General features: G+C 40.7%; 4 protein-coding genes, 3 long non-coding RNA genes, 2 other non-coding genes and 1 pseudogene across 15 annotated transcripts; 2 read left to right on the forward strand and 8 right to left on the reverse strand.

The window, feature by feature from the left end:
* Positions 1 to 62,133: 62,133 nt before the first annotated feature.
* Positions 62,134 to 69,501, reverse strand: LOC135322271 (ras and EF-hand domain-containing protein-like; annotated as a pseudogene).
* Positions 69,502 to 69,619: 118 nt separating this feature from the next.
* LOC135322272 (uncharacterized) lies at positions 69,620 to 188,922 on the reverse strand. Of its 2 annotated transcripts, XR_010382711.1 has the most exons (5): positions 188,581 to 188,810; positions 168,872 to 169,010; positions 151,178 to 151,323; positions 72,635 to 72,743; positions 69,620 to 69,851 (listed from the first exon to the last, which is right to left on the reverse strand). It is a non-coding gene; the product is annotated as an uncharacterized LOC135322272 (long non-coding RNA). The 2 variants fall into 2 exon arrangements; XR_010382712.1 differs by lacking the exon at positions 151,178 to 151,323 and having other exon boundaries at positions 188,581 to 188,922.
* LOC105086718 (protein SPATA31F1) lies at positions 101,637 to 109,045 on the reverse strand. The gene is made up of 4 exons (XM_031449942.2): positions 108,841 to 109,045; positions 108,212 to 108,257; positions 107,618 to 107,678; positions 101,637 to 106,618 (listed from the first exon to the last, which is right to left on the reverse strand). The coding sequence occupies exons 1-4, from the start codon at positions 108,982 to 108,984 to the stop codon at positions 102,886 to 102,888; spliced, it is 3,984 nt and encodes a 1,327-aa protein (XP_031305802.2). The 5' UTR covers positions 108,985 to 109,045; the 3' UTR covers positions 101,637 to 102,885.
* Positions 132,999 to 141,961, reverse strand: SPATA31F3 (SPATA31 subfamily F member 3). The gene is made up of 5 exons (XM_010995648.3): positions 141,080 to 141,961; positions 140,532 to 140,577; positions 139,938 to 139,998; positions 135,241 to 135,743; positions 132,999 to 134,509 (listed from the first exon to the last, which is right to left on the reverse strand). Exons 1-5 carry the CDS (start codon positions 141,221 to 141,223, stop codon positions 134,043 to 134,045), a joined length of 1,221 nt encoding a protein of 406 aa, XP_010993950.2. The 5' UTR covers positions 141,224 to 141,961; the 3' UTR covers positions 132,999 to 134,042.
* TRNAI-AAU (transfer RNA isoleucine (anticodon AAU)) lies at positions 183,923 to 183,995 on the reverse strand. The gene has a single exon. It is a non-coding gene; the product is annotated as a tRNA-Ile (tRNA).
* On the forward strand, positions 188,163 to 211,830 carry PHF24 (PHD finger protein 24). 3 transcript variants are annotated; one of them, XM_031449953.2, is made up of 8 exons: positions 188,163 to 188,360; positions 201,140 to 201,521; positions 202,183 to 202,368; positions 205,486 to 205,564; positions 205,861 to 206,066; positions 206,412 to 206,572; positions 206,889 to 206,984; positions 207,298 to 211,830. In XM_031449953.2, the coding sequence occupies exons 2-8, from the start codon at positions 201,144 to 201,146 to the stop codon at positions 207,392 to 207,394; spliced, it is 1,203 nt and encodes a 400-aa protein (XP_031305813.1). In that variant the 5' UTR covers positions 188,163 to 188,360; positions 201,140 to 201,143; the 3' UTR covers positions 207,395 to 211,830. The 3 variants fall into 3 exon arrangements, with proteins under 3 accessions (XP_031305813.1, XP_031305812.1, XP_031305814.1); XM_031449952.2 differs by lacking the exon at positions 188,163 to 188,360 and adding an exon at positions 188,929 to 189,025; XM_031449954.2 differs by lacking the exon at positions 188,163 to 188,360 and adding an exon at positions 188,929 to 189,025 and having other exon boundaries at positions 202,183 to 202,320.
* A 2,518-nt stretch (positions 211,831 to 214,348) lies between these two features.
* On the reverse strand, positions 214,349 to 214,455 carry LOC116152806 (U6 spliceosomal RNA). The gene has a single exon (XR_004136512.1). It is a non-coding gene; the product is annotated as a U6 spliceosomal RNA (small nuclear RNA).
* A 4,927-nt stretch (positions 214,456 to 219,382) lies between these two features.
* On the forward strand, positions 219,383 to 228,072 carry DNAJB5 (DnaJ heat shock protein family (Hsp40) member B5). Of its 3 annotated transcripts, none has more exons than XM_010995645.3 (4): positions 219,383 to 219,501; positions 222,853 to 223,097; positions 225,944 to 226,545; positions 226,663 to 228,072. In XM_010995645.3, the coding sequence occupies exons 2-4, from the start codon at positions 222,887 to 222,889 to the stop codon at positions 226,894 to 226,896; spliced, it is 1,047 nt and encodes a 348-aa protein (XP_010993947.1). In that variant the 5' UTR covers positions 219,383 to 219,501; positions 222,853 to 222,886; the 3' UTR covers positions 226,897 to 228,072. The 3 variants fall into 3 exon arrangements, with proteins under 3 accessions (XP_010993947.1, XP_010993946.1, XP_064346367.1); XM_010995644.3 differs by lacking the exon at positions 219,383 to 219,501 and adding an exon at positions 220,022 to 220,289; XM_064490297.1 differs by lacking the exon at positions 219,383 to 219,501 and adding an exon at positions 220,288 to 220,490.
* Positions 220,466 to 226,327, reverse strand: LOC135322274 (uncharacterized). The gene is made up of 3 exons (XR_010382715.1): positions 226,241 to 226,327; positions 220,867 to 220,971; positions 220,466 to 220,520 (listed from the first exon to the last, which is right to left on the reverse strand). It is a non-coding gene; the product is annotated as an uncharacterized LOC135322274 (long non-coding RNA).
* A 14-nt stretch (positions 228,073 to 228,086) lies between the features above and the next one.
* Positions 228,087 to 243,569, reverse strand: LOC135322273 (uncharacterized). 2 transcript variants are annotated; one of them, XR_010382714.1, is made up of 4 exons: positions 242,282 to 243,569; positions 239,179 to 239,328; positions 238,895 to 238,937; positions 228,087 to 228,246 (listed from the first exon to the last, which is right to left on the reverse strand). It is a non-coding gene; the product is annotated as an uncharacterized LOC135322273 (long non-coding RNA). The 2 variants fall into 2 exon arrangements; XR_010382713.1 differs by having other exon boundaries at positions 238,891 to 238,937.
* Positions 243,570 to 243,793: the final 224 nt, after the last annotated feature.

Below are 243,793 nucleotides of genomic sequence, written 5' to 3' on the forward strand. Positions count from 1 at the left end.
GAAGGAGGATCACCTGCTTATATAAAGTGCTGACCTGAAGGGCAGGCACCTAATTTAACACACACATCTAGGGGCCTGCTGGAACCCTCTCCAGGGATGGAGACTGGTGGGGCCATCTTCACAATCTCCCTTTGCTGTGCTCCAGAGCACCAGTATCTCCCAGAAAGGAGAGATGCACCTAGTGGGTATAAGAGACAGTGTGAGACTTCAGGGCTGAGCACTCCAGTGGTGTCTCGGGTTTCCACTTGCTCTCTTGTGTTCCAGCAATTTGCCTTATGAAGAGAAGACCCTGGATAGCTGCTGGCCAAGGAGGATGAGAAACTCACGGAGCAGACCCAGACCCAACCCGAACCACAGCCCATAGCCTGGAACCCAGAGTCCAGCCTCGCCTAGTCCAAGTGCACCAGGACCACAGACCTGTGAGCAAATTTGAGGGATGCTTGAAATGCAACACTGTTGCAGAAATAGCTGAGACATAAACTCCACACCCCATCCCACACCTAAGATATACAGGGTCCCTCATTCCAAGTGGCTGAATCCTTGGACTGTGATTGGAATGGATTTATGATCTACCTAAAACAGTCTGGAAGCATTTTTTAAAATTTATGCAACGGTGGGTAATGCCTGACTACTTTAATTCGACAGCACAAACTTACAGAGTGATACCGAAATTTACTGTATGATTTACTTATTTCCACTTTGTGCCAGTATATAAATTCTCTTCATCTCTCCATTGCTAGCTCATCATGAGATTACATGATCACTTAATACATCAGTTCTTCAAAGGGGGCAATTTCAATTACGCGGAAGTGTCCCAACGTTGTCATTTAAGAAAGAAACATAGGAGGTGGCAAAATCCTAGGCTAGATGTTCCTATGGAAAAACTAATGATTACCTCCAAAGTCCACGTTTCCTTAATTATAGCATCACTTTCAGTAGTTAAAGCTTTGTCAGCCATCTCTGAGCTTGGTAGATCTCTGTATTTATTGGGGGAAGGCATTTGTATCATTCAAAACTGGCATGTTGTACAAGGGAAGGTTACTATCAAAGCAGAATGACAGATTGCACTGCAGTCTTCCTTTTTAAAATAACAAATTCTCCCAAAAGAGAGAAAGTAAACAGAAGGGCAAGTCATCTCTATCGTTACATTATTTCCAAATTCTGCACTCTTGGGAGACCCAAAAAAAATCCACTCTACAGAGTGTATACTTGAAGATGAAGCAGCTTGACTGCCAGTCTTGACGATTGCATAAATTATTGACAACTCTCCACAATGAAAAGATCTAATTCCATGCTGTTTTGAAACAATGTCTTTTTTTTTTTTTTGCAGCACCCAGATAAGATGTAACAAATAATTTCAGCTAGTGCTTTTTGGGCTGGATGTGACAAGCTCTGACCTAAATGAAAGAAATACTCCTGTTTTCTGTGATTATTTCTTCTCTTAATGATAAAATAAATCTAATCTAAACCTTTTACAAGATGCGCTATTAAGCCAGACTCAATAACTATATAAACTTTAGAGGGTTGGCTCTTGGGGCTGGGAGGTGGGGAGGAGGTGGGAGTGAGTGAAAAAGAGAGACAGGAAACACGTCCTACTGAGAATGATGGGGCTGAAGAAATTATCCAGTCTTTTCTGTTAGAACCAGGTGACCCTGTCACTCAACTGATCTATATTTTCTTCCCATATTTGTGAAGGGAGTGAGAATGGAGAGAAATATTTGCCAGGGAAAGGATTCTAGCAAAAGTAATATTAGACAGTACAGTTCAACGGAAAATGGTATCAGCCTGGGGCTGAGTTTTGGTCCCAGCTTCACCACTAATTTTCCCTGTAGCTTTGGAAATGCCCCAGCCCCTCTGGCTCTCCATTTTATCACCTATAAAATGGACAATCTCTACCACCCTCCAATGAACGTACAAAACTAGCACAAAAAGACTTACAGACAGTGCTGTGCAAAGAATATTATTCTAGCTAAGTGATGCTCACCAAAAGAAAAATGTGTCTACCTCTCTACTCGCATTGATGATTCAATCTTCTATTTTTAGTAAAAAGTCCTAAGGCAATATTGGCCAAAAGGCAAATGGGTCACTCTAAATGTTTCTAGCTAACTTTTATTAGAATCAATTTTTCAAGGACAGACATCAAGCAAGTTTTATAATCTGTCTCAATTTACCTTTTCAGAGTCATTATCCCACACTGTCCACCATCCTTCTAGTTACAACAAGCCACCGTCTGCCTCAACTGGTACATTTCATGCTAGTTTCTCTGCCTAGAACCCTTCTGCATTCTAGCCCTTGACAAAATATCTGTGGAGGGGACCCCTCATCCCCCACCCCACATACTCCCAAAATGTGTTTCTTCTGTCTAAACTTTCCCCTCTCCCCAAATTCTTCCCCAGCTTCTCCTGCAGTATTCTCTTTCACCTTCTTCAAGGACACACCAAACCAGCCCTCCCTCAGGACACACCAAACTAGCCCCCTCACCACCCACCCCAGAATGAGAGAGCCCATTCTACACCCTCTGTACAGAACTGCCTTTGATGGAGGCTTCACAGATGTAGTCTGGAAGGAAGAGTATGTCCTTCTTGGGGGGAAGGGTGTGATGAACTCCACTCATCTCTCTACACCAGCATTACTGGGGTGGGGGAAGTGGTTCCTCTAACTGTAAATGCATCTGGTCTCCATCACAAGTCATCACGTTCTGAAGGCCACCTGGGCCTGTGTATCTGAAGACTGCTCTCTCTACCCACCCCAACCTAGGAAGCAACTAATAAGACTGATTTTATAAGGTCATCTCCAAGCCAATGCCCAGGTAACTTCCCCTGGTCATGTTATCCTGAAAGTGTTCTTGCTGCCTTCCTGGCTCAGTTTTCATTTGACAGAAGCCCGTATTAACTCCTGGAGACAACGAAGATGCTGACTGGAACACAGGTCATGCCATCTCTCCCATCACCAAACTTCTGCCCTTGTCATGGGGGTGGGAGCTTCAGTTCATTCCACCAATGAAGAATGTGTGTGTTTCATATGGAAGCAGATATAAAGTTACTTTGTGTATAAACAAATCCCCCCCAAAGACCTAAAACAGAGGGGGGAAAACCCCCAAAACCTGCTTGTGCATTCTCGCAAGTATATTTGATGAATTGAGAGTCCCACTGGAGCAGCAAGGGTGTGAGGGTCTCAGGAGAGTCTGGAAAATGTGACTCACCTTATTTGACTTTCTTCCCATTAAATTAATAGAGGATTAATTTAGATTTCTAAAAACATAATTGAAATGTTCTTATGCATAGAATGATCTGCTAAAAACAAATTCATTGCTACATCATGCAAGTCTGAGATAGGCAAATCTAAAACCTTTCTATAGGCCCTGTGCACACTTTTACAAAAGAACAAAGCAGATGAACAGATTGTTTTTTTTCTCATAGAAGGGAAACGGATTGTTTACACACAGGCATTTTATAAGTCCTACATTCTTCACAGACATGCAAATCTAGGCTCAATGATGAGGGGTTAATTATTTTATTTTGTTAATACCCCCATTATATATTTATTTTCCTAACTTTGTAATTTTGTTTCTTTTCTTTCGACTGTAAAAATCAAATCTTTGAAATCCCAAAATACCAGAATCTGTAAACATCCTGGATTTTCTGAACTTGTTTTTAATGCATAACAATAGAACAAATCTGAGATAAAACCCTCCCACCCAGGCTTGACTGTTAACAACTTTGCCACTGACCCAACGTGTGACTCAGGGCACATCACTTACCCTCTCGGTGCCGTGTTCCTTCATCTGGAAAATGAAGGCACTGTAATAAGGGCTCACTGCCTCCCGGGGCTGCAAGGAAGAATCATGATTAATTCATTTCCCACACTCAAAACCAGAATGGTACAGCACAGTAATAAAACAGAAGCAAGGAAGACACAGGTGTTTTTGGATTCTTAAGTTAATGAGCTAAAATATTACTTAGCTTTCAGATGCACTGGAAGACACACTGCAAATCATGGGTGTTATTTACTTTTAAACTAGAAAGAAGATTCTCATGGAGCGTTGAGTGGGTTCTCTGGGGAATCTTGGGACCGCATGTCCATGGCCATGTCATCATGCACCGACTGCCTGAGCTCCGGAAAGACACTGTCTAGCTAGTCTTTCGTTTTCCCCATCACCAAAATGATGAGTTGGGTTCACTGTCTGTAAGTTCCTGCCAAGCCAGACATTCAAGGATTTCTATCGGTGGGAGGAGTCTATTCTTTCTTTACATAAACAGCTATAGAAACTGCTTCATTTTCCCCTACAGCTCATTTTTTGGTGGTCAGATTTCCCATGGTAGACCAGAATGACTTCTATATACTAAGTTGGGAAACAAAGCAAACATTTACTTTGTTCTTCTCATTATAAAATAAACTCCACAATAAAATTATATGGAAATGCGTTTAGAAAGACAGTAACCCTTTATCTTCTCTTGTGAAAACACTTTGGTTACAGTTTCTTGCATAGTTTTCTAAGAAGACAAACATGTATTATTTTTACTATTAGTATTTTAATGAAAACAGATTTAAACTATATATCCTTATTACAAAATTGTCTTTGTGTTTAGAAATCCTTCTTGGTCAGCAAGTATAAATCTGTCTCATTCTTTCTCATCAATTGCATTAGATTCCTCTATGAGTCTGTGCCATAATATGGGCATCCTTCTGATAAATATTTTTTGTCTAATTTTCCCCAATCACAAATTTCCTGTTCAGAAAACACATGGTATCTTTGTACATGTCAATGACTCTCACAGAAAAATTAAATGAAGATAGGAGCTTGCAATCATATTTTAGGTTGTGTTTTGCTTTATTAATAAACCAACATGTCAGTATCCACCATCCAGTCAAACGGGGCACAACACACTGTCCTTGAAGGCAAATGAGGGGTGCACAGAAAGTAGGTTATTATCCATGATAAAACCTTAGTTAGCCATTTGCCTCAAAGTGATTATATCTTTTTAAATGTCTGCCTCTTTTGTTTGCTATAAATATACATTTCGATACATAAAATATACTAAGCAGCATTTTGTCTGCATCCCATCGAGCAAATTCATTGAGGCATAGGGGCTGGATAAGCAGTGGAGCAGAAGACCATGCTATTACATGGATAAATGCTCCGGAGTTACCGAAGCAAGACAAAAACAATCATGGGAACATGAATTTTGGAATATGCGGAAGCAACCATGTTTCGGGGGGACGGGAAGAGTAAGGGGATCGTTCATAAACAGGAAAAGCACAGATGCCATGACATTCCATAAAACTGAGCGTGTTTAGTCCGCTTCAGATGAATTGTTACTGTGTTGGTCTCTGCCTATCAGATATTTAAAATTCATCAGGAAGCCATGGTCAGTTAACAGACCTCCACAATGGAACAATTTATAAGATGATTTTCTTTTAATCACCCAGAGGTCTAATAGGGTGGTTGGCCTGCTTCCCTAATAAAATTTAAATAGCTTTGCCTCGGGTCAAAGTGAAGTCGGCCATCCTACAAGGAGTTCATCTGTGACATCCGTGAGAGCTGCCCAGTCTCAAGAGACTATTTGAAATGACTGCCTCTGTCGGAAAATAAATAATCACAGAGAGAGTGAGAGGCATTGCAAGCAGCAGTTTCCTAGCCAAAACAAATTTCAATCTGTAGTCTGTGTCTTTACCTTTTTAATGCCTGAGAGAGCAGCACAACCTCCTGCTGTATCCTCCTGGCCTGCCCACATCATGACGCCTCCCTCACCCACTGCAGAGGTCAGAGGTTCCCTGTGGAAGGACCACAGCCAGAGGCCAGCAGCTCAGGACCCCTCTGCAGGCCCCATTCTTACCCTTGGGCGATGGCCTTGAATCTCCAGCGGTGCTGCGGCCTCCCTCCCATCCCTACCCCTCTGCTTTGTTTGTGCCTTCATTGTACTTCCTGCTTGGCTTTTAGTGGTGTCTTCAGCCTTGAATTCTCAGGGATTAATCCCTCAGGCCCACTCCCCAAATGCTGAGCCCAGATCCCAGGGCCTAAGGCCCTCAGCTGGGAGGAGAACCTACACAGTTGATATGCTTTTAACTGGCATTCACACATGGTACACGTGCACACGGGCGCACACACGTCCACACACGTGTTCACAAATGTATCTAACCATGTATAGCTGAGCTAGCCCAGTTTTACAAGTAAAGCTCAAAAGGCTTCCCAGGGCTTGGCTTCTCTCCCCCTATATCCTAGATCCATTTTCTTGTTGTGGGTGACCTTGCCATGCACCCAGGAGTAAGGTGAGACCACCGCGGCAGCTCTAGTCATTCCAGTATGTACAGTAAAGTTGAAAAGTAATGACCCAAACTTAACTCTCAGCTTACACATACGGAACCTGGGATGAGACAGATGAAGATCTTTGCCTGAAGTCATACAACCACTACGTGAGAAATAGAATCCAGGTGCCTTGTCATTCGTGGGAGGCTTTACACCAGGCTGACACTATTTTACATGATGAACTTTTCAACCAATCATAACTATACTTTTAATTATGTGTCTGTTATTAAAACACATGCATCAGGATAGAGGCCTGGATTCAAAGCTGAACTCCAGCATTTTTTACCTTAGAAATTGGGGAAGTTATCCGACTGCTGTGAAATGCTGTTTCTCAGCTACCTACCTTATAGAATTATTACTGGAATTGAAAAAGACAGGCAGCAATGTATATTATATATGTTAAAAACTTAATCAGTATTTTGAGCACGTAGAGCTTAAAAATATTATTTTTATCATTATTTTTTACAGACTAACTTTTCCCATCCATTTATTCTTTTCATCTCTATCTTCTCAGTCATCAGCAATACAAAGATGAATAAAAATGGGTGCCTGCCACCAAGGAGACTATATTCTATCAGAGGGGATAGAGTAGCAACAAAGTGGGCTGTGACAAATGCAGAGCCATCAATATGAGCACAGTGGCACCAAAGCACAGAGAAGAAGCAATTAATTTGGCCTAGAAACAGACAACAGGCTCCTCAGGAAAAAAATCACAGAGCCTGCACCCAGAGTGGGGCCTGGGAGTTCATCAAGGTATTCAATTACAGTTAGATTTTGAGGAAGTAACATGTGCGTGGTGTTGATGGTTGAGGGCATTCAAAAGCAAGTAACATAGCGCCCCCAACAGCATCAGAGACCCATAAAGCACAAAAAAGTGATGGCTGATGGAGGCTGTGAGGCTCACCCAATATCTCCCACTGCCTTGCCATTAAGTGGGGCCCAGGAACTAGTTGTGAGCAATAAAGCAGGGATAGAAGTGATGTGTGTCCGTTCCAGAGCAGAGCGGGGAAGAGAAGGCCCAAGGACACACATTCTATTTGGTGCAGTTACCAGATGGTCGAGCTCTTGTGACCCCTCGGTGAGAGTCCCCTGCTGCCCAAGTTACTCATGCTGTGTGGCTGAGAAACACACTTTGGTCGTGGTAAATCACTCCAGCTTGGGGCTTGCTTGTCATCATAGCATAACCCAAGAACACCGGGCTCACATGGGATGGTAATGTTCATGCAGGGTGACTCCTCACTTTAAGGTGAAGGAAACCGTGGCTTCAGAAGGGGTGAAGGGGGTGGGGACTGGCTTCAGATAAAGTGAGGGGTGGGGGTTGTTACTAAACCTATCAAAATATTTTACTAAGCAGCACTTTCTAATCATATTTTCTCTGCTCACACAACAGTATTTTTCAGAATTTTATCTTGAAATCCTACTAAGGACTCACACTCCCTCGTGGCCAATGAAACCACCATACGTCACTGGGTCATAGTGCATGTGAGCGTTAGAAAAACAGGCATGAATTGCCTTAAGCAAAGCAAATGCACCTGTGTATCTTTGCATGCTGCTTCAAAGCCACTCAACCATCTAAGGTAAAACTTCTTAGGAATTAAATAGGCTGCAAGGTTGAAGCCTAGAGAGTGTCACTTTTTAACCTCTAGCAAATTTTCACAGCCCAGTGGCAAACTCCTCCCAGCCAACATTTCTAACGGGAGGCTGACAGACTTCTAACTGAAGCAGTTCCGATGTGCCACTATAATAACCTACTTCTTTTGATTGCATTTATTTTTAATGATTATTTTCCCTGCATGCCAATCCAACCTGTGCTGCTAACTCAGGAAGGGGGGAGGGGAGGAAGCCAGGACGCAGAACGTTGTCTTGGGCTGCACTGCCATCTAGAGGTACTGCTGAGGAACTGACACACGGCTCCTGAGAGAGCAGTGGCCGTAGATGAGTTAGAAGGGGACCTTTGTCTCGCTGCATGGGGCTGGCTAAAATAACTGAAATGATTCCCTCAGTTCCACTTAAACAAAATACTTCTAAAATACAGGCATAAAAGGTATAATAATTTTTCACTGAACACTCCCACGGTGGCCTTAAGGGAGATCCTTTACAGAATGGTTGAGGGGCTCTTGGAAAATGTTTTTTTCTCGGCACAGTTCTTTTTACTACAACAGTTAGATCTGACTTTCAGCTTGAACTGAACTGTGGGAAAATCATTTAGAAATGGATTGTTACAAAAGTCTGAGTAGGTCCATGTGGTTGGAACTACACTCAGATTGCAAAAACTAAATTTATTCGACAGTGATTCAGGCTCAAATCAGAAGCCTGGAAGCATTGTGGGGATGGAAAAAGGACATGGCTGCTGATGACTTGTTGAGTCCTGAAGTTCTGCAAGTGACAGAATTTGGCAGGTATATTCCGAATTGTCATTATTTTAAGGGCAAACTCATAATTCTGTTGTTGTTGACAAGGTCTTTGTCTCCTCGGACAACGTCAGCTTGTACACAAATGCAAGCCATTTCAAATAAACATGAAATTTGTATTTCATGAGGACGTTATTTCCAAATGATCAGTACAATGAACACACAAGTTCAGGGAAAAGATAATTTAGGCGGGCTTTTGGAGAGGTAATGATTTAGTCAACATTACTAATGGTACCTGAGATAAAAGAGGGGCAAAAATCTCAGACAAGTCATTCAAGAGCTTGGGGATTTTCAGCTGCAACCTCTTTATGACATTTTGAGCCAATGACGACAGGCTCCCCTTTGAATTTAAGGAGCAAATGCACATTCAGTAACAAACCCCAGACTGTGTCTACAGACTGTGGCTACCTTCGTTTGCATCATTCCTCTGAAATCAAAAAACCTAGAGTTTTGATGTTGAAAAGACAACAGAGCAAAGTCACAAAAAAGAAAAAAAAATAGATATTTTGCAGCACAAAAATCCTATTACCCCTGCAAGTACAAGATTCAAAATTAGGCAAATTAACAATTCCACTCAGTGGAAGATGGTTATTTTCGAAAGGGCAAAACTTAGCACAAGTAAAATAACTGTTTACATTTTTGAGTACTTACCATGGTTCTGGAGCTACCTTAGTGTTTTACTCAGTCCTCAAACAACCCTGTGTGGTGGATACTATCAGGTCCCCATTTTACAGATGAGGACAGTGAGGTCTAGAGACCTCACTGCCAACATAAAGGTGGAGCCTAGATCAAAACCCAGGTAGTCAGTCTGTCTCCAGAATCTGTACTTTTAAATACCATGCTGTTAAGCTGTCTCATTCAAGAACATTTTCTACAGGACAACATAAGAAATGGACTGCTTTTTCCTTTGTGGTTGTTCAAGATGGTGCCTCCACCTGATGAAGTTGCCTCCCTGGGGACTGTCGCTGCTGCCCTCTCGAGGCTTCCTGTCCTGCTCAGATGCCATTCACGTCAGACCACCTTCCTCAAAACAGAGACCATAAACCCTGTCAGTGTTCAGGACCTAGTGATTTTTTCTCCTGGATCCTTTTCCGGTTGGAGCTGAGCTGGCCCATTCCTCAGTAACCACCCCCAGGAGGAATTTTCTTTTCCCACCTAGTGTCCCAGTGTGCCTTCCCCTCCCAGGCCTTGGACGAAGGTGACTTTTCTAAAGTCAATTCGTATACCGTGTCTGAGGTAGGTGTTCAATAAATATTTGAATAGGATCAATGGAGGTATTTCCGAAGCTTAATCAAGTCAGACCCAGCAGCTCTTCTGACTCACCCAGGATCCCTTGATGGCTATAAACAGAAAGTGGTCGATACCCTACAGGCATTCACTGTTCTCCCCAAGATGCCCTCTGAAAAAATTAGAACAATGAAAAACCTCAATGATAAGGATTTTACTGGTTCCAAAAAAAATCAGCCAAGGAAAATAAGACTTATCTGCAATGTCATTAAACTAAATGCCTCCTTACTGTACCTACTTTCCAGGGAGGGGGAAGGGCGGTCATTTAACTGTAACTCCCAGAAGCTGACACTGTTTAAGCAACATGTTCAATCAGTTTAACTATTAAGTCTCGTGCTATCAGGATATGATAAAATCTAAATTATCCATGGGGTTGGGGAAAAGGAAAGTAGAGGAAAATGAAATTCCCAGGCACACCCCTAATATTCATCCCATTGGACCGTCACTTCTGTTTCTCTGGTTCAGAAGTACTGAATGAATGAATGAACGAATCAACAAATCAACCAATGAAGAAACATGTGAGTGAAGACACCAAGATCTCCTGGGCCAATCAGAGGTAAAATGTCACCACAGGCAGCCCTAGTAGTACATTCATACAACAGACGACCACATAGACAGTCCCCTCCTTGTGCCTAGGCAGGGCCTGCTTCCAGGAGATGCATGTTCCTAGTGACCTGGCTGCCTGGCCAGGAGCTGGTAGGCTCCAGCAGGTTGAGCTCTGCAGAGCCAGAAAGCATTCATGGCATCGTGCCCGAGAGAGTGCACCAGAGATGGAAGCCAGAGGAATCTGTCTGAAATGGGTTGTCAGAACAAAGTAGGCTGGTGGTGGGTTATTGGGAGTCAAGAGAGAGCCAAGGTGAGAATCCAAGAGGCCAGTGAGCCAAGGAAGACAGGCCGAGCAGATTCACGCAGATGGGCAGGAGGGCTGTTTGTGCCAGCACGGGGTCCACAAGTATTTTATTTGTTTGGCTGGGCTTTATTTTTGCTCTGTGGGTTTTTTTTAATTTTTTTTAACACCTTTATTGTGGTATGGTTCCTGTATAGTAAACTACACTATTTCAGATGTATAGTTTGGTGAATTTTGATAGATGTATACACCAATGAAACCACTACCACAATCAAGATAGCTAACATTTCCATCACTCCCCACGAGGTGCAATTTTTGAATTCCCAATTTATCCCTTCCCACCCCTTTAACCCCTGGTAACCATAAGTTTGTTCTCTGTGTCTGTGAGTCTGTTTCTGCTTTGTAGGTAAGTTCATTTGAGTCCTTTTTTAAATGGTAATACTGTACATGGAGCAAATCTCAAAAGGTTCCAAAGGGTATTCCAAATGGCAATCTCGTTCTGACCCTTCTCTCCCGGTTCCCCAGTTTTCCTCTTCTGAATTTCTTCTGGATCCTTCCCCAGGTAAGCACATATATAAGCACATATGTATCTACATTCTATATATCACAAGCCATATCATATTACACTTACCAGTCTGTATCTTTCTTTTCCATTTATCAATACTTCTTAAAAATGGTTCTGTAACAGTATATGTAGAGCCAGTTCATCTTGATGGCTGCATAATATTCCATCATGCAGACACACCACTATTTATTTGTCCTGTTTTTTTAAACGTATATTTTGTTCCTGTGCAAACTTTGCTGTAGCAGATAATGCTGCAATGATAGACATTTTGGATGTGTGTGAATAAATCTGTAAAAGTGAAACAGGGGGGTTAATAAAGAATAAGTGCATTTTAAATTAGGTATTGCCAAATTATTCTCCAAAGAGGTGATACCAATTAATATCCCAAACTATGAGTATGCCTGTTTCCCCAAGCACTTGCCAACCAATAGTAAAAGTGAGACAGTATAATTGTTTTAACCTGTATTTTTCTTATAATGAGTGATGCTGCACAAACTTCACATGATAAAAATTGAGAGTTTAGGATTTCTTGGCATCTCATGTGTTAGAGAGGATTAGACCCATTTTGCAGGCTGTGTGGTCAATGGGGCCCACACACTGGGACCCGAGAGACTTGGATCTGGAGTTTGAGATGAGGTCCTGTTGATGGAGCACCTCCTATGCACCGACATACTTGCTCCTCATGACAAGCAGAAACTTGCTCTTCCAAGTGCTATTATTGAGCTGAGAAAAGCTGGTTACATGGTTTTTCTAAAGCTACAGGGTTGATAAAGGGAAGAGCTAGCATTTCCATCCAAATCAGCTGTATCCACATCCTGCGCTCTTTCTCGGTCCTGGCCGTACTAACTGCTAACTTGGAGCAAAAAGACCAGCAGATCTGAAGTTAGGAACCCGAGGTATGTCAATCTGCTACTCACTAGCTGTGACCTTGGGTAAGTGATAAACCTCTTGGGGGGAGGAGGATGTCACCTTTCTCAAAGAATTTGTCAAAAAGCTGGAGTCGTTACCTTCAAGCCCTTTCAGGTCTTAGCCTATCGGACCTGTAACCTGGCAAAAATTCAGATGCCCCAGAGGTAAAAGAAAAGCAGAAGCCCTGGCTTATGCAACTGCATCATCCTCCTCTCCTAAAAGTTCAGAGCAGATTATCTTCAAAACCTCATTTAGAAACAAAGCACCATTCTCAACTTTATCCCAAGTGCCATCAGCACCGGTAAAGGAAACTTCTTCCCTCTTTCATTCATCTCCTTAGAAGAGTTCCTCGATCACTTTTGTCTTTTTCTCTTTTCTTCTCCCTCTACCCAGACAGGGACTCACCTTATGCTTAGAAACCACGACTGAAGACAAATTTTCTTCTAGACGATAGTTCATTTGTGCGTGGATCCTTAAAACACTTTGAAGGCTTATGACTCTTCTTTTTTGTTGTTGTTTCTTCATGTATTTCTCCCATCTGGCTTTTTGAATTCCCTGGAGAGGCTCTCACATCCTGGCTCTATCTGTCCCAAGCATCGAGCATCGGGAAGCCAGCAGCAGCCTTCAGCCCTCTTCCTGGCAGTACAAACGGGCAGGTCAGAAGAAGCAAAAGCAGAGTGTGCCCCTGGCCCCCCGCCACCCCCTGTGGATCCGGGCCACCCAGGCCCAGAAAATCCCACTAGAGAAGGTCAGCATGATTGTTATGGAAAAGTGCTTCAAGGAGGAAAACTGCAAATGAACGGCTCCCAGTTGTCTGACTCCCCGACGTCACTGCTACATACCCTGTTCATTGATGGTGTACACAGGGGACTGGACAACAGCCCAGCAAAGAGCTAGAAAGAAGGTCCACTTTGACCACAGACTAGGTGTTGAGCAACATGCAAAGCACTTAATGTTCTTTACCTTTTCATCTAAATCGCTCTTAATATAGATAAGATAGATGAGGAAAGAAAACTCAAAATAAGTTATGTAAACTACTCGAGGGCACAGCTAGGAAGAGGCAGAGGTGGAATTCAAGGCGGGTCTGTCAGATCTCTAAGGCCACGCTCTCCAGGCAATGCTGTACCCAGTGACTTCTGCCCCAGCTCCTGAGGACTCCTAGGTCCCAGTCAGTCCTCGTCTAAAGCAGGAATTCTCAACAGGGCAATACTGGCCCCAGGTGGGAGAAACTGCTTGAGGAGGAAAAGGGGATCTTACTTTTTAAATACACAAAGCATAGATATGCATACAGTCTATAAACAGATTTCTAAGGTATTGGTGGTATTAAAATTTCATGTGGGAGGCAACTAGGAAAACATGCCTAAATGACTCTTTAGTGAAATGATAATGGAAAAAAAAAGTTGAGAAACACTGATCTAGACATATCCCTGACACAGGTCTTCGGTGCCTTCGACTGTAGCATGCTGCCTCCTGTCCGGCCAATTTGGCTGTTTCCATTAGACATATAAACTTCAAAATCAAGGGCTGCTAAAATTAAATTATCCATGGGTGAGCAGCTGATCTTAAAATCGAAGCAGCCCATAGTTACCTTACAAAGTGTAGGTTGGGAAGTATTCAAGTCAGGCTCTATCAAGGTGCGAGCACCACCGGGCAGGTACAAACCATCTCCTCATCCCACTGTGACTGTTCCTTGCTGCTCCCTCCCACGCCAGACTTTCCACTGTCTCTCCTTCCATCTTCCTCTTCTCTTCATGTTCTCCAAAGTCCACACACCAAATGGTTGGAACCAGGCTTCGGAGGACAAGACCAGCCTGGGTAAGTTCACTGGCACAAAAAGCAGAGCCACTGTGGGTCCCCTCCTTTCTTGTTACCAGCTTAACTCTTTATATGAAATAAGAGCTGGGGAAATGTCACAGCTTAATTCAAGCCAAGATGGTAGGACTTTACTGTGTATGAGAGGGACAATGGAGAAACGGACCATGATGTGGGTCCTCGGGAACTAGTGATCTCTGCACCACATTTTCCCCTTTAATCTCGGCTAGAACTTATTTTCAGACAGAACTATCTTACTCTCTTCTATTTGATTTCTTCAGTCTTCTGCCTCTTGGCTAAGAACCCCAAAATAACTCAAAACAGAACCCTAAATATTATAGTTGTTCTTCAGTAATTTAGAATTCTGGCCTCAGTTCTCCAAGCCTGATCTCAGTTATTGCCTGATTCTAAAAACTTATTTTTTTTTCTGGGGGAGGAGGTAATTCGGTTTTTTTGTTTGTTTGTTTGTTTAATGAAGGTACTGGGGATAGAACCCAGGACCTTGTGCATGCTAAGCATGCACTCTACCACTGAGTTATACCCTCCTCCATCTAAAGACATTAACATTTCCTCTCCCCATGGTGTTTCCTGCTATCACGTCCTGCATTGAAAGTGTAACATATGGATGTCACCTGTCCTTGACTGCTATTCTGAGAAGTGGACCTCGCTCTGAATGGGGGGATCACCAAGGTTCCTAACGGAGCTGCTAGACTGTGAGTCAGGTAAACAATTGGTATATGCACCTATTTGGTTCTCTCTTCCACACCACGCATGCTACTCCAAGCTTCTGGCTGTAGAAGACATTCTAGAAATGCCTGGGGTCTGTATTTGTTTCCTAGGCCAACTGTAACAAATTACCACAAACTGAGTGGCTTAAAACAAGTCAAATTTATTCACTGTCAGTTTTGGAGGCCGGAAGTCCAAAAGCAAGGAGTTGGCAGGGCCAGGCTCTCTCTAAAGGCTCTGAGGGTGAACATATTCCATGCCTTCCTCTTAGTTTCTGGTGTTGCTGGGGATCCTTGGCATCCCTCGACTCTGTAGCTGCAGCACTGTAATCTCAGACTCCATCACCACATGCTATTCTCCCTTCTGCTGTCTCTCTGCCTTCTCCTCTCCTCTTCTGATAAGGACACTAGTCACACTCGATTAGGGATCACCCTAGCCAGGTATGACCTCATCTTAATTTAAATACATCCACAAAGACCCTCTTTCCAAGTAAGGCCACACTCACCAATAGTAAAGTTTAGGGTTTCAACATATCTTTGTGGGAGTTGGGGGGGGGAACAAGTCAACCCACAACAGTGATTTAATGGAAAAAATGAGTGAGTTAAGTAAAGAAAGAAAGAAAGAAAGAAAGAAAGAAAGAAAGAAAGAAAGAAAGAAAGAAAGAAAGAAAGAAAGAAAGAAAGAAAGAAAGAAAGAAAGAAAGAAAGAAAGAAAGAAAGAAAGAAAGAAAGAAAGAAAGAAAGAAAGAAAGAAAGAAAGAAAGGGGAAGGAAGGGGAAGGAAGGGGAAGGGAGGGAGAGAGAGAAGGAGAGAGAGAAAGGAAGGAAGGGAGAAAGAAAAAAGAAAGAGAGGGAGAAAGGAAAGAAAAAAGGAAAAAACTGGGTTTTTCACAAGATACATATGATACTTTTATAAGCATAATATCAGAAGGAAAAAAGCCATCTCAACTAAGTTTTCTAAATTTATGTTCTGATGAGTCATTATGTGATTTGTATTCCTTTATGTAATTGACACACATGAATAGCTCTTTGCCCCGAAGACCGGTTATTAATTTCCTAAGTCTTTTGCCTACTTGGTTGCTTATTTAAAAAAAAAAAAACTAACAGATAGTGAGTGCTTTGCATTAAATACTCCAAGTGTCTTAGGTTAAGGTCTTGTTTATTCACGTGTTTTGAGGGAACGAATTTTACTTCTTGCCTCACAAGGGAGTCACTAGTGACCAGGCCATATGCCTCTGGTTGTCTTTCTTTCCTTCTGTGCCTTGAAACAAAACCCCCTCACCCCTTGTGCCTTTACCTCTGCACTCAACAGAAATGGAAAGATGGAAGGAAGGAAAGAAGGAAGGAAGGAAGGAAGGAAGGAAGGAAGGAAGGAAGGAAGGAAGGAAGGAAGGAAGGAAGGGGATGACAGCCAGCCCCCTCTCTTGGTTCCCAGTCCTGCAAAGCAAAAGGAACTGTGTTGGCTTGAAGACAGAGACCCGGGCTCAGGGTCTAGCTCTGAAACCATGCAGACAGTCACAGGCCATCCCTGAATACCAGTTACCTCGCCAATTAAATACAAGGTGCTTAGAACAGATAATCTCTAAAATCCCCCTTGGCACAGGCATTCATTCTATCCCGGGTGTGCACTCCCTGGATTAGGTCCATGGAGAGGAGAGTGTTTCTTCTGCTTACCAGCCAGGTGGGAAATCATGAACTGGTTCTTAGGAGAACTTGAGAGCTTCCAGCACTCAAGACTTGGGGAGACAAACCCTACAGAAACCATAGTTGTTCTAAAACAAAAACTGCGAAAGACCTGGCCTGCCCCAGGGAAAAAGCCATTGAGATGACTGTCTTGAATCTGAATCAGAGCCCTGGACATATTACAATCTTAACCGTCCTTCCAAGGAGTCAAGACAATAGAAAGAAAAATGTTTCCTATAATTTTTTAAGGTACACAGAATAATCACTACGTCATGAAATATTTTATTCTCCAAAATCATTTAGACTCAGTCATTTGGGGGGCTCTTTAAGACACACATTGTCTGAGACAGGATGCGTGGAAAGTCTCAAACAGACCTAGGTTTGAATCCTACCTCTGCCATTTATAAAGGCATTCAATCAGTTTAGCTAAGTCACTCACCTTGGTTAAGCCTGTTTCCTCATCTGTTAAAGCAGGATTTATTGCAATGATACCATGAGAAAATATGTTGAATGCATGTAGGACACAGTAAACACTTAGGAAATATTAGTTTTTCTGACTAAAATAAGAAATGTATATCCTTTCTGTGTCTTGCCCGAATCTAAGCTACCCACAAGCCTGGCTGATGCTCTGTTGGTAGCCTCTGTCGCACATCCAGCACCCTTTATGGCAGAGCATCTGCCCAGGGTCAGTTGTACATGCTGTGATGCATATTTTTAGTAATTCATCTGTGTATTTGCCGGCACTGAAATTCCACTGAGTCTACAATCTCCAGAGTTATAAACTCCTCAAGGGACTATATTCATTTACAGCCATTTGAACAGCCTCTAAAATGATAAGAGGCACAGAGTACACATTAACCCAGTGGCTGGCAGGGGCACCCCCAGGAACCCACATTCTCCCAGCCACTGCACAGCTGGAATTTATCAATGGTTCCATTTTCCCCAGTTGCTGAGGACATGGCCTCTTTTGTGATCTTGTCAACTAAATGATATGTTCTTCAGGAATAAGGAGCATATCTTTTTTTGATTTTCTTTCTGCCCAGCCTTTCAGAGAGTACTTCCTCTAATCAATGCTAGACAAATGTTCAGTTTGCCCACTGTATGTCAAGTTGTGGTCATTTAGATAAACTTAATGTTTGAAATGATAAATGCTCATTTTCTAGTTTCAAAAAGCACTTCTGAATTTTTAAAAATCACCTCATATTCAAAAATAAAAAGGTCTCAAATGGCTGTGTGCTTATTTAGGTTCTCAAAATTAGAAGATTAAAAGGCAAATTATTAAAGACTAAAGCATTCTTCCTTTTTTAAATTTTGATCACCTAATAACTTAGAAATTGTGAAAAAATTTTAAAAGGTGGTTCAAAATTATTGTGACATTGCAGTAGGCAGAATAATGGCCCGTCAAAGTATTAATCTACAGAACCTCTGAATATGTTACCTTATCGGCAAAAGGATCTTGGCAGATGTGATTAATGCTCTTGAGATGGAGAGGATGTCCTGGATTATTTAGGTCATCTCAACAAAATCACAAGTGTCCTTAGAAGGGAAAGAGTGAGGGAGGAGAGTCAGAAGCACAGAAAGACGTGAAGGCAGAAAAGGAAGTTGGAATGACATCATTGCCCGAGGATATGGGGGAAGGACATCATTCCTTGAGCCAGGGGATGCAGGCAGCCTCTAAGAAGCTGGAAAAGACAAGGAACGGACTCTCCCTACAGTCTCCAGAAGAAATGCCATCCTGCCAACACCTTGATTTTAGTCCATAAGACCCATTTTGTATTTGCGGCCTCCAAAACTGTAAGATAATATGTTTATGCTGTTTTAAGTCATAGAGTTTAGGGTAATTTGTCAGATCAAGTAGAAAAAGAAGACATAATATATATAACATGCTAATTATTGGGGAGATACCAAAATTAAGAGATGTTACATGTAAACAAACTAGAAAGATGAATGGATTAATTGCATTTACATTCTTTTTTATTTTGAGTCTTAGTAGAAGATACTCTTATCGAAAGGCCTTGGGAAACACAGAATCAAGGAGAACCCAGTGCAGATTACAGATGGATAAGCAGAAACCAAGCAAAGGAAGCTAGGCCCTCGGGAGTGCAGCCAGGGCCACGCCCCGGAGGATCTGGAGTCCAACCAAGATGTAGCCACTGAGGCACCTCCTCTACCACCACTGTGGTGTGAGTGACGTAATAACTACCTTCAAGTCTGTATCACTGCTTAGAGACAGGTGCTAAGACTATGTTAGATACCTACAGCCTAGGCTTTAGGGGATGGGAGAGGAAATATTTGCTCCTTTCAGTCTCTCTCAAGATCCATGGAGTTCTGCTTCCCACCAACATTCATGGTGTGGGACTCCCCCTACAGAAGAAGGGAACTTAGATGCTGGTAGAACAGCAAGTGACAAATGTCTACGACAAGGTCTAACAACTGAATTATCCAGTATAGTATTTAATCAAGACATTTAAAATCCTGTTGTCAAGACCCCTTTGTCTGCCGTGATGAAAAACATAGCCAAGTGATTTAAAATTTTTTGAATGAAATTCAAATGTCTCAATTACAGAATGTTTGAAAACTGTATTCCATGTAACACTAATCTTCCTCCTCCCTCCCTCCCCCACCTCTCTCATTTGATAGTTCCACAGGGCCTCCCACCAAGAAGTAAAAACAGAATACTCCTACGAGGTAGAATGAACAGCTAATCCAGGCAGCAGAGCAGGAAGGAAAGGAAGCAGGAACTTCATCAGCACATGGAGGCGAGGACAAGAGAGCACAGATGAGAATCGGGTCAGGCTGCCCAGCATTCTGTCCTCAGATAAAAAGATGGTGCAGTGGCACTTTGTGATGACAGCTCTCTTAAGTCACCCTGCTCCACTCTGGACCAGTAATCTTCTGCAGCCGGCAGAGTCTCTCATCCTGGGCTCTCCCTTCACTGTCTTTCTAGGGATTGGACGTCATACCATTCCTGTGCTGAATCTCTTACTCCCTATATTCTGTGTCACTTAGTCTTCCTTTGTTGGAGCGAGTTCTCCAAGAGCTTCTTTTAAAAGTGTGTATCGTGTATGAGAGAGAAGGTTTTCTGAGACCTTGAATATCTGGAAAACATCATTATTATTGACATTTTATCAATAGTTTGGCTAGGTATAGAATTCAAATTTAGAAATAATTTTCCTTCAGAAATTAGAAGGCATGGCTTCATTGCCTTTTGCTTCTGGCGTTCTTTGGAAATGTACACAGACATTCTAATTCTTGTTTCCTAATTTTCTTTCTTCTTCTCTCTGGAAACTTGGAGAATTTTTTTCACTAGGCATAGGGCCCTAATGATGGTACACTTTATTTACATCCATTTCCTGGGTTCTAGGTCGGCCCTTTCAATCAAGCAACTCATGTCTTTCAGTTCTGGAAATTTGTCTTGAGTTATTTATTTATGACATCCTGCTTTCTCTGTTGCTGCCTTCTGGAACAGCTATTTTTGGATATTGGACTTCCTTCCTCTCTTGGTTTCTCTTTCTTTGTGCTTTTCTTTCTGGAAGACTCCTCGAATCTGTCTTCCAAACTCTATATGGTTTACTTTTTTTAACTTCTGCTGTGATGTTTTCATTTCTAAGAGCTGATATTTGCTCTCTGAATGTTCCTTGTTGATAGTATTTTGTTCTTGTTTCATGGCTGCAATAGTTTTATCTATATCTTTAAATATATCAATGATAGCATTTTTTTTCTGTTTCCTCAAGTTGATATTTTTCTATTTTGTTTGGTCTCCATTTTCCATATTAGCACCTTTCCACAAAAATCCAGTGATCTTTTTAAAACCTTGGTTGAAAGCTCTGAGTGCTAAGAGCGACTTACCAGCTTTGAACTTTACTGTGTCACCTCTTTTTTCCCAATGAAGAAGCTGGAGTATACAGGGTTATGCCCCTTGTTCACAGTTACTGACTAGTAGGTTCACAAGGCCAGGTTCAAACCAGGCAGGCTGGTTACAGAGCTCAGATCAGTGACCACTAAAATATGCTGCCTCTATTCATACTGTCCTTGACCATTGGGTATGTGTGTCTCTGTGTATGTGCACCTGCAGAAATTCTGCAAATCCTGCCTTAAACAGTTAATTCTTCAAAACACTGTGTACAGCAGAAGAACGGCAGTGGTAGACAACAGGAATATAACTCAGGGTGTAGGTCTAGGTGAACAAGTATGAGGGCAGTAAGATGCTGACCAGTTAGAAAGGGTGCAACTCCAGTAAGAGGAGGCAACCTCATCCTGGCTTGGGGTTGAGAGCGGAAACTTCCTGAAGGGAGTGATGCTTAAGCTAGAGCAGAAGGATGAGCAGGAGTTAGCTAGGCCAGGATGGTGGAGAGAGGGAGGGAGGAGGAGGGAGAGAGAAGGATGGGTGTCAGAGAAAGGGACCAACCCCTGAGGTCATGAGGATGGCCAGAGCACATCCTGAAATTTTTCTACAAAGCCTCGCTACTCCTGGCCATCACAGCCCAAGCTGGTCAACAGGCTAAGATCACACTTCTGTACCACAGCACCACCCACTTTGTGTTCCTTCTTTGCTCCCCTCAGCCAGCTGCCCAGTCCAGAAAAGACAAGGCTTTTAGAGGCACGGTTTCATGCAGGCATATCCTAGAACTAAAATTACTTCAGGGATGCCTGCAGCAAAGCTGAAGGGAACACCCAGAAGGCCAAAGCAAGCATGCTTTATTGAATTTACAATGCAGAAAATATTTGTAGTTCCTTAGACACTCGCATTACTATAAAAATGATACTTTATGGGATAATTATTAATGGTTTGAAGAGAAATAAACAGTATAAAGGAAATATAGCTGATACTATGAAAATGTAAACCATGTAAATTAAAATCATAAAACAATTATTCAATACTCAGAGGCCTACTTAATATATACCTATGAAATTTCTTACACACACATACAATAAAAGCACACAAAAACCATCACTCTGAAACCGATCACTGTACAAATAGGAAAATAAATCTTTATCTTTAACCTCGATTTTATCTTCAGCAAGAGGGTTGGGTGGTTTGGCTCATGCAAATCACATTTTGTATTAAATAGTCAAATGTCACACATGTCATATAAAGCAGCAAGTGGAAAAAATAAATTATGAAAATGCACGAGGCTAAAAGTTAACAGTGAAAAATGTCTCCATATCCAATGTTCTTTTCCATGACAAAACTAAAATATTATCTAATGTGCCAGGATACATAAAAGAGAGTGTAATATAATTGTGATTTTAAAAGCTCTCAAAGGGAAAACGGAGCCAAGATGAGTTACATGCATAGAACAATGCAAATAAATGGATCAAATGAAGTCTAAGTTAAAAACGTTAGATATTTTCGTTCTTACCAAAAATATTCTTTAAATTTGAGAACACCTTCATGAAATCAAATGTTTGTCATAATCCTGATTTCCTAGCAAGGCAACCGAAAGAGGTGTAAGTAGCTTTTCTTTAAATAAGATTGCTATCCGGAGCTTTAAGTCTCTAATTTGGATTTAGCTGCAAAAATATCCATCCAGGTTCAAATAAAAAGGACTGCTTTGTCTACCAGAGGCACTTGTGTAATCTAATCAGCTGGGGTGTACTGGCCATACAACCCCGAAGCAAAGACTCAGATGGCAGTTCTGTATCAAAGGTATACTCACATACAGATTTTAACACAAGTATAGACACTCTGGGGGAAAATAAATAAAGCCAACATGTATACTAACACAGTTTTGTGCAACTGCACCAAAAACCTAAACATGATTACCACATATCAACACATAGGTGTCAGGTCCATTCTAACCCGGGCTCTGTAGATGCCACCTAGGCAAACAGCAGTCTCACCATGGCACAAAAATAACCACCACTCCCTCCCCAGTTCAGCTGGACAATTCCCTACCAGTAACTCATTCTTTTTGGTCAAAAAATGTAACCTTTTTTTTTTTCTGGGACCAAAAACCAGGAAACAGGAATCCATGATAGAGTTGTAGAGCTACTGAGGACAGAACCAACTTTCCAATTTAAAAAAAAAAAAAAGTCCTCATCAGCAGAGAAGGCACGTTTTGAAAAGCTAAATGATGATGTGGCTACGTATAATCTGTGTGTAACATACCTGGTCAATATTCATTTAAAAAATAATAAAGAAATTTCCCACAGCTGTGTGCAAAGAGGCACAAAAGAACTTGGCCATGACTGAAGCAGAGTTTGCTAAGTCTATAGATTATTATTCATTAGGGAAGCAAGATGATAAGAGAAGCAAACAGAAAGATAGGTGAGATCGGGTAGTGAGGGACTATTAGCCATCTGCTAAGGTGCTTGGATTCCATGCTATACGTAGGACACCCATTTGGGGATGCAAATAAGAAAGCATTAACTGGATCTTTACTTATAAAGATTACCCTGAACCGATGTTGGAGAAACTCTGAGGCAGAAACTTAGGTGCCTCCTGCACTAACTGCGGTAAGAAATCCTCAGGCTTGAAGCAGAACAGAGAGAGAGGGAATATAGGCAGATTCAAGAAAGATGACAGAGAGGTCACTGAATCAATAAGGCCCCAGAATCCACTCTAGGTAGATGATGGAGAAAGAGAAGAATGAATCAAGACTGATTCTGGGTTACTATTTTTTAATTATAATGTTGGTAGTTTCCTGAGAAAGAGAATGTAGAATGAGGAACAATTTTAAAGAAAAATTAACATAGTAGGATTCGGATATGTTGGGTCAGCCATGCCTATGGAATTTCCATTTGTTGGTGGATGGGAACATGGCCATGGGATTTTTTTTTAATGGGGATTAAAAATACAGAAATTGGAAGTCACCAGGTAGACACAGTTCTAGAAACCATGGGAGTGGAAGACATTAGGCAGAGAAAGAGTTAAGAGGAAGAGAGTGCAGAGTAGAATCCTGAGATTACCAACATTCAAAAGCAAGCCAGAGATTCAGACCAGTGAAAAGTTCCAGTTTTGCCACTTAGTAACTGTGTCATCTGGAGCAAGTGAATTAAGCATTCTATTTCTCAATTTTCTTATCTGTACAATGGGTATAGTAATCACAGCATCCTCACAAGACAACTCACATCTTTCCCTTCTGGGAGCATCAACAGGCCTCTATCAGCTACATATCATATAGCTGCCTGGTCATATATTTTGCTTCCTTTTGTTTTTGCTATTGTTAAATTTTATGGCCTGATATCTCTACAAGCCTTTCACGCTGAGCACTCATAATAATGCAGACATTATTGAACCCAAAAGCAAATATTAATGGGAGAAAAATACAGTAATCAAAACAGTGTGGTATTGGCACAAAAACAGACATGGATCAATGGAACAGAATAGAGAGCCCAGAAATAAATCCACACACTTACAGTCAATTAATCTTCAACAAAGGAGGCCAGAATATACAATGGAGAAAGACAGTCTCTTCAGCAACTGGTGTTGGGAAAGCTGGACAGCCACATGTAAAATCAGCAAAATTAGAACACTCCCTCACACCATACACAAAAATAAACTCAAAATGGCTTAAAGACTTACATATAAGACAAGAAACTATAAACCTCTTAGAAGAAAACATAGGCAAAACTTTATCTGACATAAATCTTAGCAATGTTCTCTTAGGGCAGTCTACCCAGGCAACAGAAATAAAAGCAAAAATAAACAAATCGGCCTAATTAAACTTGCAAGCTTTTGCACAACAAAGGAAACCATAAGCAAAACAAAAAGACAACCTACGGAATGGGAGAAAATATTTGCAAATAATGCAACCAACAAGGGCTTAATTTCCAGAATATATAAACAGCTCATATAACTTAATAACAAAAAAACAAACAAACAACCCCATCCAAAAATGGGCAGGAGATCTATGCAAGCAATTCTTCAGTGAAGACATACAAATGGCCAATAGGCACATGAAAAAAATGCTTAACATCACTAATTATCAGAGAAATTCAAGTCAAGACTACAATAAGGTATCATCTCACACTGGTCAGAATGGCCATCATTAGAAAGTCCACAAACAATAAATGTTGGAGAGGGTGTGGAGAAAAGGGAACCTTCCTACACCACTGGTGGAAATGTAGTTTGGTGAAGCCATTATGGAAAATAGTATGGAGATTCCTCAAAAAACTAAAAATACCATATGATCCAGCAACCCCATTCCTGGGCATATATCCAGAGGGAACTCTAATTCAAAAAGATATGCACCCCAATGTTCATAGCAGCACTATTTACAATAGCCAAGACATGGAAACAACCTAAATGTCCATCAACAGATGACTGGATAAAGAAGCTGTGCTATATTTATACAATGGAATACTACTCAGCCATAAAAAAAGAATAAAATAAACACATTTACAGCAACATAGATGAATCTGGAGATTGTCATTCTAAGTGAAGTAAGCCAGAAAGAGAAAGAAAAATACCATATGATATCACTTATATATGGAATCTTAAAAAAAGAAAAGAAAAAGACACAAATGAACTTATTTACAAAATAGAAAGAGACTCACAGACTTAGAAAACCAACTCATGGTTACCAGGGGGAAAGAGAGTAGGAGGGATAAAATGCGAGTTTGAGATTTGCAGATACTAAGTACTATATATAAAATAAACAAGTTTATACTGTATAGCACAGGGAACTATATTCAATATCTTGTAGTACCCTATAATGAAAAAGAATATGAAAAGGAATATATATGTATATACATAACTGAAACATGCTGCACACCAGAAATTGACACAACATTGTAATCTGACTATACTTTAATTTTAAAAAGGAGGTACCCATTATTGGTCACCTGGTCTTCAGTTTCTTTAATCTACCAAAAATGCAAGCACATCCCCCTTTAAGGAAATCAGGAAGCTATAATTCCAAACATCTAAAACAGGTTTAAGACTGGGAAAATTAAATTACTTCACCAAAAAATACCATATGCTTAACAACTGCATTTTAAATGACTCGGTCTTACGGAGAGATTTACACCCCATGGGCTCAGTCAGCAATGGCGCTGAACTGATACATCAGCCTGAGCTTTTTGTGTTTTTCTCAAATTTCAGGCTACTGATCAACTTAATACCTGTTGAACTTGAATTTATTGCAAAATGTTTAAAGCCTGTGGCTCTAGTGATGGCAGATTTACTTACCGATAGGCAATGGTTGGGATGAGTGTCCTATCAGCCCTACAGGCTAACTGCATTTCAAGGAGAAACTTTTCTTGGGAGAGACTTTCCAAGAAAAAGTAGAGGAGTTCAGGTTGTTAACCAAACATTTGTGACCTCCCTTCAAAAATGAATTCTGTTTCAGAAAGTGCAAATCCATAAACTCTTCTAGTTCAAGTTTTATGACATGACATGGTATGAAAGGGACAATGCTGGGAATTATTTTATGAGACCCAAATCAAGAACTTAATGTTTTGCATTAACACATAACATTCTAAAGGCTGAAAAACTTTTGTTAAGTGGTCAGTTTTCCTGTGGAACCTATACCATTTTCATGTAAAACCTGGGTACTCTGACAAGCAAATCTGATGGCACAGTATAAAGCAAATTAAAGTCTTTACATGGTTGTTCGTTTTTAATTTGCATATTTAACACATTGTTAACTAACCCAGAGACTTCAAACCAGGCTATAATGCAGTAACAACTTAAAAATCCCTCCATCAGTGATTCACAAGAAGTGACCTTGCTATCAAAATGCTTCTGCAAACAGGTGTTAAGAAAGGAAACACAAGTCTGGGTGGAAGCTACACTGTAAACAGGGAGGCTGCCAGGCTAACCCAACACACCTGCAGGAGCAGACGGGGAAAAGGCATGGACAGCTGATACAATAAAGAGAATCAAATTCTACTTAATATTTCAAGAACCTGCAGACTAAATAGGTACCTGAACACATGTTTAAAATCTAATGCCAGAATGTATTTTCTTATAAAGAAAGGTTTGAAAGAGGTAGGGATGTTAGATTATGTCCACAAAAAAACTCCCTAATCATACAGAGTTGTTCCATATCTGTACCTAATTTACAAACGTGAAATTAAGTTATCCCTCAGACATCAAAGTTCACTATTTTTAATTGCATTCTTTCTGGAAATATATTAAAATAGAAATAAAAAAATAAAGAGAATCAATTCTGTACTCTGGGTGTGACCACGGCGATTTGGAGTCATATAACTGTAATATGACTCCACGGGACACTTCAGAGTTAAATAGTGATTATGTTATCCAGTGGAGTCCAGGCTGTTATACATATAATTATAGACAGTCAGGACTAGACAGGGTCATCTCCTTCAGTCCTCTCCCTCACTTTACAGGTTACAGGTGCTTGAAGAAGACAGGGACCTAGTCAAGACTCACGGCTGTTCTGGGTAGATTTCAGATTGGACTTTGAGCCTCCTGACACTATAGTCCTCCACCATGTTGAGCAGAAGCTGAGAGTCTGCCCTGTACCACCCTTTCCTGCTCAAGAAAGGACCAGGGCAGCAATTCAGCACTCCTGCCTAAGGCTAAGGTAGCACTGAGCCCCTTACTGTACTAAAGTTAAGATTCTCATAAAACTCACAAATGATCAGGAAAAGAACTACCTGCCTAAAGTTACGTGTTTGCTTTGTCAGCAATTAAAGATTGCTGGCTTAGATTTTGTTAAAGCACATTTTTATTTTTTCTCTTTCTTTTTTGGATATTTAATCCCTTTAGACCTGCCAAGAATCATCCTTTCATTTGTGGCAGAAAGCTAGGCAGAAGAAATAAATCTAACAGAAAGCATTATAATTTCCTAAGAATACTTCAAAGATTAAAATATTCACAGTTAAATCCAAGTTCCTCATTGATGCAATTTTCATTGTAATCCACATCCCAAAATGTTATTTATTATTAACACCAGTGCCTTAGCTTAATCATTACCTGGGTAATAATTTTTAAAAAGTGCTTACAACTGGCAGGATGAAGAATTTGCATTGCTGAGGTTTTTTTTTCCCCTTTACCTTGGAAAATGTCATTCATAATAGATAGTTACATTCATAATAGTCTCTTGTGGCTAAAATCTGGCTCCTGGAAGTGATTCATACACATCAACTATTAGCTTTGGGGTGACATTTTGCAGAAATGTCAACAACACCTCAGATGCACCGGCTTTGTTTGGCAATAAAGGTATGCTGCCACTGTTCATGGTGAATAAGCCGCAGTACCAGTTTTTATAAAAACTATGTTTAATTGTTTCTCCAACCACTACTGAAAGACAAGACAGTGTTTCCAATGGAGATTCATGTTATGGTCAAGAAATTTGACAACAGCTATGAGAAAATTCAGTCCTACATCCAGTTTTCCAAATATAAGGCTAAACTTCACTAAGCAAGATGGAGAACAGCTTCCACTATATTTGAACCATCTTTGGCACGTATTTCACAAAATAATGCCCCATTGGTCTGTAAAATATATACATATACCATTAAGTGAAGACTTTTAATTAGGTTTCCTGGAATGTTAGCTTTTAAAACCAATAAAATAAAACAAAAATATTCCCCTGTTGAGTAGGCTAAAACCAATAGCTAAGAAATTGGGTTCAAAGTTTCAATACTTTAAAAAAAAAAAAAAAAAGGTTTGGGCCTAGTTATTCCAGAAACAGCTCCTCATCAGAGGATTTTTATTTTGCATCAAAAAAAAAATCTCATAATACAAAATTTTGTGTTTTAAGGTTCTTATTTCCAAGAGTCACACATGATACCAAATGTTCTCTATCAAATAATTTGAGAGAGAGAGAAAAATGATAGCTTAAGGTAACTACTAAGGAATTAAATGTCCATCAAAAGCCCGTCTCCTTTTGGCCAGCAACTACTACCTCCCCCCTTTACTTTATCATCTTTTCCTATCAAGATTCAGCTGCCTCTGTGTTGCTAAAACCAGTGGACATTTTCTGGGGTCTATTATTCAGCCCCCCAAGTGGTTATACATACTGTCATCAATCATATCGCTCTCCTGCTTCAAACCCTTCAGTGCTTCCCATCCCTCTCAAGTAATGGTGAAATGCTTACCCGGCTGACAAGGCCTAGCTGGTATGTGGCCCCAGCCAACCCCCTATTCTTACCTGCCACCACTCTCCCTCACTCACAACACTCAAGTTACCCTGGCTGTCCCTCCGTTTCCCCAGTACTCCAAATTCCCTCCCACCCCAGGATCTTTGCACATACTGTTTCCACTACCTAGGTAATCCCCTGACCCCATTAGGTAATCCTCCCTTGAAGTAAAGATTAAGCGTTTCCTAACTGAAAATTTAATATTAGGTCTTCCTATCATAAAACCTCTTAATTGACTATACTTCAATAAAAAAGTAATTATTTTTTAAAAAACTCTTGGTTTATGTATTTTTCTGGCATAGCAATTGCCACAACTGTAACTGATGAAGTTATTTTTGTGTGTCCTTGTCTAACAAGCTGGAGACAATCTCCCTTAGGAAAGGAGAATTGTTGGGGGAGGGAGCTGGGTGTGGGTTATATGATCCTGTGTGGGATAAGGCGGGGGAAGGGAGGAGCAGCTCTGGAGCAGGGAAGAGGGAAGAACTAAACAAGAGGGAAATACTACTATGAAACCCTTATCTGTGAGCCCCCAAATCCATAGAAAAGCTTTTTTAAAATACCCAAAATGAATGTATTTTTGGTAGAAACGGATAGTGCTGCTGCTGCGTTTCACAACCCGGATGTTATGAGGTAAAAGCGAGACTCCTTCGAGGATGCAGAAGGATGGAGGTCATGAGATGCATAAGTCAGCAAACCCTGGGAAATCTGAGAAATCAAGAGGGATTGAACGTGGGGAGGGAATAGAACAGGCATGAAATCTCTAGGGGGACATGTAGATTACATGGGTTTAATGACTGTCTCCCGCAGACAGTAAAATTCGACAAAAACGGAGTTTGAAAGTTCCGCATTTGCTGCTATCCGGTTTATAACAAAAGCAAAACACGAAGGCCCTGAAGGTCAACATTTTTCTTGTAAGGATCTCAATGGGCAATCATTCAAAGTAGCAGATTCTCAGGATAATGCTCCCAAACCAGCACAGCGCTCGGCCACACGCCCGGCATTCACAGCGGGGCTGGCCGCAGGGTAAGACACAAGAGGTGGAGTTAAGTTTGAGACCCCGCCCCTTCCACCACCTGGCCGCTCACTGGCTGTAGGAAATCCAGGTAGGTGCTGGTCCACTTTGATCCGCGTCAAGAAATGAGCCTCAAAAACAATGAAATTGTATTCCACTTCCTTTCTCTTCAGACCATCTTCCTCTAACCGAACGCACCAGAGCGGAGTAAAAGCGAAGGGGAGAAGGACGTGAAAGGCCCTCCCCAGAACTAGACGCCCCACCCATTAACCTGTTAAGTAATTGTGTCCTGGGCAGAACGGCTCCAGATCCAAGCCGGCGTCATATGGAAGCCGTTAACCACAAATTCGCTGAAGCCAGCCAAGAATCCGAGTGTCTAAATGACTTCTCAAAGTCACACAGGTGGAAACCAGCACCTCCTTCAAGTCTTGACGCACATATCACCTTCTGGTGAGGCTAGCCCGGCCACATTACCTGCAGCCCACTGCCTCCCCGTGAGACCTTTTACCCCGCCCTCTTTTTGTTTTTATAACATTTATCACTTTCTATCACTCTATTTATTTTATTTATTTATGTTTGTCACGTGTTATGTCTCCCCTACAGGAGTACAAGCTCCAGGAGGGTGGGCTCTTTGTTTTACGAATGGATACACTGCCAGCACTAGCCCAGCACCCGCACAAAGCAGGTATGCCCGACGTATTTTTGAAATGTGTTAAAGGTCAGGAAAAGAGCTCATGTCTCAAGTGTTTCCATTCAACTTTTACCCAAATATTCAATCAATCAATTCTTCATAACAGGTAAGGAAATGGCCATAATTTTATCAAAAGATTTTGTAACTCAGTGGTTTTCAATCGACGCATATTCATTATTCATACAGCGGGTCCATTCACCATGGACATCCTATTGCTTCTCAATCTGCTGCCCTGTCCCAACCATCTCACCATTGATTTCTACTCACATTTCTAGTGGCCATATAAATCGTCCTGATACAATTTCCTCAACAAGAAAAGGTAAGCCAAGGCGAAGGTTCAGCAGAACAAATGAAAGTCAAAGCCCAAGTGGCGTCTAATTTTTCCTCCATAACAAATTCAAGAATTCGTCACCTTGAATATAGTTGTCTTCCTTTTCAGACCCTGTGAAAGGTAATACGAATAGCTAAGAAGATCACTTACCACGTGGAGGTGCTTATTTAGCAAATTATGGCACTGGGGCCCCACACAGGCCACAGCTGGTCACAAGGGGCTATTTCAACCCTACGACTGACCCTGCCTTTTGTGCCTCCTTTTTGTGAGTATAATCCAAAGTCTTAAAATGAAGACCAAGTCCAACAGTTCCAACAATAAAAGATCTTGTTACAGATCTCAAATATCTGTGGGTATGAGTTAGTTGCAATTATTCATCATTCACCGAACTCACTGGTCAAACCCAGGGAGGTCCATCTGTTCCCCAAAACAGATGCCTCTGCTCTATGCACTACCTACCCTGGAGATCCTTCCTTGACATTCAAAGATTTTATTTTTCTTAATCTGCTGCTCACTCTGGTGTCTTATCAAAGGAGCACCCAGTGTTGAATCAAGAGATCAAACTCCCCTTTCTACCCCTAATCTCTAAATAACTAAAAACCAGTGTTATACCTTTCTATGCCTCAGGTTTCTCATAGAAGGTGCGAGTAACATTACATTTCTTACTTTCTTTCTCAGGTATGTTACAGACATGAACATAACACGTAGAAAATTTTGTGAAATAAAATACTTCATAAATGTCAATACACTTTCACTGTATTTATAATAATTTTAAGTCATGCTATTTCAGTTAAACAGAATGCACATTTATTTATCATTGTCTGAGTCTTACTGCCAATTTCAATCAGTCATTTTTTACATGACTTCTTTGGTTAGAAAGAGAACATTCATTCTGGTGTTTTACAGGGTATGAAATAGGCCCAACTGAAGAATTTAGAGGCTAATGTGAGATCAGACAGCAATCAGTTCTTTGTTCAGCCACCACTGCACTTAACGCCTTTAAAAAATTATAGATAATAGACCTACTTGAAAAGTCTTATTAGCCACTAGTTTTGTTTTGTTTTTTCCAAGAAAGTATGCTGAGCCATGGCTTGAGCTGTAGTTTTATGGTGATTAATAACTGTTGGTAGCACACTAACTGTGGTCAAAGTCATTTCCTGCTGTAAGAAAGCATTTACCATGAAACCAAAGGATATGAAAGCTCTGCAGATGAAATATACCATCTTACTTGACCAAAGGAAAGCATAGATAGTTACCACATGTTTAAAATACTGACGGGGTGAGAGGTATAGCTCAGCGGTAAAGCATGTGCTTAGCATGCACAAGGTCCTGGGTTCAATCCCCAGTACCTCCATTTTAAAAAAAAAATTAAAATTAAAATACCAGTTGTTATTTCAGTGGTTCCCAGGGATATGTAAAGACCCAAATCACTACCAGAAAGAATAAAGTTGAGAAGACAGTTCGTATAGAATGTGGACATGGCACAAGCTCACACCCAGGTGATGCTTCACCTACATGTCTAGTACAGACGGAGGCCCCTGTTACACATCCAGTCACACTACACACCCAGCCCCATCACCCCCTTGTTTGTGAGAGCTGCTGCTCCTTCTTGGTTGCCTGAATTTTCACTTGCTGCCAATGGGGTTCTGATTTTATCTAAAAGGAAACCCAGGAGCTTTTTTTCCCCTAGAAGTTCACTTTAGCAGTGTCCTTGGCTCTGTGGGAACTTGCCCAGCTACTGAGGACGAGACCAATACTGCCAAGTACCATCGGGAACCCACCTCTCAATCCAGTCCTCCTGACAGCCTGGAGTGGCTTCTCCTCAAGCTCACTTTGACAGGGAAGAGAAACAGCATTTTCCGAGACAGAGCCTGTAACTCTCTCGTATACTTTTTTTGTTTCTCTGTTTTGATTTCTTACCTCAACCATATCTATCCATTCCCATACATTAAGAAAGCTTTTCTCGCAAGTGACATCGTACAACAGCAAAACACCATGTGCTCTACTGAAATAAGACTTGGTGGTACTTCTGAATCAGGAAAAGAGAAAAGTAATGGTTCTAATCAGGCAGGCAGTTCGGTACAGCCTCATTCTTTTTTTTTTTTACATTTTTTATTGATTTATAATCATTTTACAATGTTGTCAAATTCCAGTGTTCAGCACAATTTTTCAGTTATTCATGGACATATACACACTCATTGTCACATTTTTTTCTCTGTGAGTTATCATAACATTTTGTGTATATTTCCCTGTGCTATACAGTGTAGTCTATTCTACAATTTTGAAATCCCAGTCTATCCCTTCCCACCCTCCACCCCCCTGGTAACCACAAGTCTGTATTCTCTGTCTGTGAGTCTATTTCTGTCCTTTATTTACGCTTTGTTTTTGTTTGTTTGTTTCTTTTTGTTTTTGTTTTTTAGATTCCACATATGAGCGATCTCATATGGTATTTTTCTTTCTCTTTCTGGCTTACTTCACTTAGAATGACATTCTCCAGGAGCATCCATGTTGCTGCAAATGGCATTATGTTGTCGGTTTTTATGGCTGAGTACTTTTCCGTTGTATAAATATACCACCTCTTCTTTATCCAGTCACCTGTTGATGGACATTTAGGCTGTTTCCATGTTTTGGCTATTGTAAATAGTGCTGCTATGAACATTGGGGTGCAGGTGTCATCCTGAAGTAGACTTCCTTCTGGATACAAGCCCAGGAGTGGGATTCCTGGGTCATATGGTAAGTCTATTCCTAGTCTTTTGAGGAATCTCCACACTGTTTTCCATAGTGGCTGCACCAAACTGCATTCCCACCAGCAGTGTAGGAGGGTTCCCCTTTCTCCACAGCCTCTCCAGCATTTGTCATTTGTGGATTTTTGAATGACGGCCATTCTGACTGGTGTGAGGTGATACCTCATTGTAGTTTTGATTTGCATTTCTCTGATAATTAGTGATATTGAGCATTTTTTCATGTGCTTTTTGATCATTTGTATGTCTTCCTTGGAGAATTGCTTGTTTAGGTCTTCTGCCCATTTTTGGATTGGGTTGTTTATTTTTTTCTTATTGAGTCGTATGAGTTGCTTATATATTCTGGAGATCAAGCCTTTGTCGGTTTCACTTGCAAAAATTTTCTCCCATTCCGTAGGTTTTCTTCTTGTTTTATTTCTGGTTTCCTTTGCTGTGCAGAAGCTTGTAAGTTTCATTAGGTCCCATTTGTTTCTTCTTGCTTTTATTTCTTCTAGGAGAAAATTTTTGAAATGTATGTCAGATAATGTTTTGCCTATGTTTTCCTCTAGGAGGTTTATTGTATCTTGTCTTACGTTTAAGTCTTTAATCCATTTTGAGTTGATTTTTGTATATGGTGTAAGGGAGTGTTCTAGCTTCATTGTTTTACATGCTGCTGTCCAGTTTTCCCAACACCATTTGCTGAAGAGACTGTCTTTATTCCAATGTATATTCTTGCCTCCTTTGTCGAAGATGAGTTGACCAAAAGTTTGTGGGTTCATTTCTGGGCTCTCTATTCTGTTCCATTGGTCTATATGTCTGTTTTGGTACCAATACCATGCTGTCTTGATGACTGTAGCTCTGTAGTATTGTCTGAAGTCTGGGAGAGTTATTCCTCCAGCCTCTTTCTTTCTCTTCAGTAATGCTTTGGCAATTCTAGGTCTTTGATGGTTCCATATGAATTTTATTATGATTTTTTCTAGTTCTGTGAAATACGTCCTGGGTACTTGGATAGGGATTGCATTAAATCTGTAGATTGCCTTGGGCAGTGTGACCATTTTAACAATATTGATTCTTCCAATCCAAGAGCATGGAATATCTTTCCATTTTTTAAAGTCTTCTTTAATTTCCTTCATCAATGGTTTATAGTTTTCTGTGTATAATTCTTTCACCTCCTTGGTTAGATTTATTCCCAGATATTTTATTACTTTGGGTGCTATTTTAAAGGGGATTGTTTCTTTACTTTCTTCTTCTGTTGATTTATCGTTAGTGTAAAGAAATGCAACTGATTTTTGAACATTAATTTTGTAACCTGCTACCTTGCTGAATTCTTCAATCAGCTCTAGTAGCTTTTGTGTGGACCTTTTAGGGTTTTCTATATATAGTAACATGTCATCAGCATATAATGACACTTTTACCTCTTCTTTTCCAATTTGGATCCCTTTTATTTCTTTCTCTTGCCTGACTGCTGTGGCTAGGACTTCCAGGACTATGTTGAATAGGAGTGGTGATAGTGGGCATCCTTGTCTTGTCCCAGATTTTAGTGGGAAGCTTTTGAGTTTTTCACCGTTGAGTACTATGCTGGCTGTAGGTTTGTCATATATAGCTTTTATTATGTTGAGATATGTTCCCTCTATACCCACTTTGGCAAGAGTTTTTATCATAAATGGGTGTTGAATTTTATCAAATGCTTTTTCTGCATCGATTGAGATGATCATGTGGTTTTTGTCCTTTCTCTTGTTGATGTGATGTATTACACTGATTGATTTGCGTATGTTGAACCAGCCTTGTGTCCCTGGGATGAACCCCACTTGGTCATGATGTATAATCTTTTTCATGTGTTGTTGGATTCTATTTGCTAAAATTTTGGTGAGGATTTTGGCGTCTATGTTCATCAGTGATATTGGCCTATAATTCTCTTTTTTTGTAGTGTCTTTGCCTGGTTTTGGTATCAGGGTGATGGTGGCTTCATAGAATGAGTTTGGGAGTAATCCCTCCTTTTCAATCGTCTGGAAGAGTTTGAGAAGGACTGGTATGAGTTCTTCTTTGTATGTTTGGTAGAATTCCCCGGTGAAGCCGTCCGGTCCTGGACTTTTATTTGTAGGGAGGTTTTTAATTGCTATTTCTATTTCCTTTCTAGTGATCAGATTGTTCAAGTGTTCAGATTCTTCTTGATTCAGTTTTGGTGGACAGTATGTTTCCAGAAACTTGTCCATCTCCTCTAGGTTATCCAGTTTGGTTCCATATAGTTTTTCATAATATTCTCGTATGATATTCTGTATTTCTATTTTGTTTGTTGTAATTTCTCCATTTTCCTTTCTTATTTTGCTAATTTGTGCTCTCTCTTTTTTCTTCTTAGTGAGTTTGGCCAGAGGTTTGTCGATTTTATTTACTTTTTCAAAAAACCAGCTTTTGGTTTGGTTGATTTTTTCTATGGTCTTGTTAATCTCTATTGTATTTAATTCCTCTCTGATCTTTATTATTTCCTTCCTCCTGCTGCTTTTTGGGGCTTTTTGTTCTTCTTTTTCTAATTCATTCAGGTGGTGGGTTAAATTGTTTATTTGAGATTGTTCTTCTTTTTTGAGGAAGGCCTGTATCGCTATAAACTTCCCTCTTAGCACTGCCTTTGCTGTGTCCCATAGGTTTTGAGTGGTTGTGCTTTCATTATCATTTGTCTCAAGGTATTTTTTAATTTCAGCTTTGATTTCCTCATTGATCCATTGTTTTTTCAATAACATATTGTTTAATCTCCATGCTTTCCTTTTTTTCTCCTTTGTTTCTCTGTTGTTGATTTCCAGTTTCATGGCATTGTGGTCAGTAAAGATGCTTGAGATAATTTCTATCTTCTTAAAATTGTTGAGGTTTCTTTTGTGCCCAAGTACATGATCGATCCTGGAAAATGTTCCATGTGCACTTGAAAAGAATGTATATCCTATTTTTGGGGGGTGTAATGCTCTGAAAATATCCACCAAATCTAGTTTTTCTATTGTAGTATTTAATTTCTCTGTTGCCTTGTTTATTTTCTGTCTGGAAGATCTGTCTAGTGATGTTAATGCAGTGTTAAAATCTCCAACTATGATTGTATTCCCATCTGTATCCCCCTTTATCTCTGTTAGTAATTCTTGTATGTACTTAGGTGCTCCTATATTGGGTGCATATATATTAACGAGTGTAATATCCTCATCTTGTATCACTCCTTTAATCATTATAAAATGTCCTTCTTTATCTTTCTTTATGGCCTTTGTTTTAAAGTCTGTTTTGTCTGAAATCAGTACTGCAACACCTGCTTTTTTGGCTTTTCCATTTGCATGGAATATTCTTTTCCATCCTTTCACTCTCAATCTATATGTGTCCTTCTCCCTAAAGTGGGTCTCTTGTATGCAGCATATTGAAGGTTCTTGCTTTATTATCCAGTCTGCCACTCTGTGTCTTTTGACTGGAGCATTTAGTCCATTAACATTTACAGTAATTAATGACAGATGTGTGTTTATTGCCATTTTGAACTTATCTTTGCAGTTGAATTGGTATATCCTCTTTGTTCCTTTCTTCTTCCTTTTGTGGTTTGGTAATTTTCCTTTGTATTATCATGGATTTTATTTAATTTTTGTGGTACAGCCTCATTCTTTATCTCTTTCATGCTCACTTTTTTCTCATCTTCTAAAATAAGCCCCAATTGAGAAGAATCTAATGGTGACCTATTACTGTGAAGTAGCCATCCCCAAGGGCTAGAATGATCTGGAGAACGGTAACGGGATAAGAACCTAGGCTAGTGATTTAGAAGAGCCCATCATCTTCTCCACCAAACAATCCCAGGAATGTCTACAAACCCCAAAGCATGACCAGGACAAGGTTGAGAGCATAATTTTCTAAAAATTTCAGCCTCAGCAACAAGCTACCAGATCCCATGTGCGGGACACAGAGAAGGACGGAAAGAGGGGCACACCAGAGAAAAGTTACTTTGGGGGTGGTGGGGAGGGAGTACTGTGGGTGGAAGAACTAGCCACAAGGCACATACACGGGGTAAGGGGGCTCACCAGGGGAAGAGCACACCGCCACTTACACGTCCTAACTCTAAACTACGCGTAGTCCTTTACAGGATCTCAAATACGGCCATGGCAACCACACGTATTTTTAAACAGTTTGTCTGTGCAAACCTCTGCAGAACCCAAACATCATGAAAAGCACTTGCCTGTCCTGACCAGCATATCCCAGAGCTGCAGGACTGGTCACTCTCCACCTACGATGAGAGTTTTCGTTTGAAAATCAACTCCTGAAAAGGAACAGAAGAGAACATGGAGGGCACAATGTAAATAATTTCGTTGGTTTTTTTACTCTCGAGCCCTCTTTAGATGAGACAAGAGCCAATAAACCAAAGTTCAGCGAGGAAGAGAGGGATGAACCTGACCTTCAAGGAGACTGCCCTTCACACACTAATTATAAGTCAGACCACACACATGTGCGTGGATGCATGTCTGCAGGCTGGCTGACTTGGGGAAGGATTTATCCTACAGACAAAGGGAACATCTATGTTCTATTTGTCCATGTAATTAGATAGACTCAGTCATATCTGTGTGTGTGTATGCACATAAATATGCCTACGTGTATATGCAAATATGCAGGTATATACGTGTGTGTAAGTATATGTATATATGTACATGTATATGATTTGTATGTATGCCATGCTCTCTAGCAACCAAACCAAATATTGTAGTCTTATTTGGAATCAAATTGAAGTGAGCTTTCAATTCTGTTATCTTGAAGGGTATAACAGAGAACCATACATTTACAAAGACACCCACTGTGAAGAGGGCAATCAATCTGTTCTAACATTTCTAGTTATCAAAATAAGAACTCTTTAGATGAAGGAGAAAAATAAATAATAACCTGCATATCTTCAACTCCTTTTTCTAATCATTATGCAAATTTGGGAAATCAGGACAGTATTTTTTCCTTGTTCTGAGAGATACTAATCATGTGTTCCGTTGTGAAGGAGGAGAGAGGCCATACACCTGGTGATGATTTTGACCATAATGGCAAGCTGGCCACCAGTAAGATCACTTGATCAACATCAGATGACACCTGATCAGAAAGGCTTCCCCTGGCACCTGTGTAAAAGTGCACCTCTCTCCCAAACCTCATTTTTTTAATTTGCTTTTCATCCATTTCCCTTTTTTGGGATGTACGTTCTTTGTGGACTGGGGTTTAGTAGACTTTGTTTATTGTGTATCTGTAGTGCCTATGACATTATGTGACCCACAGGAGGGTTCAGGAAATGCTTGCTGCCTAAATGAATCTGTCATCTTTGGCTCTAAATTTGGCTTGGTTGATTGCACTGGGTAAGTAGATATCTAAGTCCTTTGTTAGTCTTCCTTTCCCCAATTTAGGCCTTAGGCAGAACAGAGGAGGATTATTCTATAGACAAGGACACACACACACACACACCCCTACCTATATACATATATACTATACAGAGAGAAAGTGAGAGATCCGTGTATCTGTATATAATCCCTAAGGAAAACAGAATCAAGCTAAAGAAGGTCATTTTCCCATTATCCACTGAAAAAAAGGAACCATACCCAGGGTGACACTTGAATTTCCTTAAAATTCTTTCTTGCAAAGTCTCATGAAGAAACTGGACTTCCCCACTGCAGCGTCCGGGGTAAGCACTATCTTGGAGCCGGAAGATTCATGATTATCACCCACCATGTCTGTCCAGGGGAAGAAAGCCACAGAGGATGACAAGGTAGAGCCAGTGTTCTTTCTAGTAAGTTATATGGCATGAAAATGAACAGTGTTCATGAATAAAAGTCTCTGAAACCACCTACCTACAGTGAAAATGCCGAGATGGACTTTCTTGAGTTGCTAACGACGCTGCCTTCACTAGCAGACCCCTGGGGCTTCCAGTCCAGGAAGGAAGCCATGCCTTCTGAGTCATACATCTCTTCATTCCTTATATCAGGAATCTGGTTTTTTTTTTTTAAGTCACCTGTTAAAAAACAAAATCTTTTGTTACCCATACACATTGCACAGTGAAGAGAAGAAAAATATGAACCTGAATCTACAGTCAATGCTGCTATGGAACAGAGCAGCCCCCAAAGGAAGTCTGTGCGCATTTTCCCTAACTTGGTAGAGAAAAACATTCTCCTATGTTCACAAGTATGACCTTTAAAACAATGCCCCTGGCAGATAAAACTCAAACATACACGTATTTCTACTGAAGATCAGGCCTAGGAGAGCAGTAGTTTGGGGCTTATGTCTGTGTCTGAAGCATCATTCCCAAGGCTCTCCTGAGTGCCGTGTGACCTCTGAAATCCCCACCAGAGCTTGTACTCCACCTCCCAGTCGCACTGGTTGGAATCTCTGAGGGTAGACAAGCCGCTGTCGATGCGGCTCTCGGGCAGGCTGTCAACGTCACAATTCATCCTCTGCATGGAATCACAGAGGGCCAGCAAGTCACAGTCCTCATCCATGTAGGAAGAGCGGGATGACAGGGGAGAGGACCACCGTACCTGAGGGCTGGCAATGCTCAAAAACGACACACCAATGGAATCAAGAGGACCAATATTCTCATTCTTGCCCAGAGCCACAACGAGTCCATGATTAAGCATCAGGGGAAAAAAAATGCTCAGAGCAATATCACTTCATTCTATGCAACAATCATTAAGATAAAGACATTTAAATCGAACATTTAATAAATGAAGCTATTTTTTAAAAATCACCTCCTTTATTTTTTGATACAAAAAAAATTAGAATGCCCAGGAGGTAAGTGCAATCAATCTCAAGTTGTGTTAAGAAAAATGTATAAAGGGGTGGGATCAAGATGACAGATGTGGGGCTCAACTCCTCCCACAAATACATTAAAAACACATCTACATGTGGAACAATTCTCACAGAATCCCTATGGAAGTCTGGCAGAAGCAGAGCTACAAGAAAAGCTACAATTACACAAGCAAAGCTATATGAAAAATCTCCACATAACTGAGTAAGCCAAAAAAAAAAAAAGAATTGGACAGGACCTGCGCCCCCAGAAGAGAGCTTTGAAAGAGGAAAGGTCCCCTCACCCAGGGAAGCCCCTTCACCAGTGCGGAGATCAGCTCAGACAGACAGGGAGCTTCAGAGGCTGGGAGGACAGCACAGGAGCGGCTCCGAGACAGGCAGAGCACAGAGAAGCCGGCCCAGAGGAGCCCAGCGGTCCCCAGCCTGCGGGTGCATGCAGGGCCTGGGGCCTGAGGCTCTGGTTTCAGAGAACAGACTCAGGAGAGCACTGGGGCTGGTGCATGCAGACAGCCTGAAGGGGCTGGAGTTGGGTATAGGCTGAAACTGGGAGTGTGTGCAAAGCAACCCGTGTCCTCCACAAAGCCCCCACTATTAACTCAAAAAGAAATAAAAGGGAACCAAATTGGAAGAGAAGAGATAAAATTATCACAATATGCAGATGACATGATGCCATATACAGAAAACCCTAAAGACTCCACACAAAAACTACTAGGACTGATCAACAAATTCAGTCAGGGAGCAGGACACGAGATTAACACACAGAGGTCTGTTGCAGCTCTTCACACTAACAAGGAAATGTCAGAAAAGGAAAGTAAAAAAGTAATCCCTTTTAAAGTCTCATCAAAAAATAAAATGCTTAGGAATAAACCTTATCAAGACGGTAAAAGACTTATACATGGAGAACTACAAAATATTGAGTAGGGAAATTAAAGATGATTAAAGAAATGGAAGGATATCCCGAGCTCTTGGATTAGAAGAATTAATATTGTTAAAATGGCCTTACTGCCCAAAACAATCTACAAATTTAATGCATTCCCTATCAAAGTACTCATGACAATTTTCACTAGAAAAATACAATTCTAGAAACTAGAAAAACTAGAAAAAAATAATTCTAAAATTTATATGGAATCTCAAAACACCCAGAATTGCCAAAGCAATACTGAAGCAAAAGAATGAAGTTGGAGTCATAACCCTCCCAGACTTCAGACAACACTACAGAGCTACAGTAATCTAAACAACATGATCTTGGCACAAAAACAGACATATGGGTCAACGGAACAGATCAGAGAGCCCAGAAATAAACCCATACATCTACGGTCAATTAATCTTCAACAAAAGAGGCAAGAATATACAATAGAAAAACAGTCTCTTAGGCAAGTGGTGTTGGGAAAGCTGGACAGCTGCATGTAAATCAATGAAGTTAGAACAATCCCTCACGCCATACACAAAAGTAAACTCAAAATGGCTTTAAAAACTTAAATATAAGATAGGACACCATAAAATTCCTAGAACAGAAGCCACAAGTTTCTACTGTATAGCACAGGAAACTATATTCAATAGTTAGTAATTATCTATAATGAAAAAAGAATATATATATGTGTATATATGTATGACTGAAACTAGCACAATATCATAAATCAACTATACTTCAATTAAATAATAATAATGATACATTTGTAAACTTCTGTATAGTTCTTTATAGCCTTCGACATGCTTTCACATAAATCATCTCTTGCTCTCTGCAGAGCAGCCCCATCAGGCAGACAGGAAGTCTGGTATAAGTGAGAAAGTACCGACTGCTTAAAGACAGAAAGACAGCCCATTGCTTATTAGCTGAGTGACTTTGAACAAGTAATTAAACCTGGAACTCAGTGTCCTCCTCTGTAAAAACGGGGAATTTGTACTTTCCTCAGAGAAAATTTGCAAATTTGATTTTTTTAATTATGAAAAAGAGCTAGTAAACTACAAAGTCAATAAAATATCAGTTATTATGGTTAGACAGAACAGTTTATTATTAATCCCCTTTACAGATGAGAAGCTAGTGATTAGAAAGATGAAGCCAATTGTCCCAGGTGTTCCAGGCAGAAATTGCCATGGTCTTGATAAGGACTCTGGTCTTACCACTCCTGACTCTCTGTTCAGTGCCTATTTGGTCTTCATCATATTCCATATCAGGGCAAGAAACTATGCGTCTCCTCTTGTAAAACATTCTCTTGGTCTAAAGATTTAGGATGACATGTAAATAAGTAAAGACAGTGACTAGGAGAATCTGTGGCTCTAGCATAAAGCAAAGGATTTGCCCATTCAAATTCTGTAATATAAGCATAGTACGTATGGTCTAATGACCTCTGGAAATCAGATATAAGGTTGACATTGACAATAATTTTCCAAGAAGGATACTAGGTAGAATTCTTAATAATTCCGGAGGCTTAAATTGCAATAACCCACAAAATGCAGTTAATTGTCACTTAATCTCATTCAGTATAAACACTGGAAGGAGCATTAAAGGTTAGCATAAGAACAACCAGAAAAGCAAAGTGATGTGCCCAGATTCACAACGTCACTTTCAGGGATGATTATTTTTTTAAGTACGCATTTTCATGTTAGCTAAGATATTTCCATTAGTTGTGGAGGCAATCTGCATGCAGGAAGTGAATTCAGTACGGTGCCAACGTGTACCAGCAGGCGAGAGCCTACTGACTTTAAGTATTTCTTCCCAGACTCTGCATTCAATGAGGTCAACCTGGTAGCCTGAAATCAGTAATGGTGGGAGTATTTACACCATGGAAATCGTCAAAAGCTACACATGCCTCCTCCCCTTCTCCCCTCTCCAGAGCCTGTGGTCAAGCATCCACCAGCATGCCACTGAGTGCGATGGAGCCTCCTCAGCAGAAACCAACCAGAGCATGGGCCAGAACCAGTCACCCTCTGCTTTCACCTTGGCAGGTTCTCTCCCACTTCTTGCTGACCAGGGATCCTCTAGATCTGGAACCTTCCACAGAGAATGGCAGAAGGGCACCCCAGGAGGTCAGGGGCTGAAACTCTCATGACTCCAAGTATCTTAACTGAATTTATTTCTCTTAACAAATTATGGAATTTTATAGCCTATGTTCAGTATTCAAATAAAATTTTAACTTTATAACCAGTGGAACTGAGTGAAATAAGACCTAAATAATAGAGAATATACTGAGTTTGTGGATTATTCATTATTATTAAGATGCCAGTTCTCCCCTCCAACTGATCTACAGATGCAATGAAGTTCAATCAAACCCCCAGCAGGTTTTTTGTTTGTTTTGGGCTTTGTTTTGTTTTGTTTTGTTTTGGAAATTGACAAGCTGATTCTATGGAGATTGACCTAAAACAGTCAAAACAACTTAGAGAAAGAAAATAGTTAAAGAACTAATACTTGATTTCAAGGCTTACCAATAAAGCAATAGTCATCAATACAGAATAATACTGGCATAAAGACAGACAAATCAATCAATGGAACAGAACGGAGGGCCCAGAAATAAATCCAACACAAATACAGAAAACTGATTGTGAACAAAGGCAATTCAGCAGAAAGCAGTCTTTTCAACAAATGGGCTGGAACAAATAGATATGCACGTGCAAAAAATACATAAACTTTCATCCATACCTTGCAAAATGGGTCATAAATGTGAAACCTAAAAGAATAAAACTTACAGAAGAAACATAGGAGAAAATCTTTGCAATCTTGGGTTAGACAAAGATTTCTTAAATACCAAGAGCATGATTCATGAAAGGAAAAACTGACAATTTTGACTTCATCCAAACAATTTCTACTCTTCTAAAGACACTGTTAGGACTGGGAACTATATTCAATATCTTGCAGTAACTTACAGCAAAAAAGAACATGAAAATGAACCTATGCATTTTCATATATGACTGAAGCATTATGCTGTACACCAGAAATTGACACAACATTGTAAACTGACTATACTTCAATACAAATATATATACATTTTTAAAAGACACTCTTAGGAGAATGAAAAGACAGGTCACATCCTGGAATAAAATATTTACAGATCAGAATATCTAAAGAATTCTCAAAACTCAGCATAGGAAAACAAATGACTTGATTTTAAAAATGAGCAAAAGATTTTAACAGACGCTTCCCCATAGAGGACATACAACAGTTGCCTGACAAGGAGGGTCAAAGAAGGCAGGTGCAACACAGGGGCATGAGAAACGAGGAATCCAACAGTATGTGAACTATCTTGGCTGTGGTGATGGTTTCTCAGTATATACATGTATCCAATCTTATCATATTCTACACTTAGAGTATGTACAGTTTATTGGCATTAAGCCTCAATAAAGCTAATAAAGCTGTTACAATATGTTTTTAAGAACCGCAAGTGAAACAATAGGATAAACACTACACGTGCAAGAGGAGTCAAGGTCAGGAAGAGGTGAACGGGGCTAGGGGACTAGGGGAGGGCGTTGAGGAGAGGGGAAGACTTTCTCTGAGCTTTCCAGAATTTAGGAAAGTGGAAAGGAGTTACCAAGGTAGAGAAAATGAATGGAGTGAAAGCAGAGCAATGAACCTGGCTAGAGCCATGGGGTGAGGAACTGGGTGTGGGGAGCCGAGATGAGTCACGCTTACTGGACGGATTTGCAGGAAAATCTTCACTAGGCATGGGCCTGGATGTGTTATTCAAGAGAGACTAGGAGACTGGAACGAACTGGCAACTAGGTGTCATCCCAGAGCCAGAGCTGCTCAGGTGGCAGCAGTGTGCTGGGGTTTCAGAGACCATGTCCGGGCAGGGATTCACCATCCACTTACGCTATTGCCATGGAAGAAAGATGCTGTGGATGCCATGTATTTGCCACCCCTGTACCAGAGCCAAGAAAAACAAGGAGGATGTTATAATTAACAAAGCATTAAGTTATAAGGGGCGGGGCCACGGTCGGGGTGCATGACAACCAATTTGGGAAGTGCTTAGCTGGAAGGCTCAATGAGGTTTGATGGCAGGATAACACACGTGCAGGATACGTGTTTGATGAACGAATGAGTGCACAGATGAAATGGATGGAAAGGAGAAAGGCAGAAAAAACAGGATTTTACTGTTTCTAGACTAGAAAAAGTGCTAACAAAAGAATGGGATAACCATTGAACTGAAGCTGGCCCATGGACTCTGAATCGTTCAACTGCTGGACAAAACATCCAAACAGTTGTTAAACGTGTTATTACAAGATAAGACAACAAAGAGTCATGAAGGCACACGTGTAGTAAAGCCGTTTAAGGTGAAGCATCTGAAAGAAGACACGGTACACAAAACAACGGAAAAGAGTAGAATGGCAACATCCACGGTGCCCCCACCACACCACAGGACCGCAGGCACCGCGCTGGGCACGCACACAGGTCATCAGACTTGACCCTCCTTAAAGCAGGTAGTGGCACTGTCCCACTCCACAGCTGGAACAAAGGCTCAGAGGTTAGCTTATTTTTCCAGGACCACTTAACCTAGGCAAGGGCAGGACCAGGAGGCAAAAATAAGGTCTATCCGATGCCAATAGCCAGGCCCTTCTCACTCAAATTTTCTGCCTCTCAAAGTCAACCGGGCAAATGAATAGGAAAAAAATGGGGGGGGGGGGGGTGGAATTCAACCTAATATTAGCTATTCAAAGAAATGGGTCTATTTTCTGTTTTCAGTAAACATTAATCTCTCAAATATATTTCATAAGGAAAAAAGATAATTATTTGGCCTATGGAAGTCACTGAAAGTAGCAGCCAATCAACTGTGAGAGTTCCTATACCAATGACTAAAAGTATATTCCATTATAAAACAGCAAAGTCTGCAGAGAGAATTTTAACTTTGGCCACCTGGACTTGCTGCACCCCGAGGATGCCAGGTATCCAGCCTAAGAGGATTCACCGCATGAATGTGCCCAGCCCACAAACTCCTGTCTTCCCCGTCTTGTGCTCTGCAGCCTGAATCCTCTGATGCATTTCCTCTTCCAACTCACTCCACTGCATGGCTGCCTTGTCCTGGGCTCTGCAGTTCTAAAGGAGGCACACCTTTTCATTATACTCTTGGGCTTGGAACATGAAGAGAAAACTCTGACCTCAGCTATTTCAAGCTCTCTCTATTTTACAGATGAGGAGAAACATACCATTTAAAATAATATTCCCCATTCCTGCCACATCATAAAATGAGATTGGTAATCTGACCAGTTAGGTGTAAAGAGACATTAAAACTAGATATTGAACAAATGGAATAGAGTAGATAAAATGGTATTAAACTAGATTGTTCCAAAGAACAGAGAAAGACACCAAATTGCTGAGAGGCTCTCAATAAATTCTCAAAATCTTTTTAGGTGCTATGACTGAGCTACAACCCTAGGCAAAACAAACAAACAAACAAACAAAAACAACTCCATGGCAAAGAGATGGTTAGATATAATTTTTAAATTTTATTATATGAAACACACAATGCTATATAGTTAGAAGGCAAATAAAGAAGAGATATCAAAAGTTATTTCTAATCAGTTCCCTAAAGTTCTAGAATGTAGATACAGTTACCTTTTAGAAAATTCCTGTTTCTTTTTTTTTAATTGAAGTATAGTTGGTTTACAATGTTGTGTTAATTTCTGGTGTACAGCACACTGATTCAGATATATATATATATATGTGTGTATATATATATATCTTCTATTTCTTTTATTAATATGATCGATAAATACATTTCTATGGAAGCAGAGCATACTGATTAGCCAAAATGTTGGAAATAAGTAAACTTCCTTGAGAAGAGTTCCAGATAGTTTTATGTAGCAATTGTCTCATATGGTGACATGTGTCACTTGACAATGGCTGAAGCTTCAGATTAAGCCCCCCCCAAAAATACTTTTTTTCTCTCTCAGCTCTGTGTCCAATTATCTAAATGTTCACATGCATACATCTTGCCTACTCAACTAGGTGGTAAGTAACTTGAAAGCCCCCATGAGACTCATAGAGTCTCATTTGGACCAACAACATGGTGTTAATAAAAGGAGACACAGTACCTAAATAGAAGACCTCCCATCTTCCAGTCCCATGGCTTCCACTGCACCATCCTACTTACTTTCAACTTAATTTACTTCCTCCCAGCACAATCTGAGCATGCATTAACTTAATTTCTACCTAAGGTTCCAGACAAGCACTGATGGGTGCAGAGAAGACTCCAAAGTAATGTTTTGAAGGACTTATCATTTTCTGCTCCTATTTACTTGGCCACTGTTACATCTTCTTTGGAGAAATGTCTGTTCAGGTCTTCTGCCCATTTTTCATTGGTTTTGTTTGTTTGTTTTGTTTTTTGAGCTGTATGAGCTGTTTGTATATTTTAGAAGTTAAGCCTTTGTCAGTCACATCATTTGCAAATATTTTCTCCCAGTCCATAGGTTGTCTTTTCATTTTATTTACAGTTTCCACTGCTGTGCAAAAGCTGACAAGTTTAATTAGGTCCCATTTGTTTACTTTAGCTTTTATTTCTATTGCCTCAGGAGACTAACCTAAGGAAACATTGCTATGATTTATGTCAGAAAATGTTTTGCCTATGTTTTCTTTTAGGAGATTTATGGTGTCCTGTCTTAATTTAAGTCTTTAAGCCATTTGAGTTTATTTTTGTGTATGGTGTGAGGGAGTGTTCTAACTTCATTGATTTACATGCAGCTGTCCAGGTTTCCCAACATCACTTGCCTAAGAGACTTATTCCATTGTATATTCTTGTCTCCTTTGTCGAAGATTAATTGACTGCAGATGTGTGGGTTTATTTCTGGACTTTCTGTCCTGTTCCATTGAGCTATGTGTCTGTTTTTGTGCCAGTACCATACTGTTTTGATGACTGTAGCTCTGTAGTAATAAGCATGAGATCAGGTCTCTCTATCAAGTGGACCACGAGACTGTGGGATATTTGACTCAGCCTGTCTAGCCTCCCATCCACAACACCCCATCATGCCTTAGAACTAAGCAAATTTTACCCAGAGAAAATCAGCCAAATACTTAGGCATCCTTTAGATTCTAGTCCTAATGTCACTCCACATAAAAATATTTGCTGGTTTCTCTTTCTTCCAGCAGATCTTCTATGCTTATGGCAAGCTCAACCTGTCCCCAGACCTGGTAAATGCCCCTAGGCATGCACATCTCAGCTCATCCAAAAGGTGCTCTTCAAACAACTCAACTTAAAAAATGGGCAATATTGCTAATACCAGAGACACGCAAATCAAAACTACAATGAGATATCACCTCACTCTGGTCAGAATGGCCATCATTTAAAAGTCCATAAATGATAAATGCTGGAGAGGGTGTGGAGAAAAGGGAACCCTCCTATACTGTTGGTGGGAATGTAGTTTGGCACAGCCATTATGGAAAACAGTATGGAGAGTCCTCAAAAAACTGAAAATAGACTTACCATATGATCCAGCAATCCCATTCCTGGGCATGTACCCAGAAAAACAATATAATTTGAAAAGACACACGCACCCCAGTGTTCAAAGCAGCACTATTTACAATAGCCAAGACATGGAAACAACCTAAATGTCCATCAACAGAGGACTGGATAAAGAAGCTGTAGTATATTTATACAATGGAAAATTATTCAGCCATAAAAAAGAATGAAATAATGCCATTTGCAACAACATGGATGGACCTGGAGATCGTCATTCTAAGTGAAGTAAGCCAGAAAGAGAAAGAAAAATGCCATACGATTTGCTTATATGTGGAATCTAAAAAAAAGGACACAAATGAATTTATTTACAAAACAGAAACAGACTCACAGACATAGAGAACAAACTTATGGTTACCAGGGGCTAAAGGGAGTGGGAAATGGATAATTTGGGAATTTGAAAATTGCACCGCTTGTGGAGTGATGGAAATGTTAGCTAACTTGATTGTTGTGGTTTCATGGGTGTATACAACTATCAAAATTCATCAAATTGCACATCTTAAATACGTGTAGTTTACTTTACTGTAGGAAACATACCACAATAAAATGTTAAAAATATAAAATAAAATGTAAAAAAAAATAAAAAATGAAAATATGGTTGCAGCCAAAAAAAAAATTTTTTTTAATTTGTCAACATTTATCCTCCACCACAGTGGATTAGAGTGATATCATTAATCACATGACCCAGAAGACACAAATCTCCTGAAGAAGCACCAGCATCTACATCTTTTAAATTTATATTCTGCACCAAAATAAAGTGGAATGTAAAAGGCCTACAATTCTGAAGCATCTAAGGATGGGAAAAAGTCAAGAGTCATAAATGGAGACAGTTAACTTGACATGCCTTGTCTTATAAAACCTAAGAAACTTGTCAAAGTGTCAAAGAAAGTACTTGCAAGGGAGACAAAAACAGAGGACTTGTGACAATCATGGGCTGACATATTTACAAAAGTCAATGTGTACACGTGTCAATACCAAAAAAATAGGATTGAGAAGATCCTCCATTTATTAGAATTTGCTCTAAGCTTATCACAGAATTTGTTCTTGAAGTGCTCTTCAGCCAGTGTATAGAGAAGACTTTTCTTAATTAAAAACACTATGACCTAAGGACAAGAGTCAATTGCTGATGTCAACAATTTCGAATTGAATAATCAAAAAGTGTAACTCTATAGAAGATTACAAGCAATTTTACAGAGAAAAAAAAGCATACTAAGATCACATTTAAAAAAAAGATATATTCTTCAGAAAAGTATTAGAGATAGATATGAAAAAGCAATTTATTAAAATACTTAAATATTTTCTAAAACTAACTACTCTGCCTATGTAGCTTTTAAATGTTCACATAATTGATATAAAGATTTTCTTTGTGCTAATGTACATAAATGTTTTATATATGTTAGAAATAATTGTATTTTTATTTATTTTCAACAAATTTTAAATAGAACTAGTTTATGGACCACATATATAATAAAAACAATTTGTCAGAAAATAAAAGAACATTTCAATAAAATTGGATAATTTTAAGTATATCAGTTCCTCTCATTTTAGTCACAAGAAAATTCTGGTTTGGAGAACCAATTCTACAGTTGCTCTGCTTTCCTATGTTATTTCCTTCAACTTTCTCATCTTCTAAACACTCTTAGGTATTCACTGTCCTCAAATATTTTAAACAGTGCCCAACACACAAGATACACATTTTCAACAAAGACAAATATGTTATATCTTGGTTGATTTTACATCGTCTCATCCCTTAACTAATTTTTTTTCAATTTTTGAGACTGAAAGAGTCAGGAAACAGCTTTATCCCTCCACAGTCAAAGTATATTTTAAAACTCGCCTATGATCAAAACCAAAACTTTTTGCATTTCCTCTCTGGAAATCAAACCCTGCACATCAGGCAAGCCTCTCCCAAAAAGTTGCCTCTTCCCTGAAGCCTGCCCTGACTGATCCAACCACAAGAAATCCTTCCCCTGTCACATTTTATCTGAAGCTCTGTGTACTGAGTTTTCTATGGACGTTTTATCTTCCCAGTTACCCTAGCAGTCTCCATATTCCTTGCAGCACCCAGAGATCTGACCGGCAACAGATTCCGTGTTAATGAATGAATGAGGCCAGAACCTGGGGAAAGAGGACACTGGCGGGAAGCAAAGTGGAGAAGGCAGAGCTTTGTACTGGATGTGAGGCAGGCTAAGGACACAGCCACAGGGAAGTCAAAAGAGAGAGAGGTGAGGAGGGGGCAGATGACCCTTGCCCGGCACAGGGTCAGGAACAAGACAAACTGTGGGAAATCTGATTGCCAAATTGAAAAGGGTCAATCCCCTTCTGAATACAGTGAGCAAGGAGAGCGTCTAGAGAGCACACCAGACTGCATCTAAAACCTACGGGTAAGAGCATACACTCCCCTTCAACCCGCTGGCTGCCTCCTTCTTCGTTTATTTTTCCCCTTTTTCCTCCCACAGTTTCTAACAGGGGAGGTGCCCAATATTTGCTACATAACCTACACTAAGAAAGCTGAGAAGAGTCAAAAATCATCACCTGAAGAAACTGTCTTGCGGGATTTGCAACTAATGTTTCTGATGCACAGAGGCCCCTTCGTCTTCTTCCACCTCAGATTTGTGTTTTTAATGGGATGAGATTGCTGAAATCGCAACTCCTGCTGAATGGCTAAAACAATGTTGGGAATCCTAAATATATTCCAATAATAAACTGGGATGCATTTTTAACAAAAGATTATTTATGTTTAAGTTTATAAATACTATTATACAACTGTGAGTTCCAAAAACACAAATTAAGTCACATGATTTGATGTCCATGAACACAGACATAACATATTGCATTACAAAGATAACCCACCATCAGCGCCTACAGAAGAGAAGAATTTGCTTGTCTTTCTAAAACCTCCCAGTGACTTCTTCCCCTGCCTCCATAGGTCAACTAAACATTTTATTTTTTTAACACTTTTATTGTGGTATGATTTCTGTACAGTAAACTACACGTTTCAGATGTTCAATTTGATGAGTTCCAATGAAACCACCACCACAATCAAGACAGCTAACATTTCCATCACTCCCAAGAGGTCCCAGTGACTTCTTAATGTACTACAGAACCGTGAGTATCAGTAAAGGATTCATTTTTCTCTCCCAAAATTAGCATTTTCTGGGATATAAGTGCATTCCACCTGTTCACTCAGCAGCAAACATATTTCCTGAATTCATATTTAATATATATAACATCTAATACTAACTACTGAATGACTGGCATTTAAATTATTGCTATTGTGTAAGGAGAATTGTTAGCTTGAACAGTTAAATCTTGACCTTATGCTCGAGCACATAAGGTCCTGGCACAAAATCTTTTAGAGATTGTACACAAGCTGCTCTGGCCTTCTCAAAAGTCTTTCTCAAAGATTACAAGAGTTTCCTCTGAAAAATCATGTAATTAAATGAGAATTTCATTCCTATGACATCTTTGAACTATCTGAAAACTTAGTGTCTGTTTAGTTACTATAAAAAATATATCATAAGAAGATCTTTTAATCTACTTTTAATTTTGAGTCATTGTTTTTTATCTACCTACCTTGCTACCTAATCATCAAACAAAAAGACAAACCAATAATAATGGTTTTCCAGTCTCTCCTGTTTATGCAGACAGACCAAAAAATATCCAACTAGAGCAAAATTAACTAACAAAAATATTTTCCTGAACGTATTTCCTCTTTAAAATAAAATATTTTTGACATCTTTCATTTCAACATTTCAACAGTTAAAACCCTTTGAGAGGTTCCTGGTCTCATTGAATAGTACCTGGGGTGTATTTTCCACAAGGCAGAAGTTTCCTGAGATGCACTCCACTGCTCATCAGCTTTGCACTTCATTGCTTCCCCAGCAACCTGCAGGAAAGTTTAATTACTTTTTCATTTGATTTTCTGAAGAACCAAAGGGTGATTTTCTGGAATGTGATTTTAAAAAGAAGGTAGCCAAGAATCCTATTAAAATCTGACTTTTTCACATTACATCAGGATCAGGTGCCCTGAAAACTAGTCCGCTTTTGTGCTCCCAGAGCCACAGACCACTCAGACAGCAAACCTTCAGATCTGCAAACTCTATCTCCTGAAGGAATCTGACCTCAACCCCTCAGGAGTGCAAAGAAAAGAAAAACCACTCTTCCTTAATTGAGTCATCATGTCAGCTCACTGGCTCATCAGATAAGGAAAAAGCACTTTCAGTCAGCTGTGTATTTGCATCTCTCTCCATTTACATTTTTCATCCCAAACCTTTACTCTGCTCTGGTTTCCAGTTCTGGTTCCCTGAGGTATGAGCTGTCCTCTCTCACCTGTGTGGCTAACATCCCTCCTGGGGTGTACAACTGGCCTAAAAGCTACTAAACAAAATGGAAATAAATGCTGAATGGTTTCTTTAAATGCAAGTGGTGCTAAAGAAGGAACTATAATAAAGTTATTACAATAATCTGCATGAATGGACAAGGAGAACCCACAAAGCAGTAGTGTATGTTTATTTCCATGTATAGTTTTTGTAACATTCCCCCAAAACTCAAAAAAAAAAAGCATTAAAAGTAATTTCAACAACCAACGATGGGGTGGGGGCCCAAGATCTAAGCGCAAGCCCAAATCCTGCCAGACTCCTGTGGCTTCATCGCAGCCTAAGACCATGCCCCCTTTGGCTAGATGCCTACTTCTCACATGTATTCATAATAATAAAAATCCGTATTTTGTGCTTCCCTTTCTAAATGGCATCATTTCTACAAAGATAATTTAGAACTACAGTGTCTACTTTGGGGAACTTTCAAAATGAACAAAACGGGGAAAGGACTTAAAATATACATAAAAATGAAAAAGGAATAAAATCACCAAAAAAATAATAATAATAATCTCAAAATGAAGGCAGCACTCCAGCCATCTGAAACTCACGTATCTGGCACCATGAAGAAACCAAAAAAGACTGAAAGTCAGGAAAGAATGAACAGCAGCCTGTGAGACACCCCCTCCTTGGCAAAGGAATAACCTGCATGCAAAAGGGGATTTAAAACACAATTCTAGTATATCTGATCCTTTTGTTTTCTGAATCTTCAGTAAACAAAGGTACCCAGGAAAGAAAGAAGACCTGACAGTAGTAAGTTGCAACCTGGCAGCCTGACAGCAAGAACAGACAATGCACACAGGAACTGAAAAAGGCAAGCTGAACATCCCCACAAATCCTGGGGACGTCACTATAGCCCAGGATGAAAATCAGCTTCATAATGATGACCTGTGTTGGTAAGGAAAGTGGAAGTCACTTTTCAAACAGTTATTAAAAGCAAGGCATTCAGTGAGTCCACATGCTTAACAAAAGACATGTGACACACTGCCCATCATGGCACAATATGTGATAGACACAAGGTAGAAATGACCCAAATGGCCATGAATAGAAACATGGATAAACTGTGCTATCTTGACACAATGAATCCTCTACAGCAATGGAAATGACACATCTACAGCTATAAGCCCACGAGCTTAATGTTCAGTGCAAGAAGCCAAACCCATGTAGTAAGGAAAAGAACCGGCCAGAGGTCCTGACTGGGTCAGGGAGGGGCTGCAGGGACTGCAAGGAGCAGAGGGGCTTCTGGGGACCAGGCTGTTTCTTGACATGGATGCTAAATATGCAAGCATTCCATCTGGGAAGATTCAGCAAGCTGAACACCAAGCTCTGAGCCCTTTCCTGCATGTGTGTGTGTCTCTGAAGAGTGCATTCACAAAATGTTACACAATGCACTTGGTAAAGTCTAAATTTCTTATCTTCATGGTACATTCAATCATGAACACTTCACAGTTCAGATTTCAAGTCACCAGAGGCAACCCCAGGCAAAACTGAAAGCACATGGTGATGCTTATCTTTTCCACTTCAGTTCCACATTCTCTTGCTGGGGCTTTTCCACCTTTTTAAAAGCAACTCCCAACCAAACGTGGCCAAATCCCAAACCCTCATTGCTCGTTTCCTCGGCAGAGTTTAATACACGCACAAATTTCCCGGGGATCCTCCTAAAATGCAGAGGCTTCAGTGGGTCCGCAGTCGGGCCTGGAGTCTGCAGGTCTAGAAAAGCCCCCAGGTGTTGCCCATGCTGCTGGGCTGAGGCCTCGAGCTGCAACGCCTGAGACAAGACATTCTGTAAAGTCAGAGTCAGCTGAGCTCCCGGGAGCTGAGAGATGCCTCGCCCCAGGAATATGAGCGTGGAACTCACAGCCTTCTTACGGCTGAGTTTTAGGAACCATCTCTGGTAGAACGTCCTGGGCTTCCCTCTGCCTCTCAAATTGCACCCCTGTTAGCAACCACCAACTCAGGGACAAAAACTAGTAGTTGGGGACAGTGAAGTAAGAACATGTTCCTACTCTCGGGAGTTCTGTACTCTTTCTCATTAAAACGTCAGACTTGGACTTCTGGGCAGAGTACCTTTCCCGTCCATAGCATTTGCAGCAGGGAGGGGGAGTGGGGGAGGAGGCAAGCAGAGAGCACGCAAGCAGGCAGTCGGCCTGGGAAAGTGCTGGCATGATGTGCCCCATGGCTGAGGCTGCTTAAATCCAGGATGCCTTTTCCGTGAGGGGTTCAGTGTGGGGCCACGGATATTCTGATGAAGAGTTAGGTTGTAGGGTGAGAAAGGAGGGGCAGACACCAGGGTGAATAAGCGCTCATCTCCCCAGGGGGTGCATCTCAGAGCCATGAACACAGGTAGAACAAGCCTCTTCTTGGTAGAAAGAAATATGTTAATGACTTTAAAGTCGCCCCAGAAATTGGTATGTGGTTTTGAAATGTTTAGGCATTTGGAAGGGGTACAAGAAGCATATAACATATGTGTGGGGATTTTTCCAGATTCAAATAAATATTTGAACATTTTCTGGTGCATATTTTATAAGATGGAAGCAGAAAAAAAAATCCTCTCTGATCTCTCCAAAACTGATTCCCATAACATTAGGAATCTCAAAAACAGAGTATCTGAAAAACATTTTTTTAGTAGCTGCAATGGTTAATTTTACATGTCAACTTGGCTAGGCTAAGGTGCTCAAATATCTGGTCCTACATGTCTGGACGGTGCTGCGAAGGTCCCCTGTATATGAGATGAGCATTTCAATCAGTTAGACTTTGAGTAAAGCAGATTACCCTCCACAATGTGGGCCTGCCTCATCCAATCAGTTGAAGATCTTTACATGAAGACTGACCACCCCTAAGGAAGAGGGACTTCTGCCAGCCCACCCTGCAGATTACAGACTTGCCAGCCTCCACAGTCATGTGAGCCAATTCCTTAAAATAAATCCACCCACCGACCCCACCCGTCCACCTCTATACACACACACAGTCACATCTTTTTGGTTCTGTTTCTCTGGGGAACCCTGACTAACACAACGATTTATATCATTGTACTTTCATTGCGGTTAATCACATAAACAAACGTACTGGCTCACAGTGAATACCCCCAAGCATTGCTTAAAAGACTTGAGTAAGATTATTCAATTTACTTAGTTGAATAAGTTGAATCCAATGAGAACTGAATTCTTATTCAGCTGCTGAATAAGAACTTTAATTTTAAATATCATTCTACAGAGTGGGTCGCTTTTTACGGCCCAAGTGCTCACCTCTAACAAAACATTTTAATTCTCACCAGGTTCATTAGGATTGTGACAACCTGTCTACTAGATGTGAGGACTTTCGTGGACGGATTTTTATCAGCCTGAAGACAGTTTATTCACTGTAGTCCTTGAGGAAAGAGGCCGTGCATTATCTTTTCAGACCAATATAAAACCTCTGGATCTGTACACACAGCATCAAACTAGCCCTATTTCTGGCTTGGTGTCTTGCTTTTGCCTCCCATGAATCGGTACTCAAGACTAGGGCTGCTCTGCCACACTACATGTTCCTACAGCATCAGTGAGCTTGCCCCCGAGGTCAACAGGTTTTTTGAGTTTCTGGGTTTTTTTGTTACTGTTTTTTTGAATATTCTGGTTGCAAAGCTGCATAGATATGGAGAGATCCACCCCATCCCTACTTTTGTTTTCATATGTCCTGCGTGTGTTTGCAGAATATAAGGTTTTTCCAGCATGTATGTACTAGAGCAGAAATGCATGCCCTGTAATTTATCTTTAATATCCCCAAGCTAACCACCTGTGCCAGACTGAAGTACATGCTACGCCACCAGATCCCCAAGGAGGAAAAGAAATAGTATTTGCATCACAAACACTAGTTTATAGCACGACCGTCAGAAAACATGGCATATGAACATCCTAACACATGGATTTTTCCAAGCAAATATAGGTTGACTCCTCAGAAATTCGTCCACCTCAGCCAGAGCGGACTGTAACTCTATTCTATAGAAGCAAGAATTACGGGGTGACTGGGTCACATCAGGCGGTGGAACTCTGCAGCCACCCTGCCCAAGGAGATAGGTAACAAGTCAGCACATCCTGCCCCATCTTTCCCGGACCCCTCCACCTCAGGACCAAGCAGCCCCAAGAGGGGTTCAGATTTCAGAATGAGTAACTCATTTGCTCTTTTTTGTTTCCTATTCAGACATTAAAAAAAAAAAAACACTCTAGGTCAGAGATACCATTACCCAAGGCCACTTGGGCATGCTCCGTAATTGTGTAGTTTAAATGATCACAAGGGGGTATCATGGCTGAACATTCCCCAAAATGTCCCAAAAATAAATTTTTTAAAAAATTGAAATTGAAGAGCATGGTTGCCCTCAGCATGTGTGTGGTGGGAAGGGGCTCTCAGAATGTGTCATTATCTCCAGTGTTTCTGCATTGGTCACCTAAAAACAACAGGTGTGAATACAGGTAAGGGACAGAGCCTGTATTTAGGACTGATCCAAAAAGATACAAGACACAGAGCTTTTGTGGCTATCCAAATGTCTTATCTCTGTAAAAAAAAGAATTTCCGTGTTTTCATGATGTTTGCTTTTCCTGTGGTTAAGAAACATGTAACATGAAATCTACCTTCTTCACAAACTTTTAAGTAGACGGCATTGTTGACCATGTGCACGTTATTGATCTCCGGAGCTTTTTCATGTTGAATGACTAAAACTCTAGAACCCACTGAACAGCGACTCTTCATTTTCCAATCCCCCAACCCCCAGCAACCACTGGTTAAGAGTCAGCCACTTTAGATACCTCACATAAGTGGAATGATACATTATCTCTCCTTCTGTGACTGGCTTATTTCACTTAACCCCATGTCCTCAAGGTCCATACATGTTGTCACATACTGCAGAAATTCCTTCTTTTTTTTTAAAGTCGAGTGACATTCCATTGTATGTATAAACCCCATTTTCTTTATTCATTCCTCTGTCAATGGACACTTAAGCTGTTTTCACCTCATGGCTATTGTGAATAGTCTGCAATGACCATGGAGGGGCAGACACCTCTTCAAGATCCTAATTTCAATTCTTTTGAATATAGGTGCCGAAGTGGGATTCCTGGATCATATGGTAGTTCTAGTTTTAATTTTTTTGAGGAACTTCCTTACTCTTTCCCACAGTGGCTACACCACTTTACATTCCCAACAACAATGTACAAAGGCTCCAATTTCTCCACATTTTCACTGGCACTTATTACTTTCTGTGTTTTTTTTATAACAGCCATCCTATCTTAACAGCTATGAGGTGATATCTCATTGTGGTTTTGATCTGCATTTCTCTGATGATTAGTGATGTTGAGCATCTTTTTACCCCCATAAAAATGTTTCTCCCTGAAGGACAAAATATTCTAACAATGAAAGGAAATACCACTGTGGTACCAGAAAATATGACCTCTCATCACCAAATCCCCTCACTTTTCATCAGAAATCATTCCATTCCAATCAATTTTTTTTTTACATGTCTTAAAACTGTGACAGACAAGTACATCCAGCTTCAAATGAAGAGTAAGAAAGACAGCAGGGCCCAAGGTGTTCTGGGCAGCTCAGTGCTTTCAGAGCTCAGCCCTTCTCCCCCAAGGACACACCCATCAGGGCAGCATAACCTGGAGGTAGAAAACATCTTACAGCAACAACTGCTGAGCCTGAACAAGGTAACTCTGAAAAGCACAAGAACATCCAAGAGCAAAAGAAGAATAAAGACAGACTAACTTCGAGTCAAAACACTAACCCACAGATTTGGAAGTGGAAGAAAGCAATGATTAAAGATCTAAATTAGGGAGCCATGAGACCACATGCTCACAACCACAAGGATCTTCAAAGCAAGATTACACATGACCCTTGGATTTACCAAGGCACAGGCAGGAAACAGGGGTTGCAAACTGGAAACAGTTTTTTACCCATCTCCATGCTTTGACCTTCACAGAGTATGCAAAATTGGAAATTTCTACTTAAAATCTGGATTTTTCACCATCCTTTATAAGCTGGCATCACTGGCAACTCTGGGCCTACATCCTGCACCCTAGAATCTGTCCATCCCTCCAGCAGATGAAGCAGAGGCTGGTACTGGGCCCCAACTCCACTCTACCGGGTCAGTGTTACCTGCCTGGCCCCGGAGCCTCTGAGTTTGTGAGCCTCCCCCCATGACATAAGTCACAGCCCATGGGATGGGAAAAGATGGTAATCTGGAGATAATTTGACTAAGACTCAGAATCTCTCTTGCTGGAACTGTAATACTATCACACAGAATAAATGGAAACAACTTCTCTATTGAAGAGAGGAAGAAACTCCCTGAATTTAGTTGGCCTGCTTGATTTCTGACCCCCAGTGAGAGCTGGACCCAGACCATCACCTTGTGACTCCTTCCGTTCATTACACTCCATCGCCTATGGAGAGAAAGGAACTGGCCAAGAAACTGATTTTTGACTGATACGATTTTCAAGCACCCAGTTCCCAGCGCAGTCCCAGGTACATGTGGATATCAAAAAAAAAAAGTTTTTAAATAAAGGAATGAATGAATGACATAAGAAAAGGGCAAGAAGAGTTCCCTTGTGGACAAATGACAAAGCTGATCCTTAAGACTGGAGTAATTTAAGATGAACTTCTTCCACAATATTATGCCCTCAATTTAAATGACCAACGAGATCAATATGCAATGAGAAATGGAGAAACTAATATGTTCAATCTTACATAGTTCTTGAGGCATTCAAGTCCTATTAGAACAGTATTTCTCACACTTGATTAACATGTAGACCTTCTTAAAAGAAAGTACCTCCTATAGATTCCAGAGTTGACATAAATACCGTTACTTAACTATGAACAAACATAAACCAGATATAAACTCCTTATCCTTATCACTCAAAAACATTTATGTGACCAACACACATTTGCAAAATCAGTGGAATGAGAATTAGCAACATTCATTAATTCTGACAAGGGATGCGCCTCTACAGAAACTGCATCCCCACAGCCACTGTCAGAGGTAGAGTGCGTGCTCAGCATGTATGAGGTCGTGGGTTCAATCCCCAGTACCTCCATTAAATAAAAAATAATAATCATAATAAATAAATAAATAAATAAACCCCAAAAACAAAACAAGCCCCAATATACTACAGTGTAAAATGAACAAATAAATGACTTTTTTAAGATAAAAACTCAAAATCAAATGAAGTTCCTGCTCACAGGGAGTCTGTCGGGCTATGCCCACAATACATGGCATTTCCTGCAAATAACTCTCTTGCCTTTACAAGCTCTTTGAGGAAATTTTTGAGAAATGTTTCACCCACACTTTGAATTTCTTGAGGGCATGAACCACATCTCCTCCTTCTCTTTGTCTCCAGGGACCTACGACAGTACATAAGACAGTGCCTGGAAGAAAACAGGCATTCGGTAATGTTTGCAGAATTAATTTGGCTGAAATAATGGCAATGGCATTGTCAGTAACAAAAGATTGCTATCACATTTAAATGGGAGGCAGAGAAGGGGAACAGCTGTATGAGGAGGTGGAACGGAAGCCACCCAACTTACCAAAGCAGTTCATGTTCATTCAGAACAGTTCAATCAGATGAAGCAACTCAATTTAGCCCTTTTCCACTTGAACAAGTACGGAAGGCAAATACTGTACTTGTCAATCTCACATTAGTCAGGGGTGCGGCTCAGGACACAAGTCTACCAGGTGACACCAGTGCTATTAAATTTAATAACTTCAAGAATTGGAAGGGCATCCTGGTAATAATAATGTCACCAATAATATTAAGTCCTGGTTTGTATGCTGACCCTAACTAAGAAGGTCATTTTGATCATTTAAAGGTTAAGTGTCAAATATTTGCTACCGAGATTTAACAACACTGAAAATAGTTCAGTGTGTGTGTATGTGTGCGTGTGTATGCGGGTGTGTATAAAATATGACGTGGGCTCACCTTTCCTTATTCCTAATACTGCTACCTTTTTCAACTAGCTGGACCCCAACCAAGTTACAGATAAAAGATGATTCAAAGTTCATGACTGAAGCTGTCCCATGGGGACCATCCCTCCACCCCCTCCCGCACACCCAGCAGTCTAGTGCCATGTCTCCTCCGTAGCTCTGGGATCTTAGATCTCAGCTGAACATTTGTTTTCTCCTTAGTTAAATTTCCTGGGTTTTTGTAATGATCAATGGATTTTAAAGAAAAAAATAAAAACAACACAAAAATGGGTTGGGGGTATAGGGCTTATAGCAAAGTTTAAATTTTTCTACTTCCCTCCTGGAGACACTGCATTTTCACTCATTTGAAAATAATAGAAAAGATGGTCATTACACCCACTTTCCTATACAATCCCTCTTATACTGCAATCAGTCACGTTCCATGCCCAGTATCCCCCAAACTTTCCAAACTTGGGGGAGAAACTGGGCAGAGGAGGAAGTGAGGACTCCAGCCTTACAGGTCTAAGCAGTGAAGGGGTGAGCCAGCCCACTGCTGCCTTCCAGGGCTATTTCCTTTTCTGGGTCTTTTGTCTCAGATATGTGAACTGCCAACCAAAACGATGCTTTCAGATCTTCCTAATAATGACAGCCAGAAATCCATAAAATTTCAATGAAAATCCAGAAAGCAGAAAAACATTTTATAGAATTAACATACTATAGTGCCTGAGGAAGAAGTCAAAATAGCTCAAGAAACACCATGACTCCAGGCAGAGACAGATGCAAATTAAACTCAATAAAACCTGAGTATCTTCCCCTCCATGCCGGAAACCTGCAGGCATCCCCTTTTCGCCTGAGAATTAAGATAAGTAACTCGATGTTGAAGTTATGTTATTTCTGTCAGAGCCAGAAGAGTAGAGAGTTTATCATATGGTTTTATCATTTTATTCTGTGGTACAAAAAGCGAGTTTTTCAATTCACAACGTCTTGAATCAAATGCTTCTCTTTTATTAACTGGGCAAGTCCCTTAACGTCTTTAGGTATAAATTTCTCCATTACTCAGATAAGAAAGTCTACGCCCTCAAGATTATTTTGAAAATTATACGAAAGAACTTGTGAAATATCTAGCACACAGTAGGCATCAAAGAATATTTGTGTGCAGCAATAAAATGCACAACAACGTCTTGGTTTCTACACAGTAGCAGGAAAACAATAAATACAAAAACTACTATAGAGAAAGCCAAATTGGCTAACGAACGGTCCGGGTCAAAGCTCAGGGTGGCCGCTTGGTGCAGCCTCGGGGCCTAGAGTAGGAGGTTAGATTCAATTATGCCGTGAAGGTGCGGGGAGCGCTCCTAAACCCGTGTCACGGAAGAATCTCCGCACACTGCGGATTCCACTTTGGCCAGTGTTAACTAAGTGCCCTTTGCAGGGCTCATATATGAGCAAGTAAAACTTTCTCCCCAGATTCTGACTCTGAACGCATCCCCTTGCCTTAACTCTAGGGGACCTCATCTTGAAATAATTAAAGTGAGTCGATGAATGGAGAAAAGCAACTCAGAGTGCGCAAAGTCCCGCAGTGTAAGAGGAAGACACGGCAGTGCCCCAGAGAGGACAGGAAACACATCCACTACCTCCCGCCCTCCAAACCTCACACGCACCTGGGGATGAACTTGGCCTCGAACCCAAGTCGCGCCTGGACTGGAAGTACTGTCAAGCTCAGCTGGGGCACGCCAGGTCCCAGGGGGCGGCCACAGCCGCCGCCGCCGCGTCCTGGTCGCCCTCGTCCTCCTCGCTGTCCCCGGGCGTCGGATACAGCCTGGGCCGCGGCGGACTCTGGCCCCAGAGCCGTCCCCCGCGGCGGGCCCCGCGGAAGCCGCGCGCGAACTCCGGGAAGGTGATGTGATGGCGCCTTCGTGGTCGGCGTGCAGCCGCTGGAACACGGGCTCGGCGTCCGCCCGCAGCACGCGCAGCTCTGCGCACAGCCGGCTCAACTCCTCGCGCTCCAATCGCCCCGAGCTGTTTGCGTCGCAGGCGACGAAGGCGGAGCGCAGCAGAGCCAGTTCCCTCATGTCCCCGCCCACCTCCATCCTGCCTGACGGGGATGACCGAGAGGGCTTCGGGCGCAACGGGGCGCGCAGTCCACCTCGGCTGGCCGCACCGACAGCGGGGAGTCTGAGGCCACATGCTGCCCCAAGGACCTGCGGCGAGTTCGGCCACTCTGGCTGGTTCCGCCACACACCCGAACGTCCAGGTGGTGCGGGGCGTGTGGCTGGGTCGGGACAGCACTCTGCGACGCGGCTCCTCGCGCTGATCCCGGACGGACTCTGCCAGCCCCGAAGCGGTGACAGCGCGCCCTTGGCCGCGCGCACCGCGCAGCAGCGGCCGCCTGCGATTCAGCGCCCCAAGCGGCCGCGAGCACCTTCCAGCGGGGCCCGAATCCATCCAGCCTGGGAGGAGCGCCCTGCTCGGGTTCCCACGCGTCCCAGAGCCCCGCTGTGCTTTCCGTGCAGGGCTCTGGAGCCTGGGTTTGGGGCCCTAGGAGTTGGGGAAAGGGGAAAAGGAAGGTGGGGGTAGGATTCCAAACTGTTTAGTTATGTGTATTTTATTCTTTGCTGATTCCGGAAAAGGGAAAACTTTTCTCACAGACCAAAGTACAAGATTTAGCACAATACCCCATTCTGATTTTGCTTCATGTTCGTCCAACATTAGGTCCAAATAGTTAATGCTCATTAGCAATCACACAGATCTTCCAGATCTTCAAATCCAAATAATTTTCTCAGTCCTTGTCTCCTCAACCTGAGAGAAAAATTAACCAACATCCTTGGCAGGCAGCAATTTTAAACAAGGACTGAGGTAGTTTTTTTTCTTTAAACAAATCTTATGGAAATTATACATGTGTTACCCTTTGATCTCAAACACTTATTTCAACAATGCTTTAGTACTGGCTGCATAATGGGTATATGATCTTTAAAATTCATCCATTTTAATCTTTTTTTTTAATCTTGTCTTATTTTCACGAGACCCTCACTCTGCCTTATGACTTATGTCTATGTTCCCTTTGGATCCTCATAGCCTGTGAAAATGTATATGGGTGATTTTTACTTTATTCGCATCAGTTCCCTCCACTTTTTAGGCTTTTGTATGTTTCCATTTCTATTAGTTATGACTCTCTATTCTATTTATTCTCATTCTGGATTCTCTTTATTGCTTATTACTTCGATTGTTTTTAATATAATAAAAATAGAGGATTTGACTGACATTTCCTCAAGCTGGTGTTCTTAAACAGAAAGCTAAGTGCTAAACATCTAAGAAACTGTTTCTTCTTGAATAGTACAGTAAATAAGGGCAACACTCTCAGCCCCCATCGAGCTGTAAATACCACTGATAATCGCCATCTGTAAATTTAACTGGTAAATTACGAGAGGCAGTCTATTGAGAGGCCCCGGTCTTAGCAATCTAATTGCTAAATGAATATAGTTCTATACAAGTAGATAGTTCTATACAACGAAATGAATTTTTTATTAGTGCAATATAAATTGTTATTGATCTTGGGTTTATGTGATTTCCTGTTTATTTTAAAGATTGATTTTTCCATTTAAAGTAAAAAGTGGCTAGCTTGGTAATGCCTTTAAAGCTTTACAAGTGTACTTACTAAGCTGAATCTTTGAAGTATTATTATCATTATTCTGTCAGCAATTAAGAAACAACTGTATTTTTCAAAATAGATTAGTTAATATTTTTCACTGCTTAGGCAGAAGTGCTTTCTTGAAGACTGTTCATGCAGCTTAACTCCCTCTAAACTTTGCACTCAACTCTAAATTCTTATATTCTTTGATAAGCCCCTTCATTGAAGAATCATCAGGAAACCTGGATTATTTCAAATGTCTTGTGTGTACACATCTTCTCATTTCCACTGACTTTAATTTACTCCAGACCTACTATAACCTTTCATTGCACTTACCACAATACAACATACACCTAGTGATTTATAACAGCAGCCATTTTATTTGCATAACTTCATTGCCATCAATCAGGTAGGTGGTTTTCCTGCTGGCTTGCCTGAGATCATATAGTCATGGTAGCTTTATTGTGGCTGCATGGTCTTAGAGTGCCTCACTTATGTCTGGAAGTTGGTCCTGCCTGTTAGCTGGACATGTACTGGCTTTGTCACATAGTGGCAGTGTTCCAAGAGAGTAAGTCCCTATGCACAAATGCTCTTCCAGCCTCAGCTTGTGTCATGTTTGTTGATGTTCCATTGATCAAAGCAAGTCATGTGGCCAAGCCCTAAGTCATTGGGGGAGGGGATTATACAAGGTTGGATACAGGGAGATGTACTCTATTGGAGACCCTTACTGTAACAATTGACCATACCTAGCTTCTAATACATTTGCTCAGGCTCCTGTCCTGTCAACCTCCTGAACAGCCCTTTGTAAACACCAATTATTCTCTCACTCTGGAGGTCAGTGCTTCTCAATCAGGGGTAATTTGTTCCCCAGGAGACATTTGGTAATATCTGGAGACATTTTTGGTTGTCACAATTTGAAAAGGAGTAGATGCTACTAGTATCTAGCAGGCAGAGGCCAGGGATGCTGCTAAACATCTGATGATGCACAGGCCCAGTGCCCAGAACAAAAAATTACCTGGTTGAAAATGTCAATAGCCCTGAGGTTGAGAACGCCTGCACCCTAGCCGATCAACCCCCAGAGGTGCCCCAACAAAAAGAGAACCAAGGCTAAGCTCTTCATCTGGACATCCGAAATCCTCTGAAACCTGGTCCCATCTTATATATCCAAACATTTCTCCCTTTAGCCTCCATCAGGACTCTGTCACTCAAATATGCCACATTTAATTACATGATTAACTCGATAGCTCCTTATTATCGTGACAAAATGTAAATATCAAACATTCTTTAGCTTTTTTCTCTTCTGCCTAACCAAACCATTTCCCAGCCTCAGGGGAAGAGTTGGATCCTGCTTTTCCTACCAAAGTTTCCACAATTTCATTGTGACCTGTCACTTACAAGGACAAAGCTTAACATGTATTAGGTCAGCTCAGGCCACAGGAATGCTTTTTTCTTTTCTTTTTTAGTCTTTTTCACTACTTTATTTTTCATGTTAAAACTCTGATTCATCTGGAATTTATTTTGGGTCTGGTGTGAGTTGCAGACTCAACTTTATTTTTTTCTGAATTTCTTCTTGGCTTTCTCCACACTGTTTATTCAACATCTCTTTTCCATGAACTGGACTTTCTAGTCTGTTCTATTGAGGAATCATTCACATTATGAAAGGACTCTTTAGCTTATAAAAAGATTACTAAAGGAGTCCTGTTAGGTGGCCTTGTGTGTTTTTAAGTGTTTAAAGTACCTCACAAGGTACTAAGGAATGTTTTTGAATACCCCCAGCAATATATGCAGAGGAAAGCCAAGTTATATAATCTGTCTCTAATTTTTTTAACAATTAGAGGGAAGAGAGGAGAAGAAAGAAATAGGAGGCATTTCTTTTCTATCTTAGCATCCAGAAACAGCTAGTGAGAAATTGGAGATAACAGAGCAGCCTTTGAGAGCCAGTGAATTGTTAGGTAAGGAGTGTGTACCTTTTTAGAAAAGGCATGGGGGGAGGGTATAGCTCAGTGGTAGAGCCCATGCCTAGCATGCACAAGGTCCTGGGTTCAATCCAGTACTTCCAAGGAAAAAAATAGATAACTAAATCTAATTACCACCCCCCACCCCACAAAAAAACCCCACATGTAGAAAAGGCATAACTTTAGAAAAATCAACTTGCTTTGTGGCTGCTCAAGGATTTTAAAAATCAGAGATAATCTTGTTAGAGCCTGTTTCTCAAAAGAGTGAGAAGATACTATTGTGATCAAATACATTTTTAAAACACAAATAAATTTGGAAAAGAATCCTACTGTGTCGGTTCTTGGAAGAGATTAAAAAAAAGCTGTTTATACGTGTTTAATCTAATTATTTCCTAAATGTATTTGACTATGGAAGCCTTTAGTTTTGGGTTTGGGTTTGTTTTTGTTTCCACAGAGTTAGTGCCTTTGAGAACATACTTTGGGAAATCTCATGATAGACAATGATTAGAATAATGAGTCATTATCCTTTTATAATGAGAAATTATCCTTTTCAGTACATCATAAATTGACCTAACTTTCTGTAACAAGGAATGAGCACCACCCCTTAACCTCCTCTTCACCCAGTAAATGGGAAAGGCTTTTAATGGAAGCCTATTGTAATCTACCCTATAGTAGTCCCTGCAGGTACAAAAGCCTTCCTCAGAGCCTGACTTAACACTGAAGTTATTCTGCCCCAGAAAAATCTGATAAGCTTGTTAAGATGGAACTAGATATCCAAGTAATGGCATTCCACTGAGGGACCAATTAGTAAGTTCAAGAACTTTCTCAAACACAGCCCCAAAAGATCTTGTGTCTTAGTTTTCTCATGAGTATCTACTCAGGGGTTACTATTCCTAAGGAAGTTACAGGAAATTTTTGAAAATTTTACAAAAAACAATGTGTCAGCGAATTTACATCATAGTGATGTACTTACTCTTTAAATAAATATGAAGAAAGAAAATAACGTCCATGAACCCAGAAAGTGGCCAATATGAACATGGTATCATATTTGCATCAGATCTATTTTTTTAGAAGATAGAGAATTATGGACCCAGTTGAAACTCCTCTTCAATTACATATTATTTCTGTAATCAATATATAGCATTGTTGTATGTGCATATGTGCTGGCAGTCAGACTCCGGTAAATCTTCCATTGTAAAAAAAAAAAAATTACATACCTCTATAATGCTCCAAACAGTATCAAACACCATTTCACAAACCAGAGCAGAGTCGGCGTTCAGTACTAGAACTGAATGAGAAGTGTTGAGTTTCAAACTTCTGATTACGTGATAACCAAGCTCATCTCCTTTCCCCACACTGGTGAATCATGTGTCTCATACAGCTTGCACCTCTCAGTCGAGACAAAAGTTTGCATTCCACATTATATATGCAGGAAATAGAGAAAAAGATTGAATACAGTGAAAAATATCCATCTCAGTTCAAATTCTGGATATCAAGACAAAGCCAACTGTATTAAGCAGAATTCTACAATGGTCCCCACATTCCCACTCCTTAATGTACATGCTCAGTATAATCCCCTCCTTTTCAAAGTGACCAGGCCATGTGAATAGGATGGGACAGTCACACTTGTGACTACATTATGTTATGTAAGACTCTGAGCAGCCTAGAATGAAATTCTCCTGCTGGTCTTGAAGAAATAGCTGCCACATTGTGAGAGGGCCCCATACCTAGGACTTGAGAGGTTAGATTTAACATAATTGTGTCTTTTCCAGAGTTTCATGTAAATAGAATCATACAGCATGTACTGTAATGTGCCTAGCTTCTTTTGCTCCACATAAGCATTTTCAGATTAATTCATATTGTTGTATATTTCAGGAATGCATTCCTTTCTAGTAACAAGTAGGGTTATATTATACATATATACCACAGTGTGTTTATCCATTATTTTGTTGATTGGCATTTGGGGAATTTCCAGGCTTTGGCTATTGTGAATAAAAGTCTTTGTGTGAAGGAACATATGTGTCCATTTCTCTTGGGTAAATTCCTAGTAATGAGATTGCTGGATCACATGGTAGGTAATGTTTAGCTTTAGAAGCAACTGACTAAGTGCTTTCCAAGGTGATTGGAATTACACATTCCTACCAGCAACAAAGAAAAAAAAAAATCACACAGCTAGTAGAACTAGGATTCAAACTCAGATGTCCTGGTACAAGTTAGCTGCATGTTTCCCTCCATAGCTCCATAGTGCATGTACCAAATGTCATCTTGCTCTGCCCATCCCCTCAGATCCCCAGAGCATTTCCATCCAACAATTGGCCCCTGTGTCACTTGTTGGAGAACAGCCTTTAGGCTGCTAGAGTTTGCTTTGCCTATGTGTCCAGAGAGTCATAGGTGCCTGGCAATTTGTATCTCCTCTGGAAGCAGACCTTGAACAATGGATGGTGTTCAAGCTCCCTTGCTCTCTATGTAGAACAACTCTGAGTTGACTTGCATAATTTTCAGCAGTGGGACTAAGACAGTCAGCTGCTGGGTGACATTGCTTGATGTCAGTATTACCTGTCGCTTGTCCTACTTCCCTTCCCGGTTCTACCTCCCCTATTCCCCTAACCTTCCACATCCACGGGAATTCTCATCTTAGGGTATGGGTAACCCAGCCAAAGGCAGCGCACAACTCTTTCCTTGGCATGAAATATTCTCTACAGAGACTCAAGTCTAAGGGTGTGGCATTGTCTGCAGTTTGTGAAAGGACTCCACAGAATACATGGGCTACCTAGAAGCCGCTGCAGTGCCCTGACACAAGTCCTGCAGCAATCAACACATTTGACATGGCTGTAGTACACATAAAACCGGGGTGTATACAATTAAATAACTGTGAGTTATAAGGGAGAAAATATTCCTTCCAGAGTTATCCAACTTATTCTCCTCTCATAATACATTCTTCAGTGACTAGAGAAAAGTAGATTGCCGTGTACCAATCAGTAATCTCAGGTAAAAGTTTAAATGCATTACAAATAAATAATAGAAACAAGCAAGAAAATACAAATATTTAAAATTTCATACTTTTTAAATTTATCATTATTTGGGCAGGAAGGGGTAAAGATGTTTGGCATATAAAAATGCATTATTTTTGTATGAGATGCCATAATTTCATGTGCAATTACCCCTTGATTAGCTATCTCAATCTAAATTCAAAAATAATTAATACCTTAATTTAATTGGGAAATTTTCTGTTCATATTTAACTAAGTATATTTTCAAAGTTTTTGTTGCTAGAAATTCTATTTTCCTAAAAATATTAGCAGGTACGGGCAGTCATGTCATGAAATACTCTTTTGTAAGCTGCTTTTATTTTGCACAGGTCAGAAGTAATGGTGCAGCCATGAAGACAGAGAATCTTCAACCTAAAAAAAGGAAAAGACAGGCCATAGATTATGTGGAGTGGATACAGGTGAGCCTAGATTCTAAGTGTGATAAAGGAATGAAAAGTCTTTAAAGTAACCTTGACTTGTACTTCACATTTTTCAAAGGCAAGCAACACCATCAAACTTGAGAATCATAGATACATTTTTTTAAATCTGTCACATAAGTGAAGAAATAGTGAGAATGTCTGAAGTTAAAGACTAGCTGTGTTCCAATGGTAAGGATGCTAGACCCTGCTGTGAGAGAGACTCACTGGGCACACATAAAGTTTTACTGGAACACAGTCATGCCCATTCACTTTCATGCTACAAGAGCACAACTGAGCAGCTGCAAGAGACAGGTGACCTGCAGAGCCTATTTTTTCTGACCCCTTACAGAAAAAGTCTGCTAACCCTGCTCTATATGAAGAAGTAAAAGAAGGTAATGCAATGCCAAAGAATCCCCTTATTTTCAAACCATGCTTCCACCCTGAAGGTAGCTCCAGTGCCTCTAAAACTTCTTCAAACCCAGTAAAAAACATAACAATTCAACTTACAGGGAAAGAATTAAGGTCATCACAAGGGACTGGTGATAGGATGAAGGAAGAAAGTGGAAATTCTATTAACGGTAACTTAATTAACATTTTTTAAAATAAGAAAATATCGACTCACCAGAACCTTGTGCAATATTGTCTGGTTGTTAAGTTTTTTGGCTCCTCAGTAATTTAGAAGAATCCTATGACAAATTCTGCTTAAAATGTATTAATTTTGCCTTTAATGAAGAATTGCCTAGCCTCCTTTTAGAAGGCAAAGAGGACCATGGTTTCATGGTGTTTCCCAACTAATTTCCCTGCCAGTGATTTCAACTTATGTTTAGTGTTAAACTGCGGTACTCAGTTTGACCTCAATTCCATTTCTGCTCTTTCTCAAGCTGGTTTCTGATTAAAATTTTTTTGTATCATTTTGAATTCCTCAGCTGCGTGTGTTGTGTGGTCATGAGCGTTTTTAACCATAGAAAGTCCCAAAGCCTTTTTGAAAGTAGGCAGGGTTTAATAAATTATAAATAATTACACACAACTATTAGGCAGCTATGTTCATTTTAATGTTGGTAATATTGGAATGATAATTACGTCAATATTTCCTTGTTATCTATTTACTAATTATTTTAGAGCTGCCCAGGACACACTCAACTTTTTCCCAGATATGTATTCTAACAATAGGCAGATCATATTCTAAGACCACAATGGATTTTTTCCAGGGAAGCCTATGAATTTTATTTCAAATACTCAAAAATTACTTTTAGCTCTTGGGAATGCAAATGTGTACATTGTTAGATCAGAGATACATTTATATTCATCCAAAGTAATGGAGAAATTGTACATTCTTGGGTGGCCTGAAAGTTGTTCCCAGTTCTGTAATATGAAGAGATGTTAAAATATTAATCCCTTTTTTTAGACCAAAAAAAGATTAAACCCCCTGTTCCCAGAAGTACAAAATGAGACAAACTAGATCAGTCAGAAGGAGATCTATGAAACTCTAAAGCCATTCCTATTCCTCTGGAAAGCATCATATAATTCAGAATTCAAAGGATGAGATATTCAAATAAGGCTCTTTTCACCAATACCCAAGAGTCTCAGCTTAGCAATGAACTAGGACACTCATTTTTAACTAATGTAGTAATTGGAAATACAGAATCAGGATTTCTATGTTGTTATATGTGTTCCTTACTTCACAAGTCTTTAATGTTATAGAAGATGAATGAATAAAATTAAGTTAGCGTTAAAAAAAAAAAGTAAGCAGTCACATGTGCACCATACAATGAGATAGAACTCTTGCCCACCGACACATTTGTTGAGAATGCCATACCTTTAGAGATGATTTCTTAAAACAATGTAGATTTAATTATGTCTTTTAAGCTCTCAATTCATGTCTTCCAGTAATAAATTATCAGTTAATTTTTACAAGAGATTTACAGTTGGCAAAAGGAATTTCTTCAGACTATTCCAATATTTTGTTTTGAAGCCTAAAAAGTTCCAGGGCCCCATATAGAAGTATTTGTTCCATGTATTCCCTTATTTGTTCTACAGATTCCCCCATTTCATGAAAGATTATTACAAAAATCTTAGATTTCATTCAAAGAGCTCAGGTTTCACAGAGTGGACTAGGACTAATAAAATAATTCTTGAAATATGGGACACTTAAATGGTAACTTCAACTCTGGTTACTCCTGAACTGTTTTTATTTCCTTAACGTGTATAATTCTAGTAAACGGTGTCCCGAGGACAGAGGCCAAAATAACTGAAAGGTATTTCACTTAACTTCTTCCAAATATTTTTTCTGAATTTTTTTATGAATTCCAGAGTAAAGGAAATAACATATTTTCTGCTATTTGAGAGGTCATGAAAAATTGGTTTAGCCTTTTTCTTTTTTTGTCCTTTTTTTCAAGGCTTAGGTTATTTGTTTGTTTTCAAAATCTACTTAGGCCAACCCCACCCCAGGCACTGGGCAGCCCAGGAAGATGGAGAGTAGGAGCTGGGACCAAGGGAAGGGAGGCCACAAATGGTCAGCGGCAAGTCACCTTGGTTTAGTCTTAAAGAAGATGCCAGAAGCTGTTTCCTGGGAAATATTTAATGATTGCTAGAACTCTGTTAATAAAATGGAAACAACCATGAGGATTTATAAAGAAGCACAAACCAACGCACAGCTAACATCAAGTTTCCTCTTCACTTCATGATGACATTTAAGACTGAAAAAGACACAGGTGGGCAAAATCAACATTTTCTTACCATCTACAGTTTTTACAGTTTTTTAACCACATTCCAGGTGACAAGCTTGCAGAAACTGAATTTCACACATTCCAAACTAGTATGACCATAATTAGCCAATGAACAAACCCTGGAAAGGAAAAGGGGACAAAAAGTTATTAGAATAGTTTGTGAAATGTACTTTTTATGAAGTTTACAAAAATTCAGCCCTCATATTTTCTGTGGCCCTGCCTATCCACTAACCCCACCCCATCCCTCCTCACCTACTGGTCCTGCCTTCCCAACCAAGCTGAGGCTGTAAATGAAACTTCCTGAAACACAATGAACACACCTAATAAAATTTCCAGACCCATAAAAATCGAGCAGAAAAGTAAAGTTGACAGGGGCAATAATCTAAAGGCGTCAGACTTTCATTTCCAGATTCTTAGAAAAATGGTAAAAGTAGATAAATCCAGATAATTGTTACAGTATTATCATTTGGATGTGTATTTAATAATAATGAAGTAAAAGTAATCATTATCTTAATATCTGGCACCAGAATTACTCCCAGAATGGAACCATCTTTGTTTGGAAAAACACCTTGATACACTCTTGCAGGAGAAAAGACTCTGCAGAATAACATGTGATAGTTCTGCCACTTTTCACAGACAGGATGGATATTTCTTTCTCCTGACAAGTGAATAAGGAAGACAATGGAGAGGAGAGAGAAGACAGAAAGATGGAGAGAGGCTGGAGCCAGCGAGGTACAGGCTGTCAGGGAGCCAGTGGAACGACTTGTGAAAGTGTTGTAAGCCCTTCCTAGGGTTCCTGAAACATTTTTACTGAAGTTTATTTTGCTCACAAATGAACTAGAAGAGGCTGAGTTAACACTGACCGTGTGAGAGGAAGCAGGAGCCCAAGAGGCAAGAGAAGACAGGAGGGAACATGAGCGCAAAAGTCTCACCCCAGAATTTGTCAAAATTGTGGGCATGGAATTTTGATAACCTTAAGCAAATGTTTACCTAGATCTCAGGAGTCAAAAAGCCTCTTCCAGGACAAAGGATTGCTGTATAACCTAAATCACTAGTTCTCAGAGCATCCTCCTAGACCAGCAGCATCAGCGTCACCTGGAAAGGTGTTAGAAATCTGGGGAACTTGACCCCTGACCCACTGAATCAGAAACTCCGTAGGTGGGGCTCAACAGTCTAAGTCTTCCAGGTGATCCTCATGCACATAAACTCTGAGAAACACTGACCTGGAAAAGTGGCTCCCAGCTTTGGCCACATATTAGTTTCACATGTGACATGATTGAAAAACACCAACGCCAGAAAATCACTCTCAATGATTCTACCAACATAAACCAATTATACTTCTAAGAAACAAATTCTTGAAAGTAAGTCTATAGGCAGAAACATCAAAAATCTCTACTAATTAACATTTTTAATTGGCCTTCGGGTTGGACTTCCTAAAAATAATAATTCTGACTTAACAAAATCCATGCTAAATATTTTATGGATGCCCTTCAAAAGCATTAATTCTTCTGTGCGTTGCAAACTCTTCTGTTGGGCTAGTTACTAGGTTTCAATACAAAAACTGGGGGACTTAGGAAGACAGGTGAGAGGGGAGAATAGCAGAAAGTGAAGGAAACAGGAGGAAGGAGGTTTGCAGCAAACGTGTTTCCACTTCCCCAGAACTACTGCATAGATGCACAGTCATCAATCTCAGAAGAGCATAAACGGAAACATAAGATAGCTCCACATAGATACGGCCATGCCAACATTAAAAGCAAAGTAACTTTCTAATTTAAATCCTAAGTATTATCATCTTTGCTCCCCAGATGATAGACCCAGATAGTACATGTGGCCTGTGCACACTATCAAAGATGACCCAGGTTAGAGATTTTGAACATTTCACATAGGATGCCATGGAGGGTGCTTCTAAATGTTAACGTGGGCAAGGAAAAGCTTCCACGGACTTTCCCTAAAATAACTCTCCAAGTACCCATAATGGTGAGAGCACACATATCTAGTAAGAAATCTTTGCCTTTCAATTAAAAAACATACATGCACAAAACTCTCATTTCTGTCATATTTAAAATGCACATTTTCTCTAATTTCAAATTAATAACAGAAAACTTGGAGGTACTTTAAATTTCACATTATTATCCATAAATACTGAAATTCTGATATCTCACTGGGTTCCAGTGAGTGATTAAGCTGGTGCCATTGAAGAAATGTCTTCCCTGTACTAATAATGAAAATTCAAAATTCTTCATAATGGTTTTACTCAAGCCAAGTAATACTAATAAATGTTTTCTTTTTTTAAAAAAAAAATGCTTATTAACAAAAGAAATAGACAACTTTCCTTAAATCAGTAGCATGAGCTTTTATGTACAACAAATAATACTTATTTGGAATAAAGAAAAACTTAATGCCATTATAAACAAATAATATTTCCTAATGCTTACAGAGTGCTTTCTTTGTGCCAGGGCCCTAAATTCTTTCCTATGATTCTAAGGTAGCTGCTATTATTTTCATCATCATGTTGCTGATGAGGAAACTAAAGCACAGAGAGATATAAGTGACTTACACTAAGGTCACACAGCTAATAAAATACCTGGGGTTTGGACCCAGGAATTGGGTTCCAGAGTCCACACTCTAAAATCAGTCCTGCCTCTCAGATGAGCCAAATGATTCATATTACTTGCACAAGAATGAAATGAAATGAAATATCCTAAACATTTTAGTTAGAAATCATAATGCTTCACACAGAAAAGTGATCTGCCTCTCACGCCTGATGGTTTATTAGTAAATGAATAGACATGACTCTGTTTTTGTATAATTGTTCTTATTCATTTCTGGCAGAACCTAGATGAAAATATAAAAACCTCATGCACCACAGGATGCAGACACAGGTTTCCACTGAGTGTTTTAATGAGCACAAGAATGGTGTTTCATGTTTTCTTCTAGGAAAACAAATTTGCTCATGTGAGAAATGCAATGTAAGGGCAGGTTTTATATTGCTGTAACGTGTCTCAAATTCTTCAACCACCATTGGAACTTCCCATCACTATCACTTTTAGACTAGAACATTCTGTTCTCTCATAAATGAGTAAATCCTGCTAAAATTAACCAGGCTCTGCTCAAGAGGTACCACTGCTCCAAGAGTTGTAGTAAAACAATGAGACTCCGGCAAATCCAAGTGCCTGTCATCTATTTCCCTACTTGATCACCTCTCTATAAATTAAACTACTGAAGTACTGGCTGGGGTGCGATAAACAATGCAGTGTAACTGGTTCTGGATTCGCATCTGAATCGATCGAATGTTTTCTTTAAGACATGGGAGTAAAATATAAATGGAAGATACCGAGGAAGCCTGAAGCAGATAATCCTCTAAGAGAGTGCCAGGAAAGCCCATAAAAAAATGGAGATGTTGCCATAGTTACCAGCAGCCACGCAGCCTAGAATGTCAATGTCAGAAGGAAATTGAAAATGCAGCAAAATAAGCTCTTAAGTCAAGGGGTCATTCTCTCCTCTGTGCTTAATTAGTGTCATCCTGGCCTTTGGAAACAAGCCAGAATGGGAAAAAAAAAAAGTGTCTTCAATTCTTCCTGCTGGCAACGTTCTATCCTTACGAAGCTCTCTCTCTGGAGCCTCTGTTGCATATCAGTGTAGTTAGAGATACAGCCTCCTTCTGTAATGAAGATGACCTCCTAATTAGGGAACTGACTGACCTGCCTATCACTCAGCGAAGCCCACCACCATCATTTACCCAGGAAAACTATGGTGCCAGCTGAATCACCCTTTTGTCAGTTCTCAATCACCCAAGGGAGCTACTTTTGTCCAACAGACAAAATCAGTAGTAAAATTCTAATAGTGGCTTATCATTAGCCCCAGCATACCCTATACTCACTTTTTTCTTCATTATATTTTGGTAAGACATTTATAAGTGAAATTCAAATATATATAGCAAGCTGATCAAAGGGACTATAATCACAATCTTGACAAAAGACAAAAAGAAAGGCAGGAAAAGAGAATTTCCATCTGCAACAGGGCTTAAACATAAATAACAAAGTCGCCTAAATTAAAATCAGGCTTTAAGGCTATTATGAAGTAAATTTACCATGTCTTCTGTCCTGTTTACTTTGATTGTTTGATTTTTCTCCTATAAAAGTGTGTAGGGCTCTGAGAAGTTTACTTGGTCTACCAACTGCTACATCAGTGATGGAGATCATGGATAGAAGTATGATTAGAAAGAGGGATGACATTTGTGAAGTAGCAAACAGGAGGGGAAACACGTCAATTTGTAAATCTAAAAGAAGTTCGTGAGCCCAGTGATCTGTAAGTATAGAACTGTGTATCCATAGCAAGTATCTGTGGTAAATGAGTGGAAAACACCTGAGTAGTTTTAATTTATGTCTATTCAATATGACCTGATTTTTTCCCCAATCAAATCCATTTCTAGACCCTGTATCTGATATACACACAGTTTCACAGGAAGAAGTTGAGTACAATCACTTTCTTTCTTCTAGAACACCAACAGGTCACAACCTAAATGCCACCTTAGAGCAGATGAATTCCATAAAGAGCTTAGTGTGTGACTCTCCCCAACTGATAAGTGATTATCTCATGTATTATCTTTCGTCAGAGACTTTCAAGTTTAAGAACTTCATGTGCTTATCACTGTGACACATTTTAAAGCGTGTATATTCTGTAGATACTCATATATTCTACCTTAAAATGTACTCATTATATCAAGAAAACCCAAGAGAATTAACTGAAAACCTTTTCATAAAATACTTAGACAAATTCCCATAAAATATTTTAAAGACCAAGCATTAATACCATAATATGTCTAAAGAAGATGTACAAGTCTATGAAATAAGATGTATGGTTAAATAATAAAAGGGACAAAAAATCCATACGTACCCACACACAAAATAGAAAACAAACCAAGAAATGCAAAATGCTGTTAAGAATATTTTAAAAATTTAATGTCAAGAATCATCAGCAAATATAGCACAGGGAACTATGTTCAATATCTTATAATAACCTTTAATAAAAAATATGAAAATGAATATATGTACGTATATGCGTGACATGGTGCTGTATACCAGAAACTGACACATTGTAACTCATGGTATTTCAATTAAAAAAAATTTTTTTAAAAAGAATCATTGGCCAAACAAATTAAAATAAGACACCCTCTACATAATGTTGGCTATGTATCTAAGAGAGAACCAGATTTTCCAATGATGTGCCAAAATAGGCATTTCCATACATTATTATTGGAAGAGTAAATTGTACAGCTTTTCTGGGGGCAATTTAGCAATATTCATTTGAAATCCTTAAAAATGTTTATTTTGTAACTTTTGAACTAGTAATTCTATTTCTAGGGATTTATGCCAATTAAATAATCAAAAATGTAAATATTTGTGTGCAAGGATTTTTTACTGCTATATTTCTCATGAGTGAAAGTGGAAGCAATCTATATATTCTATATGTTCAACAACAGAACAATATTTAAATAAATTGTATCAAATTTCTATAATAGAACAGCAAGCAAGCATCAAAACAATGTTTTTGAAAAATGATGGATAATGAGAACATAGTACAAGTTTAGATGGAAAGGAGACAGATACAAAACTATATTTACAGGATAATCTATATTTAAGGGTATTGTAATAAAGCCTCATCTTAATTTCATTATAATAAACTAAAAATGTTTCATTTGATTATGAAGATCCCAAGTCAGTGGTTGACAATTTTTCTTAAAGGTCAGATTGTAAATAGTTTAGGCTTTGTAGGTTTTAATTTGTATTTTAATTTGTATTTGATCACAGGCTAAGAGGTAAAATCAAAAACATAATAGAGGTTCTTATATAACCATTTAAAACATAAACATTTAAATCATTTTTAGCTTGTAGGCCATTTCAAGAAACAGGCAGCTGACTACAATTTTCCAATCTCCATCCTACATTTACAAACTTGCTAAGTTCTCAAGTCACTTTCTGGTTTAAAATGTCCTATACAGTAGGTGGGAATATTAATACCTGCCCTGTGCACCTCACAGGATTGCGACAAGAACCTGACGTATAAGGGCTTAGGCAGCAACTGTCTAGAGGTTATCAACATCTTACTCAGTAATTGGGGATAATAATACTTCTCAGTGTGTATTAGCTACCTGCTGCATGACAAATTACCCCTCAAAACTTAGCACTTTTAAACAATAACTATGTATTATCCTTGTTACTCTGGGTCAAGAATCTAGGTATGACTTAGCTGAGTGGTTCTGGCTCAAGGTGCCTCACAGGATTGCAGTCAAGCTGTTGTTGGGAGGGCTGTGGTCTCATCTAAAGGCTCAACTGTGGGGAAGCTTGCTTCCAGGCTCACTCACAGTGTTGTTAGCAGGAAGAACTCAGTTCCACAATGGCTGTTGGCCAGAGAATTTAGTTCCTCACCATGTGGACTCTATAGAGACTGCCTGAGTATTCTTATGATATGACAGCTGGTTCCCCCAGAGGAAGTGATGAGAGACAGATAGACAGACAAAGATCTGCCCTAGATGGAAGCCAGGATAGTCTTTTATCACCTAATCTCATTTGTGAGATACCATCTCTTCTGTTGTATTCTATTAGTCACACAGCCCAATGATAATGCAATTTCAGAAGGGACTATATAGGGTGTGAATACCAGGTGCTGGGGATCATTGGGAGCTATCCTGGGAGCTGGGTACCAATAAGAGTAACTGTGACAGAATATTTGGAGTCACTTAAAACAAGTACTTTGTCACATCCCTTAACTTGCTTGGGGTCCAGGAACCCAATAGGAAAGAAGTAGATAAACCTGACTATCAGGGGGTGGGTATTTCAGTAGAAGTCAGATTATAGGGAGAAAGAGCAGGAACACTGAAGACAAAAATCAAAAAGTCATTCTGCTATGGACTGAATAATGTCCCTCCAAAATACCTATGTTGAAACCCTAACTCCCAATGAGATGGTATTTGAAGGTGAGGTCTTTGGGAGGTAAATTGTATTAGATGAGATCACAAAGATGAGGCCTTCATGATAGGATTAGTGCCCCTACAAAAAAAGACACCCGAGCACTGGGGTTTCTCTCTCTCTGCCCCCACCCCCTTTCTCTCTCCCCATCATGTGAGAATACTGCACAAAGACAGCCATCTGCAACCCAAGAAGAGAGCTCTCACCAGAACAGAATGCTGTCACCCTGATCTTGAACTTCCCAGCCTCTAAAACGGTGAGAAATAAATTTCATGGCTTTGTTGTACCCAGTCTACAGTACTTTGTTATGGCAGCCCAAGCAGACTATTCACACCCTGAGTTAGAGTAGTTTAGCCTACGTGAGACTGTGCCAGGCAGCAGTTGTTCTTGGTACCCATTTCTTGGCTTTCTGGAGGTGAGATGGATTTGACATAAAACAAAAAGTGTTTCCAGAAACTCCAAAAGATGGTCAAACCGAAAGAGCTATATCATTAGGAATGCAATGAAGCCAAATGGAATGGCTTTTTAAAAACTATACCCAAGAAATGGAAGGTTTCCCCAAGCATCTAGAGAAAGAAGTAAGTGACAGAGGCCCAGAAAATGCCATCAAGGAATGGCAGGGAGAAAGCTCAGAGCGGCTGCAATCCTGAATAGTTTGGCTTCATTTTGGGTGTCCCAACAGACATGGTGGTGGCCATATCCACATGGCAAGTGGAAACAGCAGAAAAAAGGCAGAGAAACGGCATGAGCAGCCAGAGCAGAAAGACAGCAGAGACAAGGGCAGCTGCTGGGATCTGCAGAGAGGTGGACACATCACTGGGTCTTATTTTGTGAGACACAAAACGTAGAGGAGTGGGACTGCAGCCATTTGGTAGTGGGAGTTACAGATTCAGCAGACTTAGTAAGTGGGCAATCAGTTAAAGGAAATTTTCCTGGGAGACATCAGCTAGCAGAATATTGGGGACATTAAGATGTTACTTCATTATCTGGTTCCCCAGGCAATGTCCAAATAAAAGCATCAAGTTTGCAGAGGAGGCATTGCTCTGTGATTTAAAAATGACAGCTGACTGAGAAAATACAGAAGAGCCTTGAAAAAGCAAGTCTAGTTACCCTAAATGCACAGCTGTGTCATTTTATGGAGGAGCCAAGAGCCCTATTCACCTTAATATCCTGCAAAACCTCACCCAGTGGTAAGTGGCATCACAATAATGATCTTCTGACACAATTACCTTATTCTTTGTCTATAAATGTATGGGATTGTATTAAATGACTATGGAAATATTTATATAAAAGAATTCATCTCAGGAATTATTTTTATGATTTTAAAAACTGAGATATAGTTCACATCTCATAAAATACACCATTTTAAAGTATACAATAAAGTAGTTTTTAGTATATTCAAAGAGTTGTACAACCATCACCACTATTTAATTCCAGAACATTTCATCATCACAAGAAGAAACCCCATATCCAATGTTAGTCATTTTCAATTCCAAACTGTCCCCATCCCCAGGCAAAGACTAATCTACTCTCTGTCTCTGTAGCTTGACCTATTCTGGGCATTTCTTATAAATAGGATTATACAATATGTGGCCTTTTGTGACTGGCTTCTTTCACTTAGCATAATGTTTTTAAGGTCTACCCACGTTGTGGCATGTATCATTACTTCATTCTTTTTATGGCTGAATAATATTCCATTGTATGAATATATCACATTTTGTTCATCCATTCATCAACTGATGGGCATTTAGGTTATCTTGACTTTTTGGCTATTATGAATAATGCTACTACAAATATTCATGTATGAGTTTTTGTGTGAATGTATGTTTTTAATTCTAGGTGTGAAATTCCTGGATCATATGGTAACATCAAGCTTAACTTTTGAGGAATTGCAAAACTATTTTCCAAAGCAGCTGCACCATTTTCCAGCAATGTATAAGCATTAAAATTTCTCCACACCCTCATTAATGTTTGTTATTTTATTTTCCGTTTATTATTATTATTACCATCCTAGAAGATGTGAAGTGATATCTTATTGTGATTTTGAGATGCATTTCCCAAATGACTAATGACTTTGAGTATCTTCTTATGCTTATTGTCCATTTATATATCTCATTTGGAGAAAAGTCTTTCTGAATCTTTTACATTTTTAAGTTGAGTTTATCAGATTTATGATTTGTATTCTGTGGGCTGTCTTTTCACTTTCTTGATAGTGTTGTTATGGTCTGAATATTTGTTTCCACCCAAAATTCATATTTTGAAATCTTAGCCCCTAAAGGTGATGGTATTAGTACACAGGGCCTTTGGGAGGCAATTAATTAATGAGGGTGGAGTCCTCATGAGTGGGATCAGTCTTGTAAAAGGGATCCCACAGAGCTCCCTAGCTCCTTCCACTATGTGAGGATACAAGAAGTCTGTGATGGGGAAGAGAGCCCTCACCCAACCATGCTGGCAACTTGATCTCAGAACTCCAGTCTCCATAACTCCATAACAAAGCAATGATTATCTATTGTTTATAAGCTACCCAGTCTGACATTTTGTTATCACAGCTCCAATTGACTGAGACACAGTCATCCCAAAGGTTTTTAATTTTGATGAAGTTTAATTTTTTTTTGGTTGCTTGTGCTTGAGTTTTCATATCTAAGAAACCATTGCTTAGTCCAATATCATGAAGATTTACACCTTTGCTTTCTTCTAAGGGTTTATAGATTTAGGTATTACATTTTCTTCTTTCATCCATTTTGAGTTACTTTTGTATATGGTGTGAGATAGGGGTCCAAAGAAGAAATTATGGTGAAAATTAGAAAATACTGTAAGATCAATGAAAATGCAAACACAACATACCAAAACTTATGGGATGCAGTGAAAGCAGGGCTCAGAAGAAAATTTATAGCTGTATCTACATTAAAAAAGATGAACTCAGACCAATACTCTCACCTTCTACTTTAAGCAACTAGGAAAGAAGGCCAACAAGTACATGAAAAGATGTTCAGTATCACCAATCATCAGGCAAGTGCAAATCAAAATCACTAGGAGATACCACCTCACACCTGTCTGAATGGCATTGTCAAAAAGACCACAAATAACAAATGTTGATCAGGATATGGGGAAAAGGGAACCCTAGTACATGTTTGGTGGAAATGTAAACTGGTGTAGTCACTATGGAAAATAGTATGGAGGTTCCTTAAAAAACTAAAAATAGAACTACCATATGATCCAGCAATTCTACTGCTGAGTATGTATCAAAAAAATACAAAGACACTAATTTGAAAAGATACATGTATCTCAATGTTCATAGCAGCATTATTTACAATTGCCAAGATACAGAAGTAACCTAAGTGTCCGTCAACAGATGAACGGATAAAGATCTGATTTAGATAGATAGATAGAAAGATAGATACTACAGAATTTATTCAGCTATAAAAATAATGAAAATTTGCCATTTGCAACAACATAGATGAATCTGGAGGGTATTATGCTAAGTGAAATAAGTCAGACAAAGAAAGACAAATACTGCATGTTATCACTTAAATATGGAATCCAAAAAAATAAATGAGTGTATATAGCAAAACAGAAATAGGCTCACACATACAGAGAATAAACTAGTGGTTACCAGTGGGAAGAGTGATGGGGAAGAGGCAAAATAAGAGTAGGGGGTTAAGAGATACAGACTATTATGTATAAAATAAATAAGATACAGGGATATATTGTACAGCACAGGGAATGTAGCCAAAATTTTATAATAACTTTGAATAGAGTATAATCAATACTCTATTTTCAAGGTGACCACGGAGCTGGGGAAGAGGGGATGGGAACTGGATAAATTAAACACTGCAAAGTTCACTATTCCTACAGAGATTCAGCTGTTTTGTTTTGTTTTGTATAAATGTGTCTGGAGTTGCTTCAAGTCAGAGTTCTGAAAAAGTTGATTCTGACAACTGTTGCCAGTTTTTTCATTGCCTTGATGGAGGAGCACATTTTTGAAGTTCTTTAAATGGTTCAGTTATACCTGATTACACATTGCTGTCTGAACAATGGTTCTGGCTAATTAACATTACTTACAAGAATGACATACACCCTGACAATGATACTTATAATTGCTGGTTTCTTACACTGTACATTTGACTTTACTTAACACTAGTGGAGGTAACCCAGTGCCCAAGCATAAGTGAGAATCTCCCTCAGATGGGCAAATGTAGGGCCCTTTGAAATGACCAAAGTAGCCTCCATCAGAAGAGTGGACTATTAGTTCCAATATCCTGGGGAAGGGGGATTATGATTTGAGAGTTTGGAAGGAAATGCTGACTAGGGAGAAAAGAAAGATGACAGTTCAGGAATCATGATTGACAGGTGTCAGAACCAGCTGTAATCAGTCAACTAATAACCTGGGAGATAGCTGTGTAAGGGAATTGAAGGAACTAAACACCAATAGGTGCAATCTTGAGATCCCAGTCTTGGGGAACGCTGCATAGAACGGAGGAATTGAGACCATTCTCCCTCAAAGAACCCAGCTGATTTCACTGGAGATCCTGTTCCCTAAGTATCACTGCAGCAGGGGACCCTGGAATCTATTGAACCATGAAGGATGAGTCTGCAGCATCTCCCCCTTGTGGCAGCAGGAAGCAAGGGCAGTGGTGAACTCACAAGCTTCCAGTCTCCTCACTTGGGTAAAGCTGGATAGACCCTCCCTTCTCTTTTGACTGTGTAAGCCACCAGGATCCCAGTATAATTTAACAAAGAGGCAGAGGAAAGAAGAAGAAAAGAGATTTCCTATAAATGAGGCAGAAGTTGCTTAAATGAGCAATTAATTAGGAAAGTAAATAATTATTATCGTATTTTAATTCTATGTTTGTATAGTAGTTCATACCAGCCTATACATAATGTATCATTTGTATATAGCCCCCTTGGTAAACAACTTTCCCTTCAGTTGACTGAATAAATCTCCATCCATAGTTTCATTTAACATCTATAGAGATTCCTTTTGGTCTACCATATCATAATCCATATTATAGACCCACAAGTGCCCTTAAAATGATAAACTGAAAGGGATAATTAAAAGCATGATTCATTTTCTTAAAGCCACTGGATAAATAAAGGATAATCTGTAAAACTCCTACCCTCTTATGCTTGTCCCTGTGGAGTGTAGGTCCGGATACTTGAGCTGGGGGCGGCTTCTTGCCAACACATGGATTCCTGCATTGGTTACCTGTGAGCATCCACTCACTTCAAGATAGCTATAGAGTTTAATTAGAAAGGATTTAGTTGGGGCTTTTCACAAACTGTCATACTCTGTTACCCTTCTCCTAGCTAGCAGGACAAGAGTTGGTGCGCTTCTATGTGGAGAAATATTACTTTCATATTTCATTAACTAGATGAGTGGAGAGGAGAGGCCATTTCAATGTAATTTGCTGCTATAAAGAAACACATACCAATGCTCTTCAAATCACATTGTGCATTTCCCCAAGTCTCCATTTCCTAAATAGAGAAAGGGCTTTGTCTTCTATGCTCCCCACATCTACTTGGTTAAGTACTGAGCTCAAAGTATCTAAACAAGTTTAGCCTTATCTAGATTTTCATAGAATGTTCTGATCATGAAAGTTATTTTTAAAAAGGTGTCTGAGCACAGGGAACTATATTCAATATCTTGTAATAACCTCTAATGAAAAAGAGTATGAAAACAAATATATGTATTCATATGCATGGCTGGGACACTGTGCTGTATACCAGAAACTGACACATTGTAACTGACTGCACTTCGACTTAAAATTTTTAATTTAATTTAAGAAATAAAAAAGGTGTTAAAGATAATATAAACGAGATTTCCATGATCAAATTTCAAGCAAAGCTCAAGTGTTTTTGCTGCTTTCATTTAAGTATTTTTAAGTCTGAAAATCAAGAAATAAAATAAAGACTTTTCTAAATGAAAAGCTGTTTGAGAAGTCACTGTCAAATCTTTGAAAGAGCAAAAATAGCTTCAGCTTTCAGAATGGAACGAAAGATGCTCAACACCACTAATCATCAAAGAAATGCAAATCAAAACCACAATAGTATATCACCTCACACCTGTCAGAATGGCTATTATCAAAAAGACAACAAACAACCAGTGTTGGTGAGGATATGGAGAAAAGGGAACACTTACGCACTGTTAGTGAGAATATAAACTGGTATAGCCACTATGGAAAACAGTATGGAGATTCCTCAAAAAATTAAAAATAGAACTATCACATGATTCAGCAGTTCCACTCCTGAATATCTATCCAAAGACAATGAAAAAACACTAATTAGAAAATATACATGCACCTCTATGTTCACTGTAGCATTATTTACAATAGCCAAGATATGGAAACAATCTAAGTCCTATCAATAGATGAATGCATAAATAAGATATTTTATACATATATAAATATATAAATACAAATATCTTCTTATATATATATATAGTGCTAGAATCTATACACACACACACACACACACACACACACACACACACACACACAATGGAATATTACCCAGCTATAAAAAAGAATGCCATTTTGCCACTTGTGACAACATGGATGGACCTAGAAGGCATTATGCTAAGTGAAATAAGTCAGATAGAGAAAGACAAATACTGTATGATTTCACTTATATGTGGAATCTTAAAAACAAAGAAAATGAATAAATATAACAAAACAGGAATACAGTTACAGATACAGAGAACAAACAGGTGGTTGCCAGAGGGGAGTGGGTGAGAGGAGGAGAGAAATAGATGAGGGAGATTAAGAGTTACAAACTCCCAACTGCAAAATAAATGAGTCACAGTTATGAAATGTACAGTCAATAATTTTTTTAAAAACAATAAAAGTTACAGAGTAGGAAGTAGCTCTTCATTTTACAGATAATTCTAGGCAAAGTTCCTAAATATAACAAACTTTTACTATGCATTCAAAATGAGATTTGGTTCACAAAATCTCAATTGACACATAATTTACAGTGATGTAGCCTTCCTTCATAGCCTGGTCTCAGCCCAGTCATTAAGTCAACATAAATTTACAGAGCACTGATCACATGCCAGGAACTGTGCTTTGTCTCATGACCAACACCTAGAGGCCCAAAGACCTTCTGGGACTGGGCTCCAAATCTATGCTCTTGCATGTCTATTTTAGTGCTAGAATCTACAGAATCCCCATATGAATATATAAATCAGAGAGTCACGGAAGCGCTTATTCAATACTGTTTAGATTAACTAAGGAACCTGAAATACAATAGTAATACAGCATTTACTAAACCAGACTCAAATAATTTAAGCAATAGGCTCTGCCCTTGTACAGCATCCCTCATCTTATTTAGGATATCAAGTCATCTAACACGGCAAACATAATACTAATTTAGGAGCTCTTCATGGATTAGAAGTGAATGTCTAGAAATTGAATAAGATTAAGCTATTGTTGCTGTGTGAGTTTGCTGTTCTGAGTGAAAAGAGACTGAGAATGAGAATTTATTTCTTTCCAGAAATTTTGAGTTTGTGAAAGACTTCCCCAAACATATATAAATACACCATAAAGCAAGCTAAGAGCAGACTGCTGATGTTTAAGGGAGAATTCTTTTCAAGGACATGACATTTTGATTAAAAAGAAGAAGAAATAAAGTATTGTTCCCTCGTTACTTTATTCAGAGCAGTGTTCAAGGCAAGAACACTTCAGAGCCCAAGATGAATCTAGTAAAAGAGAAAACTGAGAACATAAAAATTTTAATTCAATTGCTATGTCAGAACACCCTTTCACTGGCTTCCAATCAACCAGTATCAAAAGGCATGACAACAATCTATTCTCAGCCAGAAGTACTGTCCACTCCAAATTCACAGACTTGCAATCAACATTCAGTTTGTGAAAATCAGCCTTTTCCATTGTTATATTACCTTTTGGCTAATCATATCTGAGGGAGAAGTCAGACTCCCTTCTCCTTCCACAAAGATGGAAGCCAAGTGGGATACAGTGGGGGACAACCAGCAAACTAGGGTCCAGGCTTACTAGCTTTGTGATCTGTATTATTTCTCTTTCAACTCTTAGAGCCTCAGTGACGCTATCTGTAAACTGGGGACAGTGCTACTTCTCACACAGGGAAGATGGGAAGCTGATGAAACAAGGTGTGTAACAAGTGCCTCGCACAGTTCCTGGAACATGGAAGGGGCTCAATAAATAATAACTATTATTATCATCATTATCTCTTACTTGTTCAATAGTTTTACTAAATTATTGTAAATATTCGCTCAGTTAGAAAAGTGGTAAAAAAATCCAGCTAATAGGTTGACTTTTAGATCTATTAACTATTTCATAACTAAATAGCAATGTTTCCTTGGGGAAACAGTTTCAAATATTTCTTCTTTTGAGTAGAAGAAATAATCCAATGTCCAAACCCTTTCTATGACACAGGATTCTTTCCCCCCTAAAATGCACATTTCAGAGCATTACTTCATGATGATGTGGGAAAAGACATAGACGAAAGCATTATTAGTATTATGTTCTGAAAACATAGGAACATGGAAACCAATGGAAAATCATTCTGAGTCCAAGAAATCTCACCATTTTGAGGGCAGCAATATTAAGCACAGTTACTTCTCCTAAGTTCTCCAGGCTCCTGACCAGCTGGGCTCAGAAACCCTGGGGCGCTCCCAATCAATGTTTAGGGTCCAAAGGTGTGGACATTGCAGGGCGGGGGGCCCACATGTCTTGTGATAAGAGCAAGGCAGCCAAATATTCATATTTTGTGGAGACTAAGGAAGGGGGAAAAATCAGTGAAATACCATACTGTGCTCCCTGATAGTACTGATAACATGAAATGAATTGGTAAATTTAATCAACAGATGAACAAAATTCACTAAGCATGGTGTCCTCAGCAAATCCAAGACAGCTATTTCTCCTTGTTCATAATAGTTATGTTCTATGAAACTACTGCAAACACAGATCAGCCAATACTCAATCACTGCTCCTAGGCGAAATACAAGGTTAGGTTCCAGGGTGCATCTGGTCATAACACGTTTGTCAACTGATCAATCCATAACTTTATTTTATGTGTGTTTTTATTTAAAGACACCTTATTTAATATATATTATTGATTCATCAACATTGAACTCATGGCCAACAGCACTGTAATTAATGCCTGAACAAAGCTACTTTGACACATATTTTGTCTAACAGGCACGGGGCAGCCTTCTTGCCCTCAGGAATACTACACAGCACTCCAGTACTATGTTTGGGGGCCATTTTAAACAGTAAGATCACTAATGAAGAGCACAAAAATGTGAAAAACACGACACTAATAGGCCAAGAAAAGAACGTGTCTTTGCAGTGTGAGAGCTGAAACAAGAAGGCAGAGCCACACCCTGCTGGATCTCTGCTGAGACTGAGCACGTGGGCTACTCAAATTTGTCATTGCTCTGCACGTTCCCACAAGTGGCCAGGAAAGCACCACGAGTATTGATTTTGAAGTTACAAATAAATTTCAACAAGTAGGAAAGTTTTCAAATATGGAATTCATGAATAATGAGGATCAACAGTATCAACACAGTAAAATCAGCAATAGCATATGTGGTCAAAGGCAGTTTACAGTAGAAGCAGCCTACTTTCGTTTGTGCTAGAGACACCGAAATTACAGGATAGCCATGCTCAATGGCAGTGGAGGTTTATCAAAAATTTTGCACATTTCTTACAAACTGATAATACACAAGAATATAGAACCATCCCTCACCCTCAAATTACAAGACATGTAAAACCTGACGGATTGTTTTAAAGCATTAAGGCTTGTGGGTATTAGTGTTTCTGTTCTAATGTTTCACACATACTTGTCTGACTTTAGTTACTACTTGCGTGTGTTTTTGGAGCCTGCTCCTTTCAGGTCACAATAAGGGCACAGGGACGATAGTAAGTCTGCTTGGTATAAGACTGCAAGCCCATGAGTTGTTTCTGAAGGAAACAGAAAACTCCTACCAGCCCCTCTTTTTGTATAACCTTCAGTTGAGTAATTGTCTAAGGCAATAGCTCTCCAAACGTGGCTCCTGACCAGCAGTAACTTGTTAGAAATGCAAATACCTGGGGCCCACCCCATAACCTCTGAAGGTGGGGCCCAGCGATCTGTGGATTTAACAAGCCCCCCCTCCCCCCAGGTGATTCTCATGCCTCTTTAGTTTGAGAATCACTGACCTCAGGAATCTTCCTTAACATGCCCAGGTCACTTCAGTAGTTGGCACAGGCACATGGATCCTGAAGCCATGATTACATCTTGGATAAGTGAATTCATTACTGAATAATGAAGCTTTAACCACGTATTTCCCAGAACCAGTACAAAATAATAAAATACCTCTTTAAACTGACAACATACATTTAGGACATTATGTCAAAAGCAGTTCATACTATAATGAATGAGTTATTGTGAAGTGTTTTAACACATGAATTGTTATGTATTGCCCCATCCATCTAGATAGGTTAATTTGAGTTAAGGAATTTTGCAAAGGCAATAAGAGAGTGAGTATTCAGTATTTGTATGTTGTGTGTTTATGGGTGTTTGTGACTATATTTGTGTGTATGTAGGCAAAAGTTAGGAAAACCCAGCATATTATACAGTGTAAAGATTATCATGAAATATGACATAAACCATTATAAAAACTTTTTTCATAAGGGAATAATTAATTTCCCAGTTATCAAAATAAATATTTGTTATATTGATTGTGCTACAGCCAAGTAACTTATAGTCCTCTAAAACTTGTTATTGTGAGATATGATAATAGAAGTCAGATTTTACCAAATATTATCAGCATAAGTAAAATAATGTGTACCTTACTGTCAAAAGTCCTTCACCATTTTGCAGCCTATGTTCTCAGGACAAGTCTTTTACCTCTCTGAAGCTTAGTTTCCTCATATGTAAAATGAAGGTGTTGGATTTAGAAGGGTCTGTGGTGTCTGATCTACAATTCTACCTGAGATGCAAACTGAGCTGAAAATTTAAGAGTTAGCTTGAAAACAAGAGGCTCAGAAGAGGAAACACCTGAAGTAGAGTCAGGTACTGAGAGTCTCAGATATAGCCCCTCACTGTAGACTATTGCAAGACTGGATGGGATATGCAGGACCAGCAGGAATGGGGGCCTAAGGGAAGAAACATTGGGGAGGCACCCACATCAGGGTGTGAGGGAACACTGCCTTCCTGTAGTCCTAGGTGATAGTCATACCTAAAAAAATATGTAATTGCCTGCGGCATTTAGCCCATCTTGGGAAGCCAGCAAAATAACCGAATGATTGACTATTACCATTCAATTATGATGTCTTTACATGCTGTTGACCTCATTGCCTGTCCCCTATTGCTATTCTTTTAGAGTTTGATCTCCAACCCAGTTACCTGACCCAGAACTGTCACCTGCTTCCAACTAAGCTTGTCAGATCTTCCAGCAGCAAGCCTTGGTATTAAGCCCCAGAAATTTTACTCAGCCTTTACCATCTTGTTTTAAAATGTAGGTTTTATTACTATTCAGGTATGGCCATCAGGAGATGACTGTCATTGAAAAGAGAGTTTGTTACACTCACAGTTCCCAAGACGAGGAGGCATGCCATACCACACTGGGCCACAGGGGAAGTACCAGGGTCCAGCGGCAAAATAATGAGGGGGAAATGTGGGCAAGAGCTTTTATTGTGGCTTCTATTGGAAGGAACGGGTGAGAAAAAGCAGGTTTAGGATTGGCTGCATTGAGTAATTTTGGTGGGCTCTAGGGCATAGGGGCTATCCCTAGTTGTCAGGTACCTGGCCCTGGGGTAATTAGGACTGGCAGATAGTGGTCTGGAGCGTAAGACCCAGGTAAAGGAGGTGGTTGGGGAATATGGGCATTGGATTGGTCAGTTTGCATACAAAAGGCACGCTTGCAAGTGAGTCCTTTACTATCTCTAGGAACTGGAGCTCTGGGAACAGCAGTTTCTCCAGGGTCAGCGAAACCCCAGATATCAAAACATCAGAATAAAAAGACATGTTTAATACACATCTCGAATGGCCACTTTCCTCTGGCTATGCTCACACTCTTTAGTTGGTCCACAGGTATCACAAGACCAAAAGAACGGAACCTCTGCCCAGAGCAGTTGAGGTCAAATACCCAAGGAATAGCCTTTTACTTGGTCTGGTCATTATCTGCTACAGAGTGTAAAATTGATTTAAATATTTATAAGACCCAGATTTGAAACCCACTGCCCCTGAGAGTGCATTTAACCACTCAAAACCTCTGTTTTTTTCAATCTGCTCAATACTGATATAATATCTATCATATTGTTGTGATAAACTAATGAAATAAGGCAGTCTAGAATTATAAAGCACTGTTTTAGCATGTATAGGTATTTTAACAGCATAAAAATAGATTGACAGAGGTAAATTCTAAAACGTTTATGGATAAAATAATATATGTGGGACTTGCTTTAAATTATCCCAGCAAACAAACAAAAAGGTGGAGGAGACCAAAAAAAATTGGTAATTATTGACACTGGGTGATATACATGGGAATTCATTATAGTTCTTCTGTGTATTCATGATTATTTTCATAATAAAAATTTTAAAATGTAATTTGAGAGACAGAGAAAAGAAGTATTAGCCATCATTGGAAGATTGGTATTATATTAAAACCCAAACTCAATTGTATAATATTTATTTTTGCTATCATGATTCAAAAGCCCATCCTCTTTCCACAGACTCCAGGATTGCTAAGGTTACTTGATCTTTCTTCAATGGTTCCATATATCTCCAGGTTAAAATTGACTTAGGTTAATCAAATTCTTGTTATAATCCATTTGTGTTAAGCAATGGAATTCCTAATGGTAAAACTAGAATCAACATGTTATGACTATTTTATGATGAGAGGGCCTATCCAATTAGGGAATTTCCCTAATCAAAGGCCCTTCACTCTCAAGAGAGCTTCACTGAATAGTGATGGAGGTTGCTTAATTAGTGAGGTTAAAACATCCTTCAGAAACAAGGTCAAGATGACATTTCTATCTGTGCCAAGTTGATAAAAAAAAAAAAAATCCTCCAGACACAGCACTCAGAAGTGTTGGTGTGACAATTCCTGTAACACTTATCAACAGAAAGAAAAGAAAAATATATTGATCTTAACGGTATCAATGGATTTTTCTTTAGGCACATTCTAGGTATTAGATTTACATAAGTATTTCCATAAAGTTTCCATAAAGTGACGAACTTTTTGCTAGATAAAACTTTCCCCAAATTTATTATTCTTGTTTGAAGAAATAAGAATCCTTTAAATAAAAAAAAAATTGTGAAACATCATAACTATAAAACAATCAACAGAGGAAATTTTAGAAGAAGCAACCCTCTTCTTTTCATGGTATCTGTAAAGCCTCTGAGAGATTGCAAGAAACAGTCTGTGCGATGAAAGGAGATGAACTACAGAAAAGGTCCTTTAATCAAAATGCTGTATGCAGAGCACTTGATAATCAGTGTGTCTGCTAAAGGAAAGAAGAGAGGATGCATCTACATGACTATACTTGGTGGTATCAGTCCCTTCAAACTACAAAGAAATACTTCCTTTTTCTTCCCATAAAAAGAAATCTCAATGACAAGTCCTGAAAAACTCTTAGCTTCATCTGACCAAATTCTGCATTTCCCAAATGATTAAATTCTTGATAGACTGCATCACCTGTCAAACCCCTCATTTAATTTTGTGTACTTCAATATAGTTACAATGATTAAAATGTTGTCAGCTCTCTAAAAACATTTAAGTGCCCAAACTAGTATCAGGATATTCAGAAAATGTAAAATAAAACAAGTCACATTATTTAAGACTTGCCCACTACCAAGGCTAATTTGCCTTGGACAAAAGACCTCTTTATATCCTTCCTACACTTTCAACCCTCACTTGGGTGCCAAGTGTAAACAACAGTTCGGCTAAAAGGAAGAAATGAAAGCCTCACATTTATTCAATGTCTATCTTGTTCCAGGTAAATGGGTATCATAATTTTCATTGTTAACAGGGAGGAAAATGGGGTTCAGGGGCTGTTGTGTAGTTTACTTTAGCTTGAGCATCTGTAATATGCTAAGTTGCAACATTTCATGCCCTTTCTACCTCTTTTTGCTACTTCCAAGGCCAAACTGAGCTTCACATTACCAGCTAACTGTTCAGAATATCTGCCACTTCCACCCAATCTCGAAGAGTCACAAAGCTAAATGAGAGAAATAGACTCCTGCACTGGAGAACACCATGTTAAAAGTGAAAAAACAAAGAATAGAGGGAAGCCACCATCAAGGCTAAAGAACAGCATGATCCTTCAACCTCCCCCACTCAGGGTCACTGAAACTGACAAGGGGTACACTTTGCCTCTCACTCCCCAAGCTTATTTTTCAAATTTTAACTCCTCTCAATGTGTTTTTTATTTCCACTTGATAAACCAATTAGTCTAACAGAAATTATTAACCCCCAATAAAACTCTCTTTTCTCATTCTAAATTGTGAAGAAACCATGAGAAAAACTATATTTATAAAAGTAAAATGTATGGCATTTTATGGGATCATGTGCTTGACTGACAGTATCTTGAAAATTGTTCTAAAAGCTGTAAACACTATGGAAGTGCATGACTGCATTTCTACAGATCCCAGCCAACATAGGACATGCAAGTATGATAGTAGGATATAAAATCTGAAACCAATCATAACCAGGAATCTTGGTTATAAGGTTGAAAGCCCTGTCTGCAGGGCTGCAGCACAGAAGAGCCCTCAAGGCCAAGCGATTGCAGAAATAGCAGCCCTCCAGACCAACATCTTCTAAGCAAAGTCATGTCTATACCTAGACATCTAGATGTGACTTCTCTTAGAAGTCCATTGCCCATTCCCCCCTCTTTTCAAAGAGATTAACTGAAAACTCACCTTGCATTTTCACCAGGAATACCCAAAGAATACATCTCTGGCCATCCATTCTCTCTCCTCCATCTTTATCCCTTCTGCTTGGTACTTCCAGGCCATTGGCACAGCTCACCCATGCCCTACTCCATCTAAACTCTTGAGCTGAGCTCTATGGATATACTGTTCCATACACCAAATTCTCTACGAATTTACTTGTTTCTTTGCTTAATCCCTCTACCTTGCCTTAAAGGAGACCCCACTACAAATACTTTCCCACATCCCCCACAAGTGGAGACTGTTCATTTTCTCACTGTCGTGTAGCTCAAAGTCAGGACAGGGAGTTTTTGTCCTCTGTGCTTCCCATCATCACTTGCCAACAATTACCACTTCCCTCACATCATGCATGACAGCCTCTCCCTTTCCTCCTAGCTGTCATTTACCACCCTTGCAGTTAGACATCAATTTCCCTTGTCCCTCAGTCACCACCTTTCATGAAAGACTTTAGTATACAATCACTGTCTTCCTCTTAACCCTAAGTCCTGCTAGTATCCTGGGTGACATCAGCAGCCAACTCCATGACCCACCTAACACCTTGACCTTGGGTTCTTGACCTCATAACTCATGACCTTCTCTGCATACCATCAGCCACCCACTCCATTAGTATGGCCTTGGACCTTGTCGTACCCTTAAACTACTAACTAGGGCATCCTTCATTTAGACCTAAACTTCTTTTCCTCTCAGGTTATAACTACTTTTCTACCTACTCCCACTGAGACTATCTTCCACCTCATCAGGACCTTCAAATACCTGTCTTCTTTACTTTCACTCCTACCATCCGCCTTCTAATTTCTTCATTTTATTCTCTTTTTTCCCCAAGGGCCAGATGTCCCATGTTTATTTACGTATGAAATGTGTTTAGCACAGTTATGATGGATATAGTACCTAACACCTGATAGCAGCAAGACCTTTTGGGGAATCACTGTTGACTACAGAATATCATGTAAGTATCTGTATGTACACAAAAGACTCACTTTATTCTCTCATTGCTTAAATTTCATGATCTACCATTTCACTGATAATCTAGCCAGTGTCCCAAAGTCCTGTCTCACTTGTCTGTCATATTCAGAATCCACATAAATTGCCATCCATGATCTCTGGCCTTGCACTGGAGCAAGGCACACAATATACTTAATTTTAAACAAACGATCAACAACTTGTTACATTTGTCTGGCCAACACACTACACTCTCTGAAATGGCTTTCAAACCTATGCCTCTCTTCTCTAAACATGTCCTTATAGCTTCAGCTTCCTCTTCCTCATAGCCAATGACCTTGCCTCCTACCTTATGCTCAACTCTCCACTACCATATCGTTCCACATATTTTTTCATCTTTCTCCACTCTTACATTGGTTGAGCATTTCTCTTCCTTTCAAAAGCCAATTTCTAATCTTTGGATCCCATCATCTCCAGCCTTTTCCAGAACCTTATGCTGTCATCTATACTTTTTCCATCTTATATATCCAACCATTCTGTCTCAAGTGGATTCTTCTCACCAGAATATGAATATGTTCGAGTCTCATCAATGAAAAACCAAAAAGTTCCTTTGACCTCACGTTCTTATCCAGTCATCACTTTATCTTTCTTTCCTGCCCTTCTAGACAAATTTTCTATTTTCTATCTCCATTTTATTTCCCATTCATTCATCATTTCATGCCAATGTGGTTTTACACTCTGTCACTCCCCCAAACAATTCTCATGAAGGTCACTGAGTGTTAGTAGCTAAATCCAACAAACACAGATTTTATATACTTCAGCTAGCACTGGACACTGTTAACCACTGCCTATTTCTTAAAATGTTTTATTCTTTTCATTTATTAAAAAAATAATCCGACCTTCTTCTGGTTTTCCTCATATCTCTTTCCCTCTCATTCTCTTCTGATCATTGACTATTGTAGCTCCTCAAGGCTAAAGGCAAGACCCTCTTCTCCCCTCACACTGTAATCTCTCTGGATGTCAGCCATGGCCTAGATTCTCCACCTTACATCTCCAGGCAGCTCCTGCTCTGAGCTCTAGAGTCCTATATCCTTATACCTACTCAACATCTCCATATATATATCCCAAAGCACTTCAAACTTGAATACACTCAAATTTTTCCTCCTCAAATAACATTAACTTCCAAGTTTTCATAGAAGCATTATTTGCAATAAGCCAAAATTGGAAAACGTAAATGTCCATCAACAATAGACCTGATAAATGCAAAAAATGTGGTATATCAATGCAATAAGACAGTATATATTAATTAAAATTGAATGCACCATAATCATATGCTTTAACATCAGTGCATCTCACAAACAATATTAAACAAAAGCAGCAAATCACAAAATAACATAAACAGAATGATTCCAATGATAATAATTTTTAAAGAGTCAAAATTAAGCTATTTTTAAGAATGTATATATATGTGGTAAAACTATAAATGAAAACAGAATGATGTACTGGATGACTATTTATTAAATAAATTGAATCCAATGATGATATCCTCAAAAAAAAAAAACAACAAGATGATTATTCTCACAAAGGTCAGGCCAATGATGGTCTCAATTACAGAGGCAAAGTGATGTGCAGAGAGTTTATATACAATAGATGATATGCTACTTCTTAAGATAGTTGCTAAACACATGAGTGATTTCCAATTAGTCTATACTTTACAATTATCTTTTAAATTGTATATTACAAGTATCATTCTATATGTAAGGAATTTTTCAACTATACATAATTTTTTTAACATAGAACTAAGAGACTTTGTACTGGAAATGTTATTTATGTAAATATCTAAAAACAGGGCTTTGGGACTTAATTATAAGACAAGACACAATAAATCTCCTTGAAGAAAACATAGGCAAAACATCCTCTGACATAAATCTTAGCAGTGTCCTCCTAGCGCAGTTTACCCAGGCAATAGAAATAAGAGCAAAAATAAACAAATGGGACCTAATTAAACTTATAAGCTTTTGCACGGCAAAGGAAACCATAAGCAAAACAAAACGACAACCTACAGAATGGGAGAAAATATTTGCAAATGATGCGACTGACAAAGGCTTAATCTCCAGAATAGATAAACAGCTCATACAACTTAATAACAAAAATACAAACAACCCAATCCAAAAATGGGCAGAGGACCTAAACAAGCAATGGGTGGAAGTGACAGCCATACATGCTTACTTCCGGAAAAGCCTGAAGAAACACACACAGGTGTGAAAGCACACAGCACCTCCAGGGAAAATGAGATAGCTGGTGCACAAAAGGAAACAGCACCAGAAATTAAGCATTCACCTGTTTACTGGTGAGTAATTGAGTTACACTAATCAATCATTTTCTTACCGTATTTACATGCAGGAGAAAAATCCAGCCTCAGAGTGGTGAGGATGTAAACCCTAACTTATATAAATATAACATTTATTCAATCATACACTTTAAGTTAGAATCATAAGGATAATCTGTTATTTTTAATTGTTTTCTTTTTGAGTAAATAGATTTCAATCCTAGAAATTAAGACTAGAAATGCTGATGAAAATCAAGCCCATGATATTCTGTGTAAAAATCTGTACATATCTGTGTCATAAGTATTTATAAAATTTAAGAGGATTTGGCTTATGAAAATGACAGATTATCCTTGTGATTCTCTCACATGGTACAGGAAGCAGCATCTCCATGGGGTTTATTCCTGTGCCCATCCTGTTTGCTGCCCTCCCTGCATGGGCTGCAGTGAGGAGGTACAAAAACAAAGCAGCCACACTCCCTATTCACTAGGACCTTAGTGTTTAACGGGAGAAGTGATTTTGTGGAGAAGCCATTCTTCTCCACTGCAGGTCGTCAGTTGCCTGGAATTCTTTCTATAGAATTCTGAAATGCTCTCTGCAGAGACCAAGAGGAGGGCTTACAAGGTCAAAGCCATTCACCATGAAATATGGTATCTCAGAGGGCAAAGGCGAACTCCAAAGTTCTCAAGTAAGCACTGAAATGTTCCTAGCATCTAACACCAATTCTGGAGAAGTAATTACTTGATTTTGCGCCCTGCCATGAGAGTTTTCTGATTTTATCTCTTAGGGGGGGCTGGAAGGTGGGGCTTGTGCTAGGGTTATAGGATGAGATGAGCAAGGCTTCACCCCACTACAACATCATGCATGAGTCATAGGCTCTGACCCTGCCTGCTCTCAGCTCTTGACTTTGCTGAGAACTGAGAATCCTGAAGGCCTTGGTTCCAGCTCATCTCTCTGCCTCCAGCCCTTTATCACAAAGCTTGGTCAGCACTATGAATTTATGCTTTTCTAGGGCAGGTAGCCTGTGGGGTGCCATGGGAAGGACCTGCTCCACTTAAGCCAGGATGTGCACACATTAACCTCGGCTTCCCACCTGACGCTGCTGTGACCCTTCTGAGTCAATTCCCTTCATTCTGGACCTCCTTCTCATCTTGCTCTGTGGCTTTCGGCCCAGCTCCCACCAGACAGGGAAGATGTGCCTGCTCCAAGACCTCCTATGACCTTTGGGGATGCTTTAGGAAAACACCTGGAGGGGGTGGCTCAGCACACCTAGGCCTCATGCCTCCTCGCCCTGGAGACAACAACAAGGGCTGGGCCCCCACCCCTTAGGCACAGAATCAACATTCAGAGGAGGGACACATTCATGCTTCCTCTCACCTGGGCTTCTCTGCATCCTGCTAGCAGTGGACACTTTGTGCTAAGTGCTGGTTCCTATCAGAGGAAGAGATTCCTGCCCCAACCTCCTGGTTTGATGGTAAGTGGAGTCATCCTGGGTTTCCTCAGGAAACAGGGAGGCGGGGGCATCCCACAGGCCCCCACACCACATCATGAAGAAGCCACAGCACTTCCTGCCCTTACTGCAGCTCTCAGCTCCTCTGTGGTAGGTCAGAAGGTGGGAATGCAGAAGTGCCACCTTCTGGGAGAAATGAGGTGTCCAGAACGGAGGTCCCTCCCATCCACTCAGGGCAGCCTCTGTCTTTCTGCTTCCCAGCTCTGTCCTCCCACCCCTAAAACTCCCTAGTCCCTGGCTGAACACCAGGGTGCCATACCTGCCCCTTTTCTCAGTCTTAAGCCCCATCCTCTTCATACTCCATTCATCTAGAGCTTTCTCTGCCATCCCTGCCCCCGATATTCCAAGAACACCTGCTTCACCCTTGTGATCACCAACTTCAAATATTTTTTCTGCCCACCTGGGCTCACATGCTGCTACTGACTTCTTAGGCCCTAATTAAAAAAACCTTCCCATGGTAACTTCCAGAATTCTTCCTCTCTGGCTTTGGCTCTCAGTGTCAGCCCCTCTCCCAGCCACAGTCCTTCCCTGTTATTCATTCACCCCCTTAGGTATCTGCCCTGCTCTCTTAATTGTAGGGAAACCGTTCTTCTCATGATACACACAGCCCCTCCTCATTATTGTCACCTCTCTTCTCACCACCAGTGAAGTGTCTGTGCTTTTAGCCAAGGCCAACCCCTCAACCCAGGGACTCACTCTTGTTACTTTGAACCATGGCATTGTTCTAGAGTTCTCCCTTTCTCTCCTGTAACATCAGTTTATCCCTCTTAACGGGATCTTTTCCATTGACATCCAACATGCTGTATCTACCTTTAAAAAACTCTCCTGATGCTATTTCCTCATATTCTGCATCTCTGTGGAACAAAACTTTCTAAAGCAGTTGAATATACTTGCTATCACCGATTGCTCCTCCTCTCTCTCTCTCAAACCCACTCCAGTCATACCTTTACCTCTGTCTCTCACCTGGGTCTATTCCTCTCAAGGCCATGAATGATCTTTTTGTTGTTAATCTAATTTAACTGTGAGTCCTCACCTTACTTGGCTGATCGGCAACTTTTTTGCAGTTGGTCACTTTCTCCTTGAAATACTTTTCCCTCTTGGCTTCCAGTATGCCACACTCTCCTGATTTTCCTGTCTCACTGGCTACTACTTCTCAGTCTTTGCTTCTTGGTTCCTACTTTCCCCTCCAATTTCTTAATGTTGGGATGTCCCAGAACCTGGTCATTTATAATCACTGCCTTAGTGATCTTATCCAGTCTCATGGTTTTACATTTTCTTTCTTCCCTTCTTCCTTTTTTCGTTTTCCTTCTCTTGTCTGTGTTTCTTTTTCTTTCTTCTCCTTCTTCACCATCATCTAATCTATATATCTTTCTAATTTTCTTTCTTCCTTCCTTTCTTTCTTCCTTTTTTCTTTCTATTTCTTTCTCCTCCTCCTCCTTCTTCATCACCATCATCTGATCTATATATCTTTCTGTCTAATCATCTACAGCTAGGACCTTCCCTGAGGTCCATCCAGCTTCTGCTGAGAATAGACTGTTGGAAGTAGAGTCTCAAGCAGAAGCTGGGAGATTAGTTATGATGCCACTGCAGTAATCACAGCAGCAGAGTGCTAGAGAAGTGGTCATGTTCTGAATTCATTTCAGAAGGCAGAGACAACAGGATGTATTGGATGTGGACAGTTAGGGAAAAAGTGTCAAGGATGACACCAAATTTTTTGTCCTAAACTGGAAAGATGGAGTTTCCATTAACTAATGATGTGAATAATGTGATTGGAGCAATGTTTTTAAGTGTAATTAGATGACAGTTGGGTGCAGGGAATCAGGATTTCACTGTTCTATAGTTTGAGGTGAATATTGGACATTCAAGTATATATGTTGAGTAGACCAATTTGGGCATGTGAGACTGTCCCATGAAATCATGAGCTCCATTGTACAAATCCTGTGTCTTTATTGTGTTTTCTATAGTAAGTAAGCAAATATTTTAATTAAATGTAAGGGGTTTTTTAAAGTTTCTTTTTTTCTTCTAGTTTTGAGATATAATTGACATACAGTACTGTGTAAGTTTAAAGTGTATGGCAGAATCAAAGTTATTTTCATTGTAATCTTTCTGGGGTCCTCATCAGCTGAGTGCTTCAGTAATCCCATGACAGGATTCCCTATTCCACAGCACTCATCATACTAATGTAATGATTTGTCTGCCTCCCCAGCCCAGAATTTGGATTCAGTGCTATTAAGGTATTATTATGTACCAGCCACTATGCTAAGCCCTGGAATATGAGACACTATTGTATTGTCAGGCAAAGAATGGATGAGTAACCTAACAAGCAGAGGCAGTAAACATAAAAGCGGGGGGCAAAGTTGAGATATATCAAGATTAGAACACAGTGCCTAACTTCATGTTTGGGCTGAGCAAAACCATGGATTTATAGTTATACCAATCCATGACATTAGGAAACAGTTTTGTGGGGTGGAGGGTGAGTGTTCAGGAATTTTGAATTAATTTGCATTGCCTTTGGACAAAAGGAGGCTCAAGTCACCACTCCTCATCACAGTATAGGTAACAGATTGAAACTCAGTTTATTCACCTCCACTCCCTGAAAGCACTTGGGTATTGTGCGGCTTCCTGGCTCAAGATTCTTTTGAGTACATAACAAACCAGCCTTTTCTCTTATCATGCCCTCTTCAGGGACACATCAGCTTTTATCCCTGGTACTCAGACCCCCATCTACATGCTCTCCCTCCCTGCTTCTCTCCCTGCCTACCCTTGGGTGTGGGGGACCAGCTCCTCTCCATGTCTACTGTCTACTTTGATCTTCATTCTAGGTGTCATTCACTCCATGCAGCAGCTGATGGGCAGTGGAGGTGGCATATAGGCAAAAAAGCTACAGCAGCCTCCCAGGTGAGTTGTCCAGAAAGATCTAACCAATAGCCAACAGAGAGCTGAGAGAGGAGATTCCATCATTTGCTTTGACATTTGTCATATTAGCTATATGCTGTTGATAGACACAAAGCACCTTCTCAAGGTTGGCACTCCCCTAAAAACCTCCCCTCCAAATTGTGGGCATATATAGATGTCACCAGTGAATTTTGCCTGTGGGATTCCTGGCCACTCCTTCTTGGCAGTACTATCCTCACGTCCACATTGCTCCCCTGGGCCCAAGGACATCATAACAGAATTCAAGCCTAACTTTTACCTTCAGTGCACCTTAGACAAGGGCCTTCCTTCTCTGCTCAAGTCCCTTTATTCACAGTTCAGTGAGTGAGTGAGTGAGTGAGTGAGTGAGTGTGTGTGTGTGTGCGTGTGTGTTGTGTGGAATGCTGACCCAGCTTAAGTGTGGGTTAAAGCTTCTTCCCTAGATTGGAAGGACATTTATGCCTCCCTTATGCCTTCCCTGAACACATCACAATGAAGAGAAGAAGACAGACAACTCTCTGCTGAGAGATATAGAGTGTATTTTGGGTGGCGCTCTGCCCACCTGTACAGTAATGAAAATGGCCATAGCATCCTCCACAAGGGATGCCAACATTGGGAAGACTACAAAGTCTTGATTGCACTGGGTCTTCTTGAACAGACCAGTGCTTCCCTACGAGCTGAGAGTTGAGAGTTAGGGTGGGTTCCCTGGTTGGGTGACACAAGCCACTCGAGGACAGTGTCGAGGGCAGTGGCGAGGAGTGCCCAGGACTGAGGCTGAGTGGGGCTGATGGGAATGGGAGCGGTGCCGGAGCTTACTGTCTGGGGAATGGGGAACATCCAAGAAGGCCAGGCCCACCTGCTTATCAGCAGGGGAGAATTGTGCCTTGGGGTCTCCTCTCATCTTCTCTGTCTTAGTTCGTCCCTTGGGACTTTTGCCTGGAGCCAGGCTCTTTTCTACATTTTCTTTTCTCATGTTGGCCACTTTCTCAGATGTGGAGGACATGGATTCTTTATGCCCTTTGCCTTTTGTCTTGGGGTTAAAACAGTGCAGAAAAGATTTCATCTTATTTCTCAGGCCAGATTCTGGAAGGCTGGGCCTCTTGTGAGTAGGGCCTGGCATCACCTGCCCCTGCAAAACCCAACCTTGTAAAGTTTGTCCTTGCAATGGCTTCCCTGGAGTGAGTTGGCCCAGGAAAGGCTGGCCCCGTGACCTGTGGGTCACCACGGGCTGGGCATTCTCAGGAACCCTTGCTGGCTTGCGGATGACTTTGCCCTTGGCTTGGCTGTCTTTCAGGTCATTCTTCTCAGAGTCTTTCCCCCGGGGGACTCCAGGAGATAGTTCTGGGAGTTTAGGCTGGGGGCGATGCTGGGGACTGTGTTGACAGGGAGCACCAAGGTGAAAGCGATGTCTCCGTTGCCAGGGGCTGCGGGGTGTCCTGTTCAGAAGCACCCCTTCTGGTCTCTGGGCTTCAGCAGAGCGGCTTTTTTCTCTTGTGGAGGAGAACGCAAGCCCGGCATCCCCTTCTCCATGGTCCCCGGCCGATTTGGGTTTGCTTGGCTTCTCTTTCTTTTCTGCCAGTGTGGGTACTTGGGCTGAGTCCTTGCTCTTGTCAGGGCTTTGGGGCTTGGGGCTACAGGGCTCCTCCAGGCTGGGGTTGTTCACACTGGCCTCCAGCTGAACACAAAGCACCTGGGCCTCTGTCATGTTCCCACTGGGTTGGGAGATTTTGGAGGCCCAGTGGACAGAACCATGGGGTACTGTACTGGAACCGAGTTGCTTCTGTTTCTGATGCACTGCCTTCAACTCAGTGGCCAGCTGTTCTTTGAAGCGGAGCCATTCTGGATCTGGGGCACATGGTGTATCTGGTGGGATTGGGAGTTCCTGGAGCAGTGCTTCTCCTTGGTGGTTCAGACTCCCAGGAGACTCCTGTGTGCATATGTTCTCCGGGATTGCTACCATTTGTTCCCTGGACTCCCTTGCCTTTAAGGGAATTCCCAGTTGTATCTCGAGGATCTTCTTTCTCAGATGGAAATTTAGTTTGGCCAAGACAGGTTCCCTGAATAAGTAGGTCCTCGCAGGCTCTGTCTGGCTTTCTGGTGGCACTATCTCGATTATTCCTTCCACCTGCATGTCAGCCTGGAATTCATCTGCAATGTCTGCACAAGCCTCATTGGCATCTTGAAAGCCTGGCCTAGGACTTAGACTCTGCTCTTCAGGTGAGGTCATCTCAGTTAGAGGTTCTGTTGGGAATTGGACAGGCCCAGGCACCGTCTCTGTGATCATAGCTTGGCAAGTGATTGCTGGGGCCATGGCCCTGGAGAGAGCCACATAATAAAGAGTGGGCAGCCCTGACAAGAAGGCCAGATACTTGTGCCGTAAAGTTGTCTCCAGTTTCTCAATGGCTCCCTCGGACAGCTTTCGGGGCAGCTTAGAATGTTCAATGACAACAGGTGAGGCCTGTTGCTGCTGATCAAGGGCTGCTGGCATCAAGGGCATAACTTTCTGTTGTAGGTCCGGGTCAGCGGCAGCTGGCAGTTCCAGGGGCTTGCTTTCTGGGATGCAGGTGAAGGGAGCCACTTCCAGGCCCCCAGGAATTATGCACTCCCAAGAGTTACATACATAGGCAGGGACATTGCACTGGTGAATCTGCCCACATTTGGAGTCGATGTGGCTCTGCAGTATTGCCTTGGCCTGGTCAAACATGTGTGGCCTAGGGACTGACACTGGGTCCACAGGGGGTGAGAATGGATCTTCAGCCCCAGTGGCCTCTAGAGCTGTAAGTTGGGGGATATTCACACTGTCTAGTGCTGTGCTGCTCCAGGACATAGTCTGCTGGTCAGCGGGGGACAGGAGCAACTGGATGGACTGCTGGATCTTCTGGGGCAGGCCCCAGCGATGGTGAATCAACTGCCTCTGGAGGTGGAAATCCAGCAGCCTCCTGGCATGCTGTGGGAAGAGTAGTTTCCTTGTGAAGACTGAGACGGGCTGCCCTGGCCAAGAAGTCTTCACAGTCTCAGAAGGCTGGGCATTGTCACAGGTCTTATACTGCACGGGGCTCTGGGCATGCTGATCTCTCTGGAAACCACCTGGCGAGCCCCACTGAAGCTGGAGCTGCCTCTGCAGCAGGTGCCACTCCAAGGCCTCACACTCGTCCAGAGTCAGGAACGGGACATTGATCTGAGCTTTCTGGTGGTCAGATGGAGCAATCCAATTTTGGGAAGTCAGAGTAGAGGGCGGAGCTGATTGGGGTGGATTTTTAGGCAGCAGAGGGAGGAAGGAGAGATCCTTGAAGAGAAAAGGATCATTCAAAGGGGGTTTGGACATGCTCTCATTCATGGAGAGGCCTTGAGAACCCAAGAAGGTGTTAACCAAGGACTCGCTGTGCAGTGAAGGGAGGCCACAGAATAGCTGGCTGTATTCCTGCTGCACATGGGCCACTGAATCATTAGACTGTTTCCCAGGCATTAGATAGAGGCCACTTAATTCTTTAAGGGCTGGAGAGGACAAGGCTAGAGCCATATGGTTCGGGGCTTGCTGGTAGTAGTGTCTTTGTTCTGGGTCTATAATGGACCATTCAGAAACCCAGAAGGCCTGAGTAGGTTGGCCTGCCATACATGAACCCCAGTTCTGGTATGAAATGTTTCCAAACGTCTCAACAGAGAACTGAGAAACTGGTTGATTATGTACAGGTTGGTAAGATAATGGCGGATTTGGCATAAACTGCCTCAGGGACTCTTCCACACGTCTGGGGAGCCCCCACCTCTGGAAATGCATCCATTTTTTAACATGTACCTCAAGAAGCCTCAGGACTTCAGGATTGAGGAATGGCAGGTGGGCAGCAAGGACAGTTACCATTTGCAAGGCCATAGGATGTGTCAGGGTAGTGATTTCTTGGTTCAGGGTCAGCAGAGAGACCTGAGAATTCATAGGCTGTTGGCCTTGGTTTCCACAGACAAGGCTGGGGTTGTTCTGCATCATCTCCTGCAGGTTCACGGAAACCACAGGTTCCTCAATCCTTGATGAAAACATAGTCTCTGGGCCCCTGGGTACCTCTGGCCCTTGAAAACCCTGCCTTAGCTTGAGGTGTTCAGCCGAGTAATCATGGATGCTGACCACACCAGCTGACTGGGCAGCTGACTGGGTTAAGGATTTCTGTGACACTGTGAGGGTTGCAGATGGAAGTGAAAGGCCTTCGAAGTGTGGGGAACGATGCTCCAGACTCTGCTCAAAAGACACATTAGATGTGGACAAAATCTCTAGACAAGAAGAGCCCTGCGATGGCCGGGTTGAAGTGGGAGAGACCAAGGTGTTCTCACCCACCACCAACTGCTGAATCTCCAGAGCCATGGCATTGCAGGTTTGGCAGTAGGGATCTGCACACAGGAGCTGCCGCACACTCCCCTCCTGAGGAAGCCAGCCCTGGCTGGGAAGGGAAACAGGGCAACCATTTGTTACTGATGGAGTGACATCTGCCTCTCTGCAAGTGTGTGGCCTGGAGACTGGCCCTGCCCACTTCCCCTAGTCCTGTAAGCCCTGGGGCTGCACCTCCTGGGTGTTTACTCATCACCTTTTCTTCCCTGGGAAACGCCATCAGCAAGTTATGATGCACCAGGCTGAGGGCCTGGGGCTTGCTGGGCAAGGTCTCAGACAACTAATGGGAACACAGGGCCTTGAGAGCCTGGGAGGTGAGTAAGTTCTCTGTCCTGTGCTGAGAAGCTGAACTAGGAGAAGGCAACCAGGCAGATGGAAAAGCCAATGGTTATCTGAGGGGGCAGCACCAGGAACATCACCAGGGAGAACCTGGAGTCAGTCTTGCTAGGTGCTAAGAAGGCCACAGCCTGGTATTCAGTTTTCCCAAACTGTGGAAAAGGAGATCCTTGTGGGAACTCTGTGTTCTGGGGATTACAGAGTGTGCACAGTGTCTCTTGGGAGCCCATGCCCATTCTCTAGAGATCTTAAGAAGGGGATGATATGACAAGCTCCTGCCTGAGGACTGTCCCAGGAACTGGCCTCCCTGAAGACAGAACCAGAGGAGGTAATGTCAGCAGGGTCCAGGGGTCTGCCCTTGAAAGGGTAGAGTTGTAAAGAGAATATGAAAATGATGACTTATTTATGCACTTCATTATCCATTCTTCTGACTGGATAACTTGTCTTGTGGTTGAGTGCAAACCCATGTAGTTATATCCTGCACTAGTCAAATCTTGACTTCTAGGACCACTGTGAGCCTAGCTCAGATAAGAAATGGAAGACTCCTCTCTCCTGAGCCATCTAACCCCAACTTCCCCTCTGGCCACCCTCTCAACCAGTGCTCCAGGCTCACCTCGCAGCCATTATCCTTCTCCCCAGACCTGCCCCAGGCCAAGGAGACAAATCAGCACAGGCCAGGCCCGAACATAGGAGACTGAAAAGAGCAAGAGATCACCTTCTCATGACAGAGAGCAGCTCCCACAGCTTCTCAGCTTCTTTCCAGGAAAGTCTCCTTGCTGAGAGACCAGGAGACAGTGTTACATGGAACGGGAGAGGATTCAGGCACATCCTACAGGAAGCTCAAGGCCTTTGAAGGAGAGAAGATTGCAAACCCCACCGTAGTGCTCTAAGGCACGCCTGTGTACAGCTTAGCCAGGCATGATGTGCTCTCCTGGGCCTGATCTCATTTGACCTTCACAACCACACTGCGAGTGAGGCAGGATCATCAGATGCCCATCTCATGGTAGCAAGACTGAGAGATAAAGTGACTTCAACAGGGTCAGACAACTAGTAAATGACACAGTTAAGGACTTCTCCCCTACTTCCTCATTCTTCACTCCCAGGGGTAAGGTGAAGAATTTTGGAATATTCCCAGGTTCTGATTTCCCACCCAAACACATCTTCTGGGAGAATTTGTCAACTTGGGGAATTGGAGCCTCCAGTGGTTAGAGCACCTGGCTCCTGGCACCAGGGGTCATAAAGGAACTTCAGGGTCCATGGGAACCTGGCCCACTGTGGAGGGAAGTCAGAGCACAGCCTGGGACTTTACCTTTTGATGCTGCATCTTTAGCCCTTTGTCTGACTTTCCGGTGACGCTTAAAGATAAAAGAGTTAGAATATCAAGCTGGGACAACATTTTTTTTTCATGTCCAAAATGAGACAAGGCTAATATAAATTTCCCCATTCCTTTATATTTATCTGTATTTTTGTTTTCACTTTCCTAACTTTCTATACCTCCCATTTATTTCCTAAGAGAAGTTCCACATTAAGCTTATGAAACAAGAGAAAGAGTAAAACAGAATAAAAGGTGGGTAGTTCTAATAACCAAAGGAGTTCTTCTTACAAATGCCTTAATGGATCACAAACCAGAAAAATATCACATGATGGAAGGTCTGAGATCCAGTGATCTAGGTCTCAACCCAAGCCAGAAAGAGATGTTCTTGATTTTTCAATTAGAATACACTGCAAAGATGATCCAGTAAGAACTTATTCTAGGCTCTGAGAAGAGAAATACCATGTAAGAGTAACTAATGGGTGGTTTAAAAAAAGAAAAAAATATATATATATACATATACACATATATTTAGAGAGAGAGAGAGAGAGAGAAGGGGAGGGGAAGGATAAAAGTAGAGACACTGAGGCTTAATTAGTTGAGTCGTGGTCATAGTATTTCCCTACCTGACAGCAGCTCCTTTTAGGTTCCAACGTTAATCCATGGTAATTCTTTTTCACTAGCCAGATAATTAGGATAATAATGAAGATGGAGCCATAGGTATATAAGGGATATTCCAAATCCCACAGAACAAAAGTTGGACTCAGCATGGTCTAAACCTTATTAGCACAAGGAGACCAACCATCCCTCTATGTAGGCATTCAAGGTTCTGGTGCCTAATGACTCCCAATGCTTGTTGTCTCCGCCTCACAGATGACGGAACCAGGCCAGCAGACTGCATCACAAAGCCCTCCTGTTCCATAAGAGGGGGTGTCAAAGACCTCCATCTGTCTAGGGAAACTCATGTGGTGATCCAGTCTGTAGATGAGGATGTCTGGTTGTCTGTAAAGACTGAAGGTGCCACTAACAGGGAGTGTCTGTGCTCCCACTTTGTCTTCACTCTCCACACCCTCCACCAGCCTGATGGCTTGGCTCTTCACAACAGCTATCTCTACTCACTCATCCCCAGAAAACTGAGTGTTTAGGGACACAGGGTACCTTTTTAGGAAGAATGGCTGGGACAGAGGAACTTCTATCAACTCCCCCACCTGGAATATATATTCGAGAAGCACACACAAGTTTAGGGATGGCAGAGTCTGGTTATGGCTTGAGAATGGAGTGCTTCAATATTACAGGCAATGGGTGATGGGAAATCAGAGGTGCATAAAGGGGGCCGTGGCTGATGTGGCATGGAAAGGCCAAGGTGGTATCATCTTTTTTTTTTATTGTAGTCAGTTCACAATGTTGCATCATTTCTGGTGTATAGCATAGTGTTTCAGTCATACATACACATACATATATTCCTTTTCATATTCTTTTTCATTATAGGTTACTATAAGATATTGACTATAGTTCCCTGTGCTATACAGTATAAGCTTATTGTTAATCAGTTTTATATATAGTAGTTACTATCTGAAAATCTTGAACTCCCAATTTATCCCTTCCTCCCCTTCCCCTCTGGTAACCATAATTTTGTTTTCTGTGTCTGTGAGTTTGTTTCTGTTCTGTAAATAAGTTCATTTGTGTGTTTTTTTTTAGATTCCACACATAAGTGATATAGTACTTTTCTTTCTAACTTCACTTAGAATTTTGATCTCCAGTTCATATTGCTGCAAATGGCATTGTTTTATTCCTTTTTATGGCTGAGTAGTATTCCATTGTATAAATATACCACAACTCCTTTATCCAATCATCTGTTAATGGACATTTAGGTTATTTCTATGTCTTGGCTATTGTGAATAGTGCTGCGTGAACACTGGGGTACATGCATCTTTTTGAGTTAGAGTTCCCTCTGGATATAAGCCCAGGAGTGGCACTGTTGGATCATATGGTAAGTCTATTTTTAGTTTTTTAAGGAGTCTAAGGTGGTAGCATCTTTAAATGACACTATGGGAGTCAGGAAGGAATGCCTCACAGACCATGTGACCTTAAGCTTGCAGATGGGTGAAAAGAGATTATAAACACTGCCTTCCACCAAGACACACTAATGAGACTTTTGTATGGAGCTCTTTTAAGAGGTGGTTTTCTAGAGCTGTTTTTACCATGTTACACAATTCTGTCTGCTCATGGAGATGAGTACCTGCAGAGATGGGTTAGTGGGCACTTCTAACTTAAGGTCATAAAGTAGTTGCTGATTGTGGTTACATCTACTCATCTACTCTGGATGTTTGCTGTTTGGAAAAAAGGAAGTTTTTTTAATTTGCTTGTTTTATTGTTTTTATTAACTTGGATTTTTTAAAAAAGTTTAAGCAAGCCAGTTGTTTTCTAATTTATCACCAGGGCTCCTATACTCTGCCCATTTATTTACACATTTATGTTACCTGCCTGACCTCTGTGGATATTGTCACCTTTCTCTAACACTCTAAGATTTCTGAATTTCCTTGAGAAAAGTCTTTCCCTGGTGACAGTGGTCTCACAGCCAAAAATCCTTAAGCTCAAAATCCTTGGTCCTTCCTACAGCATCCAGTCTTCCAGTCATCTGGCATGGTGACCCTCAATCTATGCTCAGTCTTAACCCAGGCAATGTCAAGAGTACAAAGACATTTGAGTCATGTTGCCTTTCTGTTCTCAAGACAATCCAGTTTCCAAAATAAGACGAATTCACACAAAACAAGAACCAACCATCCAAAACAAATGGAATCCTATATTCATTTGTGAGGCTCAGGTCACAAACATCCCATTTCAGAGGAAAGAAAGCATAGTGAGGATCAAGGTGGTGAGAGAGGGCTCCTGGGTAGAGTGACACTGGACTTGGGTCTGTAAGTGCAGGCTGTGGGAGAAAGGAGTATGTTCCAGGTGGGAGAGAGATTAACCAACAAACGCAGAACACTGAGGAATGGGCCACAAGTGCATTTATCAGTAAGAAATGTCATCCATCTCTAACAGAGGTGTAGGCAAGTAGATTGGGGAGGACTTCTGGGGAAAGATTGGAGGCACAGAAGTAGGCTGCTTGATGAAGGACTGATGCACTTAATTGATTTCAATCACCAAAATTATTTTTTTAAGTAGGCATACATACATGGTACAAAATTCAATAGGCAGAATAATGTATGTAGTAAATATGTCTCCTCAACCTGTCTTTCATCTCCCATTTTTATTTCCTTGAGAAAGTCATTTCTATCAGATTCCTGTGTATCTTTCCAAACTAGTCTAATTGAGCCAAAAACAAATGGATTTTTATGTTTTTCTTTACAAATGGATGTACAGTATAGGCAGTTTTCTCTCTTATTTCATTAGTAATTGAATACATCTTGTGCATACCATTTTTAAAAATGGCTGTGACTATAACACAACTCATCTTCAATTCTCTATTCAAGGATACTCAGTTATGTATAGTCTTCTGCTCTGAATAAAACCTTATATATATAAATCTTTATACACATATACAGGTATATATGTAGGGAAAATTCCTATGAGTGACTTGACATCTTAACAATACTGTCTTTTGAGTTTTTTTACTTTTTTTATTGAATGTAAGATTCTTTAAATTCTATAGTGCTTTACAATTTTCCAGAGTTTCACACATGACTTCCTATAATCCCATAATAACCTTTTTGAGAATCCTCTACTCCTATATTGACCCTCCCCCGCCACCTGCCACACCAGTAACCACTAGTTTGTTCTCTACATCTCTGAGTCTGCTTTTTTGTTTTATTCACTAGTCTGTTGTATTTTTTAGACTCTACATATAAGTTATATCATACAGTATTTGTCGCTCTCTATCTGACTTATTTCACTTAGCATAATGCCCTCCAAGTCCATCCATGTTGCTGCAAATGGCAAATTTTCATTCTTTTTATGACTGAGTAGTATTTCATCTTCTATATCCATTCATCTGGTGATGGATACTTAGACCGTTTCCTTACCTTAGCAATTATAAATAACACTGCTATGAACACTGGGGTTATATGTATCTTTTCAAATTAGTGTTTCTGTTTATTTCGGATAGATATTCCAAAGTGGAATTGCTGGGTCACATGGTAGGTTCCATTTTTAGTTTTCTGAGAAATCTCCATACTGCTATCCACAGTGGCTGCACCAATTTACATTCCCACCAATAGAATAGGAGGGTTCGCTTTTCTCCACATCCTCTCCAACATAACAATATTGTCTTTTGGTCCATGGATATGGTACATCTCTCCATTTTTAGGGTGTGTCTAATTTTTCTCAGAAATGTTCGATAGTTTTTTTGTGCAAGTTTTGTACATATTTTGTGAATAAATCCCTATTTCAAATTTTATGATGCTATTCTAAATGATATGGCTTTTTAATTTTAATTTCTAATGTTTGTTGCTAGTATATAGAAAGAGAAATTATTTGAATATTTATCTTATATGCTGCAATCTTGCTAACTTCACTTGTTGGTTGTAGCTGTTTTTTGTAAATTCTTTAGTATTTTCCAAATTAATGATAATGTTGTCTGACATGTTATCTGACAATTTCACATCTTCTTTCCAATCTGAATGCCTTTTATTTCTCTTTGTTACCTTATTGCACTGACTAGAACATATAGTATAATGTTGAATAGAAATGGTGAGAGCAGACATATCTGCCTTGTTAATGATCTTAGGGGGAAAGTAGTCCTTTTCTCTTTTACTCCTCAGACTTGATCATTTCAAATGTCCTATCTTTAAGCCTGCTGGTTATTTCTTCTGCTTACACAAATCTCCTTCTAGTAATCTTTCCATTCACTTATGTATTTCCCAGAATTTCTATTCAGTTGCTTTTTATAATTTCTATTTCTTTGTTGACATTCTCATTTTGTTCATACATGATGTTTCTTATTTTATTTAGTTCTTTGTCTGTTTTCCTTTGGTTATTGGAACATATTTCGCAGAGTTGGTCTAATGTCTTTGTTTAGTAAGTCTAATGCCTATTCTTCCTCAGGGACAGTTTCTGAGGGTTTATTTTCTTCCTTTAAATGGGCCATGATCTCCTGTTTCTTTATATCCCTTGTGATTTTTTTTAGAAGATTGGGCATTTGTAAAAACAATCATCTCACTCAGTCTTTGCAGACTGGCTCTATGCTGGGGCAGTCCTCCAATTAGTTGAGCACGCTCTGAGCCTAGGAATCAGCTCAAGGGAAAAGTTTAAGGTCTTCTCAGGTTTCTTTTAAACAGGTGTCTTGGCTAGGCCTGTTTATGGCTTTTTCAATTCTCCCATACACATGGCTGCTTTTGAATGCCTCAGCCTCCCAAAGAATCTCATCTCAGACTCTCCTTGGGGCCTTCAATGGTCTATTTTATGTCTCTACCCATGATCTATAGACCCAGGAGGTCTATAGACATGATCTATAGACTCAGGAGGTCTATAGATCCCTTGTAACTTTCATGGGCAGCATCCACCACTTCTCTCTGCCTAAGGTCTGAATTAGGGGATACAGAGACCCGTCCTTAGGCAGCCCCAAGCTGGTTATAACTTTCAAATAAGGTCTGCTCTGCTCCCTTTGTTTCAAGGGAGGGAACTGGGGATTGGGCTGCTACTTCCTCTAGACCAAAACTACAGCACACTGGGGAGGGGGTGGGGCAGTAGTGAGTAAAAACATCATGAAATAGTCTACTGTTTTGAATGTGACTTTTTCTTAATTGAATTTTCACTTGGTTGCTATAGACCTTTGACTCTTTTCCAGAGATTTTATAAGGTTATTGTAGTTGTCAGTTTCTGGTTATTTTTCGGTGTTTCCATAGAAGAACAAGGGCTTGGAGTTTCCTAGTCCACCATTTTTCTCTATAAATATTCTTTAGCTTTGCTTTGCAATTCAGTTAAGTTACTTAGAAACAGTTTAATCATTTCAGGTATTCCTTAAAAGCCTTATTAGGCAGAACCCATCAACATTTAGTCCAGGATTAATTTTTACTTACTATTGAAACAAAGCCTTTATTGGTACTCTATCAAATGTCCCATTTATTATGAGGTTTTCTACTTTGACTGTTGGAATAGGCACTCTATCTGCCTATGTGTGTGATATCTGGGTATTATGACCTTGTATCTTTTCAGGTATCTTTTTTAATCCCACCTCTGATACTTTTCTCAGATGCATGCACCAACCAGTGCTCTGCTGAACAATAAAGAGGGACCCTCTTCAGATCTCAAGAGTTCTCTCTGTATTCAGCCCTCTCTTCTCAGATAATCTGCCCTCGGAATTCTAGCTGCCTTGGCCTTCTCTGACTCCTAGTCCCATCGTCTCAACTCACAGATTGCTAAATTCTACCTGGGTTCCTCCTCCTTAAACTGTGGCCTGGGAACTTTGTCTAGGCTGTAAATAGCATAGGCTGACAGTATTGTAGGACTCACTGCATTGATTTCCCATCTCTCAGTGATCACTGTCATTTGTTATTTGATGTCTAATGTCTTAAAAGTCAATGCATATTTTGTCTAGCTCTATGGTTGTTACAGATAGTGGGTAAATGTGGACCCTGTTACTCCATCATGACTGAATGTGGGAGACACAACAGAGTTGTAAAGTTTTCTTTTTATAGTTCCTATTTTATTTTAATTAGGGTTTATTCCTATGTATTTTATTTTTTGCTATTGAAAATAAATGTTGATCAATTCTGTTTATTAACTTCATAAACAGGATTAAATTCTTCAGTTTATTTCTTTTGGTTTCCATCATTTTCACATATTCATTTTTTATATCTTTTCTTCTAATTTTTATTCTTTTTTCTTGTGTCTAATTGTATTGGCTACTATAGCATTTACAAACTCCTGACTTTAATGAGAATGTATCTATTGCTGACTTTTGCAATAAGATTTTTAAAAATTATGTGTATGCATATGTATGTGTGTTATGTTTTGGGTATGTGTGTATGTGTATGTATTATCATGTTAAGGATTCTATTTCATACACAGTTTCTACAAAGAATAGATGCTGAATCCACTTCAGATAATAAAGGAGTAACTGGACTGCATTAGCCCTCCTATTATAAAGAAATACAAAATTAGGCAAAATACATGCACAAATTGTTTGGACAGTAAGCAACAATGGACTGTGATTCTTTACACAGGAGAAACATGTGAAAAAGCTACACAATTGCCCCAGCTTTCTGCCTAGGGCACTTTGCAAGCTGCAGTGCAGGAATGTGAGGCCCAAGCAGAGAACAGCTATATTGCTGTGCTCCTGAAGTATGGATCAACATTTCTGGTGATTGAGCCATTTTGCAGCTGTGCAAAAAAGGAGCAATGGAAATATGTATAGTGTGCCCATTAAGTCTCTGGCCAAATGATAATCTGCACGTGAGACCCTGTAAGATCTAGCTTAGGACAGCTGCAAGAGCTGTGAGCTGAATGGAATTTGTGGAGGCTTCTCAGTACTGGTAGACTTAGGAATCCAATGGACCAAAGTGGAGAGAACTTACTGAACACCATGGGCATTCAGATGTCCTTCCAAAAAGTCCACACTGTAGGGTAAACTACTCTAGACTTTGAAAAGAGCCACACTCATCCCACCCAAACAAAGGTTAGAAAAATCCTTGAAAAAAGATTTACTGATCTGCTAGTAAGTTAACTGTCTGCCAGAACAAATCTCAATATTCTGTAACTGTGAGACTAAGGCAAAGAAAGCATAAGATTAGCCTAGAATATCTTGTGCCATAAAGCATAGAAGTTCTCAAAAAATAATGAAGACATATCAAAAGGACACAGCAGCCAACTTATAGGAGCAAAAATAGAAAAGAGACCATTAGGATGACACTGTCTAGCCCAAGAGCATTAGGATGCTATACCCAGCTCAAGCTAGACATAATTGGGGCTTAGATTGAATTTTTAATAGTGGATTTGTTAAGAATTTGTACAATTTAGGTTATATTTGTAAACACATGTACTGGTGGATTAAATGTTGGGTGTGGATGTAAAATAAAGAATTAAGGAAAATCCCAAGTTTATTATTGGCCTGAGGAATAGGATGGATGGTACTATTTAATGACAGGGTGAAGACCTGAGGAATATGGATTTGGGGAGGTAGGAGGTGAATATTTCATATTTGGCTATATTATGTTTGAGGTACTTATTACACTTTCAAGCAGAAATATCATGTAAGGATCTGGATGTACAGGCCTAGAAGTCAGAGTGTAGATCTCAGCTAGAAATATAAACTTGAGAGTTACTAGCTAGACATAATTGAAGCTATGTAGACAGATAAAACCTTTGAGGGAATATAATTACAGGGAGTATAAATTAAGCTGGCCAAAGACAGAATCCAGGGTTACTTTAACACTTAGAGGTTTGGTAGAGGAGTAAGAGCCAGCAAAGAAAATCAGAAGGGATGGATGGTGAGTTTGAAGAAAAAGGAGAGTGTGGTGTTCTAAAAGCTTCAAGAAGTACATGTTTCAAGAAAAAGGAAATGGTCAACTGTGCCAAATGCTAATGAAAGGTCTATTAAGGTGAAGATAGAAAATAACTGTTGGCTTTGGTGAGATATGAGTCATTTGAGGACCCTGACAAAGTTCATTCCAGTAGAGGTGTGGGAGAAAAAGCCTGTTTATAGAGAAGGTTCATCAAACAATGGGAAGTGAAAAAGTAGGGCAAATGAATATAGATAGACAACACTTTCAAGAAATTTTGCTGTGAAGAAAAACAAAAGATTTGTTTGGTAACTAGAAAGAATATAGGCTCAAGGTTGTGTTTCTATGCGTGTGTGTGTGCTAGATTTGGTAGTACTACCACATTTTTATGTTGACAAGAGTGATCTAGATAGGAAGAAGCTGACAGAAAGAGGAATATTTGATGCAGTTTAGTTCAGAGAATACAGAAGGAGAAATATTGGCAGAATTTGTGATGGAAAAATGAGAACATTTCTTTTCCAATTGTATTTATTTTCTATATAAAATTGTATTTGTTCCTTACCTGAGTGTTGGGGGCTGGATGGTGCAGATGTAAATAAAATGGGAGTGTGAAATGGCTGGCTTGGAAGTAAAAAAGTATCTGTTAGTACAAGTGCCCATTTAAGACTTATGGTAATAAATATGAGTCCAGTCAGCACTGTTAAGTAATTTTCTCCTGCAAGGTTCAGCAGCTGTGTGAACTAAACAGATGATTTAGTTTAGCCAGAGTGTGAGTTTTAGTTAGCAAGAATTATGGACAAAAAAGAAGAGTAAGGGGGTTTAGGTATTTTCAAAAAGACCATTTTCAGTGCTAGGTCATGGACTTTAGGCTGGCTAGGAAGGAAGGTGAGCATATGATAAAGGTGTAGGATAATGAAAGAGTTTAGCCATTGAACTGAAAGTCATAATAGCCAAAAATGGAAACAATCCAGCTGTCCATCAATTGATGAATGGATAAAAAAAATATGCCATATCCATAAGATGGAATATTTGGCAATAAAAAGAAATGGAGTATTGATATATGCTACGACATGGATGAACCATGAAAAAATTATATAAAGTGAAAGAAGCCAGTTGCAAAAGGCCACATATTGCATTATTCTATTTATATGAAATGTCCAGAAAAGGCAAATATACATAAACAGTATATTAGTTTCCTAAGCCTAGAGGCAGTGAGGGGAAGCAGGAAACAGGGATGGGGTATGCTGATGGTTTCTTATTGGAGTAATAACAAAATTCTGAAATCGATATTGTGATGTTACACAATTCTGAATATACTAAAAAGTATTGAATTATAAACTTTAAATGGGTGAATTGTATGGTATATGAAGTATATCTCAATAAAGTTACTTTTTCATGTGAAGTAAAGACTTTACACTTACAAAAGCTGAAAGAATTCATCATCAAGGATCACAAAAAAATTTAAAGAAAATCATTTAGGCAGAAGGAAGATGATACCAGATGAGAATAAGAATTATAAAAAGGAATGAACTACAAATGGTAAGAACATAAGTAAACATGTATTTCCCTATTATTTATATCCTTTGAAGATAACTGACTGGTTTAAGAGAAATAACAGTAACGCATTGTTTTTAAATATATGGATAAGCAAAATGTATGACAATACCACAAAGGCACAGAATGGAGAAATAAAAATATACTACTGTTAAGGTCTACTATACATGAACAGGTATAGTATCACTTGAAGGTAGTCAGTAATAAGTTAAAGAGTTAAACTATAAACAGTAACACAACCATCAAAATAACAAAACAAGTATTTACAGAAAATGCAACAAATGAGATAAGATGGAATCATAGGAAACAATCCAAAAGAAGGCAGAAAAAGAGTAAAATGGTACAAAGGACACAGAAAATGAATAGTAAGATGACAGACATAAACCCAACCATATCAATAACAACATTAAATGTAAGTGGTTTAAACATCTCAATAAAAAGGCAGAAGTTGTCTGATTGGAAAAGCAAGACCCAACTGTTGGCTGACTATAAAAAACACACTTTAAATGTAAAGACACTAATTGGTTAAATGAACAGAAAAATATATCCCACGCTAATTCTAATTTAAAAAAGAGCTGCAGTGGCCATATTAACATTACACAAAGATTTCAGAGCAAAAAGTATGACCAGCAATAAGGATTATTATTATTATAACTTCATAATAATAAATGGGTCAATTAATCAAGAGGGCATAAAAGTCCTAAATGTTCCTAATAACACAGCTTTAAAATAAATAAAAGGAAAGCTTATAGGACAGAAGGGGAAATAAATCCACTGCTATATTCAGAGATTTAAATATGCTTTCTCAATAACTGATAGACCAAATAAAAGAAAATCAGTAAAATATAAAAGACTTGAACAATACTACTAATAAACTTTATATAAATGACATTTATAGGAATGTTCTACCTAATAACAGCAGAATATACATTTTTTTTCAAGAGCACATGGGACATTTACCAAGATTTTAAAAATTCTGAATCATAATACAAATCTCAATGAATTTAAAATAATTCAAGTTACACAAAATATGTCCTCTGATCACAGTGGAATTAAATTAGAAATCAACTACGAAATACATCTGGAAATCACCAAATATTTGGAAACCAAATAATACACTTCTAAACAAATCACCAGTTAAAGGAAAATCAAAGACAGAAGTATTTTAAACTGAGTTTCTAAATATATTTTGAATGAAAGTTAGAATAAAATTTGTGGGGTGCAGGGAGAGAGATATATATAACACTAATCAGGTATATTCAAAAGGAAAAATCTCAAATGAACAATTTCAGTTTCTACCTTAAGAAGCAAGAGAAAAAGATCAAGTAAAATTCAAAGTAAGGCGAAAAAAGGAAATAATAAATAAGAGAAAAGAAATATATGAAAGAGAAAACAGAAATACAATAGAGAAAATTGAGAATTTCAAAAGCTGTTTCTTTGAGATTATCTAAAATTGATAAACTCCAGCCAGGATGACCAGGAAAAAAAGAGAATTGAAATTACCAATGCAAGGAATGAAAGAGATGATATCTCCACCAACCCTAGAGATAATAAAATAATAACAAAAGATTGATGAACAACTTTATACCAATAAATTCAACAACTTAGATGAAAATGACAAATTCCTTGAAAAATAGAAACTATTAAGGCTCATTCAAGAAGAAATAAACAACTTAGTAGCCCTATGTCTAAAAAAGAAATTGAATTTTTAGTCAAAGACTTTCCCACAAAGAAAACTCCAGGCCCAGGTATCTTTATTGATCTTTATTGATTATTTCTACCAAACAGTTAAAGAAGAAAGAATACCGATTCTCCACAAACTATTTCATAAAATTGAAGAGAAGGGAACATTTGTTCCATAAGGCCAGCACTACCTTGATGCCAAAACCAGAAAAAGAAATTACAAGAAAAAAAAAGGTACAAATATCCCTCATGAGTATAGATGCAAAACTTCTAAGCAAAATTTCAGCAAATTGAAACCAAAAAAAAAAAAAAAAAGAAAAAGATAATACATCATGACCGAGTGGGGTTATCACAGGAAAGCAAATTTGGTTTAACATTTGAAAATCATCATAGTGATGTCATTCATCATAAACAAACTAAAAAAGAAAAACATGATCATTTCAACAGATGTAGAAAAAACATTTGACAAAATCCAACATGCTTTCCTAGTTTTTCAAATCTCAGCAAACTAGGAAAGGAATTCTTCCACCTGACCTATGAAAACCCCAATGCTAAGATCATACTTAATGGTGAGATACTGGATGCTTAAAGTCTTCTAAGAGTAGTAACAATACAAGGATATCTATTTTTAGAACTTGTATTCAACATTGTTCTAGAGGGCCCAGCAAGGGCTATGAAGTAAGGGAAAGAAATGAAAGGCATCCAGGTTGGAAAAAAAGAAGAAAAATTGCCCTTATTCACAAACAACATGATTGCCTATGTACAAAATCCTGTGGAATTTCGGGGAAAATGCTATTAGAACTATAAGTGAATTTAGCAAGGTTGTAAGATATAAAGCTGATATACAGATTCACTTGTACTTCTGTATACTGATAATTAACAGATGGAAATTATATTTTTAAAAAATCAATACCATTGAAAATAGCATAAACATGAAATAGTTAAGGATAAATATAGCAAAAATGTAAGAATAATCCACTGCATCTTTAAAACATTACTGATAGAAATTTTAAAAGATCTTTAAAAATAGAGAGATATACTGTGTCCATGAGTGAGAAGACCCAATATTATTATGTCACCTCTCCCTAATTGATTTACACATTAAAGTCAATCCCAATAAAAAATCACAGCAAGTTTTTTTTAAGAAATCAACAGGCTCATTCTAAAATTCATGTGGAAATACACAGGATCCAAAATAGCCAAAAAAACTTTACAAAAGAATAAAGTTTGAGGAGTAATACTAAGTGAGTATTATATACTAAGTGACTTACTATAAAGCAACAGCAATCAAGACAGTGTGGTATTGGCTTAAATATATCAATGAAACAGAACAGAGAATCTAGACATAGACCCATTCATGTACAGACAGATGGTTTTCAGCAAAGGAGCAAAATCATTTCAACAAATGGTGCTGGAATAATTGTTTATCAATATCCAAGAAAATGAATTGCAATCCTTTTTCACAATACATACAAAAATATATTCAAAATGGATCACAGATTGAATGTAAAGCCTAAAAGTATAAAATTTATATACACACACACACACACACATATATATAGGACCTAATTAAACTTATAAGCTTTTGCACAGCAAAGGAAAACATAAGCAAAACAAAACGACAACCTACGGAATGGGAGAAAATATTTGCAAATGATGCGACTGACAAAGGCTTAATTTCCAGAATATATAAACAGCTCACACAACTTAATAACAAAAAAAAAACAACCCAATCCAAAAATGGACAGAAAACCTAAACAAGCAGTTCTCTAATGAAGACATACAAATGGCCAATAGACATATGAAAAAAATGCTCAATATCACTAATTATCAGAGAAATGTAAATCAAAACTATAATGAGGTATCACCTCACACCAGTCAGAATGGCCATCATTCAAAAGTCCATGAATGATAAATGCTGGAAAGGGTTTATAGAAAAGGGAACCCTCCTACACTGCTGGTGGAAATGTAGTTTGGTGAATCCATTATGAAAAACAATATGGAGATGTCTCAAAAAACTAAAAATAGACTTACCATATGATCCAGCAATCGCACTCCTGGGTATATATCTAGAGGGAACTCTAATTTGAAAAGATACATGCACTCCAATGTTCAGAGCAGCACTATTTACAATAGCCAAGACATGGAAGCGACCTAAATGTCCATCGACAGATGACTGTATAAAGGAGTTGTGGTATATTTACACAATGGAATACTACTCAGCCATAAAAAGAATAAAATAATACCATATGCAGCAACGTGTATGGACCTAAAGATCATCATTCTAAGTGAAGCCAGAAAGAGAAAGAAAAATATCATATGATATCACTCATATGTGGAATCTAAAAAAAAGAAGAAAAAGGACACTATAAACTCATCTACAAAACAGAAACAGACTCACAGACATAGTAAACAATCTTATGGTTACTGGGGAAAGGGGGTGGGAAGGGATAAATTTGGGAGTTTGAGATTTGCAAATGTTAGCCACTATATATAAAAAATAGATTTAAAAAAATTTTCTTCTGTATAGCACAGGCAACTATGTTCAATATCTTGTAATAACCTTTAATGAAAAAGAATCTGAAAATGAATATATGTATGTATATGCATAACTGGGACACTGCTGTACACCGGAAACTGACACATTGTAACTGACTGTACTTCAGCTAAAAAGTAAATAAATAAATATAAATAAATTTTTTAAAAAAGAAAGTTAAAATAAATTTATAGAAGAAACCCCATGAACACAAGTTAGGCAAAGAGTTCTTAGATATAACTCCAAAAGTATGATCCATAAATTGGTAAGTTGTACTTCATAAAAAATTTTAAACATCTGCCCTCTGAAAGACAATGTTAAGAGAATGAGAATATAAGTCACATAGCGGGAGAAAATATTTGTATATCATACATCTGGGAAAGGACTCATATCCAGAATATATAAAGAACTCTTAAGACTCAGCAATAAGAAAGCAAACAACCCATTTTTAAAAAGAGTAAAGGATTTGAACACATCCTTCCCCACAGAGCTGGTGAGGCACAGGAATGTTGCGTCCAAGGCCTTTGCCATAACTTCAGTGCATACATCGAGAGCCCTGGAATTTATCAGAGCTTCCCCACTTCCTGTCTCTATTACTATTGCTGCATGACAAACTACCCCAAAACTTAGGCAGTTATAACAGCACATATTTATTATCTCATGGCATCTGTGGGTCAAGAATCCAGACATGGATTTTTGGATTCTGGATCCTCCACCGCGTAGTCTCTTGTAAGGCCAAAATCAAAGTATCAGCCCAGGGTCTGATATCCAAAGTTTCAACTGGGGATCTGCTTCCAAGCTCACTTAGTAGTTGTTGGCATAAATCAGTTCCCCAGGCTTTTCTGGACTAAGACCTTCTTTTCCTCACTGGTTGTTTGTCACAGGCCACCTTCAGTGCCTTGCCATGTGGACCTCTCCAATATGGCAGTTTACTTCATAAAAAGTGTGCACACCAAGAAGGCAATAGAGTTGTTAACAAGATAGAAGTAACCTAATCATGGAAAGCGATACTCCTCAATGCTGCTGTAATCTATTGGCCAAAAGCAAGGTACCGAAGGGGAGGAGGTTATAGGATGCCACGAGTGTCAGGAGGCAGAGCTTGATGGGAGCCATCTCAGAGGCTGCCCACCTCACGGGTCTCAGAAAATGCAGTTCTCTAGGTCGGTTTATTTTTAATTCCTGAAATCCAAGGACATATTTCCTTCTAATCACTTTAAGCATACTGTTTCAAATCAATTCTTTGTACTGATAATCCTATATGAAAGCAGGTTTCCTTGCCTATTTCTACCTAGCATCCAGTCTGTTTTCACTTTGTCTAAGTCACAGTAGGGTCCCTGTAGATCTATGCACCTGCCTTTGTGTGTACTTTTATCTCCTTCTGGAATAACTCTTCTTCCTTTACCATATTGGAAACTCTTAATCATCTTATAGGATTTAACTTATGCAATACCTTTTTTAAAAATCCTCCAATATTGCCCCCTAAACATACATAAACACACTGCATTCTATAGGGTGAGTAAGGTTCCATTTATTCATTTACCAACATTTATTGAGAGGCTAATCTGTGCCTGTCACAAACTAGTGCACTCAACAAATATCTGTAGAATCAACGAACAAGTGAATGGTGATAAATAGGGTGTAATGAGTGCATAAATAGGGATGAATCTGCGCTTCAGGGGCCCAGAATGGAGAACAGGGAGTGTCTCTCCATCTTGCTGAAAAGCTCTGCAGGCTAAGTGTGGTCACACCAGCCAAGCGCTGACGGTGTGCTACTCCTTAACTGCTGCTCTGAGTCTGTGGGAAGCCAGCCAGGTAGCTTTTCATGAAGACTCATCCCAGTCCTCCAGGGGCTAAAGATCATGCCATAATTTTGTCCTCAGGTTTATTAGAGCTTTGGGAAATTTCAGTTAATATTAAACAACAGTAGCACCTCCCTCACACCTCATTCTCTTGAACTGAGTCCAGGAAGACTTGGTTTCAGTCCTTGGAAACCGCAAAATAATTCAGTTAATTTAGGATGGCCAAGTTTTCCTGGGCTGACTGAAGCCAGTGCTGCTGTACTGTATACACACGGGTGAACAGAGGGACACTGTATCTACAGAGGTGGAAACTAAAAGGAGCATACAGGCTACTGCCAAATGACTCTGGCTAAAAATGATTCTGCTCCAAAAGCACTATGGTGAGGCACTCGATTCCTAAAGCAACAGTCAGTCACTGGAGATCAGCCAGATCACTTAGGGCTTAGATTTCCTCAAAGAACAAGAGTCTCGTGGAGGGGGTAAAAAGACCTTTTCTTGTTATTTTGGTTATGCTCAGAGTCTCATCTGGGTTGATAACACCCAGATGTGCACTGGTGTTGGTATGTGCATTCTGCGTTTTTTTACAGGCCCTGGTTCTGCTGGTTTTCCACTTTCTACATTAGTATGTGGCTTTCCTAGGGGCTCTCAAACAATCTTCCAGGCACATGTTTCCAGGAGCCAATTATCAAACACTGAAAATTTTCACCCTTATGTGCAGATGCTGCTCATGCTGAATTTCCCCAGCTCAAAACCAGGACAGAGGAGATGCATTTTTAAGTTTCCTGAACATGCCTGTAGGGCAGCTACCCTCCTGTGGGCCAGGCCACAGTGCCCCAGAATGTAGGATAAATGCAGGGGACTTTTGACTTCAGTAACTTTGGTCTTTTCTTATTATCATTGTGGTTGCGGAAACTGGCTAAATTCCAAAATTTTGTAGTCTCCTCTGTGGTCAGAGAAATCATCTGTAGCTACTCTATGTGTTGCCCCTTCTCTCCTAGTCCTGACTCACCATTCAGGCTCTACCTCTGGGGAAGCAAAATGGACGTGTTGAGCTGATGACTGCGTTATTTTCTAGAACTGAGTTTTGAAGATTTGGTCTGCTCAGTCTTTCTGGTCCATTCTGAGGAAAAGAAAAGGTACTGACACCATGATCTCAAACTTTCTTGTTGCCAAGTCATTGATGCAACATTCATTCCACAAAGGTATACACAACACGTGCTCCGTGGAGGGCAGCGAGAGCCATCTAGGTTTGTTTTCCTCTGTCTCCTGATCTCAGAGAAAGGCTGGGGCTTCCTTGCCCACCTTTGGAACTCTCTTTGGTTGCTTCCACCCGTCCTCCTTTTCAGAGGTATCTTTTGCTTTGTTTTTGCCTAATGAAGCCTTCTCACTTTTCAGGAGATGACTGTTACTTACTTTTGAGTCTTTTCCAAACAGCTGTCACTCTCACGTCAAGAATCAACTGAAAGCAAAAGCTCGTCTTTTACACCTGCATTTAACGTAGCAGGACGAGACACCTCTGGTCGCTGCTGATAGGAGGCTGCTCCTCAGACTTTCTCAGCAGCTTTTCCCTGCAGAGAGAGGTTCCGAAACAGCCTTCTGATTCCCTTTCCCTTCCCCTGCTGCAGAGCATACACACACACACACACAGCTTTGCCCTTATAAAGAAGTTCTCTGCAGAGAATATATGCTTTGTGCATACATACACACACAACCCAACTTACCACATGTATCTTACTACCTTACAGACACATCTAGACAGCCTTTTTGGCTGCAGCAGTACCTGGGAAAGATTCATGCTATCATCTGATTTCCTCTAGTTCAGAGAGCCAGATGGCTATATTAGATATAACTTTTTGTCCCACTTTTTGTCTCTCTGACTTGTTCTTCTCCTTCAAACTTGAGTTAGCTATTCTGGGTCTTTTGTTTTCTTTACATAAACTTTAGGCTCAGTTTGTTGATATCTACAAAATAATTTGCTGAAATTTTGATTGGGACTGCATTGAATCTATAGATCAATTGGCAAGAAGTGACATCTTGATAATAATAAGCCTTCCTTTCCTTGAATATGGACTCTTTCTCCATTTATTTGGTATTTCTTTGATATCGTTCATAAGAGTTTTGTCATTTTCCTCCTATATATCTTATATATATTCTGTCATATTTATACCTAGTAACTTTTAGAGATGCTAATGCAAATGGGATTGTTTTTCATTTCAAATGCCACTTGTTCATTACTGTTATATAGCAAAGCAATAAAACTGTGTATGTTAACCCTGTATCCTGCAACCTTGTTATAATCGCTTACTGGTTCCAGTTTTGTTAATTCTTTTGGATTTTCTACATAGACATGTCACCTGTGAACAAAAACAGTTTGATATCTTCCTTCCCAGTTTTTATACCTTTTATTTCCTTTTTTATGTCTCATTATATTAGTTTGGACTTCCCAAACACTCGTTTTTACCTTTTACTAACCACTACCCCTTATTTCTCTGGAAATCAGAGCTGACTCTGTTAATTTCTCAAACACTTGATGCTCAGTGATATCTAGGAATGCTCACTTTTAATCAAGGTGTCTTTTGTACACGGGTTTGTCTCCTCCACTAACCATTAAAGGTTTTGGCCTCATTCATTAAGCCTATTTCTGTTGTGCCTCACAGTTTACTCTCAGAATCAAAGCCACATCAATTTAAAATGACTTGGGATTCTTGTTTGGATTGTGATGTACTCTTTTTAAGGTTGTACTTTACATTTTCTGTCTTTAGAGGGAAAAAAAATTGGCCAAGAAAATGGAGCCGCCTCAGGTAAAAGGAACAGAAGTGCTCTTAGAGTTTGTGGTTAGGGCTGGGAAGTGTTACCGTGTTTTCATCTGGGTGTGTTTAAGGGTGGTTTGTTTGGTTTACTGGTGGATGTCAGCTTTAGTTCATTAAAGTCCTCTAAAGACAGACTCCAAAACCACTGCAATGACATGATTAACAATTGAGTGGTTTAATAGCTATTTTTGTTATCCTTAGAGAACAATCATGGTAGCAAGACTACAGTGTATTAGGAGGTGCCTGTGGTTAGTTTGCTGATATACTGTTAATGAGTCATTTCACTTATACAGTAACCCTACTAATTGGTTGGCTCTTGTTCAATAACTCTTATTGTGTTGTCTGAAAAAGTCAATAAGAACCAAATATGTATCATTGATTTTCCTCCAAGGAATCATTCTTGAAAAAATTAATTTTTCAAGTATATTTATTCCAGGCCTTTGAACAGTGTTTCTAAATTTTTTAACATAAAACTCCTACAGCTGCTCCCTAAAACTTTTGATACAACTTCTGGGAGGGGGCTTTCCAAAACTAGAGAGCTAGTACCTTCTATGCATCCCCAAAAGCCAAGAAGATACTGTAATCTTTTGCTGTTCTGTAGTCTATGTTACCAAAAAAAAATAGCTTTTTAATATTTGTTTTCCAAACATAAATACATATACTGTAATGGGTATGCTTCTTCAATCCACTCATCCCCCAGCACTTTCCAGCGTTTCTTACATACACTTCCCATCTACCTAGGATCCAGCCAGTTCATCATTTAAGAATCACTGCTCTACACTTCCTGTCCATGTTATTATAAACAATGCACAAATAATTACTTCTTTACAAATGTGCCTCTTTATAGATGATCGGCCTCTAGTGTACAGCAGGGTTTTCTTCAGTCAGAGGTATATTAGCAGCAGTCCAGATCTGCTAGAACTTCTAACCACACAGACTCTTAAGACAAGCTTGAGAATTCTGTTCCTGCATCACTCCAGTCAAGGGGAAAGCTTACCTTACACCCCACAATGTTGTCCTTGTCTTTTAGAGGTAACCATCTTTTAATCAAAAGACAAAAGTGTAGTTCCCTAATCAAAAATGTATAATGATTCTAAGGCTATGTTTTTCAAATTACAAGTGCTAACCCTAACCCATTAGGAAGCCAGGAAGTCATTTCAGAGAGTCACTATTAGGACTGCTTTAATGAAGTAGGACAGAGAGGATAGAAAATATCAGGGAGCACCACATGTGGTAAAATTAGGATTGTTTCACAAAACTTTGGGTTTAATTATAGATCTATGAATACATGTTTATAACTATTTGTGTACAGGGTCACATCATAAACTACATTTCTTACTATGGGCCACAGTTAAAAAATGTGCAAAACATACCACAGAAGGTTTCTGAGGAAAACACCATGGCCTTGGAAATGGTAACTAACCATGAGGAAGGTCTGCAGTGAGGGGCTGGGTGTCAGTTTTGCATTCTCCTTCGTGGTGTGGTGTGACTGTTCCTCTCTCTGTAAGTTGGGGACTTGCTTTCTCACCTACCAAAGTGTAGAGCACAGCCAGTGTGCACAAGGCATGTGGGCAGTGTCTGCAGACTAAGGCCTAGCCTTGCACTTCAAGAAATTCCTAGGTGAATGGTCTAAAGAAAATTTATACATACACACATACTCCTCCCCTGCCCCATGGCTGGATGCCCCATGGCTGGATGCCCCGTGGCTGGATGCCCCATGGCTAGATGTTGCAATTAAGTCCATGAACTTTTAAAAGAATTTGAAAATAAACATTATCATTCTATGTGTTTATGACAGAAAGGGAACTCGGTGACTCTCTGTTCCAATACTCACTGATAGACAGGGAAACCAGGGAAACTGAACCTAGAGCAGTAAAGCTATGTCATCTGGGTCACAGAATGTTATTTGTAAAATTAAAGAAGCTACCATGTTGCCAACCCTGGGATTTACAAAAATTATATAATGAAGTATGTCATTAATTTGCAATGTAGGAAAAGTAGAAAGTACAGATTAGTGAAAAAATTAAAAACACAAACATATATACTTTTTTTTCAATAATGAGATTATGAGAAAATCTGTATGACTTTGGGTTTGATGATTACTTTTTAGATACATCACCAAAAGCACAATCCATGAAAAAAAATTAAGTTGGACTTGGTTAAAATTAAAACATTTTGCGCTCTAAAAGCCACTGTTAAGAGAATGAAAAGATACACCACAGGTGGAGAAACTCTGCAAAACACATATCTGATAAAGAACTGGTATCCAAAATATACAAAGAACTCTTAATGCTCAACATTAAGAAAATGAACTACCCAATTTTAAAACAGGCAAGACCCGAACACCTCACCAAAGAAGATATACGCTGGCAAGTAAGCATATCAAAAAATACTCAACATCATATGTCATAGAGAACTGAAAATTAAAACAACTATGAGATACCACTATATACCTATTAGAATATTCAAATTCCAGAACACTGACAACACCAAATGCTGGTAAGGACGTGAAGCAACAGGAACTCTCATTCATTGCTGGTAGGAATGCAAAATGGTACTGCCAGTTTAAAAGACAGTTTGGTAGTTTCTTGCAAAACTAAACATACTCTTACTATATGATCCAGCAATTCTATTTCTTGCTATTTACCCAAATTAATTGAAAATTTATGTGCATGAAAAAACCTGCACACAAATTTTTATAATAGCTTTATTCATAATTGCAAAACTTAGAAGCAACAAATATATCCTTCAATAGGTGAATGGATAATCAAACTGTGGTAAATCTATACAATGGATTATTATTTAGCATTAAAAAGAAATGAGCCATCAAGCCATTTAAGACATGGAGGAAATACATATTGCTAAGTGAAAGAAGCAAAACTGAAAAGGCGACATACTATATGATTCCAACTATACAATTTTCTGGAAAACACAAAACTACAGAAACAATAAAAAAGATCAGTGGTCAACAAATTACAAACAAAAACTCCAAATCAAAAATGAGTAATGGACTTGAACAGACATTTCTCTGAAGAAGATATGCAAATCACTATTAAGCACATGAGAAGATGCTCAACATCAATCATTAGAGAAATGAAAATCAAAACCACAATGAGCTACCATTCCAAACCCATGAGCTATTATTTAAAAAAACAAAAACAAAACAAGTGTTGGTGAGGATGTGGAAAAACTGGAACTTTGTGCATTGCTAGTGGTACAGCTGCTGTGGAAAACAATTTAGCAGTGGTTCCTCTGAAAGTTACACATAAAATTACCATATGATCCAGCAATTCCTCTCCTAGGTATATACCCAAAGGAATTGAAAGCAGGGCCTCAAACAGACACTTGCACACCAAAGTTCAATAGAAGCATTTTTTGCAATAGCCAAAAGGTGGGAACAACTCAAATGTCCATCAAGAGATAAATGGATAAACAAAATCCAATATATACATGCAATGGAATATTATTTAGCCATAAAGAGTAATTGAATTCCGATACATGCTACAACATGGATGAATGTTGAATGCATTATGCTAAGTGAAATAAGCCAGACACAAAAGGACAAATATTTTATGACTCCACTTATACGAAGTATCTAAAATAAGGAAAGTGATAAGACACAGAAAGTAGAATAGAGGTTAGCAGGTTCTGGGGTAGGGTGAAGGAAATGGGGACTTACTGTTTAATGGTACAGAGTTTCTGCTTGAGTTGATGAAAAAGTTTTGAAAATAGATAGTGGTAATGGTTATTTACAACATTGTGAATGTACGTAATGTTACTGAATTGTACACTTAAAAATGGTTAAAATGGTATATGCATTTTACCACAATTTTTTTTTAAAGTTCAGTGGTTTCCAGGTGTTTGGGGTAAGGGAGAAAGGGATGACTAGGTGGGGGGGGGGAGGATGTTTAGGGCAATGAAACTCTTCTGATACTATAATGGTGGGTACGTGTCATTATACACTGGTCAAAACTCATAGCATGTATAACACAAATAGTGAACCCTAATGTAAACTATGAACACTAGTTAATAATAACTTAATGGTACTGTCTTATCAGTTTCAACAAATGTATCATGCTAAATGCAAGATGTTAGTAACAGGGGAAACTGTGTATGTGACCAAGGATGAGAAAGTATATGAAAACTCTGTACTTACTGCTTAATATTTCTGCAAACCTAAAACAGCTCTTTAAAATATTCTAGTAACATTATTTTTAAATGAAAGTGTAACATAAATATGTTAGTAAGTTGCTTTTTTCCACTACTATGTTCATACATTATTAACATCTTTCCAGGGACAGCCTGGACAGGCAGGGACATGCACAGGGTGACGATGGGAAAGTCAGTCAGGATAGAGATGAGGCTGTGGAAGGAGGATGCGAGTCAGAAGACGTGGGAATTTAGGGGCAGGGGATGTTTTACTCAAAGACCCACAAAGGAGAGGGACGAGAATTTGAGTGGACAAGCAGAGATAACTGAGCCCTTGAGTCTGAGCATCTCCAACAGGCTGGGAACTCTAGCAGGGCATCGAGTTTTGGTTCCTGCTCATGGAGTCTCAGTGCCCTGCTGGCAAGAGGCTGGCGTGACAGGATTGAGCAAGAGCAAGGAGATAAAGTCTCACAACTCACTTCTTAGCTCAGCATATTCTACGACCTTCCTGCTAGGGTGCAGTGAGCAGGTACAAGACAAGCAACCATGATAGTCAGTTGTCTGAAATTTCTGTAATAGAAATGTGGAGCAGGTGGAAGCCTGTGGGGGGCCACGGGAAGGAACTGCTCCACCTAAGCCAGGATATGCACACATTAACCTCAACTTCCCACCTGACGCTGCTGTGACCCTTCTGAGTCACATTCTTTCTCTTGGGCATCCTCCTATGCAGCTCTCGGCCCAGCTCCCGCCAGACGGGGAAGATGTGCCTGCTCCAAGACCTCCTATGACCTTTGGGGATGCTTTAGGAAAACACCTGGAGGGGGTGGCTCAGCACACCTAGGCCTCATGCCTCCTCGCCCTGGAGACAACAACAAGGGCTGGGCCCCCACCCCTTAGGCACAGAATCAACATTCAGAGGAGGGACACATTCATGCTTCCTCTCACCTGGGCTTCTCTGCATCCTGCTAGCAGTGGACACTTTGTGCTAAGTGCTGGTTCCTATCAGAGGAAGAGATTCCTGCCCCAACCTCCTGGTTTGATGGTAAGTGGAGTCATCCTGGGTTTCCTCAGGAAACAGGGAGGCGGGGGCATCCCACAGGCCCCCACACCATATCATGAAGAAGCCACAGCACTTCCTGCCCTTACTGCAGCTCTCAGCTCCTCTGTGGTAGGTCAGAAGGTGGGAATGCAGAAGTGCCACCTTCTGGGAGAAATGAGGTGTCCAGAACGGAGGTCCCTCCCATCCACTCAGGGCAGCCTCTGTCTTTCTGCTTCCCAGCTCTGTCCTCCCACCCCTAAAACTCCCTAGTCCCTGGCTGAACACCAGGGTGCCATACCTGCCCCCTTTCTCTGTCCCTAGCCCCATCCTTTCCTTCATGTTCTGTGTGTCCAGAGTTTCTCTGTGATCTTTCTTGCTGCTCCAGTGTTCCAAGAGGACATTTGACCACCTTTTTACACCCACCTGGGCTCTCAGTTGGCCACCAACAACTTAGGCCCTAATAGGAACTTGCCATGGTAACTTCCAGAATCCATCTCCACCTCTGCTTTCAACTTTGCTTCTCCATACCACTCCCTCCACCCCCAGCCCTGGTATCTTCCCAGATATTCACTTACCCTTTTGAGTCTTTGCCCAAACTCTCTTACGTATGAGAGCAATCTTTTGTCTCCTGATACACAGAGTCTTACCTCATTAATACTTCCTTCTCTCTATTAACCACCAGCAAAGTGTCTGTGCTTTTTCCAAGGCCATGATGGCCTTGGACATTTGTTCCCACTCCCTCACCATTTACCACCACCAGCATTCTCTCCCGCATCATCACTTATCCCTCCTCAACTGCATCATTTCTGTCAACATCCAACATGTTATGTCTCTCTCTTTTTTAAAAAAAACAAACTCTCTGGGGCCCACTTCCTCCTACAGCTCTATCCCCACTTTTCTGCACTTCTGTGAAACAAACCTCCTTGAATTGATTGCACTCGCTATCACCAACTGCTCTCCTTTCATGCTTCCTGTGGAGGCAAGGCCTGTGTCTAGGTTACTGTTGTGTCTGGCATAGTTCCTGACACACAGTAAGTACTCAAATATGTTCATTGTTGAATGCAGGATGCCCTCAAAGTCATTTTTATTGTGACTCTTTTGGGGACATTCTCATCAACTGATCTTCATTCTAGGAGGCATTTATTCCATGCAGCTGAAAGGCAGTGGGGGTCAAACAGGTAACAGGGCTACAGCAAGCTCCCAGATGATTTACCCCTTAAAATCTAATCAATAACACAACAGGGTGCAGAGAGAGGAGATTCTATCATTTGCTTTTAACGTCTGGTCATATTAGCTACAGGCTTTTGATACACAGAAAGTACCTCCTCAAGGAGAGAGCAATGTAACACTCCTCTAAAAATCTTCCCACCAGATTGTGGGCACATATAGAAGTTACTGATGAATTGTGCCCTGGGTCAAAAATGCACTAGATTCCCAGCCATCACTTCTTTGTACTATCAACATGAACACTTTGCTCCTCTGGGGCCCAAAGACAACATACAAAGCCATGGAAGTCAGGTCTGATCTTTACCTTCAATGAACCTTAGATGAGGGTCTTCCTTCTCTGCTCAAATCCCTTTATCCACAGTCCAGGGTGGAACCGAAAGAGTTATGTAGAATGCTGACCTATCTAAAATATGGGCTTAAGATTCCCTACCATATGGGAAATACAATCTACCTCCTCTACTCTCTCCCTCACACACCACATTGAAAATGAGAGGCACAGACAGGTGGTTCTTTGCTTAGAGGTACTGAGTATATTTGGAGAGGGTCCTGCCTCACCTATATATTAATGGAAATGATGATGACAGCCTTTTTCAGGAGGATGCAGAAGTTTGGGAACCTGTGAACTCCTTTTTCCTGGACTGGGTATTCTCCTTGTGTAGACAAGTGGCTTCTGCTGAGGTGAGAGTTGAGACATGGGGTGGGTTTTTTGAATGTGTAGAACAAGTCAGCTGAGGACAGTGCTTTGAGCTGTTGCGGGAAAGGCACAGGGTCCAGGAATGGCTGGACTGAACGGAGCGTTGCTGGAACTCGTTGTCAAGGCACTGGAGGGCATCAAAGAAGGTCATGCCCTCCTCCTCTGTTGTCTTCTCCGACTTAGCTCCCTTCACAGGGCATTTGGTGGGTGGTGGACTCTTCTCAACCTTTTCTGTCTTGGTTTTGGCCACTTTCTCATCCTTAGAGAGGTGAGCGGATTCCTTATGCCCTTGAACTTTCACCTTTGGGCGAATCCGGTGTGTAAAGTGCTTTGTCTTGTCTCCCAAGCCAGCTTCTGCAGCTTCTGGAAGGGCAGGGCTCTTGTGAGTATGCGCTGTTTCTTTACCAGACCCTGCAGCTCTTGGAGGCCCTGGAAAGTGTGGCCCTACAAATTTTGGCTCTGCAAAGTTTGAATCTAAAAAATGTGGCTCCTTCAAATGCTGGACTTGTAAAATGTGGCCCAGCAAGTTGGTCCTGTAAGGTCTTGCCCTTTAAGCTCTGGACACTCCAGATACGGCACTCTCAGGAATCCTTGTTTGGGTGAGGTCATTCAACTTGCTCTAACAGCCTGACAGACCGTTCTTATCTGGTCCTTTTGCCCTCAAGGAATCCTGGAGGATGCTCTAGGAACTCAAGGTAAGGGAGAAGCTGGTAAAGTAACTGACAAGGGACACTAAGCTAAGAGGATGGAGATGGTGGCTCTAAAGATCCAGACAGATCCTTGCTAGTCCCTACTCACTCAAGGCAACCACCCTGGCCAAAGTAAAATTTTAGCTGAGAAAGATCCTGGAGACACATTTGGGAACTCAGGGGCTCTGGGGGTTCTACCTAGAAGTGCCCCTACTGGAACATTAGCAGAGAAGTTGTTCTCTCTGGTTGGGTTGAGACATTTATATACGAGTACTTAAAGATACCTCAGAGATCTGGGGACACAGGAATATCAGATAAAGGGAATGAAAGGCCACTGGGTATTTTCGGTTTGTGAGCTTTGGGTTCAGGGATAGAAAAGGAATCAGATATTCAAGAGCTGCTGACCTTGTTTCTCTGGGACACATTCAGAATTCCTCTTCTTCTTGTCTTGCTGGTTCACAGGAATCCTACGCTCTTCAAGGCTTGAAGAAGACAGAACTCCGGCATCCCAGGACACCTCTGGCCCTTGAAATCCCTGCCTTAGTTGCCGGTGGTCAGCCCAGTAATCATGGATGCTGACTGCACTGGCTGACTTGGCAGCTGTCTTGGCAACTGACTGGGTTAAGGATTTCTGATGTGTTAGCTGTGACACTGTGCAGGTTGCTGGTGGAAGTGAAAGCTCTTTGGAGTGCACAGAATCCTGACTCTGATCAAAAGAGAGACTAGACACGGACATAATCTCTAGGCAAGAGGATCCCTGAGATGGCCCTGATGAAGCTGGGGTGGTGTGGGTGGTCTCACCCGATAGCAACTGCTGAATCTCCAGAGCCACAGCATTGCAGATGTGGCAGCATGGATCTGCACATAGGAGCCGCCGCACACTCCCCTCCTGAGGAAGCCAGCCCTGGCTGGGAAGGGAAACAGGGCAACCATTTGTTACTGATGGAGTGACATCCACCTCTCTGCAAGTGTGTGGCCTGGAGACTGGCCCTGCCCACTTCCCCTAGTCCTGTAAGCCCTGGGGCTGCACCTCCTGGGTGTTTACTCATCACCTTTTCTTCCCTGGGAAACGCCATCAGCAAGTTATGATGCACCAGGCTGAGGGCCTGGGGCTTGCTGGGCAAGGTCTCAGACAACTAATGGGAACACAGGGCCTTGAGAGCCTGGGAGGTGAGTAAGTTCTCTGCTGTCCTGTGCTGAGAAGCTGAACTAGGAGAAGGCAACCAGGCAGATGGAAAAGCCAATGGTTATCTGAGGGGGCAGCACCAGGAACATCACCAGGGAGAACCTGGAGTCAGTCTTGCTAGGTGCTAAGAAGGCCACAGCCTGGTATTCAGTTTTCCCAAACTGTGGAAAAGGAGATCCTTGTGGGAACTCTGTGTTCTGGGGATTACAGAGTGTGCACAGTGTCTCTTGGGAGCCCATGCCCATTCTCTAGAGATCTTAAGAAGGGGATGATATGACAAGCTCCTGCCTGAGGACTGTCCCAGGAACTGGCCTCCCTGAAGACAGAACCAGAGGAGGTAATGTCAGCAGGGTCCAGGGGTCTGCCCTTGAAAGGGTAGAGTTGTAAAGAGAATATGAAAATGATGACTTATTTATGCACTTCATTATCCATTCTTCTGACTGGATAACTTGTCTTGTGGTTGAGTGCAAACCCATGTAGTTATATCCTGCACTAGTCAAACCCTGAATTCTAGGACCTCTCCTCATGACTACAACAAAACTGCAACTGAATGCTAAACAACCATTGATTTAAAAAAAAGACTGAAACCTAGCAAAAAGATCTTCCACAACTGGAAACACCAAGAGGGAACCACAGCAGGATGGTAGGAGGGGGTGTGCTCGCGATACAATTGGGCCCCATACACCCCAGGTGGGCGACCCACAAGCTGAAAATAGTTAAGCCACAGAGGCTGTCCCACAGGAGAGAGAGCTCTAAGCTCCACATCAGGCTCCCCAGCTCGGGTCTCGGCATTGGGAGGAGAAGGAGACCCCAGGACATTTGGTTTTGAAGGCCAACAGGGCTTGGCTCCGGGAGCCCCACAGGACTGGGGGAAATGGAGATTTCATTCACTTGGGAAGCGTACACGGAAACTCCCGTGCGCCAGGTCCAAGGGCAGAGACAGTGATTTCATAGGAACATAGGCCAGGCCAGAGGATCTCCTGGGGACATAGGGGGCAGCTGTGGCTCATCCAGAGGACATAAAAGCTGGTGGAGGACATTCCAGGAGTGTTCACCTACATGAGATTTCCTGGAGGCTGACATCTTGATTGGATCATTAGCACCAAGAAGTAGCCCCACCCAACAGCCTGTAGGGAAGCCTCAGGCCAAACAACATACAGGGTGGGAACACAGCCCCACCCATCAGCGGACTTCCTAAGCCAAAGGCCTCTAGACACAGCCCTACCCACCAGAGGTCCAGGACCAAGCTTCACCCAGCAGTGGGCAGGCACCTGCTCCTCCTGCCAGGAAACCTGCATAAGCCTCTAGTCCAGCCTCACCCACCAGGGGGCAGATACTAGAAATAAGAAAACAAGAATCCCAAAGCCTATGGAAGGAATCCACAAACACAGGCCAGACTCTACACTGGGACTGGCTGGACCTTGACCCTTGGGTGACAAGATAGGAGTGTACTGCTGGGACGCATAGGACATCTCCCACAGAGGGCCACTTCTCCAAGGTCAAGAAACTTAAGTAATCTACCTAAGAATAAAAATAGAAAGATAGACATATGAGGCGGCAAAGGAATATCTCCCAGGCCAAGGCACAAGATAAAATCGTAGAAGAAGAAATAAGTGATAAGGAGATAGGCAATTCATCTGAGAAAGAGTTGAAAGTAATTATGGCCAAGATGTTCAGAGAATTCAAGAGGAGTACAAATGCACAGAGCGAAGTTTTTAGCAAAGAGTTGGAAAATATAAAGAACACCCAGACAGAGTTGAAGAATAAAATTACTGAAGTGAATAACACACTAGAAGGAACCAAGAATAGACTAAATGAGGCAGAAGAACAGATCAGTGAGCTAGAAGACAGATTAGTGGAAATCACTACTGCAGAACAGAAAAAAACAAAAAAGAATGAAAAGAAATGAGGATAATTTTAGAGAACTCTGGGACAACAGTAAGTGCACTAATATTCACATTATAGGGGTCCCAGAAAGAGAAGAGAGAGAGAAAGGACCTGAGAAAATTTTAGGAGAGATAATCACCAAAAACTTCCCCAACTTGGGAAAGGAAACAGTCACCCAAGTCCAGAAAGCGCATAGAATAGAACACAGGATCAACCCAAAGAGGAACACACCAAGGCACATAGTCATCAAATTGACAAAAATTAAGGATAAAGAGAAAATATTAAAATTAGCAAGAGAAAAGCAACAAGTAATGCACACGGGAACTCCCATAAGGTTATCAGCTGATTTTTCAGGAGAAACTCTACAGGCCAGAAGGCAGTGGCATGACGTATTTAAAGTGATGAAAGTGGGAAACCTACAACCAAGAATACTCTATCCAGCAAGACTTTCGTTCAGACTTGAGGGAGAAATCAAAAGCTTCACAGATAAACAAAAGCTAAAAGATTTCAGCACCACCAGACCAGCTTTACAGCAGATCTTAAAGGACCTTCTTTAGTCATCAAACCATAAGAAAAGAGAACAAAAAGAAGAAAGAAAAAAAGACCTACAAAAGATTGCTTTGGCGGTTCGAGGTCTTTTGTGGTTCCTTATATATTTTGGAATTGTTTGTTCTAGTTCTGTGAGGAATGTTGAGAGTATTTTGACGTGGTTGGTACTGGGTCTGTGGATTGCTTTGGGTAGTGTGGCCATTTTGATAGTGTTGATTCTTCCAGTCCAAGAGCACAAGAAATCTCTCTATTTCTTTGTGTCATTTCGGTTTTCAGAATATAGGTAACCTCCTTGGTTAAGTTTATTTCTAGGTGTTTTGTTGTTTTAGATGCAATGGAAATGTTTATGCCAGTTATAAAATTCTGGTTTTTGAAGTGAAAAAAAAGTGCATGAAGGGCCACAAATGACAAAATATGCCATTTTCTTACGGGTGACTTGTATTCATATATATATATGCTGCATCTTCTTTATCCATTCAACTACTGACATGCACTTAGGATGCTTCCATATCTTGGCAATTGTAAATAATGTTGATGCTAATAGCAGGGTGTATGTATATTTTTGAATTAATTCTTATTTTGTGGTTGGTTTTATTCCTTTGATAACTATGTAAATTTAAAAAGCTAAAGCTCTAAACATTCTTAGAAACAATGAATAGTACATATATGTAAATTTTAAAATATATGTGCAGCAAAAAAAAAAAGAAATGAGCTATCAAGCCATGAAAGACATGGAAGAAACTTAAAAGACATATTACTAAATGAAAGAAGCAAGTCTGAAAAGGCTACAAACTGTACGATTCCAACCAAATGACATTCTGGAAAAGGCACCGCTACAGAAACAATAAAAAGATCATGGTTTCCAGGGGTTTGGGGAGAGGGAGGGAGGGAGGGAGAGATGAATAGATGGAGCACAAGGGATTTTTAGGGCAATGAAATTATTCTGTATGATACTATAGTGGTGGCTACGTGTCATTATGCATTTGTCAAAACCCACAGAATGTACAACATCAAGAGTGAACCCTAATGTAAACTTGGACTTTGGTTGATAATAATGTGTTCATGTTGGTTCATCGATTGTACCAAATATGCCACACTGATGAGGGATATTCAGGGTAGGGGAGTATATATGTGTGGATGGGGAGGGCTATGTGCAAACTCTGTATTTTCTGCTAAATTCTGCTGTGAACCTGAAACTACTCTAAAAATTAAAGTCTATTAATTTTTTAAAAATCCTGAATTCTAGGACCACTGTGAGCCTAGAGAAATATTCTTTTCATATCTAAGCTGAGACAAAACCTTCCAGCAGAACTGGAAGACTCCACTCTCCTGAGCCATCTAACCCCACCCTCTCCTCTGGCCACCCTCTCAACCAGTGCTCCAGGCCCTTGTCCTTCTCCCCAACTCTGCCCCAGGCCAAGGAGAGAAATCAGCACAGGCCAGGCCCGAACATAGGAGACTGAAAAGAGCAAGAGATCACCTTCTCATGACAGAGAGCAGCTCCCACGGCTTCTCAGCTTCTTTCCAGGAAAGTTTCCTCGCTGAGAGACCAGGAGACAGTGTTACATGGAACGGGAGAGGATTCAGGCACATCCTACAGGAAGCTCAAGGCCTTTGAAGGAGAGAAGATTGCAAACCCCACCGTAGTGCTCTAAGGCACGCCTGTGTACAGCTTAGCCAGGCATGATGTGCTCTCCTGGGCCTGATCTCATTTGACCTTCACAACCACACTGCGAGTGAGGCAGGATCATCAGATGCCCATCTCATGGTAACAAGACTGAGAGATAAAGTGACTTCAACAGGGTCAGACAACTAGTAAATGACACAGTTAAGGACTTCTCCCCTACTTCCTCATTCTTCACTCCCAGGGGTAAGGTGGAGAATTTTGGAATATTCCCAGGTTCTGATTTCCCACCCAAACACATCTTCTGGGAGAACTTGTCAACCTGGGGAATTGGAGCCTCCAGTGGTTAGAGCACCTGGCTCCTGGCACCAGGGGTCATAAAGGAACTTCAGGGTCCATGGGAACCTGGCCCACTGTGGAGGGAAGTCAGAGCACAGCCTGGGACTTTACCTCTTGATGTTTTATCTTTCGCCTTTTGTTTGACTTTCCGGTGACGCTTAAAGACAAAAGATTTAGAGTGTGAAGCTGAGGCACGCTTCTCTTTTCATATCTAAACTGAGACAAAACCTGCAAATACTTCCCAATCTTTTTATGCATTCCAATTTTATATTCTTCTGCCTTTCTTTTCCCTACTCTACCTTTTTCACCCCATTTCCTTTCTCTTCTTATTTCTGATTCATTTCAAGGGTCTTCCTTACTCCATACCTCCACCCCCATGCCCTGATGAAGTATGGAGACCAGAAAGAGACAGGAGAAAACAGGAACAGAATAAAGGATGGGTGGTCTAGTAGCCAAAGGACTTCAGTCATCTAAGGCCCTAAATATCTACCAACCAGAAGAATCACCCAAATTCAAAGCTGTTATGGGATCCACTGAGGAAATTTCTTCCATTAAAAAAAAAAAAAAAGCAGGGGTAAGGATAACAAGAGAAAGTGAGGGGATAAAACCTTCTTGTTTGAGGCTTAACCGGTTCAGTCGTGGTCATAGTGTTTCCCTACCCGGCAGCAGCTCCTGTTAGGTCCCAATCTTAAATCTTGGTGAGTCTTTCTCACTTGCCAAATAATTAATGCAATAATGATAATGGAGCCATAAGTGTACAAGGGATATCCAACATCCCACAGAATAAAGGTAGGGTTCAACATAATCTAAACCTCACAAGCCATCACTCTTCCTAGGCTTCCTAGGCTTTCAGGGTCTTAGAACTTAATGCCTACAAATTCTAGACCTGTCATCTCTGCCTCATAGAGGACAGAACCAGACCACTAGACTGCATCACAAAGTCCTACTGTTTCCCAAGTCATGCATAGCATCACAGACCTTCATTTGTCCAGGAGAAGCTGGACACATGACATGGTATTCAGATGAGGGTGTCTGGTAGTCTGTATGGTCGTAGAGTCTGAGCCTAAAGGTGCCACGGTCACAGAATGCATACAGTCTTTCAGGCTCTCTCTATTCTCTGTACCCTGATGACTCAGCCTTCCTCTTTTCGATAACAGTCTGGCATCTATCCCCAGATAACTGAGTCTCTGTGTACACTGCACGCCCTAAAAGAGGGAGAGTGGCTAGGTCAGGGGAGCTCCATGAACTATACCACCTGTAATGGGAAGACAACTAGAAAACACACAAGAGGACAGGGCATACATTGTCTTGTTAAGTGTTAGAAAATGATGGTGCTGATGTCATAAGCAATAGGTGATCAGTATCAAGAGGTTCAGAAAAAAGATCATGTCTAATGTGGCAAGGAAAGAACATAGCTTCTAGTCTTTTAAATAACTTTCTAACAGTTAAAGGAGTCTTCCCAGTCTTTGTGGTTTCACTTAAGATAGATGAGAAGAAACTGTAAGTAGTGCCATCCATGAAGGCATGTGAAAGAGGCTCACTTCTGGAGTTAAGAGTTTCCAGAAAGGACTTTACAGCTCTTATTAGCATCCTGCCTATTCATGGAGATGAATTATTGGCAAGACTTTTTCTGAGGTGGGAAGAGGGGAGAAAATTAGGTTTCAGCTATACCCTCCCCGACTTGGCAAGACTTTCGATTAAGGGCCACAAACTTGGGGCTCTTTGGTTGAATCCACCAGTGTTCAGATGAAATGTTTACGGAAATCTGTTTGAACACCTTCAGGTAGGGCAAGCTTTTTCCTGTTCAACCTCAGTACCAACCACCCTTATGCCCACTGATTCACGTATTAATGTTAATTTCATGGTCCCTGTTGACACTATGATATGCCACCAAAACTCCAAGATTTCTGAATCTCTTAAGAAGTTCTTGCCTGATGAGAGTGGTCCCACAGTCCCCAAATTCTTCAGCTAAAAACCTCCAAAGAGGCTATTTGAACCTTCCTCCAGCATCCAGTCCACCAATGAACAGGTGTGGTGAGCCAACGATCTGTGCTCATCCGTAAGCTGGACAGTGTCGAAGGTACAAAAACATTTGAGTTGTTTTGTGTTTTTGTAACCTGCCTGTTCTCAAGACACTTAAAAATCTAGTTTTAAAGACAAGATTGATTCACAATCAAGAATCCACCTTATTAAAAATTGAATCCAGAACCAGCCTTACTAGAAGCTGGGAAAGAGAGGTGTAGGGAGTTATTTAATGGGTACAAAGTTTCTGTATGAGATGATGAAAAAGTTCTGAAAATGGATAGTGGTGATGGTTGCACAACACTGTGAACGTACTTAATGTCACTGATATGGACACTTAAAACTGGTTAAAATAGTAAAGTTTATGTTGAGTATATCTTACCACAACTTAAAAAACAAAAGGCAAAAAAACACACCAATCATTAGCATGAGGGTTTTTTTTTTACCATCTATGAGGAATAATATTCAGAAAATGATTTTGCAAAGAAATGGATTAATAAATGTTTTTCTTAAATGTCCTTTTTAATAAAACAAAATAAAAACAAAACAGATCCTTACATTTAAAATAACTGAAGAGTCTCACGCTGATGATGGGATGAATTTGAGCCATTTCGACATCCTTCCTGAACTTTTAAGTTCCATAATACAGGAATGAGAAGACTTTTCCAACTAAAGAGCACTGAATGACAGGTTAACAATAATCAAGTAAAAAGCAGCTTGCATCAGCTTTTTAGCAGCAGGTCAAGATACCTAAAAAGTGGCTTGAATCTTTTATTACTGTTATTATTCCTACCCAACCAGCTCCTGCTTCCTGTAGCTGCTGCTGCAACAGTTCTCAGGCTCCTACTAGCCTGACCTCTTGCCCCAGACAAAATCATCAAATTTGGCAAACTAGGCACCAGCTTCAACCAGAATACTATTTCCTTACAGGTAATCCACAGCCACTGTCATCCCACTAAGCCATAAAAAACCATCTGCTGCAAACTCCACTACAGCAATTTCCCAAGCCCTTGCTCCTCTGTCTCAGAGCTGGAGTTAAGAGTCAAAGACAATCTTACACCTTTGTGCAGAGTAGGCTTTTAGTACAGGCTTATTTATTGATTTGGTACCCACTGACAGAGGGTACTTGTGTGGATAGGACAGTGGGATCAGCATCTTCTTAAACAAGGTCACCTTCACATAATGAACACATAGTCATTTTAATGATATGGGCATGGACCTTCACTTTTGCCCTTCCTGCCTCATGGTTTACAGTGAACAGCAAACAAGGGAGATGAAGGACATCAAAGGCCTCCGTGGACTCTGGAGGACTACATAAAAGGATAAAAGATTCAGATTCATCTGTTTTCAGAAAACTTGCTAAAGCCGGACCCTGCTTCCATGATAATGCTACAGCACTGCAACTGTTGTAATAGTAGAATTTCTTCAGATAATTGTTCACAGTTACCAATTCATATGTACCATGAGTCGTATCATAACCCTATAAAGAAAAATCCTGTGAGGATTTTGTCCTTTGGAGGGACAATATTACAGCAGTGGCCTCACAAAGGAGTTTTGCTGTGTCTCATTCTCAGGAAACACTAGTGAATACCCTAAGATGTCTCAGGTGCTGGGGACACAGCGGTACAGCTGCTGTCATTCAGAAGTAACGTTTTTATACACGAGCGTTTTTATTAAGGTCCGAGAGTTGGACAGGGAGTTGGGCAGGAAGCCCAGGCTAGTGTCAGGCAGCAAGACCACCAGTGCTCACCCAGCAGGTCACTACACGATGCAGAACTGTAGCAAGCAGCCAGAGGCGCTAGAGGGCAGCACATGCCCACCCAATGAGTCTCGAGGACTTAGCAACAGGAACGTTAAAGGGCCATCTGTTCCAGTGGCTCTCAATCCTGGCCTTACATCAGAATCATCAGGAGGATTGTAAAAATACAGATTTCCTGGCCTCACCCCAGGCTTGATGAATCAGAATCTCCAGGGGCAGGGTCTTGCAATCCATATATTAAATAAATGTCAAAAATAATTTTCAAGCAATAGAGCACTGGGATCTGGGTGTGTGTTTGGGAACAAGTGGCCTCCAAAGAGCAACAGTTCTTTCCCTCAAACCCCATTTGTATTGAGATATAACTGGCATATAACTGTATTAGTTTAAGGTGAACAACATAATAATCTAATGTATGTAGATATTGTGAAATGATTACCACAATAAGTTTCGTTAACATCTATCACCTCACATAGTCATAATTTTTTTCTTGTAAAAAGAACTTTTAAGATCTATTCTCTTGGTGGGGAGGGTGCAGCTCACTGGTAGAGTGCCTGCCTAGCATGCACAAGGTCCTGGGTTCAATCCCCAGTACCTCCATCAAAAAATAAATAAATAAACCTAATTACCTCCCTCTAAACAAAGAATAAATAAATAAAATGAACAGTTAAGTTGTGGAAAGAAAACAGTGGCTAAAAAAGAACTACTCTCTTAGCAGCTTTCAAGTATACAATATTGTTAACTATAGTCACATGCTATATAGAACTTACTAACCTTATAACTGAAATTTTGTCCCTTTTGACCACCTTCACCAATTTCCCCCATCCCCACCCTCTGCCACTGGCAACCAGCGATCTGTTCTCTGTATGCATTTGTATTTTTTTCCATTTTCCATGTATAAGTGAGACCACATAGTATTTGTCTTTCTCTATTTCACTTAGCATAATGCTGTCAAGGTCCATCCATGTTGCAAATGGCAGTATTTCCTTCTCTTTAAAGGCTGAAAAATATCCCATATCATCTTCTATATCCATTCATCTGTCAATGGATGCTTAGGTTGTTTCCATGTTTTGGCTATTATAAATAATGCTGCAGTGAACATCGGTGTATAGGTATCTCTTGGAGACAATGATTTCATTTCCTTCAGATAAATACCCAGAAATGGGATTGCTGGATCATACAGGAGTTCTATTTTTAACTTTTTGAGGAGCCTCCATACTGTTTTCCATAGTGGCTGCATCAATTTACATCCCCAACAGGGCACAAGGGCTCCCTTTTGCCCGTATCCTCATGAGCATTTGTTACCTCTTGTCTTTTTGATGAAAGCCATTCCAACAGGCTTGAGCTGCTGTCTCATCGTGGGTTTGATTTGCGTTCTCCAGTGATTGGTGATGTTGAGCACCTTTCATATACCTGTTAGTCATTTGTATGTCTTCTTTGGAAAAATACCTATTCAGGTCATCTGCCCATTTTTCAATTGAGTTGTTTGGTTTTGCTATTTAGTTATATGAGTTCTTTAAATACTTTTGGATATTAACACCTTATCAGATATATGATTTACAAATACTTTTCTCTCGTTGCCTTTTCATCTTGTTAATGGTTTCCTTTGCTATGCAGAAGCCTTGTACTTTTATATAGTCCTTCTTGTTTATTTTTGCTTTTGTTTCCTTTGCTTCAGGTATCAAATGCAAAAAATTCATTACCACGATTGATATCAAGAAGCTTACCCACTATGTTTTCTTCTAGGATTTTCATGGTTTCAGGTCTTACATTCAAGTCTTTAATCCATTTTGAGTTGATTTTTGTATTTCGTGTAAGATAGGGTTCCAGTTTCCTTTTGCATGTCATTGTCCAGTTTTCCCAATACCATTTATTAAAGAGACTATTCTTTCCCTATTGTATATTCTTGGCTCCTCCATCATAAATTAATTGATCGTATATACATGGGTTTATGTCTGCACTTTTTATTCTGTTCCATTGATCTATGTGTGTCTGTTTTTATCCCAGAGCAATTGTTCTTATATTCTAATAGAACTTGGTGAGACTCTGATGAAACTATGCCCCTTTTCCTACACTCAAAATTTGATAAAGTTTCAGGATTTATGAACTTCATTTATGGACACTCTGTGGATCCCAAGGAGACTGGTTAAGAAACTTGGCTGTAGTTTGTGTCAAGCCAAAGACCATAGTTCAGAGTTGGGGGTCTCCAACAACGTCAGAGTCCTCCATACTCTGAGAAGTTATAGGAAAATAAGGGAAAACAAGAGATGATAAAAATTACCAATATTATGAATGATAGAAGTGATTCAATATGAATTCTACAGATATTAAAAGGATAATAAATTAGTATATGAAAAATTTAATGTCTACAAATTGACAACTCAGATAAAATAGACAAATTCTTTGAAAGACACACGCTATCAAAATCTACTCAATAAGAAATAGATAACCTGAATAGACTTATATATATTTAAAGAGGATTTGTGGTTACAATTTTACCACAAATAACTCTTGTCACAAAGAAAACTCCAAGCCCATATTTCTTCATTGGTGAATTCTACCAAGTATTTAAGGAAGAAATAATAGAAATTATATACAAATTCTTCCAAAAATGTGAAGAGAAGGGAATACTTTTCAATTCATTGAAGCCAAATTGCCTTGATATCAAATCCAAAGACATTATTATAAGAATAGAAAACTACAGATCAATATTTTTCGTGAACATGTGTCAAAATTCTTATCAATATTTTAGCAAATTGAATCCAACAATATATAAAATGTATAATACGTCATGACCAGGGGACTTGATCCCAGGAATGCAGGGTTGGTTTAAAACTCAAAAATTGATCACTGACATTCTCCATGTTAACAAACTAAAAACGAAAAACCACATGATTAGCTCAATCAATGCAGAAAAAGTATCTGACAAAATCCAACATCCATTCCTCATAAAAACTGTTAGCAAGCTTTAAACAGAAGCAAAATTCCAGAGACTGATAAAGAGCATCTACAAAAATATATGTATAGCTAATGGTGAAAGATTGAATGCTTTCCACTTCAAGATCAGGAACAAGACAAAGAGGCCTGCTCTCAATAATTCTTTTCAACATTGCACTGGAGGTTCTTGCCAGTTTCATAAGGAAAGACAGAAAATAAAATCATCCGTACTGAAAAGGAAGACATGAAACTGCCCCAATTTGCAAATAGCATGATTGTTTATTTAGAAAATGTTATGGAATCTATTTTAAAAGCTACTAGAACTAATAAGCGAGTTAAGCAAGGCTGACAGATACAAGATCAATGTACAAAACTCAACTGGATTTTTATGTACTTGCAACAATCAGAAATTGAAAAAATTTTAAATACCAAAAAATCTAATAAATTTAGGAATAAATCAATCAGAAGATGTAAGAGACATACACTTTAAACTACAAAATACTTCTGAGACAATTTAGAGAACCCATAAACAGAGAGAGATGCTTCTTTCATGGGTCAGAAGGCTTAATATTGTTAAGATGTCATTTCTCCCCAAATTAATCTACAAATTCAATGCCATCCTGATGGGCTCTTTTGTGGAAACTGATAATCTGACTCCAAAATTTATATAGTAGTACAGAGGCCCTTGATTAGAAAATCAACTTTGATAAAGAATACAGTTTAGAAGGTGTGACTGTTAATTTTATGTGTTAACTTGACTAGGACATGGTGTGCCCGAAATAATTGGTTAAATGTTATTCTGGGTATGTTTATGAGAGTGTTTCTGGTAAGATTAACATTTGAATTGGTAGACTGAGTAAAGCAGATTGCCCTCCCCATTATGGGCGAGCCTCATCCGATCTGTTCGAGGCCTGAATAGAAATAAAAGGTGAGGTGAGGGTGAATTTGCTCTCTCTGCCAGATCACTTTTGAGCTGGGACATCAGTCTTCTCCTGCACTGAGACTGGAACAACACCACCTGCTCTCCTGGGTCTCCAGCTTGTAGACAGCAGGTTGTGGGACTTCTCAGCCCTCATTATCACAAGAGGCAATTTCTTATAGTCTCTTTTATATATATCCATGATTAGTTCTTTTTTCTGGAGAACCTTGACTAATACAGAAGGCTAACACTACCTGATTTGAAGACTTCTTTTATTATAAAGCTATAGTAATCAACACAATGTGGTACTGGCATAAATAAACATTGATAAATAAATCAGTGGAACAGAACAGAGGCCATAAATATACCCATACATATGTGGACAAGTGATTTTTGATAAAGGTACAAAAGCAACTCAGTGGGGAAAGAATAGTTTTTTCAACAAATGATTTTGGAACAATTGATATCAATATGCAAAAGTAATTCATTTCAGTCCATTACTCTGAACACAAAGAAACATTAATTTTAAATCGATTAGGGACACAACAATATGAATGTACTTAATACCATTGAACTGTACACTTAAAATGATTAAAATGATAAGTTTTGTGTTATGCATATTTTACCATAATTAAAAGAAGGCATTTGATGGTGGAAAAAGTCTTTACAAATATACATGATTTGTGGCTATTCTTGTGCTAAGACTTACTTGCACAGTATAGCAGAATAAGAGACAGTATTTACAATTCATTTTTAATATTATCTTCATTGTTTTTTTAGAATCTACACAGTTTTTCGTTAGGAAATACAGGATATACTCTTTTAAAAAATCAAGATTAAATATATGAATGAAGGGGTCTCTGCAAATGTCACTTAGAATTGAAACATTTAGTTTAGTTCCAATTTTTTATAGAATTATTCATATAATGCCATTTGCATTTGCTGAGATGTTGTATTAACAGAGGTAAATTAGCATTTTGTCAGAATAGAAAATTCAATTGGATGCAGCCCTTCAAATAAGTGTTTTCAAAAAAATTTTTTTTAAAGAATTAAAGAACTAAAATAAAACCTAAATCTATTAAATCATCCAGAAGAAAATATATGAGAAACTCTTTGTAACCTCGGGTTAGGCAAAGATTTCTCAGATATTACATCGAACATATGATCTATAAAAGAGTAAGTTGACAAATTGGTCTTCATCAAAACTAAAAGCTTCACAATCAACATTTTAAAAACTCTAATGAATTAATGGTTCTAGTCATTAATCATCAAACACTACTGACAGCATAAGCAGGTAACCAAATATTATGTGTTTTCTAAAGGAAGTACACAACACCACTTATGAAGTGTTCTTGCCTAAAACAATGGAACTTAAATTTGATCAAAACTCTGAATCTAACTACCAATTAAGAGGAAATATAGAGGACAAAGAAACATGCTAAACCGTAGGGATACAATCACCAGAATCAAGACTATAGTAAATTGATCTAATTTCTTCAACCAAAAAATTATAAGGAAAAAAAGTGAGAGCAATGAGGCACAATCTATGTACTGAAAGAGGCTTAAGGGACATTTCAATAAATTGCCATTTATGGAATTGTATTTGTATTCTAATTCCAACAAATAAACTGAAAAATAAAAATAACACTTATGAGTCAACGAAGGGAATTTAAACACTGATTGGATATTTGATGATATTGAGAAAGTACTGCATAATAAAAAAGAATATGAAAACAAATGTATGTATGCATATGTCTGACTAAAACATTATGCTGTATGCCAGAAACTGACACATTGTAAACTGACTTTACTTCAACTAAAAAAAAAAAAATTATTGTAAACGTCTAGGTTTGATAATGGTAGTGCAGTAGTTTTCTAAGTTTGTGTGTTTTTAGATACAAACTGAAATAACTGCCTGATGTCTGGGGTTTACTTCAAAATAATGAGATTGGAAAGTGTAAGGGTACAGAAGAAACAACTCATATCCCCCATAAATGTTAACTGTTGAAGTGGGGTGATAGACACATGAAGGAATGTCATTGTTTCAACAATTGTAAATGTATTTGAAATTTTTCTTAATAAAAAGATAATTAAAAACAGAATCTTCCAAAATAAAATGTTTTAAAATAACTTACTAACAACTGAAAACTGTCACAAGGAGATATGTAAATAAATAAACATAAACACAAGTAAAAATGCTTTTGAATTTATATACTTATAAAGCTTTTCTATTGAAATGACTAGTTTATTCATGTCTTACAAACAGTATATGTTATGTTACTCTGATTACAAAAATGAACTTTTATTCTTATTAAAAATGCATTATTCTATTAAACATTAATGAAAGTTACCCATTCAACCAACAAAAATAATTACATTTCCATCTGCCTTTAATAATCCATCTAAGAGAAACTTCTGCAAAAATGAAATTTCAGTCGTGTTGTCAAAAATGTTTCAGGATCTACATCGTTTTTTCCCATTTAAAGAAATGCTTCTAAATGTTCTGACATATAATTCCTATTTATGACAGATTTCAGTTAAGAAAAGGAAAAGTGCTCTCAAGGGAGGATGGTGAACAGAGGTGACAGCAAAAGAGCCATAAAATTTAAAGCAACTCTCTGTGGATGACATATGAAAAGCCCTCCCACAGCAGGTGAGTTTGGCCATCTCCAGCAATGACCTAACTTAGACAGTGATCTATAAATGGAGGATAAGAATTCAGGAACACAAGGAAGAACGGGGAATTAACCCTGAGAAAAATTACTATGTGCCAGGCCTTTTACACCCATCACCTCAATCAGTCCTTATCTATCAACCATAACCAGGTATCCTTATCCCATGTTATATATGAGGAAACTGAATCACCTACAAATAAAGTAAGTAGCATGATGTCACACAGCAACTTAATGATGGATAAGTTTGTTTCTAAGCCTTGAAACCTCCATTTCAATCAAGTTGAGAGGATATACACACATTGTATGATTATAAGATGTCTGAAATTGCAGAGTACTTGCATGCCCAGTTGTTTTTTAAAAGAAGGGCCATAGTAATAAAAGGAATCTAAAATATAAGCCAAAGAGCAAGGCTGGGTCCAAAGGTGTCCAGCGTCATCCAGGTACATACCTACTTCTTCTCATCAGGAAGGTCCCCCAGGGGCAGCAGGCATCAGGCTGTCACAGTCCAGAGGCATTAGCATCTGAGATTGTCCCATTCACACTCTTGGCTTGATTACAGACTCATCAAGCATGTAACTTTCAATGTAAACAGACCTATATAAAGAGAATGCCATAACTAGCAGATGGGAGTATGCCAGGTCTCTTAGGATTATATTTCTTAGTATAAATTAGTAAATTAGCATGATGATTTATGCCTCAGACTCTTTTCAGTTGGTAATTCAGTACAATACAGTTGGTTTCCTAAAGAAACTAATTGGCTCGGAGAACCTTGACAAGATGGAGTCTTTCTACCTATAAAGCTGAGGAACACGGACTCCAAGTTTTCCCTCCTTTCTGTTTCTCCTAGTTGGTCTCCACCCTCCTAACCAGCTTGCAGAGGCAGGGAGGGCAATTCTAAACACCAGGCTCCTGCCATGACCACAATCTCCAGCCTCCTCATAGAGGAGAATAGTACCTCTATTTTTTAATCTAAGCTGTTTTCCTCTTGTGTGCCTCCGTTTTCTCCCATTAGTTTAGAGTAGTATCTATTAAAGGCTACTTATTGAATAAAGCACTTGGTTAGGGAGAGACAAATGTTATCTAGAAGTGAATGCTGGTAACTTAAAAGTAGGAACTAACAGTGAGTTATACCAAAATACTCAGTGTACTTGGTACAGATAAACTGCTATATAAATCTCCTGTAAAAAAGAGAGAGATTATTTTTGGTTGAAGAGAGCTGGGAAAGCTTTATGTAGAAAATGGCATTTAAACTGGTGCTCAAAGCAGAGAAAGGATTTTAACATGTGGAACTGGAAGAGAGAGTGATCCACATGCAGAAGTCAGCATGCATAAAGCTGCTGGTGCTTCTGTGTAAAGGTATGCAGAAATAACAGGAGGATTCTTGAAATACTTATTTTACTCTGGGTACATTTTATTTTGTATATATTCAATCTAAGTGAGTGAGGTTTAGATTTCATTCTGTCTTCATATGGAAAGTGAGGTTGTGGATATCTCCTTGAGGGTATATTTTTTGTATCACATGGATATGCACTGTGGAGATGGGTCTCCTGAATCTGACCATATGTGTTTCCAGGTATAAACGTCTGCGTGGGTGCACTTCTCCACAGATTTTTTGGTCTTTGTGGGTGTGCGCACATGCAGTCCTGAGGGAATGAGAAGGAGAGAGAGAAAGGATTAGAGGTGAGGAGGAGAAGAATGAAGGGAATGGGAGTGAGAAGCTGTTGAGGTAAACCTCTGTCTGAAGCCAAATGTGAACTTCCCACACATCGTTAGTATTTTAAGTATTTGACAATTGGTTGTCCCACTGACCTCAGAAGTTCTTTTTCTAATAATAAAACATTTATTGGTAAAAGGCTAGTGTTTCAAAATGCTATCTTTTATCCGTCACATTCTATGTCTTTTCTCTTCACTTGTCCTTCCTTTCATCCAATTTAACCCTCTTTCTGGATTTTTTTTTTCTTTTGGTGTCTTCTTTTCTTTTCCTCCCGTTTCTTTATTAGAATTTTGTCTTTCTGTAACAAAGTTTTTCCTTTGTCTTCTAACTTTTGGAGCTAATACCATAACCTACCCATAATGCAGAAAACAAATTTTTTAAGTTGGGAGAGGTGGTACTTCTTGTTGTAAAGATATTTTAGGCCCAATCTTGGGCTTTTCTCTTCACTGCCACTGTCAATTCAACAAATTTTAATTGGGTGCTTTGGTGTACTGTTCCAGTTACTGAAGAAACAGGAAAAAATGCCTAGCATAGTCACCTGATTATATTAATGATCATCTTTAACTAAAGTAATCAGCTTTTCTTTTCTCCAGACATAGGAGAAAATTAGAAGACAGAAAAGCAAGAGTGATTTAGCTAGTTTTTTCATGGGCATTACATATTATCTTAAGAAAATTGAGGTAGCAAATAATTATCCAGTGAATTTGCATACTTTTCACATTTTTTAATATAGTGCTATTCTAAGAAATAGGGGTAAATCAAAATTATGTTTAGTGAGCAGTACTTTTGCATCTGTTTCTTAGAAATAATTCAGGTATCCAAAGATGCTTTATTAATTAACTTAATCACTTGTTTAATGACTAAGCTCTCAAGGTTAGTTAAGGATCTAGAAATATAATTTTAGCTAATATATCCTTATGAGTTCTAGAATTGTAAGGATTTCGTAATAATTTCGGACATAATGACTTGAAATTGCCCAAATTTAATGAAAATCATAAATTTAAAAATTCAAAATGCTCAAAAATTAAAAGAAAACAATTGCAAGACACACCATAACCAAGCTTCTTAAAACCAAAAATAAAGAAATCTTGAAAACAACAAAAGAAAAATACAATGTTACAGTTAAAATCACTGTGGATTTCTCATCAAAAACCTATAGTCCAGAAAACAGTGTAACATCTTTAAAATGTTAAAAATCCACAATGTTATGGCCAGCTAAAAAGTCCTTCAAAAATGAAGATGAACTAACATGCACAAGGTTCACAGGAGCATTATTTTATAATTGCCAAGATATGGAAGGAACCTAAGTGTCCATCAACAGATGAATGGATACAGAAGATGTGGTATATATATATACATATATATATATGTGTGTGTGTGTGTGTATGTATATATATATATATACACACACACATATACAACGGAACACTGCTCAGCCATAAAAAAGAATAAAATAATGCCATTTGCAGCAAAATGGATGGACCTGGAGAATGTCATTCTAAGTGAAGTAAGCCAAAAAGAGAAAGAAAAGTACCATATGATAACACTTATATGCGGAATCTAAAAAAAAAAGACACAAATGAAGTTTTCTACAAAACAGAAACAGACTCACAGCATAGAGAATAAACTTATGGTTACCAGGCGGTAAAGGGGGTAGGATGGGATAAATTGGGAAATCAAAATTGTATCTCTTGGGGAGTAATGGAAATGTTAGTTTGATTGTGGTGGTGATTCCATAGGTGTATACATCTATCAAAATTCATCAAATTGTACATCTGAAATATGTGTAGTCTACTGTACAGTAATTATACCACAATAAAAGTGCTTAAACAACAAAAAAATAAATAAATGTTTTTGGCCTCTGCTGGGACAAAAACAAGAAGAATGAAATTTTGCCATTTGCAAAATGGATGGATTTGGAGAGTATTTATGCTAAGTGAAATAAATCAGACAGAAAAAGATAAATACTGTATGATGTTACTTACATGGGAATATAAAAAATAAACTAGTGAATGTAACAAAAAGGAAACAGACTCACCGATATAGAGAACAAACTAGTGGTTACCAGTGGGGAGAGGGAAGGGAGCAGGGAAAAGATAGGGATAGGGGATTAATAGGTAAAAACTATCATGTACAAACTAAATAAGCTACAAGTATATATTGTATAACACCGGGAATATAGCCAATATTTTACAATAACTATAAATGGAGTATAACTCTAAAAAAATTGTAAATCGCTGTTGTACACCTGTAACTTATACAACATTGTACATCGATTACACCTCAATTAAAAAATAGGCGAAAAAAGATGAACTAAAAATACTCTCATTTGATAGAAAACTAAGAAAATTTGTTACCAGAAGACCTGCACTAAAAGAAATGCTAAAGGAAGTTCTTTGGGCTGAAGGGACATGATCCCAGAAGGAAACATGGAACTTCAGAAATTAAGGAAGAATAGCAGAAAGGGTAAACATCAGGATAAACAGACTATTTTTCTACTCTTAAGAACTTTTAAATATGTATGAATGTTGAAAGCAACAATTATAACATTGCATTTATATATGTAATACATGAGACACTTATAAAAGGAGATGATAAAGAGAACTTTGTGGTTCTAAGTCTTCTGTGTTTCACTTGAAATGATAAAATATTAAATCTAAATAGACTGTGAGAGCTAGGTATGTATATTATAATCACTGGAGCAACCACTAAAAAATGATGCAAAGCTATATGGACAAAAGCCAATATATAAGTTAAAATGAAATATTAATAAATACACAAAAATTCCAAAAGAAGCCAGTAAGAGAGAAAGAGGAATAAGAAACAGAGAAGACAAACAGGAAAATAATATAATGTACAACTAAATCCAAATGGTCCATTAAAACACAGAAATTCTCACATTCAATTTTTAAAAAACCAAACTATATAACAATATGCTGCTTTCAAGAAACCTTCTTTAAAGATAGATAGATAGATAGATAGATAGATAGATGATAGATAGATAGATAATGCAAATGCTAATCAGAAAAAAGCTGGATTGGCTATTTCAATGTCAGAAAAACCAGACTTCAGAACAAGGAAAATTACCAGCAGTAAAGAGGAAATTTATATAGTGATGGGTGGAGCAACTACCCAAGAAGATATAACAATTTTAAATGTATATGCTCCTAAGAACAGAGGTCCAGAATACATGAAGCAAAAACTGATTTAAAAAAAAAGAGAGAGATAGAGACAAATTCTCAAGTACACCTGGACACTTCAACACCCCTCTCTCTGTAATAGTTAGACAAAAAATTAGCAAGGATATAGAAGACCTGAACAATACTATCAACCAACTTGATCACATTGACATTTATAGAGCATTCCACCCAACAAGAGCAGAATACACATTCATTTCAAGTGCAACATGGAATATTCATTAAGACAGACCATATTCTGGGCCATAAAACAAACCTCAACAATTTTTTTAAAAAATTGAAATTGTACAAAGTATATTGTCTGATCATAACAGAATTAAACTACAGGCCATAACTTAATGACTAGGCATTTTTCTGGAAAATCCCCCAATATTTGGAAATTACAAAATGCCAATGAAAAAACCGCTGATGAAAAAAAAAATGCTGATGAACAAAATCATAGAAGACCTGAATAAACAAAGAGATACATTAAGTACAAAGACTGGAAAAATTAATTTAGTTAATGTTTCAATGTTCTCCAAATTGGTCTGCTTATTTCCAGCAGGATTTCTTGCAGGTTTATATGGAAAGGCAAAGAAAGCAGAATGCCCAAAACAACTGAAGAAAAGAAGAGTAAAGTGGAGGACTCATGTTACCCAATTTCAAGGCTTACAACAATAATCAACACAGTGTGGTACTGGAGAAGAGAGAGACACAAAACTCAATGGAACACAATAGAGCAGGGGTTGCCAACTGAAGCCTGTGGGTCAAATCTGACCCACTGCCTATTTTTGTAAGTAAAGATTTTTGGAACATGAGTCATGCTCATTTGTTTACATATTGTCTATGGCTACTTTTATGCTACAAAAGCTAAGTTGAGTAGTTGGTACAGAGACCATGTGACCTACAAAATCTAAACTATTTAATATTTGGCCCTTTAAAGAAAATAAAAGAGTTAACTCCTGAAATAAAGAGTCCAGAAACAGACTCAACACATAAATGGCCAAGAGATTTTTGATTGAAGTGAAAAGTCAAATCAATGGAGAAATGATAATCTTTTTAATAAATGGAGCCAGAATAATTCAGCATCCATTTGCATGCACCTCCAAAAAAAGAATCTTGACTTCCTGAATCTTGACTTACATCCCACACACTCCAAATTAACTCAAGATTGGTCAGAGATCTAAATGCAAAGTATAAAACTACAACTCAGAAGAAAACACAAGAAAATCTTTATGACTTTGAGCTAGGTAGAGTTTTTGGATATACCATTCAAGCAAGATGTATAAAAGAACACACTGATAAACTGTACTTCATCAACATTCTAAGCTTCTGCTCTTTGAGAAATATTGTTAAGAGAATGAAAAGACAAGCCACAAATTGGGAGAAAATATTTCCAAATCAGATATTTGATAAAGGACTTGTACCCAAAATACATTAAAAAAAAAACTCTCAAAACTTTTGTACACTCCCTCCAAGAAGCCAGCAATTAGTAGATTTGACAATTGTCTTTTCTGCACTTAAGTCAGCAACAGAGCAGCCTTTATGGGTGAACTCCCTGCCTGGCAAACATCTCTTAACCTAAAATATTCTCTGGGGTGGAGTATTTACAAATGGACCTGGTTTTGCAGCCAGAAGGGGTATCCTGCCTTGTGACTGGGTTTTCTTGGCAAGTTGCAAGATTTTGTATGTACACAAGTGAAAGCACTTATAACACAGGTGAGTGGGTGTGGGCCCAACTTGTCAGTGACAATCTTAGCTAAGAGTTCATGCTTCAATGTGTATGTGCAGTCGAACTGCAATAATTCTACCTAATAAAACTGAAAAGGGGGGGAAAAAAGAGTTGACGCTTCAGAGAGAAGGAAATGGTTGTTTACTGTACCAGCTTGGACCTCACAAACTAGGAAAAAAACTTAAATATATTAGACCTACATGTTAAAATAATAGATTCTTTTTTTTTCCCGTTTTTTCCTAGTTAAGAGTAATAGGGATTCTCTCAAATTACAAAAGGTTACTTAGCCCAGTCCCTCTTTTGAACAGGGTTCAGCCTCTACAAGAACCAGAAGATGGTATGGTAAGTGCAGGGAGGCATCTTGGTTTACACACAGTTCAAGCTCTTATGATCTAAAAGTTTCCATTTCCTGACCTTTCATCTTCTATGTCCACCACAGCATCATGTAGCGCTAGCTCTTAAGATAAATTTATTTGATGATAACTTTCACTGTCCTGTACTTGTGCTCTGAATTTTTAAGTGTTAGCAATGAATACAAGTATGACACCAAAAAAAAAAAAAAGTATGACACCAAGTGAACCCTCTCATTTTCCAGCATCCCTTCAAAATGAGTATATATCCTCTCAATTAGTCATAGTATTTTTATAATAGCTAATCAAATTATAAACAGTAAAAGGATCAGGACTAATTTCATAGACATATAGGATATAGGCAGTCCTCACTTGGCATAGTTCCAATATGCATAAATTACAGTTACCACAGTTTAGTTAAATAATACCAGTTCAGGAAGGGAGGGTATAGCTCAGTGGTAGAGTGCATGCTTAGCATCCATGAGGTCTTGGGTTCAATCCCCAGTACCTCCATTTAAAAAGGAAGAACAAATAATAACAGTTCACAAACAGATTTCAGTTACCATAGTATATTAACTGTGAGTAACTGCATGAAGTACAAACTTCACTGCTAACTTTGTAGTACACAAATCACTACATAAATAACAGATGAGCATTATGGTCAGTGCCCAATGCATCACTTCTTTCAAAGTCTGTCAGTGATCAATCACTGTACATGAGTTATTCAGTCCACACACAGACAACAAAGAGAATACAGATGTGTCATCTCCGTATCTCCAGGTGACAAACCATGCAGCTCTTTACGAAAACAGATACTCAAAAGAGGGAATTAGCCAACAACGGTGAAAGTACAACAGAGAAACAAAAAGTGATAATGCTGTAGATGAAATCTGAATCAAACATAAATGAAGTTATAGAAGAGACAGCTGACCATGGGTGACACTGCCACGGTTTGAAAGACCCTAGAAATGCAGAAAGAGGAAAGCAGTGAACTTTTTAACAAAAATGAGGGAAGGATGATCATGTCCCAGAGGAAGCACCTTATTAAAGTAACTCTCAGATATTTCATAATGTTGAAAACGAAAAGGACAAAATGTTGGAAGTTGATCCAGACTTAGAAAGGAGTATGATAAATTGCAAAGGCATAGAAGAGATGCTCACTCCATACCCTGAGTTATGTTACAAGAAGGCAAGCGCTATTCAAACCATTCTTGACAATTTTTTTTTCTTTTGGTAGAAAGTGTTTTATCATATCTTAGCAAGACAGTTCAGAGACTGTGTGAGAGCATTATCTCCACTGTTACACCAAGCATCCTTCTTAAAAGAATAGTTTTTCAAAGAGAAACACAAACTTTCCATGTATATGGACAATAACTTGTAAAAAGAGACATCCTTTCTTATATAAATTACTCCCATAACTTAGAAAACTTGAAAATATCACTGAGTAGTTTGACTTTAAAACTCAGAAGCTTTTGAATACTAGAGTATTTATGAACAAAAATCATAGTGGGGGGGTTAATTTAATGAACTCATTGAAGTATTCACACTTACAAAAGTCTACAGTGTTGGGGAAAAAGATATAAAATACACCCTCCAAAAAATCTCATAAGTAGGAAAGGTCAATCTGTATGCCTCAAGATTTTAGTTAAGAATTTAGAGACAGAGGAAGGGAAAAGTCTTAGGAGTAGTATCTTGGTAAGTTTTCTTACAAAAAAACACAAAACTTAGTCTCAATATTTCTAATTACAGTGTACTAAATATTAGTTTTACTACTTTTTTCACTTCCTTATTCATTACTACTAACAATAATAGATTTTTTTAATGTTTTGACAAAAAAATTTAAAGGTCACTAAACAATCATAATTTTTCCCATTGATTATTAAGATTGCTTTGCACAGTTTCAGCTTGCATAGTCCTTTTTTGGTGCCACACAACCGTGCAAAGTAAGAACTGCCTGTGCTGGAAACTGAACTACCTTAAGAATCATTTCTATTGATTAGACCAGTAGTTTTCATGTTGTGCTAAGCAAAATCCTGGGTTCCAGCAAAGTGTTTCAGGGCTTCCAAATCTTTCAAAAGTGTTTGGTTTTAATTTCATTTTTTAAATGTAGTTTATTTGTTAATTAATATACTATTTTTTAGAAGTTTTAGATTTACTGAAAAATTGAGCAGACAGTGCTAAAAGTTCCCATTTACTTTCCTTCCCTCCCCTAGTCAGTTTCCCTTATCATTAATTATTATTATAAGAATAGTGTGGCATATTTGTTATAATTAATGAACCAATATTAAATAATAATAATTATATTATTATTATTATTAAAATCCACATTGTATTCAATTTTCATTGCTTTTACCTAATGCTCCTTTTCTGTTTCTGGATCCCACCCAAGATACCATGTTACATTTACTTGTCATGTCTCCTTAGGCTCCTCTTGGCTGTCACAAGACCTCCCCTGTTTTTGAGGACTTTGACAGTTTTGAGGATGACTGGTCTGGTATACTGTAAGATGTCCCTCTATTGGAATTTGTCCATTGTTTTCCTAATAATTAGACTGGGATTATAGGGTTTGGGGAGGAATATTACACAGATAAAGTGACATTTTCATCTCATAGTAACTATTTTTTTTTAAATGAATACACAATAGCACATACTCTCTAATGGGCCCTCTACTAATTTTTAACACAATGGAAACTAACAAACTATGAATTTCCACAAAAATTGTAAAAAAATTTCTCCTTTAATGGCTCTAACTAAAGAAAATCCTGAGATTGCAAGACAGTTCATAAAAATAAATTGTTACATTTTATAACCACTTATCTGTATGTATAACAACTTTCCTAATGCTGTTTAAAACAAGTCAGAAATACAAACAAGGGGGCAGGGATTCAAAAGCAAGATTCGATCAGCTGTTTTTTAAAGCTACTTTTTTTGGTATATGTGTTCAAGTTTAAAAATTTTGACCTAACCTTCCACCAGCACTGTATTATCACACAAATAAACATAAGATCACAAAAAGTGCTACTTAGGTTAAAGAGTATTCTGATTATGTATAGGACTGGAATATAGTCTAACCTTGGGGATATGGCTGTCAGGGAAAGCTTTGCAGAGGAAGTGATATTTAGGCTGAGACTGAAAGAATGAGTTTATTTGAGGGAATAATGTACACAAGGGTGCTGAAGTGGGAAAGAGCCTGCACTATGAGGAACTGAAACAGGCATTACAGTGTGCTGGAGAAGCGCCCAGGTTCCAAAGTCAAATGGCCTGGGTTTGAATCCCAGCTATGCCCTGACTTGCTTTGTGACCTTGGAAAAGTTACATAACCTCTCTGGACCTTGGTTTCCTCATTTACACCTACCTGATGGGGTATTGTGATTGTTTAATAAATATTAGCTTATTATTATTGTGAGTGGTGAGATTAGAATGAAGTAGTGCTACAAGATGTTGAAGAGGTAGGCAGGGCCACAGTATCATAGAGGTTTTTAGGCTTTATTAAAGATTCAGGATTCATTCTAAATGGAATGGAAAACTATTGAAGGATTTTAAGTAGAGATGTGACATCATGAAATTTGCGTTTTAAAAAATTCATCGATTGATTAGAATATTATACTTCTGTTTTGTGGCAAAAATGACTCTTGTGAACTAAACTTTTCCTATCAGTCAGGCTTCTTTTCAGTCTCTCCTTTGCCCCTTGATCTTTTCATCAGACAGTCACTTTCTGGTAAGTATTAAGTCAATTCAAAGTGCAGCCCTGATAGGAGTGTTCTGCCTTTCCCCCTCCTGCTTCTCAAGCGGTGTCCCAGGGTAAGGGAGAGTTTACTACTCTTCCCTGGAAACCAGGAAATACAGCTGATCTCTGTGCTCTTTTTCTGCTGGTCTTCAACTGAGCTGTTTCACTCCACTTATCTCTAATCCACCCCTGACTGGTGGCTTCTGTCCTTCCGGAATCCACTTGGGATGAACAAACACTACCATCAAAACTCCGGGGCCACCAACCTTCATTGTTGCCATCATCTCAGTGGCTCAGGAGTCCCTTGGTCTTGCTGTCCTCACAGTACTTTAGGGCCACACAGGACTGTTGAATCTCTGCATCCTAAATACAGACCACTGGGAACCAGCAGCATTCTTTGCGGAGTTCTACACAGACACTAGACTTCACAGATGTTCCCTCATTGCCTACTCTCCCTTCCCCACCTCCATGTCAAACATAGAGCTTCTCTAAGGCTTGTGCCTGCCCACCAGGCTCAAAAGGTCTCAGGCCACCATCCTCTCTATCTGAATATTTCTGTTACATCCTCCCACCTCCACATCCCTACTCTCAACAAAAATGCTTCCTTTTACTTTATCTGCTTCTCTGGAGGGAGTTTCCCCTCTATCATATGTTTCTTCTTTAGGTGGGGACCATATTGGTGGAATGGGTGCAAGGGAATAGAATTGGATTTGGAAACATGACTGTGGTTAGGATGTCTATGAAACAAATCCATGTTAGTGTATTGTCAAAATATCACCTCCATTTAAATTTGTTTATTATCTGTGTCTACCACTAGATACAAGCTCCAAGAGGGGTGGTCTCCCTTGTCTGTCTTCTATACTGCAACATCTCCAGCCCCAGCACAAATCCTGCTACTCAATAAGTATTTGTGGAAAGAATGAAAAAATAATATAAGCAAGCCAATAAATAATGAGTGATTTGTGCTACTGGCACTGGGATCCACTGGTAGATTCTGAGCAGATGATTTGAAGCAATCAAATTTGCAGGTTATCAAATGCCTTTGTATGGACTGAATGTCTGTGTTCCCCCACAAATTCATATGTTGAAGCCCTAACCCCAATGTGATGGTGTCAGGAAGTAGGGCTTTTGGGAGGTCATTAGGATTAGATGAGGTCATGAGGGTGGAGTCCTCATGAATGGGATTTGTGCCCTTATAAGGATCACAGTAGAGCTTGCTTCCCCTCTCTATTTTCCACCAACTGAGGTTACAAAAAAAAAAAAAAAAAAGGATGGCCATCTATTAACCTGGAAGCAGGTCCTCACCAGACACTGAATCTACTGACTAGAACCTTGATCTTGGAATTCCCAGCCTCTAGAGCCATGAGAAATAATTTCTGTTGTTTATAAGCCACCTGGTCTATGGTATTGTTATAGAAGCTCAAACGTACTAAGACAGTCTTCAAGCTGTCACGTCATCATAGGCAGCAATCTATATTATCACCCCAAGCAACAGTTACTAAATTAACTCTCAAGTATATATATTTCTATGGGAGAGTTCATTACTGTAAATATTCAGATCTATGAACAACTTCCTAAGAAGAGCTAAGGAGACGTCACAAACCTAAGACTGCCTCCTCCTCTCTCTGCATCCTCTATTTTCACCTCCTCCATCTCCTCACACTGGGGCCCTTCAGCCAGCTGCAATAGCTAGCCATTGTAACCCTTTCAGAGAATTTCAGCTGAGATCTGGATACCCAGCCCACTCCAGTGTGGTATTTGCATTTCATGCTTAATTTGTCTATAACATTACAAATTCCATACTCCTACATTTCTACTGTTAAAATCATAATACTATTTTAGTACTTCTCTTTTGAAAGTGAAATTAACATTTCATGTGAAATAGAAAAACTGTTGGTTGTCTCCCTAATGTGTCTAGGGGCTTCATCCAAGCCTGAAGTTTAAATTCTCAGCACCTGAGATGAGCCATTTGTGAAGGTTTCTCGGTGCACTGAAGTGCTGCTGTGGACTCATGCCTCAGTCCCTTCATGTCAGAGGGTGACCTGGCTGACTTTTTCCTTTGGTAAAACACAAGGAACCTGAGATCAGAGAGGAGTTTTCTCCTGAAATTATTTAACATCTCTGTACTTTACCCTTACAGGATTTTCCCCGAGGGGCACAGCATGGAGGCCTCAACATTAAAGGAGGAAATAGGAATCCAGAGGGCTTAGTGTCCAGAATAAAGAAAGCTTAAGGGCTCTGTGGCTAGTGCTCACATCCAGAGCATAATCAAGGGAGCGTCTCAGGAAGGGACCTAGAAGAAGGCAGAAGAGCCCCCAACACACTTCCATCAAGATCAGGGACATTTGCTCCTGGTATTCATAGAGATTTCTAGTAATTCTGTGACTGCTGGTCTTATTTTATGTAATCCTGCTATCAGAAAACTAACATTTTAAAGCAGGACAAAGAAACCAACAAACTTCTCAGACAGGGTTGGGGACATGGAGAGAAATTTCCCAGATGAACTTTTTGACACCTTTTTCAATTTTATAACTCTAATTCTAAACTTAAAAATCTACACAATGTTCATAAACTCATTTCTGTGTCTGAAGAATGAGGAATAAATTGGGAAACTGTATCCCAATTTAGATGTATCCAGGCAAGAACCCAGACTGAGAAGACATTGGTGGCAGCTGGAAAAGAGGGCAAGAGGCCAAACTCACAGCCTGTAGAACTCAAAATTAACTTGTTTCAAGGTTATCTTGGCAGGGACTCTGGCTTGCATTTCAGCCCATAGCCCTAATACCCTAACAGAAAGAGAAGTGTATCTCTGTATGTTGTGAGAGTAGGGGCAAAAATCACCTGATTCCCCAAAAGTCACCTGAGGTTGAAAAGGCAACAGTGAGAACCTGGGGCTCCTCTCTGCCTCCAGAACCTTCTCTTTGGTCTTCTGGAGCCTGGCATGTCCCAGGGATTTAATCCTGATTCAGTTTACTCATCTTTACTGGCTCTTTTTCAGCATGGCCAATATTCCTCTCCCTTTATGCCATCCCTTTAAGGCAGGCCCTGGGCTAAGTTAGGCGTTCAGAATGCCTTTCTTTATGTGATATTCTCTCCCAAGCCTGCCATCTGACTGAGCTGCCTCCAACTCCAAGCCATGCTCAAACGTCAGAAAACTGAGTCCATTTTCCCCATACTGAAGCAGGCAATTTAAAAGGAGTAATATTGTAATGAAATTATGGATATTTTTTCTATTTAAAAAAATTTCAGTATAGTGGTATTATTATTTATATTATAATAAATAAAATAACATTTTCTTTAACTATTTTATAAATTCATAAGTATATCTGTTCTTAAAATAGAATATACTAGTATATATTTAAATACTTTTATGAAAATGAATGGCTTATCAATAAATACATACTTAAACTACTGCAGTAAAAAAAAACACTATTTTTATGTAAAAATTCAGGAAGTTTTTCCATTCATATTCTAAATATACCCTAGTCATGCTTCTAGCCTGTCTATCCCAGCCTAACTCCCACTAGGATGTAAACCCCTCCACCACGATAATGTGAGTCGTCCCCCTCCTGCCAGAATATAAGCTTCGTGTGAGCAGGCACTCCTTTTCTGTTCACCACTGTATCCCTAGCTCCAAGAACAATGCCTGATAAATAGTAGTCACTCGATAAATATTGCTGAATTAGTGAATTCATCTGCATGCATCTTTACCCAAAGACAGGAATACTAAAGCAATCAAGTAGAAGCAATAAGAATGCATATGTTACATGGATCTTGTTACGGTACTGATAATGGGTAGTGCTTTTTAGCACTTATTAGATAAATATGCTAGGTACTATGCTAAGCACTTGATATGTAAAAATATGATACAGACACTACTGTTATTTTTTAAAAACCTGGAGGAAGCTTAATTTTATAGAGGTTAGTATTGTTATTATGTACCTGCATATAGTATCTTTTTTAACTTAGCAAAGTACTGAACCATCTTCATGAGTTAGTCTTCATAATAAAATTATAGAATAAGACAGTGTTCAAATTCTTCTTATTTGGATTCTCAAAGTCACATAGGAAGTAAAAGAGCTGCAATAAGGATTTTGATTCCTTAATCCTAGTATGTAGCCAAAGCAGCTCATATTTCTTCCCAGAAAACAAACACAAACATCTGTGGTAGTGTTGCCCATGTCACAAGGCTCTGGGGGGGAGGAAGTTAATAAGTGATGGCAGAATTCTTTGTAAATACAAAGCGCCACAGAAATGCAAAACATCTACAACAACAGTAATTAGTTCTAATCACCATCTCTTTTCTGTGTGCAGCTGTCCCTCAAAATTCATTTTGGGAGTTTAATGACCACATCTCAACAAATAAAGTAGCCTCCCTCTTTCTTAGACCCTAGTAAGAAGCTGTCCCTCGTTCCTCCCCCAGCCATGCCCAAGCCACCCCTTCCTGCCCCCCCAGCCACCCCAACCCCTACACAGTTCCTTCTCCCAGGTGATCAGCAAAGGATGAATGCTGACATTAATAAGAAAAGAGTTCGGATTGAGCCTTGAGCCTTTTAAAACTCCTGAATTTTAAACAAAACTGGGCACAAGGACCTGGAGAAATATACAGACGTTTCAAAATAGAATTCCCTGCCCTCCCCTACATAGGTAGGGAATTTTCCTCCCTCTGAGCTCCAATAAAGCTCAGGTAACTCCTAAAGCTACTGTTTATTTAACACTGTAAGGCTCATAATTAATAAGTACTGAACACATTTAGCAATCATGACAATCATCAATTCAACATTCATGTATGTACTGTCTATAGCTTCTTGAGTATAGTTATAAAAGACCATATGGCCCACAAAACCAATATTTACTATCTGGTTCTTTATAGAAGTGGTTTGCCAACTCCTGATAGGATGTGAATATAGGTAGAGAAAAGGTCTGAGGCCAGAGTCCTAGGGCACTCCAACATGATAGGAAATATGAGATAAGAAATATGAGGAAGAGCAGTTCATGATATAGGCAGGAAACCAGGGGAGTGCAGTGTCTCCAAAGTCAAGTGAAGATCATTTTGAAGGTCTGAGGGAGTGATCAATTATGTTAATGTTGCCTAGAGGACAAGCAAGATAGGGACTGAGGATTAAATGCTGGATTTCATAACCTAGAGGCCACTGGGGACCCTCACAAGAGCATTCTCAGTGGAATGGTAGGAATGAAAGTCTAATTGATGTGGTGGGTTCAGAAAAAATGGGGAGAGAGGCAGTGGAAACAGGTAAGAGTTATGCTAGAAAGTAGAAAAGAGCCATAAACTGAAAATGGTTGTAGAATTGAGTACATTTGTTCTGTGGTTTGTTTTTTGTTAAGATGGTATATCACAGCATGTTTGTGTGCTGATGAGAATACAGGAATGATCCAGCAGAGGTGAGAATGATGATGAAGATGAAATGGGTGAGGAGAAGAGGTTAAATTATGACACAGATATGCTGTGGAAGCTGCATCCCTATTGGAAAGGGATAGGTTTTTCAGAAGTCAGGTGAAGTGATTCCGTGTCAAACATCTAAGGTGAGCAAGGTTCCTCAAAAAAGAAAGGGAACAATTTATTTGAAACAGAATAATTAAGGCAGGCCCTAAGGCAGAAAGCTATCTAGCCTCACTCTTGTTAAAAGGTAGTGGTTTTCACCTAACGGAGGCCCACCAAGAGCCAACAAGGGAAGATCTTGGGTGAGCTGCCCAGGGATGGAAAGCATCCTGCAGACTCTGAAAACAAAGCTGACTTGCAAGCCTTATTGCCTGCAATAGACAGATGGCACTCCCTATGTTGGTTTCTCTTTTGCTATCCTTTTCTAACATCTCATTCAGATGTTCCAGCTTTCAATAGAGAGTCTCACAAAAGCTCCGTGCGCACTCAAGAATCAGAATGATGTAAGAGCACAGTCTCCTTGAGGCTACGGCGGTAAGGAAAACTGTGCTCAGGAAAGGGTGAATGAATTCCACAGGAAGTGGCTGGGCCACAAAATCCACAGAGCTCTAGATTTTCACTCCTTAGAAATTTTGTGTCTTATTTAATTAAGAAGAGGAAAGCTTCCAAATTCAGAGAAAATTCTGGGTGAAAGAGGGACATGCACTAGTAAGATCATGGGTAAAAGGCATACAGTTTCTCTTACAAAACAAAACTCTGAACTTTCACGGTTTAACTCTCCAGGGGGAATCTCCAGGCGGACTCTCCAGGCAGGGAGGGAAGTTCAGCAATGCTGTGCCAACCCCGTCCTCTGAGTTTATTCTTCTCAGGGGGGCTCTTTAACCTCAAGAACTGTAACCAACCCCAAGAGTACAATGTTCTTCGTTTCACATTACAAGTATTGTCAAAACTCCTGCCTTTGCAGTGTAGAGACAGACTAGAATATTCAAAAGCCTTTCCAGGAGACTAGGGGAGAAACAAGCCAATGGAAACTGCAGAAACAGGAAAACAGGAATGTGAAATCTAGGCACATAGGCTTTGAAGCCAGATGATCCTTGATGTAAATCATGGCTCTGCCACTTACTGGCTGTATAACCTTATACAGGTTACTTAACCTCCCTGAAGCATAGTCTCTTCATCTCTGAAATGAGTAAATTTATACCTACCTGTGTTAGTTCTAGTCTACCAAGAAGTAGACACCAAGATCAGATTATACTTGCAAGAAATTGGGGGAAACACCTCTGAAAGAAAATGGGGAGGAAGCTGGAGAAGACTGAGATCTGCCAGACAGTGATGCACATCTGACCCATGAGAAGCAGAAAGGGAAAGGAGGAAGGTAAGATATGAAGGGACTTAGAATGTCAAAAAGCTTTCAGAGAGTTTCCACAAAGCCAATGTAGAATCCTCAGGCCAAGATCATCTGTTAGGGGCATCCTCTATCTCCCAGGAATGGGCCTGCTGTGTACCATCACTATGTGGAAACAGATCACAGGAAACATGGCCTCGGAGCAAATGCGGTCGTGTGTAGAACACAGAAGCTGGGGGCATCAATTATGCTGCCCACAGTAGGGGATCTGAGAGACACATGTCCATGATCGCACACAGCTCTTTCTCTGCAGGAACTGGGGAGCAGCTCCTCCATAGTTCCACGGGGTCTCTCTTCGTGAGGAAGGGCCCAGTGAGTGGAACAAACAACAGCCCTTGTCACTGCTGTTGATCTCAGGCCTGCAACTGGTACTTGCACTCTACCTTCTCCATTCTAAGTTCCCCTCACTGTCCTCTATCACTTTGGCTTATCTTGGTGACTCCCCTGGTACTGTGACCTGAGCCTTCATTCCTGAGGGGTCTGGTAATCATGCAGTGGGTAACCATATCCTTCACAGGCTGGAGTTGCTACATGTGTCCATTCAAGAGGGCAAAGAAACACCAGGAGATGCCCAATTGAGTCACACAGATTCCATACATATTCCCTCTCTGTCCCCACTGGGTAAAAACAGCCTTACCTTCTCCTGCTGATCAGGGTCAATTACTTCTGCCAATATGGTGACCCTTCTTCTCTCAGGCTGGTCCCTGGACACAGGAGTCCAAAATGCCCTGGTGGCAGCCATTGCTTATAGTTCAGTGTGATCCTTGCTGTGTGCCCTGGCAAGAACACACCTTCTTTAGAGATCAGAACCTCCAAATCTTCAAAGCTCAGAGATGCAGGGACAGGAAGTACAAAATCCCCCATTGGGTCACTGTGAGTTTACTCCTGCTTGTACCCTTTGGTTCCCAGACCCATGTATTCTTTCTATTGAGGACCTAGCACCATATAATGTTTCCTACATGTATACTGCATCCTGAAGGATGGTGCCCCATCCTTTCAAATTGCTGCCACCACTGCTGACATTTTAGCTGTGCCTTTAAAAGGCTGTTCAAGATTTTCTGAAACCAGCTGCCCCTGAATGGTACAGTGTGTGATATGACCAGTGGACCCACAATCGTGGGCCCACTTCACACATCCTTCACTGTGAAGAGGGTCCCATGTTTGGATTCTAAGCTGGGTGAGAATCCCTGCAGATCAGGCATTCCATAAGCCCCTAAATAGTGATGCTGGCTGAGGCACTATAGGTAGGAAATACAAACCCATACCCCAGATAAGTCATCTATCCCTGTGACGATAAACCACTGGCCCTGCCATTGTGGGAGACGCCCAGTATAGTTGGCTTGCCACCAAGTAGCTGGTTGGTCTCCTCAAGAAATAGTGCCCTATCAAGGGCTCAGCATTGGTCTCTACTGCTGACAGGTTGAACATTCAGAGGCAGCAGGAACAAGAATTCCAAGGGCCTGTATTGTGATTCTCCCACTGGAGCTTAACATAAGCTCCATACTGTATCATTTCCTACCATGGACACTTTCAACATTATAGGGTCCTCCAGATTCTACTGGCAGAGACTTGACTTTTCTAGGTCTCACTCAAAGCTGGCAGCCTTCCATGTCACTGTATATGAGCCAGAGCAATGATCCTAGCTGTAAAATATATTGCTTCCAGAACCCAAAGAGGACTACTTTGTGGTATGGGATATAAGATGCAACAATCTGCTTTTTACTCTGGGGAGCTATCCCAACATACTCCTGACCATTGGACTCCTAAAAACTTCAGTGAAATGGCAGGTTCCTGAGTCTTCATAGGGTTTTTCTCCCACCCTCTAGAGTACATCAGCATGCCATTAATGAAATGGATCAGTGTGATGGTCTGTGGAACGGCCGGGCAGTCCAGATTTCATCAAACTATATTATGACTGGGGAGGCAAGTTGACACAGCCTTGAGGCCAAAATGTAAATGAATATTATTGGCCATCCCTGTGAGTACAAACTGTTCCCAATCCCCTTTCCTAATTGGAATTGAAAAGAATGCTTTTGTCAGGTCAATGGCCATATACCATGTACCTGAAGCTTTATTGTTCTGCTCTAGCAATTAGACCATATCTGGCACAGCAGCTATAGTGAAGGCTACTGCTTGTTTAAGCCAGTCATTCTCCAGGGATGTGGTATTGCTTCTGACTTACTATCCTGGCTGGGAGAGGAAGGAAGATGAAGGAACAGTTTTAAAGGTTCCTCCTTGGCCTTCCTCACTTTATCTTTTACTCCATAGACTAAGACAGCAATGTGAGGGTTATTCTAACATCCAAGTGTATCAATGCAATCAGGAACAGGAGATATGGCCACTGGATATATCCACAAACCTGACAGGCCCACTCTAAGGCAGACTTTATTGAGGATTTATTTACTACCTGGTGTCTGTAGACCTACTGGAGGTCCACTGTATTAGAACTATGATGATGCTTTGGGTCTCCAGGTACCAATCTCAAACATTTTTAGACTCAGAGTGTGGGTCTCAAAATGTCTGGGTTATTTTCCCTTCCCTAATATACAATCACCCAGATAAACTGCCTGTGGTCCCTTTGGGAAAAGCACTAGGAGAATCATCATAATACACCTGTCATGCTGTTGCTACCAATTTTTCTGCTAGGGACATCATGCTCTATTACCATCTCCACAACTCCAAGCAGCTTAAGTCTCTTGGCTGTTCCCTCAGACCTTGAAAGTCATTGCAACTGTGACCTCTATTACACTGATGCTCATCCCCATGGATATTAATGAGCCCAGCTCTGTAACCACCTCTCCCACAACTAGCCCTGACCTGTGGAGAAGAGCTACCACTATGATGCTGGTGCTACTCTCACTAGTGCTTTCCTGATGCCCTTGGTGAATGGTGTGTCTTCTGAGCTCTCTCATTGAATACAGTCAACTGGTATGCTTTGTGGCCTCACATAACATGGCCATTCCTGTTTGCCTAGTTTCCTCAGCCTTCTACTGTGTATCAGGAAAGCTCAAATACTTCAGTCAACATTGGCTATCACTTTCTTAAAGACTCTAAGAACCACCTCATCCCCTAGGGTTCTTACAAGGGTATTAAGTCCTGTATCCCAAAAAACTGTCCATAAGTCAATAAATTCTTGCTTACCCAATCTTATATTCCAGTTCCCCAGATAAAGCACCTTCAAAATACAATACCACACATACCACCTTGCTTCTGACAGTACATGCTAACTAATTCTTGCAGATCATTCAGTGTATAACATCTTCCCTCTCTTATAAGAGGTTACGCTGGTATTTAACCCTAAATTAGTGGCCTAGCAGCCATGGGAGTTGGTAGGGCTCCTGATGGGGTACTTGTTAACCTATGGAAGGAGGGATTCTACAACTTATATTACAATGTCTTTCAATACAAAAGTACTAGTTCCGACTGTGAAAGAGTAGTTCACTTCTGCAAATTCTTAGGGTTGAGGGGCATCTTCAGAGCTAAAATCCTTAGAAGCATCCATCCAGATGTCCCTAACCCATAAGTCAGGGTCCCAGGTTTTCCCAGCCAGGACCCTGACCTTAGCATAACAGACCTGTTTTTAAATGTCTCTGGAGATCTAATCAGATTATCTGTTTGCCACTCATTCATGTCATCTCTTCCACTGCAATATATAAGGGCTCTCCTACTTAGACTTCAACAATTTGTTAATAGCCCTCTGACTCTCATTATCCCTCTGCCAGACAAGCATCAATTCAGCTTAGCAATAGCAAGCCAACTCTGCTGTCTTTGTATACATTGTTCTCGTATCTCATATCTTCTAGTGATTGAATCACTGGACCAGCAAAGTCAATCCTCTCAACCACGAATGAAATCTTTAGCAACTGGACCACCACCATGTGCCAAGTGTGCCCACTATTCATGCTTCACATAGTGCCCAGGCAGGAATAATCTTTGTCCACTGGGGAATGGCTGAAGCACAGCCAGTTCAACCTATTTTCTTGGCCCATGTGTACTGGTTGAATCATCTAAGAAGCAGATTTCAAGATGAAATTAGATACACAAGAAATTCATGGTGGGGGCAAGGTGAGCTCCTGTGAGGGAAAATGGGGAGGGAATCAGAAAAGGCTGGGAGAGTTATCAGAACATGATGCAGGTCTGACCTCCATGTAGCAGAGAGGGAAAGAAAGAAAGTTAGGTAGGAAGAGTCTTAAGACTTTCATGTAATTCAAAGAAAATTTCAGCAAGGCCAATGGGAAATTCTCAAGCCAAAGTAGCCTGTCAAAGGAGTCCTATAACTACTAGGAATGGCCTGCCTTTGCAGCCCTGCTATGCTCAGTCACTGGTGGAGCACAGGCTGTGGGAACTGTGACGTTAGTGCAAATGCAGTGATGGGTTCAGAGTGCAACAGCTTGGGTTGCCAATCATTTATACTCTGCAGTAGGAGACATGAGAGGCACTTTTTCATGGCCACCACAACACCTTGCAGGATTATTTTGAGAATAAAATAAAATGTGTAAAAGGCTTAACTATTCCTAGCATATAACAAGTGCCTAACACATGCATTTTGTTAGTTGTTGTTGTTGTTATGATAATTATTACTATTGTTACTAGTTCTCAGCCTACCTCATTGAGAGGCTTATGAAGTTACATTCAGATACAGAATCAGGGGGAACTGGTTTTACAGAGACAAGGCAGGGAAGTCAATTTGGAATTCATTAACACAAACAGATGTGAAGTCACAAAGTTCTGGGCTAGGATGATGACATTTGTAATGGACAGAATGAGAAACATGAGAAACATTTGGAAGGGAAGATCATCAGAAATTAATTAATTTGCTCCAATGGATGAGGAAGAGAAGCGAAATGAAGAGAAATCAAAGGTTCCAGAGTCCTAAGTAAGGAGGTTGATCATCTGACAGGGTTGAGTGGACATTTGTTTTTGTTTTTGCTCTGCCTGTCATTCCTTTCCCCTCTTCTTCCAAGAACTTCCCTCCCTCCACTCCATGGTTCTCATGGGGCTGCCAATTATAGAACTCCACTTCCTAGCCATAGGGTGGGCGTGAGACCCAGACCTAGCCATGTGGAGTCCTGTCCTTCTGGCCACAGTAGTTGTCCCAGGAATGGGCACATGACACAGCATTTCACTTCACTTCCTTACCTTAGATTTTATATACAGACACCAGGAGAGAGATGTTTTTTCTTTTCTCTAGGGGTGCTAAACTGGGAGGACATATTCCTGAAACATAATCCTGAAACTCTTCCCCATGCTCCCCCAGCCACGTTCCCACTATCTTCTTGCTGTATGCAAGAAGCCAAGCTGCAGTAGGAATGAAAGTGGGAGTGGAAGGGGCCACACGGAGAGAAAAACCAGACCTCAGAGACAACATTTTTAAAGAAGCTACATTCAGTTCCATTCCCAACATGCCAATTACGTGAACCTTTGCTAGAATTTGTTTTCCTTTGCTCAAATTTGCTTGAATCGGGTTTCTGTCTTTGTAAGTGAAAAAGAGTTCAGATACCTGAGGACAGAACTGATGTGATGAAAAAGTCTGAGGTGATGGGAGGAAGATTAAAAGGAGTGAGTCAATGGCAGAATAAGAAAGACTGTATTTCCAAATTAACAGATAATCACATACAGTACATAAAAGTACATACCACCCCTACTATGTCCATGTGGGTGTAGGTTTAAAAAAATATTACATAAAGGGCATAGCAATGTTTGTGAAATTTGGATTCCAGCACTAAATAATTTTGCAATCTTGGGCAATAACTGAGATTTATTTAAGTGCATATTTTATGCCAACTGTTATACTAAGAGCTTTATATCTGTTATTTTATTTTACTTTTTTAATGAACATACTGGGAATTGAACCCAGGACCTCATACATGCTAAGCACACGCTCTACCCCTGAGCTATACACCCCCATAAGTGTTACTTTATTTAACTACCATTTCACATGTGAGAAGACTGAGACTCAGAAATATTAAGAAACCATCCCCAAAGGCATATATCTACTAAATGCAGTCTGGGATCTCAATTCAGACCTCTCTGACTCCAGAACCCATACACTTTCCCAACATTATTATATGGCCTCCCTTGAAGTCAATATTTGTCTATTACATGAGGCTAAAATGCTTTAAAATTAACAGATGTCATTTTATTAACATTCATAATTCCTCTACTCACTGGAGTTCTTGAAAAGTACTGAGTAAATATGAATATCTGTCTTTCAGACAATAAAATTTCTGGCTACATTTAGTACCTTTGCAGGCTAGAATATGGAGCTTCTACTCCTCCTTAAGTCTAATATTGATGATTTTACACAGCAGTGCAAACGGACTTGATACAAATGGTAAATCTTGTGTAAGGGCACCAGGAACACAAATGTTTTAATTATCTTCCGGGGAATTTATCCCGTATTTTTTCATCAGAATTCCCACCCAGAAAGAAAACAGATAGTTCCCCTTTCTCTGCCCTTTGCAATAATTTTGTCCAAGGTATCAAAAGGAAATTTATGTAAAACAAAGGAAAACCCAGAAACAAATGAAAGTCTTCAATAGGCAGAGTATGGTAAATAAAAGGCTCTTTATTTTCTTCTGTCTCCAAGACACAGTATAAATCCTCTGTGTCATTTATAGTCTCAGTGAGAGACATTTTCCATACGACAATTCATTGAGCATGTGGAAAACCTTGGCTGAGCATGATGTGCTTACCAACTCCCTCTAACATGGCCATTTATCATGCTGCTCAACACTGGCAGTATACATCTCAGAATTCTCCGTTACCTCCTAGAACCAGTCCAGTCTGTTTCCTGCCACCAACTTCTCCACTGAAACTGCTCTTGCTAAATCCCCAGCAACACTCACATTGCCTAATCCAATGACTACTTTTAATGTTTATCATTCTGGAGCTCAGCAACATTCCTGAGCTGGTCACTTCTTGCTCTGTTCTCCTCTGCCTTCTTTGAGCTCCTTGTTCTGTCTTCTTTCTCTCCCAGTTCTTTCTTCTTTCTATCCAGTCACTCCTTAAGTCTCTTTCTAAGACTTTTCTTCTTTTTCTGGCACCTTAATTTGTCCCTAGTCTCCCTACGTTCTCTCTATTCAGTCTCCCTGCATGATCTCAACTCTGTCTATGGTTTCAAGAACTACCCTGATGACTCTCAAATCTTTATCTCCAACCCTGACCTGTCCTGCAAACTTCCAACCTATATATCCTTCATCTCTATCTGGATGTCCCATAGGCATCTCAAATCCAACACAGCATAACTGAACTCATCTTCTCAGCAGTACTCGGACATTCACCTTCCCTCTCTATCTCCATTAAGATCTCATGGTACACAGTCATCTCAACCTGGCCTCAAGGAGTCATTCCAGAGCCTTTCCCCTCTTTCCTCCATCTCACCCACATTTCTTCACTCATCTAACTTCTACTCATTCTTCTTGTTTCAGCATGGACAACATTCCCCCCAGGAACCTTTCACCAACCCCACAAGCCTGGGTAAGATACTCCTTCTATGTGTTCCTATAACACCTTAAATTTCCTCTCACAACACTTAACACAATATAGTATTACAATTGCCAGGTTACTTGTCTGTATCTTTCAGACTCTAAGAAGGGGCCTTATCTAAATTACTCACTGTCATATCCTCAATATCTAACACAATCCCTGGCACATAGTAGGCATTCATTAAATATTTGTTGAAAGAGTAAACAAATGAATCACTAAGTCTTAAGCTGGGTCCAACAGTTCAAGACTGTTCACAGTTCAATATGTACTGTGCCTATCATGTGCCATTTTATTTCCTATGTTGTTTATTGCGTATGTTCCCTTATGTTATCCATAATGCCACTGTCTTGGCTCAGATTTCAATAATTTCTTGACTAGGCTACTGCAGTTTCCTAACTCAAACTGCAATCCTCTCTGCTCTATCCTTCACACAGTTTCCAGAATGATCTTTCTAAAATCAAATTAGATCATACCACTCTCAAGCTTAAAGACTTCACTGCGGCCTACAAGACAGTTCCAAACTTGAGCAGGGTATAACAGAAACCTCCATGCTTTGGCTCTTGCCTACCTATTCTCCAGCCACATCACTCACCAAGTCCCCAACAGGCGTCTACCTCATCAGGCTGCTAGTCCCTTCACATATGCACTACCCCTAACTACCCTGACTTACTCCTATTCTTGTGACAAAATGTCTACTGACCACTTGATATGTGCCAGCCAATGTTCTAGGTACTAGAGACTATGTAATGAATAAAAAGACAAAAATTCCTGCTTTCCTGGTACATGAATTCTCTCCTACTCAAATGCCACCTTGAACAAGATTCCTTTCTTTAGTGCTTCCACAGAACTAGAAGAATATCTTCAGGATACTTTATCACATGTTATAATTGCTGATACATTTGAAGGCAAGGGTAGGTCAAGATTTTATGAACCCTGCAGAAGACCTAAACAGACATTTCTTCAATGGAGACATTCAGATAGCCAAGAGGCACAAGAAAAGATGTTCAATATTTGTTCAATAATTATCAGAGGAATGCAATCAAAACTACAATGAGGTATTATTACCTCACACCGGTCAGAAAGGCCATCATTAAAAAGTCCATAAATGATAAATGCTGGAGAAGGTATGGAGAAAAGGGAACCCTCCTACACAGTTGGTAGGAATGTAATTTGGTGCAGCCACTATGGAAAACGGTATGGAAACTCCTTCAAAAACTAAGAATGGAGTTACCATATGATCCAGCAATCCCACTCCTGAGCATATATCTGGAAAAAAACTCTAATTTGAAAAGATGCATGCACACCAATGTTCACTGCAGCACTATTTACAATATCCAAGATATGGAAGCAACCTAAATGTCCATCGACAGATGACTGCATAAAGAAGATGTGGTATATATATACAATGGAATACTACTCAGAGATAAAAAAGAATGAAATAATGCCATTTGCAGCAACACAGATGGGCCTAGAGATTATCATACTAAGTGAATTAAGCAGAAAGAGAAAGATAAATACCATATGATATCACTTATATGTGGAATCTTAAAAAATGACACAAATGAACTTATTTACAAAACAGAAAGAGACTCAAGACATAGAAAACAAACTTATGGTTACCAAAGGGGAAAAGAGGGGAGGGATAAATTAGGAGCTTGGGATTAGCAGATATAAACTACTGTATATAAAATAGATAAACAGCAAGGTCTACTGTATAGCACAGGGAACTATATTCAATAGCTTGTAGTAACTTATAATGAAAAAGAATATAAAGGTATAACTGAATCACTATGCTATACACTAGTAACTAACACAACATTGTGAATTAACTACACTTAAATTTAAAAAAAATATTTTATGAGCCCTGAAGCTTATGGAATTTGATTTTATGTGTGAGAGGGGGCATCTTCAAGAAAAAATATTACTAACATTGCTGAGCCCTTTCTAGGGCCTTGGAAAGGGCACGTGCAAGTCACGTCTTGGTAAATCTATTCCTATCTACCTGCCTTTCCCACTAGACTGTGAACTGTTCATTTCTATATCCCCACCCTATAGTCACACTCTATGCCAGCTCAGAGAGTCCTTTCTCCCAAGTCTATTATCTTTGTTTACTGCTTGCTCACAAAGGCAACTACAGAACAAGAATCTTTCCTAGGAGCTCTACCTACCTGTCTTCTCTTATGGGTAGAAATGCCCTGATGCTTGCACTTGAGCTACAGGATCATAATTATAACACTTCATTCCAACTCTTACATGCTTTACTGGAAGTAGGAATCCTCTCAGAGGACCACTCACTGGCTCTCCAGGGACTTTCAGACACTTCAATTAGTTTTCAGTCTATTCTCATCAGGCACAGGACCTCTTGCAGAAGATTAAGAACATGTACAAGATTGTTCCCAACAATTACCAAAGGATTTCAAAACTGTTTACAATAGAAACTGTCACATGTACAAGGATCAGATCCAGAGTCCAGACTTAGAAAAATTCTTTCTGGCTTTCTCACTCAGTTTACATAATACTTTAAGGCTACCTAAATCGTCAGTCTTCTTGGTCAAAAAAATCACTTTCTCTGCTTCCCAGAGGAAGTATATATTCTATTGGTTTAAATATTTCCTGGGCTGCCCCAAATCAGATAATAAAAAATTTAAAGTAATAAGGGACTTAGGAGTATGTATGTATGTATGTGTGTGTGTGTGTGTGTGTATGCAAGCTCTTGTCAGGAGTACAAAGAAGAATACCATATGATCCCAGTTCTCAAAGAACATATAAAAAAAAGTGTTTCCATGGCCAAATTTTTCTTACCTATACTATTTTTCCTTCCTTTCTCCAGCTTTTAACATTTTATTTTTTACTGGGTTTTACTGGACTTTAAACCAGACCCACTAATAAGTCACATGCTCTGGCACAAATTATAAATAACTGCAAAAAATAGCATGCCTATCAACTAATCTCCTAAATGTGTAAACATACTCAAACAGAGAAAATTGTCTTTTTAATATCTTAGAAACAGATAACATATCCTAGAAATTTGCTAAATTTCATTTGCTGGAAACTAAGCAACAGAGCTCTAAGAAAGGACCAAGGGTTTCTGTGGGCTTCCATGGCCTCAGTAGATCTGCATAACTGATGAGCCCAACACTAAAAAGAATTCAGTTCTGAAGCAAATAAAGAATTTAAGGACATAAAATGTAGTATCTACCAAATATATATGTTTGTGGCTTTGAGTACCCAATAAGTCTCTGACATGGAGAATAAAACATGATTCCTGCCCTTAAGAATCCCGTAGTCTAGTAAGAGAGACAGAAATCCAGCAGATAATGATACCACAAAATAGCAAAAATGACAATAGGGACAAGCCCAGGGTACTATGTAAATCCAGAGGAGGGGTACTAAGCTACCTGGTGTGGAAGAAATAATATCTGGCCTGACTTTTAAAGGAAGATAAGTTTTAGACAGCGAAACTGTGAGGCAAGTTAAGGCAGGGTGCATATACCAGTCAGGTTAACAATCAATCAACAGAAAATAACTTTGGCTGATATATTAGAAAAGGAGTATGCTAAAAAGGTACTGTGTTGCTCACAGAATCCCTAGGAAGAATGAAGAACCAAGATTTTAAAACAGACAAGAACAAAAAGATGCTGCTCAGAGTAAACACAGCCGAAGTAACACCAGAGAACCAGTCCAGTGAAGATGCTGGTCCTGCTATCATTGAACCCTGGATCCTTCACCTGAAATTTCCAATGCTGCTGTACTAGATACTAGATGCTGGGCAGTGGATACTGGTACTGGACACTGGACTGTACAGTGCAAGACACTGGTTGCCCCACTGGCAAAGTTCAAGACTCATAAAATTAGTGGTTCCTAAACCATAGGAAGGAGGTTCCAATGCTGACTGTTAAAAAAGAGGCACTATGGCAGCATTCTAAGAAGATAAGGCAAGAAAAAACATACAGGTAAATGCCTATATTGGAAAAGAATGATCCCAAATCAATAACCTAAGTTTTAACTTGACCAAACTAAACCCAAAGCTAGCAGAAGAAAGGAAATAAAGAACAGTATAGAAATCAATAAAATAGACAACAGAAAACAATGAAGCAAATCAATAAAACCAAAAGTTGGTTCTTTGAAAAGAACAAAATTGAAAAACTGTCAGCTAGACTCACCAAAAGAGAGAGAGAGAGAGAAATTACTAAAAATAGAAATGAAAGAGGAGATTTCACTAGCAATGTTAGAGAAATTAAAAGGGTTATAGAGGAATGACATAAGCAACATCATGCCAATAATTTGAACAACTTATATAAAACAGACGAATTCCTAGAAAGACACATATTACCAAAACTAACTCAAGAAGAAATGGAAAATCCTAATAGATCCATAACAAGTAAAGAAATTGAATAAGTAATTTAAAATCTCTTGACAAATAAAAGCCCCCACCCAGATAACTTTCAACAGTGAATTACAACAAATTTTTTTTAAATAATACCATTCTTTCACAAACTCTTCAGAAAACAGTAGAGGAAGGATTACTTCCCAATTCATTCTGTTAAATCAGCATTATCATGATACAAATGCTAGACAAAGATATCAAAAGAAAAACAAATCGTAAACCAACTTTCCTCACAATAGACACAAAAATTCTCAACAAATTAATAGGAAACTGAATGCAGCAAAATATAAAAAAGATTAAACAACATGATCAAGTGGAACTTATCTCAGGAATACAAGACTGATCTAACACATAAAATCAATTAATGTAACATACCAAGTTAACAGAGTAAAAGACAGAAACTATGTGATCACCTTAATAGATACAGAAAAAACATTTAACAAACTCCAACACCACTTTATGAAAAAAAAATTCAACAAACTAGGAAAAGAAGGGAATTTCCTCAACCTGATAAACAGCATCTATGAAAAATCTATAGATAACATTGTCCTTATGGAGACTATGAAATAGTGAATGATTTTCCCCTAAAATCAAGAGCAAAGCAATGATGTCAGCTCCCACCACTTCTATTCCACATTGTACAGAAGAGTCTAGCTAATGCAACTAGGCAGGAAAAAGAAATAAATGGCATCCATATCAGAAAGAAAGAAGTAAAACTGTCTTTATTCAAATATAACATGATCCTGTATGTAAAAAAAAAAAAACAAAACTATGGAATCAAAAAAAAAAAACAAATAAAAAATTAGTAGAACTAATAAGTTAGTTCAGTAAAGTCACCAGATTCAAGATCAACATACAAAAATCAATTGCATTTTTAAATACCAGCAATGAGTAATCCAAAAATCAAATTAAGAAAACAATTCTAAGGAATTTAACAAAAGAAATACAAGTACTGTACAAAGGAAAGTATAAAATACTGCTGACAGAAAGATCTAAATAAATGGAGAGATATTTCATGTTCATAGATTATAAGACTAATATAATTACATAGCAATCTCTCTAAATCTAACTATAGATTCAGTGCAATCCCTATTAAAACACAAATTGCCTTTGTTGCAGACACTGACAACCTGATACTAAATTTTACATGGAAAGTCAAAGGACCCAGAAAACACAAAATGACGTTAAAAAAGAACAAACTTAATATTTGCTGATTTCAAAACTTAATATGGGGGGAGAGGGTAGCTCAGTGATAGAGGGCATGCTTAGAATGCGCAAGGTCCTGGGTTCAATCCCCAGTACTTCCATTAAAAATAAATAAATAAACAAACCTAATTACCTCCCCCCCAACAAAAATTTTTTTTTAATCTTAATACAAAGCTACAGTAATGGAGATAGTATGATACTAGCATGAAGACAGCCACATAAACCAATAAAAACAGAACTAGGAGTCCAGAAATAAATCCCTACACATACAGCCAACTTATTTTCAACAAAGTTATCAAGGCAATTCAATGAAGAATGGGTAGTCTTTTCAACAAATGGTGCTGGGACAATAGGATAGCCAAATGAAAAAGATGAATTAACGTCTTTATCTTATATACATAATGCCTTTATCTCATACAAAAATTAACTCAACTTGGACCATAGACCTAAATGTACAAGCTAAAGTTATAAAATTTATAGAAAATCTTCATAAACATGAGTCAGGTAAAAAGTGCTTAAAATATAATCATAATAATATAACAACACCAAAAATACAGTTCATAAGAGAAAATAATGCTAAAGTGAACTTATCAAAATTTAAAACTTTGGTAATTCAAAAGACATCATTTTTTAAATGAAGAGACAAGCCACAGTCTGGGAGAAAATATTTGCAAATCAAAAAGCTGATAAAGGACTTGTATCCAAAATACATAAAGAACTCTCACAACTCAATAAGAAGACAATACAATTTTAATACAGGCAAAAGATTTTGTTAGACATTTTATCGAAGAAGATGTATATGTATATGTGCGTGTGTGTGTGTGTGTGTGTATATAGCCAGTAACTACATGAAAAGATTCTCAACATCTTTAGCCATTAGGAAAATGAAAATTAAAACCATAATGAGGCACTCCTTTCTACCCACTAAAATGTCCATAATCAAAAAGACAACAAAAATTGTTGGAGAAGATGTGAAGAAACAGGAATCCTCATACATTACTGATGAGAATGATACAGCCACTTTAGAAAAGAGTTTGCAGTTTCTTAACAAGGTAAACATATATGTATCATATGGCCCAGCAATTCAACTCCTAGGTATCTATCCAGGAGAAATGAAAATATATGGCCACAGAAATACTGTATGTCAATGTTTATTAGCAGCATTATTCATAATAGCCGAAAACTTGAAATAATCCAAATTCCATTTGCTGGTGAACAGTTAAACAAAAAATATAATAAAGCCAATTGACTACTATTAGGCAATAAAAAGGAAAGAAATGATACATACTATAACATAGATGAACCTCAAAAACATGCTAAATTTAAAAAGCCAGGTGCAAAAGGCTAAATATTGTATAATTCCATTTATATCAATGTTCAGAAAAGGTAAATCTATAAAGACAGAAGGCAGATTCGTGGTTGACTGCAAGTAGTAACTGCAAATGGGCAGGAGGGATCTTTCTCTGGTGGTAAAACTATTCTAATACTGAATTGTGGTGATGGCTACACAACTCTGTAACTGTACTAAAAAAATCACTGAATTGTACACTTAAGTGAATTCTATGGTATGTAAACTAATTCTCAATAAAGGTGTTTAAAATTGCTGAATGACTGAATAAGGGATATGAAGGAGAGGAAAAGACAAATCTACATATCAACATTATATTGAATGTAAATAGTATAAATACATCAATTAAACAACAGACATTGTCATATTGGATAAAAATAATAACCAACTATATGCTATCTACAAGAAATACACTTTAAATAACAAGATATACATAAATAAAAAGTTAAAAGGTGGAAAAATAAATACCATGGAAACTCTAATCAAAAGAAAGCTGAAGTGTGAAAACAAACATATGTATATTCATGTATGACTGAAAAATTGTGCTGTACACCAGAAATTGACACATTGCAAAATGACTACAACTCAATAAAAAAAATTTTTTTAATTAAAAAAAGAAAGCTGAAGTGGCTATGTAGATTTCAGACAAAGTATAGATTTCAGAATGAGGACCATTACCAGGAATCAAGAGCCACATTTTGTAATGATTAAAGGGTTAATTCATAAAGGTAGCATCACAGTCCTAAAGGTGAACACACCTATCAATAGTTGCTCAAAATACACAAATCAAAAACTTGTATTTTACTTACTAAAAGTCAAATTCACAAGTAAATACTACTCTCTCAGTAATCAATAGAACAATAGAAAACCATAAGGATACAGAAGACCTGAACAACACTATCAACCAGTTTGACCTAAGTGACATTTATAGCGTAATCCAGCTAACAAAATTCTTATAAAGTGTACATGAACAGATCATCAAGGTACACCACATCTCTAGGCCATAAAATAAAACTTAAATGAATTTAAAATATTTGAAAACATATAGACCATATGTAATGGACTATAGTGAAATAAAAATCAATGACAGATATGTGGGAAAATCCTAAAACAGCTGAAAACTAAACAGGATACTACAAATAACCCATGCATCACAGTGTTAAGTCTCAATGGAAATGAGGAAAAAAATTTAGTATTTTTTGAGGTGGGAGGTAGTTAGGTTTGTTTTTTTGTTTGTTTGTTTCTTTGTTTCTTATTTATAGAGGTACTGAGGATTGAACCCAGGACCTTATGCACATTAGGCATGTGCTCTACCACTGAGCTATAACCTCCCCCCAAAAAAATGTTTAATTGAATGGAAATGAAAATACAACATATCAAAATTTGGGGACACATATCAGTAAAGAAGAATGTTCTGAAATTAGATAATGGTGATGATTGTACAACACTGTGAATATACTGAAAACCACCGAAGTGTACACTTTAAAAAGGTGAATTTTATAATATGCGAGTTATGTCTCAATTTAAAAACATAAAAGGAAGAAGAAAGGTCTTAGACCAAAAAAACTAAGCTTCCACCTACTAAAAACAGAAGAGCAAATTAAACCCAAAGGAAACAAAAAGAAAATAATAAAGGTAAGAGCAGAGGTTTTAAAAATTATAAACAGAAAAACAATAGAGAAAATCAATGAAAACAAAAGCTGGTTCTTATAAATGATCAATAAAACTGACAAACCTCCAGCCAGATTGACCAAGGTGGTCAGGGAGAAACACAAATTCCCAATATCTGGAATGAAATAAGGGAAACCACTACAGAAAATACAGATGTTAAAAAGGATAATGAGAAAACATTATGAACAACTATATGCCCACTGTATTCGTTTTCTGTGCTGTTTAACAAATTACCAGAAATACAGTGGTTTAAAACAATACATTTATATCTCACACTTTCTATGGGTTAAGAGTTCCCACGTGGTTTAGCTGGATGCTATGTTTAGGGTCCCATTAGGCTGCAATCAAGGTGTTGTCTGGGCTGTACTCTCATATGGAGGTTTGATTAGTTGGTAGACAGAAAAATTGTCCTCAAAATATGCCAATCTATTATTAGGATTAGGGAATTCTAATCCCCAGAATCTGTAACTATGTTACATGGCAAAGCATCTTTGCAGATGCAATTAAATTAAGGATCTTAAAATGAGGGTTATTCTGGATTATCTGAGTGGGCTCAATGTAATCACAAGAGTCCTTATAAGAGTCAGAGAAGGAGATGTGACAATGGAAACAGAGTAATTCAATGTGAGAAAGATTTGACCACTCGTTGCTAGCTTTGAAGACAAAGGAAGAGGCCACAAGCCAAAGGTACAGGTGGCTTCTAGACACTGGAAAACGCAAGGAATAGATTCTTTCCCAGAATCTTCAGAAGGAATACAGCCCTGCCAACCTTGATGTTTAGCCCCATAAGATTCATTTTGGATTCATCTTCAGGATTATGAGATTAAAATTTTGTATTTTTAAGGCACTAAATTTGTGAAAATTTGTTACAGCAGCAATAGGAAATTAATATCACTGAGGAAGAATACACTTCCAAGCTCACTTAGACTACTGGCAGAATCAATTTCCCTTGGCTATAAGACTGAAGACCCTGTATTCTTGCTGTCTGTTAGCTGGAGGCCATCCTCAGCTCCAAGAGGCCCTCTTAAACTGATAAAGAACTTCTACAAAAACCCTACTATAGTTAGCATACTTAATGTTGAATAACTAAATGCTTTTCTCATAAGATTGTATATCTGCTGTCACCACCCTATTCAACACCATCCTGAATCCTAGCCACTGAAATAGGGAAGAAAAACAAATAAAAAGCATACAGATTGGAAAGTAATAAATGAAACCGTTTCTATTCACAGACAACACGATTGTCTACATGAAAAATCCCAAGAATGTACCAAAAAAAGCTCCTAGAATTAATATGTGCATCTATCGAGATCACAGGATACGAAGTCAATACAAAAAACAATTGTATGTCTCTATACTAGAAATGAATAATCAGAAATCAAAATTATAAAAACTATACAAAAACATGAAATACTTAGGTATAAATATAACAAAATATGTGCAGGATTTATATACTGAAAACTATAAACACCAATAAAAGAAATCAAAGGAAACCTGAATAAATGGAGAGATACAGCATGTTTATGGATTATAAGACTCAATGTTGTTAAGAGGAAAATTTTCCCCAAACTAATCTAAAGATTTAACACAATTCCAATTAAAATGCCAATACGATTTTTTGTACAAATAGACAAACTGATTCTAAAATGTATATGGAAAGACAAAGGAACTGGAGTATCTAAAACTATGTTGAAAAAGAATAATAAAGTTGGAGGACTCACACTACCTGATTTTAAGATTTACTATAAAGCTACACTAAGAAAGAAGACAATGTGGTATGGGTGAAGTGATGGAGATATAGATCAATGGAACAGAGTAGAAAGTCCAGAAAATGACCCACACAAAAATGGCCAACTAATTTTCAACAAAGGTGCAAAGGCAATTCAATGATGAAAATCTTTCCAACAAAGGGTGCCAGAACAATTAGACATCCATATACAAAATAATGAATCTTGATCCATACCTTACGGAAAAATTAATTCTCATTCAGTCCTTTATCTAAAAAGGTAATACCTCTAAATGTTTAGGGTGACCTTTAACACACTACTACCTTGCTCAGAAACTTGTAGGGGCTTTCTTTTACCTACCATATTAAAGCATCTGAGTATTTGGAGTTCCTTATCATTTAGCCCCTCCCTGACTTTTCCTAGTCCTTATTTATTAAACTTCTGATGAACATGCAATGATCTCTACTTTCTAGACACTAATATGAATGAGTGACAGTATTTGTCAGTCTTATTGATAAGAACTTATGGGCATAATGGAATCAAATATCTGAACTCAGACCATCCCAGAATATTTGTGGCACATGTTTGCCGTAATTAAAGCTCGCTCTCTCTCTCTCTCTCTCTCTCTCACACACACACACACACACACACAGTTGAAAACACAATCTCTACCTTGCAAAAGCAGTTCTTTGTAGTAAAGGCTATTCCCCAGAAAACTGTGACCCTGTCCAGGGTTCACTCCCACCTTGCTTTTTCTTCTGCTATTCCTTTGATCTTGAAAATCTTATTTTGCACATCATCATTTTATTCTGTGCTCCCAACTTGAGGAGATAAGTTAAACCATCTTCAAAACATTTACTAACCTCTCCATACTCCAAACAATCCTTATAACATAACAAAAAAGCTGCCTTTTCAGAATATGAGATTTTTGCATGTAATTTTTCAAAATAAAGGAATTTGATAAATTTTTATAGTGTTTATAATACTTCAATATCAACAATAAGTTAAATGATAATTATATGTTTTCCTTAACCCAAGCACCTCCCTTCATGGAACAATCTGTCTCTCTACTCCTTGGAACTTCCATTGAATTTCATTCCTCTATTGAGCATAACTCATTTTCTATCTCTTGTTATGGTTCTCTGTCAACACCTGTTTCCCCTGTCTTAATCTTGTTTGCACCCCTTCTGGTTCTTAGCACAAAGCCTCACGTACTATAGGTGCACAATAACACTTTTTTTAGTGAAGAAATTAACCAATAGAGAGTTCTGTGGTGACATTATTACAGCCTCCTCATCCATATAAGTCTGTCAAACAGCCTAGAAATGCTTACTGAAAACAGTTCAGAGAACCCTATCAGTGAAATTATTAGTATGATGTAATTCCTAAAGAAGGTTTGGGCTCCCAAGCTATATGGAAAGCTCTCTGCTCGTCTGTGTTAATTTCCCAAGCAAAGGGGAAAAAAAAAGATAATGATTCCTGAGAAATAGGTGCTAATTTTAGAATCCCATGTATTAATGATTAACAGCTTGTTCTTTCTCAGTACTACAGTAAAATGGTTAGGAACTTGGAGTCTGAGGTCAGAATAGCTGGATTTCGATCTTACCTCGACCACGTTAGCTATGGGACTTAAGGCACCCGCAAAATGTAGAAACTAATAGTACAGTTCCTCAAAGAGATGGTGTGAAAATTAATGACAATATAATTAAAGTGTTTAGAATAGTACCTAGTACTTTGTTTAAAAGTGATAGCAATATGTAGTACTATATTTTCCTTATATTCCCTATTGTTAAGTTTCATGATGTTAAGAACAAAATGAGTTCTTTTTTATCTCCTACAGCCCCTAGCAGAGTGAAACAAATACCAGAGGCTCAAAACATGACGTGAATTGTATTTGAGAAACAGACTGAATGCACAAGAAAATGAAGGTAGGTTAAAATGTAAATATAATTTATTTAAATAAGAGGGTTCTTGGCATATTATTTGTATCTTCAGTTATTTCTTTATGATTAGTTGCTAGGTGCTTTATGACTTTATCTTTTTCTTGCCCTCTTCAGCGCAAGTAGTTTGGTGTAGTGCACGCTCTATCCCTCAGAACGGATGGCCTCCTGACAAGCTGGCTATTCGAACAGTTTGAGGGATGAGGTTGCTGCAGCAAAAACTGAGTTACATTTAAAGCACTTTACTACTGGGGATGGAAGACGAATAATCTCAGAAAACAGCGCACAGAAAGAGGTGGGCCAGCCAGCTTAACTTTGTGAAGGCTCATTTAGACCCTAAGCTGTGGGCTACTACGAAGGTGAGTACCCGATGCCAGCGTCGTGGGCCCGGAAGCCCGAGCGGGCAGCTGGCCTTGGTAGGAGAGACAGAGCCCTGCTGGGGCCGCTAGATGAGTCATTCTCACCTCCCCAGGCAGGTGCGGGAGGAAAGACGCTTCGCCCCGGCGCGGGAGGGGCTGGGAGCGTCCGCAGCCCCCGCTGAGCCCCCTCCCGGGCGGCCTCCTCCGGGCGGGCACTGACCTTGCCGCGGGCGGCCAGGCTGCCGCAGTCTCGGCGCCGCAGAGCGGGGCGCTGGTTGGGGGCGCCCACTCGCACTTGGACCCACAGCTCGTCAGAGTGGGCCGCCGCCCTCCCGCGGTCCCTCGGCTCCTCACTCCCGCACAAGGTCGCTGGCTGAGGCGCGAGGGCCGCGCGTGGAGGCGCAGGAGGGCGGGACAGGGCGCGCGCCCCCGGCCCGAGGAGATCGTCTCGCGCGGGCGCACGCGCCGCAGCCGCGCGGGGCGGAGAGGGTGGGTGTGCTCGGGGCGCGCGCGCCGCCGCCGCCTCAGCCTCCTGCTCCGCCCGCGCCGCCTGCTCCAGGTGCTCGGCCCCAGCACGCCGGCTCTCGAACGACCATGGGTGGCGCGGGGCCCGGGGTGTAGAGTCCGCCAGCCTCGGACCCGCGTCCCGCACCCTGACAGTCCCGGTAAGCGGGGGCGGGGGCGGCGGGGACCCGGCAGGCACCGTGAGGGGCGCGTCTGCGGGCAGAGGACAACCCTCCCGGGACTCTGAGATGTGTGGGAGCCATCCACAAGGGGGTCCCTGTGTAAGTGGTTAAATCCCGCGTGTCTCTGCCTCTGCCCCTCGGGAGGGTCCCGGAGGCGATGTGCGGAGCCGCCCCCATGGAAGATCCCTGTGCGAATGGAGACTCTCAGGGCTCTCTCCGCATTTGCTGCCACGCGGAGGCCCGGTGTGGAGGACACCATCCCCAGAGATACCATGTGTGTACCTATGGGAGGGCAAGGGTGGTCTCGGTGGAAGACCATTCGGAAACACAGGGGCTCCTCAGCACGGTGGGGGTGGACCCCACAGAGAACCTAGAACTGCCTGGAAGGAACCTCTGACTGGGAGGAGAGGATCCTGTCATGGGATCCAGGCCAGGAGTAACTTCCCATATGCCCAAAGGATTTGGGCCTTGACCTCCTTCAGAGCTCAGTGTGTCCTAACTTGTGTCCCTCTAACATGGTCGAGAGGCAAGGGCCCTGTGGGACTGCCCCTTTGTCATTTCGTCCTTCTACCCCATTAGAATGTGTATTCTCTGTGGTGGCCCAGTTGGCGCCAAGATGGATCTTAGTGGAGGCAAGAACATCTATAAGAGCACAGGGTACAAGAGAGGAGAGGACCAGTGAGGCCTCTGAAGCGGAAAAAAAAGATTTGAGCCCCTGGGCTTGACCCTCAGGTAGAAAGCAGTAAAATCATGTAGAATAACTGACTCTGGCAGGTCCTGTAAAGAAATTCCTTTAAAGGAAAGAAGAAAGGAAATGTATGGTTATTGAGCACCAATGTGCCAAGTACTATACCAGGGATATTTAACATCCCATAGAATCCTTACGACAGCCTTATGAAATTATCAACTTTTTAACATTTGGCACTTTAGGCTCAGAGAGGTTTATCAGTTTGCCCAAGGTCACAAAGCTTAGAATCATGAAATCTGTTTTTCTAAGTTTATTTGGGAAAAAGCATCAAGAGGATGCAAAAGCAAGAATGTGTATTTGTTAGTAAGTTGCATTAAGATACCAAGCATGGGCTTTGTAATAGTATATACTCAGTAAATGTGTTGATTAATTAACTGCATGAAGACCCTTTAACTGGGGATGAGACTGCTGCTGCAATTGATTTCCACTGAATTCCTATATTTCAGGGTGTGGCTTCCTTCACTGGCAGCCCCACTGTAATGATGTCTCTCCGTGGCTCCAGACTTAACTGGGTCTGGGAGAGGCTTCTGGGTGTGGTCTTTGACAGGACTTGCTCTAGGGAACTGGAGGAACCCTTCAGAGGATGGAGTGTTCTGAGACTACCTTCCCTGCTTGCAGAACCCTTGAGGGAGAGGAAGGAGAGACAGGATCACTTTTAGGAAGCATGATCCAGTGTCTTTGTGGCCATCTGACCACATGCACTAGCAGATGTTGGTCCACTGATACCTTTCAGGACACTTGCCCAACAGTGCCTCTGCATGATGATGAGGAGGAGGGTGGGGAAGGTGCAGAGCCAGAAAAGGCTTATGAGAGTTTGTTGTCTGGGGAATGGAAAAGGTCTGTGCCTGCCCTAGTGATGCACCCTCATCTTGTGTCCTGGGCTGTGGTAGCCTTCATTCTACCTGAATCCCAAGAGTATGAATTTGGAACCAAGGATAGGTTCTGGTTTCTTGTCCAAAAAATGGAGTGTTGAGGGAGCTAAACAATGTAATTCACCACATTCTAGAAGAGTTTTCCTGTTCAGCTTCCTTCCTCCTTCCACATAGCCAAACCCAGCGACATCCTCCTATAATAGAAGTGGGTTCCTTGGACATCTGCGGTTACATCGTGAGAGGGGAGGTCAGACTTGTGAGAAAATGGAAAAACCAGGGTGTGGCACCTCATGCACAGCTCAGGAATAAACTTTGACAAAGGCTGATAATGGTTAAGCACCTCCCTGATACAGAGTTCTTTATCATTTCATTCAGTTCAAACCCATCTCATCAGCTTAACATGCCAAAATAAATAGGGTTATATTTTTAAAAAGAAAATCAGAGCAAGCCTGCAAATATGATGTTTACACCAATTCAGAGATTTGTCAGTGGCGTTTTACTCCTAAACTAGCCTTTTTCAGCAAGGGTTCTTGGTATCACACCACTTGGGACCATGGAAAAATTGTTAGATGGCTCCAGGTGCTCCCCAAATATTGGACCTTGGATATCACCTCTTTGAAGCCCAGGAATGGGTGAACATTAAGATTACAAAACCCTAAGAATGCTGTCTAACTCTCCCCTAATCACAACATGAGTCTGCAAATTAAATCATTCCAGATTGAGTGTGAAGGATGTCACCAGGTGGCCTTAATCTTCTTAAAAAAACAAAACAAAACAAAACAAAAAAAACCTCTCTCTAAAGAGAAATAAAAGAGGAGAGAATGGCTCACCCAGTGTCACTTGAGTGTATACAAATGAGTGGATTTTTCAGTCTTTAATCTTCCTCATCTTCTCTGACCACATTCTTATGGTCTTCTTCCTCCTACATTTGCCATCTTTTGACAATCCTCCCTTTTCCTCGAGCATATGAATAGTAAGTAAGACCTTTCCCGGCCCATTTCCCATACTCCCTGTATTTTTTTCCAGTACACCTGTTCCTAAGTGGATCGTATTTATGCAAATAGTTTCCTTTCTTTTTAGCTACAGAATCTATTATCTTCCAGTCCCACATGCTTTTCTCCAGCAGTACTCTTGGTTTCTGCTATGTTCATTTCCCAAATTGATTTATTCATTTCTAATGGGAATATTATCCACTCCAACCCCTCGATCTTAATGACCAAGTTCTGAAAGAAATTGCTTACCAGCTTTGGACCAAGAAACCAAGACTATAAGTGCCCAGCTGGAGATATGATTATTTTTTCCATTATTACATCCCCCTTTATCCTTCTTCCCTTTCCAGCAGTCCCCTCAGAGACCATATACATTTTCTAAGTGCTACCTGCTTGCCAGGTACTGTGCTAGATAAATATGGGAGTTCCTTGCACTTGAGTTCACACAGAATCAGGCTGCAATTCTCTGATCATTTAGTAAGTAAGAAAAGTAAGAGAAGTGCAGCTTCACCGAATATCTATAGGAATTGTCATAGAGTATGCCTTTTCCCAGGCATAATGGAAATGCAACTGCTGTTCCGTGCCTCCTCCGGCAGCCACACATTCTTAGCCCCCAGGTCATTGCCCTGCCAAAATTACCTTTGCCCATATGCTTTGAGTGAACTGGCCATACTTTTGGCTCTCTATGATAATAATGACTAAAACAACAGTATGTATGCTGGTTGGCAGCCATTCTCTCTCCCTCTCTCTCTCTCTTTCCCTCTCCCCTCCCCCCTTTGAGCCTCATAATTAGGCTTATGGGTCTTCCAGAGGGAAAGTCCCAACAATTCACTGCAGTCACTACCTACCAGCTCTTAGGTTATGGGAAAGAGTTTCTTGTTGGTTCCAAAGGCCAAACAATGCCTTCACTGGTCAGCCCTGGGCTTTATCAGGGCTTTCCTGCCTCAGAAAATCCAATTCTCTATGTTTTTTATCTCCCTGAAATCCAAATACATATTCCCTTGTAAACAAATATTTTAAGCATACTGTCTCAAACCAGTTCTTTGGACTAATTCTTATATGAAGGCAAGTTTCCTTGCCTATTTCTATCCAGCACCCAGCTGGCTTCATACCACCTAAGCCATGATGGAGTCCCCATATAGCTCCATGCCTTGGCATGTGCTTTTATCTCTTCCTGGAATGCCTTTTTTTTTTTTCTCCTTATCCACTGGGATAACTCCCACTCATAATTCAAAATTTAGCTCAAGCAACACTTTTTTTTAAATCCTACACTTATGCCCCCTACACATGCACATACTCACACTGCATTCTCACAGGCTGAGTGAGGTTCCATTTTGTTCATTCTACCAACAGTTACTAAGTGCTTAATTTGTGCCTGACACATAGTAGGTTGCACTCAGCAAATATTTGTACAATTAACAAATAAGTGGTGATAATTAAGGTGTAATGAGTGCATAAATAGGGATGAATCTGCGCTTCAGGGGCCCAGAGCGGAGAACAGGGAGTGTCTCTCCATCTTGCTGAAAAGCTCTGCAGGCTAAGTGCGGTCACACCAGCCAATCACTGACGGTGTGCTACTCCTTAACTGCTGCTCTGCTTCTGTGGGAAACCAGCCCTGTAGCTTTTCATGAAGACTCAGCCCAGTCCTCCAGGGGCTAAAGATCATGCCATAATTCTGTCCTATGTTTATTAGAGCTTTTGGGCTTTTAGTAAATATTAAACAACAACAGCACCTCCTTCGCACTTCATTCTCTTGAGCTGAGTGCAAGAAGAGAGTTTTACTCAGTCTTCAGCCCTTCTGCTCCTTGGAAACCCCAGAAGAGCCCTGTGCAGTTGGGGGTGACTGTCTTCCTGGGCTGACTGAAGCCAGTGCTGCTGTACTGGATGAACAAGGGAGAATGGGGAAGACAGGGGGGACCACTTAGACCCCTTCAGGATCTCCAGACATGAAAACTAAAAGTAATCTGTAAGCTATTGCCAGGAAACAGAATGGCTGACTAGAAACAGGCTCCAAGATCACTGTGGTGAGGCGCTGGATTCCTAAAGCAACACCCAGACACTGGAGATCAGCCAGATTATTTCGGGCTTGAATTTCCTCAAAGATCAGCAGAGGGTAAGGGGACTCTTTTTGATGGTTTTTGTTTAAAGTCTCCAGATTGATGTTGATGTGCACAGCGAGCTTAGGGTCTTTGCTGTGCATTCTGCATTTTGTAGACCGTAGTTCTGCTGGTTTTCCATACTCTTGCCGGTCACCTGTGTTAGGTGTGTGGCTTTCCTTGAGGCTCTCAGACAACATTTCAGGCACATGCTACCTGGAGCCAATTGTTGACCACCTTGAAATTTTTCACCTTTATTTGCAGATGCTTGCTCATGGTAAATATCTCTCCCAGGAGGGAAAAAATATATTTTCAAGTTTACTGCATGTGCCCTTAGGGCAGCTACCCTTCTATGGGTCAGGCCATAGTGCCCCAAGACACAGCATAAATGCAGGGGACTGTTGACTTAGGTAATATTAGTGTCTGTCTGTCTGTCTGTCTGTCTCTCTCTCTCTCTCTTTAAACACTGTGGTTGTAGAAACTGGCCAAATGCTAAAATTCTGTAGCTCTCTCCTGTGATCAAAGAAATCACCCATAACTACTATATGGCTACCTGCTCTCATCCCTCCTAGCTCCGAATCAGCAGTCGGGGTCTCCTCGGGGAAGCAGAGTAGATGTGATGAGATGAGCAGGTGACTGTGTAGTTTCTAGAACTGAGCTCTGAAGATTTGGTCTGATTAATCTCTCTGGCCAACTTTGAGGAAGAGAAAGAATAGTGACACCAAGATCTCAAACTTTTTATGTTGCCTTGGTATCTCTGCAACATTCATTGAACCAAGAGTTATAGAACACATGCACTGTGGAAGGCAGTGGGAACCATCTAGATTTTTTTCTCCCTCTTGATTTCAATGAAAAACTGGGATTCCTTTTTCCACCTGCTCAACCCACTCTCTGGTTGTTTTCCCTTGTCCAACTCAGAGGTTTTCTTTGCCCTGTCCCTGACTAGGGAAGCCCTCATAACTTCCAAGCAATCACTTTTAGTTGTTTTTGAGCCTTTTTCAAACAGCTGCCACGCCCATACGAAGGATCAGATGAAAGCAAGTACATGTACTTTACATTTAGCATGTCCAACGAGGAGACTCCTGCCTGTTGGGAGGGTTGCTCCCCTGGCTTCTCACACACCTAAATCTTTACAGAGAGCTTTGGAAGAGGTTCCTAGCTGCCTTCCTCTTTCTTATTTCTCCACCAGCTCCTGCTGTGGAGCAAGCCCTCCTCCTTTTACTCCCACCACTTTGCCCTTAAAAATAATCCTACTGCGTTGTAAGCGTGTGCTCTGAAGAGAATGAGTGTCTTGTACATGCACATTTCAAGCTGCCCACATATGTCTTACTGCCTGATAAATACATCTAGACAGACTTCTCTTCCCTGAAGGAAGTTTCTAGTTGTCATCTGTTTTCATTTACTCCAGATCATAGAGTCAATCAACTCTATTCTACCTTCTTGTTCCTCTTATTCACCACCACCTGCTCCTGCTCTCATGAGGTTTTTTCCAAGCCTTCTCTAGGTACCACAGATCCTCTGACAGTCACATCATTCTTGGGACAGTGTCTTTTTATCCCTCTTTCATACTTGTTAGGAGGCAGAAAATTCCACCCATCAGCCAAAGAAGTAATCATTAGGTATAATTTGTGTCATCTTTGCAACTTGATTTCCTTTTAACTCACTCTTCTTCCTAGGACTCCTTCCAGCACAGGAGAGGCCAGGTTTTTCTCACCAGGCATTTGTTTTTCCCCATCACTAATCACTACCACTTGTTTCTCTAGAAATTAGAGCTGATTTTGTTAATTTCTCAAACACCCCAGGTGCACATCGTGGATATTTCAGCACACTTGCTTCTAATCAAAGTGTCTTTTGTATACAGGTTCGATCCTCTCCATTAAGCATTAAGCATTTTAGCCTCACTCTTGAAGCCTAATTCTGTTGTGTTCTCATGGTTTACTCTCAAAATCAAAGCCATACCGATGCAAAATGACTTGAGATCTTATTTGGATTTTGATGGTTTCTTTTTAATGGTTCTGCTCTACACTTTCTGCCTTTATGGGCATAAGGTGGCCTAGAAAACTGAACCACCTCAGGTGAAAGGAAGAGCAGTACTTCAAGACCCTTTGGTCAGGACTGGAAAGGACTTTTTAATTTGTTCTTATGTTTGTTTGTTTGTTTTGCTGATGGATATCTTCTTCAGTCTTCACTGAAATTCCTTTAAGGATAAACTCCCAAATCCACTTCAATGACATCATTAACAGTTGAGTAGCCTAATAGTGATTCTTGGTATCCTTACAGAGAGTAATGATTGTGCAAGACAGTGTTGGGATATGCTTGTGGTTAGTTTGCCAATATACTTTTAATGAGTCAGGTCATTTACAGAGTAACCCTCCTAATTGGCTGGACTTTGTTCAGAACTCTTATTACATTACCTGAAAAGGCCAATAAAAACCAAATGCATAGTATTGATTTTCCTCCAATGACTCATTCTTGAAAAAGTGAATTTTGTATGGTTATTCCAGGTCTCCAAATAAGTGTTTATCAACTTTTTTTAAACCCATACCTTCTTGCTGATAAACATAAATGTCTTGTGACTGCTCCCTAAAACTTCTAATACAGATTCTGGGAGGGGGGCCACCCACCACTATTTAGAGAGCTAGCACCTTCTGTATCTCCGCATGAATCAAAAGGATACTGTCAAGCTCTGCTGTTTTGTAGTCTGTTACCAAAAAAAAAAAGTGATGGATGGTTTTTAATATTTGCTTTCCAAATATAAATATTTATTATAATTGATATGCTTTTTCAATCCACTATTTCTTCCCTCCTTCTAGAGTTCTGATATATAAACCCCTATATGCCACAGGATCCAGCCAATGAGAATCATTATTCTGATCTTCGTGTTCCTATTGGATTAAACCAGTTTTTTCCTCTTTATTTTTATAGCATGAATATATCACAGGTTATTCAATAATTCTCCCATGAAGGTTATGTTATATTATATTATAATATATTATATTATATTATATTTTATATTAAAAGGTTACCTTTTTATCACTGTACAGACTGCTCCAATATTTTTTAAAAATATGTCCACAGATCAGAGGACATCCTCTGGTATAGAGTAGGGTTTTTTCAGTCAGAGGTATATTAGCAGCAGTCCAGATCTGCTAGAACTTCTAACCACACAGACTCTTAAGACAAGCTTGAGAATTCTGTTCCTGCATCACTCCAGTCAAGGGGAAAGCTTACCTTACACCCCACAATGTTGTCCTTGTCTTTTAGAGGTAACCATCTTTTAATCAAAAGACAAAAGTGTAGTTTCCTAATCAAAAATGTATAATGATTCTAAGGCTATGTTTTTCAAATTACAAGTGCTAACCCTAACCCATTAGGAAGTCATGAAGTCATTTCAGAGAGTCACTATTAGGACTGCTTTAATGAAGTAGGACAGAGAGGATAGAAAATATCAGGGAGCACCACATGTGGTAAAATAGGATTGTTTCACAAAACTTTGGGTTTAATTATAGATCTATGAATACATGTTTATAACTATGTGTATACATATATCACATCATAAACTACATTTCTTACTATGGGCCACAGTCAAAAAATGTGGAAACAACATGGAAACTTTTTGAGGAAAACACTGTGGCTTTGGAAATTGCCATTGGTCATGAGCAAGATCTGCAGTGAAGGGTTGTGTGTCAGTTTTGCATTCTCCCTCCTTGGTGTGGTGTGCCTGTTCCTCTCTCTGTACGCTGGGGACTTGCTTTCCCACCCACCTAACTGTAGTGCACAGCCAGTGCACATGAGGCATGTGGGCAGTGTCTGCAGACTACAGGCCCAGCCTCTTCCAGAACCCCCTGGGTCCACAGCCTCAGCAAAAGCTTTAACATACACACACCCTCTTCTCCACCCCTGGCCCCACCTCTACCCAGGCTGGATACCCTCATTAGGTCACATGGACTTTTAAAAGAACATGAGCATTCTAAATGGTTAAGACTGCATATTCCAAACGCACACATTAACAGATAGAGACTTGAAGCCCAAAGCAGTAAAACAGTGTGTCCTGGGTCACAGCAGATCTAGAACCAAAACAAGTCACCAGGTTACCTCTGTAACTTTTAAATTATATAATTAATGTACAATGTAGGAAAATTAGAAAATACAGATTAATAAAAATATGGAAAACATGCATTCTTTCTTACAAAAATTAGATCATAACATGCTATTTTTTAACTTGCTTTTTTCATTAATATGTTCATATATTTTGAACATCTTTCTTCATCAGTATACTTCTACCTCAGTAGTTTTCATATTCAATTTTCTACTGTACCGTAATTTAACCATTCCTCTATTATCTAATATTTGTTTGCAAATGAGGAAAAAATTATTTTTAATGATAATTTATCATTAATTGTCCACTGGGACATGAACACCTTAAACAGTTTCCTGAATTTGATCAATAAATGTTTCCTCTGTAAAATGACTATAACTCAATAAAAAAAAAAAAGTTAAAAATAAATAAATAAGTAATTCTTTCCTCAATAAACCTCCTTTGCCACCATCCTATAAATGAGAGCTACTTATTCAAAGCAAATATTCCTTAGCCATATATTTTAATTTTACAAACAAATTTTACAAATGGGGAGAGGAGATCTTTCCTTATCAGTAAGTTTATAAAGTTAAAAATATAGGTTGAGTTTCTTTGGTAACAAGTGGTGGCAGGGCAAGCACCCAAACAGGATAGGAATTTGTACCACTGTGGCACATACGGTAGTTATTTCTGGAAATAAGATGTGGCTGTAATCAGATTTTATGTGTATTAAGACCTTATTGAAAATCAAAAAAACCTATCCACAATTAATTGGAAAATGTTTATTAAATGCCTCTTCTCTTTCAGACACACTGCTAGGCAGTAGAGGTAAGTATTAAGCAGGGTAAAAACAATCTAATAGAGGAAACTGACATTGATTAGATAATCATCCTGTTGCATGTGTAATGACAAAGTGTTCTAGAGCAGAAGAGCATGGTGCTGTCAGCACTCCGACCCAGTCTGCAGAGTCAGTAGTAACTTATGCAAGGAACCAATACTTGAACTGAGCTCTGATAGATGAATAGGTGCTAACGAGGGGAGGAGCAGGGTGGAATTTTCAAACATCCCAAAAATGGGGGGAACATGGCAAACAAAGACTGAAAGAAAACCAGCGTGGTTCGAACACAGAGTAAAGAAGTGAGACCAGACCCAGGAGGGCTTCACAGGCCATGGTAAAACAAACAAACAAAAAAGCTGATTTGGAGGACTTTATCCTGAAAGCTTTGGAAAGCCACTGGAAAGTTTTAAACAGTGGATAACATACCACCTGAATATCCCAGAGACATCTTTAATTCAACACATACAATATCCAATTTCATTATCCCTCTTTCTTATTTCCCAATTTCTGTAAATGGCACTACCCTCCTTCTAGTTGGTCCATTTAAAACTTCCTCCCTATAAGTCAGGCAGAGACAGACTGAATGAAACACTGTATGATTTCACTTGTGTGTGTAATCTAAAACTATTGAACTCAATAGAAACAGAGAGCAGAATGATGGTTGCCAGAGGCTAAGGGGTGAGGGAAATGGAGAGATATTGGCCAAAGGGCACAGACGTTCAGTTATAAAATGAGTAAGTTGCAGGGATCTAAAGTACAGCATGGTGACCATAGTTAATACTATAGTGTGTACTTGATAGGTGCTGTGAGAGCAGAGCTTTAATATTCTTACAATAAGAACAACAAAATGGTAATTATGTGAGATAAAGGATGTGCTAACTAACCTTATTGTGGTACACATTTCACAATATATTCATGTATCATATCATCACATTGTACACCTTAAACTTTTTAAATGTTGTATGTCAATTATATCTCAGTAAAGCTGAGAAATAATTAAATATAAAATTGCCCTCTCTCCCTTTACCCTTGATATAATCAAGTTATCAATTTATTCCTAAATTTCTCTATTTCCATAGTATCAAATCAACTCAGTCAGGATCATTCCTGCTGCTATCATTTCAGTTTAAACCCTCTACCTCTTGCCTCGACAAGTATTAGAAGCCTGTTATAGTAGCCTTCTAATTGGCCCAAATCTCTCCTCCTTCCCTCTGTCACCTTTTCCTCCAAACAAGGTGAGAATAACTTCCTACCCACCCTTTAGGGTCCACTCTGACTCCCAGTAGTGTGGTCTCACCTTCCCTTAGGCACTCCCAGCACTGTGTCTTATACTTCTTTGAGTTCTGATACTAAGTAGCTTGAGTTGTGAGACTCTGTTCTCCAGTCTTCTGTTTCCTTTGATGAGTAAGTAGTTGGTGCCTTGCACAGAGTACTGTTCAATAAGCCTTGATTATGATGGATTGAGAACCAGGCTGAAATGGACTCTCTGCTCCACTTTACTTAGAACATTCCCCAGATGAATTCCACTAAGACCCTTCAGGCTAGGAAACAGCAGATCAGCTTCACAATGTACCATGTCATGCCTTCACTCTCCAGTGTTGTAACCTCACGTTTCCAGTGCTTACCTTGCAGAGGAAGAACAAGGATGTTCTTTTTTTAACCTGTAAAGGATATAGAACTTTCTTGAACAGTTCAGAGAACCAAAGCAGAAAATGTGGGAGTGACATAGTGAAGGCTTAGAAGTATGAGAAGCACCTTAGCGCTTGTCATGGACAGGTTATCTGTGGTAGCAAACAGACCCATAAATAGGCATAGCTACTAATTAGAGGGAGCAAAGGAGTATTTGAGACTTTGACCACATGGGTGAGGTGGTAGAGATTCCTGAATGCTAATTCAGAAGTCCTCTAAAAATAGGAGTTCATACATTCTGACTCAAAAAGTAGGAATTTGATGTAGATCACTAATTGGAGGAGCATTTCTTCAGTCAGAAGCCAAAATGTGTTGCTGCAGTCTTGCTTCAAGCCTTGGGTCATCTTTAAGAGAGACTTTAGCTCTGAAGTCTCCAACTATCTTAAAGTAGCAGAGTCCCGGGACCTCTGGATCTAATTGGCTTTGGGACAGCAAGGGAGACAGAGATACTGTTCTACATTGTAGAGTGCTTTCCAGTCTCATAAGCCCTGTTAAGCCCCTTTTCTAATGTTATCTGATGTCACGACAGCCCTGTGAAGTATGCTGAGCAGATCCCCCTCATTTTATAAATGGGAAAACCAAAGTCATAGAACCAGTCAGAAATAGAACCAAGGTCTTCTGACTCCATAATAAGTACTCCGTTCACCCTGCCATTGCTACTGAGTTCCAGAAAAGGGAGAAACTATTTAATAGCACTTGCCACTTAGGTGAATGGTTGAAACAGATTGGCCTGACATGGTCAGCCACTGACTGAGTCTGGGCCCCTCTGCTCTCTGTCCACAGAGCCATGGGGGTGTTGATGTCCAAGCGGCAGACAGTGGAGCAGGTGCAGAAGGTGAGCCTGGCTGTGTCTGCCTTCAAGGATGGGCTGCGGGACAGGCCTTCCATCCGACGCACAGGTGAGCTTCCAGGGTCTCGCCGTGGCACAGTAGAGGGCTCTGTCCAGGAGGTACAGGAGGAGAAAGAAGCAGAGACAAGTACCCCAGTACTCCAGGAAGAGAGCACTGTCAACCGCGCCGCCTGGGAGAGGCTCCGGGACGGGCGTGGAGTGGAGCCTGAGGAGTTTGACAGGACCAGTCGTTTCACACCCCCTGCCTTCATCCGCCCCACCCGGAAGCTGGATGACGACAAGCCTCCAGATATCTGCTTGGAGCCCAGAGAGCCTGTGAGTGTCCAGTAAGGGCAGAATCTTCCAGTCTTAGACCTTCTGAGGATCAGGGAGCAGGGCAGAGAGGCCTGGGTATAGTTGAAGTGAGACTCAAAACCAGAAAGACAGAGCTGAGTCAGAACAGTTTGAATTTCTTCTCTAAGAATAAAAATGTTACATCCTGGATTTGTCTTAGTGAAAGACTTAAGGCAGTGAGTAATAAGGAATGATACCATGGCAGGTCTTCTGCCAACCCTCCCACCTAAAGATGGTACTGCCCCCTGTAGGAGGTATTTGGAAATGTTGGGGTGGGGTTTGGGGGAGTTCAGGAAGACCACAAAACTGGGAGTTGCTCCTGGTATTTGGTGCCAAGAAAAACAGGGATGCTAAGTGTCCTGCAGTACCTGGGAAAATCTCTCACAACAGATTACTCTTTCCAAAAATGCCCGTAGCATACTTGCTCAGAAACATGGTCATAGAGGCCTGAGCAGCTGGAAGAACCTGCTGATTCTTGTCTTCCAGAGAGAAAGCTCTATTGCCTTAACACTGGCTTCACTTGGAGTTGTTCCTCCAGGCTGCTCCAGGGACACTGAGCCCCATGCAGGTAGCAGTGTCCTTGGTGGTTATGGAGTCTTGCTGCCTGCACTCACACATTCCTATTCCTGCCATCTTTCTCCAGGTTGTCAATGATGACATGTGTGATGTATGTGAGGTCTGGACGGCCGAGAGCCTCTTCCCATGCAGGATCTGCACCAGGGTTTTCCACGATGGCTGCCTGCGCCGCATGGGCTACATCCAAGGAGACAGTGCCGCGGAGGTGACCGAGACTGCCCACACGGAAACAGGCTGGAGCTGCCACTACTGTGTGAGCCTAGACTGCAGGGATGGTGGGCTGCTGCATTGCAGGGGACTTGGCACTTCTCCTGGAGGCCAGTCTTAGAACGCTAGTTTCCAGGCAGTGACCTGAAGAGTTTTCCTGTAGTAGATCCAAGGGTCCTAGAGTTAGGGCAGGCTTTTTCCTCCTCAGTACTGTTGATATTTTGGACACAGTAATCTGTTGTGGGGGCTGTGTGCATTGTAGGATGTTTAGCAGCGTCCCTAACTTCTATCCATTAGATGCCAGTAGCACCCACCCTCAGTTGTGAGCAACCAAAAATGTCTCCACAAATTACCAAATGTGTCCTGGAGGGACAAAGTCATCCCAGTTGAGAACCACTGAGCTAGAGGGCTGAATGGATAGGATGAGGCCAATTATTCAAAAGTACTTGTTTGGAGCAGTGCTTACTCCCATAGTCTATGGTTGTTATTCATCGTATTCATCTGAAAAAACAACCTGAAATCCTAACCGGCTTGCTTCCAGGAAGGATAGATTCTATCCTAGGAAAACTTCTTAGTGCTAATATCCTCACTTGGCCTTCTACCTTAAGAACATTTGTTCTTCATCTCTGAAGTGATCATTTTGTGAATTAAGTAACAAAGGTCTATTGATTCAGAATGTCATAAATTATACATAAATGCCTTCCAACTTTTCAAAAGATGAAAAGCTAGATTCATAGCCATTTCTCAGCATACCTGAATAGAGTTCAAGTCTTGTTTTATTGATCTGTTGCCCTGCAGATATTTTCATTATTCACTGATTTCAGAGTAAGGATTTTCTGCTGACCCCCTCTTCTTCCTACCACCTACAAGAAAGCAAAGATGTCCTACTTTCTAACAAATAACACTTTCTCTATGGCTTGTCCATAAAGCAAAGTGTAGAATCGTTATTTCGAGCCACTTAAATACCTTTTCCCCAGCGAGAGTATGCCACAGCAGACCCTGGTCTACAGTCTTCTCTAGTCACCACCCCTCCAAGTGTCAGCTGTTTCACCCACACCAACTCTGCTTGGCAGTGTTCTGCTGATGTGGGACAGGGTTGAGGGGTCTCCTTCCTAAATCCCCAGGAATGCACAGCTACCTTCCTGGCTTTCTGTCACAGTCCTGCCATCATTACCACCACTCTCCACTAGACCTTTTACAAAGGTTTCTTCAAAGCTCCTCCTCGTTCAGCATCTCCATGTGGTTCCCCAGCCACCTGTAATTTGGCTTCTGCATCCATCACTTCTGCTGAATTGGCTCTTCCTAAGGTCACCTAAGCCCTGATTGTCAAGTCCAATGATCTTTTCTCAGGCATCTTCTTACTTGACCTCTCTGACATATTTAGCTCTTCCATATTGTTTAGGGTTTGAGTATTTTTTATGAGAATTATTACATAAAATATGGAAACTAGAGAAAATACAAAATCAGTAAAATCCCATCTTAGTTGTATAACCACTGTTAACAGTGCCTCCTGCATTGTGCAGCTCTTTCTTGGCTTCCATCACCCTCTGCTGATTCTCTTCCTAGCTTTTTCTCTGACCATTCTTTCTAAGTGCCCTTAGTTTCTTGTCCCAGTCCTAAATGCTGGTGTTTCTCAGGTTTCTGTTAAGACTCTTCTCACTGTACTCTCTCTCTTGAGTTTTCTTCCACTTCAGTGGCTAAACACTAATCATTCCCAGATCTGTGTGTCCAGACCTCAGTTTCCTCTAGTCTTTTGATGTCTTTTGATATCCATCTTGATGTCTCACAGATACTTCACACTCAGCATGCCCCAAAATGAACTCATCTTTTCCCCAAAACCTTTTCTCCCTAAATTCCTTATCTCTATGAATAGTAATACCACCCCCAGTTACCAATCCCAACTCAGTGCTCTCCCTCACCTCTCACATCCAGTAAGTCAACAGGCCCTATTGACTCTACCTCCTAATATCTCTCAAATCTCTCCCCGCTTCTTCATTCTTATGTCTTAGTTTAGCCACTCATCTTTTCTTACCTGTACTATTGCAACAGCCACCTAACTGCCCTCCATACCTCCAGACTTTGCCCCTCTAATCCATTCTCCACACAACAGACAAAGAGCTGACTGTGGCACTCTGCATTTAAAAACCTTTTCATGATTCCCCTTTGCCCTCAGAAAAAAGGCCCAGTTTGAGGGGCTCAATGAAGGGCATTTCAGACACTTTACAGTCAGACTTTTGTCCACCTCCCTTTCCTTATCTTTTATCATCCCTCCCTACTTTCTCCTATAAAACACACACACACCACACTCCAGTTGCACTGAACATCTCACAGTGTTTACACCATTGTGCCAAGCATATACTAGGTGCTCAGTGTTTATTGAAAGAATGGTTTGAGTTCTTCATGAAATCCACAAATGAATAGTCATGAAATGTCTGCTCCTGTTCTTTGCTGGTGTTTTAGGGGGGGGAAATAATCTATTTTAAAGAATCTCTGAGAATTTGAAGACTTGTAAGACTGTAAAGTAATGTTAGCAAAATAACGTATCAGTGCTTTTTTGGAATTAAAACTTCCACAGTCCCACAAAAAACTTATTTGGTTTTAGGAACTTTTCCATGATGGCGTCTCTTTCAAAACCATTCTGCAGTTATTTAAAGTGATACATTTTAGAATTAAACAGGTTTACAAAATGTGGAAACTAGAGTTAGAATTAAACTTTTTAACTAAAATACTCCTTGAGCACAATCTAACACAGTAGCCAGATACTTAAAATAGGTAAGGATGGAGCTGCCCTGGTTGGTGGAGCTAGAACTCTGCCCACTTACTAGCCCTCTTCTCCCTTGCAACATCTTCCTAAGGCATATCTAAGGAATCCCTAGGCTATCTCAGAGAACCATCCCAAAACCACTATTTTAGTAAAAGAGATTCTGGGCTGGATTCAGGATACTTGGGTTCTGGAGAAGATCCTGCCCCAGAGTTGGGCAGCTCGGAGAAAGTCCTTTCCCCCTTTGTGGGGCCTCAGTCTCCTTGTTCGTGAATGTAAGGCTGTGATTAGATGATCCCAGAATTGCCTTTCAGCTGAAATACTATTTCCATTCCTCCTGATCCTTGGCTTTCTTTTTTACTGGCCTATAGGGCCACTGACTCAGCTCTTCCTCTTTTTCAGAACAACCTCAACTTGCTGCTAACTGAGGAGGAAATGTACAGCCTCACAGAGACCTTTCAGCAGTGTAAAGTCATCCCTGGTAAGGCTGGAGAGTGCTGCCGATGGAGAGGGCCAGGCAGATATCTCCTTCATACTTTCTAGGCTAAACCATGAAAGGAGTATTCTGGCATTTGGTGGGTAAGAGAGTAAATGGGTCCCTATTCACAAGCTGTTGGCCCACCCCTGGCCACAGCCTGAGTTATCCTGGCTATGGAGACAAAGACTCGACAAGAACTGTGGGTGTGGGCGCCCTGGAGATTACCCTAGAGGTGAGGGGAGGTACTCCACAGGCTGAGCAAAGGATGGACATGGCTAGTATGGGGTGCCTCCCCACAGATTGCTCCTTGACACTGGAGGACTTCCTGCGCTACCGCCACCAAGCAGCGAAGCGGGGGGACAGTGACAGGGCTCTCAGTGAGGAGCAGGAAGAGCAGGCAGCTCGTCAGTTTGCAGCCCTGGACCCTGAACACCGAGGACATGTAGAGTGGCCTGACTTCTTGTCCCATGAGTCCCTCCTACTTCTGCAGCAGTTGCGTTCCCAGGTGAGGGCCAGCTGGGGTGAACATTCATGGGATATTGGGTGACAGAGACCTGGGAAGTATGCCAGGCAGGTTGGGGGAACACTGGGTACTCTGAACAGGGACCAGTACCAGGAAGGGGCCCAGGTTCCGTTCAGTGACAGGTGATCCAGTGCCTGGGCTGGGGAAACTGCTCAAGGAAGATTGATTTGCACTGGACCCCACTACAAATGTTGGTGCTACCAGAAAGGATCCAGGCAGCATCAAAGGGAGGTTGCAGAGGTGGTAATAAAGGTAGGATTCTCTACTGCATGACAGTTTACAAAATATTTTCACCTCCAAGATCTTAACTTGTCTCTTCTTCCCCAGAACTCTCTGTTGAGGCTTCTGACAGTCAAGGAGCGGGAGCGAGCCCGAGCCACCTTCCTGGCCCGGGGCAGCGGAAGCACCATCAGTGAGGCAGAGTGCCACCGTGCCCAGCACTCTTGGTTCTGCAAACGCCTCACAGAGGCTCCTTCCTGCAGTGTCAGGTCTGCTCCCTACCAGTCCCTGCCCACACTCACATATCCCCTCCTTTTTCCATGCCAAATGGCCCTTGGTACGAAAGGTACCTGCCTGTTTCTCCTGCCAGTTTCTCCAGCAGCCAGGAGAGGATCCTCCTGTGTATTAGACAGTGGGCAGTGATTTCTGTTGGCCAGACATAGGGCAGCCTCTACTCCAAACTCCTGTCACCCCGTGTCAGACAAGCCCAGACATGCACATTCAGAGCTGTGGGTTCACCAGAGCATGGAAGGGGCCAGACCTTTCACTGTCCCACTCCTAACCACATGTCCTTGTGCCCAACAGCATCAGCCAAGTGGGTCCCATAGCAGACAGCAGCCCAGCCGGCAGCAGCAGCAAGAGTCAGGACAAGGCCCTGCTGCCCTCAGAGCCTGAGTCCAGGTGAGTGACACCTCCTCATCTGGCTGTCTGCTCCCCTGATTCCCAATACACACAAGTAAGTTGGTCATTACCCACTGCCACCCTTAAACAGCAAGTGCCCACCCCCAGAAACCAGGCTTCAGGAGTACACATTTGACCCCAGATGCATAGGACCAGCCAGCTGGTCTGTCACCTTGGAAGCATAGCCAGCTATCACCATGTCAGGTACGAGCCCAGGCTTGCCTGAGTTTTGCCCAGCTCAAGCCGATCAGGTCTCATGAGCCTCTAGGCTCTGCAACCAGACTCACAAACCTATTCTTTACTTCCACTCCAGATTTGTGGACTGGCCTACCTTCCTACAGGAGAATGTCATCTACATCTTGGCTGCTCGCCCCAACAGTGCAGCCATTCACCTGAAACCCCCAGGATAGCATGGAGCAGAGAAGCTCAGTTCAGGGACAGTGGCGTTCTCTTCCTCCTTTCCTTCCCCCTTTCCCCTACCAACCTCTGGTACTGAGACTTACGGGGATGGAGCACTGTCCACATGTCAATTTGTCACTAAGCTTTATGGCGCTGAAATCACCATTCCCCTTCACAACAGAGGTAGTAAATGCATTGCCACAGGGAGAAGCCCTAGGAGCTGTGGCAACATCCACTCCAGGACCACGCCCTGACTCCACACCATAGACTGGACCTACCACCGCACACAGCCACACACACATGCACGCCTAGCTGCCCATGCCTTCAGAGACTTGGTTCTTTTTGGTTGAAAAAGGACCAAAGTTCTTTTGTGAAACCTCTGGTATAGATGAGGGGGTCTCTACTCAGCCCTTCTATTAGCCAGTCCTAATTTCTAATAGATCAGTCTCTGGCCAAGTGGTTCTTAATAAGGGGGCATATCAGACTCACATGCTCTCGTAGAGATGCTGACAGGCTCCCTCTTCCCATACTAAAAATCCCTTCCTGGGTGAACCACTGTACTGGTAGATGTATGCTATGTCCCTTGATGTGTTGGGGTGGGGAAATGGTTGAAAACCACCACTGCACTTCAGCCCATTGTTTATTTAAATTCCAATTCCTGGTGACAGAGAAGACAACTAATATGTGGAGTCCAAGTTAGAAAAGGTGGAGGCAGCCCCTCCCAGGGATCCAGAATTCTAGAAACATCTCAGCCAGGTCATTCAAGTTTAAAAGTCTTTATTTAGCAAAAGAGTCAAACTAAGGTGAGCCATCCTGGCCCATTTTTAAGATGGGCGCTCATGGCCCAGAACCCAAGGAGAACATGTATGATGGCAGGAGTCACAGTCCTCTGGGTTAGGTGCTTCACCCAGGTCAGCTACCACAGAGACCCAAAGCCTGAGCTCCAATGAGAACAAGGTCTGGATGGAAGAGGAGAGGAGAAGGCTCATGCTCTTCCATCCTTCCAGCTCAACTCACCTGTAGACCTAGAAAAGTGTGCTGTGGTATGGAGTGCAGAGCCAGCCTCTTCCATAGCCCAAGAAAGAGCAACTCCACAGAAGCCCTAAGCAGGGACTCCTTTCAGCCACCTGACAATGAGGATAAGAGACTGGAGCTAAGAAGAGGATTTGCATCTCAACTCTTTTGAGCAGAAAAAGTCCCAGAAAAGCTTCACAGAAGGAGGAGGTGTTCCCTTCTCCCTGTTACTGAGATATAGCCTGAGCTGCTGCTTCCCCAGCTGCTTACTGCATATCCCACCCCACCAGCCTAGGGCCTGGGCCTGGCGTGGAAAGACTTCTGGGGCAAGAAGAGGCTGCCACAAAGTCACCGAGTCTGGTCTCCAAGCCCCCGCTGTCCTTCCTAAGTTCTCATCAAGTTCTCTAGTAAGTGCATGTTGTGGGTCAGCACTGGCCCTGAGGTTCAAGTTTCTGACTTAGGTTTAGCCTAAGGTCTGACTACCAAGAGCTATTCAATAAGAGATTGGGTCAGTCATACAGAAGCTAACACATTGCATTGCTCAAGGCATTTCTACAGAAGCAGCGTACAGCTCAGTGTTGCTCAGAGAAAAGGGGAGAGCTATAACCAGGGGCATGGAAAGAGCACTATATGGTCTCTTCCTGTAGAGACTGCCTCACCTAGAAGCCGAGTGAGATGCTTCTGGGGTTGGATGATTTAGGACTGAAATGAAGTAGACAGAAGATGAATATACATTCATGTGTATGGCTCTGAACATTTCAAAACCCACAGCTCTTTGTAAATGCTCCTTAGCCATACTCCCACGACTAATCAGTAGGAGAGGGCCATTAATCAGTCTAGCCAAAAAGAAAGAAAGCACATGACTCTTGGGCCCAAGGACTGCATCTGAAGCAGCCAGGCCTGGGGTTTGCACTGAGAAGATTAAAGCACATTAAGCACGGGGGCTGTTGCTTACTCTCCTGGCAGATCGCCTTCTGCGCCAATGGCCTTGGGCTGCTTGATCTCACGGACAGGGCATTTTGAGTAGAAACAAGCTCTGGGCTTTGAGAGCTAAATAGATTTATTTCTCCTGCTTCGTCATCAGTCACAAGGACTGGAAGTCCATCTTCTTGTTCCCTGATCCTTCACAGACCAAGGTGATGCCTACCTCTCTGGAGCTGCAGCTTCTAGCTTTCTTTGGATGAGTGGTAAAGACTGGGCCAGATCGGGCCAGCTGTATCCCAGGGCCTGGCAGAGCAGGCCTCAGAGCTCTTCCACAACAGGATCAGGCCTATTTGGGATCACTCCTCTCCCTCTAGTCCAGGACGGCAAGTTCCCTGATGAGGGTGTGCTGCGAAGGGTACAGGGTACATGGCCCCCAGAAAAGGATAGAATTCTCAGTCCATAAGAGTCCTAGGAAGCAGAGAAGCATGGAAAAGCAACCAGCGTCTTCTCTATGGGCATCTAGATTTTTACCAAAGGAGAGGATCCATTACGACCCCAGTCCAGAGTTGCAGAAGGTCCACCCAGCCCCTTTCTGGGATCTCCCTTTGCAGTGTCCTAATCCATGGAGCCCCTCTGCAGTACATATGGAGACATTCAAACTTTTATAAACCTAGTAAAGCCCATTCCCTTTCCTTGTCAAGCCCTTTCATCACTGTGACTGTCTGAAATTCTGCCAATAATGGAAATCAGTGTCTGACTCTAATAAGGGTATGAGGAAAATATTTCGATCTTTTCATCTTGGCTGCCCAGAATTGCAGAGATCAGTTCTCTTCCCAAGCTCCACCCACCCTACCCCCTAACCAAGGGAAGCTGAGGTTACATAGATGCTTCTCTGAAGGCTACTTGCCCTAAGTCTGTATTTCACCCAGCAGTCCTCTTCTCCATGCTTAGAGTTAAAAGACAGGGACATCTGGATGACATAGTGGAGTTGCAAAGACAGTCAGCTGAGGCAATAGCTGTGGCCAGATAGGCTCTTCAGGCCTGCTCCATGGCTTCCTCCCCTGAAACCAGTCTTCCAGCAGATGCAGGCGCTGCACTTTTGAACAATGGTCCACTCTGATCCCAGGGATGGAGCCATCCTCTTGCTCCTAGGTACTGACCCCTCAAAGTGGTCTTCCTTTGAAGACAACCACGGCTGAAGCCATGAGCACATTGCCTCTTTCTGTCTTCAGCCTAAGCAACTGGGGCTGCAGGGCAGACACTGGCCTTTCTGGCCCTGGTGCTCCCTATGGGATGTCACCCTGGCCTTGTTTGGCCAAATCTGGGGTTCCCACATTCTTGTCAACAATATGGGAAGAACAGAATCAAACTGCCTGGGAAGAGGGTACCTCACTGCAGGTTGGATTCAGGATTGGGCCTAGGCTTATAAGCCTCAACCTCAACTATTGCAGGTCTCATTACTTAGTAAGAATGGTGCCAAGACGCTCTAAACACAAGAAGGAAGCTCAGCAGAAGCTGTCTGGCAGGCCCTCAGGCCAGCCATAACCAGCCCAGAGTCAAGAGTAACCTCCAGGCACGACTGTGGCAGGCTCTAGTGATCCTGCAGGCATGTCCCCTTCAAACAAGCTGGGTAAAGGCAAATACACACTTGGCATTTAAAAGGCAGAACAAAACTGATGCCATAGTTTCAGGACATCCAGGTACCTACAATCATAACCCCTTTTAACCACTCTATTTACAGTGGAATAAAATTGCTACTTTCTTCACGTCACTTAGTTTGTGCCCAGGATTTCTCTCTTGGCCCTGAGCTGCAGCCTGGACAACAAAGCATTCCTCGAGTAAGGGATATCAATGCATTATGCCTGTTCCTTGACAGCTCACTCTGGTGTGGGTTGGGAATGGGTATTTTTCCTGCTGTTGCTTTACTACTGCCACTGCTTTTGACAACCTTAAAAGGAAAGAAAATGAACAGGTTACAGAATCTCCAATAGACCCCGCTAGCACTAAGAAAAACCTTCTTCCCTCTGGGCCACATGCCCCGATGACCCAGATCATGGAGAGGGTGTCAGGTCTGCTCAGACCAGTGACTAAAAAGCCCAATCACATTCCAATTTGTATAGCATGGGTTGGCGTGACCACAAATAAGAACATCAAGGTATAAATAGCAAGGCCTTTCTATATCTGTGCTGAAACAAAGGCCTTCAAGCCTAGCTGGCTACAAGAGATGGCCTCTGATCTGTCTCCCAGCCAAACACAGGCTTGCGGGACAGCCTCTGAGAACACTCAAGTAACACTGGAGGATCCAATGGCCTCTGGTCCCTCATGCCCTTCCTATGTGGTTTTCTGCAGAAGGTAACTTGACAGTAAGCTCAGGGGAACATTCCCAAGCCCTGTCCTCCCATCACAACAGCTGCATGCTCCTCCCCATGGCTCAGCTTCACTCCAGAAAGAGCTGATGCTCCCAGAGGCTGGGCACAGTGGAAATCATAATAAAAAGATTGTGATGCTCTTTTGGCCTCTTGTTTCTTGTTGTTTGGGGCACCTGCCGAGTTTCTGTTTGGTTTCCTATCATTGTCCAGTTCCTGAGTCTAAAACAGGAGCAGCTGTGGCCTCCAGGAATACCACAAGATAGGTGGAGGTGGCAGGAGGCAAGGGTTGCACCATGGACACAGGAATCGGGAGCACAGAAGAGCCAGAATTTTTGAAGAAATTGCTATGTATTACACGCCATCCCACCCACACCCCCAATATAGACACATACACCAAGGACCAGTTTAGACATTTTTCCTAGTTTCTACTGAGCTACAAAGTAGGAAAAGTAGTTGGGTGTTTTCTCCTAGTCTGAGAGTTTCCTCCCAATCTTTGCAAATTGTTTTGTGATATGATAGGGTTGGGTAAACTAAAGTCTGGAGAGGCTTTCAGAAGACTATAAAATCCCTATTCATCCCTTTTGCCTGGTGAGAACAGAGCCAGTACCTATAGACAGGAACATCCCTATTCTGTTTATCAGAGGCAGATATTCTACCTTCAAACCATAGGAACCCCACTTGTCTTCCAGGGAAGGTAAGAAATTTAGCAGCTCATTACCGCAATGATGAGGGCCACCAAGAGGCAAGTGAAGGATGCTTTGGGGGTGGATGGCAAAGGCAGGAAGGTCTACTGGGGGACAGGCTGTTTCAGCTGAGACCTGCAGTATGGGTAGGAGTAGTGAGGCATGTCGGCAGGGAGAGGGAGAAGGGACGCTGTTCCAGGGGGAAGGAATAGCATGTGTACAGGTGTGGAAGGACTAAAACTCCTGTGCCTGGGCTCACGAAATGAGCACTTGTAACAGTGCCTGGGCTTGAAGGGGACCCAAGGAGTCCTGTTGGTTGAGTTCCTGCTAGGACATCCCTTCTGATGCCCAGAGAGAGCCTGTGTGGTCTCCACTACCCAGGTGCCTCACTTCACTGAGGCAAGGAACTCAGGATGCTCGATGACCGGTGCCCAAAGAAACAATATATGAGGAAGGATTCACATTTTAAAGACTCATGGGGGCATAGAATTGCTGTAGGAATTTGGCCTTCATTTTGAAATGTTGGTGAATAGCTAATATTTCTCCAGCCAGTTGGAAGGAAAAAAATCTTCAAGAAATCTAAGCCTCTGGAAATGTAAAAGAAAAAAATAGGAGCTGCAAATACAAATATGATTAACCCTTGAACAACACAGGTCTAAACTGCATGGGTGCACTTGTATGCAGACTTTTTTCAGTAAATATGTACTACAGTACCACACAATCCTCAGTTCACTGAATCCACAGATATGGAACCAGGGATACAGAGGCCCGACTATAAAGTTATACGAGGATTTTTGCAGTGGGGACACCAGAGCCCCTAACTCCCACCTATAACAGCTAATGTTTTTGAGCAGTTACTATGCACTGGGTGTTCTAAGTGCTTTCCACGAAGTAATTAATCTCCAAAACAACTCTTATGTGATTTGTATTATAGATGAGAAAGTGAGGAGCAGAGAGGCTGAGAATTTCTCAAGTTTACACAATTACACAGTTAGGAAGCAGGGGAACCAGGTAGTCTGGCTTCAGTGCCCATGTTCTTAACCACTTTATTGTGCTGCCTGTCAAAGTACACCTCAAGGAAACAGCTGCTGTGTGGTCCAGCACCTCTCTTCTCCCCCAGAAATAGACATACACAGGTAGCCAGGCCTATAGCCATGTCACAGGATTTCTTATCACCTACACAACTCACCCTTTTCACTCACAGACTCCCATATCCCTCCTCCTTGGAGTTTTCCCATGGAGGTTCATCAGGCTCAGAAACAGCTTAATAACATCTTGCACATCCCTTCTTCTCTCCAAGCTCAGTGAAGCCAAGAATTGGGACAGGAAAAAGGTATAAAAGCTGGACATCTGTGGATCCTAATGATGAGGAGGGTTTCCCCACCTTCATCTGGGGAGTCCTGACTGGAACTTCAGACCCTCCCAGCACTGTTCCTCCTACCAGCTGCCACTTGTTCCCAGGGCTGACTGAAGCCTTGATTCCACAAAAAATTCCACCCACCCTGACTTTCCCTAGAAATAAAGAGGAATGCACTTGAGCCATAGCAGGATAGTGGTTGCTAAACATGGAATAATTATGTTCTCTCTCCTACCGCACCCAAAGGGTTGCTTGGAGTTTGACATTGCTAAACCTCAGTTTCCTCATCTGGAAAACAGTTCCTGTTTTGTCTGCCTCCTGGGTTGAAAATTGAGTGAGGAGAGAACAAGTTTGGTAAGAGGGAAGAGCTTTATACACTGTAAGGCCCTGAGTGAGCAGCAAGAATTTCTGGCCCCATCTGAAGGCTGTGTGTGTATCATCTTCCACCCACCCACAGTCCCAGGCATAGCTGGGGGTGCTGCCAATGGCCTCTGTCCACAGTGCTGAAGTCACAGCCAAGCCAGCTAAGGATCTTCAGTCCCTCTTTTTTTTTTTTTTTTGTAATATACTAATTTATTAACATATACATTCACTTTACATTATATTTTAATATTCATCAAAAATATGGAACACTTCACAGATTTGCATGTCATCCTTGCACAGAAGCCATGCTAATCTTCTCTGTAATGTTCCAATTTTAGAATATGTGCTGCTAAAATGAGCAGTTTAGTCCCTTCTTGTCCCACCTTCAAGTAAGCATCAAACACAGAGATGTCCAAGCCCAAAAACTGCCCTAAAACTCAGAAGACACTGCCAAAATGTTTTTTATTTCATTAATTTCAAATATCTTTGTTTTTTAAAATAAATAATAACACTCCTTTCAAAATCATAACAGGTACAAATGGGCAAGATGTGACTTAGCACGTCAGGGAGAATGAAGGATGTAGTTTTCACTTGGTGTGAAAAAAAAAAAAAAGTTGATGTAACCTGAGGCTACATGGAAAGAAGTGCAGGGTCAGAGGAGGGAGGCGGGCTGGCTTGTTTGTACACTGCACCAGCACTCCTGGAAAAAGCTAATCAGAGCCAGGCATCACAAACTGAAACCTAGCCAGAGGAACATGGTCTTAGTGGCTGGAATTGAACAAGGCAGAAGAAGAACACATGAAGGCCTGAGGGGTGTTCATCCTGCTGAGGAGCAGACTTAAGGGATGCAGATGGCTGATATCTGGCAGATGGGACCAATGAGGTCGATGTGACCTCAAGGATAGAGCTAAGACCAAAGGTGGGGGAGTGACACAACATTGTAAACTGACTATACTTCAATAAAAATATATATATTTTTTAAAAAGGTGGGGAGAGGCAGATTTCTGCTCAATAGGACCAAAAGATAACTGAATACAAGGGAAGGTAGTGAAGCTATGTGAGTATATGACAGAAATGTGGAGTTGAGGGTGGGATGCCTTCCCAGGTATCCAGTCCTCCTGAGACATGCAATGCCAGTAAGTGGTTAAGCACCTTCTTGAGCAGCCCCAGCCTTGAGGCCCGCTGAACTGGAGAGAGATCCATGCTTGTACAGACCCACATGATCCCAAAACATGAGCATCACTGGGTTGAGAACCTTAATTTCTTTAGTTCAACCTCTTAGACCAATTGCTGTGCCTTCAGCTCTGGGTCCTGACCAGAGAGAAAAGATCCAAGATCTCAATCTGCCTATTATCTCCATCCCAGGTGGGCTCTGTGAAGTGTGCCTTTAGAACCTGATGTTGCACGCCCTCTTCTGGTCATTTCTAGTACTGTCCTCTCACCCCAAGGCAAGGGGAAAAAAAAACCTTTGCACTTTTATGGTACTGGCCAGTATAGGTTCAGAACATGAAGGGAGATGCCAGGCAAGTACCACAGAGTTAGATCACTGGTCAGTGATCAGTGGTCAGTCAGTGTACAGGATCAGAATAGACTCTGTGCCTGAGTTCAAGTATCAGGATCAAGATTAGGGCTTATCTGTGTCTAGGAGAACTTAGGCTGAGGCTGGGTGTGGGGAACTGTCTGGTCCAGGAGTAACACCAAGGTCAGTGTCTCAGGCTGAGGCCAAAATTGGGGCTCAGTGTGGGACTGAATTTAGGGCTCAAGTGTCAGCATGAAGTATGTAACCAGGTAATATGCTAAGAGTCTGACCACAGGAAGGAGTCAGTCTGCATCCAAGGTAACAGGGTCAACATAGTATTCGTATACCAGGTGGAAGCACCAGGTAATAAGCACCAGCCTTTGGAGAAGTCAAGAAGAGATACTGCCAGAGGAGAAGTATAAGAGTTGAGGGACAGAATAAGGTAGTCACTAACTTCTAAGGGCCTCCCAACTTTAAACATGGTAATAGCCAAGCTAGAGCCCCCTTTCTCCTCAGAAGGTGAATCTCAATATTCTAGTTCCTATTAAATATCTTCCTATTAAAACCCCCACCAACTCTAGTACTGCGACATACAAATTACAGGTAAAATTTGGGGACAGGAGAGGTCCAAGGGCCAGTCTTGTCACTGCAGAAAGCTGGCAGCTATGGAGGTAGGCCTTCCTCCCAGGATTCTGTTTCTACTGGCAACGGGGCCTGGCAGCCACCCACACCCAGATCTTAGCAACCCTGGGAGCCCCTGGCAACTGCTGCCATGGTGACAAGACAAAGAACTGAAAACAGGGTTGGGGGAGCACTTCCTCTGGAGCCTTTAGGGTATGTGCAAGATAGGGCTCCCCCTCCCATACACAGTCTGGGAGGGAACATGTGCTCCTGTCTAAACACCTCCTCACTGTCACCCACTCCCGCCCCGCCCCCGGGTTCCGGTTCCCTCAGGGTGAGGAAATGAGGGACACCTAGGGTTGTGACGTCTCCGCTGGGAGGGAGGGTGAGTGGGGGCGTTTGGAACTGACACAATCACAGATGCATTCATACACCAGCAGACACGGTGTCAGCATATCAACAGCCATAAAGACACACTTCATCCGCTCTTTATCATGTAGGCACAGGCCTACACAGTTATTTAATCACATATGTACATTAGCACAAAATCACATACCTACAGCAAATAACACAGAATCACGCATGCTACCACACAAAAGTAATTACACAAATAAATACACTCTCACAAATTGTATCACAGATACAACAGTACAAATAATTGCCAAACATTTACAGATGAACTCACACACCCAGATATCTGTGAACATACAGAGTAAGTTAACTTTCTTAAGCATTAACAACATGCCAAGCTCAGAACTAGGTGCATTACATGTGTTACCTTAATTAACCCTCACAACAACCCTATAAGGTACCGGTGTTGTTTATCCCCAATTTTCAAAGGAGGAAATGAGCACACATGTGGCAAGTAACCTCACAAGGTGAACAGTCTGCCTCCAGAGCCTACATTCTTACACCCTATGCCACACTATGTACCCTGGTTCCTTACACACACATCTGATTCCCAGAGCTATGGGACACAGGACAGCAACTGCAAACTCGGCAAACAACAGTCTGAAGGCACAGCCCTGTGCCCTTGAAGGTCTAAGCCTACACTTTAGCATTAGCAGGGACCAGGTAAAGGCCGGTGACTAAACTCAGCCTCCGTGTTGGCACAGGCAAAGCTGGAGGAGGCAAAATAGACAGAACTGGAATAGGAAGAAGCAGAGCATTCACAGCCCAGGCCCCCATGAGTCTGGAGGTGGGGGAGTGAGAGCCCCCAGATATAAGGAGTGAGTACCAGTCCTAAGCCCCCTCATCCTCCCTTTCCCACCTCCATATCACCTATTCTGTTCTCTCATCACTCCACTTCCCTTCCCTTCCCCATTCCTCCTCACCCCATCTCTCTGTCCCATCCTTTTGCTACTCACCCCATCTCCCCTCCCTTCTATTCTGCTCCCCACTTCCCCTTCCCTTCTCATCTCCCACTACCTCCCACCAAATCTCCCCTCATCCCACCTCCCCTCCACTCCCCATCTCCCTCCTACCTCTTGTGATCCCTCTCACCCCACCTCTCCTCTCTATATCCCCTACCCCATCTTGCCCCCCTCCTCTCCATCCTCCTCTTACCACACTTCCTTCACACCTCACACCCCTTTACACCTGGGATCCCCATAGTGAGTATTAGAAAGAAAGCAGGTAAGGGAGGATATGTAGACCTGACCTCAGGATCCCTAGACCTTTCTCCTGCTCTGCTCTGCTCTGCTCTGTGGCCTAGGTACTGATGCTCTCCAAGCCTGTTTCCAGCTCTATTCAGTTTGAACGACCACATGGGTGTTCAAACTGTCTCTGGGAAACCTCATAGAAAGAAAGGTATGTGAGAGCTTCTGCTCTGGCCCTTCCTTTGTCCTCAAACCTCCCCCCAAGAACTCCTCCCCCTCTTCACCCCCAGATTACCTCCTCCCTACCCCCGCTTCTTCTAGCACAGATGGGCCGGGGAGACAGTGACGTGGGCGCCAGGCACCGTGTCTGCTCAAGCGTCGGCTTCCGCTGGCGACCGCCTCCGCAGCCCTGCTTGCTCTGAACATCGGGGACACTGGGGCTGAGATTTAATGGGGGTGGGGAGGTACTGAGATAGGAGATTCTGAAGGTGTTAAGGAGATCATGTGGAGCTGAGATGAAGGATTAAAGCGGCGACTAGGATAGGGGAGTTCATGGGAGTAAAGGATTAAAAATAGGATAAGACAGAGGATCATGGGGAAAGACAGGAGACCATATAGGGCTAAGAAGAGGGCATAGTAAAAGGGGGCTAAAACGTGGGAACTCAAAGGGGAAGAAGGATGAAAGATTATAGGTAGAACTTTAATAGGGACTGTGGGGGTTGCTGAGAAGGGGCTGCTCATGGAGAAGCAGGGATGAGGGGATTATACAGAGGATGAAAAGGAGACTCAGAAAAGGAATTATGGAGGTGCTAAACCTTTGGAGAACAACGGGTTACAAAGAGACAGGAAGGTACTTAACTCTGCACGTCTACCCGGGTCTGTTTTGATATCCAGTTAGGTCACATCAGGTCAACTCCGGGTCAAGATAAGGTAAAGCTCATTCAGGTCAGGGAGAGGTTAGTTCACAATTCAATGGAAGGCAGGTAAGAAGGGGTGACCATTTGATCCTGGCCCAGGGACTACACCTCCCAGAGTGCACTATCCTCTCCCCTACCCTCCTAAATGAAAAAAGTAAAGAATGCCCAGAGTCACCGCAAACTGGTAGGTGCAGTTTTCCTTTAAGGCTGTCTTTGACGTTGCACGGGTTCCAGAAGGTTCTCCCAGGATTCGAGCAGTGGCCAGTACGCCCCACCTTCTCAAACCAGAGATTGGACTAAAATAGTTGTCCCCCGACTCGGGTCTGAGCCCCACAGACCAACCAATAAAATCAAAGGGCGCGTGGAATTACCTCCCTCTGTCCCTTTCACCAGTGACACGACGAGATAGCGAAGAGGTGTGGTTGACTGATCCCAGAATGCACCAATCAGACCCACACCAATCACTGCCCAGAATGTGTGCGCGTGTGGCCGGGTGACAGGGGCGGAGAATGGGCGGCTATCACAGAGCCACTCGTTGAAAGCTGTCCAATTAAAGCAGAGGCTGAGCTGAGTGACGAGCAGACGGCGCAATGGGCATCGCGGAGGCGGAGCCGTGGGGGCGGGTTCCCGGGCCCGCTGTCTGCCGCCGGCGGGCAGGCGACTCCTGTCCCGAGTGGAGGCGGCGGAGCCGGAGTCGGGGGAGGGGGCAGCGGCTGTCTGACGGACCGCGGCCGTGCCCGCAGCTCCTCACTGGTGAGGGCGTCGATCCAGGACTTTGGGGGTCCCAGGAGCGGGGGCGTCACGAAGCCAGGGGTCCTGGTGTCTGGGGGTTGGGACACTGAGGGCCCATCGGCTCTTCTGCTGTGGGGGTGTGGGGACTCGGGGTCTGCAATGTGTTCGATGTCCGCGACCCTCTTACGGCGGGTGGGGGGCAGCCGGCATCTGAGCCCGGGGAGGGTCAGGCTGGGTTGCATTGGGTTCCGCGGGGCGGAGGCGTTTCTGAGCCGGCCCTGCCAGTCAGTGCCGGTGACATCACCGACCACCCTCCCCCGCCCGAACCCCCTCCCCTCTCTTCCCTTCCTCTCCTCGCCGCGCCTTTTGTCCCGGCGAGCTCTCCCCCTCCCCGCCCCGCCCCACCCATCTGCGAGGGAGGAGACTCCCCGTCAGTGACTTCATTGAGTAGGTTCTTGGGGATTGGGGTCTGGTCCTCCCCGGAGAGGCAAGAGGAACTCACTGCCTCTTAGGCCCTCACAGACAATCACACCCGCCACAGGTACACACGCTGCCACTCACAAGCATACACTCTTCGCACTGCCAGCCTTACTGTCACACTGCCATACAGCCATTCACAATCAGCCAGACACTCCTTCACCTGAGAGCAGGTGGCCGCTGGACCCTATCCTTTCATTCTCCACACCTGGGGATCAGGTTCAGCTCCTGCTGCACCGGACAGGCCTTGCTGGGCAAGCGCCTCCGAGAACCTGAGGAGGTGGCTTCCAGAGCTGCAGCTTTCCGAGCAGGCTCCAGTGGAGCAATCAGAGGTGAGGGGCTGGGCTGGGCATGTTTAAGCGCACAGTGCTCTCCTGCCCATCCGCAGCAGCACCCCCACTACAGGCCCGAGGAGCTTTCCGGAGCTTCCCACACTTCTGGGGAGAAGACTTCTTAGCCAGCTTGATGTTTAAAATTCAGCTGGAGCCCTTAAAACTTCGAGCGTGGACGCTGAATGGGTTTGTAAAGTTTCGGTAAGTCCCTCTGGAGAAGGGCACTCATACCTGTAACAAGTCAAATTCTCCATGTCACATCCCCCTCCATTGTCTACCTACTTCCTCCATCTCATCCTCATCTCATCCCCAATTACATGTAAGAACTATCTTCTACCCTACCCTTACATTTGAATGAATTGCACCCCTCATCATTCATTTCCCATACCAAATCTTTCAGGCATCCATTTTCCACAAACATCTCCTCTAGTATTTCAACTCTCTACATCTCTCTCTTTAAACACACTGGTAACTCATCTGCCACCTCAGCCATTTCCATTTGTCGTCCTTCATCCCCCTCTATCAGTACTTCATTTTCTGTATCAACCATCCCCCTCCCTGTACCAGTCCCCCTTGCCATTTCTCATTCTTCCTTCCTGCCTCTACATTAACATCCTCTTCATTCTTCTCCATCAAAGGCAGTGCCATGCCATGGGGCTCCTTTGTCATTCCAACACGTGGCCTGTGGGTAGGAGAGGGAGGGAGGGAGGAAAGAAGGAGGAAAAAGGCAATTCTTGAAGGAGCTTGCCCTGTGTCTGTGGAGGCAAGAGAATTATAGGTCTAGAAGAACTAGCAGGTGGGTGCCAGGAAGGAAGCTGGCTGGATGAAGAGGTAATGCAGGGATAGCGAGAGGAGGGCGAGAACACTGGCAAACTGTTCCACTTGCCCTCAGCCTAAAAGCTGCTATAGTTCTCTAACGGCACCCTCTTGGTGTGCTAGGGTTTCAGGGGAAAGAAGGTGTGGGCCGAGGCAGAGATGGCAGACCACCCCCAGTGCCCTCTCAGAGGGCTTTTACTGCTGCTTCCGAAAATGGCTGCCCTCCCCCAGATGCTCTTTCTTCTCTGCCTCCCCCATCCCCAGCCTCCCCCATCCCCAGCCTCCCCCACCAGGCGTGACATGCTGATAGGGAGAAAAGGGGGAGTACCCGCCTTAATGGAGCCTTCTCTTCGTCAGAGTGAGGTGACTCCCAGAATCATGAGTCAACCCAGCCACCTGCAACAGGCTCTGTGGGGGCAGGAGCTAGGGCAGTTATCACTGCCTACCTGGGGCCTTGAGGCCTCCTCTTACCCATTACAGCCCTCACTCCTGTCAGAAAACCCTGTACACTTCTCTGAAGCAGTCAGAGGCAGAAAAGCAGTTCTCAGCTGTGGCTACCAGCCCAGGACATTGCTAGAAAGACTCTGGTTCCCTGGACTTTGACAGGGGTTGGCCAAGGCTCAGAAAGGTTGGAGAATGGCTTCTGGCCATTCCCCCAAATAGCTCTAGCTACAGGAAAGTCCCCTTCCCTCCACAGAGAATTTGGTGGAGGTAGATTAGAGTGAAAGAATTAGAGACCTGTGTTTCTTCCCCATATAAATAACAAATGCTCCTGCACCCAAAATGGAAGGAACCATCAGAGGTCTATGGGCCTGGCACTGGACCAGATTCTAAACCATGGGGCAGGTGAGAGGGAGGGACTGGTAGAGAAGGCATTAAGGAAATGGTAGTTAGTGCCCAATTGTCTCCTAACAACTAAGGTTGAAAAAAGGATCTATCCCCAGGATGCTTTTGTTCACTAACACTGATGCTTAAGTGGCACAGATATATGTCTTCACACAGTTTTGTGTGTAGACACTGGGAAATGAGTAAAGGGAACTGTTGCCCTGGTTGGGGGAAGGACAGTGTCACCCTCCTGCTAATGAGGGCATTAGAAACAGCAGTTTCCAAAGGCTGTGAGTCACCCTTTAATCTGAATCACACGTGAGGTTTAGCATAGTCTGGGCAGTGGGGCAGGGGGGCCTGGGGTCTCCAATAGCAGACAGGAATCCAAGCACCCACACTCTGACTCAGCCTGGCTGACCAAGGCAGCTGGCTGAAGACCCAGGCTTATCCCTAGTCCTGGGCCACTGCCCCAGCCTTAAGCCTGGGCACCATGCCTGAGGCATGGCGTAGGAGACCATGATGCCCAGGTGACCTCACCCACTATGTTGATCTTCGCCAGCTTCTGTGCATGAGTCTATCAGTCCATCGTGCTACCTCACTCAGCAAGGCTCTTGGGTGTCCTCAGTCTGGCCCAGGGATCTGGGCCTTAGAATAGCCCCAAGAAGTGGGCCACAGCCCCCAGCTTCTTATTGGGAAAACCCAAGAACTAAGGAAAGAATCACAGAATACTAGAATGTCAGAGCTGGAAGAGATCATCTAGTCTAAAACTTTCATTTTACTGATGGGGAGACAGAGGCCCACAGAACAGGTATGACCTGCTGAAAGTTACACAGTGAGTCATTTAGGAATTGCAGGATCATCAGGAACAGGACTGGAGTACAAGGAATTAGGGGCATCAAGGATTGGCCCTGGTTTCTTTCAGAAACAAGGAGACCAGTGCCGGTCCAGTGGCTGTGATGGGAAAGGATTACTACAAGATTCTTGGAATCCCATCGGGAGCCAACGAGGATGAAATCAAGAAAGCCTATCGGAAGATGGCTTTGAAGTACCACCCAGACAAGAACAAAGAGCCCAATGCTGAGGAGAAGTTTAAGGAGATTGCGGAGGCCTATGATGTGCTGAGTGACCCTAAGAAACGGGGCCTGTATGACCAGTATGGGGAGGAAGGTAAGAGGGCAGAGCTCCAGCCTGTCCTGGATTCCTGTCCTTGTCTGGGGTCCTGGGTGACCCAGTTCTCAAAGCAGAGAACTGGAGACTGAGGAGGGGTGAGGGAGGCAAGTGTTCCCAGTACTGACATCCAGAGGAGAGAAGAGACTACCCACGACCCAGCCTCAACTCACCATACCTCTCCCTGTCTCTTTCTGCCCCTCTCCCTCCTCAAGTTCAGGCCTTAAAGAAGCTAGAGCCAGAGGCCTTCCCCGCCCTTCTTTCCCTCCCATCCTTATTAGTCCTGCCTGGAGTCTCTGCTGCTTCATTGGCTGATGGGGAAGGTTAGGAAAGGGAGTGTGTGGCTCTCTGAGGACAGAACATTTACAATCATCAGCGTGAAAGTTTGACCCTTAAGCAACCAGGGAATTAACCACTGGAGCTCTGAGCTAGAGATGGTTGTCCCCTTTCCTGCCCACTTCAGGCCAGCAGAACAGAGGTATAGAGTTTCGTCCGACTCCCTGAGGAAGTGGCAGGGATCCAAGAATGGAAGGGGAACTGCTGTTGGCATCTTGCCCCCTCCCTGGGGTAGCTGGTGGCCACGCACAGGGTGGCAGGAAAAGCCCAAATAAAGCCTCTGAGAGGGCAGCTCCTCCCAGCACATCCCACGGGCATGATGTAGCTGCTAATTCTGGGCTTGCCCCTCAGGCCTGCCTGCCACCCGCCAGCCACAAGCACCTGTCAGGCTATATTAAGAGACACTGTCACAGCTGAGGACTCTCCTTACCGGGAAGAACTGTCCCTCCTCCCCAACGGCATCTACCTTTCTTCCACATTCTCCTCCTCATTCTTCCCATTCTGGCCTCAAAATTAGATGAGCTAATGATACATACTGTATATGATACAGAGTAAGTGCTCAAAAGAATGTTCTTTTCCTCTCCTCTTCCTTGCTTGGTGTTCCATGCCCCTATACTCTGTGCACCCCAGTCCTCCCAACCCCCTCTTCTTATTCTCCGTGCCACTAGTTCCTTCCATTTTTCCTCCTCACCTACTAGACTTGCCAATTCCCAGATTCATCAGGCATCTGCTGGAATCCCCAGCACTCTCCAGCTAAGAAATATTTCTCCCTGGGGTGGAGGGAGGGGAGGGACAGCAGTGGGGAAGAGAGAAGCAGTGCAGACACAATGCCACCATGTGACCTGTCTAGGAATTGCACTCATTCCTCTGCTAGGCCTCACTTTTGTTTAGGAAAAAAGTCAGAGCTGGGAGACCTCCCCTTTCTGCATGACCGAACCTAAGTGAAGGGCAAAGCTCAGCCCCTACTCAGCCCTTAGATCCAGGCACTGGTTCTAATGCAGATCTAGATTCCAGGAGGGTTCCTGAGGATGCAGCACAACCTTAAGGAGACATCCAGGGCCTGGGAAGGGAGAGGCAGCCTTGGAAATGCGGGTTATATTTCTGTCTGCCCTGCCCCCTCCCCAGTAGCCAGCCAGAACAGTTGTGCACATAAACTCTGTGTGCAGCCCTGGCTGGAGACAAGTTGTTCCCAGCTTGAAAAGGGGTAGTGGTAGTACAGCAGAATCCCTGCAGAGAAATTACCCCCTCCTGTCATCATCAGTCCAACCTCCCTCTCTCACTGAGCTCTGCCAAGCTTCTTGAACTCATCTAATAATCAGACCCTCAATAGAAGGAAAGAACAGACCTTGAGTCTTAGGGGAGGGGTGAAGAGGCAGCTGCCACAAGTCTCTGAATTGCTTGCCACTTGGCCTCTCTAATGAAACCCAAATCTCCTCTTGTGGTCCCAGCAAATAAGATGCTAATTTGGGCTCAGGCTTCCACAGCCAATGAAATTCTAGATAAAGGCCTCAAAGAGAAGAATACCCGCCCCTAGCCTGGGCCTCACTCTGACTCTAAATATTCTAGATCATTTCTCAGTGTTAACCCCTTCCCTCATTCCTCCCCACCCCCACTTCCCACTAGTCCCATCACCTCCACTGCCATCCCACATGAAGACTGCCTCCAGGAATCTGAGCCCCTTAGATAGAACCTGATTCCAGAGAGAGCAGCTGGGGCCACCACCTGCAATGTGCCAGCTCAGTCATGTTGCTCTGACATTAGGTATGGGGTGTGGGGCTTGGTGCTATATAACTTCAAGGAGCTCCATTCCCATTTTGGTCTATGTCTGTCCAGTGTATGAATGGCACCCCTTGGAGTTGTGAAACACTGTGAGCCCCGATTGTGGGAATAAAGCATTTGAAAACTTTTTGGAAAGAAATAGCTCCCCTCCAAGCTAATGATCTTTCCTGCTTTTCAGGGCCCTCCTGATTTGGGTAGGAGCCAGAGAAAGAGGAAACCATGCTAGAAGTAGAGTAAGAGTAGACTTCCTCTTCGACTGTATCCCTACCTTATTTGGGACAGGTCATTTACTAGCACCCTGTACGGTCAAATTCTATCTGACTGCCTCTTGCCCTGTCTGTGGAGATAAGCAAAGATCTGAGAGCCAGGTATGACTTGTAATGTGACCCCAGGCCAGCCACTCAAGGCTTTGTGAAACATCTTTTGGTCACAGGTATATGGTTACAGGACTGAAAATCACATTCTCCAAGTCTTCCAGTCTTAGCTTTTCCACCAATTGGGTAACTCAGCCTCTTTGAACCTCAAGATGTTCCTTATTATTAAACATATAATTAAGAATAGGAATTAATCTTGCCAGAGATTTTTCTTAGTCTCTTAGGCCAGTTCTCTCTGTGGGAGTTAAAAGGATGCTTCTTTCTCTAGGCCCATGAACCAGGAGCTAGGGGGCAAGGGGAGGAGACAGGAGTGGGGCTGAGACCAGCCACTCTGTCGCTAACTTCTCCTCCCTCCAGGTCTGAAGACCGGCGGTGGTTCGTCAGGTGGCTCCAGTGGCTCCTTTCACTACACCTTTCATGGGGACCCCCACGCGACCTTTGCCTCCTTCTTTGGAGGCTCCAACCCCTTCGATATCTTCTTTGCCAGCAGTCGCTCTACTCGACCCTTCAGTGGCTTTGACCCAGATGACATGGATGTGGATGAAGATGAGGACCCATTTGGCGCCTTCGGCCGATTTGGCTTCAATGGGCTGAGCAGGGGTCCAAGGCGAGCCCCAGAACCACTGTACCCTCGACGCAAGGTGCAGGACCCACCTGTGGTGCATGAGCTGAGGGTGTCCCTGGAGGAAATCTACCACGGCTCCACAAAACGCATGAAGATCACAAGGCGGCGCCTCAACCCTGATGGGCGAACTGTGCGCACTGAGGACAAGATCCTGCACATTGTCATCAAGCGTGGCTGGAAGGAAGGCACCAAGATCACTTTCCCCAAAGAGGGTGATGCCACACCAGACAACATCCCTGCCGACATCGTCTTTGTGCTCAAAGACAAGCCCCACGCACACTTCCGCCGAGATGGCACCAACGTGCTGTACAGTGCCCTGATCAGCCTCAAGGAGGTAAGGCCTGGATCAGAGTGTATTGGGTGGGGGTGATGGGGACATTCTCCACTTTATCTTTTCTTCCCTTCCCAATCACTCTAGCCTACCTTTTTCTCACTGTCTCATTTTCCCCAGGCACTGTGTGGCTGCACTGTAAACATTCCCACCATTGATGGCCGAGTGATCCCTTTGCCCTGCAATGATGTCATCAAGCCAGGCACCGTGAAGAGACTCCGTGGGGAGGGCCTTCCCTTCCCCAAGGTGCCCACCCAGCGGGGAGATCTCATTGTCGAGTTCAAAGTTCGCTTCCCAGATAGATTAACACCACAGACGCGACAGATCCTTAAGCAGCACCTACCGTGTTCCTAGGCTCTGCCCCAACCAACCCAGAGTCTACCACAGCAATACCCCCCACACTCAACCCATCCAATGTGCACCCAGCTTGATGTCCACAGGACACTGGCAACTTTTTCTAAAGTGCAAAAAAGAAAAAAGAAAAAAAGCCACTGGTTATCAGGAAAAATGTTCCTGCCCCTGATCCCTTTCAGAACTGGGCTGCCTTGGGGGAGAGGGAGGGAGGTGGGGAGAGCTAGCCCAGGCCAGGGGTCAATTTTGAATCTAGTTCCCACTCCAGTGGCTGGAGAATGACCTGAGTGTTACTTGAAGATATAGAGATCCCTTGTCCACGCCTGTAAATAGCATGTCCTCCTTCCCCTCTCAGCTTTGCTAATACCTCTTTTTTCCCTTCCCTTCAGCTTCCTCCTATCGGGGAAAGGGGAGAGAAGATAAAAAGGACACTGCTTTCCCACCCCAGTCCCACCCCCCACGTCCACAGTGTCAAGGTTATCACACACATATTCATGCACACAAAGCACACACTTAGAGCTATGTGTGCCTCTACGGGGTTGAGATAGGAAGGGAAGGTCGTAACCCATGAACTGGGCCATTGAGCACGAGACACTTTTCATTTGGGGGCATGGAGGTGAATGGGGCCCTCAGCAGCCTGTCTGACAGCTCCTCTGCCCAGACCCTGCAGAGCTGGAAGTTCTGTCCTCTCTGCTACTCTCAGGAGTATGCAAAGGTAGGGAAGGGGAAGAGGGCCTGCCGTATTAAGGCTAAAAGATGGAGGGCAGGGTCCATCTCCCAGCCTTCATCAGGAAGTGAAAGGGCTTTGGGGTCAGGTGGCAGCTATTCCCTACAAAGAGATTCAAGGTCACAGGTTTCTCCCCACACCTCTGAACTCAGGGCCTAGCCACCCCTAAACTTCCAAATCCCATTTTTGTGATATATGAAGCTCTTATTTCTTACCCTTCATGGAGGCTGCGTGGGGAATTTCTAGTCCTTTGATGCCTGTGTGACCCCACCCCACAGTTTATAAAGGTCAAATAGTGAAAGAGCTAGGGTACGACTACTTCAGCCAGGTTCTGGGGTGGGGTTTTTAGGTTTTCCCACTTTGACAAGCCCCTGAATGTTTTTATAGTAGTTTTTTTGTATTTTTTTGTAATGACAGTATTATGGAAAAAAAAATAAAGTATTTTAAAAATACGGCATCTGAGCAGAAACAATAAAACTGTGATGGGGCGGATGTGTAATGCCACTGTCAACCTCCCTCCTGAGCCTTGCTCACCTTTGAGAAGCCCAGGCGGGTCCTCAATATAAGATGAAGCTGATTCCTTCCTTCCTCTAAGCCCAGATTCCCAGGATTTCCAAAATGTATACCTAAAACACAGCAAAAACAGAAGATATCACTCAGCTATTACAAGGAACAAAAATATTTGGAAAGAATAAATATCCTAGGTTATGAGAAATAGAGACCATCTTCTTCAAAGGATGTGCTAGCATGAGAACCAAGATTTTTCTCTACATGGACTGTAATTTTCCTTTGAGAAAAATTTTCCTCCTAGGAAGGGGTGGAGGACTTTCTGGGTGACTAGAAGGGACACATTCCCAAAGACAGAGCCTGAGGCAGTGGAGAGAGCGGCTAGAGGTACCTGGCATCCTTGGCCCACATTGGGTGGGAACTTGCTGAAGACACAGGCTTCCTGGGGAGCATGAACACTATTGCTAATACTTAAACCTAAATTTTCCAGGTGTGTCTGTCCAGGTCTTTGAGTTGTCTGTTCCAGCTGAGACAACTCTGGTCCTTAGCACCTGTGTGCTGACTGCATGATGCACTTGTCACCTTCCTTGGATCTGGGTAGGGAGGAGCCCTGTAGTTACATGACTGCCCATCTGCAGGCTCTGCATGGACCTGGACTTCCTCCTGGTGCTGACTTCCTCCCAAATGCTTTTCCAGGATCAGACCCATGACGGCCATGCACTCCTGAACTTCAGTGTCCCCAGTGTTATGAAGACAACTCTGCCTTCACCTGTGCCTGGGCTCCACACAGAGGCTGAAAAGGTCTAGGCTTTTAACAGGGATCTTCCTGCCCTTGCCTTTTCCTGGGACGATAGCAGTGAAAAAAGCTCATTCTTTTATTGAAGGTACTTTTGGGTGGAGCCTGTTCCTTCCAGTACGGAAACTAAGGGGTTTCTGTTCACAAGGATGTCTGCTAATCTCCCAGCCTGGGCAGGGAGATCCCTAATCCCGCATCCCCTACTCAGTGCTTCCCTGTTGCAGGTCTAGGGTTGTCCCTCTCTTCACTTGGGGCTAAATTCTTGTCCTGGCTCTTCCCTGAAGCCTGAAGCCTTGGGATATAGATCTGCTAGGCCAGACTGCTCCCTCTGGCCTCTGTGTAGACACAGAGGGTCTGGGACCTGGGAAAATGTCATGTCCCCACTGAGTACTCTTTGGGGATAGACTATGAAATCTTAGAGGCTAGGCTATCTGAGGACAAGGGCACTTCAATGAGAAAGCACTGAAGCTGGCTCAGAAGCTCTACCTACATTCTGAGCCTTCCCATTCATGGAGGTTACATGGGATATTTGTGGTACTTTAATACCTGTGTAACCATAAACACATACACACACACACACACACACACACACACACACACACACACACACACACAGCTGTATAAAAATCATAGGAGTAAAGAAATTGGGGAAAAGACTAATTCAGCCAGGTCCCAGGGAATGGAGTCTTACTGGGTTATATCACTTTGATCAAGCCCCTGAATCCTTTTATAGTAGTTGTGTTTGTGGTGGGGAGTAATTTTATATGACAGTATTATGACAATCATTTGCTCATTTATATGACAGTAATGTATTCTTTAAGGCTTGTCCATCCCGAATCTTGGGCAACCAGAACTCTTCGTTGTGGAGGACTCCTTGGTCACTGGAGCCCCTTGACCACTCAGACAGACATTTAGCTTCTGGGCATCTCCCAGCTAACTGACTCTAAGAACATCTACCAATTGTAGCTTAGCAGTTGGAGTTTTCTTGTAATTCTCTATCTCCCTGGGCTCTTTGGCTTTTGAAGGAATCCCTAAATTAATCTCCAACATCTTTTTCCTAAAGCGGAAACTCCAAGAAGATGCTCTCCCCTGTGGTGATCCCCTCCAGACACTCTCCTCTTTATTCTCTGCCTCTGGGGCACTGCTTCTCCATAACTGGATTCTGTTGGGACACAACTCCACTCTCATCCCTTGGGTCATGTCCTGCCATTGCTTGACTTGGAGTGACTATGGTCTACCTCTCCTGTCCCCTATACACTCCTGCTCTGCCACAATTTGTTCATGATGATGGGTATGAGAAGCTAGAAAGTTTGTCTGTTCATCTCAGACTGAAGGTCCTGTGTGAACCATGACCAAAATCTCAGGGCCCTCTCGCCTTCCTTGCTCACAGCTGAGGGACAGGGAGAGGACTATCCAGGATGGGGACAATGATCAGCCTGTCTCTCAATCTAGCTAAGGGTTTCTCTCAAAGAACTAGGCAACCTCAGCTTAGCCATCCTTGAAACAATGGGTGACTAAGAGAGAAAGATGGACTGAGAAAGGGGCCATGACTGAGTCTCTATCAACTAAACAGTTTTATAGATTCAAGGACCTTGAGAGGTAAGATTACCTCTACCACACCCAAAACCATATAATCTGGGCTTTCTAGTGCCTGTCTAATGCCTAGACCAAGGAAGGAAAGCTTCCAAGAGGTATTCAGGCAGTGTTCTTGATTCTTTGAGGGTACCAAATATCCAGTTTCCAAGGGGCTATAGGACTTTCCAGGAGGGAGCAATGTATACTTGGCAGCATGCCATGAACAATCCATATCTATTGAGATCCGAGTCTAAGAAGTCTACCCCAGCTTCTTGTCCAAGTAAACCTTCAGGGCATTTTCTAGTTGCTTCTAGTCTAGGTTCTCTTTTGAACACATTGGTAAGTCATTTTCTGATCCATTCCCAGAGTGACTCAACAAATCACTTTTTATCTCCTCTGTAGAATTATCCTCCAAAACCTTCACTGGGTTGCTTTCTGGATTTCTTGACAGTTTACTTTTGTGGCCATTTCTCAGGCTATGTCCCATACTCTTCCCAAGTCATTCTCTAACTGGAATTTTGCTGGGCCGTTCACATAGAAACTATCTGGGTACCACAATCCAATTATTCTTAGATCATTGCTGTTTCTGGCCCATAAACACGGAGGGCTATGAAAGTCTATGATCATTCCTTAGCTGAGATTTACCTTTTAGTTGCCCTGAGGCAGCATCAGTGCCAGAGACCCTTGGATCCTGCAGGCCAGGACCCACTAGTGTTACATAGAAGTCTTTCAAAGGTGATGCTTTCCAAATATTATTGCTTATGGCAAATTCTCTACAAAAAAATGGAAACTGGAACATAGGGCTGGGATGCCAGGCTATACTGAAAAAAGTTCAAACACACAAATTTTCAATCTGCTTCTGTAACATGTATTAAAGTTCAACTGGAGTGAGAGACTGTACCTCATGCTTGGTCCAAGGTAAGGATACTCCAAAAGCCCTAATCTGGGGTGGAGAAGAAGCTAGTAAGAGTGGGAGCAAGGATTGAAGGTAGGTCTGAGGCAGGGGCTGAGAACAAAACAAGGTTCAGAGCTGGGGAAGCAGTGGAAATATTTAGCCTGCATTTAAACTTGGGGGATAGAGGAAAAGGCACTGGAGATACCACTGAATAAAACAAAGGGAGACTCCAGTGGGGAACAACCACCACAAACCAGGACAGTAGCCACAAGGGACTCACTGTGCAGAGAGGGGAGACCCTAGAAGAGCTGGCTCCATTTGTGCTACAAATGGTCCCCCCAGTTTTAAGGATGTAGGAGCTGCTGAAAACTGTGCAGTTGATGTCATTTGTCATCTCAGTGTTCCACAGTGGTTGGGAGCTTTGGTTTCCTGCATGTCAGCAAATGACTCTAAAATAGTCCCAGAAGAAATGAATGAATGAATGAACGAATAAATAAATAAATAAATAAATCCATCCATCCTCTCAGCAAAGACAGGGAGACTCACTGGTTCTAATGATCTAACAAAACCTCTGTCCAATCACTAACTGGCCACTAAGCTAACCAAGCAGAGACCTAGTGGCCACAAACAACAAAGAATATAGATCTTACAGAATTAGTTCAGGAAAAGTCATTATGCAAACAACAAAATGGCAACAAAAACAACAAACTCTGGAGAGACTATGATTTCTAAAGTCCCCATGTTATATTATTTTAAATGTCTGATTCCCAATAAAAACTATAAAACATGCAAAGAAACAAAAAAGTTTGTCCCATATGCATATGCAGGGGAAAAAACAACTATCAATAAAAAGAAACCCTGAGGAAGCACATATACTGGATTTACCAAAGACTTTAAATCAGCCATTCAAAATATGTTCAAAGATGTAAAGAAAACTATGTCTTTAAAAAAACTAACAAAGATAAAAAAATAGGTCATCAAATAAATAGGAGATAGGAACTACCTTTTAAATACAACCAAATAGAAACTCTAAAGTTGAAAAGTACAATAACTGAAATGAAATTTTCAATAGGAACTCAAAAACAGATCTGAGCAGGTGGAAGAAAAATCAGTGAATCTGAAGATAAGTCAATTGAGATTACATAATGTGAAGAACAGAAAGGAAAAGTAACGAAGAAAAATTAACAGAGCCCAGGAGACCTGTGGGACCTTTTCTTAGAAAGGAAAATTACAACCCAACATTCATTATGAAAATAGAGGCAAAAATCCTTAACAAAATATTAGCAAATTGAACTCAACAGCATATTGAAAGAATTATTCACCATAACTAAGTGGGATTTATTCCAGGAATACAAAGGCAGTTCAACATAAGAAAATCAATCAATGTAATGCATCATACTAATAGAATAAAGGGGAAAAAACACATGATCATCTCATTGACACAGAAAAAAACATATGACAAAATCCAAACTTTTCATGCTACAAACTCAGAAATAAGAAATAGAAGAAAAGTTCCTCAATAAGACAATGAGCATTTATTTTTAAACTCACAGCTAGCATCATACTATGGTGAAAGACTGAAAGTATTTCCCCTAAGATCAGAAAGAAGCCAAAGATGCTCACTTTTACTACTGCTATGCAACACTGTACTGGAAGTTCTAACCAGAGCTCTTAGATAAGAAAAATAAATAGAAGTTATCCAAATTGAAAAGGAAATGGTGAAACTATTTATATTCACAGATGATATGATCTTATATATAGAAAATCCCAAAGAAACCACAAGAAAGCTAGTAGAGCTAATAAATGAATTCAACAAAGTTGCGGGGTACAAGATTAACACACAAAAATCAGTTGTGTTTCTCTATGCACCACAAATGACAATCCAACAAGGAAATTATGAAAGCAATTCCATTTATAATAGAATATAAAAATATCACATACTTAGGAATAAATCTAACCAAGGAAGTAAAGAACTTGTATGGTGAAAACTATAAAATATTGCTGAAAGAAATTAAAGAAGGGCTACATAAATGGAAAGACATCCTGTGTCCATAGATAGGAAGACTTAACGTTGTTAAGATGTCATTATTACCCGAAGTGATCTACAGATTAAACACAATTCCTGTCAAAATTCCAACTACCTGTTTTGCAGAAATGGAAAAATCCAACCTCAAAATCACATGGAATTGCAAGGAGTCCCCAGTAGCCAGAACAATCTTGAAAGAGAATAAAGTAGAAGGACTCACACTTTCTGACTTCAAAACTTACCACAAAACTACACTAATTAAAACAATATGGTACTAACATATGGATAAACATACAGACAAATGGAATAGAATAAAGAACCCAAAAATAAACCCTCATGCATAATGTTAATTGATTTTTTAAAAGGGTTCCAATACCATTCAATGGGGAAAGAACCATCTTTTCAACAAGTGGTGCTGAGAAAACTGAACATTTACATTACATGTAAAAATTAACTCAAAATGGATCAAAGACCTAAACTTAAGAGCTAAAACTATAAAACTTTAGGGAGAAAACACAGGGAAAAAACTTTATGACATTGGATTTGTAAACAATTTCATGGGTATGACACCAAAAGTACAGGAAACAAGAGAAAAAAATAGATAATTAAACTTCATAAAAATTAAAAATTTCTATGCATCATAGGACACTATCAAGAAAGTGAAAAGAATGGGAAAATATTTGCAAATTATAAATCTAATAAGAGATTAGTATCTAGAATATAAAAACAACTCAACAAAAAAAAGCAAATAAACTAAATCAAACATAAGGACTTAAATAGACATTTCTCCAAAGAAGATACACAAATAGCCAATAAGCACATGAAAAGATGCTCAACTTCATTAGCATAGAGGGAAATGCAAATCAAAACCACAGTCAGATACCACTTCTACCTATTAAGATGGCTATAATTAAAAAAACAGAAAATAAGAAGTGTTTACAAGGATATGGAGAAATCAGAACCCTTGTGCATTGCTGATGGGAATGTAAAATAGTGCAGACACTGTGGAGAACAGTTTAATGGAACAACCATATCATCCAGCAATTCTACCAAATATCCAAAAGAATTGAAAGCAGGAACTTGAACATATATTTGTACATCAACGTGCATAGCAGCATTATTCACAAAAGCCAAAGATGCAAACAACCCAAGTGTCCATCAACAAATGACTGGATAAACAAAATGCAGTATTTACATTCAATGGAATATAAGTCAGCCAAGAAGTGAAAATTTTTATATATGCTACAACATGGATAAATCTGAAAAACATTAGGCTAAGTGAAATTAACTAGACACAGCAGGACAAATATTGTATGAATCCACTTACATAAGGTACCTAGAGTAGGCAAATCTATAGGGACAGAAAGGAGAATAGAGGTTACCAGGATCTGGGGTTGGGGGAGGGAGTTATTATTTAATGGGTATAGAATTTATGCTGGGAATGATGAAAAAATTTTAGGAATAGATAGTGGTGATGATTATACAACATTGTGAATGTATCTAATGCCTAAATCTGAGTTGTACACTTACAAATGGTTAAAATGAAAAATATTATGCTATATGTATTTTATCACACTAAAAACAATGAAGTCTACACCTAAAACTAATACAGTGTTATGTGTCAATTATCTCTCAATAAAAATTAATTGATTTAAAAGAAACAACAATGACACAAAAATGGATCAAAGACCTAGGTATAAGAGCTAAAGCCACAAAACTTTTAGAGGAAAACACAGGAGTAAATCTTCATGATCTTGTATTTGGCAATGGATTCTTAGATATGACACCAAATATGTGAGCAACCAGAGGAAAAATAGAAAAATTGGACTTCATCAAAATTAAAAACTTTTGTGCTTTAAAGGGCACTATAAGAGAGTGAAAAGATTACTCAAAGAATGGGAGAAAGTATTCGCAAATCATATATTTATAAGGGTTTGGTATCCGGAATATATAAAATACTCTTATAACTCAAAACAAAAAGACAATCTTACCCAGTTTTAAAATAGGCAAAAGACTTGAATAGAAATTTTGCCAAAGTATAAGATACTTAAATGGCAAAAAAAACACATGAGAAGATGTCAACATCATTAGTCACTAGGGAACAATTATACATTGCTGGGAAATGTAAAATGGTGCAGTTACTTAGAAAATAGTTTCGTGGTTCTTCAAAAATTCAAACAGAATTATCATAGACCCAACAATCTCACTCCAAGGTACATACCCAAGAGAAATGAAAACATTCCCATAAAAACTTATACACAAATGTTTATACCAGCACTGTTCATAATAACCAAAAGATTAAAACAACTCATATGCCCACCAACAGACAAACTGAAAAACAAAGTGGTGTATTCATACAATGGAATATTATTCAGCCATTAAAAAGGAATGAGGTACTGGTACATGCTACAAGGATAAACTTTCAAAATCTTATGCTATGTGAAATAAGCTAGATGCAAAAGTTCAATTATATATTCCATTTATATGAGATATCCAGAACAGGCACATCTATAGAGACAATCTACCCAGAAACTAGATTAATGGTTGCCAGGGGCTGAGAGAAGAGAGGAATGAGGAGTGTATTAATGGGCACACCTCTTACTGAGATGATAAAAATGTTTTGGAATTAGATAGGGTGATGATTTGCAGAACCTTGAGAATACCCTAAAAACTACTGAATTGTATACTATAAGAGGTGAATTCTATCAGAGAAATGTAAATCAAAACTACAATGAGGTATCACCTCACACTGGTCAGTATAACCATCATTAAAAAGTCCACAAATGATAAATGCTGGAGAAGGTGTGGAGAAAAGGGAACTCTCCTACATTGTTGGTGGGAATGTAATTTGGTGCAGCCACTATGGAGAATAGTATGGAGATTCCTTAAGAAACTAAAATAGAGCTACCACAAAATCCAGCAATCCCACTCCTGGACATTTATCTAGAGAAAATTCTAATTTGAACAGACACATGTACCCCAATGTTCACAGCAGCAGTATTTACAATAGCCAAGATATGGAAGCAACCTAAATGTCCATTGACAGATGACTGGATAAAGAAGATGTGATGTATATCTTGGATAAAGAAGATAGATAGATAAGTAGATAGGTAGATAGATAGAGATAGATAGATAGACAGACAGATAGATAGATAATGGAATACTACTCAACCATAAAAAAGAATGAAATAATGCCATTTGCAGCAACATGGGTGGACCTAGAGATGGTCATACTAAGTGAAGTAAGTCAGACAGAGAAAGATAAATATATGATACCACTTATATATGAATCTTAAAAAAAAGATACAAATGAACTTACTTACAAAACAAAGAGACTCACAGACATAGAAAACAAACTTATGGTTACCAAAGAGGAAAGGGGGAGAGATGGATAAACCAGGAGTTTGGGATTAGCAGATACAAACTAGTATATATAAAATAGATAAACAACTAGGGCCTAATGTATAGTACAAGGAACTACATTCAGTATCTTGTAATAATCTATAATGAAAAAGAATACATAAATGTATAACTAAATGTACACTATGCTGTACACCAGAAACTAACACAACATTGTAAATCAATTAAAATTCAATAAAAATAAATAAATAAATAGATAGATAAAGGGCTGAATTCTAAAGTATGGGGATTACTTCTCAATTTTTAGAAATTTTTAAAAATGAGTAAGAGGGATCCATGCATAAGAGGTTGATATCCTAAGAAAAGGTGGAGTCAGGTGAGGTGAAATGGTCCAGACACAAAGTCTAGCTAGAGAATAGGATCTGAGAGTGCTCTGAAGGAAGAAGGGCAAAGGCAAATGTTACAGGTAAAAGACAATCCAATAAGTAAGTGGGATTCAGTGGCAAAAAGGGCTGGTGGCCAAAAGACACATGGTGGTGAGAGTAATAAAAAGACTGGTCATAAAGAGAGACCCAGTCTTGAGAATTTGTGGGGAGGTAGGGGAGTAGCAGAGATCCTGAACAAAGATGAAAGTTAGGGGTAGGGTCAAAGATTAAGTGAATAAAAAGGAAAAGAGAGAGACCAGTGGCAAGGAGAGCTCCAGAGATGGAGGAGATAAAGCTATCAGGGAATGAAAAAAATAGGTCAGTGAAAATATGGGGGCAAATTGCAGAGTGACTTCTAATGGAAGGAAGAAGGCCAGTGATGTGAATGAAAAGAGTGACGTAAGGCTGGGGCCCACTAAAATGTTGGGGTAAAATTAAAGGAAGAAAGCTAATGAAGAAAGCTAAGGTAGGTATGGCATGGGAAGATGGGCCTCTGTAGGTCCTCAGGCTGACTGGGTGATAAATAGGACAGTATGAGAGGGCTCTTAATTGGTTTTCTAAAGGGTCTGGTGAGAATGGGGAGGCCAGAGCAAGAAGGAGTGGCTCAGGCACAGAACCTGTGGAAGCCAATGGGACACAAAGAGGGCACCTTCCCCAGCCTCCCCAAACATCAAAAGATCAACTTCTACAGTCACTCTTCTCATGATCCTCCCAGTAGGGATCTTGCTACAAAGAGCTCTCATGAAGAAGCTGCCCCAACTCTACCCAAAAAAAAGAAGCATGCCATCTGGCTGCAAAAGACAGGACATACAAAATACAGTCAGGAGCGTAATGGGGATAGGAGGGCCCAGTAGGCCTGGTAGGAGTCACATTTCCCCACGTCACTGACTTCATGATACGTCTTTTATTCCGCAAGCAGGGGCTTTCTTTCACATTCCCTTCCCTGTAGGTTTATCCTCCCATGTCAGCCTCAGTTGCACTGGGGCCTGGAATCACATAAGCCATGCTAGGAAGAGGAGGACAGGAAAGAGGGAGAAGAGATTAATTAAATACTTGCTTTTCCGAAGAGCAAGCAGGTCCCACATTACATGAGCTCCTTTCTGGCGAGCTCTCCCAGCCGGAAAACCAGGAGACTCAGTCACGTGCGGTGAAGGTAGGAGCAAAGGCTCTTATAGGAGGCTGAACAAAACTGTCCTCTGGGGAAGGCCCTTGGGAGACTAGACTCTAAGACCCTAAGCATTAGTACACACGGTCAAATAGTCACTGACAACAGACAGGCTAAAGTCTGGAATAGTGTTTTATACTTTATTCCATCTGATCCTCATAACCACGCTGTGAGGGATGAAGGTCAGGTGTATCTCAAGGAGGAATCTGAACCTTAAAAACGTGAAACAGTTTGTCCCAAATCAGGACCCAAAAGTTCGGCCTCCAGATATCTGTTCCACCGTGTCTCACACTGCCACCTGGTGGGCAAGACCCACTGGCCAGCTCCACCGTTCTTTCACTCCTGTGGATGGGCCGAGCAGGGGACTGGGGAAGCGTTCTTGGATCTGACTCCTTCCTCTGACTCTCCCTGCTGAGGCCTTTGTTTTCTAAGAGGGATGAGCTCCAGTGGCTGATGCCCTTAGAGACTGTGGATGTGGACCTGGGTCTCATGGAAAGGAGACACTGAGGTTTAACCCTTACCTACCAAATGCTCCCTCTCTGTTCCTCTTCTTCCCTCTGCACTGATGCTGAAAACAAAAAAGGAAGGGGTTTGGACTCACTTCTTACTCTTCTCTCTCTAGGCAATTTGCAGACATTCATTATATATGAATAATATTATTTTCTACATGGAATTAATGAAATTCTGGGCTCTTACCCAGAAATCATTTTTAAATAATTGAAGTATTTTCTATTTGTTCTTCTTTGAAAATATTAAATAAATGTTTTCTGTATGTGATCCTCAATTGATTTTTAGTCAGTAGTCCTTACCAAAAAGGGTAAACAATCTCAGACCAACAGGTACATGAACTTTCCATTCGATAGGAATTTGTCCTCTGGGTATAGAGCTTAGACTGCAGCATTTCAGCATTGCTCTCCAGATCAGTTCAATCACAAAGGAAACTCTTGATCCAGAGATACCTGAGAAGGTAAGGTCACTGATGAATGGTTGTTGAAAGACTGTTCTCCTGCAAGTATTTTGAACTGTCTTCATAATTTAATCCTATGTTGTCACATATGGTAGCCACTAGTCACATGTGGCTAAAGCACTTTGAAGTGTGGCTAGTCTGAACTGAGATGTGCTGTAAGTGTAAAGTATACACTGGATTTGAAGATAGTACCAAAAAAGGATGAAAGATGTCTCAGTAATTATTTGTTCATATTGCTTACATGTTGAAATGACTGTTAAAGGAAACTTCTTATAAAATTTGTTCTTAATGTCTCTAAATATTTGTCAAATGTCTCTTAATATTGTCCATTTTACTATCTGTGAAAATTTTTTACACAACCAACAGCTTTTTCATTCTTCTCTACTGTCAAGTATTTTTTTGGTGTTTATCACTCAGAAACACACTTTTTCACAACAGACTTATGCAGCATTGGTGATTAATCTCGTTAAGCACTGGGTCTCACTCTGTTGTCAACTATGAGGATTCATTCAAGTGAATTTCCTTCACACAACATAAAGGAAATCATCTGACAAAGGGAATTTTAGTGTACAACATTATACACAATATTATATGCACAATAATGGCACAGTAACTATAACATGTCAAAAAATATATAAAGAAACAACTATAAATGTTGTTTAAAAACTTGAGATTTCTATACACATACTTTAAAACATTGATGAGAAAATGGATCATGTGCTGTCACACATTTAAAATAAAGTGTTTGGAAGGAGAAAGTCAAATAAGGATGATTTAACTCATATGTGAAATATTAAAAATAAAAATAAAATAAATGAACAAACAAAATCAAACAAAAATAAACACAAAGATGCCAAGAATACAGTAGTGGTTATCAGAGGGTCAGGGGCAGGGAGGACAGCAAAATGGGTAAAGGGGATCAACTGTACAGTGATGAACAGAAACTAAATTTTTTATTGTGAGCATGAGGTAGAAATATAATGTTCCACACATGAAACTTACATAATGTTATAAACCAATGTTACCTCAATAAAAATAAATTAATTAATTAAAATTAAGTGTTTGCATTCTAGTTAAACATGGTGGATCAAACATACTTGTTTATCTCCTCTCTCACCCAAAATTCCATTAAAAGCAAAGGAAAAACAAAATAAACTATTAAAAATGACAGGAATGAGAGGGGATATATAAAAGATTTCCACAAAGAATTAAAAATTTAAAAATAAAAAAAGTTTTAAATAAAATAAAAGATGCCAACAAACTTGTAGCAGATGGAAATCAAATGGAGGAGTGGTAACTGACTTAGCAAAGCAAAGTAACTACCAAGTTAAGTACCTGCAGAAGAGAACAGGGTAAATCAAACCTCAAACAGACCCAGAAAGTGGAGATTGAGCTTGAAGTAAGGAACTGTAAATGATTATTTGATGATTTTCAGCTATGTGATAAGCAGGCTTGAGAGAGACTACAGATATACAGAAAACCAGATAATGAGAAAACTTAGTACTGGAAAAACAAAAAGTTGTATAAAAAAGGAAACACAATAGAGGTATACTGTTTGACACACGGTAAATTATATTTATACAGTCTAAAAAAACATTGAATACTGATTTAACCAAAAATTTTAACTCTATTAGTAGTATGGGGGAAGAAAAATGGAGATGACTATGAAAGCCTAGTCTTCATCTTCCATAGTTAGAAACCAATATATACTGTCTAAAATTAATAAGTCAAGAAATATTGGTAAAAGTATATTTTTTAAAAATAAGGATGTCAACAATACAAAAAAAAAGAAAATAGCCAAAAGAACTCAAAGTGGTTACCTCTGGAAAGCACAACTTGCAGTAGAAAAAAGTGGGAGAAAAATACCTGCTTTTTGTTAAAAGACATAAATTACTACCTGACTTTTAAAACAATGTGCATACATTACTCTGATTTAAAAAAAGAAATTTTTTTAATGACCAAAAAAAAAAAAATCAAACAAGTATTTCACAGCAATTCCATGGTAAAAATCTGCAAGTAAGTTTGAAATAGAATCCAATTTTTTTAAATGAAGTTTATAAGATTTCTATTTCTAGTAATTTAACAAGGCTAAATATTATGAAATACCCTTCTACTGCGAAACATCTAAATCCTGGCTAAACTAGAGCAAATACACTTTTACAGGCATTGCAGAGCTTACAGGAAAGTAAGGGAAGCTCTCAAAAGAAAGAAGAGAGAGAGAGAGAGCAAGCAAGCAAGCAAGCAGGAAAGAAAAGAAAGAAAGAAAGAAAGAAAGAAAGAAAGAAAGAAAGAAAGAAAGAAAGAAAGAAAGAAAGAAAGAAAGAAAGAAAGAAAGAAGGAAAGGGAAAGAAAGAAAGAAAGGAAGAAAGGGAAAGAAAGAAAAAGGAAGGAAGACAGAAAGAAAGAAGGAGGAAAGAAGACAGAAAGAAAGAAAAGAAAGAGGCAGGGAGGAAGGAAGGACGGGAAAAAAAGAAAGGGGATTGGAGGAAGGGAAACAGGGAGAGAGGAAAGGAGGAACAAAGAAATTCTAGAGCCAAAATTAGATGGAAAGCCAACACAGACACCAGGGCTGCCCTAAAAACATGCCCAACCCAGAAACCTAAAGCTTTGCTGGTTATCAGCCCCACTGAGGAAGAGTATTTAGACTTGACAAAGTAGGGGAGCTGAATCTAAGAACTGCACATAAAGCCAGGCAACCAAAAGGGCTATATCTTGAAGACATGAACAGAAAAATCTGCATACTGGAAACAAGAAGCAATAACAACAACAAAAAACAATCTGTCTCTGGTGACACTAAGAATGGGGAGTAGAGACAGATTTGAGAAACAGACAAAATAGCAAATCAGTAGAAAAACTAACATTTATTTGAGTAAGTTTTCCTTATAATTTATAATCATAGCCCGAAGCTCAGAAAGACCTGTGACTTGAATTTATACTATACTCACAGTCTGAGAAATCTCAATCCAAGAAATAAGCAGAAACAACAGTTCCAGGTTGGTAGAATCTTTTAGCACCTAGGAAAAACCAAGACAAATCATCTCAATCCAGTCCCTTCAGGATTCACAAAGTTAAGGTTTAACCAAATGTGAGCTCCTACAAACATATATCAAACATACAAGGAAACAGACCTCCATAACCAAGAATCTTGAAAGACTGCAAATTGAAAAATAAGACATGCTCAGACTGCTGATATTAAAATTTTAAGTCATTATATATAAAGTAAATAGATTTAAAGTGTTTTAAAAGATGTTTTAACCGAAAAGACAGAGATAATCACTATGTAGAGCATAAAGAAGAGACATTTAGCCCAACCTAGACCTTCAGGGTAGATTTCCTGAGGAGATGATGCCTGAATTAAGATAGAAGGACAATTAAGAATTAGCCAGGTGGAAAAAAGTGATGAGGGCAATCCAGACAGAGAAATCAAAATCATGAAAAGCAAAGATATGGAAGCAATGAACAGTATGGGGGACTACAAGCATTCCTCTATTACTAGAATAACAAATGCCAGCAGGTAATGGCAAGAGAAATCAAAGAAGTAGAGAAAGATCTGCATCTGGAGGGTTCTCTATACCATGCAGAAAGTATGACCACGCTGAAGGGTTTTAAGGAGGGTAGTATCATGAACATTTTTGTTTTAGGTAGATTGCATTGGCAGTAGTGAAGGAAAAGGATTTAAGATGTCCAAGCTGGAGGAATGGAGATCAGCTAGGAGGCTACTGCACAGTTTACAGGAGAAATGATGAGGGCCTGAACTACTAGGGTGACAGTAGCAATGGGGAAGAGAGATAGATTAGAGAAACAGTAGCTATTTAGCAAAAGTTGGTGACTGATGACTAATAGGAAAGATGAAGAGGGAGCAGTGTGGAATGGCCCCTATGTTTCTTGCCTGGGTGACTAGGCAATACTAATTGCTTTGGGGAATACAACAGGAAGAGCACGTTGGGACAGAAAAAGAAAATGACCTAAGTTATAAAGATGTTAAGCCTGGGATACCTGTGGGAAATCGAGCTTGGGGATGTTTAGCAAGCAACTGGAATTTCTGAAAATGAAGCTCACAGAAGTCAGTGCTAATTCACTACTTCAGAGACTCTACTTCAGAGAATAACACAGTCATCAAAAATGATATTTAGAAGAGTTTATGGTGTTTAGAAAAGGCTTATGCTAAAATATTAACCATTTACCTCCCTTACAAAAACCTACATTTATTTAAACAATGTAAAAATATGAATAGCCAAGTCTGGAAAGAAATATGTCAAACTGCTATGGAAATTATTTTGAGGTTGGAAGTTTATGGGATTCTTCCTTCTACTTTTTTCATATATTCTAAATTCAGTATATAATACTACGATAACGGGAAGAACTAAAAAACAAACAAACAAACAAAAAACAAACCAGCAACATTTCTTCTTACCTCTACTGGGAATACAGCTAGAGTTCCTATCAAACACAGGACC

The sequence above is a fragment of the Camelus dromedarius genome, chromosome 10 (assembly GCF_036321535.1).
Source record: "Camelus dromedarius isolate mCamDro1 chromosome 10, mCamDro1.pat, whole genome shotgun sequence".
NCBI lineage: Eukaryota > Metazoa > Chordata > Mammalia > Artiodactyla > Camelidae > Camelus > Camelus dromedarius.

Bases quoted from the DNA above. Each gene is read 5' to 3' on its own strand.
- DNAJB5 (XM_064490297.1), top strand. From the start codon at position 220,309: ATGTTTAAGCGCACAGTGCTCTCCTGCCCATCCGCAGCAGCACCCCCA. The intron at 220,491-222,852 runs GTAAGTCCCTCT...GGTTTCTTTCAG, and splicing joins AATGGGTTTGTAAAGTTTCG to AAACAAGGAGACCAGTGCCG. The intron at 223,098-225,943 runs GTAAGAGGGCAG...TCCTCCCTCCAG, and splicing joins TGACCAGTATGGGGAGGAAG to GTCTGAAGACCGGCGGTGGT.
- LOC105086718 (XM_031449942.2), bottom strand. From the start codon at position 108,984: ATGCTGAGTCCAACTTTTGTTCTGTGGGATTTGGAATATCCCTTATAT. The intron at 108,258-108,840 runs GTAGGGAAATAC...TTTATCTTTAAG, and splicing joins CTAAAAGGAGCTGCTGTCAG to CGTCACCGGAAAGTCAGACA. The intron at 107,679-108,211 runs GTAAAGTCCCAG...CTGGTCTCTCAG, and splicing joins TAAAGATGCAGCATCAAAAG to CAAGGAGACTTTCCTGGAAA.
- PHF24 (XM_031449953.2), top strand. From the start codon at position 201,144: ATGGGGGTGTTGATGTCCAAGCGGCAGACAGTGGAGCAGGTGCAGAAG. The intron at 205,565-205,860 runs GTAAGGCTGGAG...GCCTCCCCACAG, and splicing joins GCAGTGTAAAGTCATCCCTG to ATTGCTCCTTGACACTGGAG. The intron at 206,067-206,411 runs GTGAGGGCCAGC...CTTCTTCCCCAG, and splicing joins TGCAGCAGTTGCGTTCCCAG to AACTCTCTGTTGAGGCTTCT.
- SPATA31F3 (XM_010995648.3), bottom strand. From the start codon at position 141,223: ATGTTGAACCCTACCTTTATTCTGTGGGATGTTGGATATCCCTTGTAC. The intron at 140,578-141,079 runs GTAGGGAAACAC...TTTGTCTTTAAG, and splicing joins CTAACAGGAGCTGCTGCCGG to CGTCACCGGAAAGTCAAACA. The intron at 139,999-140,531 runs GTAAAGTCCCAG...CTGGTCTCTCAG, and splicing joins GAAAGATAAAACATCAAGAG to CGAGGAAACTTTCCTGGAAA.